The 288,358-nt window shown below is 42.2% G+C and overlaps 4 protein-coding genes, 2 long non-coding RNA genes and 2 pseudogenes across 16 annotated transcripts; 6 read left to right on the top strand and 2 right to left on the bottom strand.

The window, feature by feature from the left end:
* Nucleotides 1–19,118: 19,118 nt before the first annotated feature.
* LOC119866777 lies at nt 19,119–19,238 on the top strand (annotated as a pseudogene).
* A 2,082-nt stretch (nt 19,239–21,320) lies between these two features.
* Nucleotides 21,321–80,345, top strand: VIRMA (vir like m6A methyltransferase associated). 2 transcript variants are annotated; one of them, XM_038579780.1, is made up of 24 exons: nt 21,321–21,477; nt 30,301–30,416; nt 34,938–35,024; nt 36,105–36,153; nt 37,849–38,017; nt 40,171–40,293; nt 41,664–41,936; nt 43,829–44,969; nt 46,555–47,046; nt 48,062–48,216; nt 51,045–51,127; nt 53,717–53,810; nt 53,948–54,492; nt 55,015–55,250; nt 55,895–56,147; nt 59,222–59,439; nt 63,702–63,834; nt 71,943–72,095; nt 72,567–72,727; nt 73,482–73,578; nt 75,452–75,618; nt 76,078–76,409; nt 78,024–78,167; nt 79,998–80,345. In XM_038579780.1, the coding sequence occupies exons 1-24, from the start codon at nt 21,415–21,417 to the stop codon at nt 80,150–80,152; spliced, it is 5,439 nt and encodes a 1,812-aa protein (XP_038435708.1). In that variant the 5' UTR covers nt 21,321–21,414; the 3' UTR covers nt 80,153–80,345. The 2 variants fall into 2 exon arrangements, with proteins under 2 accessions (XP_038435708.1, XP_038435709.1); XM_038579781.1 differs by lacking the exon at nt 71,943–72,095.
* Nucleotides 80,346–94,296: 13,951 nt separating this feature from the next.
* Nucleotides 94,297–193,686, top strand: RAD54B (RAD54 homolog B). Of its 6 annotated transcripts, none has more exons than XM_038579775.1 (15): nt 94,297–94,430; nt 96,834–96,984; nt 108,892–109,060; nt 146,693–146,890; nt 148,671–148,952; nt 152,273–152,435; nt 156,956–157,181; nt 157,459–157,666; nt 159,932–160,071; nt 162,192–162,482; nt 166,526–166,701; nt 176,715–176,976; nt 178,484–178,550; nt 178,750–178,950; nt 193,514–193,686. In XM_038579775.1, the coding sequence occupies exons 2-15, from the start codon at nt 96,850–96,852 to the stop codon at nt 193,534–193,536; spliced, it is 2,541 nt and encodes an 846-aa protein (XP_038435703.1). In that variant the 5' UTR covers nt 94,297–94,430; nt 96,834–96,849; the 3' UTR covers nt 193,537–193,686. The 6 variants fall into 6 exon arrangements, with proteins under 6 accessions (XP_038435703.1, XP_038435701.1, XP_038435702.1 ...); XM_038579773.1 differs by lacking the exon at nt 193,514–193,686 and adding an exon at nt 182,361–182,786; XM_038579774.1 differs by lacking the exons at nt 94,297–94,430; nt 193,514–193,686 and adding exons at nt 96,112–96,168; nt 182,361–182,786.
* On the bottom strand, nt 124,146–124,776 carry LOC100683855 (annotated as a pseudogene).
* Nucleotides 132,399–142,429, top strand: LOC102152707 (fibrinogen silencer binding protein). Its single transcript, XM_038579779.1, has 2 exons — nt 132,399–133,158; nt 137,084–142,429. Exons 1-2 carry the CDS (start codon nt 132,785–132,787, stop codon nt 137,607–137,609), a joined length of 900 nt encoding a protein of 299 aa, XP_038435707.1. The 5' UTR covers nt 132,399–132,784; the 3' UTR covers nt 137,610–142,429.
* Nucleotides 193,687–206,144: 12,458 nt separating the features above from the next.
* Nucleotides 206,145–222,043, top strand: LOC111093215. The gene is made up of 3 exons (XR_005381246.1): nt 206,145–206,199; nt 216,985–217,081; nt 221,946–222,043. It is a non-coding gene; the product is annotated as an uncharacterized LOC111093215 (long non-coding RNA).
* Nucleotides 222,044–251,836: 29,793 nt separating this feature from the next.
* Nucleotides 251,837–252,952, bottom strand: LOC102152572. Its single transcript, XR_005380927.1, has 2 exons — nt 252,296–252,952; nt 251,837–251,945 (listed from the first exon to the last, which is right to left on the bottom strand). It is a non-coding gene; the product is annotated as an uncharacterized LOC102152572 (long non-coding RNA).
* A 786-nt stretch (nt 252,953–253,738) lies between these two features.
* On the top strand, nt 253,739–274,865 carry GEM (GTP binding protein overexpressed in skeletal muscle). 5 transcript variants are annotated; one of them, XR_005381245.1, is made up of 6 exons: nt 253,739–254,166; nt 255,391–255,730; nt 262,500–262,576; nt 263,477–263,681; nt 272,873–274,488; nt 274,675–274,864. XR_005381245.1 is itself a non-coding variant. In XM_038579772.1 (6 exons), the coding sequence occupies exons 2-5, from the start codon at nt 255,400–255,402 to the stop codon at nt 272,974–272,976; spliced, it is 717 nt and encodes a 238-aa protein (XP_038435700.1). In that variant the 5' UTR covers nt 253,739–254,166; nt 255,391–255,399; the 3' UTR covers nt 272,977–272,992; nt 274,350–274,852. The 5 variants fall into 5 exon arrangements, 4 of the variants coding, with proteins under 4 accessions (XP_038435700.1, XP_038435699.1, XP_038435697.1 ...); XM_038579772.1 differs by having other exon boundaries at nt 272,873–272,992; nt 274,350–274,852; XM_038579771.1 differs by having other exon boundaries at nt 272,873–274,865.
* Nucleotides 274,866–288,358: the final 13,493 nt, after the last annotated feature.

Raw genomic sequence — 288,358 nt, 5'->3', positions numbered from 1 at the left:
ATTCTTCAAAATTCTGTGCCTGCCACACTCACAATCTAAATGGGGGTGTGTTGGGTATCACCACAATTTTCAAGTCATAGAAATGCCATTAATCTCATTGATTCTCTGGAGGATTTTTTTTTTTAAAGATTTTATTTCTAAGTAATCTCTACACCCAATGTGGGGCTTGAACTCACAACTCTAAGAGTCACATGCTCCTCTGAGCCAGCCAAGCACCCCTCGGCAATTTTTTTAAATCTAGATTTTATTTTAATTAATAATTACTTAACCAATTAATTAATGAGTGAGAGAGAATGAAAGAGAGGAGTGGGGAGGGACAGAGAGAGAATCTCAAGCAGGCTCCATGCACGGCACAGAGCCCAAACTGGGGCTGGATCTCACAACCCTCAGATCGCAAACCTGAGCCGAAATCAAGAGTTGGATGCTTAACCGACTGAGCCACCCAGGTGCCCTTATTTTATTTTAATTTTTTAAAAGTAGGATCCACAGCTAACATGGAGCCCAACGTGGGGCTTGAATTCACAACCCTAAGATGAAGACCTGAGCTGAGACCACAAGTCAGACGTTCAAGTGACTGGAACACCAGGTGCCCCTACTCTAGAAGCTTTTTAAAAAAATAGATAATATAGGGGCAGTCAGGGGCTCCTCAATGTAATTTTTTAAAATTATCGGTTGAAATTTTCTTGGCCCTGCTTACTCTTTATTCACCTTTCACGTTGCCAGCTGATGTGAACACAGGGAATGTGCACTATTTAATCTGTGTTTCCTCCACCACTTCTTTCCATCTTCCCCTTCTCTCCTTTTCTTTTCTGTTCTATTACCCTCTCTGCTTGCTTCTATGGTTGTTCTCTGTAATGCCTCCCCTTTCATTCTTCTTGGACTCACTTTAAGATATACTTAAAATGTCTTGACTCCAAAGATATTTGAAAGCATGTTAAAATAGGTACAAGTGCATGTGCAGGCACCCATATATATAAACACAGATTGGGTCATCAACTGGGGTGAGAGGAAAGCTGGCACAGAGGCACAGAGTTCGTTTCATGCAGGCCTCTTGCCCATGGAGCCCAGCTCACCAAGTCCACGGCACGTCCAGTCTGGCCACTCCAAGGCCCCAGAGCTCCTTGCTTTACTTGCCATGGACTGAATATCCCCCTTGATTAGAGCCACCTCTGCTATCCTCTCCCATCCCAGGTGGGGCTCACTACAAGGGACAGTGCGTTTGTCTGCTAAGGCTGCCACGACAAAAATACCATAGGCCAGGTGGTTTATTTTATTTTATTTAAAGATTTTACTTATTTATTCATGAGAGACACAGAGAGAGAGAGGCAGAGACACAGGCAGAGGGAGAAGCAGGCTCCCTGAGGGGAGCCCAATGAGGGACTCGATCCCTGGACCCTAGGATCATGACCTGAGCTGAAGGCAGATGCTCAGCCACTGAGCCACCCAGGCACCCATATTAGTTATCTTTTAATAAACCCGGCATTCTCATGGAAGTGAATTTGTAGAATTCAGTGGTGCAACCGACTCCTTTAACACATGAACTCAGCTATATATTCATTTTAAGAGTAAGTTTATAAAGGCTCAGAATCATCTGAGTTCATTTCTGGCTCAGTTCATGTTTCCAACCTTTGTGTTATTACATATTCTTATGTTTAAACAGTAGATTTTAAATAAATAGTGATAATACTTCACAGATAGTAGTAATTGTATAGACAAACAGAATTTGAATTACTTCATTTCTGCATTCGAATCACTTCATTCTCCCTTTTGCAGGTGGTTCAATTTTATTAAAATGTACTCACTAGTTACTGGGCAATTATTTACACAAAATATTGTTAAATTAAGGTATAATCAAGGGACCAAAGTTCAGACTGGTAGGTATTTATAAAATGTTTCAAATTAAAAACTGTTGTGCTTTTTCTTTTTGTATTGTGTTATTTTTTATTTATAGGCACACATACATAAAGTTAAGTAAATTTTTTATTGTCTTTATTACTTTTCTGGTCATTAATGCCATTCAATTTCTTGATTATTGTGGTGTCAAAAATGTCAACCCCAACTCTTATCTCCTCATCTTCTCCCTGCTTTTCCATAATTGTTTGCCCCTAGTTCACTAATTGCTAGTATTTTTTTGTTTATTTATTTTTTTAGTCATCTCTATACCCAATGTGGGTCTCAAACTCATGACCCTGAAATCAAGACTCACATGTTTCTCCACCTAAGCCAGCCAGGTGTCCCAAATTCTTGACATTTCTTGAGCACAGATGTTTAGCTACGTTGGTGAATAAAAGAAAAACACCTGTAAATGTTATGGAGTTAAGAGGAAGGGAGGATGCCTGTGAAGGGGACAGAATTTTCAAGGAGTGCTCCCGGAGGCCAGCACTGGAGATATCCAGGGGAAAATGAGAAGGGGAAGATGGAAAGAAGTGGTGGAGGAAACACAGATTAAATAGTGCACATTCCCTGTGTTCACATCAACTGGCAACGTGAAAGGTGAATAAAGAGTAAGCAGGGCCAAGAAAATTTCAACCGATAATTTTAAAAAATTACATTGAGGAGCCCCTGACCGCCCCTATATTATCTATTTTTTTAAAAAAGCTTCTAGAGTAGGGGCACCTGGTGTTCCAGTCACTTAAACGTCTGACTTGTGGTCTCAGCTCAGGTCTTCATCTTAGGGTTGTGAATTCAAGCCCCACGTTGGGCTCCATGTTAGCTGTGGATCCTACTTTTAAAAAATTAAAATAAAATAAGGGCACCTGGGTGGCTCAGTCGGTTAAGCATCCAACTCTTGATTTCGGCTCAGGTTTGCGATCTGAGGGTTGTGAGATGAACAAGACTAGAGGCTATGAGATCCACCTGCCTGTTTCTCATTGAGAATTTCCATCCTTTGCCAAACCTAGGCTAGAACCTTCCTTGTCTAATCCAGTTATCCCAAGGCCCTTAGAGGGCTGTATGTATATCTTGCACTTTCTTGTGTCCTCAGCAACTTGGCTCCTCGGGGATAGTTTTTGGCTGAAACTGTGGATGTTTCAGGTCAAAAAATGTCAAACAGCTGCAATTTCATGGTTTCAAGTGTTCTTTGTTGTTGGTCATGATAGTAATGATGAAGAACATCTTTTGATTCTCTGGTATCAAGGTATTCTTTCAGAGGTAGGTCCAGCAGGGTCCTGGTCCTGGCCACAGATTCACAGTGGGCCTCAACCTTCCCAGTGGTAGTGATCTCTGGCTACAAGGGAAAAAGAAGTTCATCATGTAGCTTTAAATTCCTGCCCCATTACCAGACCACACAGCCTATGGAATGCCACGAATACTTCTTAAATAATTATATAAAAATTATATAAATTTTCAGATTTATATAATTAATTATATTGCATTCTATGAGGATGCCTGGGGGGCTCAGCGGTTGAGCGTCTGCCTTCGGCCCAGGGCATGGTCCTGGGCTCAAGTCCCGCGTCGGGCTCCCTGCATAGAGCCTGCTTCTCCCTCTGCCTGTGTCTCTGCCTCTCTCTCTCACTCTGTGTCTCTCATGAATAAATAAATAAAATCTTAAAAAAATTATATTGCATTCTAAATTTCATATTTAAAAAGTATTAATGTGTTAAATATAAGCATTGAAAAATATATCACAATTCTTATCATGCTGCTTTGGCATTTCTTTAATTGACCTAGGTCTTTCTTTACCTCTGAGAGTCTCCAGCCAATGTTCATTTTCACTCGTGTGTGCCCTTAAAACTTACTGTTCATTTAACAGACGCTAATTAATACCAACTAACCACCTAATTGTATTAATTCTAGGAAAGGAATACAAAAGCTTCTTTTCTTTCTTAGGTAAGCTCTATGCCCAATGTGGGGCTTGAACTCATGACCCGAGGATAAAGAGTTGTATGTTCTACAGACGGAGCCAGGCAGGAGCCCCCTGCAAATTACTTTTCTTAACAAAATCATAGTCTAGTGAAACGTAAAGACAAATATATGAAGTGGCACTCAATAATTCAGGGATAAATTTATCACTTGTGGGTTTTTTATACTGATAAAGTAACAATTTCAGTCCTAATATCCCTCTTAATGTTTAGATCGTTTGTATAGACACTCAATATGCTGTGATCCTTTCTGGCCAAAATAGCCCATTTATCCTTTTATTTTTAAAGATTTCATTTTATTTTTGAGTAATCTCTACACCCAATATGGGGCTCAAATTCCCAACCACAAGATCAAGAGTCACATACTCCACCAAGTAAGCCAGCCAGGCATCCCATAAAACAGCCTATTTATCCTAATGAAGATATATCCATATACATTTTTTAATATTTATTTATTTATTTATTTATTTATTTATTTATTTATTTATTTGAGAGAGAGGGTGATAGTAGGGGATTGGGTGGTGCAGGAGGAGAGGGAGAGAAAGAATCTCAAGCAGACTGTCCCCTGAGTGCAGAGCCTGACATGGGGCTTGATCCCATGACTCTAAGATCATGATCTGACCTAAAACCAAGAGCCAAGTGCTCAACTGAATAAGCCACCCAGGTGCCCCACAGGCATAGAAATTCTTTATTTATTTATTATTTTTAAAAGATTTTATTATTTATTCATGAAAGACACACACACACACACAGAGGCAGAGACACAGGCAGAGGGAGAAGCAGGCTCCATGCAGGGAGCCCAATGCGGGACTTGATCCCAGGACTCCAGGATCACGCCCTGGGCCAAAGGCACTAAACCGCTGAGCCATGCAGGGATTCCCCAGACATTCTTTAAAAAAGTAAAAATTTAACTAAAAGGAAGTCATGTTCTGGTTTTACTAGCAGTTCAAAGGAAAAAAGACTGAATCATATTATGCTTAACATGTATTTTGAAAGATCTATTTCATATGCATTTCATCCAATTTTGTAATTTGATCAGTCACTAAAAAATTCTTTGAATTTGTAGATTTAATCTTTCTTTGAATTTCCTGGGGTTTTTAAACAAGTGGTGATTTAAAAAAATTCTAGGCACATTATTGTTACGACATAAATTTATGCTTATCATATAAATGATAATGGTTGAAACATATGCTAAAATACTAAATGCCTTAAATAACTAGAATTTTAGTATCTGAAACTGTCATGCATACTGGGGTTCTAGACGATAATTCCACAAATATGCAAAATATAGCAAGGGTATCTATGCTGCTAAATAAAAGAAACTGGAAAATTTGCCTAACGTGATCGTAATTTGTTCCACAAATATTTATCCTTCCTACACTTTGCTCTTCCTGGATCACAGGGTTGAATAAGAATATAGATTTTAAAGTATTGTTTCAATCACCATTGCAATAAAAAAAAAAAAAACCCTAAAGCCAGATGGCCTATCAACTCAGCAATGTTTAGTGCAGGAAATAAGCAAATCAGCAGCTGTTGTTGTCTGTAAAAGACCATCTATCTAGCTGGGCACTTGTTGATGGGCCTGTTGTGATATGTTTTGAAAAGTCTCTGAAGCCAGAGTTTAGTGTGAAATTGGGCATTTTACATGAATGTACAACTGAAGATATGATATATGATATAGCAGTTTAGGTTATTAACCACCATCACACTGTGAAGCTGACACCTTTCAACCTCTTCACTGGAGATTCAGAGGGAATTTCATCTGTGGCCACATTCCTTCTGCTTTTTGTTGGAGAATCATAGTTATCACATTTCATTTTTTTTAAGATTTTATTTATATATTCATGAGAGACACAGAGAGAGAGAAAGAGAGAGAGAGAAGCAGAGACACAGAGGGAGAAGCAGGCCCCATGCAGAGAGCCCGACATGGGACTCAATCCCTGGTCTCTAGGATCACGCCGTGAGTTGAAGGCGGCGCTAAACCGCTGAGCCACCCAGGCTGCCCAGTTTTCACATTTCTTATCTACATTACTTACTTTTGGATTTTTTCTCCAATGTCTTCTAAATCAATGAGATATTTTGGGAAGAAGTTTGCAAATGGTAATGGCATATGTTTAAAAAAAAAAAGACAATGGAGTTACTTGTGCTAAGACCATGTCACCAAACAGACACTTAATACCTAACCAATTTGCAGTTTCAACCTCCCCCAGGAATATAATCTTTTTTTTTTTAAGATTTTATTATTTATTCATGATAGACACAGAGAGAGAGGCAGAGACATAGGCAGAGGGAGAAGCAGTCTCCCCTCAGGGAGCCTGATGTGGGACTTGAACCCTGAACTCCAGGATCAGGCCCTGAGCTGAAAGCAGACCTTAACTGCTGAGCCATCTGGGCGTCCCCCCAGAAATATAGTCTTAACTGGTCAACCTGGAATTTATTGGTCAGGAGTAGTGAGATAATCCACTTGATAGACCCCTTTCATACTCCAAAGGAAGATGAGCGAATCCATTCTTTCCTTGTCCCTGCCCCCTTCTGCCCGTAGAAATCTCCCATTTTGTGTAACAGTTTGGAGCCTCTTTCTCTCTGCTCTATGGGATGCTGCCTGAGTCAGGAATAAAGCCAGTTTAATTCTTAAATTTACTCAGTTGAGTTTTTTTTTTTTTTTAACACATGTTAAGCTTAATTTTAAAAAGATATGGATGAGACCTCTTCATTTTGTGAAATAGGGGTAGATGAAGTAAAGACAATTTTTAATAGGGAACATTTTCTGGGAATATCAGAAAGTCTGAATGATCATTTTCCTGTGATTTTAAAGCTCTTGTGCTTTTTTAGAGTCTAAAATTTACACTGATGGTGCCCTTAACAGTTTGCCATTCCTAAAGATAACTATTTATTTATTTATTTTAAAATTAAAATTCAATTAATTCACAGATAGTATTATTGGTCAGAGGTAGAGGTCAGTGATTCATCAGTCTTATATAATACCCAGTGCTCATTACATCACGTGCCCCCCTTAATGTCCATCCTCTATCCCCCCACTCCCAGAGGTAACTATTATATGTTGATTCATTTCTTTATAGTCCCGGTATCAAAACAAAATACAAAAAGATTTGGCATGGCAATCTTTGGCAGACATAAAGCCAGTGGAATTACGAAACAATCACCTCATGTTGCAAAAAATTTGTAAAATGGCATTTAATTTTTGGTTCCTGAATTCACTTCTCGCCCTATAATTTCTTTTCTGTTTGTTTTTACATTTTTTCCTTAAAATTTGAGTATATTTGACACACAATGATATTACATTATAGGGCTCTGTAATTGTTGACTTGGTAGCTAAGTACAGATCAGTTGTAGCCACCGAAGACAGCCAAGTCTGAAGGCGTCAGATGTTTGCCTTGACACAATCTTTTCCAAAATATGTTCCATGGCTGGGTAAAGGTGTTCCTCGGAAACAAGTTTCTTCAGTCAAAGAAGGTTGTGGAACAGTTGACTAAACAAAATTCAACAGTCTTCCCTCTGAAGCATTTCTTAAAGCCTTTACTATGTTCATGTACAATGGGAACCTCTTAGAGGAGGTGAGAGTAGATATATTTTGTCAAATGTATTTGATCATAGGACCTTTTTTTTTGAGGAGCATCCCACAGGACTAATATTTAAACCACAAAAGTAAGATGGATTTTACAATAAGTAATTTTGAGATAGTTTATGGGGAAATTTTCCTGGAAATGCATGTGGGAGAACTGTGCTGGCTTCTTCCTGTTGGATGTTGGGCTCCCTGCTCAGCGGGGAGGGTGCTTCTCCATCTCCCTCTATGCTCTCTCTCTCTTTCTCGAATAAATCAATAAAGTCTTTTTTTTTTTTTTAAGTGCATGGTCTTATTTGGAAATATCAAATAGAGAAAAGATGAAAATATTCTGTAAATTAGTGAGAACTAGTTTACATACAATACACATAACCTCTCTCCACCCTCAGGAATGCTTAGGTAAGAAAAAGGAATGAATATTTATTGAATACACAGTATTTGTGAGGGACTACATAGGATTTTATGAGACTGATATGCTGCTTAGGACACTAAGGAGGCCAGTTACCACCATATGGGATTTTAGTAATTCACCATGAAGAACGGTGGATTAGAATATAGAAAAATAAAATATTTCTTTCTAGTTTTCTTTATATCCATGGATTGTTATGATTTTGTTTAGTTTTATATAGTTGTAATCACATATTTATGTGCATTTTTATTTTTATTTTTTTTATTTATTTATTTATTTTTTTTTTATGTGCATTTTTAAAAAAAGATTTTATTTATTCATGAGAGACACAGAGAGAGGCAGAGACACAGACAGAGGGAGAAGCAGGCTCCATGCAGGGAGCCCGATGCGGGACTCGATCCCGGGACCCTAGGATCATGCCCTGAGCCGAAGGCAGACTCTCCACTGCTGAGCCACCCAGGCGCCCTTATATGGATTTACCAAAATAAAATGCACCTTCCCATGTGATTCTAAATAATTCATGAATATCATTTTGATGGCTATTAAGCACTTCATTTTATGATTATAGCAGTGTTTACAGTTACTGTTTTATTGGACATTTACATGATCTTCAATTTCTTGTTATTACAAATGATGTGATACATGTTTTGTAAATAAAGCTGTTTCACCATTTTGTGATTACTTCCTTAAGATAAACTTCCAAAATGAAAAATATTGGATCAAAGGGCATGAATATTTTAAGGATATGCATATAGATCCAGTACTCCAATATTAACCTATCAATATTCACTTAGATGTAGGATCACTCTAGTATATTTTAAAACCTATTACTACAACACAGCAAAAATAAAAACTTTATGGTACTGAATCAAAATTTTTAAAAAATAAATAAAAAAAATCAATTTGTAGGGGCACCTGGGTGATGTGCAGTTGATTAAACACCCATCTGACCCTTGGTTTCAGCTCAGGTCACGATCTCAGAGTTGTGAGATCAAGCCCCAGGTAGGGCTCTGTGCTCAGCTCGAGGTCTGCTTGCATTCCTCTCTCCCTGCCCTTCTGTCTCTCCCCTCCTCACTCTGTCTCTCTCTCTCAAATAAATAAATCTTTAAAAAAATCCATTTGTAGAACAAAACAGATGTCTGGTACAAACAAAAGAAAAACACCCTTACTTGAGTTTTCTTTCCTCCATTCTTTTTTTACAATATAGTGGAAGTAGCTAGCAAACTTTCATTGTTTCAATCTTAGAAGTGAGGAAATCTTTTTTTTTTTTTTCTTGAAGTGAGGAAATCTAAGGAAATCCCAAAACTACTCCCGAAGAGTAGAATGAAAAAGGAATAAGGCATCGAGCGTGATCACCCAGTGGCAAATCCACAGGACTCCTTGAGCTGGTGGTGATACAGCAATTGGAGTATATAATAAAGAATAGAAACCCCTGTCACCCTCCAGGTACTTCGCATTTGAATGACTACATAATGTCAACCGAGACTTGTTAGGTTTCCCAATTCCGAGACTCTAGTCACTCTCCCTCTGCCAGCAGGTGGCAGTAGATACTGCAACGAGGCCTTGGAATCCAAAATGTAAAACCTTTTGTCTGAGATTTTAATTTTCAGCCTGACTTTTTATGTTAAACAACAACAGTAATACACGTTAGGAAAACAGATGCATTCATTACGTCATCGTCTTGTCTCATCTTTATTTCCGTCATTGGTACCAACCTGAATTTCAGAGTGTCAACAAATCAGTAAATGTTAAGTTGCATGCATGTAGGCTAATCATTAGAGACCGTTATTTTATTTTTATTTTTTTATTTTTTTTTAAATATTTTATTTATTTATTTAGGATAGTCACAGAGAGAGAGGGAGAGGCAGAGACACAGGCAGAGGGAGAAGCAGGCTCCATGCACCGGGAGCCCGACGTGGGACTCGATCCCGGGTCTCCAGGATCGCGCCCTGGGCCAAAGGCAGGCGCCAAACCGCTGCGCCACCCAGGGATCCCGAGACCGTTATTTTAACAAATTTTCTATAACTGTTTTCTTTTTAATGTCTCTCTTTTCACTCTATTTCCTTTCCATATTCCTGCCAACAATCCGAATCTCGACTTTTAACCCCCCCTCCTATGAATTATTTTAATAACTTTCTGGATGACTTTTTTGCTTCTACTCTCCTTTTATTTCAGTTAATTGTAAACACCACAGGAAGAGTAATCTTCCTAATACATCTTTTCTATAATTTAATTTTCCCTTCAAAGAAGTCAATGTTCTGGGGAACCAGGGGTGCTCAGTAGGTTAAGCGTCTGCCTTCGGCTCAGGCCATGATCTCAGGATCCTGGGATTGAGTCCAGCATTGGACTGACTCAACAGGGAGTCTGCTTCTCCCTCTGCCTCAGCCCCTCCTCCCCACTTGTTCTCTCTCTGTTTCAAATAAATAAAATCTTAAAAACAAACAGGCGAACAAAGAGGTCAATGTTCAACCTCAATTTCTCAGTTCACTCCCTGCTTACAAGACAAATTCTAACATGGAATTCAAGGCTCTTTGTTACAGAACGTCAAAAACCTTCTTCCCTTTAATCTTTTTTTTTAAGATTTTATTTATTTTATTTTATTTATTTTATTTTATTTATTTTATTTATTTATTCATACAGAGAGAGGCAGAGACACAGGCAGAGGGAGAAGCAAGCTCCATGCGGGGAGCCTGACATGGGACTCGATCACAGGTCTCCAGAATCACACCCCAGGCTGCAGGTGGCACTAAACCGCTGCGCCACCGGGGCTGCCCTCCCTTTAATCTTTAGTTCCTACATTCGAACTCGTCTACATATATTTGACCATCATACTGGTCATTCTGACTTGGTCAACAATTTGATTTCAAATTGTTATACAAACTGGGTACTTCCTCCCCTTCTCTGTGGCCATCTCATGTACTTCCTCTCCTTTCTGGCCATCTCATTCTTGTCTATCCTAGAGAATTTAGTTCAAATTCCATTTCCACGAAGACTCTACTGACCACCCCATTCTCATTTATTCACTCATTCAACAAATATACAAAGAGAGCGTTTATTGTGTCCAGGTTCTATTAGGCAAGGAAATACTCTGATAATGGTGTAGCTCCTTCCATCAGGTAGTTTATAGTTTCATTTAAAAAAAAAAAAAGATCTTATTTATTTACTTGAGAGAGAGAGAGAGAGAGAGAGAGTGAGCGAGCATGAGCACAGGAGAGGGGAGAAGCAGATTCTTCACTGAGCAGGCAGCCCAATGCAGAGCTCAGTCCCAGGACCTGAAATCATGACCTGAGCCGAAGGCAGATACTTAACCGACTGAGCACCCAGGCAGCCCTCATTTTTTAAAAGTAGACTCTACGCCCAATGTGGGGCTTGACCTCATGACCTTGAGATCAAGAGTCATAGGCTCTATCCACTGAACCAGCAGGTGCCTCAGGGGATTTACAGTTTCTAAAGGTAAGGTTAATTACAGTGCAGAAATAAGTGAATAATAAAGTGTACAATAAGAGCATAAAGTGGCTCCTTGCTTGTATTCGGTGTGGTGGTCAGGGAAATTTTCCCAAGTTCTGAAAGGTGAATAGAGTTAGCTGGCAACAAGGGACAAGGGCATTTCAAACAGAGGAAAAGAGCATGATTAGAAGCATGGAAGGAGGGACACCTGGGTGGCTCAGTGGTTGAGCATCTGCCTTTGGCTCAGGGTGTGACCCCGGGGTCCTGGGATCAAGTCCTGGGATCAAGTACGCATCAGGTTCCCTGCAGGGAGTCTGCTTCTCCCTCTGCCTGTGTCTCTGCCTCTCTCTGTGTGTCTCTCATGAATAAATAAAGAAAAAAATATTTTTAAAAAAGAAGCATGGAAGCATACAAAAGCACTTATTGATCTGAAGACCAAAACCCAACCCAACCCAAACATTCAAGGATTCTGAACACTTAAGTTTTTCTAAATGCTCACTTTCAAGACCTGTACTTAAGTTATGAAGTAAGTTAGTCAAATCTGTATGTGTCACCCTGGGGGATGGACTGGAGTAGAGCAGGACTGGTCAGAAGGCTGTCGCAGCTCAGTGGACAAAGGCCAAGGAACTCAGGTCAGGCAGGGCATGGGGTGGAGAGGAGGAGCCACCTGCAAATGTCGTTGTGGAGGTACACCCAGCAGGACTGCCTGGATGGGACACTGGTGAGGAGAATAAAGGATGATCGCCAAGTCTCTGGCTCAAGGAAGTGAAGGGAGAATGATAGAATAAGTGAAGGATGGTCTAGGGTCCCCCATTCCTTTGGGGGTGAGGTGAATTGAGGTTTACTGAGACCAAGTCCCTCTCCGAAGATCATACATCTAATGAGTGTCATAGTCCAGAGTACAGTTTACTCTCTGCTTGTTCCTCTAGATCCATTCCCCATCCTTCCCTGCTTGCTCCGTGCCCAGCTGGCTGTATACTCCATTACCTGAGTTTCTCTGTACTTTGCCTTTTTATTGGGTTTAGCCCAGGGTAGAGACAGAGAGATCATTGTGAGAGGAAAGAGACTGAAGGATGCATGTTCCCTAGCTCTTCCCATGCAGAGCTCACGTTTTATCAGAGATTGAACTCCTCTAGACTAGTGTTTTTCAAACTATCCATGGTGATCTTTTAAAATTACCACCCCACCATTGATCGCTACCTTAAAAAAATAACAAAATGAATTAGGGGGAAAGTGAAATTAAAAACCCCAAAGACCTATAAAATATAAATCCGCAGATTTTATATCATTGGATTCAACAAAGGTGACATTAGTCTGTTAAATTGGTATAGAAGTTTCTAAACATTCACTCTCAAATTCTGTTCTTATCTCTTACTAGAGGGCAACAGATGGTTTGTAGGCCCCATGTTCACAGCTAGAGCTCTGTTGATTTCTTAAGTCTCCTCCGTGCTCCTTCAGCCCCAGGGTGCTAATGGCTTCTCAGGATTGCTTGTCCACAGATGCTTTCCTCTTGATGACACTCATATTTCAGTAAATAGTTCCTTCATTAAACATCCTTTTTAAAAATTTTTAAAAAAATATTTATTAATTTGTTTTGAGGGGGCAGAGGGAGAAGGGGAGAGATACTTAAGCAGATTCTGCACTGAGCGTGGAACCCAATGCAGGGCTCCATCTCATGACCCTGAGATTATGACCTGAGCCGAAACTAAGAGTCGGATGCTTAACCGACTGTGCCACCCAGGTGCCCCAAACATCCTGTTCTTTTTCTTCCTTTTTTTTTTTTTAGCTTTATTGAAGCATGCCTGACATTCAATGAACTGCACGTATTTAAAGTGTATACTTGCTGAGTTCTGACAATGAACACTGTGAAGCCATCACCATGATCAATAGTCATTCTCACTACCTCAAAAGTTTCATTAAACATTGTTTCTTTTGAAAAATATGTCCTTAAACATTCATTCTTTTTTTTTTTTAAGTAAGCTCTATGTTCAACATGGTGCTTGAACTCAGGACCCCAAGATCAAGAATAATATGTTCTACTGACTGAGCCAGACAGGAGCCCTATATCATTAAACATTCTTGAATTAAGCATTTGAATGTGCCATCTCTTCCCTGAGTCTGAGTCCCAGGTCTCAAAAATTCATGTTTTCTTACTCTAAGTCCAGTGTTCTCTCTATATTATATTCCGTAATTTTATAAACAGTCTTAGATGATCAGTTATTGTCTGACATTGATGTTTTATTTCTCTAATTCTACCATTAGTTCAATTAAGGTCGTTGCCATACTTCATTCTGTTGCATACATTCCACTGATCTCAGAAGAACACTTGGTAAGTAGTTGTTTTAATGTAGAACTGTTTGCAAGAGGGATTCCTGGGCAGCTCATTTTGTTGAGCATCCAGCTCTTGGTTTTGGCTCAGGTTATGATCTCAGGGTCATGAGATGTATGTAGTCCAGCGTTAGTCTCTGCACTCAGCGGGAAATCTGCTTGACGATTCTCTCCCTCACCCTTGGCCCTTTCTCCTGCTTGCACTCTCTTTCTTTTGTCTCTCAAATAAATAAATCTAAAAAAAAAAAAAAAGGAACAGTTTGCAAGAAATAGAGATCCACTCAAATGGTTTAAATACAAGGGGATTATGGTTAGAAGCATTAATTTGAAACAAGAGCAGTGACATGGCTGGGGCTACCTCAGCACTGGGACCTCAGCACAGGTGATCATCAATGCTTGTTCCAGTTTAATCCTTTGTCATTAATTTGCCTTGGCTCTGCTCCATGCATCTGCATCCTTCTGTCTCACTACCAGCTGGTAATTTCACTCCGATCTCTTATCTTTTCAAGTCAAGCCGCATAAGTCAGAGGTTGTTGCCAATTGAGGACTCCCTACAACCTCCCTTGTGCCAGGTGACCATCCTTGGTCAAATTAGCCGAGGCTGGGAAACCAGATTGTGGTTACTGCACAAATTGAAAGAGATTTAGATAGGGGTAGAATATTTGATTCAGGGGTATAAGTGGATCCAGAGAGAGAGAGAGGAACTTAATTTGCTCATCAACTAACATGAAGTTCTTTTTTTTTTTAAACTTTTTTTTTTTAATTTTTATTTTATTTATGATAGTCGCACAGAGAGAGAGAGAGAAGCAGAGACATAGGCAGAGGGAGAAGCAGGCTCCATGCACTGGGAGCCTGACGTGGGATTCGATCCCGGGTCTCCAGGATCGCGCCCTGTGCCAAAGGCAGGCGCCAAACCGCTGCGCCACCCAGGGATCCCTAACATGAAGTTCTTATATAAAAGTAAGTTTTTAGCCAACTCCATTCATTCTACTAGCCATCTTCAAATCTACCTAACTTTTATTTAAAAGTGCTAAAAGAAAGAATAATCCATAAAGCTGATGTCACTAGCTTTTAATTGTATAGATATCATTGAAGTTGTTAAAAGCAAGTTTAAACTAAGCTGCAAGTGCTAGTTAAGTTCTAGAAAGAGTAGTTTCTTCTCTGTGGACTCATTAGAGCTTATAATGTGCACGATGAAGTTCTAAGAGGGAGACAAGGTATACGGAATTTCCCAAATTATTTTTGATCACAGAAATATTTTTTTGAAGATTTTTATTTATTTATTCAACGAGACACAGAGAGAGGCAGAGACAGAGGCAGAGGAGAAGCAGGCTCCTCATCGGGAGCCCGATGTGGGACTCGATCTCAGGACCCCGGGGTCACGCCCTGAGCTGAAGGCAGACGCTCCACCGCTGAGCCACCCAGGCAGCCCACAGAAATTGTTTTCCATGGGCTTCTTAAGGGAACACGCTTTGAGAGATTGTGGATCTGCTAAATACAGTAGAGCAAGTAAAAAAAAGAAGAAGTGCCTTAAGTAAGGCTTAGCATCTACACAGTGTAGACTCTGTACCCAAGGGTAGAACTGAACCACAACATTTTGGCTGTTTACCTATCTTAAAACACACAGGATCCTGGAGTGTTATGCCTTTATGAAGCTGCATAAAGAGTTGAGAAATAGCTGGAGTCATGAAATCTTTCAGAACAATTGCTACTAACTGGTGTGCTTATTTCGAGATAGTTTGGTAGGTAATAGTGTCCAATCCAGGTTCCTCAAACTTTTAGGTAATCTTCCAGGCCTCATTTTGAAGAATGGTGTGGAAGGTTCATAGCAAGACCTTGGCTTTGGGAGTTATCATGCTCAAATATCAGGGAGAAAGGGTGGCAGCTGTTACTTTTAATCAGTGTGCTCCGAGAGGGGAGAAAACGAAGGCTCTTTGTGTTCCTGCTGGTGGACGGATGTCTTGTACTTGGCAGTGTGCCAGAGCCCCCAATCAGTTGTTCTTGATATACTGGGCCTCTGGAGAGGCTGAAATGCTTGGCAGTTCACTTGGATCCTCCTCTTGCTCTGTTGTGCTTGTGTGCATGTCACCTCGGAAAGGAGCTCCTCTGTTACCAAATAAATGCGACATTGAGCTGTCTGGGGCTGGTTAGCTCTCTCCCACTTCTTTGTCTTTTTGTCCAGTTGCTTCTGGCAAGCATTCAGATTTACCTAAATTGCCTTTCACATTAGAGGCGATTTTTTATTTTCTTCAAGTTGCTCTTTTTATCACTGAAAGTTGGTGGCAATCAAAGAAGGAAAGAGACTATGGCTGGTCAAACAGCAATAGCTAGTAAGGGCTGTTTACAGAGCCCTGCTCTGGGGGAGTTGATCATTTGATGAGGGAGGCAGATAAAAATGAAAGAGGAAGAATAGTCCAGACTAAGCATACAATGTATAACATGACATTCAATGCAAAATATAATTCCATAAGTGATTCGAAATAGCAAACAAAAAATCAATTCACTCAATAACCATTTTTGAATGTTTTTTAAATTTTTTTTTTTTTTTACCATTTTTGAATGTTTAGCGTGTGCCAGATACTAAGGATGTATTGGTGAACAAAACAAGGTAATGAAGATTTACCCATGTTTTCTTCTAAAAGTTTAATGGTTTTAGCTCTTGTACTTAAGTCCTCAACCCATTTTGAGTTCATTTTTTGTGTATGGGATGAAGTAAGGGTCCGACATCATTCTTTTGCATATAGATATCCAATGATCTCAGCATCACTTATTGAAGAGATTATTCTTTCCCCATTGAATGCCCTTGGCACCCTTGACATATATGTTCATTATATATGTGAAGGTTTATTTCTGGCCTCTAATTCTATTCTATTGTTGTATATGTTTATCCTTATGCTGTTGCTATAGTTCTGATTCTCTAATTTTTTTTTTGCTGTTTTTAATTTTTTTAATAAAGGGTATTTCTTATTGGTTCTTTTTGCCTGTAACTAGAGTTTTTGTAGCTCACCCTTTAATAATATGTAATTACTCAATTTAAATATCTTGACTTTTTTACATTTTAAAAAAAATTTTTTACTGGTGTTCAATTTACCAACATACAGAATAACCCCCAGTGCCCGTCACCCAATCACTCCCACCCCCCGCCCTCCTCCCCTTCTACCACCCCTAGTTCGTTTCCCAGAGTTAGCAGTCTTTATGTTCTGTCTCCCTTTCTGATATTTCCCACACATTTCTTCTCCCTTCCCTTATATTCACTTTCACTATTATTTATATTCCCCACATGAATGAGAACATATAATGTTTGTCCTTCTCCGACTGACTTACTTCACTCAGCACTGATTCTCTAATTTTGTAGTAAGTTTTGAAATCAAGATGTGTGTGTCCTCCCCAATGTGTTCTCCTTTTTCAAGATTGTTTTTGTTATATGGGGCCCCTTGAAATTCCATTTGCATTTGAGAATCAGATTTTCCATTTGTAAAAAAAAACAAAAAAAAAAAGGCCAATGTCTTTCCATTTATTTGCCTTTTAATTTTTTTTTAAGCAATATTTTATAGTTTTAAGTGTGCAAAGCTTTCACCACCTTGGTTAAATTTATTCTTTAAGTAGTTTATTCTTTTGGATGCTATTATAACTGTATGTAGTTTCTTTTTTCTTTTTTTTTAAGAGAGAGAGAGTGCACATAAGTAGGGGTGGGGTATGGGGGGTCAGAGAGAGAGCAAGAATCTTTTTTTTTTTTTTTTGAGAGCAAGAATCTTAAGCAGACTCTACCCCCAGTGTAGACCCCAGACACGGGGCTCAATCTCATGACCCTGAGATCATCACCTGAGCTGAAATCAAGAGTCAGATGCAAACTGACTGAGCCACCGAGGTGCCCCATGCTACTGTATATAGGTTTTTGAGAGCCGTAACAAGGGAGTCACATTCAAAGCAGATGAAACCATGTAAGTCCTAGGGGACAATATTGAGAAATACCTCTGTATTAAGGGAGCCGTATCTAGCTGGGAATGTCTGAATCTTCAAATGCTACAGTAGGAACAAGGTGAGAATAGTGAGCAAGAAGTGAATCTGGGGCTCTATACACTATGTGAGGTGATAGACAATCAGGGATTCTAGGCTCTCCTTGAAGTCTGGTTAATACTTTATTTCTTCTACACGTCTGACTGTCCTCTCAATTATAGCTCATGATCTCAGTGAGACAATAGAAAGCCATCAACAAGGAACTTCCTAAACTCCACATATTAAATCATTACTCCCATCTGCATGTGTACCCATGGATCCTTCTTGCCCCTGGTCACCAGGGAGCAGGCATTCTTTTTTAGCAAAGGTCACTTTCTATTTGGCTACCATGTACCTGCCCCCCACCCACTCAATATTTTGCTACCTCAGATACCCCCTCATTCTCTTATATCATCAGTTTCTCTCTCCGTTGCTTGACTTCCACCAGTCTGCATGTTCTATTTCCCATCTTAAAAACACTTTTTCCTGATCCCAGTTCCCCCTACCACAACCACCTCATTTCTCTGTTCTATCTATGCAACAAAAGTTCTTTATTCAAGTTTCTTTACTCTTCATCTTTCAAAATATGTGCACACAGGGATAGATTACCGCTATTTCTATACTTTAGTCATCAAGCTCCCCTCCCTGGAGGCAACAACAGTTTCTTACATAATTCTTTCAGAGATAATCTAAAAATTGAAATATGCATATAGTATATATGTTCAACATAAAACAAAGGGTGGCCCCTAATGTAAACTATGGACTTCAGCTAATAATAATGTATCAATACTGGTTCATCAATTGTCATGAATGTACTACGGTAAAGCAAGATACTAACAATTAGGGAATCTTTCAATAGGAGGGAAAGGGAATATATGAGAAATCCAGTATTAGCTGTTTAATTTCCCGTAAAACTAAAACAACCCTAAGTCTCTAAAACAACCTATAGTCTATTAACGGGGGCACCTGGGTGGCTCAGTCCTCCATCAAGCTTCTGATTCTTGATTTTGTTTCAGGTCATAATCTCAGGGTTGCAGGACTGAGCCCCATGTTGGACTCAGTGCTTGGTATGGAACCTGCTTTAGATTCTCTCTCGCTCTCCTCCTGCCGCTTCCCACTGTCTAAAATAAATAAGTAAATCTTAAAAAAAAAAAAAAAGGAAAAAAGAAAATAGAAGAATGGTGGGAATAATAAATATGAAAGCAAAAACCAGTCCTTTGAAAAAGCAAATTGTGGGCACCTGGGTGGCTCAGTGGTTGAGTTTCTGCCTTTGGCTCAGGTTGTGATCCCGGGGGGGTCCTGGAATTGAGTCCCATATCGCCTCCCTGCAGGGAGCCTGCTTCTCTTTCTGCCTGTGTCTCTATCTGTGTCTCTCATGAATAAATAAATAAAATCATAAAAAAAAGCAAATAGTAAAAGATGAACTGTTAGCTAACGGAGGAAACTGGCTAAGGAAGGGTATGGATGGAGATTTGCTTTAAGAAATAGAAAAATAGTCTACGGCCATACCACCCTGAACGTGCCCGATCTTGTCTGATCTCAGAAGCTAAGCAGGGTTGGGCCTGATTAGTACTTGGGATGGGAGACCGCCTGGGAATACGGGGTGCTGCAGGCTTTAAAAAAAGAAAGAAAGAAATAGAAAAATAATTATTAAATATTTCAGGCATACCAGAAGGCACAAACAATAATGTGAGGCATGCCTGTGAAACCATCACCAACCTAAAGAATGAAACATAAACGAAGAATTTAAGCTCCTATGAGCTTCTTGATTTCATCTTTGTCCAGTTTCCCACTATCTTTAAATTTTAGTGTTTATCATTCCAATGCATTTTATAATTTTGTAATTTATATACATTCCCCCAAGTTATATTATTGTGCATGTTTTGAGCTATATAAATGCTATTTTACACTACGTATTCTTCAACCTGTTTGCTTTTCCGTGTTTATCCATAATTTGAGATTACCCATATTAGTGGATACGGAACTAGCTCATCCTTTTCTTCCTATGTTATTACATTGCATGCATATACCACGATTTCCTTATTACTCCCTAACGCCAATAAACAGATTTTTTGCAATATCCAGTTTTATCATGAACATTCTTGTATGTGTAGGTATTTCTTTGGGCACATATGCGAGAATTAGCGTAGAAGCGGGGTAGGCACATGTCATTTTACGAAATAATTCCTAACTGCTCTCCCAAGCGCTTGTACCAGTTTTTTTTTTTTTTTTTTTAAGACGTTATTTATTTATTCACTAGAGACGCAGAGAGAGAGGCAGAGACACAGGCAGGGGGAGGAGCAGGCTCCCTGTGGGGAGCCCCAGGGACTCGATCCTGGTCGTGGCCTGAGCCCCAGGCGGAGGCTCCACACTGAGCCCGGGGGCATCCCCGTGCCCCTTGCGCTGCAAACGCTTCCAGCTGCTCCACTGCTCAACACGAGGCCAACTCTTCACTCTCTGCTTCTATGTTCGTGGCATTTCACGTTATACGATTCCAATTTTATTTCCACTAGTTCTCACGATAAGCCCGTGGGTGGGTTAGGCATCATTATTCACATTTGCAGATGAGAAAAAGAAAAAAAAAAAAACTCTCCTCTTTGAGATAACAGGTTTTCTCTTTCTTAAAAAAAAACCTTAGTCTTCAGCCTCGCTCAGTGAACCTCCCCGCCCCACCCGCCCGTGTGTCCGGCGTGGGCGGCTTCCCCTCTTCCTCCCTCTTCCCCCCTCCCCCCTCTCCTCTCCATCCTCCCCTCTTCTCCCCATCCCTCCCCTTCTCTCCATCCTCCTCTCTCTTCCTCCCTCCCCCTGTTCTCCCCCTCCCTCCTCTTTCCCCTTATCTTCCCCCCTCCTCCCCTCTCCCTCCCTCCCCTATTCCCCCTCCTCCCTCCCCTCTCTTCCCCTCCTCTCTTCTCTTCTCCATCCTCCCCTCTTCTCCCCATCCCTCCCCTCCTTCCCCCTCCCTCCTCTTCCCCCCTGTCTTCCCTCTCCTCCCCTCTCCCTCCCTTCTTCTCCCCATCCTCCCTCCCCTCTCCCCCCTCCTCCCCCTTCTCCCGTCTCTTCTCCCTTCTCCCCTCTTCCTCCTGTCCACCCTCTCTTCCCCCTCCCCCTCCTCCCCTCTTTCCCCATTTCCCCCCTCCGCTCGTCCCTCATCTTCGCCCCTCCTCCCCTCTCCCTCCTCCATCCTCCTCTCTTCTCCCCATCCCTCCTGTCCTCCCCTCTTCCCCCCTCCTCCTCCACCCCTCTTTCCCCCATATCTTCCCCCTCCCTCCCCTTCTCCCCCTCCTCCCTCCCTTCTCTTCTCCATCCTCCCCTCTTCTCCCCATCCCTCCTGTCCTCCCCTCTCTTCCCCCTCCTCCCCTGCCCCTCACCTTCACCCCTCCTCCCTCCCCCCCTCCTCCCGTCTCTTCTCCGTCCTCCCCTCCCTCCTCCCCCCTCCCCGCAGCCCGCGGGGCACTCGGCCCGCCCCCCAGGCCGTCGCGGGCCGGCAACGCGCTAAAAGGCCAGGCTGTGGAGGCCGTGGGCCGCCGGCGACGCCGTAGCCCGTAGCCCTCCCCCCGCCCCCCGCCCCGCCCCGCCCCTCCCCTCCCCGAGCTCCCGGGCGCCCCCGGCCGCGCGGCAGAAGGCGGGGGCGGGGCTCGCCGCGGCGACGCACTTCCGGGCAGGCCGAGGCTCGCGGCGCCGGCGCGCTGGGCACCGGAAGTGCTGCGGGCTCCGCGTCTCGCGAGCCGCCGTCGCCGCGGCTGGAGCGCTGCCCCGGAAGTCCTCCCCCTGGGCCCCCGCCCGCCGCGAACATGGCGGTGGACTCGGCGATGGAGCTGCTATTTTTAGACACTTTTAAACACCCAAGCGCTGAGGTAAGGCTCCCGGACTTGACTCCGACGCCGCTTCTCGCCGCGGGGACCCTCAGGGGGCCGTGGGGCGCGCCGCGACTCCTCGCCCCGCCGGCTGCCGCTTGGGCTCCCCACAGACGCGGCGCCCTCCCCGCCCCCCGCCCGCCTGGGTGTGGGCACCACGTCTGAGGCCGGGCGGCGGGAGCCCCCCCGTTGCGCGGGGTCGGGGCGCGGTGGCCGCTCAGCCCGCCTGGCCCCTTTGTGGGAGCGCCGTGGGCCGCGGCAGCCCGGCGGGGGCTCGGACGGCTTGGGGCTTGACAGCGCCGGGGGCGGAGCGGGGGGCGCCCCCCTCAGCGGTGCGCTCGGGGCTGCGCCGCCCGCCCGCCCGCCCGCCTCACCTCACCTCAGCACTGGGCTCAAGAAGAGTCCGCTCGCTCGGACGGACGCCCGTGGCGTGGGGAGCGCTCGCCCTGGAGGGGCCGGAGCGGAGCGGAGCGTGGCCGCGGCTGAGGCGCGGCGGCGGCGGTGTCGCGCGGCGGTCGTCCCGGAGGGGCCGACCCCGCGACCTCTGCGCGGCATGGAGCGGCCTGTCAGCGGCCCCCGAGGGCCGGCGGGAGCGCTCACGGAGCCCGCGGCGGGACCACGGGGACCCGGGGCGCACGCGGCTCCTCCGACGTGGGCCCCGAGCGACCCTTCGGCCCTGGTCGGAGACAGTGCGGCTGCGGCCGTAACGCTGTGTGTGGCAAAATAAAAAGTTGACTGACTTTGGTTCTTCCGACCGTTTCCTGTGTAAAAATCGAGACCCCCGCACGTCTTGCAAACGGTGAAATTGTTGGTCGCTTTGTTTTATGATTTTATGTATTTATTCCTGAGGGAGAGAGAGGGAGAGAGAGACACCCAGGCAGAGGGAGAAGCAGGCTCCACGCAGGGAGCCCGACGCAGGACTCGATCCCAGGACCCCGGGGTCACGCCCTGGGCCCGAGGCAGGCGCTCCCTGCGGAGCCCCCTCACCGGGCGCGCCCTGGTCTCTTCATTTTGTCCCCTGGTCTTGGTCCACGGCCGTCCTCTGCGGCCGCACGCCAGCGGGGCTCCCGAAACCCCCTGGAGTTAGCAGTTGGATCAGAACAAACCCGTCATGTGTACAGGCAGAACCATTAAAAGTGAAAGAAGCATATGAGAAGTCAGCGGCTTTCTAGTTTCGGGAAATCAGTGTTGGTTCACTCCTGCGTGTACGGGTCGAGCGTGGCTCCGCTGGTTCTTAGACAAACAGCGAGGACCAGGAGACGGCCGGTTCTGGCAGTGATTGAGGGAGGCTCGGTAGAGCTCACGGTTGAACCGAGTCCTGAGGGAAGGCCGAGGGCTTGTGGGGGGTGTGGAATGTCGAGCTGTTTGTTCCCACGGAGTTATAACTAAGTGTTGGAGGTTGGGGCCACAAAATTAGGGTCCGGGTTAGAATGTGGTCAGTGCATATAGAAGCAGTGGGAAGCCCTTGGAGTTTATCACCTCTCTCTCTCTCTTTTTTTTAAGATTTTATGTATTTATTCACGAGAGTCACAGAGAGAGGCAGCGACACAGGCAGAGGGAGAAGCAGGCTCCACGCAGGGAGCCCAGTGTGGGACTCATCCCAGGTCTCCAGGATCAGGCCCCGGGCCCGGTGGCGCTAAACCACGGAGCCACCCAGGCTGCTGTCTCTTTTTTTTTTTTTATTTTTTATTTATTATTTTTATTTTTTAAAGATTTTGTTATTCACAGAGAGAGGCAGAGACACAGGCAGAGGGAGAAGCAAGCTCCATACAAGAAGCCTGACGTCTTCCATCCTGGGTCTCCAGGATCACACCCGGCTGCAGGTGGTGCTAATACGCTGCGTCACCAGGGCTGCCCTCCTCTCTTTTTTTAAAAAAGTAAGCTCCACACCCACTGTGGGGCTCGAACTCCTGACTCCGAGTTCAAGAGTTGCACGTTCCACCTGCTAAGCCAGCCAGGTGCCTCAGGGTTTATAATCTGTGTGTGTCTGACATTAGGACCCCAGTCAATATTTATTTAGCTCCTTTAGGTGCTACCAACAAAGGCTATGTAATTTCAGTGGAGGGAGAGATGACTCTTCATTTGAGAATATCAGGAAAGACATCATCAAAGTAGTTGTCATGTGAAGTTGGATCTTTGGTGGAAGAGGAAATGTCCCACAATTGTGTATAAGAAAGCAGGGCATTGTCCTGGAGTAGCCAGTCCTCTGTGGAGTATTCCAAAAGTCCTAGAGTGAAGTGGCAGCTGATGGGCAGTTTGAAGCCACATCATGGAGTTCCCTGAATGCTCAGCAAAGGAAATGGACTTTATTTTGTAGGAAATAGTTTCTGAGCAAGCAAATTAAATGACTAGTAAAATACATTAAGTCAATTAATTGATCAGTAATGCCTAAAATGGTTCAGAAAAATTACAGGTGGCAAATCAAGAAGAAAAAGTGAGATGTAATGGAAGTTCCAGGTTAGTGGGTAGGCAGTTATCATTGCCAGCATTTATTGAATGCTTATTTTGTGCAAGGTGTAGTGCAGTATATTGAAATACACTATCTTTAATCCTTTCAAGAATTCTGAAAGATTTTTATCCCCAATTTATAGATGAGACTGAGTGTGAGAGGTTACGTGACTTTCCTAAAGTGACATAGCTGGATGAAGGAAGGCATACAGACATATTTCCTGGCTCTAAAGCAGTGCCATTCTCAGTGGGACTAAGTAGGAAGGGATAGGTACGAGATGAATTTTGGTTATAGATTTAACAGTGTGGTAACTGATTGTGTGAGGAAGAAAGAATAGTCAAAAATGGTGGAGTGCTAGTTTTGGAGACTAGAGAACTGATGGGGCCATTGATAGTAATGGAGAAGTCTAGAGTTGGGTTTGATGGGAACAAGGTATTTTAGTTTTTGGTGTGTTTAGTGGTTCACCAGAGAGATTTGCTCAGTAGGAAGTTGGGAATCTCTTTTACCAATTGTTTTTGTTTTTAATTTTTTTAATTTATTTATGATAGTCACACATAACTAGTCACACATAAGAGAGAGAGAGGTGCAGAGACACAGGCAGAGGGAGAAGCAGGCTCTATGCACCGGGAGCCCGATGTGGGATTCGATCCCGGGTCTCCAGGATCGCTCCCTGGGCCAAAGGCAGGCGCCAAACCGCTGCGCCACCCAGGGATCCCTACCAATTGTTTTTGAAGGTTAGGTAGAGCTTTATGAGGGAGAGTACAAAAAAGAAAACAAACAGAAACTCCCAAAATCCATTGCCCTTGCTTTCAAAGGAGTTTGTAATCTGGTGAAGAAGATATTTATTCAAATTTCCCAGGAGGAACACTGAAAGAGGTTTTAGTAGTGCTAAATGAATTACAAATTGTGTTTGTGGTTTTATGTAACCTTTTTTTTTAAAAAAAAAATAACTTATTTTAGTAAATTTTAATTCCATCATAGAAAAATAAGAAAGTACAGAAAAGCAAAGGCTTTCATAGTCTTATCTTTCTTAATCCGAGCTATAATAGCTTTTTAATTTTTTTCCAAATCCTCTTATAGATATATATGCTTAAATGTATGTACCCATCACTCACATTGAGGTACTATACTGTAATACTGTTTCATGGTTTCTTTTCTCACCTAACAGTTTGTCTTGTATCTTTGTAGATCAAGAATTATGCCTATGTAACATTTTAAAAGTATACTTCATTTTAAAACATTATCTTTTTAGTTTGACTAAACACATGTATGAGGTACATATTCAAAAGGTACAAAAAGATATATAGTAGAAAGTATGCCTTTTTTTTAGTATGTCTTATCTTATACTTGTCTTCTAGCTATCCTGTTTCTTTCCCTAGATATTCTATATAATACCATTTTTAATGACTGCATAATATTTAAGTGGTAGTGCTGTTATTTATATAATCTCATACATTTGGTTTTCTAACTTTTTACAGTGATGTGTCATTTTTGAAGTCTGTAAATTGTAGGTATAAAAGTTATTTTATGCATCTTTCTTTTTTTAGTTTTATTTTTTTAAGTAGGCTCTATGCCCAGCATGGAGCCCAGTGTGGGGCTTGAACTCATGACCCTGAGATCAAGACCTGAGCTGAGATCAAGAGTCAGACACTTAACTGACTGAGCCACCCAGGCACCCCAATGCATCTTTAATTACTTATTACTTGCTAGAGTGGAATTGCTGGGTTAAATGATAGTTTTACAAGAATGATTGATTCTAGAAAATCCTGCTTCATTTTGTTTTATTTATTTTTTTAGAGAGAGAGAGCAGGGTGGGAGGGGGGAGAGAGGGGTAAAGAGAAATTTATTTATTTATTTATTTATTTATTTATTTATTTATTTATTTATTTAGAACATGAAATGAGCATGAAGCATGAAGTGAGCATGAAGGAGAGGGAGAGAGAGAATCCCAAGCAGGTTCCATGCTCAGTGCAGATGCTGACATGGGGCTAGATCTCATGACCCTGAGATCATCACTTGAGCTGATATCAAGAGTCAGGCACTTAACACACTGAGCCACCCAGGTTTCCCAGTCTTACTTTTAGAGTTTCTTTAAGAAACCAATTTAGAACTTCTCTGAATAGAAGTAATAATGGAAGTGGTAGGAATAGATGAGATAGCCTTAGCTAGCTAGCTCCTTAAGGAGAGGGTAAAAAGAGAAGAGAAAATATTTTCAGGGATAGAAGAGTAAGGATGGGGGGACTGTTTTACTGTGACTTCGAAACACATAGGAACTCTTTCTGAAGGTGACTGGTTCAGAGTCCTGGAAGTTGACCATTTTCTTCTTCACCTTCTTGTTAGCTTCACAGTCATAAATTTTCCATGATTTCCCATTACCAACCTGTGTTCCTAGATTTATGTACTCCTCTAGACACTCTGGATATCTTTTTTTTTTTTTTTTTAAGATTTTATTTATTTGAGAGACAGAGCATGAGCAGGGGGAAGGACAGAGGGAGAGGGAGGGGAGAAGCAGACTCCCTGCTGAGCTGGGAGCCTGATGTGGGGCTTCACATTGGGCTTGAACCCAAGACCCTGAAATTATGACCTGAGCCAAAGTCAGATGCTTAACCAACTGAACCACTCAGGCACCCCTGTATTCTTTGAGATATCTTAAGCCCCTACTTCATTGTAATATTTTTACTCTCTGAAAACATAATTCAATCAGCCTTTATTAAGCACTTTAAAAGTCTTTCATTCATTAAATGAATATGCTAGGCACTATGAATATAACAGTAAACTGAGACTTGGTTTTTGTCTTCTTGAAATACCGTTGTAATGGGAGAGAGAAAAGAAGCAGTTACAGTTTAGTTTGATATGAGATTTTTGATTCAGAAGGAGAGGCACCCATTTAGACTTGCTGTGGCACAGCTTTCAAGAGAAAGTAGACATCTAAAAGGAGATGGGAGAGAGGACTGTGGGAGTAGAGATAAAACCATGAGTAAGGGCATGAGGGTGAGAAAGAGCATGGTATGTTGGGTCTATAAACTTATAGTGATAAGAAAAGACTGTACTTGTTTCTTAGACAAGGAAGTTGGCCTGGGGACATTAAGGAACGGGGGAGTGATACACTGACCTTGTAGAAGGATCACACTGCAGTAGGAGGAGGGGGGCAAGAAAGAAGCACAAAACCAGTTAAGATCCTATTGCTGTAATCCAGATAATGTGAATAATGTCTAGAACTAGAGAAGTGACAGCAATAATGGAGAGAAATACACAGATTTTTAAAGATTTTTATTTTTTAAGGATATTTTAATTTAATTTAGTTTTTATTTATTTGAGAGAGAGCAGAGTTGGGGAGTAGGGGCAGAGGGAGATGAAGAAGCAGGCTCCCCAGTGAGCAGGGAGCCCAATGTGGGGCTCGATTTCAGGCCCCTGGGATCATGACCTGAGCCAAAGGCGGATGCTTAATCCACTGAGCCACCCAGGCACCCTGAGAAACACACAGATTTGAGAGCTGTTTAGAGGTTTAATAATAGGACTTGATGTTTTTAAATGAATGGTTTAGGTGAGAAAATGAGAAAGAAGCAAAGGATGGTAATGGTTTCTGTCTTGGCCATTGTGTGGATGATGTTGCTATCACTGATACAGAAGATTTCAGTTTTGGACTTGTTGAGTTTTTGCTACCAGAGGGACATCTAGTGGAGATGTCTGTTTGGCAGTCGGTGATAGTGGTCTGGGGCTTGGGAGGGAGGTCCTAAATGGTGATTTAGATTTGGAATTGACTTATGGCGATGGATGAAAATTGTATTTCTTGTAATTTTATTGATTGTGTTTAGTTTCTGTGCCCCACTTCCCTTTCTCTCCTATTTTGCCCTCTAGTCACGGTGAACTATGCTTACAGTTTCTTGAACCTTCCAAGTTCTTGTTTGTATTCCCTTATGTGCATGCTTCTCCCTTTGCTTGGAAAGTTGTTCTTTCTCCTCCTTTTCCACTGATTCTTGTTTTCCTTAAAGACTTACTTAGCTCAGGTGCTACTTCTTTTGAAAAATGTTTCCTGACTCTCCTCTTCTCCTTGCTACAAGTTTTTGCCCACAATCTGATAAGTACCCCCTTTGACTTTCAACAGTATCCTGTGTGAGTCTGTATCATAGCAATATATGTCAATATATTGTCAAGAGACAATAGATGGTCTCTTCCTTAATGGCTGAGAATTATGTCTTGGTGTCTTTGGGACCTGGCATTCCTTGGAAGATAATAGATACCTCAAAATGTTTAGAAATAAATAGTGAATAAAAGGGGCAGCAACTTCTACAGAAATTCTTCTATTTACAAACAAAATAGATTTTGAAAGGCTGTTCATAAAACCTTTAAGTTCATTTATTTTAGGTCCACAGTGATTATACCCTAACTATTGATACCATTAATTAATCAGTATAGGGCAGGGTAGAGGAGGATGCAATTAATGAACTTTGTTCTAAGTTTCTTTGTACATATTAATGAGAATTTATAACATGTAAACAAAGGAGCTTCTGTATAGTACACTTTATAAGTAGAGAAGTTTCTTATAGGGGCACCTTGGTGGCTTAGTCAGTTAAGCTTTCAGTTCTTGGTTTCAGCTCAGGTCATCATTGCTCTGCACTTAGCACAGAGTCTGCCTGAGATTCCTCCTCTCTTGCTAATGCATACACTCTCTCTCAAATAAATAAATAAAGTCTTAAAAAAAATTCCTTACAGGAAGGAAACAAAGCACCAAAGTTTGAGACAAAAATGCTAATTTATTTTATGTAAATCTGTAGTATTTGTGGAATATCAACGGTGTATTCGTAATAATTAGGATACAAGTTCAAGTGTTGTCACAAAAGTCAAAATAACAGTAGATTTGGTAAAATAGGATTTTCTCTCAATCTGGGTGTTAAATATTCTAAGGCTAATATGACAGTTCCACCAGGTCAGAGACCCATATTCCTTCTATACTGTTCCTCTGCCATCCTTAGGGTATTGCCTGCGTTGTCCAAGATAGCTTACCCATACCATTGGTGTTCTAGAAAGGCAGCAGAATTTTGGAACAAGAAGTAGGAGTTTCTGAAGTCTGGACCTTCCCGCAAGGACATGATCCAGATTTGCCTGCCACATTTCCATTTCCATCCCATCCGTCAGAATTTAGTGATCAGATGTCCACAGTGGCTTCCCAGGAGTCTGGGAAATCCAGTCTTTCATTCACTTGTGCCCAGCTCAGGCTTAATTAGCAGAAGAAGAAAATGGGTTTTGAAAGATAGCTAGCAGTCAGCTTCACTTTGCACTTATCTTGTTTGTTTTATATCTTTGAGAGGTTTTAAATGCATTTGAATAGTAAACATTATAAGATTTCTATGCCTATATATTTAATCATGATCTCTGAGTTTTAAAATGCAAAATTGGGAAGTCATCCTCTCTCACATTTTAGGAAAGACTAACTTAAATAATCTTTTGTCTGTTGATATGCATGATATTTTGTGTAACTTTAAGAGACTCAGGATTCAGTCTTTTTAGATACAAATAACACGAACCATTCTTCTCATGAATTTTGATCACTAAATAATCATGGTTAGCTGAACTGCTAGAAAGAGTTGATTTAAGTCCAAAAACTATGAAAAATTCTTTTTAAATTATTGATCACAAAAGCCACCTTTGTCTGATAGTGTGTCAAATAATGCATAGAAATAAATGTATGCTGAATATAATTTATGCTGTCCATTTCTTTATTGTGGTAAACAGTTTGTAGATTCTTTTTTGAATTTCAGGGATCAACTATTAAGTATTTGGTTTCTTGATATTAGTTAGTATGTAAGTTTAAATTAAGCAAATTAAAGTACAGATTTGCAGTGTCTTATCTATAATTCAGAAATTCAAAATTGTAGAAAAATCTGCCCTGAATTCATTTGGTCCTGCAGTCTGATTGAACTGACATGGTACTCATAATCTTTATTTAGTGTGAATGTTTATACATGTAGTTGCAGAAATACTGTTTTGATTACAAGGTACTGCCCCCAGAAGCAGGAGGTGTTGAGTAATACTCAGTATTTTTATCATATTACCTTTCTGAAAACCTAGTAAGTCAGGATTATAAAAGACATCTTTCACAGTAAGGGATTGTGGGGTCTATACTGGCCTCAGAACATCAGCAAAGAGGCAGATACGTTGCAGAAAATGTTATTATACACATGGAGAGATTTAACTAGGTACATTTAATCATAAGCTATTTTCAAAACATGATTTCTACAGTATTATAAATAATATAATGCAGGTTTAATGATAGGGAGTTTAAGATTAAGAAATTAACTGAAGACAAAATAAATCTTGAATAGACAGAGTGTTTTACTTACAGTGTGTCCTTCTCCTTCCCTTTTTTTTAAAAGCAAAGTTCTCACATAGATGTAGTTCGTTTTCCCTGTGTGGTTTATATCAATGAAGTCCGAGTCATACCCCCAGGAGTAAGAGCTCATAGCAGCCTGCCAGATAATAGAGCATACGGGTAAGTCACTTTCTTTTTAAAAGTGTTTGTGAATAAGATTGTCCTAGACATATTCTTAAATGCAAAAATTTAAGGTAATATTTTGGAAGTAAAAAAAATCCCAAAAAACCCTAAAACTCTATTCATTGATAGTTATATTACATCATACTATAATTGATTATAGATCTTTTTTTATAATCCATGTATCATTATATATTTGAAAAGAACAATTATTTGATCTAAGTGCTAGATGAAATTTTATTTATTTTTTAATTGGCGAAATGTGTTTATATTTTCTAAAATATTCTAGGGTGGCACAATCTCGTAGATAAAGGGTGTTTTTTAGATGAAGTATTTTTAACTCGTTTTTTTCCTTGAAAATAAATAAGAGTTTGAATATTTGGAAATATGTCTTTTATATCATATCAGTTTTCATGACTTAATGATTATCTTTGTAACCTGATACATGTGGCTTTTTATAAATTTTAGTTTCACATTATCCTTTAGTTGTAATTAGCAAGTAGTTGTTTGATGCTTTCTCTTACGCTCTGTGGGAATAAACAAAATGTGAGACATGGTCCCTGATGTGGTATTATTGATAACTTTAACAACTGACCTAAAACAGAGGAATTTGATCTTTGTTGTAACATGAATAATCATTCTCATCTTATTTTAACTGCATGAATTGGAAATATAAGCCAAATTTGGGTTGTGGAAGCATGAATATATATGATACATTTATGTGAGTTTTTAGCTTATAGTCTCAATACCACATTTCATTTACGTTTATGTGAGTTTTTAGCTCATAGTCTCAATACCACATTTCATTATGTGCATGCTGTGATAACTTAATTACTTGTAAGAGTTAAACCAGGTACTTAGTAGTCAGTGTTATGGTACAGATTCAAAGTTAAGGGCTCTTTTCTTCTTAATTATAAAAAGTAGTTGGTTATTTGTAGAAATAGATTTAAAATCTTCAAAGGTTTTCAGGCCATTCAAAAGTAAAACAGATACAAAACAATAAGTATTAACGTTTATAATGAGAAATCATAATTAATTCCTATCTTTTTTCCATGTTTAAGGAAATTAAAACTTATATTTTCCTATAATTTCTTCCTATTTTTTCCTTTAAGAGGGGTGTATGTAGAGTTTGAAAGACGGGAGAGTGATAGTGTATCTAACAGTTTTATGTAATTGTACTTCTTTTGGTCAAGGAAGGTCTTTTAGTTATCTGTTGCTACATAACAAATTAAAGCAAAATTAGTAGCCTAAAACAGTAAACATTTATTGCTTCACAGTATTTCTGAGAGTCAGTAAACCAGAAATGGCTTAGTTGGCTCAAGTTCTCTCATGATGTTATAGTCAAGATATAGGCCAGGGCTGCGGTCTCAGAAGATTTCACTGGGGGCTGGAGAATTTGCTTAGAAGTTCACTCACATGGCTGTTGTTAGGAGACTTCAATTCCTTTCAGAAGGTCCTCTCTATGGAGCTGCTCACACAACATGGAGAATAGCCTTATAACTTAGTATCAGAAATGACATACTGCCATTTTTACCATATTCTATTGATTACATATTCTGCTGGTACAACATGTGAGCGAACTACACAAAGGTGATGAGAATACCAGGAGCAAGGGGTCTTTGACGGCTGTGTTGGAGACTGGCTAGAACAGCTGGTAAAATGGACCTCTGCTATTGGCCTTAATTGGTAGGAGTATTGTTACATATTCCTTCCTCATTCTTTCTTCTGTTTCTTTCTTTCTTTTTTATTATTTTAAGATTTTATTTATTTAGTCATGAGAGACACAGAGAGAGAGAGAGAGAGAGACAGACAGACAGACAGACACAGGCAGAGGGAGAAGCAGGCTCCATGCAGGGAGCCCGATGTGGGACTTGATCCCAGGACCCCAGGATCACACCCTGGGCCGAAGGCAGGTGCTAAACCACTGAGCCACCCAGGGGTCCCCTTTCTTCTGTTTCTTAGCTGGGGGTGAATGGCAGTTTATGTTTTAATAATTCCAAACATAGTATACATAGTACATAGTATGTTATAGAACAGTAAAAGGAAGTATTAATACAGTCATGCAAATATAATGTCAGGAAGTAATGTTAGAGATCAAGTGATATTTGTGCATCATACTTTAGTGTTTTTTTTTTTTATTTTTTTTTTATTTATGAGAGTCACACAGAGAGAGAGAGAGAGGCAGAGACACAGGCAGAGGGAGAAGCAGGCTCCATGCACTGGGAGCCCGACGTGGGATTCGATCCCGGGTCTCCAGGATCGCGCCCTGGGCCAAAGGCAGGCGCTAAACCGCTGTGCCACCCAGGGATCCCACTTTAGTGTTTTTTTTTTCTCATTATAAAACTCAGAAATGTATAGGCAAAATTGAAATCCCTTTAATTCCTCTGTCCTGAGAAAATCCTTACATTTGATACATTGTGTTAATGTATATGTGTTTGTATATTTTGTTATTTTTTGTAAGTGTCCTATCTCACATGAGGTTAGGTTTTAGAGTCAGCAAGTTTTAAGATGAAAGTCTAGTGCAAATTACCATTGATTTTTTTTTTTGAAAGATTTTATTTATTCACTCATGAGAGACACACACAGAGAGAGAGAGAGAGGCAGAGACACAGGCAGAGGGAGAAACAGGCTCCATGCAGGGAGCCCCATGTGGGATTCGATCCCCGGTCTCCAGGATCGTGCCCTGGACTGAAGGTGGTGCTAAACCGTTGAGCCACCTGGGCTGCCCAACCACTGATTCTTTAAATTACTTTTCAGTGACTAGCACCTGAGTTTTTGGGGCCTCAGAAGTAAAGAATTTGCATTTGAGCCCTTTTTTCCTTTACTTGAGGTATTGAAGGCCCGGGTCTAGTTTGAAGAAGAATAGGAGGGAAAGACTAGATGAACATGCACATACATAGTTGAATTTGGGTAAAGTAAAGGTATGCTACTCTGACCCAACTATATACTGTTTTATGTATTTCTTTATCTTACTTAACATTAGGTCAGGACTACTTTCACATCATTAAATATTATTTGAAAATATGATTTCTAATGGTTGCATAATATAATGAATGACTATACAGTAGACCCCCCCCCCCCATCCACTGTTTGACTCTCTGAGTTTCGGTTACCTGCGGTCACCCGCAGTCCAGAAGCAGATGGTCCTCCTTCTGACAGATTGTCAGAAGCTAAGTAGTAGCCTGATGCTCAGTCACAATGCCTTTGTCACTTATCTTACTTCATCTCATCACATAGACATTTTATTATCTCCTTTCACAAGAAGAGTGAGTACCGTACAGTAAGATATTTTGAGAGACCACATTCATACAGGTTTTATTACTGTATGTTATAATTGTTCTGTTTTATTATTAGTTATTGTTAATCTCTTACTGTGCCTAATTATAAATTATAGGTATATATATGTTGATATATATAGATATGTTGATATATATATATATATATATGAGAAAAAACATAGTATATATAGGGTTCATTACTTTCCGTGGTTTCAGGCATCCATTGGGGTCCTGGAATGTGTACCCTGTGGATAAGGGGGTACTACTGTACTGTAATTTATTTGGCTAGTTTCTTGTGTGAGGATCATTAGGTGTTTTTTACTTCTCAAATTACAAGAGTATGATGAGCATCCTCTTGAAAAAAAATCTTGTTTGTATAATAGTGTTTCCATAGAAACACTTCCTAGAAAAACGTATTTCTGGATCAGATGGTGTGAACATTTTCTCATTCTTCTGAATATTATTGCCATCTTGCCTTTCAGAACGATTGTGCCTGTTGGTACTTCTATCATGCATGAGGGAACCTGTTTGGTATACTCTGGGCATTATACTTTTTACCATTTGGAGTTTTTGTAAATAAAATATGTGGTATTTAAAATCAAGGTTTTCAGTTAAGTCCAAGAAATTTTAGCCAAGGGTGAAATATATATCAAGTGGGATTTCATTCTAACACAAATTAAATAGGCCTTACTTTTAACTATATACATCTACAAAAGAATCAGAATATTTATGTAAATTGTTGCTATACAAATAGGAATTTAAGCTTTAAGTCACAATTTAAGGCACTGATGCTAAAATTATAATCTTGTATTAATGTGGATTAAGTTGAAATCAAATTGTAATTATATCACTTGAAGTTAGTTAACTCCTGGTTCTTTTCTGCTAATGGAAGGGAATAATCCTGCTATAAAGAATTATAAAATTAGATATCACAATTAAGTATCATTTGCCTTTATAGTATAACATTAAAAATTTTAAATATTTATGTGTGTTAAAATGGCCCAAGTACCAGGCTAATGATACTTGATTAAAGTTTCATTTTCAATAATACTCAAAGTGAATAGTTGTCTATTTGAGAATTGAATATGAATAAGATTATAGAAAATATTACAATTAACTGTATATTTTTACTTAAATCTTAAGATAATTCCAGAATTGCTTTTAAATTTGTACTTTGTCTTTTGTTTTAATTTAGGAACTGATTATTGCAAAGGCTGACGTTTCAACTTTGTTTCATTCACAGGGAGACCTCTCCGCACACATTTCAGTTAGACTTATTCTTTAACAATGTAAGCAAACCAAGTGCCCCAGTTTTCGATAGGTTGGGAAGGTATGTACCAACTAGGTAATTTCACCAGAAACTCAGGAGTTAGTAAGAAAACCTTTTTATTCTTTGGATAAAAGAAAAGGACATAACTGTTTGTAGACCCAAGAACTCAGGGGTTTATTTGGTCAATTGGCATTATTAAAGCAATGTTACACTCCCAGGAAGATGCTGAGTTTCTTTATAAAATAAGATTTTAAATGTACGAAACATTAGCCATCTTTTATTTGCTTTTTATTGGTCGTATACATTTCTTAAATATATCCGATTATTTGATAATAACCTTCCAATTTGGAAGAAACGGCTATTAAATTTCTTTTAAAAAACTGAGTAAACACATTGAGAGCTAAAAATTTGTGTCTTTTATATCACACTGCATAATTTAAAATTCCATAGTCATATTTTTATAAAATGAGAATTTTGTTAATGGAAACCCCCATTTTGGGTTATCTAATACATGCTTTGGTATCGTTAAACCTAGTTGTTTTTATATCTACAAAATAATTGACCTTTAAATGAGTTTACTTAGAACTCGTAAAGTAAAAAATTTAAAGGTGGCTTAAAAATGGAAAAATTTCTATCCTTGCCATAAATAAATTTTTTAGATTTCACTTGTTATTTAATTGATCCTTCACTCAGTTATTAACTTATATTAATAATGTAACTTTTTTTAAAAAATGAAGGGAACCTAGATGATCTGAAGCAGCTCATTTTTTTTAATATTATAGAATTTTATTTGGTTTTATTATACATATTTGGAAGGTTATAATGCAATGGTTTCTATTTTAGCTGTATATTGGAATAACCTGGGATGCTTTTTAAAAAAATACTGATACAAAAAAAAAAAAAAATACTGATACCTATGCTCATCCCAAACCAATTAAATCAAAATGTCTAAGGAGTTTGTTTTCTACTTTTAATTGATAACTTTTGGGGGGAATAAATTAAAACTACATTTTGTGGTTTATTAAACCAATAATCTAGCATTTGGTTTTATCAAAACTTATAAGTTTAGAAGAAAGACTTCTTCATGGACTGTGATGTTCAGTGTTTGAGCCTATATATTTATTCCTACTCTTTTGGCAGCCTGGAATATGATGAGAATACTTCTATCATCTTTAGACCCAACTCAAAGGTAATCACCTTGTTCATACTGTTTTTTTTTTTTTTTTTTTTTTTTTCACTTTCATTGAAAGTTTTGATCCAACTAAACCAGTGATGCAGAATATCAGCCTATTTGGTTCTTGTGTTGTAGGATAACATCATTTCTTTTCTGATTCCTCTTGTGTCTAGAAGCTATTTTAAAATGGAGCAAGGACAGTGTAATGTTATTGTCTACCCATAAGCTTTTCCTTCCTCTAAATCTAATGTAAGTCAGGAAGAGGCCAGCATTTGTGCTTTTCCTTCTTTTCCTTTAGGTAAGCAAGTGCAGAGGATGACAGGAAGGTTAATTGTTTTTTTTTTTTTTTTTTAATTTTTATTTATTTTTGATAGTCACAGAGAGAGAGAGAGGCAGAGACACAGGCAGAGGGAGAAGCAGGCTCCATGCACCGGGAGCCTGATGTGGGATTCGATCCTGGGTCTCCAGGATCGCGCCCTGGGCCAAAGGCAGGCGCCAAACCGCTGCGCCACCCAGGGATCCCGGAAAGTTAATTGTTATTAGACACCACTGTGCCTTAGATTTCTTAACAAATACGTATTTTGTATTTCTTCCTTTCATATCAAAAGTATGTCCTTTTTTCTTGATCTATAAAATGCCATTCTGGAAGCATCTAGAAGAGCTGATTCCTGGGCAATCTGAAATGCAAAAATAACTGTGATCTAATATGGGACTACTCAGCTTGATTGTATTTTTAGTGGAGAAGTGTATATTTAATTTCTACATTCTGTTTAGACTAAAAATTACCTTCTCTGTTTCTTCATTTGTCTTCCGTTGGGGCTTCTGTTTAGAATCTGTTGATCCATGGGCATAGTCTTTTTGAGCCTTTCTTCTGGCCCCCAGTTTCCTTTTACTGGAGTTTGCTAGAGTTAGCAAGGAAAAAAATTCTTTCCTTCTTCCTTATACTTTCAGAAGGGGCCCAATTACTACTTATTACTTCATCTTTACTCAACATGGTAAAGTGGAAAGAACTCAGAAGTCAGTGGCTTTGGTTTCTAGTTCAGGTTCTACTGACACTCTTATTTTCTTACCTGTGGATGATATTCACTCTGGCTATCTCTCATAGATATTGTAAAAATATGGATGGCAATTACTGTAGATTAGTATTGAAAAACAAAAGAAAATATTGAGGGTTAATGGCATTGATAAAGTCTTTGATCATTTTAAGAGAAAGTTTCTTTGTGAAAACACTTTGTTTAATGCTTCTGGTTACCCTTAGCTTTTAAGTACAATGTGGATATATAAAATACACCTGCATGTATGAGTTGGGCATGTAAAAAGAATGCTGTACAATTTTATGGACTTTATAATTCTTCAGACAGGACCTAATTTGTGCTTTTGTGCCCTCCGTGACCTCCTTACCTATTGGAGTTTAATTTATTAGTTGGCAGTAACTCCCATGTAATTTTGTTCTCATTTCTATTCTCTTGATTGGGAATCTGGTTTTGCTTTTTGAACAGGGTTGACATCAGGTATCAGGGGAGATGTAGTGTTGAGACAGGCTTAGGTATGGCAATTCTGGAGGGCCATATAAAAGCTATCTATGCTTCTGGGTAAATTTCCACCAAGTTGACCTTTTCACTTTAGTTTAACCACAGAGTAAGTTGATATCAGTTTACTTTTGGCATATTAAAACTTTAATTTGAAAGATATTTTCCCCCAACAAATTAGGTGAATACCGATGGTTTGGTGTTAAGAGGCTGGTATAATTGTCTGACACTGGCAATATACGGATCAGTGGATAGAGTGATAAGTCATGACAGAGACTCTCCACCTCCACCACCGCCACCTCCACCTCCTCCCCAACCACAGCCAAGTTTGAAAAGGAATCCAAAACATGGTGAGAATTTTAAATTTGTCTTTGTCAATAACGCTTATGTTCACTATAGTAGGAAAAGGTAATTCAAATAGCTCTTTCACCTTTTGAATCTTTTTAAAACTTGGGAAGATATCATCAGTCTCCCAGTTCTTTCCTATAAGTGTTTCTTTTTATGTTGACGTGGATACATTTTCTTTTTTTTTTTTTTTCCACAGATTTTATTTATTCATGAGAGATGTAGAGAGAGAGAGAGAGAGAGAGAGAGAGAGAGGCAGAGACATAGGCAGAGGGAGAAAGAAGCAGGCTCCCTGCAAGGAGCTTGACGAGGGACTCAATCCCATACCCTGGGATCACACCCTGAGCCAAAGGCAGATGCTCAACCGCTGAGCCACCCAGGCGTCCCTACATTTTATTTTCTTCCTCTAGTTTCCCTAGAATGCTTTTTGAATTGACATGAGGTTTTTAAATTTAAAATATGTAAATGTAATATAATCTAGTGGTTATTCATAGTTTAATATCAAAATTATTTCCAAAGGAATTGAGGAGTGGGCCCCTTTCATTTCTTTTCTTAAATCTTACTTGTTCAAAAAAAAAAAAAAATCTTACTTGTTCAGTAAAGTTAATCTTTCAGTTCTCTTTTTCTTTTTTAAAGATTTATCTATTTATTTTATTTTATATTTTTAAAGATTTTATTTAGTCATGAGAGACACAGAGAGGAGAGAGGCAGAGACATAGGGAGAGGGAGAAGCAGGCTCCCTGCAGGACTCGATCCCAGGACCCCCAGGATCATGACTTGAGCCAAAGGCAGATGCTTAACCACTAAGCCACACAGGTGCCCCTATCCATTTATTTTAGAAAGAGTGAGAGTATGGGATGAGGGCAGGGGTGGGGGAGGTTTGGGGAGAGAGGCAGAGGGAGAGGCAGAGAGAGGGAATCCTGAGCGGACTCCTGCTGAGCACAGAGTTTAAAAACAGGAGGCTTGATATCACGACCCATGAGACCATTACCTGAGTGGAGACTAAGAGTTGGACACCAACCCACTGAACTACTCAGGCCCCCATCACTTTTCTTTTTCTTTTAATCTTTTGTTTTCTGTGATCATTTGTTTTTTTGTTTTTGTTTTTGTTTTTACCAGACTTTGAGCTCTTTGTGGACTGAGAGTCTGGTTTTTTTTTTTTTTACATTTGTGTTTTTAGTCTTATCAGATCTAGTCTTGTCACAGTGCCTAACATATATAGTGGCTACTCAGAATTTTTGTTAAATTTACTGTCTTGTATTAAAATTGACACATACGCTCATGTATTTTATGTCTGTGAATATATATGTATGTTTTTAGGTGTTTTTTTTTTTTTTTAATAATTGTAGATCCATTGGAAGTTGCAAAGAAATGCATGAGGAAGTCTTGTGTACTCTTTCCCCAGGCTCCCCCACTATTAACATCTTTTACAACTGTAGAACAATATCAAAACAAAATTCTTTATAGAGCTTGTTCAGATTTCACCAGTCATAAACGTGTGTGTGCATGTGTGTGTTTATAGCTGTATATAGCTTTATATTATGTATAGCCTTTCATAACCACCACTACAATCAAGATACAAGATTACCTGGTGTTATTTTTCAATAGCTATACCCATCCCACACATCCCTAACTCTTGGCAGCCACTAATCTGTTCTCCATCTCTATGATTATATTATTTCATGAATGTTACATAAATGGAATCATGCAGTAGGTATTTTGAGTTTGGCTTTTTCCAGTCAGCATAATTTTCTTTGAAGTTCATCCACTTTGTTGTGTATGTTAATAGTTTATAGATTAATATGATTATATCATAGCTTACTTAACTGTTCAACCACTGAAAGACACTTTGGTAGTTTCTAGTTTTTGACTTTTACAAATAAGACTGTTAGGAATAGCTTTAAGTGTACATCTCCCTGAGGGAAATACGTCTTCATTTTTTTGTGATAATGCCCAAGGGTGTATTTTGGTGTGAGAGAAGTCAGAAATTCTAACTTTTGTAATATAAATTAATTAATAACATTTGTTAAATGTTAGGAAGGAAAAGTTTATCAGCATATTTTGAAGATGAAAAACTCAAATGATAACAGCATTTTTGTCATGCATTCATTTCACTTTAGTAATTTGAAAGTTCTTTTTCTGTCTCTACTAAAACTAGCTGATGGGGAGAAAGAAGATCAGTTTAATGGAAGCCCTCCAAGACCACAGCCAAGGGGACCAAGAACTCCTCCAGGACCACCTCCACCTGATGATGATGAAGATGATCCCATACCATTGCCAGGTATGAATAAAATCAGTCCATCCCCCCTCCCCCAATTAATGTTATAGTGCTTTTTGATTAAAGGAAAAAAATTAGATACAGGTAATGAGATTTTAATGAATGCCCCCCCCTTCCTGTGCAGTATGTCCTTGTGTTTTTCTGTTGGTAGGTGAACTTGTTTAAAAAAAATCAGTTCATTCATTTGAAGTGATAGCAAAATTGCTTTGAAAATAAAGTGCTGGGATCCCTGGGTGGCGTAGCGGTTTAGCACCTGCCTTTGGCCCAGGGCGCGATCCTGGAGACCCGGGATCGAATCCCACGTCAGGCTCCCGGTGCATGGAGCCTGCTTCTCCCTCTGCCTCTCTCTCTCTCTCTCTCTCTCTGTGACTATCATAAATAAATAAAAATTAAAAAAAAAAAAAAAAAGAAAATAAAGTGCTGTAGTGGTGTATACAGAAGAGTACCAGTTGAAAAATTAGCAGTATATATTGGAAGAGATGATAACTTGTGTACTTAATAGGTTAAAAGAAAAGGATTAGTTTGTGGTGTTAAACATAAAATACTGTACTTTGGGCAGCTTGGGTGGCTCAGCAGCGCCTTCAGCCCAGGGTGTGGTCCTGGAGACCCGGGATTGATTCCCACGTCAGGCTCCCTGCATGGAATGGAGCCTGCTTCTTCCTGTGTCTGTGCCTCTCTCTCTCTCTCTCTCTCTCTCTTTGTGTTTCTCAGGAATAAAGAAATAAAATCTTTTTTTTTTTTAAGATTTTATTTCTTTATTCCTGAGAGACACAGAGAGAGACAGAGACATAGGCAGAGGGAGAAGCAGGCTCCCTGCATGGAGCCTGATGTGGGACCTGATCCCAAGACCCGGGATCATGACCTGAGCCAAAGGCAGATGCTTTACCACTGAGCCACCCAGGTGCCCCTAAATAAAAATCTTTAAAAAAAAATAGTGTACTTAAAAAAAAAAAAAAATAGTGTACTTTATTAATTCTCACTGTATAAACTTAGGCAATATATACTCTTAATATTTTTTTTTTTTTTAAGATTTTTCATTTATCTCTTAGTGAACAAGAGCAAGCACAAGCAGCAGGAGGAACAGAGGTTGAGGGAGAAGCTGACACTCCACTGGGAAGGGAGTTTGGTGTGGGGCTTGATCCCAGGACCCTGGGATCATGATGTGAGCTAAAGGCAGATGCCCAACCAGCTGAGCCACCCCGGCACCCCTAGATTCTTAATATTTTTAAAAACAAGTAATTCTACCGTTTTTTAAAAAGGGTATTTATGAGCTCAGTCATCCAAAATGTCATTAAGTAGTTGCAGTATCCGGTCCTGCTAACTCCTGTTGCTTAAACCATTAAAATAATCTGTGTTTTAACTCAATTTTTCAGTGTCTGGTGATAAAGAAGAGGATGCTTCTCACAGAGAAGATTACTTTGAACCCATTTCTCCTGATCGGAATTCTGTTCCCCAGGAAGGGCAGTATTCTGATGAAGGAGAAGTAGAAGAGGAACAGCAAGAAGAAGGAGAAGATGATGAAGATGATGTGGACGTAGAGGAAGAGGAGGATGAGGATGAGGATGATCGCCATACAGTAGATAGTATCCCTGAGGAGGAAGAAGATGATGAAGAGGAAGAAGGTGAAGAGGATGAAGAAGGTGAAGGTGAGTTATATTTATTAGGACTTTTTTTTTTAAGATTTTATTTATTTATGTCTCTGTCTCATGAGAGACACAGAGAGGCAGAGACACAGGCGGAAGGGGAAGCAGGCTCCCTGTGGGAGCCTGATGCAGCGCTCAATCCCAGGACCCTGGGATCACGACCTGACTGAAGGCAGACGCTTAACTGACTGATCCACCTGGGTGCCTCTGGGATTCCGTTTTTTGTTTGCTTTATGTTTTACTTTATTTTCTCTCTATCAGCTAACTGTTGTTTCTCTGTTCACCCCACAGGTTTAATCTCTTTTTTACCAACTAGCCTAAACTATCTGGCTCTTATTTGCATTTTCATGGGAGAGAGATTGGTTGCTACAATATCAGTTGCCCCTTGGTACTGTCAGCTTTGGCCAGGGAAACAAGATCTTGTAGCAAATACCAGATGATTAAAGATTTGGTGGGCTGTTTTCAGAGTAAGGAGTGGTGTCGTAAGCTAGATGGAATTCCTGAAGATATCTGCCAGTTAGATATTTTAACAAAATGCTACATTTTTAGAAATTCAGGGGAAAAAATCTCAATTATACAGGGTTGTATGACAACATGATGGAGACTTTTGATTAGGCTTTATTTTTCCTTTGAAAGCAACAAGAGATCTCAAGACTCTTATTAATTTGTTTTTAAAAATATTTCTTAATTTGCAATTAAGAAATAGCATGTAATGTTAAAGCATTTATGTAAAATGACAGATAAACTGCCTTATTTTTTCTAAAATAGCGAGAGTGAGGATGATTCTACATGAGAGTAAGGGTCATTTTGGTATCATAGGGCCCCTTTTACAGAATACAAATAATTAGGTTATTGAGTGATACTTTTTAGCTTCCCCTATTCCCAGATTAGCAAATAATACTTTTTATATTTATTGTATTTGGCAAGTAGTAGTTAGATTTCAGGCAGGCTGTTTTCTTAATCTTTTTTGTAGAGAAGGAGAGAGAGAGAGGCTGGTCAATTTGATTTTTAATAGAAGATATCTGGCTTATCCCAGAGTCAGGTCTTTGGAGGCCCTTACCTTTTCAGATATGAGTATATGGCTAAGGCCAACTTGTTTTGAGCGAAAGAATGTTAAAAGATGGCTGATGCTGGAGGAATACTCTAGAAACATTTCCCTTTCTTATGTAGACTGTTATTACTCATACCAATTTTCCCACAGCCAGGTAATAGCAGTGTTAAAAAGTAAAACCAGGTTTTGTCTCTAATCTTGTTTTTTTTTTTTTTTGAAATAGAGGAGAAAGTTGCTCATGTATCATGATAAGAAAGCTTTGCTTTGGCCCAGCTAAGCATTTTAGGTGAGCAACTTTTCCATAAAAATAAAATACAGACCTAGGAAACTATACAATAGATAAGTGAAGAGAAATAAAAATTCAGGAATATGAAATTAATGTTATAAAAGAACTTAAAATGTTTTCACTGAAAATATTTGGTTTAGTTTTTTGATTATGGCATTATTCAATTTAATCTTTGTTCATCAATTTTTTTTGTATCTTAAAAATACTTAAAAATGCTCTTTCGTGAGGGTAAGGTTGACTTCCTTTTTGAGAGAGGTATTTTTGTTACTTTAAGATATTTTAAATTTTATTTCTGGAGGAAAAGATATTGGTAGCAGAGTTAGTTGTAAAGTTGAACAGATAGAAGACCTTGCTTATGAAGTTTCTCATTAATCTATTAGAACTTATAAAATGTTGGTAATTGTTGATAAGATGTTCGGGTGGGAGTTAATTTTGTTGAGAAGTCATCAGCTTTTATTTTTTTGCCATACTAAATAAAATATTTTTTTGATTAGCTGGATTTTTTTGCATTAAACAACAGTGATGTAATAATTAATTATTATTCAAACTGATTTTCAGGGGATGATGGTTATGAACAAATTTCCAGTGATGAAGATGGAATTGCTGACTTGGAACGTGAAACCTTTAAGTATCCGAACTTTGATGTTGAATACACTCCTGAAGACTTAGCTTCAGTTCCTCCTATGACATATGATCCATACGACAGGGAGCTTGTACCACTCTTATACTTCAGCTGTCCTTACAAGACTACTTTTGAAATTGAAATCAGTAGAATGAAGGATCAAGGTCCAGATAAAGAAAATTCAGGGGCAGTAGAAGCCTCAGTGAAGTTAACTGAGCTGTTAGATTTGTATCGGGAAGATAGAGGTGCAAAATGGGTAACAGCTTTAGAAGAAATTCCAAGTTTAATAATAAAAGGATTAAGTTATTTGCAGTTGAAAAACACAAAACAAGACTCTCTTGGCCAGTTGGTAGACTGGACCATGCAAGCTTTAAATTTACAAGTAGCTCTTCGCCAACCCATTGCCTTAAATGTCCGACAACTCAAAGCTGGGACCAAATTAGTGTCCTCCCTAGCAGAATGTGGGGCTCAAGGAGTCATGGGATTGCTACAAGCAGGAGTAATCAATGGGTTATTTGAGCTCCTGTTTGCAGATCATGTCTCATCTTCCCTTAAGTTAAATGCTTTTAAAGCTTTGGACAGTGTCATTAGTATGACAGAAGGAATGGAAGCTTTTTTAAGAGGTAGGCAGAATGAAAAAAGTGGCTATCAGAAACTTCTGGAGCTGATACTTTTAGATCAGACTGTGAGAGTTGTCACTGCTGGTTCAGCTATTCTTCAGAAGTGCCATTTCTATGAAATCTTGTCAGAGATTAAAAGACTTGGTGACCATTTAGCAGAGAAGACTTCATCTGTTCCTAACCATAGTGAACCTGATCATGACACAGATACTGGACTTGAGAGAACAAACCCAGAATATGAAAATGAGGTAGACACTTCAATGGATATGGATCTTTTGGAATCTTCAAATATAAGTGAAGGGGAAATAGAAAAGCTTATTAATCTCCTAGAAGAAGTTTTCCATTTAATGGAAACCGCGCCTCACACAATGATCCAGCCACCTGTTAAGTCTTTCCCAACGATGGCACGTATTACTGGACCTCCAGAAAGGGATGATCCATACCCTGTTCTCTTTAGGTAAGACATTTTTGGTTTGGGAAAATAATATTTCACAGATCACCACAGGCAGTTTTATGTGGTTGATTTTGTTTCTTTAAATTTGTCTGTAAGTAATGCATATCTGTGTAAGGATACTCTGTATTTCAGAATAGATAGTGAAACTGAGAAATATACTAGTGTGGGAAAACTATATTTTAAGTGATGGTAAGGTTCTGATGTCACCTATGTAGGCATCCAAGATCACTCTTAGGATTTGCCAGCGGGATTTACAGGACTCAGTACTGAACTCACAACTATGATTTATTACAGCAAAAGGATACTAGGCACGATCAGCAAAGGAAAAGGGTACATGGGGAGAAACCTGAGGAAGCCAGTTAGAGGCTTCCAGAGTCCTTTTCCAATGGAGTCCTATAGGACCTGCCTAATTCCCCCAGTTTTGGGAGAAATTGCGACAAATTGTGACAATGTGTGTGAAATGTTGCATACTGAGGAAGCTCATTAGAATCTCAACATCCAAGCTTCTTATTGGAGGATAGCCAATAGGCCCCCAATATCTACTGTGTAACAAAATCCCAGCCTCCCAGAAGGAAAGCAGGTATTCAGTGTTTTGTTTTCATAGACACTTTTGAGGCACAGTGAGCATTCTTATCAGTTGGGTGATGGGAACCCCTCCCGAATCCCAAGTTCCCAGAGGCTAACCAAAGGCCCACCATGTAAGAAGGTGTTCTTAAGAGTAAGTAGTCTGAGGCATGCAGTGTTAACTATTTTCTGAATATTCCACAAAGTGGTTAAAGAAGCTCTTATACCTAGTACTTCTGGGGTTTTGGCTTCTTGAGGGTTCTGTTTGCCTTCACAGTCAAGAAGTTACTGGAGGTGTTTATTATCCTAAAATAGAAACCTGAGTTTAAGGAGTAATATGACAGGCAGTTATATACTATATAATTCCAGATATAGGACATTCTGAAAAAGGCAAAAGTATGGAGATAGTAAAAAGATCAGTGATTGTCAGGGGTTAGGGTAAGGGAGAAGAATGAATACGTGGAGCACAATATTTTTAGGACAGTGAAAATACTCTTATCAGTAGCATTTGTGTCTGTTTTGGGATCTTGAGTAAGTTCATACTTTTTTCTTCTAAAACTATGTATGCTAAAAAAAGTGGTTCTTGGGTTTGATAAAAGTGCTATGTATGGTAATACTAACTCTGAAATACTAAAAATTGATAATTTGAATTTGTTTTCTCTAGAAAAACTAATTCAGATATACTACCTGTAGTGAATATAAATAAGCTACATATTTTTATAGTATATGTACTATATTTTTCGTACATACACTAAATCAGTTATAGTGGTATACCAGGTGTGGAGTAGGACCATGGTGAAAAAGGATCATTTGATAAGTGGTCTGGAAAGAAAGCCCAGAATTTAAAGTCAAGGTTGATTCTGGAAAGAGAAGACTTGTCAACAGTTATATGTCCAGCATCCGTTGAATGTTAGCTAGAAAAAAGCCTTACATAACTTTCACTTTTATGTGACCCAGTGGAGAGAAGAGCATAAATGAAGAATGTTTTGCACTGACTTCATGTATGTAATTAAATTTTCTACAGGTATCTTCATAGTCATCACTTCTTGGAGTTGGTTACCTTGCTTCTATCAATTCCAGTAACAAGTGCCCACCCTGGTGTGCTGCAAGCCACAAAAGATGTTTTAAAGTTTCTTGCACAGTCACAAAAAGGTCTTCTTTTTTTTATGTCGGAATATGAAGCAACAAATTTGTTGATCCGAGCTCTGTGTCACCTTTATGATCAAGATGAAGAGGAAGGTCTTCAATCTGATGGTGTTATTGATGATGCATTTGCCTTGTGGCTACAGGACTCAACACAGACGTTGCAGTGTATTACAGAACTGTTCAGCCATTTTCAGCGTTGCACAGCCAGTGAAGAAACTGACCATTCAGATCTTTTGGGAACCCTTCACAATCTTTATTTGATTACTTTTAATCCTGTGGGAAGATCAGCTGTTGGCCATGTTTTCAGTCTTGAGAAAAATCTCCAAAGTCTTATTACTCTAATGGAGTACTATTCCAAAGAAGCCTTAGGGTAATTTTCTTTTTATATTGAATTTTCTATTGTACTGGAAAACTACATGAGTAAAGGGCTAGTTTCTTAAAAGAAGGCATTGCTCTGAACGTAAAAACTATAATTATTTTTTGACGTAATACATAATTTGTTAATTAAGGATTAGAATGATAGAAATTCTAAAATGTAGGGTGTGTCTGTAAAGCAACAAAATGGGTCTTTTAGCAGCTTCTTCCAGTTTCCCCTTGGTGTTGACAAGATTGCGACTATAGTACTCTTGCTAACATATGTGTAGGGGAGTTGTAAGGCACCAGAATATATACTTGCAGAGAAATGAGGATTGTTTTGCTGTCTTGAATTTTCCCTTTAAACTATGCCTTCCCTTTAAATTATGCCTTCCCTTGCCTTTAAACTATGGTGCTCTGGTTTCAGAAGTACTTTGAATGGGGCCAGGGAGGGTAGAGGATTGAGTTTAGTGTCTGAGGAGAGAAACATACCCCTCCTGGCTCATGTCATACAAAGCAGTGACATCCAGGTAATTGGCCTCACAACAGGGTCTTGATATAACTCCTTGAGTGACAGGTCTTTTTGGGGGGACTAGGAAAGGCAAACAACAGTGGCTTCCATATGTAGCTCTACCTCAGCAGTTTTACAGTAAAAGACTGAGAGACGATGGCAGTAGATTGATTCATCATGCTTATTCCAGAGTGAATAAACATTTTTTTAAAGGAGACCATTGAAGTATACTTTTGAATCTTTCATGCTGACTTCATGATACTTCATTGTTCTTCTGATCTTATTTAATAGATTTTCACTTCCCATTGTGATGCATATGCTTTGTTTATATACTTTTAAGTAGTACTTTCAGTGAATTGGAGGTGAACTTTAAAATCTGCTTTCTTGTCTTCAGGAAGTTAGTCATGTTTTGTTGTAAAATTCCTTGGTCTCTTTAAAACCAAATAGAAAAAAATGTTTAAAATTGTTCCTGGAAAAATTGTTTTCATACCAAAAACTTTAAAACCTTATTTTGTTTCAGTGATTCCAAGTCTAAGAAGTCAGTAGCTTATAATTATGCATGCATACTTATTTTGGTGGTGGTTCAGTCTTCCAGTGATGTCCAAATGCTAGAACAGCATGCAGCATCTCTCTTGAAGCTTTGTAAAGCAGATGAAAATAATGCTAAATTGCAAGGTATGGTACTTGAAGTTATTTAAGCATTTATGATATGTGAAGGAAAAAGCCTTTGAATATCTGTAATTGGTACTTTATCATGTTTTAATAATATACACAGCAATACTCTGTTACTTCTTGAAAGTACCCTTTATGAAAGTATTTTATATGATATTCTTAAAAAGATTTTTAGGAAATTATCACAAGTACCTTTTCTAGGAAGATCATGGTAATTGGTAGTTGAAGTTCCTAATCAAAATGGAAGTAGCTTAAAGGTGAACTCAAATGTTCAGGTTTTTTTTTAAGATTTAAAAATTATTTTTAAATTATCTCTATACCCATGTGGGGCTCAAACTTACAGCCCTGAGATGAGGAGTCACATGCTCCACCAAATGAGGCAGCCAGGCACCCTGAACTCTTTTTCTTTTTTTAAAATAGCATCCATGCCCAGCATGGAGCCCAGTGTACGGCTTGAACTCACGACCCTGAGACAAAACCTGAGCTGAGAACAAGAGTCAGATGTTTAACTGACTGAGCCACCCAGGCACCCCTTGAAAAGTTCAATTTTGTGTATAGTTTGTGTATGTGTGTGTTTTCTGTATATATTTCTAAGTATAATACTGTTCTAAGTACAACTTAGAAATCCATTTGTCATTGATAAACACACATGTGCTATCCTCAACAGTGAAGGATAGTGAATATGAACATTATTTTCTAAAGTATATAAATCTGTGTTGAATGAGGCTTATGGAAACTGTGGACAGTTCTAAAAAATTGAAAGTATCTAAACACAATTTTTATTTTTATTTATTTTATTATTATTATTTTTTAGACACAATTTTTAAAATTTTGTTTTGGTTTCTGGCTTTCTGATCTTACCAAGTAGAAAATTTGATAATGTTGAGTAAATATTATAAATAGCATGTGACTTTTTTTTTTTTCCTTTTATGTTTTTGAGAGAGAGAAAGAGAGAGAAAACACATAAGCAGAGGGGGGTGGGACAGAGGAAGAGGGAGAGAATCTTAAGCAGACTCTGCACTGAGCACAGAGCCCAACAAGGGACTTGATCTCACAACCCTGAGACCATGACCTTAGCTGAAATCAAGAGTCAGATGCCTAACTGACTGAGCCACCCAGGTGCCCCTGACATTTTCCTTTTTAATCTTCAATTTTATGTGTGATACCACCAGTAAAAGTATGAGTTAGGAAACTCAACTTCCCATAGAGGAAATAAGTTTTTTTCCTGTAGTGTGCTATTGTGTTTTTTCTCTGTAGTGTAGTGAAGTATTATTAATACTTTACTACTTATTCTGGGTGATGGGTACACATATTTGTTTTATTCTTTATACCTTTAACTTAGCAATATATTCTGTATATATGAAAGAGTTAATTTAAAAATGCATAGGAGGGGATCCCTGGGTGGCTCAGCGGTTTAGCCCCTGCCTTCGGCGCAGGGCGTGATCCTGGAGTCCCAGGATCGAGTCCCGCATGGGCTCCCTGCATGGAGCCTGCTTCTCCCTCTGCCTGTGTCTCTGCCTCTCTCTCTCTGTCTCTGTCTCTCTGTGTCTCTCTCTCTGTCTCTTATATTCATGTCTATCATGAATAAATAAATAAATCTTAAAAAATATAAATAAATAAAAATGCATAGGAAAAATACTCAGATGTACATAGGTGTAATCTTCATGGAGAAGTCTAGCACCAAGGAGAGACATGACTATTATTTTCAATTTCCTTTAATTATTCTTGTAAAGTGTCTAGAGCTGGCATATCACTTTTTACATTAGAATGTTTTTCTAAAATAGTTCTAAGATAGTTTTAGTGGTAAATTATGGGTGTTTTAGCATAGCTTCTAGGAGATTTTTTTCCTTGTTATTCTACCCAGTTTTTTTTTTTTTTTAAGTATAGTTGACATACAGTGTACATTAGTTTCAGTTGTACAACAACATAGTGATTCCTCAACTTTATACGTACAACATAATGATTCCACAATTCTGTACAGCTATGCTATACTCACCACAAGCACAGCTACTGAGTCACCGTACAATGTTATTATACCATTGATTATATATTTATGCTGTACTTTTCATCCCTGTGACCTGTTCATTCTATAATTGGAAGCCTTTACCTTCACCTCCCCTTCACCCATTTTGCTCATCCTTCCATACCTCTCCCCTCTGGAAACCATCAATTCTCTATATATTTATGGATTTGTGTCTGCTTTTTTGTTTGTTCATTTTTTCTAGCAGAGTTTGAATTCAGTGTGGTAAACGGTAAATTTCATTTGTAATTGTTTTATAAGGAAAATTTTGGCATGATAGTGATCACTTTTAATTTTGTAAAGGCAAATTAGGAAATAGGCAAAATTTAACAATAATGTTAAGAGAAATGTCACTCAGCAAATGTCCCTCTCATGGGATTGATCCTATTAAAAATGAATACATTTTGTGCATGCTTTTTGAGGGGTGTGGGAGGGGGCAGTAGCATTAGGTAAATAAATACTATTTTATCATGTTAGTTTATAAGCAGTCAATTTATAAATTTTTTTTTTTAATGTTGTGAGTTGATGGTCCTGGTTAAGTATGTAAACACTTTAAGTTTTCAGAAACCAAGTAAGTAAAAATAATGGTCACTTCTTATTTCTAAACCTGTATAGTAGTAGCCTATTTACATTTCATGTTAAAGCTTGTTTAGAGAATTAGACTTAAGTTTATCCCTGTATGAAGTTTAGATTATTGAAATCAATGTGAATCTAATAATATTCTTCTTTAGAAAAGAACACCTTTACCTCCTTTGTTATAAAAACTTTTATTTTAAAATATTATATTATGAATGACCTTTTTGTTTTTAAGAACTTGGCAAGTGGCTTGAACCTTTGAAAAACCTTAGATTTGAAATTAACTGCATCCCAAACCTAATTGAATATGTTAAACAGGTAAGTAAAACCTAAAAGTACCTTGATTTTTTTTTTTTTTAAGATGATTTATTTGTTTTATTGTAGAGAGAAAGCACACATGAGCAGGGGGAGGGAAGAGGAGAGAAGCGGACTCCCCACTGAGCAGGGAGCCTGACAGGGACTTCCATCTCACAAACCTGAGGTCATGACCTGAGCTGAAACCAAGAGTTAGTTGCTTTTTTTTTTTTTTTTAAGATTTTATTTATTTATTCATGAGAGACCAAGAGAGGCAGAGACACACAGAGGCAGAGGGAGGGGCAGGCTCCCTATGGGGAGCCTGACTCTGGACTTGATCCCAGAATCCAGGATCACAACCTGAGCCAAAGGCTGACACCATCCAGGTACCCCAAGAGTCAGTTGCTTAACCAAGTGAGCCACCCAGGTGCCTGCCCCTAAAAGTGCCTTCATTTTATGGAACTATATCGTAGTATATAGCAATATTGCATTAAATCATTTATATAGATAATGCAGTAATGTTAAGTGTACTTGATTGATTTGCTAGACTTTATGGTACAGATTGGTATGTGTATGTAGATGGGTGTGTGCTGGCATGTGTGTGTGTATATGCGTGTGTATGTGAATGCACTTGAACGCATCCTGTATACTGTACTACTTTCCACTCAGATTCCGTTCTTTTTTTTCCCCTCAAATTGGAGTAGTAACTCCTACCATTTTGACGATACTTACAACAGCATTTTAAAGTTAAATGCCCTGATAATTTAACATAATTGTTTGAGTTAAGCTTTGGTGAAAAAGAACTTCCTTCAAAATTTTTAGGTGAAAATCTGAGTCAATTCCAGATAATTACAATGGGACCTAGTTCTAAATTTGTTAATTTGGGATGGTCACATCTGCAAATAAAATATTCATAAAGGGCAGCCTGGGTGGCTCAGAGGTTTAGCGCCACCTTCAGCCCAGGGCATGATCCTGGAGACCTGGGACGAGTTCCACATCTGGCTCCCTGCCTGGAGCCTGCTTCTCCCTTTGCCTGTGTCTCTGCCTCTCTCTCTGTGTCTCCAATGAATGAGTGAATAAAATCTTTAAAAAAATATTCATAAAAATTGAAAATCATATATCATAAGAGTACATTTGAAAAATTCATGTACAATTTAAGTGATTAGTAATTTAAAAATTCATTAAAAAATTGCATTGTTAATTAGTTTTAAAAGTTAGTATAGCATAGGAAGAAGGACTAAAGGTGGTCATAGGTGCATAAAAAATTTTTAGTTTGAGGGACAGAATTGGACCTTAAATTACTTCCTCTTTCATTTAACAGATGAACTCTGTGTGTGTGTGCGTGTGTGTGTGTGTGTAAAACATCTTGGCTTTACAGTTGAAATGTATTTTATTAAAATAATATACATGTATTTCTAATCTTGTTGCTTTTTTGATAGAGCAGCCAAGTACTCTTTGGGTTTATCTGCTTTAGATTTTTCTTTACTGACTTGTCTGCCCTTATCTTCTCTTTTTACTCCATCTTTCCTAAGAGTACTTTTACCTCATGTGGTGCCATCATATTCTTCTGTGTTCCTTACTTTGTGCCTCAGATGTCATCTGGAGCTTTTCATTATATTCAGTCTTTTATTTGGCAGAAGTACAATAGGTCCTGTAAATTTAGTTGTGTGTTCAGGGTACTTGTTCATGGTCAGGAGAATGTATAAGGTGTCCAATAAACATTAGGTGCTTGGGTAAAAGCTTTTAATCAATAAAAAATTTAGCTCTAGAAATTTAAATTATATGCCATAATAAAAATAATTTTGATTTTTATGTAGATCCTTATCCATTAATTATAGTTAATAATAAGTGACTTTCATTCCAAGGTATACCAAAAACAGTTTATCTGAGACTGAAACTTCTTTTTGTGGCTGCATGCTGCCTTATGTAGGCAATGGAATTATTGTGGAAAGGCAGCAAGGAAGAAATGAGAAGAACTGTATAAGGGAAAGGAATTTCCTTATTTTTAAGTTTCTCCTCTGATGTTTAGAAGATAAAATAGTAACATTTTAAAATGTTACTTCTTCAGAGTTTTTTCAAAACCATCTGTACTCTGTGGAAACTATAAAAACAAAGAAATGTTAACTATTTGCTGTTAGGAAACAGCATGGGGAGGTGCTAAGGACATAGGCAACCATATTTCTTTTTCGTTTAGCCATGCCCTACTGGATTCCTGTGGTATCTGCATTGAAGTATATGTTATGTAGTGTTGCTTCCTCAGTTTTGAAAGAGGTTTGGTACCCACAGGGCTTTGTAAAATCAGCCATTGCTTCGTTTTTAGGAAGGAGCGTATATAGAAAGAGTATGTTAAAAAGGAAGTCTTATTCATTCATTTTTGTATATTACTTTCATTTTTAATCAGTGCTTTTTAATATACTTGAATTTTGTGATTATTTCATAAAATAACCTTTATAAACTTCATTAGCTTTATTCATGTTTTAACTTAAGAAACTTAAAATGGTGTAGGTACTTAATATGAAACACATTTTTAATTAAGGCCTTCTTGGGAAGTTTTTCTTGATTCATATCAAAGCACCAAGAAATTAAACTTCCTGTTCATTTTTATTTGTAAAGAATATCGATAATTTGATGACCCCGGAAGGAGTTGGCCTTACCACTGCCTTGCGTGTTCTCTGTAATGTGGCATGTCCACCACCTCCTGTTGAAGGTAATATGGCTATTATACTTTAAAGACATACTTAAAGCCTAGTATAAATGCTATTTATTAAATAAAATATTCAAAAATCTTAACTGATTGTAAACATATAGTAATTAGTTTTTTTTTTCCCCTTGTCCTATATAAAGGTCAACAGAAAGACCTGAAATGGAATCTTGCCGTTATTCAGCTTTTTTCTGCTGAAGGAATGGACACCTTTATTCGGGTTCTGCAAAAATTGAACAGTATTCTGACTCAGCCTTGGAGGCTCCATGTCAACATGGGGACTACCCTTCACAGAGTTACTACTATTTCAATGGCTCGCTGCACACTCACTCTTCTTAAAACTATGTTAACGGAACTCCTGAGAGGTGGATCCTTTGAGTTTAAGGACATGCGTGTTCCTTCAGCACTTGTGACTTTACACATGCTCCTGTGCTCTATCCCTCTCTCAGGTCGTTTGGATAGTGATGAACAGAAAATTCAAAATGATATCATTGATATCTTACTGACTTTTACACAAGGAGTTAATGAAAAACTCACAATCTCAGAAGAGACTCTGGCCAATAATACTTGGTCGTTAATGTTAAAAGAAGTTCTTTCTTCAATCTTGAAGGTTCCTGAAGGATTTTTTTCTGGACTCATACTACTTTCAGAGCTGCTGCCTCTACCATTGCCCATGCAAACAACTCAGGTATCACTTCCATATAACATGCATCTTATAAATGACTGCAGTAACACTTTTTAAAAAGCCAGTGATTTTGCTATTAAAAACCTACAACCCTCATCCCCTTCCCCTAAAAAAGACATAAAATAACTGGATGAGGGTGAGATAAAACTGAAGCAAGTTGGTCATTAAAGAAATATGGGGCAACATTTTAAATAAATTTTTGTTAATGTGAATTTTATTATGCTGTTCTGTATACTTGTACTTTTGTTATTTTTAAATCCTTTTTTTCCCTTTATCATGTGTTAGAATTTGCCATTAACTAGGTTGGTTCACCAATGGACTCTGCTCTACTGACTGCTAACCTGAGAACAATAAGATTTTCTAGATGCATTGAATTTAAGCAAATGTTTAATTGTATAATAGAAAAATGTTTTAAGCATGTAGTAAAGATGTTCTTTTCATAACAGTTCTTCCTGAACAGTTTTTCTGACTATAAATAAATATTAAAAAAAATCTACGTACACACACAATATACTTTTTTAACAGGTTATTGAGCCACATGATATATCAGTGGCACTCAACACCCGAAAATTGTGGAGCATGCACCTTCATGTTCAAGCAAAGTTGCTCCAAGAAATAGTTCGCTCTTTCTCTGGCACAACCTGCCAGCCCATTCAACACATGTTACGGCGTATTTGTGTTCAATTGTGTGACCTTGCCTCACCAACTGCACTTCTGATTATGAGAACTGTGTTGGATTTGATTGTAGAAGACTTGCAAAGGTATTTTCATTTTGCATTAAAAATTTTTTCCTGAAGTTTTTCTTGACACAGATACATTTTTTTCACTTAGAATTTGGAAACCGGAGTTTAGAATGCTCAGATAATATATATATACACATATACAAATATACATATACGTGTGTATGACTATATGTAGATTATTTTTATTTTATTTTTAACATTTTTATTTATTTATGAGAGGCACAGAGAGAGAGAGGGAGGCAGAGACACAGGCAGAGGGAGAAGCAGGCTCCATGTGGGGAGCCTGATGTGGGACTCAATCCCGGGACTCCAGGATCAGGCCCTGGGCTGAAGGTGGCACTAAACCGCTGAGCCACCTGGGCTGCCCCCATAGATTATTTTTAATTAGAAAACTATTTCATGTGCAAGATACCTTGAAAGTCTTGATTTTGGGTATTTGAAAGGTGAACTATAAAGTACTCTGAATTTAAAAAAGATATTGAAATCTGAGTTCATAAAATTTTATAGTAGTTGTGAAATTCCAGAGAAGTTGTCATATCCAAGGAATGAAATGTTTTATACAAGATTTGTATATGATGATATGTGTTGAAAAAATAAATATTAATTAAATAATGCCTTAAACTTAAGAATTTTGTTTACTAAATGTATTGATTTTATTTCAGCACTTCAGAAGATAAAGAAAAACAGTATACTAGCCAAACCACCAGGTTGCTTGCTCTTCTTGATGCTCTGGCTTCACACAAAGCTTGTAAATTAGCTATTTTGCATCTAATTAATGGAACTATTAAAGGTGACGAAAGATATGCAGAGATATTCCAGGATCTGTTAGCTTTGGTGCGGTCTCCTGGAGACAGTGTTGTTCGCCAGCAGTGTGTTGAATATATCACATCCATTTTGCAGTCTCTCTGTGATCAGGTATTTATAGTTATTTTATAAATACTGTGTGTTTGTGAATTAAAAGCTTCTGTTGATATGAATCTTGGCTGTGAATACAGAGATCTCACCTGTTTTATTAATCCTGTTGTGTAGGGAGATCAGCTTGACTAGTAAACCAACAATAAAATGGTTTTGTGCTTCCTAGCTTTCTTTGTGTTTGCACTTGGCAGGTTTCTCTGAAGTCTCTTTTTTGTTATCAGATTGCATCCTTGGATAGTCACTTTATGTGCCACTGAATTCTTTGGGGTTGATTATGCCTAGTATGTATGTTCATTTTCCTTCCACTTATACACAGATTCATTCTTGAATTTTATAGTTTTGTGATTAGTTGAATTAATAATATGTTCTCTTGTTAGGGCAACTTTTGAAGGTATCAGAGGCTACTGCAGTTTTAGTGTGTTTCAGACTACTCTGCTTACTAAAAGTAATAGTATCTCTGCCTGTCTGTATTATTGGCTTCCAGTTTATAATTCCATGAATTAATGAGAATTGTTTTAACTTTTAAAGCCCATTGTGATTGAATTCTTTGAAGACTTTTTTACTTTTTTTTTTTTTAAGATTTAGTTTATTTTAGAGAATGCACACACAAGTGGGGAGAGAGGCAATGAACAGGGGGAGGGAAGGGGGAAAGGGAGAGAATCTCAAGCAAACTCTGGGCCAAGCATGGAGCTAGACATGGGGCTTGACCCCATGATTCCAAGATTGTGATCTGAGCCAAAAACAAGAGTCAGTTGCCCAACCTACTGAGCCCTCACGCACCCCAATATCTTTGAAGATTTCTGTACATGTTAGTACTTTTGCTTATTGTAAGGCTCCTGCTATCTAATGATCAGATGCAATTTGTTTTTCAAGCAGAACACTTTTAATAGGATCCCATGTTGGAAGATTATGTTTTTTTCAATTGACAAAGATCCACCTTGGTTACATTAAACCCTTAAGTCAAGAAGGGGCATTTTTGGTGTGACTTGTTTTCACAAAAAGAGGATCTGGTTGAAAATAGTTTGGGACCTAGTAGGATATTAAGTCCTTATACCTTAAAATGTCCATTTGGTGTTTGTTGTATAATTCATATCAGGTTGTATGGCTACTCTGACTACAGGACCCTAGCTTCCCTGTTCACATAAACCTCATTCTTGACCTCATCTTCTATATTTTCCTTCTTCTTTTTTTTTTTTTTAAATCTTTTTATTTTATTTTATTTTATTTATGATAGTCACAGAGAGAGAGAGAGGCAGAGACACAGGCAGAGGGAGAAGCAGGCTCCATGCACCGAGAGCCCGATGTGGGATTCGATCCCGGGTCTCCAGGATCGCGCCCTGGGCCAAAGGCAGGCGCTAACCTGCTGCGCCACCCAGGGATCCCTATATTTTCCTTCTGATTTAAGCTTTGTTTTATAGTTTTTTTTTTTTTTTTTTTTTTTTTAAGGTTCTATCCATTTGTTAGAGCACAAGCAAGGGGAGTGACAGGCAGAGCGAGAGGGAGAAGCAGGCTCGCTGCTGAGCAGGGAGCCTGATGCAGGGCTCAATACCAGGACCCCAGAATCATGACCTGAGCTAAAGGCAGTTGCTTAGCTGAGTCACCCAGGCGTCCCATTTTGTTTCATAGTTTTAACCTGTGTTGAATCCTAGTTTGCAATATGTTGAAGTGATTAAAGGCGATGAGATGTACCCAAAAATGTTTCTGTAAAATCTACTTTATTTACTTGAATAAAAAGAGTGCTGGGAATTTTTATTGTTGGTTAAACTTGCCTAAGCATTGAAAAACTGGAACTTTATTTTGTTTTATTTTATTTATTTTTATTTTTTATTAAGATTTTATTTATTTATTCATGAGAGACACAGAGAGAGAGGCAGAGACACAGGCAGAGGGAGAAGCAGGCTCCATGCAGGGAGCCCAATGTGGGACTCAATCCCGGGACTTCAGGATTGCGCCCTGGCCCAAAGGCAGGTGCTAAACTGCTGAGTCACCCAGGGATCCCCTATTTTATTTATTTTTAAATATTTATTTATTCATGAGAGACACACAGAGAGAGAGAGAGAGGCAGAGACATAGGCAGAGGGAGAAGCAGGCACCTCACTGGGAGCCTGATGTGGGACTCGATCCCGGATCCCAGGATCATGACCTGAACCGAAGGCAGGTGCCCAACTGCTGAGCGACTCAGGCTTCCTGAAAAACTTGAATTTTAAAAGTATATAAAAACTAGAGGAAAATACTTAGTTGGAAGACTGTGCTTAAGTGTTTGTTTGCTCCATGTTTCTTTTTGTGATGTTTTAAATTCCGATATGGGTATGTTTTTTAAAATTTATGTCACTAAGAGCCGCCTGGATAGTTCAGTGGATTTAACATCCAGCTCTCGGTTTTGGCTCAGGTCATGATCTCAGGGTCATGAGATCGAGCCCTGCCCTCATCCAGCTCTGGGATCAGTAGGGAGTCTACTTGGGATTCTTTCCCTCTTCCTCTCCCTCTGCCCTTTCTCCTAACTGCTTGCACGTGAGCTTGCTCTCTCTCTCTTTCAAGTAAATAAATAAAATCTTTTAGAAAAATTTTATTTCACTGAATGATTTATTTTTTTTGAATGATTGCTTTATAAATTAAAAAATATTCAAATGAATCAATAATACGATGACTTAAAATATTTTAGTACCAAAAGTAGTTCACTTAACCATTTGAAGATAGAAACCATACTTAGTGTGATGCAGAGAAAAATTTTTAGGGGCATCTGGCTGGCTCAGTCAGTAGAACATGCAACTCTTGATCTTGGTGTTATGAGTTCAAGCCCACTTTGAGCATATAGCCAAATAAATAATGAATGAGATGTTCTTTTAAAGTAAAAGTATTATAAAGTAAAATATTTGACTTTAAGTGTATATCTTTATAGAAAATATTTTATAGAAGAGCAAAAGGTTCTTAATGTGTTTGAATTTATATTTAGGATAGGAAGGTGATATTTTGATGAAATAATTACTTATTAAATGCTGTGTATTTCTAATATAATATTTAATTGATGGTGATAATAATTAAAAATTTCTCCCTACTTCTCTTGTCCCTCACAGGACATTGCTCTTATTTTACCGAATGCTTCTGAAGGTTCTATTTCTGAACTGGAGCAGCTCTCCAATTCTCTACCAAACAAGGAACTGATGGCCTCAATCTGTGACTGTTTACTGGCTATGCTAGCTAACTCTGAGAGCAGTTACAACTGTTTACTAACTTGTGTCAGAACAATGATGTTTCTTGCAGAGCATGATTATGGATTATTTCATTTAAAAAGGTAATGCTGTATTTAATTTTATATATTCCTGGACTTAATTTTATACTCTAATACCCCTTCCCAAATGGATTAATTCATGGCTAATTATAGAAGGTTGAAGATACAATTTCTTTCATGTGGAGAAATTTATATTTATGGAAAAGATTTGTTAGCAATGAAGTGAAGTGTGCTAGTAATAAAATCTTTAGGATTAAAATTATAAACTAAATAGGCAAATTAATGTGAGCATTTTATAGTATTTAGAAGGGAATCTTACTGTTCCAGGGATGTTAATTCACATTATGTTTGCTTTGTTGATATATTTACCTATAGTCCTTCAAAGTGATGGTGGTGTGATATTATGGACTTTCAAGCTAAAAGTACTGATTCTCTGTTATTTATTCTGTAGAGAAATGGCTTAGATGATGTACACCTCAAGTATAATTTCTGCTCCAATCTGTCCATGCTCTCAAATTTTTCTTCCCTAGGAAGGTAGTTGGGTATTATGTAGATTTCCTTGGGAATTTGTAGAAGTATGTAGGATTATGAGATATAAAGGAAGAGGAAACATATATTTGTGACTCTCATTAATTCTTAAAACATTGGTTGAAAACTTATGTTCCAAATACTGATTTGGTGCTGATGCCTAGCTTCCCTCCCTCCCTTTCTTCCTTCCTTCCTTCCTTCCTTCCTTCCTTCCTTCCTTCCTTCCTTCCTTCCTTCCTTGTTTTATTATTTTATTTTATTATTTTATTTTATATTTTATTTATTTTATTTTATATTTTATTTTATTTTATTTTATATTTTATTTTATATTTTATTTTATTTTATTTTATTTATTTTATTTTATTATTTTATTTTATTTTATTTTATTTTACTTTATTTTATTTTATTTATTACTCCCATCTTCCGATAAACCTGTCTTATTTATATTCTCTTTTAATAGGTAGCACCTGCTGAAAATCCCAAGTTTTCTTTCTCCTCATGCCCCATCCCCAGTTTCTCACTGTAGTCTTTACATTTTACTTCTGAAATGTCCTTTTTCCTATTGCCTAGAAATTTACTCTATGTCCTTTATTTTTTACTTTTTAAAAAAAATATTTATTTGAGAGAGAGAGAGAACACAAGCAGAGAGGGGCAGAGGGAGAGGGAGAAGTAGACTCCCCACTCAGCAGGAAGCCCAACATGGGACTTGATCCCAGGACTCCAGGACCATGACCTGAGCTGAGCCAAAGGTAGCCACTTAACCGACTGAGCCACCCAGGCGCCCTGCTCTATATCCTTTAAAACTCATCTTGGGGATGCCTGAGTGGCTCAGTCAGTTAGGCGTCTGCCTTTGGCTCAGGTCATGATCCCAGGGTCCTGGGATGGTGCCCTACGTTGGGCTCCCTGCTCCGCAGGGAACCCGGTTCTCCCTCTCCCCCGGCTCATGCTCTTTCTCTCTGTCAAATAAATAATTAAATCTTTAAAAAATAAAAAATAAAACTCATATTCTTCACCTCCAAGAAAGTCAAAAAACTTTCCTTGATTGCTCCATTCCTAGCTCTTACAATACCCTTTGCATACATTTGCCATCACATCATATGTAATGTTTTTGGCTTTGCTGGATTCATTTTTCTGGTCTTTTTCCTGTCAGTAATTTTTTCCTAAATTGTCTTAATCTATTCCCCTTTTCCCTGTTAGCTCTAATTTTTGTGCTAAGCTCTAAATAACCTATTGATCTATTTGACATCTCTGCTTGGCTGTCTAGTGGACAATTCAAACTGAATAGATCTAAGGCAGAGCCATTGATATTCTTGCATCAAGCATGTTTCTGTCTCGTTCATCCCAGTAAATGTTATCGCCAACCACTCTGTAGTTTTTTGGTGATATTCAACATGATCACTTGCTGGGTGCTGTCTGTCAGGGTTCTGCACTGGTAACTTAATAATTTTTAAAATTAAAATTTATAATTAGTAAATATTTTGGAGAATATACTTTGAGACTATGTAAATATCTTATTTCTGCTCAAAACTTTTGTCCACTAATTTTAGTATTCATCAGTGAATGTTGGCATGTAATAGTTTTTACTGTGGTGCCCTATGTCCTAATGCAAATTTCCTCCTTCTCATTTCTTTTTAATTTATTAATTATCCCTCTGTAAGGAAGAATTATCACTTTTCTCTCATTTATTTACTTACTTGCAGATTTATATCACTATGCATTTATGGACATTAATTTTTTCTTTGTATGATAATCTAATACTATTGTTATTTTATTGTTCAGCTTGTGTCACTGAATTTGGTTCTTCTCATTGGATAGAGCTAGGAAATATATGCATGTGTCCAACTCGTGCATACATACATCTACATTTGTTTTTGAAAGTGTTTATTTGTATGTATGTATTTTTTAAAATGAGTCCATACTGACATTTTGACTCCAGTCCAGTATCAGATGTTGATTCTAGTTTTCTCCCTTCCTTTGTAATCTCATTCATGTTTCATGTTGTAGAGTTCTGTGGATTTTGACAAGTGCATACAGTCATGTGTTTATCACCACAGCTGCATACAGAGCAGTTCCATCACCCTAAAATTCCAATGGGCTTTTTATATAGACAATTTCTTTACAAGTTGAGCAACAAAAATACCAGATTTTGGTATTATTAGTTTAAAAATTTTTAAACATTCTAATGGGTATGTAGCGGGCTCCAGTTTTTGATGGGAATAAGGGAATTTGCTTAAGGTTATATGTAGGAAGGAATAAGGCTTATTTGCTTAAGGTTATATGTAGACGCTAGTAATTGGTGTCAGTTTAAATTTAATTTTAAATCCATGCTTTTTTCATTAATCGTATTGTCTTGTATTTAAGATTTATTTATTATGAGAGAGAGAGAGAGAGAGAGAGAGAGAGGCAGAGACACGGGAGGAGGGAGAAGCAGGCTCCATGCCAGGAGCCTGACGTGGGACTTGATCCCGGGACTCCAAGATCGTGCCCTGGGCCAAAGGCAGGCCCTAAACCGCTGAGCCACCCAGGGATCCCCTTGTCTTTGTATTTAATCTCATTCCTGTTTGTTGTGCCTTACCCATTTCATTACTTAATATAGTTCTCAAGAGTCTTTATCTTTCTCTCTTCTGTATTGCTCTACCAAGGTCTTCTATGATGGCATATCAACCACATTTTTCAAATAAAAATGCTGCATGTTTAGTGTTAATATAATCTTACTTTCATTCTGACTAGTTATGAATTATTATAACTTAAAGGACGCTATGGAATATTAGAATACTTTGCCCTTGAAATTTTCTTTTGATCAACAAAGAGCTGTGTAGGGACTCCTGGGTGGCTCAGTGGTTGAGCATCTGCCTTCGGCTCAGGGCATGATCCTGGGGTCCCGGGATTGAGTCCCACATTGGGCTCCCAGCATGGAGCCTGCTTCTCCCGCTGCCGGTGTCTCTGCCTTTCTCTCTCTGTGTGTCTCTCATGAATAAATAAATAAATAAAATCTTAAAAAAACAAAAACAACCCAAAGAGCTGTAAATGTATATAATAATTTTATCTAGACTGTAAATTATCATGATTGATTGTTATGCTTGAAGATTTAAGCATATCATTTGCCAACCCTTGTAACAGATTGGCAAACCATGACCAAATTTAGCCAAATTTAGCGCACCACCAGTATTTGTAAATACAGTTTTATTGGAACATAGTCAGCATTTATGTATTGTTTATGGCTGCTTTCCACTACACAAGCATTTGAGTAGCTATGATTGAGACTGCTGCTGTTGTGTATAGAAGACAGACCGCATTATTGTATAGCCTGCAAAGCGTAAAATATGTACTATCAGATCCTTTACAGAAAAAGTTTGTAGATCCCCAGTCTATACCCTGCATTTCTTTCTATCAGATTATAGTGCCATAAAGTCAGTCATTTTTTGTAGTTATTATGTAAATCTTTCTGGTCAAGCTTCTGAGACCACCCTAACCTCCTTATATTAGAGAAATCCTCGGGCTATAAAAAGTATAAAAATAGGGAGCCTCAAAGTTTCTTTTGCTAAGTTTTATATCTTTATTATATGGAGGAAGTATTTTCCTTTTGTGGGGGTATTATTTTCTTTAAGAGCTTGAAGTTTATTTTTAAAAGGAGGTACCTGTAGATACTGCCTTGTTAAGTGGTGTATGTATATAGTCACACCAAAACATTTTTTAAATGGTGGACTGAATTTTGTTCTGTCTGAACTGGAGATGGTTTATTTCTTATACTTTTATACGTTTAAATTTTAAGACATGTCCTCTCTATTTATTTACAGTTCTTTAAGGAAAAATAGTAATGCTCTGCATAGTTTACTGAAACGAGTGGTCAGCACATTTAGTAAGGACACAGGTGAACTTGCATCTTCATTTTTGGAATTTATGAGACAAATTCTTAACTCTGACACAATGGTAAGTTAACATATGTATATGTATGTGTTTGGTATTTTTTAAATTTACGAACTTCTGTCATAAGTTTAAAAAAGCAATTGCATTCAAAAATATCTTAGAATATTTTTTGGAAATTTGAACTTAATGTTTTTTTTCTGTGCCATATCTCACTATAAATGCAAGTTTTGATTTATAAAAAAGATGTTTAAGAGCAGAAGTTATTGAACTCTTTTTAAATTTATTAAGCATCATTAATTTGTGAATACTCCATGACTTGGCAGCTTAAATAGAGAAAACACTACCCATGGTGTCTTCATTTTTTTTTTTTTTTTTTAAGATTTATTTTGAGAGAGCGAGAGCGCACACATTAGTTGGGGAAGGGGCAAGAGGAGAGGGAGAGAGGGATTCAGTTCTCAAGCCGACTTCCCTCTGAGCATGGAACCAGACACTGGCTCGATCCTAGGACCCTGAGATCATGACCTGAGCTGAAATCAGGAGTTGGCTGCTTAATCCACTGAGCCATCCAGGCACTTCTAGTGCCTTCATTTATCAGTCTTTCTTTTCTTTTTTTTAATTTATCAGTCTCTTAATCAAGTATTTGCCTACTTTCATTTAATTGAGCATTTACTGACTGTGTTTTGGATGTTGATTTTGGGGTGGTTGTAAAGTTTATTTTAAGGTATTTTGGGTCTATCATAGATACAAATTAAAGATTATTTCCCCAGTTCTAAAATTGTATTAAATTCTATTTAAGAATTTCTCTCATTAGTATTTTCCAAAATCATGATATATGTTGTGGACATAATTCCCAAAACCTTTAATATTTATTAGACTTGCCTTCAAAGAGTGTTTGTGGTCAGATAACTTTGGAAAAGTCTCTCCTGATAGAACTGAACTGTGCACATTAGTATAGTATAAGCTCCAAAAGTTCCTAAGTAAATAGAAAGTTGCTTTACTGCAATTGAATCTAGCTTTTTCCAAATGTATTGCCTGCAAAATACTTGCGTGTGTGTGTATAATGTGTGTATACTTGTGTGTGCACAAGTACGTATAGCTATTAACATCCTGTAGGTCTCTATTCTGTCAACACTGGTTTAAGAAATTCAGTTTACATTTAAGATTCCTGTTTGGGAAGAGTTGTTTTTTTTTTTTTTTTTTTTTTTTGGGAAGAGTTGTTTAGTACACTTTTGCTAAAGCAAATATAATATGGGATGATTTCATAAGAAAAAAATTAAATTTACTGTTTAGTATATTTCTTTTATGCATATAACTTATATTAAGAATATTTATTTCAGGGATCCCTGGGTGGCGCAGTGGTTTGGCGCCTGCCTTTGGCCCAGGGCGCGATCCTGGAGACCCAGGATCGAATCCCACATCGGGCTCCCAGTGCATGGATCCTGCTTCTCCCTCTGCCTATGTCTCTGCCTCTCTCTTTCTCTCTCTGTGACTATCATAAATAAAAAAAATTAAAAAAAAAAAGAATATTTATTTCAGTAAGGGGTGCTCGGCCAGCTCAGTTGGTAGAACATGCAACTCTTGATCTTGAGGTCATGAGATTTTGAGCCTCACCGTTAAGCACATGTTGGCTACCTGTTGTATTTGTAGTTATTTTTTTGTGCCGATTTTATCAGCAAATTTGTGTTTGTTTTGTGTCAGATATAAATTAAAGTCATTAAGTTCACCAGATGCTTTGATTCTGAAAGATAAAGAGCATATTTAATGGTAGGATTGTAACTACCATAAAGAAATTGTAGAGTTTTTACTTAATGGAAGACAACTTACTAGTTTTACAAATCCTAAGTGGTATGTTGTTAATAAATCCATTTGACAGATTTTCTTACACACATCATCAACTAAACAGTTCCTAATCCAAAAATCACTAACCACTGTTCATTCTTGTTATCCAGGAGCTGCTGGGCCCTCAGGATTGCTAATTAATGCTTTTATATCCCTTACCATTGCATTTCCTTTTCTTACCTCTTTCACTGAGAAGATCAAGGCCATCTTGTTTGGTTTTAAATCCTTTCACTCTCCCTTTGATTCTATCCCTGTTCTTTAACCTGTCGTTTCCTTCCTTAATAAGGAGAGAGTGCCCCCCTGCATCACTTCATTTCTAGGTCTTGTACCTTCTAATGTCAGACCTGGCTCCTTTTTAAACCTCTCCTGTCTTTTCCTCTCCTCTCTTTCTCTCTCGTCTCCATGCCCTTGGCTACTTGAGAGAATCTCTGAATATCCAAACCCAAATTCATGATCTTCCCTCATATATCTGAGTTATCTTTTATTTGCCCTACTTTTATATCATCTTACTTGACCTTCAAGATAGAAGTCATCAAATAATAGTCAAATTTCCCCCTTTTCTTCATCCTCTTTACCAGCTGTCATTCCTGTCAATTTTATTTATAAAACCTTTCTTTTATTTCATTCTTTTTTATTTTACCACTATTATCATAGATTTTCTTCTTGCTGCTGCTTTTTTTTATAACATTTTATTTAAAATTGATCCTACATCTCATAAAATTCACCCCTTTAAACGGACAATTCAGTGGTTTTTAGTATATTCATAGAATCGTGCAGCCATCACCACTATCTAATTTATTTTATTTTTCTTTCTATCTATCTATCTATCTATTTATTTATTTATTTATTTATTTATTTTAACAGTGGTGTGTGCGTGTGTTCCCAAATACCTTTCACACTGTCTTTATTTTATTTTATTTTTTTTAAGATTTTTTTTTAATTTATTCATAGACAAACAGAGAGAGAGGCAGAGACACAGGGAGAGGGAGAAGCAGGCTCCATGCAGGGAGCCTGATGTGGGACTTGATGGTGGGTCTCCAGGATCACACCCCAGGCTGCAGGCAGCGCCAAACCGCTGCGCCACCAGGGCTGCCCTACTATCTAATTTTAGAATGCTTTCAGAATCCCAAAAAGAAGCTCTGTGCCCATAAGGGAATCTCCCCACTGCCTCTTGTTTCTAGCCCATGGCAACCACTAATCTACTTTTCTGTCTCTATATCAGTTTCTACAAAAAGATTGCTGAGATTTTGATAGGGATTGTGTTGAATCTATAGATCAATTTTGGAAGTATTACTGTCTTAATACTATTAAGTCTTCATATCCATGGACGTGGCATGGCTTTCCATTTATTTAGGTTGTCTTCAATTCCTTTCCTTCGTGTTTTGTAGTTTTCAGTATACAAATCTCTTACGCCTTTTGTTTATGCTGAATTGGGAATTTTGTTAATGCCATTATAAATGGAATTGTTTCTTAATTTCCATTTTTGAATTGTTCTTTGCTAGTATTTAGAAAAATATAGTTGATTTTTGTATATTGATACTGTATTCTATAACTTTGCTGAACTTGTTTGTTAGTTCTAATAGTTTTTTTTTGTGATTTCTGCATGTAAGATTATGTCATCTACAAATAAGATAGTTTAGCTTTACTTTCAATTTGGATACATTTCTTCCCTCCTACCCTCCCTCCCTTCCTTCCTTCCACCCCTGCAAGAACCTTCAGTACATGTTGAATAAAAAGTAGTGAGAATTGACATTTTTGTCTTGTTCCTGATCATAGGGAGAAAACTTTCAATCTTGTAAAATGACATACAGTGTTAGCTATGGTTACTCATAGATATCCTGTATCTATGGAAGAAATACTTCTCTTCCTAGTTTGTTATGTGTTTTTATCATGAAGGGGTGTTAGGTTTTGTTAAATGCTATTTCTTTGTCTTTTGAGATGATTATGTTATTTTTCTCCATACTCTATTGATGTAGTATATTGTATTGATTGACTTTTATGTGTAGAACTGACCTTGTATTCCTGGGATAAATCTCACTTGGTCATGATATATGATCCTTTTCTCTTTTTTTTGATGTACAATCCTTTTTATATATTGCTAGATTCAGTTTGTTTTATTGAGGAGTTTTAGGTCTCTATTTATAGGGATATTGGTCTGTAGCTTGCTTTCTTGTGGTATCTTTGGTCTCATAGAGTGAACCGATAAGTGTTCTTTCTGGTTTTATTTTTTGGAAGCATTTATGAAGGATTGTATTCATTTTTTTTTTAATTTTTTATTTATTTATGATAGTCACACAGAGAGAGAGAGAGAGAGAGGCAGAGACATAGGCAGAGGGAGAAGCAGGCTCCATGCCGGGAGCCTGACGTGGGATTCGATCCCGGGTCTCCAGGATCGCGCCCTGGTCCAAAGGCAGGCGCTAAACCGCTGCACCACCCAGGGATCCCTGTATTCATTTTTTAAACATTTGATAGAAAATCACCAGTGAAACCATCTCCACCTGGGTTTTTCTTTGTGTAAAGTGTTTTTGATACTAAATTGCTTTACTTAATATAAATCTATTCAGAGAAAGCGAGAGAGAGCATGAGTGGGGAAGAGAGGGAGAAGCAGACTCACCATGAGCAAGGAGCCCAACATGGGGCTTGATCCTAGGACTCTGAGATCATGACCTGAGCCGAAGGCAGACGCTAAACCAACTTAAGACACCCTTAAGACACTTAAGACACCCTTAACACGCTTAAGACACGCAGGCATCCCTTAAAAATTCTTTATTACTATTTCTTTTTTATTTTTAAAATTTTATTTATTTATTCATTAGAGATACACACAGAAAGAGAGAGGGGCAGAGAGAGAAGTAGGCTCCCCTCAGCGAGCCTGGTGTGGGACTCAATCCCTGAACTCCAGGATCGCGCCCTAAGACGAAAGCAGAGCTCAACCGCTGAGCCATCCAGGCATCCCTTTATTACTATTTCTAAAAGTAATGTGTATACAGATGGTGCTAAATTTGACCCTAGATTTTTATAAGATGACTTTTAGTATAAAGTAAGTGGATTAAAAAATAAATAAATAGAGTAAGTGGATTAAAATGTGCTAAATGGTGCTAAATTTGACCCTAGATTTTTATAAGATGACTTTTAGTATAAAGTAAGTGGATTAAAAAATAAATAGAGTAAGTGGATTAAAATGTAAAATGCATTTTATTTTGTTCAAAACTATTTCTGCTCATAATAATGAAAAAGATTTATGGGGAGACGAAAAATTTGCATTGTTCTGAATATTTTAATTCATAGTTTTTAAAATCTTTCTTTGTTTTAGATTATTTGTTTATTTATTTTTTAAAAGATTTTAATTATTCATGAGACACAGAGAGAGAGAGGCAGGGACATAGGCAAAGGGAGAAGCAGGCTCTCTGTGGGGAGCCTGATGTGGGACTTGAATCCCAGGACCCTGGGATCATGACCTGAGCCAAAGGCAGATGCTCAACCACTGAGCTACCGAGGGATCCCTGTTTTAGGTTTTTTAGACCAGTTTTAGGTTCACAGCAAAATTGAGTGGAAGGTACAGAAAGTTTCCATGTACTTCTTGTTTCTCCCATCTCCCCGATGCACATGCTCCCTACAGTTGCACAGTTTCCCCTACTATCTCCTACTATTCCCAAATATCCATTATTATCAACCTACCAATCTACTGCATTACAGTAATATATTTGTTACAATTGATGGACTTACGTGGACATTATTCTCATATTCCATATCAAAATCCATAGTTTATATTAGGGTTCACTGGTATTAACATTCTGTGGGTTTTGACAAATGCATAATGATGTGTATCTACGATTGTAGTGTCACGCAGAATAATTTTACTGCCTTAAATTTTATGTGCTCCACTTATTCATCGTTTCCTTCTTAACCTCCAGCAACCACTGATCTTTTTACCCCTCCATTGTTTTACCTTTTCCAGAATGTTAGGTAATTGGAATCAGACAATATGTAGCAAGTCTTCTATATTTTTTCATGGTTTGATAACTCTTTTCTTTTCAGCACTAAATAATATTCCATTGTGTGTCTATACACGTTTATCCATTCACCTAGTGAAGGGCATCCTAGTAGTTTCCAAGTTTGGGTGATTATGAATAAAGCTACTATAAAACATCTATGCAGGTTTTTGGATAGACATAAATTCTCTCCTTTTCTCTCTTTTTTTTTTTTTTTTTAAGATTGTTCTAAATTTATTTATTCATGAGAGACACAGAGAGAGGGAGAGAGAGAGGCAGAGACACAGGCAGAGGGAGAAGAGGCTCCATGCAGGGAGCCCGATGTGGGACTCGATCCCGGGATTCTAGGATCATGCCCTGGGCCGAAGGCAGGCACTAAACCGCTGAGCCACCCAGGGATCCTCTCTCCCCTTTTCTTTTAACTGATTATCTTACTCTGTTTTCTCTGACTTTTAAAAATGATAATTATAATATTTTCTGATTCGGTTACACTAAACTTTCTAACTCTTGGTGAAAGTGATATGAATAACAGAGTAAGGAAAGAAGCAAATGCCCTGATAATTTGTAATCTGGTTAATATACTTCAATAAAATGTATTTAGTCCATTAATGTATCCAGTTTACTAATATTTAGGGGACAGTTCCTTTAAAGAGAACCTTGTATAGTCTGTTTCTGTCAGTGTACTCTGATTATTTTTACATCATTTACCTTAATTTTTAAAAACTTAAACATAAGCTAGATCATTGTCAATCTCCCCCTTACCTCCAAGCAAAGCAAGTAAAACTCTTACAGATAATGTTTTATTGATTCTCACTAAAACTATATACCCTCTTCCTTAATACAACAATAAGTGACTTCCTCAGTCTTGTGTTTTATGAAAGGTACCAGTGTGCTTCAGGGGACACCTGGGTGGCTCAGTGGTTGAGCAAGTGCCTTCGGCTCAGGGAAGGTGTGACCCTGGGGTCCTGGGATCGAGTCCTGCATCAGGTTCTCCACAGGGAGCCTGCTTCTCCCTCTGCCTGTGTCTCTGCCTCTCTCTCTCTCTCTCTGTGTCTCTCATGAATAAATAAATAAAATCTTTAAACAAAAAAACAAGTGTGCTTCAGGCACAAGTGTTCGTGTGAGTGGGAATTTATTTAGAATAATTTTCATTTAATTTTCATTGAAATGTGTCCAGTTATAGGACAAAGGATCCCCAAAGAAAATTTTTATTGTTAATGCCTATTTAAAAATACTAAATCCTGGGGATGCCTGGGTGACTCAGTGGTTAAGCATCTGCCTTGGCTTAGGGCGTGATCCTGGGGTCCCAGGATTGAATCCCACATCAGGCTCCTCACAGGGAGCCTGCTTCTTCCTCTGCCTGTGTCTCTGCCTCTCTCTTGGTGTCTCTCATGAATAAATAAATAAAATCTTTTTTAAAAAAGTACTAAATCCTGCATCTAGATTGGGTTTATAGGCTCCTCTATGAGACCATATTCACTTTGAGCCATTTAAGGTGGGGCGCCTGACTGGCTCAGTTGGAAGAGCATGCAGTGCTTAATCTTGGGATCCTGAGTTGAAGTTCCACGTGTAGAGATTACTAAAAAAATAAATGAACTTTAAGAAAATAAAATGAGTAATACATGAGGAATGTAGTCAATAATATTGTATTAACTTTGTATGGTGACAGATGGTAACTAGACTTACTGTGGTGATTAGTTCTCAATGCTGTATGTTAATTATACCTAAATAAAAATAATAAAATAGGATTGTGTTCTAAAGATTTGGAACTACTCAAGTGTTCTATCACATGTGACAATGTGGACAGATTGTTTTCATGAACCAAGATTTGGTTTGCTGGTTGAATTTTCTAGTATTAAATTATTATCATGCCCCAAATCATTTTATTATATGATTTACTTTTTAAAGCAGGAAATATTCACTTTTTTCATGACAGAACAGAGCCTTAAATATGGTAGTTTTCTTTAGTTGTTTGCCTTATCTCCAGAAAGATAAATTCAGGTTCTATCAGTTCTTTATTATAGTAGGCATTTTATTGAGTATCAAACAGTATGTTACATGTCCTACAAGTGCTTATTGTATTTGTTTTGGATATTTTTTTTGAGAAATCTTGCTGCTAGTAAATTGAATATGTGTGTTTACATACTTATATGAGTCTTACTCAAAGAAACCTATTTCAGCTTTGTGCTAAGTCTTTCTTAAAACTAGCCATTTGTACTAATGTATAACCAAAACATTGAGGGGGAGATTGCAGCAAATGGCTTAAATATCTAAATAAGTTTGGAAGCATCTTTACAAATTTCTCTGCTCTCAAATTTAACTTGTGTGTGACATTTACAGGGATGTTGTGGAGATGATAGTGGTCTCATGGAAGTAGAGGGAGCTCATCCATCACGGACAATGAGTATTAATGCTGCAGAGTTAAAACAGCTTCTACAAAGCAAAGAAGAAAGTCCAGAAAATTTGTTCCTTGAACTAGAGAAGCTTGTTTTGGTAAAAAAAAAAAACAAAACAAAAACAAAACCAGAAACAAGATAAAACAGCTCATTCGCAAGATAAAGTTTCTTCTTTTTTTGCCTAGTACAAGTTTTTCATAGTGACCTTTTTAAATAGTGAACCCTCAATTGGGTACTTACAAAGTTTGGAATAGTCTTTGAATTAATAATTTGGAGTGAAGTCCTCCATACTATTATGAATATTAAAGAAGAAGGCAATAGTTTTTGAATTATCTGTTTGAATGCAGGGTGCTTCCTGCTACCATTCTTTAGAAATAAAATGACAGATGTTTTTGATGTTGATTTTATTTAAGTATGTTTAATATTAAGTTGATACATTTTTGATGGTGCTCCAAATTTCTTAGTAATCAAAAAAATATAACTTACCTTTCTATTAAGGAGTCAGATCATGGACATAAATGTTCAAGTTTTGCCTGCATCATTTAATTCTGTTTCTGTCTGTATCTAGGAACATTCAAAAGATGATGACAATCTGGATTCTTTGTTGGACAATGTAGTTGGACTTAAGCAGATGCTGGAATCATCTGGTGATCCTTTACCTCTCGGTGACCAGGATGTAGAACCAGTACTTTCAGCTCCAGAATCTCTCCAGAATCTGTTTAACAATAGGTAAAACAGGGATCCCTGGGTGGCGCAGCGGTTTGGCGCCTGCCTTTGGCCCAGGGCGCGATCCTGGAGACCCGGGATCGAATCCCACGTCGGGCTCCCAGTGCATGGAGCCTGCTTTTCCCTCTGCCTGTGTCTCTGCCTCTCTCTCTCTGTGACTATCATAAATAAATAAAAATTAAAAAAAAAATTAAAAAAAAAACAATAGGTAAAACAAGCAATGTTTTGTGGTTAAGTAGGTATTGTGTATTTAATGACTGGGGTCTACAGAGGGCCAGCAAACTGTTTTTCTGTAAAGGGCCAGATAAGAAAAATTCTAGGCTTTGCAAGCTGCGTTCACTCTCTGTTGCATGTTTTTCGGTAGCTTTTTGTTTGTTTCTTATAGCTTTTTAAAAAAACTTTAAAAAATAAACCACTTCTAGCTTATAGGCTATACACGGGCTTGCAGAATGGGGGTCATAGATTACTGATCCCTGATCTAGAAGTTATATGCCTCTTGATCTTTGGAGCACTGTATTTTTGGAGCATAATGACTATTCAGTTTATGGAATTATTCTCTAAATTTAGAAAAATTAAATACAGGCAGTTTCTGTACTTACTAGTACAACATAATAAATGTTGCTTTTAAGTACTAATTTTACTAATAGTTTTCAGTGTACTATTTTTAATTGTATCTTCTGTAGATTTTGCTTAGAAAATAAGGTAAAATATTTGATGTGGGAATTCTACATTTTACCAAATACCTTTCTTGTTCTAGGACTGCATATGTGCTAGCTGATGTCATGGATGATCAGTTGAAATCCATGTGGTTCACTCCATTTCAGGCTGAAGAGATTGATACAGATCTGGATTTGGTATAAGTAATTTTATTACTAAATATTAGAAAAAAGTTATTGTTGATTTTGTGTGTGTGTGTGTGTGTGTGTGTGTATGTATGTGTATTGTTAGCACCAAAATAAGTTAGATGTTGTATGGCAGTTAAAAGCCCATTTGGGGACTAGTACCTACATTATTTTTATATCAGTTGCCCACTTAATGGTATCCAGGAAACTCAGTTTTTTTATGTTAACTTGTTTTGCTTCTTTCTAGTTAGTGATCTGTATATTTGAGAATGAGATTTTTTTTAGGGAAAAAATATGTTTTTGCCTAAATACCCTGAGGCACTTATATTTGTAGGGTATAGAATAGAGAAAAGTATCCCACAAAATTGCAGTTCATTCCTGTTTTGGGGTTTAAGGAAGGGAATGGTATTTGGGCAATCTGCTCTTAATTTGAGGGAAATGTGAAGAACGTATTTGTTAAAATAATATAGATATAAATGAGAATTCACATTCTTAAACATAATGCTGGACAGGTGTGGGAGTATAGTTAAACATTTAAAATTTAGAGCACTCTGATTTATGCTTCTCAGAGCTATATTAGGGAGGCTGATTTCAGTTACATATTATTGTACCATATATTCTTTTTTCCTTGATCAAAAAAATAAATATATTTGGATATTCTCTGGTCCAAAAAGTGTTAATATTTATCACATGCAATGAGACTAAAATAATTGTTTACTTCACATTTAAGATGTATTTAGTATATTAATAAGGGCTCCTTTCCCTTTTTAAAAAATAATTACATAAAATTTTATTTAAGTTGCATTAAAGAGTTAATTTCTCTTAGAGTAGCTGGCTGGTTTAGTCAGTAGAGCATGTGACTCTTGAGGTCGGTCGTGAGTTAGAATCCCACATTGGATATAGAGCTTTTTTAGAAACAAAAATTAATTTCTCCTTCCGTGTAAACTGTTCAATGATTTTTTAGGACTGCTCTCTGTCCAATAGAACCTTATGCAGTAACAGAAATGTTCATAATCTGCCCTGTCCAGTACAGTAACCATCAATCTTATGTGACTGTTGAGTAATGAAATGTTGCTAGTGGAACTAAAGAATTTTATTTTTGATTTAATTAATTTAAATAGGGACATGTGGTTAGTGGCTACCATATTTAGTATCACAGATCTAAAATTTCTGTTAGAAGGTTTTTTTAAAAATAATTTTAGTGTTGAAATATAACTATCTTGCAATGAAGATTGTAACCTTACATGGTTTAGAGAATTTGGAATCTTTTTTTAGGTTTGCTAAATTTAAATAAAACTTAACATAAACATAGTTTTTATTTCTCTGGAACTAATGCATAGAACTTTGAGAACTGTGGCACAGAATCCTTTTATAATAAATACCATGACTATACAAGGCTTACAAAGTATATTATTTCCAGTTGTTTTGGAAGAATTCTGGAAATGCTACTTTGTTAATTTATATAGATAAATTCTGAGTTCCTTGTCAGACAGCAGTGGCCCCCCCCTAATTAATAGCCCTTCTTTGAGGAGGAATGCCACCCCATCCTATCCCAAAATGCAGCTAAATTCCTAAGATTTTTTTCTTTAAATACCAATGATGTTGCTTTTTGAAAAGATGAGTGAAAGGGGTGCCTTACTGGCTCAGTCGATAGAGCATATAACTCTTGATCTTGCGGTTATGAGTTTGAACCCTATGTTGGATGTGAAGATTACTTAAAATCTATAAAAAAAAAGAAAAAGAAAAAATGAGAGGAGGCCGACCTATAATTTGTTTATTCTGAGAGTTAAAAATAATCTATAGGAAATAAGAATTTCTGTAATTGTTATATTAATAATTTCATTTAAGGTGTATTTTTCATTTTGTTTCATTTTTATGACTGCAGGTGAAAGTTGACTTAATTGAGCTCTCTGAAAAATGCTGTAGTGACTTTGACTTGCATTCAGAACTAGAACGCTCCTTTTTGTCAGAACCATCATCTCCAGGGAGAACTAAGACTACTAAAGGATTCAAACTTGGGAAGCACAAGCATGAGACCTTTATAACTTCAAGGTAAAATCTATTCTACCAAAGATCTTGATTGTGGTCATAGAAGTTTACTTATTGTAATGTACTTTAAGATAGACACTAACTATACAGAAAAAAAGGAAGATGACATAATACTTTAATCATGAATATTGTTTGAAATTTTTTTTTAAAGATAATACTTTGGCCAGGATATACCCAGTACATTTGTTACATTTTTCTACTTTATGAGAGTTTAGAAGGTTTGAACAAGAGGTGAACTGGATTATTTAAAATAATTGTTAGTCATATCAATAAGTTATGAGTACCATTCTTAGCTAGTTTTGTAGTATATCCCTGGAGAATAATAGAGATATTGGTAACATTAATGCAGCTGAATGAAGAAATAATTGAAATACAATTTTCAGTATTGCTAAGACTGACATATATTCACTGGAAATATGAAGAAAAAGAATACGTTTTCATGGAGTGTTTTTGTTTTGATAGTGGGAAATCTGAATACATTGAACCTGCCAAACGAGCTCATGTTGTGCCACCACCAAGAGGAAGGGGCAGGGGAGGATTTGGACAGGGTATACGACCCCATGATATTTTTCGTCAGAGAAAACAGAACACAAGCAGACCACCATCTATGCATGTGGATGACTTTGTTGCAGCTGAGAGTAAAGAAGTGGTCCCTCAAGATGGAATACCCCCACCGAAACGGCCACTCAAAGTATCACAGAAGATTTCTTCTCGTGGTGGATTTTCAGGCAATCGAGGAGGACGGGGTGCTTTTCACAGTCAGAATAGGTTTTTCACACCACCTGCTTCAAAAGGTGACTTACGTATATTTTCTAGTGGGTTAGAGTACTGGAATGCTAGAATATTGTATAGAAGTGATTTAGATGTGATTCAGATAAAGTATTTTTCAGTTACTACAATTAAGCTACCTCTTAGATACTGGTAACTATTTGCAGAATACTTTATTGAATAGAAAAAAAAATTTAAGTTAATGTTTAATTGCATGTTTAGTGATAAGTTTAAAAGAAGTCAATTGGCTAATTATTTTCCTTTTCACATTGGGAATCATGTTTATCCTTTCTGAGTAATATCTGTACATTCTCACAGTTCTGCTTACCAACAGTTTCCTTAGGATTCTTTTGTGTAGTTCACTGTTGAGTCTCTTATCTACTTCTTGGTGTTTCATTTAATGTTTTTTTTTTTTTTTTAAGATTTTATTTTTAAGTTTTTCTACACTCAGTGTGGAACTAGACCTCATTACCCCAAGATCATGAGTTGCATGCTTTACCAACTGAGCCAGCCAGACACTTCAGTTTAATGTTTCAGATTGTTTCAAGATTTTATCTGTTAATAAGTTCCATTTCAAACATTGTACACCTGTGTCATACCTATTTCAAAAATGCCACCCTCCATATGGGAGTTAGGGAGACCACTGCACAGTAGAGCTTTAAACACAAATCTTATTTCTTTTTTTTTTTTTTTTTTTAAAAAGATTTTTTTTTTAATTTTTATTTATTTATGATAGTCACAGAGAGAGAAAGAGAGAGAGGCAGAGACACAGGCAGAGGGAGAAGCAGGCTCCATGCACCAGGAGCCCGACGTGGGATTCGATCCCGGGTCTCCAGGATCGCGCCCTGGGCCAAAGGCAGGCGCCAAACCGCTGCGCCACCCAGGGATCCCTCTTATTTCTTTTTAAAGCTACTGTTGTAGAATTTAACAAAAATACATGAAACTTGTTTTATTGATCATTAACGGTGGCTGCTTTTACTTCATGATTTTTTTGTTTCTGTGATTTATTGAACATTCTTTGTTTAAACTTCTTAGAAACAGTGCATTTGTAGAAATTATTCTTCACTAGTGGATTGATGACATGTTTTCGTACTGCTGACTTGGCAGTGAGAGAATAGCAGTTTACATTAATAACAAACACATAGCTGTGTTAGGACTATTATATATATAATACTCTCAAATCAGCCCTTTGAAGTAAGTTCTGTTAGTACCCCCACTTTACAGCAGAGAAAACTACCAGTCAGCTCACCAGGATATATAAGTGGCAGAACCAGTATTTGAACCCTGGCAGTCTGGCTCCAGAGCTTCTGCTTCTAACCACATACAGTACTGCCACAATGTAGTATATGGCAAATATGTCATTTACAGAATTTCATAGTTTCTCTTGTTACTTTGAAGATTAAGAAAAACACGTTGAACCTTAAAAAAAAAAAGGTTATTTATTTATTTATTTGAGAGCGAGTAAGTGAGCATGAGTGAGGGGAAGGTCTGAGGAAGAGGGAGAGGGAGCCTGACGTGGGGCTGGACCCCAAGGTCATGACCTGAGCCAAAGGTAAATGCTTAACTGACTGGCACCCCAGTATCAAATCTTTTTTAATCCAACTAAAGTAGTAGACCTTAATTGTGTTATCTGTGTTCAGGGAACTACAGTCGTCGGGAGGGAACGAGAGGTTCCAGTTGGAGTGCACAGAATACTCCTCGAGGAACTTACAATGAAAGTCGCGGAGGCCAGAGCAACTTTAACAGGGGCCCTCTTCCACCATTACGACCACTTAGTTCTACAGGTATATATCCTTCCTTTTTATTTTATTTATTTATTTATTTATTTCTACAGGTATATATCCTTCCATTTTATTTTATTTTATTTTATTTTATTTTATTTTATTTTATTTTATTTTATTTTATTTTATTTTATTTTATTTTATTTATTTATTTATTTATTTATTTATTTATTTATTTATTTATTTTGGGGGGGGTATATATCCTTCAGAGTTAATACTGCTGAGAGAGGGATGTCATAAACTCTCATTCTGGGAGAGAACATTTTGGAATGTAGGCTTATAATTCTATAGGCAATTTAATTTTATATCTGCAAATGAATGCCCAATGTATATTTCCTGTAGAAATAATCAAAATTCTGGATTCTGAACTATGTGTATAATCTTGGCAGTTTCACAGGGACATGCTCTGTTTTTTTTTGTTTTGTTTTGTTTTTGTTTTTTTAAAAACAGGCTCTTTAAGATTTTATTTATTTATTCATGAGCGAGAGAGAGAGAGAGAGAGAGAGAGAGAGAGAGAGAGAGGCAGAGGGAGGAGCAGAAGCAGGTTCCATGCAGGGAGCCCAACGTGGGACTCCAGGATCCTGGGTCTCCAGGATCAGGCCCTGGGCTGAGGGTGGTGCTAAACTGCTGAGCCACCCGGGCTGCTCTGTTTTTGTTTTTAAAAATTTTATTTATTTACTCATGAGAAACAGAGAGAGAGAGAGAGAGAGGCAGAGACACAGGCAGAGGGAGAAGCAGGCTCCATGCAAGGAGCCGGATGTGGGACTTGATCCTAGATCTCCAGGATCACACCCTGGGCTGAAGGCGGTGCTAAACCGCTGAGCCACCTGGGCTGCCCCCTGCTCTGTTTTTTGTGTTTTTAAAAGACTATTTATTTGAGAGAGAGAGAGTGGGAGTTGGAGGTGAAACCAAGAGTTGGACACTTAACTGACTGAGCCACCCAGGCATCCTTTGCTCTTTTTTTATATTTCTTCTTCTTTTTCTTTCTTTCTTTTTTTTTTTTTTTTTTTAAAGATTTTATTTATTTACTTGAGAGAGAGAGTGTGTATGTACTCCCAAAAGGAGGGGAGGGACAGAGGGAGAGGGAGAAGCTCCTTGCTTAGCAGGGAGCCTGATGCAAGGCTCAATCCCAGGACCATGGGATAATCATCACCTGAGCCGAAGACAGATGCTTTACTGAGCCACCCAGGCACCTCTCCTTTTATATTTCAATGATGAAAGCCAATCCTTAAGGTTTTTTTTGCTCAAAGTATTTTAATAACAGAGATATCTTCATGCAGTATATTCTGTTTCTGTTTACAATATTGTCTTGTGTGTTTAGGCACGCAACCTGTTTTTCTTAAAACACTATTATGTCAAGTCTGGAATTCTGATCACAAGTAGCTTTTGGTTTCAAATACACTTTCATTTTTATTTTTTTATTTTTTATTTTTTTTAATTTTTATTTATTTATGATAGTCACACACAGAGAGAGAGAGAGGCAGAGACGTAGGCAGAGGGAGAAGCAGGCTCCATGCACCGGGAGCCCGAAGTGGGATTCGATCCCGGGTCTCCAGGATCGCGCCCTGGGCCAAAGGCAGGCGCTAAACTGCTGCACCACCCAGGGATCCCCACTTTCATTTTTATAACAGCTTTATTTGAGATATAATTCTCGCATATCATATAACTTAACCTATTTAAAGTGGACAATTCAGTAGTCTTTACCCCATTCACAGATTTTTAAAGGAGCAAAGAGTAATTCCTGTCTTAGTTTGAAATCAGCTTTATAGATTACTGTTTCTATAGTGGGAAAGGAAAGGATATTATGACTAAAAACTATTTTTTCTTTTATAGGCTACCGACCAAGTCCTCGTGACCGCGCTTCCAGAGGTCGTGGGGGTCTTGGACCTTCCTGGGCAAGTGCAAATAGTGGCAGTGGAGGCTCAAGAGGAAAGTTTGTTAGTGGAGGCAGTGGTAGAGGTCGTCATGTACGATCCTTCACACGATAAAAATTCTTTTGGGAACATCCTGAGTGTATATGAACATTTCCTGAGGACGATAAAAATAAAATGAGACATTAAAGGACCAACTTAGACTTAGCAGTTATCTGGAGACATCTGAGAGAATATTTTTATCTGAAGAAAGCAGATTTTGTTTGATACCTAACACAAGATTTCAATAAAAATCCAAACTTTGTATGTATGCTTGTATATGTTTTTTCGCTTTCGTATATAACTATTTACAGAATTTCTTAGGTAGAAAATGAACAATGAAGTGACTTTGGTTTTAGTGTATTTTTGCTGATGCCAGAGATGCCCCCTATACTTTCGCAGCTCATGGTGCCCCTTAGTGTTGCACTAACTTTTTCACAGCACACCTAAGCCAAAAGAAGTACCCAATAACTTCCATTTATTAACAGTTAGGTCTAAACAACTTATTAAAAATTTCTGTTATAACCATGAGTGACTGAACACTGCCAACTTCTCAAACTTTGGAATCAACTTGGATACCATCAGTATCATTTTCTGTTCCACTATGCTTTTTGCACAGTATTTTTTATCACCACTGCTAAAAACTTGGTTTTGCAAAGATACTTTGTCATAGAAAAATTTAGTGTTACATAATATTGAAAATGTACCTTGAGCTAGAAGTTTGTGTTATTTCTAACAGATGTTTCTCTTAAAAATTTAAAATACCATGTGGCATCTGTGTTAATTTACTAGGGAACTCTGGTGCAGTTTGGGGAATTTTTTGATTGCCCCAAAAAGAAACATGACACTCTTCCTTACATTAGAAAGAAATATGCATGGGGGGAAAAAAGGAAAGAAATATGTAGGTACCTTGTGTTTCAGCTTTATACTTACGCTATTTTATTATGCAATTTTTTAAAGCTTCAATGAGACATAGCCTAATAATGGTCTTTTGAGAATCAGAAGCATCTAATAAAAACTGGATTTTATATACAGAAATGAAGATTATAACTTTGAGAAAATAGCCATATTTTCTCCAAAAGGTATCTCAACACACTCAGCTTATATATAACTGGCAAAAAAATAAAGAGTTCTTAACAAAGGAGCATATGAATTTCATGCCATCCCTTTATTACTGTTTTGCCAAATTATTTGTAAGAGTAGAAAGTATGTTTGTTTGGAAAATACTTTACTTTTTTTTTTTTAAAGATTTTATTTATTCATGAGAGAGAGAGAGAGGGAGAGAGGCAGAGACACAGGCAGAGGGAGAAGCAGGCTCCACGCAGGGAGCCGGATGCGGGACTCGATCCTGGGACTCCAGGGTCATGTGCTGGGCCGAAGGCAGGTGCTAAACTGTTGAGCCACCCAGGGATCCCCTGGAAAATACTTTAAAGAGAAGCCCAGCTCTAAAGATTCTGATTTAAGCAAAAGGTAATGGAAATCTTTTCATAACTAATGGTCTCAGAAAACGCAAGATCATCTAAAACTCTTTCAATCCTGAAACCTAATGAGTTCATTCTCTCTGAAGATGTATTTCTCATTAGATAGAATTCAAAGTATGTCCCTAATGTCTGACATAAGTACATGGAAAAATAGTTGTTTTTTAAAGTAACTGCATTTCTTTAAAAAATAAAGTGACTATTTCTTTTTTTTTTTTAAGTGACTATTTCTTAAATAAGAACATATGGCTGTATATAGAGAGGTAATTACTTGATTGGTTTTTTAGCTTTAAGTTGAATATAATCTCAGATTTGTATTCTGTTTGCCTTAGGTTAATGCCTAATAATTCAGGCCAGCCAAGGTAATAAGTTATTAACAAATGCACATTAATACCAGGCAAGTTAAAAATGTTCTGAGTAATTAAGAGTCTTAATCAACATGTTGACTGTCCTTTTCATGCATATATCACTCAGTCTTTTTTTTTTTTTTTCACTCAGTCTTTATAACAATCTAGCAAAGAAGGTATTATAATTTTTAGATGGAGAAAGCTGAGGAGCTTGACTGAAAAGTGATAAAAACGAGATTTAAAATCAGGTTGGCTAGCTCCTAATTCTTTACCTCTTTTTTATATCTTGGAGAGGTATGAAGCTACTTTTTTAGGTTGAATGAGATTAAAGATCAGAATTAATTTATCATATGTAAGTGAAATTCCAAAGGCTTAGCACTCTATTTTTGTCATTTCAGAAGTGAGCCAGATAGATAACTGGGGGATGGTTGCTTCATATATGTTTAGATCTGTATGGAAGACCACATATCTTCAAAAAGAAATATTTTAAAAATCAATTTTTTATGTACTTTAGTGGAATGGGTATGTGTGTTACTTGCAAAACTACTTTGTCCTACATAAGACATTTCAGGAAAAGTTTTAGGTGGTATTTAGAAATTAATGAAAATGGAGAATGCCTTTGGGAATAAAACTTACTCTATTTAGTATATAATACAAGGAATTATTGAGTTAATGAGTTAAATCATTGATAGAATGGTTCATATTTCTTTCGTAAGAATAAGAAAAAAGAGGGGCACCTGGCTGGCTTAGTCAGAAGAGCATGTGATTCTTGATCTTGGGGTCATGATCTCAAGCCCCACACTGAGTGTAGAGATTACTTAAAAAAAATACGCTATGCTTCTTAAAAACAATTTTTTGGTAGTAATCTCTGTGTGAAACATTAGCAAGGCCCATTAGTTTAGTTTTATTGCTTTGTATAAAAATTAAAAAACCTGCAGATTGAAGGCAGCCCAGGTGGCTCAGCGGTTTAGCGCCGCCTTCAGCCCACAGCCTGATCCTGGAGACTCGGAATCGAGTCCCGCGTCGGGCTCCCTGCATGGAGCCTGCTTCTCCCTCTGCCTCTCTCCTGCCTCTCTCTCTCTCTCTCTGTGTCTCTCATGAATAAATAAAAAAATTAAAAAACCCTGCAGATTGAGAATGTAGGAATGAAGGTATGTCTCTTGAGCTTCTACCATGTTCCATACACCTTAGGACAGACAGCCTGGGGAATATAAGGATGACTAAGATCTATTTTCTGCCCTCCAAAGGATCACAGTCTAATGGAAGAAACACTCATTCACATAAACAATTTTTTAAGTAAAGTTAATAGGTAAGTGTGTAAACATGAAACAAAAGTTTTTGAATAATCCAATCAGTACGCTTCAAACTGAAACTTTTAATATAACTATTTTTAAAATAGCTAAATAAAAAAAGAAAGACTTGACATTAGAATTGTATGTTAGACCATAAATAACATCTTCTTTGGAATTGTTTTTGTTTAAAGACTAGGTAAGGTGAAAAAAATTATGTGATTTTTATTTTTAAATTCATAGGACAGATTAGGAATTAGATTTATAAGGGTCTCGTAAATTCATATGCTAGAGAAAAGGATGCAAACTCAATTACTAGCAGTGGCCTGGAAGGTAACAAATGCGAGAACTAGCTGAATAAGAGACAGTGAAAACTGGAGAAGTGTCAGTTGGCATTTTGGCCTCAGTACCAATTGGGAGAATTGAAGCAGGTGGCTCTGGAGAGTGCCTGCAGTTAAAGGAAACTAGTCCTTCGCTTCAGCTGATTGATACCTTGGGAGACTGATAGGTCCAATGCTGATGCCTCTTCTGACTTCTTGAAAAGAAATGTTTTAAATTTTCTCTTTAGGGATCCCTGGGTGGTGCAGTGGTATGGCACCTGCCTTTGGCCCAGGGTGCGATCCTGGAGACCCGGGATCGAATCCCACGTCGGGCTCCCGGTGCATGGAGCCTGCTTCTCCCTCTGCCTATGTCTCTGCCTCTCTCTCTCTCTCTGTGTGACTATCATAAATAAATAAAAAATTAAAAAAAATAAATTTTCTCTTTAAATTATTTGTTTTTTTAAATATTTTATTTATTTATTAATGAGAGACACACAGAGAGGCAGAGACACAGGCAGAAGGAGAAGCAGGCTCCATGCAGGGAGCCCGATGTGGGACTCGATCCTGGGTAACAAGGGTCAGGCCCTGGGCTGAAGGCGATGCTAAACCGCTGCGTCACCCGGGCTGCCCTCTTTAAATTATTTGTGGTCAAAACACAATTTACCATCTTAACTTGTTCTTAGTGTACAGTTCAATCATGTTAAGTACATTTATGTTGTTCTATAGCCAATATCCAGGACTTCTGCAGCTTGCAAATCTGAAATTATAATACCATTAAACAACTCCTCAGTCTACTCTTCCTCCAGCCCCTGGCACCTACCATTCTACCTTCTGTCTCTATGAAATTTGACTTGATAATTATGTAAGTGGTATTTATCTTTTGTTACTGGCTAACTTCATTTAGTATAATACCTTTAAGTTTCATCCATCTTGTAGGATGTGAAAATTTTCTTCTTTTTAGAGGCTGAATAATAATCATTAGATGTGTATGCCACATTTTTTTGTTCATTTATGTATCAGTGGATGCTTGAGTTTGTTTCCACTTTTTGATTAATGAATAATGCTACTAAGAACATGAGTGTACAAATATTCATTTGAGTCTATGCACATAAGTAGGGTTGCTGGGTCATATGGTAAGTAATTCCCTTTTAAATTTTCTTAGGAAAAAAAATTTTTTTCTTAGGAACCGCCATACTGTTTTCCATAGTATCTGCACAGTTTTCCATTTCTATCAACAAGGATTCTAATTTCTCCATATCTTCACAAACTGTTCTTTTCTGTTTGTTTTTTTAAAAAATTTTTAATAGCCATGCTAGCAGATGTGCTTCTGATTCTTTTAAACAGGAGCCAAAAATCTAGATTATTATATAAACAATTTTCAAATGTGGCAATTAGTAACATTGTCAGAGCCAAACAAAACACAAGTGCAGGGCAAAATGCAGCCAAAGGGTTCTAGGCTGAAGAGTTTGATAACCTCTATTTTAGAAATTGGAACTGGATTTCTATAAAATCTTACTTTCATTTGAGACAGTAAAATCTACCAAGTAAATCTGTGATAGGACATGATGCTAAATGCTCGAGGTCTTTAGCGCCAAAAAGCCTAGATTTGAGAACCAGCTTTATCATCTATTAGCTGTGCAACTTTAATAAACTTTAATCTCTGGTCCTAAATCTGCCTGCTTTTATCTACATCACTAGCTTTTGGAGATTAAATAAAGTATGTACTTGATTTTTTTCTTTTTTGATGTGTAGAGCAATCTTATTTCAAATAAGAACCTCTGCTGCCTGGAAAAAGTACATAATGTGGAAGTTGGAAGAGATACCAATTTGTAGCTCTACTAAAGCATTTTGATGTGGATTTTAGGGAGATTTTTCGTCTGGGGACACTTTTATAATAGTCTCGTAACATAGATTCTAGGTGAAGATAGCCCAATTTCTAATAATTCCCAGGGTGGTTAGGGGCATGTGGTGGTAAATTTTAAATAGAAGGAGATGGTAGTTGATATGAATATGCAGGGAACAGTGAGTAGTCTGCTTTGGCCGGTGTAGGATGCAGGGATGGGGGGTAGGCGAAGGGGAGGGAAGGTGTACTTGGAGATTGGGGCTAAATTATGAAAGGTCTTATTTTCTATGCTCAGCCATAAGAATAAAATATTTTTGTTGTTAATATGAATGGCATTTTCAAATTTGGCCCGCCCTTACATGCATCTGTTAACCAATGACTGTGAAAGGTGTTTTCTATAATTTAATCATAATCAGATTTATGCTTTAGAAAGACAGCTCCTGGGGATCCCTGGGTGGCTCAGTGGTTTAGCGCCTGCCTTTGGCCCACGGCGCGTTCCTGGAGTCCCGGGATCGAGTCCCACGTCGGGCTCCCTGCATGGAGCCTGCTTCTCCCTCCGCCTGTGTCTCTGCCTCTCTCTCTCTCTCTCTCTCTCTCTCTCTGTCTATCATGAAAAAATAAATAAATCTTAAAAAAAAAAAAAAAGAATGAAAGACAGCTCCTCTGGTGCAGTGAGGATTGATTAGAGAGGGAGGAACCTGAGCAGAAAGCAATTAAAAACAAAGATCTAAATCAGTGGTTTTCAGAGTGGTCCTCAGACCAGCAGCTCAGCATCACCTGGGAATTTGTTAGAAACAGGTATACTCTCAGGCACCACCCCAGACCTGAGACATGGAGCTCGGGCCAAGCAACATCATGTGCGCTTTAGCAAACCCTGCACTTGATTCCGCTGAGGTCCGATGCACCCTACAGTTTGAGAACCACTGATGTGCAGCTTCCCAGGACCTACTGACCTTCTTTTATTTTTATTTTTATTTTATTTTTATTTATTTGAGACAGCATGTGCATGAAAAGGGGGGAGGGGCAGAAGGAGAGGGAGAAGCAGACCCCCAGCTGAGCAGGGAGCTGGACAAGGGGCTCAATCCCAGGACCCTGGGATCATGACCTGAGCTGAAGGCTGACGTTTAACCAACTGAGCCACTGAGGTGTGTGGCTGTTTTTAAAAAATAAACTCTTTAAAAAAATAATAAGTTTTTCAGAAGGTTCTGATAATCAGCTAGATTTGGATTCAGTGACCCAAATGAAGAGTAAAGTCCTCAGTTAATACACTGGTAATGGAGGGGATCCCTGGGTGGCTCAGCGGATTAGTGCCACCTTCAGCCCAGGGCGTGATCCTGGAGACCTGGGATCAAGTCCCACGTCAGGTCCCTGCATGGAGCCTGCTTCTCCCTCTGCCTGTGTTTCTGCCTCTCTCTCTCTCTGTGTCTCTCATGAGTAAATAAATAAAATCTTAAAAAAAAAAAAAAAAAAGACATTGGTAATGGAAATGGAGGGATCAAATATAAAAGACATTTCTCAGATACTGTAATAACTCTAGGATTATATTAGGCCATTAGATGGCCTAATGTAGGCTGTGGGTTGGTACAAAGCAGTTACTGCTCTGAAAAAACTTTCTAGTGAGAGAAGGAAGGGTCAGCTGTTTGGGAGCAGAATGAGAAAAAAGTTAGCATTTCAGAGAAGATTGAAGTACCCAAGGAGACCTGAGGTTTGGGGGGTAGTAAGTAGTGCCAAATGCTCCAAAAGGATCTCAAACGGTGAAGATCAAAAGATGACTAGATTTGGCAGTTTGAAAGAGTTTATAACTTCTGTGATGGCAGGGTTTTTTTTTTTGGGAGTGTGAATTTAGAGGAAGGTAAACAAAATCCATAATGCTGTTGAATGATTTGAGAAGTGAGAAATAGGCAAGGAGTATTTTTTAGTTTGGTGGGGAACAGAAGAGAGATTGCTTAGAAGCCGTGCATACCAAAGACGCCCCCTTCCCAGCACGTGACATACAAAGCTTGTCTTGATGTTTGTGGTGCTAGACTATGTCTGCAGGATCTAGTTAGGTTTTTTGTGCTTCCACACTTGACGACAGACTGCCTTGGAAATTGTATTTCTGAATGTTGTATTCTAAGTTCTTTGTCTACTTCTTTAACATCTAAGATGTTCTTGGGCACCTGGATGACTCAGTCGGTTAAGTGTCCGACTCTTGGTTTCAGCTCAGGTCATGACCTCATAACCTGGGTTGTGGAATCAGGCCCCAGCCTGGGCTCTGCACTCAGCAGGAGGGGTCCGCCTGGGGATTCTCGCCCTCTGCCCCTCTCCCCATCTAAGCTCACACCCTCTCTTTCAAATAAGTTAGTTAAAAAAAAACTTCTTATCAATGCTGCGTTGTTTCATGCTGCCTAAGTATCCTTGAAGCGTGATTTTTTTAATGACCCGATTCATGGTTAGTATATTTATATTATATATTCATGGGTTTGTTTTATTTATTTATTTATTTATTTATTTATTTATTTATTTATTTATTTATTTATTTTAAATGTGGAAGTTCCTTCCGGTTTCAGTTTAATTTTATTTATTTATTTATGATAGTCACACACACAGAGAGAGAGAGAGGCAGAGACACAGGCAGAGGGAGAAGCAGGCTCCATGCACTGGGAGCCCAACGTGGGATTCGATCCCGGGTCTCCAGGATCGCGCCCTGGGCCAAAGGCAGGCGCTAAACCGCTGCGCCACCCAGGGATCCCTATTCATGGGTTTTAAATGGAATAAAGTTTTGAGGTATTAATTTGGGAAAAATAATGCTGAGTTGCTTGGCTTTCATTTTTTAATTTTAATTTTTAAAAATTTTTTATTATTTTTTAAAGATTTTATTTATTCATGAGAGAGAGAGAGAGAGGCAGAGACACAGGCAGAGGGAGAAGCAGGCTTCATGCAGGGAGCCTGATGTGGGACTTGATCCTGGGGCCTCCAGGATCACGCCCTGGGCTGAAGGCAGGCGCTAAACCGCTGAGCCACCCAGGGATCCCCATCATTTAAAAAAATAAAATTATTTGAGAGAGTGAACAAGAGCGAGAGAGAGCATGAGCCAGGGAAAGGGCAGAAGCAGACCCCAGTGAGCTGGCAGCCTGACCTGAGCCACCCAGGCGCCCCTTGGCTTTCATTTTAAAGCAAAGGACAAAAAAAAAAAAAAAAAAAAAAAAGAAAAAATAAATAAAGCAAAGGGACAAAACTAAAATAGCCAAATGAAAAGTTGTATTTAAATTTTTTCAAGTTAATGCTTTTTATTTATTTATTTTTTATTTTTATTTTTTTTTAAGGAAAGTCTACCCCTCAATGTGAAGCTTGAACTAATGACCCTGAGATCAAAAGTTGCATGCTTTCTGGACTGAGCCAGCCAGGTGCCCCCTTTCTTTTTTATTTTATATTTTTTTCAAGTTAATGACTCTGAAATGATTTGAGTCGACAAGCTGTGTATTATTTCCAAATGAAGGTCTCTTTGTTTGCTAAGAGAGGCTTTGGGAATATTTTGTTAAAGCCTTGAACTAAAAGCAGCCCTAATGGACCCCCTTAAACCTTAACCTGCTTTAGGTTACCTACTCTAGGAGTGATGCTTTTCAATGTTCTGGGAACCCAGGAACAGTACAATTGCTACTTCTGACTAAACATTTCACCTGGCCCTGCTAGAACAACAGTAGGGTCCTCTGAAGTCCGTTTCCTTTATTATTTTATTTTATTTTATTTTATTTTATTTTATTTTTTATTTTATTTTATTTTATTTTATTTTATTTATTTTATTTTATTTTATTTATTTTATTTTATTTTATTATTTATTTTATTTTATTTTATTTTATTTATTTATTTATTCATTCTGTTTCCTTTAAATGAGGAATCAGAAAGAGTTCATCGGTAAGCCAAAGTCACGTAGAACAAACATGATCCAAAACTACTCCATAAGCATGTGGAACTTTAAAAATTGTTCAACAACTTTATCTCCAAAACTCATTTTGATGAAAAGGCAGAAAAAACAGAAATTATAAAAGCTAGGCACTAATACGGCTCTCCCTTGCATTTTTTTTTCCTGTTTTTACTTTTATTTGCATTTACTTTATGCCGAATTTGCTCCCGAGCCGTAAGTTTTTGTTTCTTCAGTTTCTTTTGGGGGTAGCTTTCTGTGCAACCTCCTCTTCTGGTTTAGGAACAATCTGCTCTTTTTCAGAAAGGATCATCTCTATGTGGCGGAGAGAGCTCACGTATGGGTTAATCTGACCATAAGCCTGGTAAGTTCTATGCTGCGTCTTGGGGGCTCTGTTAACCTGGATGTGCTCAATGACCAATCTACTACATCTAAACCCGTAAGTTCAACATTACTCTCTGAATTTTTAAGCATGCACAGTAAAAATTGAGCACTCTTTTTTAGGCCACCAACCCTGTGCCCAGGCCCACTGTTCGGCCTGGGCACGTCTACCACCTGCTCCATTGTAGCAACAGAAATGGCACACACTTGATGGGGTCAGCACTGGGTGTTATAATATATGTTGGCAAATTGAATTCAAATAAAAAATGGCACACACTGCTTCTGCAAAGTGACATCTTCGACATACTTGGTGGCTTTTCCAATATGCATACCCTTGATCGCCTGATTTAGTTTCGCATGTGTTCTTAAAGTGAACACGAAGATTTGAACTTGATTTGCACGATTTTGTAGGGTTTTCTGGGTCAAGTGGGTAGTGAACCATTTTCAGAAATCACCACAGGCCACTGAGGGGAAGAGCCTGGCTTTCCCATTTACTAACTTGCTATGTGATACAAACAAATTAAATCATTGGTGGGCTCCTGTTCTCTCATCTATCCTGAAATACAGGAATGTGTGTGATGTGGAAGGGAGTATGAATCAGAAGAGAAATGCTATTACAGATATTTATTGTAGAGTTAAAGTAAAAAGTACCAGTCCAAAACTGATGAAGTGTAGTGGCTACGCAAATGAAATAAAGACAAATGTAATAAACACAACTTAAAAAAGAAGGGTAATCACATTAAAAGAATGTTTCCAAATCCCCCTCTCCTCTCTACTCTTCTACTAGGAGAAATGTTCAGCTCTTATGTTGGTGTTGGCTAATCAATTAACCAATACTACCATTAACCAAGTAATATTAATCCAAAATTAATTAAAAATTAAGAGTTACAGAAACTTAAAACAATTTTTTTATTGAAGCATAACTAACATACAGTGTTATATTAGTTTTGGGGGTACAATATAATGATTCAACATTCTATACATTACTCAGTACTCAAGAGTTATGGAAACTTTTACCTCTGATTGGTCTAATGTTAACTGAACCTGGGGACACAGGATAATGTCCTTACAAAAAGTATTTAGTGGTGATAACATTTCAGTACTTACTCAGTGATTAAAGAAGGGAAAGAAATGAAATAAAATTTATCAAAATATTTGTTTCCATAGATATCTGTCTCCCGAATGAAGTTTTTTTTTTATTGCACTCTCTTCAGTGTCACGACTTTAAATAGCATCTCTACATGTTGATTCTTTTTTTTTTAAAAAAAGATTTCATTTATTCATGAAAGACAGAGAGAGAGAGAGAGAGAGAGAGAGAGAGAGAAGCAATGACACAGGCAGAGGGAGAAGCAGGCTCCCTGCAAGGAGCCTGATATGGAACTTGAACCCAGGACCCTGGGGTCATGCCCTGGGCCAAAGACAGACGCTCAACCGATGAACCACCCAGGCATCCCTACATATTGATTCCTTTATTTTTATTTTTTTTTAATATTTATTCCTTTAAATTCCCAATCCAGAGCTGTCCTGTGACACCCAGATTTGCATCTTGACATCTCCACCAGATGTCTAGTAATCACCTCAAATTTGACAAACTCAAACTGGGCTCTTGATATTACCTGCACCCCCACGCCACTGTGGTCATTATCCTTTGTTATCTTTTTTTTTTTAAATTTTCAATTAACAGGGCAGCCCACGTGGCTCAGCAGTTTAGCACCGCCTTCGGCCCAGGGCGTGATCCTGGGGCTTCAGGATCGAGTCCTACATCAGGCTCCCTGCATGGAGCCTGCTTCTTCCTCTGCCTGTGTCTCTGCCTCTCTCTGTGTGTCTCTCATGAATAAATAAATAAAGTTAAAAAAAATAAAATTTTCAATAAACAGCAACTCCATACTTCTGATTTCTCAGACCAAAAAGCCTTAGTCATTCTTCCCTACTGTATTTCTTTCATACACTACTTCTGATCTGACTTCTCTCATCAAAACATAGCTAGACTAACTGTTCCACCTCTGATGCCAAGCCACCATTGTCTGTCTCTTGTCTTAAATATGGTGATTGCTTCCCAACTCAGCTCAAAGCCCTTCCATGGCCATAGAATAAAAGCTGGAGTTCTTATGATAATCCAGAGTTTTCACCCCTCCTTGTTATTTCTTTGACCTCATCTACTCCTCTCTGAGCTCACTTTGCTCCCGCTACCATCTTCTGACTGTTCCTACTGGCCCTGAGGACATCATTGCTTCAGGACTTCTGTTTAAAGAGAACTTCCCTGGCTACCCTATCTAGATTTTCAAAACCTTTCATCTCTGCTTTACTCTTCTCCTTACCACTTTTCATTATCTAACACTACGTAGTTTTTTAAAAAAATTTATTCATGAGAGACACAGAGAGACATAGAGACACAGGTAGAGGGAGAAGCAGGCTCCCTGTGGGGAGCCCGATGTGGGACTCGATCCCAGGACTCCAGGATCATGCCCTGGGCTGAAGGAAGGTGCTAAACTGTCTGAGCCACCCAGGGATCCCCTAACACTACAGAGTTTACTCATTTATCTTCTTTATCATTGGATGCAAGTGGTGGACTTTGTGATTGAAATGCAGAAAATTACAAATCATTCATTTATGTAATAAGACATGTTAGTATTGAGAAATAGTTATATTCTTGTCATTAAAGTGACAGATATCTTTCATAGCCTTTTTTTCCCAGCCCACCTTTATCTAATATCATAAAATAAGTAAAATAAATATTTCATAATTTTTATTAGAAAGAATAAAAAGTGAGATTGATTTCTTCTCCCATAAACAGTTCCTATAAATTGTAAATAAACCTTTTGAAATTTACTATTTCAAAGAAAAGTATTTTATTTGTCATGCTCTGAATAGGACTAAACTTCTTTTGGATTATATTTGTCAGTTATAATTTTGCTGTTTGTCCTTATCTTTTTTTTTTTTTAAGATTTTATTTATTTATTCATGAGAGACCAAGAGAGAGAGAGGCAGAGACACAGGCAGAGGGGGAAGCAGGCTCCATGCAGGAGCCCAATGTGGGACTCAATCCTGAGACCCCAGGACCACGCCCTTAGCTGAAGGCAGAAGCTCAACCGCTGAGCCACCCAGGCATTCCTGTTTGTCGTTATCTTTATTGTACAAAAATAACCCTAATGTTTGCTGTTATACAACTCAACATCTTTATTTAAAACACTAATTTTGCTAAAATAAAAAACCAAAAAATTTTAACAATTTAGTATGTAAAAAAATGATACAGGGGCACACGGCTAGCAGTTGGTAGAGCATGTGATTCTTGATCCCAAGGTCTGAGTTCAAGTCCCACACTGTGCATATTTCCTTAAAAATAAAATAATATAAAAAAATCTTAAAAATGATACCTTCTCTAGTACAGTTTGGTAAAACTTAGTCTTCTGTAATTTTCACATCTGTTTTAGAGTAAATGGCTTTTTTTGTTTTTGAGAGAGAGTATAATCGGGAAGAAGTAGAGAGAGGAGAGAGTCTTAAAAATAGCCTGGTGCTTAGCCTTCAACATGGGGTTTGATCTCTCAACCCTGAGACCATGGCCTGAGCTGTAATCATGAATGAGATGCTTAACCATCTGAGCCACCCAGGCACCCCTAGAACTAACGGCTTTTGAAAATCATGCTGAATGATGAAAATTGTATTCACTTATTTTAAGTAGGCTGCACACCCAACATGCCCAATGTGGGGTTTGACCTCATAACCCTGAGATCAAGACCTAAGCTGACATCAAGAGTCCAGTGTGCAACCGACTGAGCCACCCAGATGCCCCTGTTCACGCATTTCTAAGTGTTTTGTTTAAACTGGAGTATTCTGATAGATCATACAGTGACACGGTTTGGAGATACTTTTTTTTTTTTTTTATTTATTCATGATAGTTACAGAGAGAGAGAGAGGCAGAGACACAGGCAGAGGGAGAAGCAGACTCCATGCACCGGGAGCCCGACGTGGGATTTGATCCCGGGTCTCCAGGATCACGCCCTGGGCCAAAGGCAGGCGCCAAACCGCTGCGCCACCCAGGGATCCCGGTTTGGAGATACTTTTAAAAAAATATAGATTTTATTTCTTTGAGAGGCAGAGCAAGCATGAGTGGGTGAGCCTGGAACTCAGAGGCCTCAATGCCAGGAGCTGAAACCAAGAGGAGGCTTAACCAACTGAGCCACCCAGGTGCCCCTGGAGATACTTTTGCATTAAAGGCCTAGGACCTGTCTATTTCCTTGCCTTGTCACTATATTAAAGGGTATCAGGCCATTGTTAGTTTGCCGATTTGTGCCAGGCAATTTAAGGGCCTGTATTATTTTAGCAACACTGCTAAAGTCACTTCATTCCTAACGTGCTGCACGATTTAGGAGCTGCGCGGGCAAGGACGTCTGCATACCGTTTCTCCAAGCACAGACCATCCACCTGCAGCGAACACACCTGTGTCGACGTTCCAGATTTAAGCTGTGTGATCTGCTCTAAGATGAGGTCTGTATCCTCAGCTCCTACAGCGGGTGACAGGAGGCCATCAACAAGGAAAGAAATATTTTTTCCAAGTAGATATTTCGGAGCAGGACCACACCTCGGACCCGGACCGCAGGCGCTTACGGGGCCGCGCAGAGACCCGCGCATGCGCAGTCGAGGTCGTGCGAGCGGAGCCGGTGGAGGGCAGTGCGCGTGCGCGGCCGGCTCGCCCGCTATAGGCTGCTCCGAGGCGGGAGCCTTAACCTCCGGGAGGTGACGGGACCTCGGGCGCCGGCTGTCTTGCTGGGACGCGCGGCTTCTGTGGGATCTTCGCCCGTACGTCCTCGGAGGGGGCGGCTTGGGGGGCTGCGGCGGCCTGTGCGGGACGGCGTGGGGAGGGGCGCCGAAGGGGGCCTGCGGGGGCGGAGGGAAGGAAGGCGGCGGAGCGGCGGGGGGAGGGGAGGGGAGGGGTGCGGAGCGACGGGGGACGGAGCCGAAAGGGAAGGGGCGGGGCCGAGTGGGGGCGGAGCTAGAGTGTGAGGGGGAGGGGGCGGAGCTAGAGTGAGGGGCCGAGTGGGGGCGGAGCTAGAGTGTGAGGGGGAGAGGGGGCGGAGCTAGAGTGTGAGGGGAGGGTGAGGGCGGAGCTAGAGTGAGGGGGAGAGAGGGCGGAGCTAGAATGTGAGGGGGAGAGGGGGCGGAGCTAGAGTGTGAGGGGGAGAGTGGGGGCGGGGCTAGAGTGAGGGGCCGAGTGGGGGCGGAGCTAGAGTGTGAGGGGGAGAGGGGGCGGGGCTAGAGTGTGAGGGGAGGGTGAGGGCGGAGCTAGAGTGAGGGGGAGAGAGGGCGGAGCTAAGTGTGAAGGGCCGAGTGGGGGCGGAGCTAGAGTGAGGGCGGGTGGGGGCGGAGCTAGAGTGAGGGGCCGAGTGGGGGCGGAGCTAGAGTGTGAGGGGAGAGTGGGGGCGGAGCTAGAGTGAGGGCGGGTGGGGGCGGAGCTAGAGTGAGGGGCCGAGTGGGGGCGGAGCTAGAGTGTGAGGGGAGAGTGGGGGCGGAGCTAGAGTGAGGGCGGGTGGGGGCGGAGCTAGAGTGAGGGGCCGAGTGGGGGCGGAGCTAGAGTGTGAGGGGAGAGTGGGGGCGGAGCTAGAGTGAGGGGGGCGGAGCTAGAGTGTGAGGGGGAGAGGGGGCGGAACTAGAGTGAGGGGCCGAGTGGGGGCGGAGCTAAAGTGAGGGGCGGGTGGGGGCGGAGCTAGAGTGTGAGGGGGAGAGGGGCGGAGCTAAAGTGAGGGGCCGAGTGGGGGCGGAGCTAGAGTGTGAGGGGGAGAGGGGGCGGAGCTAGAGTGAGGGGGGAGAGGGGGGCGGAGCTAGAATGTGAGGGGGAGAGGGGGCGGAGCTAGAGTGTGAGGGGGAGAGTGGGGGCGGGGCTAGAGTGAGGGGCCGAGTGGGGGCGGGGCTAGAGTGTGAGGGGGAGAGGGGGGCGGAGCTAGAATGTGAGGGGGAGAGGGGGGCGGGGCTAGAGTATGAGGGGAGGGTGGGGGCGGGCTAGAGTGAGGGGCTGAGTGGGGGCGGAGCTAAAGGGGGCGGGGGCGGGAGGGATGGGGCAGGGGCGGGGGGACGGAGCTGAATAGGGCGGGGGCCGAGTGGGGGAGGAGCTAAATGCGGATGCGGGTTGGGGCGGATATAAGATGCGGGGGCGGGGTCGGGATGGAGCTAAGGGGGAGGGTGGGGCGGAGCTGAAGTCTGCGGAGGTGGGGGGGGGTCGGGGTCGGGGTCGGGGGTGGAGCTAAAGTGTGGGGCGGGCGGGTCGGTCGGGGCGGAGCTCATGTGTGCGGGCGGTGGGAGTCGGAGTGGGGGTCGGAGCGGAATGCGAGGCGGGCAGGGTTGGGTTCGGGAGGGATGGGGGTCGGGGTCCGGATCAGAGCTAAAGTGCACGGGGCGGGGGGGGGGGGGGGGGGGGGGGGGGGGGTTGCGGCGTCGGAGGATGGGGACGGGGTCGGGGTCTGGAGGCGGGGCGCGGCCGGTGGGGGTCAAGGCAGTGTCGGGGCCGGAGTTGGAGTGTGCGGTCCGGTGCCAGGAGCATCGGGTGGGGGGGGGGGTCGGGGGCGAGCTGGGGCCGGGGCTGAAGAGTGAGGGTGTCGGGGTCGGGGGGGTCGGGTGGCAGCAGGGTCTTGGCGGTGCGCAGGCCCCAGGGAGGGGCGACCGCGGGCCGGGGGTCTCCCTGCGGGGCCTCCCTGTGGGGCCCGCCCGGTGCTGGGCTGTTTGCCGGGGCCTCCCGAGTTGGCCCGCGGGGCTGGCAGGGTCGGGGCCCCCCCCCCCCCCCCCCCGTGCGTGGGCACCGTGGGCGGCGCGGTCAGGAGCCACGGGGGTCCCGGGGTCCCGGCGGGGCCCGCTGCTGGGGGGGTGGAAGGCGGAGGGCGGGGTCAGCGGGGCGGCGGCTGGCCGTCGGCTCCTCCTGCGCAGAGGGGTACTGCTGGCGCCCTGGAGGCCTCGGGGACCCGGGCCCCCCTCGCATTCTCCAACACGCGGGCTCACGTTTACGGCATCCTGCTTAAGTCCTCGATTCCTTACAGGAGCCCTTTGTGATGAAAATAAAATCTTACTGGCTGTTAAACTTATATTTTAAGGCTTTTTGGCATATTTAGTCTCTTACTGTATTTTTAAAGATACGGTTGTAGCGATGAACTGTTTTCCTATTTGGAGTTAATTCTATCAGATGCATGGATGATCTGTGTTTTGGGTATTTTTTAGGTCGGTACTGCTGAATATGAGACGGTCTGCAGCGCCAAGTCAGTTGCAGGGGAATCCCCTCAAAAAACTAAAATTCGTACCACCAGCGAGAAGTAATCCAAGTCCAGATGAAGGGATTACAAAGATGAGTCCTGATGTAAAATTAATTGAGGTAAAAAAAAAAAAAAAAAGGAAGCATAATATAGAGAAGCACGCACTTTTTAAAAAAGACATGTCACTTAAGTTAACAGTACGTCGGGCAGCCCGGGTGGCTCAGTGGTTTAGTGCTGCCTTCAGTCCAGGGCATGACCCCCGGGGTCCTGGGATCGAGTCCCACATTGAGCTCCCTGCAGGGAGCCTGCTTCTCCCTCTGCCTGTGTCTCTGCCTCTCTCTCTGTGTCTCTCGTGAATAAATAAATAAAATCTTAAAAAAAAACAAAACACAAACCACACTTGGGCACCTGGGTGGCTCAACGTTTGAGCATCTGCCTTTGGCTCAGGTTGATAGTAAAAATATAAATAGTAAAAAATACCTCTGTGAGGGACAAGGTAGATATTTTCATAAAAATAAATTATTGTAATCAGTGTTCTTTTTAAAGTTACCACATATGGGATCCCTGGGTGGCTCAGCAATTTAGTGCCTGCTTTCAGCTCAGGGCGTGATCCTGGAGTCCCGGAATCGAGCCTGAAGTTGGGCTCCCTGTAGGGAGCCTGATTCCCCCTCTGCCTGTGTCTCTGCCTCTCTCTCTGGGCATCTCATGAATAAATAAAATCTTTAAAAAGAGAAGGGGAGTCAGAAGGCTTGGTTGGAAAAGCATGCTACTTTGATCTGGGTTTATGAGTTCAAGCCTCATGTTGGGTATAGAGATTACTTAAAAATAAAATTTTGTGGATGGAACTAGAGGGAATTACGCTAAGCAAAATCAGGAAAAGACAACTACCATATGATTTCACTCGTGGAATTTAAGAAAAAAACTGATGAACATAGGGGGAGGGAAGGAAAAGGAAAATAAGATAAAAACGGGGAGGCAAACCATAAGAGACTCAACTCTAGGAAACTGAGGGTTGCTGGAGGGGTGTTGATGGGGGTGGGGGTGGGAATGGGGTCACTGGGTGATGGGCATTAAGGAGGGCATTTGATGGAATCAGCCCTGGGTGTTATATGCACCTGATGAATCACTAAATTGTACCCCCGTAACTAATAATACAGTATATGTTAACTAAATTGAATTTAAATAAAACATTTAAAAAATCTTAAAAAAAATTTTTTAGTAAGGATATTTAAGGATTCAACATATGTAAGTAATGATGTGTATCAATCTGGATGTTTCATTTGTCCTTGCCCCCCACCAGTGTGGAGCTTGAACTCATAATGGCAAGATCAAGAGTCACATGCTCCATTGACTGAGCCAGCCAGGTGCCCCTGTTTCCTTGCATTTTGTCTATAAGAAGTAAATGCTTAAAGCAGTCTGCTCAGCCCCCCCCCCCTTTTTTTTAAAATAAGCTCTATGCCCAATAGGAGGCTTGGACTCATGAACTCAAGATCAAGAGTCAGGTACCCTACCAACAGCCAGGTGCCCGTAAAGCAGTCTTATTATATGTTGTTTACTACTAAGAGAAAGGATTGTTTTTGGTCAAAGGTCCTATCCATGAAGATGGTATATAAAGGTATATAGAAGGTATATAAAATGGGCAGTTCACATTTCCTGCTGCTACTGTTTTCTGATCCATTTGTGGTATGGGGATTAAAGTCTACAAATCTTTTTTCCCTCTCCTTTATGTTTGTTGTAGTTGACATAGAATATTAATTTCTGGTGTACAACATAGTGATCTGACAATTACAGTGTATCATGCTTATGATATTAACTTCAGTCACCACCATCCTAAAAACCATTTTTAAGTTTGCAAATAAGTGGCATTAATTATACTCACAGTGTTGCATAACCATCACCACTGATTTCAGTAGGAAACGTTTTCATTACCCAAACTATAACCATTCAACAGGAATTCTCTATTCTCTCCTTTACCCGCCTCCTTGTATCACTATTGTACTATTTCTCTTCATGAATTTGACTTCTAGTTACTTCATGTAAGTGGAATCATAAAATATTTGCCCTTTTGTTTCTGGCCTATTTCACTTAGCATAATGTTTTCAAGTTTCATCTGTGTTACAATGTGTGTCAGAACTTCATAGTTTTGTGTGGTTGAATAACATTCATTTGTGTCTATATACGGCATTTTGTTTATCCATTTTTTAAAAAGATTTTATTTATTTATTCATGAGAGACAGAGAGAGAGAGAGCGAGAGAGAGGGGCAGAGACACAGGCAGAGGGAGAAGCAGGCTCCTGTGGGGGAGCCCGATGTGGGACTCGATCCTGGGTCTTCAGGATCATGCCCTGGGCTGAAGGCGGCGCTAAACTGCTGAGCCACCGGGCTGCCCTATCCATTCATTTTTTGATGGATAGTTGGGTTGTTTTCACTTTTTTGGCTGTTGTGAATAATGCTGCTGTGAGCATAGGCATACAAGTTTCTATTTGAGTCCCTGTGTTCATTTTTCTAGGAGTGGAATTGCTAGGTCGTATGGAATTCTACGTTTAACTTTTTGAAGAACTACCAAACTGTTTTCCGCAACTGCTGCCACTCTGTTTTACATTCCCACCAGCGATGTGTCAGGGTTCTGGTTTCTCCACACTCAGCAACTTGTTATTTTTTCTGTTTTGTTTTGTTTCGGTTGTAGACATCCTAGTAGGTGTGAGTGGTAGTTCATGGTAGTTTTGATTTGCATTTCTCTTATGAATAGTGATGCTGAACATCCTTTCATGTGCTTATTGGCTATTTGTATATCTTCTTTGGAGAAATATCTATTCAAGTTCTTTGCCTGATTTTTAATGGATTGTTTTAATTGCCTTTTTGTTAAAAAGGTCTACCAATTTTTGGGTCAATGTTTTGGGTCTGCGTGTGTTTTATCATACGTTTCTTTAGAATTTTGGTGACAATGTAATAAGAAAATACAGGTTTCTGTTTTTTAATAACTTTTTTTTAAAAAGATTTTATTTATTTATTCATGAGAGACACGGAGAGGCAGAGATACAGGCAGAGGGAGAAGCAGGCTCCTCGGAGGGAGGCTGACGCGGGACTTGTTCCCAGACTCTGGGACCACGACCTGAACCAAAGGCAGATACTCAACCATTGAACCACCCAGGTGGCCCAAGGTTACTTTTTTTAATTAGGTTCTTTAAGAACCAAGGTTACTTTTTTTTTAAAGCAGCTTTAATTAGATACAATTCATATACCATACAATTCATTGGTATTTATTGTATTCATAGAGTTGTACAGTGATCACCAAGATCCATTTCAGAACATTTTCGTCACTCCAGAAAGAAACCTCATACCTATTAGCAGTCATTCGCCTTTTCTCCAAATCTCTCAGCACTTTGCAACCACTAATCTTTTTCTGTCTCTGTAGATTTGCCTTTTTTTTTTTTTGTTGTAGATTTGCCTTTTAGAGACATTTCATATAAATAGAATTATACCTTCATCATACTTGTAGCTTTTTGTGACTGGTTTTTTTTCCAGTTAGCATAATGATTTCAAGGCACCCATGTTTCAGCATGTATCAATAATCTATTTCTTTTTATTGCCGAATTTATTTGTTTTCTATTGTTGCTATAACAAGTTACCACAAGGTTAGTGGCTTAAAAGAACACAAATCTATTATAATTCTGTAGGTCAGAAGTCCAAAACAGATGTTACTGGGCTAAGATCAAGGTGTTGGCCTAGGAAACCTGAAAGACTGCACAAAAAAATTGCTATAACTGATGAATGAATTCAGCAAAGTTGTAGGGTATAAAATCAGTGTTCAGAAATCTGTTGCATTTATGTACACTAATAATGAAGTAGCAGAAAGAGAAATCAAGGAACCGATCCCATTTACAATTGTACCAAGAACCATAAGATACCTAGGAATAAATCTAACCAAGGAGGCAAAGGATCTCTACTCTGAAAACTATAGAACACTTTAAAACAAAACAAAACAAACTATAGAACACTTTTAAAAGAAATTGAAGAAGACACAAACAAAAACATTCCATGCTCATGGATGGGAAGAACAGATACTGTTAAAATGTCCATTCTACGTACCCATTCAATGCAGTCCTTATCAAAATAACACCAGCATTTTTCACAGAGCTAGAACAAACAGTTGTAGAATTTGTATGGAATCAGAAAAGACCCTGAATAGCCAAAGTGATGTTCAAAAAGAAAACCAGGGGCACCTGGGTGGCTCAGTTGGTTAAGTGGCTGCCTTTTGCTCAAGTCATGATCCCAGGGTTCTGGGGTCAGGCCCTGTGGTGGGCTTGCTGCTTAGTAGGGAGGGGGTCTGCTTGTCCCTCTGCCTCTGCTCTTTTTCTCTCTCAGGTAAATAAAATCTTAAAAAAAGAAGAAAAAAAAAAAAACCCAAAGCTGTAGGCATCACAATTCGGGACTTCAAGCTGTACTACAAAGCTGTGATCCTCAAGACAGTGTGGTACTGGCACAACAGCAGACAAATCAGTGGAACAGAATAGAGAACCCAGAAATGGACCCTCAAGTCTATGGTCAACTAATATTCGACGAAGCAGGAAACAATATCCAATGGAAAAAAGACAGTCTCTTCAACAAATGGTGTTGGGACAGCAACATGCAAAGGAGTGAAACTGGACCACTTTCTTACACCACACCCAAAAATAAATTGAAAATGGATGAAAGACCTAAATGTGAGACAGGAATCCCTCAAAGTCCTAGAGGAGAACAGAGGCAGCAACCTCTGTGACCTTGGCCAAACAACTTCTTACTAGATGTCTCTGGAGGCAGGGGAGATAAAAGCAAAAATGAACTATTGGAACTTCGTCAAGATGAAAAGCTTCTGCACAGCAAAGGAAATAATCAATGAAACTAAAAGGCAGCCTACGGAATGGGAGAAGATCTTTGCAAAAGTGTTGGCAGAGCTGTACTCACATCTGGAGGCGTCAGGGGGAGATTGTTTCCTTTGCCTTTTCTAGGTTTGATAGGCCATCTGTATTTTTTTTTTTCCCTTTTATTTTCAAAGGCAGCAATGACACTGTCAGTTCCCATGTTACCATGTGTGTGGTTCTCTCAAACTGGGTATCATTTGATTAGATTGGGCCAACCTGGGTCAGCCAGGACAGTCTGTCCATTTCAGGAGAGATTACTGTAAGCACATCTAAATCACATCTGCAAAATTCTTTTGCCTTGTAACATATTCACAGAATCTGGGGATTAGCATAGACATCTTTGGGCAGCATTACTCTGCCTACCTTACTGTATGATACTGTATTAATGGACCATCTCAGGTGACAGGCATTTGGACTGTTTCCACTTTTCAAATCATGAGTTATTACTAGTAATGCTTGTGAACATTTGTGTATAAGTTTTCATGTAGACGTGTTTTCATTTTTCTTGGGTACGTTCCTAGATGTAGAATTGCCAAATCATGTGATAACTCTGTGTTTAACCTTTCATTAATGAACTGCCAGACTCTTTTCCAAGGTGGTATTTTTGTTCCTGCCATCAATGTATGAGGGTTTCAATTTCTCCACATTATTGTCAACACATTATCTTTTTGATTGTAGCCATTCTAGTGGGTGAAGGAAAGTCTTAATAGTGGTTTTGATTTGTGTGTCTCTGATGGCTAATGTTATTGAGCATCTTTACATGTGCTTATTGGCCATTTGTTTATATTTAAACTATTCAGATCCTTTGACCTCTGTGTGTGTGTATTTTTTAAAGATTTATTTATTGATTTTAGAGAGGGAGGGAGAGAAGGGCAGAGAGAGAGAGAGAGAAACAGACTTTCAAGCAGACTCTGTGCTTAACATGGAGCTTGACCCCAATGCAGGGCTCAATCTCAGGACCCTGAGATTGTGACCTGAGTCTTAACCAAGAGTTAGATGCTTAATCAGCTGAGCCACCCAGGTGCCCTCAGATCCTTTGACCTTTTGTAAAATTGTATTATTTGCTTTTCTTTTTTTTAAGAGAATTCAGTTTTTTTTTTAAAAGATTTTATTGAGAGAGAGTGCATAAGAAGGGGGCAGGGGCAGAGGGAGAGGGAAAAGCAGACTTCTGGCCAGTGAGCAGGGAGCCCAGCATGGGAGCATGACCTGAGTTGGAGGCAGACACTTAACTGACTGAGCCACCCAGGTGCCCCCTAACTGTTATTTAAAAAAAAAAAATCTAGATACAGGTCCCTTATCAAGATATATTATTTGCAAATATTTTCTCCCATTCTGTTGGTTATTCACTTTTTTGATAGCATCATTTGCAACACAGAAGTTTTAAATTTTGATTAAGTCTGATTTATCTAATTTTTTTTGGTATTGATACTTATGACTTTGGTATTATATCTAAGAAGGTCATGAAGAGTTACTCCTTTATTTTATTTATTTGTTTTTTAGAGAGAGAGGTGTGAGGGGCAGAAGGAGAGGGGGAGAGAGAATCTTAAGCAGCTCCTCTCCCAGACATGGGACTTGATCTCACAACCCTCAGATCATGACCAGAGCTGAAACCAAGAGTCAGATGTTTAACTAACTGAGCCATCTAGGTACCCCTGTATTTTTTTTTTTTTTTTAATTAATTTGTTCTGGGTGCCTTGCTGGTTCAGTTAGTAGAGGATGTGATTCTTGATTTCAGGGTCATGAGTTTGAGTCCCATGTTAGGTGTGGAGATTACCTAAAAAGAAAATCTTAAAAAACAAAAAACAAAAAAACCAGGGCAGCCCAGGTGGCTCAGTGGTTTAGCACCACCTTCGGCCCAGGGCATGATCCTGGAGACCCGGGATTGAGTCCTGTGTCGGGCTCCCTGCATGGAGCCTGCTTCTCCCTCTTCCTGTGTCTCTGCCTTTCTCTCTGTGTCTCTCATGAATAAATGAATAAAATTCTTTAAAAAAAAAAAACAAACTAATTTGTTTTTTATTGAAGTGTGATTGACAGTTATATTCAGTTATACAACATAATTATTTGATATTTGTATGTATTGTCAAATAATCGCATTATAAGTCTAGTTATCTGTCCCTGTACATACAGATTTTTTTTTCTTGTCTCTTATATTTTTTTCAAAGAGTTTTGTAGTTTTCTTACATTTCAGTCTGTGTCCCATTTTTTGAGTTCATTTTTGTGTGTGAGGTGTGAGGTAGGGGTCCAATTTCATTCTTTTGTATGTGGATACCACGTTGCTCCAGGATGTTAAGAAAACTTATTTACCCATGAATCGTTTTGACACCCTTGTCTTAGGGTTTATTTTTTGATGTAGTTTCCAAGGACTAATTTGAGACCAAAACCCTTGATTTACTCCTTTCTTCTTTTAATTCTATCAGGAAACTAAATAGTTATTTTTAAGCAGTGGGCATTTTTGAGGTAGGCATTTTTGAAGCTGTACAGCTATTTTAAGCAAGGTAACAGGAGAAGCCTTTAACAGTTAACTCTATCTTCTCCTTAGTCTAATTTCTAATTTTTTTAAAAAGATTTTATTTATTTATTCATGAGAGACACAGAGAGAGGCAGAGACACAGGCAGAGGGAGAAGCAGGCTCCCTGCGGGGAGCCCGACATGGAACTCGATCCCTGGACCTGGATCACACCCTAAGCCAAAGACAGACACTCAACCACTGAGCCACCCAGGTGTCCTGTAAATTTTTGTTCTTAAATAATTTCTCAGGCAGCCCCAGTGGCCCAGTGGTTTGGTGCTGGATGATATCCTGGAGACCCGGGATCAAATCCCACGTCAGGCTCCCTGCATGGAGTCTGCTTCTCCCTCTGCCTGTGTCTCTGCCTTTCTCTCTCTCTCTCTGTGTCTGTCATGAATAAATAAATAAAATCTAAAAAAAACCGGTTCTCCAGAATTTATTAAAAAAAATGATTTCTCATCTTAGGTTGAGTTAATCCATACTAAAATAGTATTGTTTTAGTTCCTTCAGGGGTTTTTACTTGTTTGGTCTGATAAATAAAAAATCTGGAACAAACTGTCAAATATGCTAATTGGTGGTAATTCATTGAATAATATAGGAGTCTGAATCTATTCATTTGCATGCTCTCTCTCTAAAATCTTAAATTTAAACGTATACTCTAGTAGGCAGAAAAATGGATCTCTAGAAACATCCACGTTTTAGTCCTTGGAAACTGGATAAGTTACCTTATATGGGAAAAGGAAATTGGACTACGTGATTACTGTTAAAGACCCTGAGATGGGGAGGTTATCCTGAATTATCTGGATGTGTCCAACATAATGACAAAGGTTCTTAAAAGTGGAAAAGGGAGACAGAATAGAGTGTTAGATGTGGTTATGGAACCAGAGTCAGAGAGAGGCAGAGTAGCTGGCTTTGAGGATGGAGGATGTGGATGACTTAGAAGTTTGCAAAGACAAGGAAATAATCTCCCCTAGAGCTTCCAGAAAGGGGTGCATCCCTACTGATTCCCTTGATTTTAGCCCACTAAGATCCAAGTCAGAGTTCTAACATGCAGAATTGCAAAATGATAGCTTTGCATTGTTGTGAGCAACTAAGTTTATGGTAATTGGTTACAGCAGCAATAGAAAACTAATACATATACAAAAATAGAAAAAATGGCATATATATATTTAAAAAAAACCCTGTGTACCATTATTTAACTTCAAAGTTGTCAATTCATGACCAGTCTTGTTTCTTCATCTCCCTCCCCAGTTCCTCACTACTCATTTTTTTGAAAGTTTTTAGTTTTAAATATTTTATTTTTAAGTAATCTCTCCATTCAACATGGGGCTCAAATTTACAACCCTGAGATTAAGAGTCGCATGCTTCACTGAATAAGCCAGCCAGTTGCCCTTGAAGTTTTTATTTTAATAAGGCAGTGCTCATCATGACGTATACACTCCTTAATCCCCATCACCTATTTCACCCATCCCCTTCTACCTCCCTCTGGTAACAGTTTGTCCTCTATAGTCAAGAGTCTGTTTCTTGCTTTTCTGTTACTCTTTTTATTCTCCTTTGCTCATTTGTTTCTTAAATTCCACATATAAGTGAAATCGTGTGGTATTTGTGCTTCTCTGACTTATTCACTTAGCTTTATACTTTCCATCCATGTTGTAGCAAATGGCAAGATTTCATTCTTTTTCATGGCTGAATAATATTCCATTATACATATAAAACATCTAATATTAAATATTAATATATTAAATATATATATTTACCACGTCTTTCTTATCCATTCATCAGTTGATGGACACTTGGGATGCTTCCATCTCTCTTGGCTGTTGTAAATAATGCAACTATAAACACAGGGGGCATGTATCCCTTTGAATTAGTGTTTCTGTATTCTTCAGGTAAATACCTAGTAGTACAATTGCTGGATCATAGGGTAGTTCTATTTTAAATTTTTTAAATTTTATTTATTTATTTATTTATTTATTTATTTATTTATTTATTTATTTATGATAGTCACAGAGAGAGAGAGAGAGAGAGGCAGAGACACAGGCAGAGGGAGAAGTAGGCCTGCGGGGAGCCCGATGTGGGACTCCATCCTGGGTCTCCAGGATCACGCCCTGGGCTGAAGGCAGGCGCCAAACCACTGAGACACCCAGGAATCCCCAAAATATTTTATTTATTTATTTGAGAGAGCAAGCGAGAGAGAGAGCATGAGCACATGAGTCGGTGGGAGAGGCAGAGGGAGAAGCAGACTCCCTGTTGAGTGCAGAGCCTGATGTTGAGGTTGATTCCAGGATCCTGAGATCAAGACCTGAGCCGAAGGGAGATGCTTAACTGACTGAGCCACCCAGGCACCCCTATTTTTAACTTTTTGAGGAACCTTCATATTGTTTTTCACAATGGCTGCACCAGCTTGCATTCCCACCAGGAGGGTTCCTTTTTTCTCCACATCCTGGCCAACATCTGTTGTTTCTTTTGTGGTTGATTTAGCCATTCTGACAGGTGTGATGTGATATCTCATTGTAGTTTTGATTTGCATTTCCCTGATGATGAGTGATGATGACCATCTTTTCACGTGTCTATTGGCCATCTTGATGTCTCCCTTGGAGAAATGTCTGTTCATGCCTTCTGCCCATTTCTTAATTGGAATATTTGTTTTTGGGGTATTGTTTTAGTTTTTTATATATTTTGGGTGCTAACCCTTTATTGGATGTCATTTGCAAATACTGTGACTCTCTCTTTAGGTTGCCTTTTAGTTTTGTTGGTTGTATCATTTGCTGTACAGAAGCTTTTTTTTTTTTTTTTTGTACAGAAGCTTTTTATTTTGATTTAGTCCTGATTTATTTTTGCTTCTGTTTCCCTTGCCTCAGGGACCTGTCTAGAAATAATTCCTATGGCTGATGTCAGAGAAATTACTGCCTCTGCTATCTTTCAGGATTTTTATGGTTTCAGGTTTCACATTTAGGTCTTTAATCTATTTTTTTAAAGGGAGAGGGGCAGAGAGAGAGAGAGAGAGAGACTTAAGCTGGGTGTGGAGCCTGATGGGGGCTCAATATCAGAAACCTGAGGTCATGACTTAAACTGAAATCAAGTCCGACACTTAACCTACTGAGCCATCCAGGTGCCCCTCCATTTTGAATTTATTTTTGTGTATGGTGTAAGAAAGTGGTCCAATTTCATTCTTCTGCATGTTGTCCAATTTTCTCAATACCATTTGTTGAAGACAGTCTTTTTTTCCCCACTAGATATTCTTTTCTGCTTTGTTGAAGATTAATTGACCATATAGTTGTGGATTTATGGTCTGGATTTTCTATTCTGTTCCATTGATCTATGTGTCTGTTTTTGCGCCAGGACAGTACTATTTTTTTAATTTTTTAAATTAAAAATTTTTTTTTAAGATTTCTTTTTTTAAATTTTTAAAAAAGATTTTATTTATTTATTCCTGAGAGACCCAAAGAGAGAGAGGCAGAGACACAGGCAGAGGGAGAAGCAGGCTCCATGCAGGGAGCCTGACGTGGCACTCAATCCCGGGACCCCAGGATCACACCCTGGGCAGAAGGCAGGCGCTTAAACCGCTGAGCCACCCAGGCTGCCCAGTACAATACTATTTTGATTACTATAGCTTTGTAATATAACTTGAAGTCTGAAATTGTGATGCCTCTAGCTCCGCTTTTCTTTTTCAAGATTGCTTTGGCTATTTGGTGTCTTTTGTAGTTCATACAAATTTTGGGGTTGTTTGTTTTAGTTCTGTGAAAAATACTTTTGATATTTTTTTAATTTTTTAAAAATTTTTATTTATTTATGATAGTCACACAGAGAGAGAGAGAGAGAGAGGCAGAGACATAGGCAGAGGGAGAAGCAGGCTCCATGCACCGGGAGCCCAACGTGGGATTCGATCCCAGGTCTCCAGGATCGCGCCCTGGGCCAAAGGCAGGCGCCAAACCGCTGCACCACCCAGGGATCCCAATACTTTTGATATTTTGTTGGGGATTGCATTAAATGTATATAGATTGCTGTGGGTAGCACAGACATTTTAGCAGTATTTGTTCTTCTGTCCAAGAGCATGGAATGTTTTTCCATGTCTTTGTGTTGTCTTCGATATCTTTCATTGTTCCTTAGTTCTCAGAGTACAGGTCTTTCGTCTCTTTGGTTAGATTTATTTCTAGGTATCTCGTTATTCTGGTGCAACTTACTCATTATTTTGATGCCGATCCCAGGAATATCTTTTCATTTGTAAACAGTTTAGTATTTGTCTATATAAATGATGTAGTGACAGTACCACTATATCACATAAAGAATGCAAATAAGTATTGATTTTAATATTGAGAAATTTGGCAAGATAAAAGCAATTGACTCTGAGAATGGTATGTTATGACATGTTTAAAAACTCTTCTGATACGTTGTTTAGCATACACTATAATTTTCATTCTAGTGTGTCTTTAAGCTTTTATAACATAATTAAAACTAGTTTAATAATAAAAGTTGGATTTTAAATTTATTTTAAAATATCTATTCCCTAATTAAGATAGAGAGAAACTGGTAGTTTGTATTTTAAATTAGGAATTTTTTATGTAAAATACAGGCAATTAGATTTAATTTCTGCATTAAATAGATATTTCCTTCTTTTAGGTTGTTGGAAGTCAGAATACCTTTCTCCAGGTAAAAAGTAATCCCAGAATATGCAGTTTAAATCTGCCTACTGAGGGAAGTGCTAGAGAAATTAATCATGAGTGTAATTACAGTGAAAAACACTGTTCTGAAGCATCTGTAACAGCAACATTAGATCTACCTCATACAGGTAAGACTGCTTTTTATTGATTAGATTTACACTTGACTAGTTGTAGTACAGTATTATTTAAATTGACTATTTTTTTATTTTAAAGATTTCATTTATTATTTATTCATGAGAGACAGGGGGGTGCGGGTGGTGGTGCAGAGACACAGGCAGAGGGAAAAGCAGGCTTGATCCAGGGAGCCTGACGTGGGACTCGATCCCGGGTCTCGAGGGTCATTCCCTGGGCTGAAGGCAGCACTAAACCATGGAGCCACCCGGGCTGCCCATTTATTAAATTGACTTTTTTTTTTTAAATTGACTATTTTGAATGAATGTTATATTTGTAATGCCCCTAGATTGTTGGCAATTCAGATTCTTTTGGTCATAATTTCTTTAGTGATTGGATTAATAGCCACATAATTCAAATCTTATACTTTATAGTAGATATCTAAGACTGTTTATTGTGAGCTTGTTGGTCAAATATGGTCTGTTCCTCTAGTACCAGAATTCTGTTTAAAGATTTGATTAAAAAAAAAAAAACTATAAAAACCATGTTGTTGGCGCCTTCCTGGCTCAGTCATTAGAGCATATGACTCTTAATCTCAGGGTCATGAGTTCAAGCCCTACATTGGGCATAGAGCCTATTTAAAAAAGAAACAGAAAAACATGTTAAAAGTACTAAGTTGGAGAGATGAACTTGAAATGAGTAAAATTGTTAATAATGGTCCATGGAGTACCTTCAGCTCAGTTAGATTTTGTATTGTGAAGGTACATTATTGAAGGAGAACCAAGGATTTAACAGATGCTCTCTCCCTGTACTGTAGAATAGAGTTAAAATAATAATTTTGCTTCTTTTTTTATCTGTCAGAGATTAATATTTTAGAAGTAATTAAAACAGTAAATAGGGTTGTTTACTGGTGTTTGTTTGACCTTGTGAAAGATAACATTAAGACTACATTTTTCCAAATGACATTTTTTTGTTGAATAAACAGATTCAGGGAGAGAGCCCCAGCTGGTCTATAGAAGAGTAATTGCCATCCTTAAGATACCAGTGCGAATCAGTAAGATTCCTTAAGCACTTAACCTTTTGAAGGAAGTTCTTGAAGTTTGTGAGGATTAATACATTTTACCAATGAATCGGTTCATTTCTTGTTGGGGGAGAAAGGAATTCTGTATTTTCCCAACTGACTAGCATTCTTAATTTCATTTATGTGTTCCTTGTAACTTTTCAAAACCTGTGACTGGTGTCAGGACAAAGTTGAGAAGGACTTTTGGAGCTGGATGTAGAGATCTGAGATCTCTGAAGACAGCTCTGGGTATGGCAGTTTAGCTGCTGTGCTGTCTCATTGATTTGCTCTCTCCTTATTTCTTTTCTCCTTGTCTCCCTTCCTATTTTTCTTCCATCTTTGTTAAGTGAGTATCCTGTTTTCCCAGGTATTCTTCTCTACGGCCAAGCCTGTGGCAGATAATGATCCCATGTATGCCTCTTTCTTTTCTCTTATGGTAGCTAATCTCTTCACTAGAGAATGATATTTAGACTCTAATACATTTCGTGTTACTGATTTGCTGCTTTATTTTTGTTCTACTATAGTTTCTCACTCTCTAACCTGCTAAATATGAGAAGGGAGTTAAGAGTTAAGATAAATTGAAGAGGGAGTTAATTTACTCAACCCTTAATCCCTTAATCCCTTCTCTGATTTAGTACATTCAGTGGACTGGGGAACCTTTGCCAACCTCCTGACACCCTCCTGCCTCTCATTCAGAGAGAGGTTAATTGGGGAAAAGAGCATTGTGAGAAACATCTTGCTTTCTGTGGTGGATTACTGGAGAGGGATGTTTTATGTAGAAAAATATGGAGATGAGAGACCCACATAGTATACATTCACCTCTTCCCATCTTTTTATTTTTTTTTTTATTTTTTTTTTTTTTTCTTCTTCCCATCTTTTTAATCCTAGATCTAATCTACCTTGAAGTGAGGTCCAAGCCTGTTTGTCCCAGTTAAAATGCCCTCGTTTTCCCCTGTCATCTCTTTATTTTGAAGAATTTCCTAGATGTAGAGAAGTAGAAAGAATAATCTAATTATCATCCTAAATACTGCAGTTAACACTTTGCTTCCTGACCCCCCTATGCCCCTATTTTTTTTCTAGATCATTTGCAAACATCATCTGTAAATACTTCAGCATGTATTTCTTAAAATTATCCCTAATAATTAATATTTAATGTCCACTTCATCAGTAATATCATTTTTGCATAAGCTGATTTAAAATTTTTTTTTTTAAATTTTTATTTATTTATGATAGTCACACAGAGAGAAAGAGAGAGAGGCAGAGACACAGGCAGATGGAGAAGCAGGCTCCACGCACCAGGAGCCCGATGTGGGATTCGATCCTGGGTCTCCAGGATCGCGCCCTGGGCCAAAGGCAGGCGCCAAACCGCTGCGCCACCCAGGGATCCCGCATAAGCTGATTTAAATTTGGTTTCTTTCTCTACTGAAAGTGCCCTGATGAGTATATTTTCACTCCACTGAACTTCACTGGCCACTTCAGGTCTCTTTATAACCCTGCACCTTTGCAGATAATAGTCTCTGTGTGAGAATGAAAGTGTAAGTCTGATGTGGAGAACAAAGGCAGAAGAAAAAAAAAAATTAAACTTCCTTACAGCTTACAGCCCATTGATAAGTACTTGAGACAGGCAGAGTGACCTTCCTCCAGGAACTCAACTGCCTCAGTGTTAATACTTTGCTAAGGGCAAAAGGCAACCCTAGCTGGACATCAGCCTGACCTCCAGGATCCTGTAGGTCTTTAACATATAAAAATCCCTTTGGAAACTTCCTTTATCTCTACCCCTGCCCCTCCAAGATACATGTGAGCAATCATCTTCTAGGCATATGGCCCAGTGATGTACATCTGAAGGGACTCATGAATAAGACTTTACTAGACAGTAAATGACCTTTTCCTAACAATAGCTAGCCCCCTCCAGGTCCTGGAAACCTTGCTTCCAGATTCCTTGGGGATTACACTATCCCTAACCCCCTCCCAACTTGAAAGTATGTAATCAGCTACTCCTCCCAACCCCAGTGCTGTTCCTTCTGCCCACGAGTCCTGTCCCTGTGCTCTAATAAAACCACTTTGTTTGCATCAGAAACATCTCAAGAATTCTTTCTTGACTGTTTGCTCCTGGATTCCCAACATTTCACATCAGGGCTACCATTAATGATTTCATCCATGGCTTTTTTGGAGGTTGTGCTATAAGATTAGAAGAGCAACTTCTGTCTTTAAAAAAAATTTTTTTTTGGTCTTGTCTTTGGCCTCTACTCTTTGCCTTGGCTTGAGAAAATTAAAGGGAACATATAATGGGTTGAATTGTATCCTAAAAAAGATGTCTTTTAAGTCCTAACCTCTGGGAAATGTGACCTTATTTGGGAAATAGGGTCTTTGCAGTTGTAATCAAATTTTTTTTTAAAAGATTTTATTTATTTATTCATGAGAGACACAGAGGCAGAGACACAGGCAGAAGGTGAAGCAGGTTCCCTGCGGGGAGCCCGATGGGGGACTTGATCCCAGGACTCCGGGGTCACGCCCTGAGCTGAAGGCAGACGCTTAACCGCTGAGCCTCTCAGGCACCCCTCAATTTAAGATGAGATCATAAGGTGTTAGGGTGGGGCCTAAATCTAATGGTTGATGTCCTTATGAGGAGAAAAGTCCACATGATGATGGAGGCAGAGATTGGAGTAATACAGCTGTAAGCCAAATGCCACCAAGGATTATTGGCAACCACCGGAAGCTAGAAAGCGGCAAGGAAGGATTCTTCCCTAGAATTTTCAGAGAAAGGCCTTGCTGACAACACTGATTTTGAACTGGTCTCCAGATTTTGAGAAAATAAATTCTGTTGTTTTAAGCCACCTAGTTTTTGGTACTTTGTCATGGCAGTCCTCAGAAATTAATGCAGGAAGCCTTAGACCTCCTGGTGCTCAGAACAATACTTACTTTCTTTAGAAACAGAAAGAAATTGTTTCATTCTTTCTGATTCCTTCTCATTCTCTCAAACTGTTCAACCACACTGTATTGTGTTATATTTTATTTATTTACCTGACTAAAGTGTGAGTACAAAGCCAAGAACTTTCTCTTGTTCAGGTTTTAAGTCAAATAATAGGAGTTCAAAAACATTTTATGACTGAATGAAAGGATCTTGGAAAACTTGTCAAGTCCCTTGGATAAGTTCTTTGGCTTTGAAATTCTTCAGAGAAGTCAGTGGTCAAGAAGAGTTACTGGAATATTATAGTTTTCAGGGTTTGGTAATATTTGAAAGAGCAGCTTCAAAAAATGGAACAAAAGTCATATTGTAGTAGATAACTAATGAGTGGAAACAGGCAAATGGAGACACTGAATCTAAGTAAATGAAGTATGTTAAAATAAATTTGGTTGTGAAGAGAAGGAATAGTATCCTGAGGGAGAGCAGGGGACCAGAGAGGTTTTTTTTTTGTTGTTGTTTCTTAAGATTTTATTTTTTTTAAGTAATCTCTGTACCCAACATGGGGCTGGAATCCACAGTCCTGAGATTAAGAGATGTATCCTCTACTGACAATCACCGGGCACCCCGTCATTGTTTTTTAAAAGTATTATGTTATAGGCTGTAGGGAATGAGGTCGTAAAGAGGGGGAAGATTAGGATATGAAAAGGGAATGATAGGGATGCGTGGGTGGCTCAGTGGCTGAGCGTCTGCCTTGGGCTCAGGGCTTGATTCCGGGGTTCTGGGATCGAATCCCGCGTCGGGCTCCCCGCAGGGAGCCTGCTTCTCCCTCTGCCTGTGTCTCTGCCTCTCTCCCTTTGTCTCTTATGAATAAATAAATTTTAAAAAGGGAATAATAAAATCTCTTTCCTGTGTAGATACTAGATAAGGGGTTTTCAGTTGGGTCTGAAGTCCTTGGTGATGGTTGAGTGTCTTCTCAGGGGTTTATAAATTCTTGGAGAAGCTTAGAATTTTGTGTTTTAACTGATAGGAATAAATGCATGTAAGCATATGCTGCATCTTTGCATGGCCACATTATAATTATTATCAGTTTTCGTGTCTCCAAATGAGAACAGAGGTGAACAGGATATGTTAGTGGTATACTCCTAGTAAACGCAGGTTTTATATATTCACTTAGGATGGTCAAACAATCGATCCATTGTATGTCCTGTTGAAAAAGGCTGTGCCAGATTAGTGGGTGTCATATTAATGTGGTGAATAATAGTTTAGTATCAGTAAGGTATCACTATTCTATTAAATTTATATGATTTTGAATTTTATTGGTTTCATTTATATTTAGTTTATAAATGTTTATTTTTTTATTGTGATAAAACATGAATAACATAAAATTCACCTTTCTTTTTTTTTTAATTTTTTTTTATTGGTGTTTAATTTACCAACATACAGAATAACCCCCAGTGCCCGTCACCCATTCACTCCCACCCCCCACCCTCCTCCCCTTCTACCACCCCAAGTTCGTTTCCCAGAGTTAGCAGTCTTTACGTTCTTTAACTATTTTAAAGTGTACAGTTCAGTGGCATTTAGCATATTTACATTGTTGTGCAACAGTCACCACTCTCTATGTCTAGTTTCATCTTGCTAAAAGGAAACCCTGGACGAATTAAGCACTCAGCTCTCCCTTCTCCCCTGGCTGCATAGTCCCTGGCACCCACCAGTATGGTTTCTGTCTCTAGGGATTTGCCTGTTTTGGAAATTTCATATGAATAGAATTATAATATGTAGTCCCTTATGACTTTATTTTTTTATTTTATTTTATTTTTTAAAAAGATTTTTATTATTCATGAGAGACACACAGAGAGAGAGGCAGAGACACAGGCAGAGGGAGAAGCAGGCCCCATGCAGGGAGCCCTACGTGGGACTCGATCCTGGGTCTCCAGGATCACACCCCGGGGCTGAAGGCAGTGCTAAACCACTGGGCCACTGGAGCTGCCCTTTTGACTTAAAAAAAAAAGTAATGCATCACATGGTAAGGAATTTAGAAGACATGAAGAATATACTAAAAAGATTCCCTTTCCTGATCCCTAGCCATCTAATTCTCCAGAGGCAAACCAGTTATCAATTTTTGAGGTATCTTTTTTGAGATATTCTATACATTTGGAAACATATTTGTATGTATGTATTCTCCCCATACAAATGATTGTTCACCAGCTGCACTGTTCTGTACATTGCATTTTTTACTATAACAGTATATTTTAGAAATCTTTTTGTCAGTACATTCAGAACTACCTTATGTTTTCTTTTTTTTAAAGATTTATTTATTTTGGAGAGAGAGTGCGTACTAGTGGGGTGGGGGAGGAGCAGAGGGAGAGAATCCTGGAGCAGACTCCCTGCTGAGCACAGAGCCAGATATGGGACCAGAAGCCAGGTCCCTGAGATCGTGACCTGAGCTGATATCAAGGGTCTGCTGCTCAACTGACTGAGCCACTCAGGTGCCCCCTAGAACTATCTTACGTTTTTTTAAAAGCTACTAATATTTCATCATTATGGGTATGCCAGATGTATTTAACTGATGCTTTATTAAAGGATGTTTATGTTATTTGGGATCTTTTGTTGTTATAAGCAAAGCTACAATTAATGACTATATATTATATACATATGTGAGAATATATCCATAGGATAAATACTCTGGAGTGGAGTGCTGGTTTCAAGGTATGTGCATTTATCATTTTGTTGGATAATGATTAATTGCCCTCTGCAGAAGCCAGAAGTTTATCTTTCCACCAGCAATCTGTGAGCAATGCATGTGCAATTTATTGTGATGCTCAACTATGCGGCTATATTTTTTAATATTTGATAATCTAATTGTCAAAAATATTATTTTGTTGTGCTTTTCTTAATTATTTATTTTGGAGAGAGTGTGCACATGCATGAGCAGGGGGAGGAATAGAGACAAAGGGGGAGAGAATCTCAAGGAGACTCCTTTTTTTTAATTAAATTAAATTAATTAATTAATTAATTTATTTACTTATTTATGATAGTCACACAGAGAGAGAGAGAGAGAGGCAGAGACACAGGCAGAGGGAGAAGCGGGCTCCATGCACCGGGAGCCCGACGTGGGATTCGATCCTGGTCTCCAGGATCGCGCCCTGGGCCAAAGGCAGGCGCCAAACCGCTGCGCTACCCAGGGATCCCAAGGAGACTCCTTCTGAGCACACACCCTGAGATCATGACCTGAGCCCAAATCAAGAAATGGATGCTTAACCAACTGAGCCTGTTGTGCTTTTTAAGTTAAAGTTTTTAATATTACATTTTAAAAATGTTTCAAACTTAGAGAAAAATTCAAGAATAGTACAAAGGGACTGCCACAAATTTTACCACATTCATGTGTGTAATTTTTCTGAACCAATTGAGAATAAGTTGCTGACACGATGCTCCATCATTCTATAAATTCTTCAATCTGTATTTCCAAACTCTATATAATAAAGCACAACAATGCCACCATCAGAATCAGGAAGTTCTCTTTGATACAATTCTACCCTTAACCTACAGATCCAGTTCAACTTTCTTGTCTTGTCTCAATGATGTCCTTCGTATCAAAAATGAATTTAAGAAATGAATAAATAAATATTTTTTCCTATTAGTCTAGGATTACGTGTTGTATTTAGTTGCATGTCCCTTTAGTCTCTTTTAATCTGCAACAATTTTTTAGTCTTTGCTTCTCTATTGTGCAGAATTTTAATACTTTTGAAGAGTACAGGCCAATCATTTTATTTTATTTTATTTGAGAGAGAGCACGAGCATGAGAGAGAGCACACGATCAGGAGGAAAGGGCAGAGGGAGGGGGGAAGCAGCAGGAAACCTGACGCCAGGTCCAATCCCAGGACCCCAAGATCACCAACTGAGCCACCCAGGCGGCCTCATGCCAATCATTTATAGAATATTCCTCAATCTGGGTTTGTTGATGTTTCCTTATGAATAGATTCAGGTATACATTTTTGGCAGGAATATCACAAAAATATTCTTGGTGTAACATTAGGAGACATGTGTCAATTTATTAAGTTTGGTTATTTACATAAATTAGTATCTGGTAGGTTTCTTCACTATAAAGTTATTATTTCTGCCTTTGTACGTACTTAATAAGTATCTGTGGGAAGAGCATTTGAAACTGTTAATATTTTTGTATTTAATCAAGTGTTCATTTAGTAATTTTAGCTTTCATTGATTCTTGCTTGAGATTTTCTAATTATACTTGTATTTTTTAGTTAGCATTCTGCTGTATGCAAGAGCTTTTCCTTCTCCCCGTTTATTCACTAATTTTTGCAGATTCGTGAGTTTCTATTTTATTTGCTTGGCTATCTGTTATTGTTATTTATTGTGATGCTTAGATTGATTTGAATATTTGTGTCCTTTTAACAATCCCCATTAATTTTTTATTACTTTTGTACTTTCTTGTACAATAATATCATCCTTGACCCAGTTCTTGAAATTAGCCAAAGACCGGGATACCTTTTTGCTAGAGAATGGTTTTTAAAAACCAAGATCTAAAAATTAGAGCAGAAGACAAACCATTAGAGACTCCAACTCTGGGAAACAAAGAGTTTCAGGAGGGGAGGTGAGTGAGGGAGATGGGGTGACTAGGTGACAGGCACTGAGAAGGGCACTTGATGGGATGAACATTGGGTGTTATACTATATGTTGGCAAATTGAACTTAAATTGAAAAAAAACAAAACAACCCCCCCCCCCCACCACCCCACCACCACCAAGATCTGGGTACGAGGTGTGCACATTGATACTGAAGTGTTATTGCTTTCAACCCTTCCAGTGATCACCGCCAGGAAATACATATATACGGTTACATCTATATTTATCTGTATATTTTAAAAAAATGTGAGTTCATACTAATACTCCAATTGCAGTTTAGTGCCACAGGATTCATTCTAATCTTCACTACTTCCATATCTGTGGTGTCTTATTTTTTTTTTAATTTTATTTATTTATTCATGAGAGACACAGAGGCAGAGACACAGGCAGAGGGAGAGCCCGATGCAGGACTCACTGCCAGGACCCCTGGGTCATGCCCTGAGCCGAAGGCAGATGCTCAACCACTGAGCCACTCAGGCGTCCCTACAGCCTCTTTGATAGTGAAAAAATTGGTTACCATTATCCTCAATATATTTACTTATTTTTCATTTTACTAGTATGTAAATAGTCTACCAAAAAATTAATGTAAATATTGTAAAAAAAAAAAGTTTAAGATTTTACATCCTTATGAAAAATGGTTATTTGAACGAAATTTAGAAATTTAGATTTTTCTTACAAAAATTATGTTGACACGATAAGGCTTCTTTTGTGTACGTATGATTTTATTGACTTTCTTTGTTCCATCATAAAAGGGTATTTTTACAAAATATTTATGGATTTCTTAACTTCTCCCAAGTGCCTATAATCCTTTGATACTCAAATCAGTCTTTCTAATCACCTATCCCATCAGCTTTTTGCAAAATTTGCTGTTGATTTTTATCATATTGTCATGTGGTCTTCAAAAAAACTTTGATATTATAGTTCTTAAAGGATATTTGAATGTGAATGTGAACTTTAAAAAATTTGTAATCTGTTAATGGATGAATATTTTTTCTTTTAGAGTGACTCTTAATTATATAACTGTTAGGAATCAGATACCGAATACTCAGATTCTCTATATTCGTATTTCTGTTAGGAAGGTATATTGAGAATTCAGGAGGCCACCCTTTGTGCTTTAAGGCTCTTTTATGAAGATTTGGGTCAGGGAATAAGTAGTTGTCTGGATTTGGGGTATGTGTAGAGTTGTTTTTCAGTCAAGATTAATTGACAATCTCAGGAGCCCAGTCTGCTAAAGATGGAAAACATGATAGGTATATTCCTATCTTTAAAAAAAAATACCAGTGAAGATAATTCTCCCTTAACTAATCTGCCATTAGTTCTTAAAATAAAGAAGGGCTTTTGAGCAACCAAACACTGGGACTATTCATTTGAAATCCTCCCTTGGACAAAAGTGAATAAATTTTCTCAACTTTATCCTGGCATCAAGCCGGTAAAAAAAGATCCTAGTCATTTGAATATTGACTCCTTATATGCATCCCTCCAAATCGTCTTAAAGCACATTTGAAACTACTAGGTATTATCCAGGACCATCTGTAGGAGATTGAGTTACTAAATTCTCTCCTGAGTATCAAGCGTTGCCTACTCTTCTGTAAGACACAGCATGCATGAGAAAAGGCAATAATCAGATATACATATTGAGCGGTGGTTCTTAATTATTACGCATTCTAGAAGGGCGTGTGTGTGTGCGCGCGTGCGCATGGGTCTATCTGTAGAGGAGGAGGTGTTGTAATGCCAAAACTATTATGTGCTCCTTCAGATCTGGTAAAATCAGGAGGGTCTTGAATGGCCTAACTATAAGTTAGTTTTCTTCCCTACTCTCCTCCTGAGGAATGAGATCCTCTAGCTAAACAACCCTCCTTATTAAATAGATCTGGTGCAGTTTCTGCATATCTGTGAATAACAGCTTTCATTTCCCTGCCAGCTGCAGAATTATTTAAACAAGCCAATCACATCCTCTTCTAGGATCCAGAGGACACCTCACCCTTTTGGTACTGCAAAGCCTGCTTTGCACAGCTCCTAGTGGTTCATTTTGTTCTGGAGGGCAATCTCTGTGCGCCGGCCCTGCATGAGTGTATGTGGCCACAGCTAATTTTACCTGTCCAGTATCAGGTGTTGTGTATTTGACCATCCTTGTAACTCTCGAACAGGAATCCTTTTTTCACCAATGAGGTAAATAGGGAGGCAGTTAAAACAGAGGGAGACATGCATTTTTCCAGGGAGCTTCACCAAGTTTCTCAAATAGTCTTGTAACTCTTGCCGTCCCTCCTCCCGAGGCTAAAAACTACTGGTGTATAAACTTTGTAGGATGTATTTACTAAGCTCTTTTGGAAAGTTTCTTTATTGCCTAGCATTTAAGCATGTGAAGTTTGTTTTAAACTTCCTCAGTTACTTGGATTAGGTATAAAATGGGAGTATTCCTGTTTGAGCCGAGCTTTAATCTGGGAGCCTGCTTTATGCTTTTGGGAGGGCTGATGTTGAATAATTGAAATAATAACAATGTTCAGCTTCTACTTTCGGGGAAATGAGTTGTGTTCATATGTTGCCTCTTTGAATCCTTACGTAAAAACAAATGTGGGGGCGCCTGGGTGACTCCGTTGGTTAAGTGTCTGACTCTTGATTTTGGCTCAGGTCATGATCTTGGTCAGGATTGAGCCCTGCATCCGGCTCTGTGCTCTGTGCAGTCTGCTCCTCCCTCTCCCTCTGCTCCTCCTCCCACTCATGCTCTCCCCCCTCCCCCCAACCAAGTAAGTAAGTAAGTAAATAAATAAAATCTTAAACAAAAACAAAATGTGAAGTGGTGATTTAAGCAAGACAAAATAGGCAAAGAGGATAAGCACAGCGGAGAGAAAGATAACACAATTTTAAAATATCAGTTAATATGCTTTTAGTTTAAGTATTAATAAGAGTACTGGCTTATATAATTGAGTTTTATTGGCATTTGTAGCTGGAAATTCCAGGCTTCAGGGTTGACTGGTCTAGCTGTTTAAAGGATATGATCATGAGCCTAGTTTCTTTTTCTCATTTGTCCAGGATTGGCTTCGTTGTTATACTGGCTTCCCTCATCGTGAGTGATAGATTTCAGCAACCACTGGGGCCATATACTTCCTTTTCCTCATCCATCTAATGGCAGGCAGATGCTCCCTACTCATGATCATTCAATACGATCTCTTAACTTCATTTTGATATTGTGCCACTTTCTGTGACCACGGGATTCCTAACCTTAGACCTATATTACCACTGTAAAGAAGACTTACTGGCTTGTACGCTGAGAATCATTAGTGTATAAATCAGATACACATTCTTCAGCTTTGTCCCTGGAAGTGAGTGCTATCTCATCCTAATTTCCCAGCTGCTGCACGATGGAGTAGAATGGGTGTTAGTGGGACCCCTGGACATTCATGATGTTAACTCTACTGAGAAATGATTAATTGAAAAAATGTCTGAAATAAATATGAGTAGCTTAGCAACATTTTTAGTGTACAAAATTTAACTAAAGGCTAGGCTCCTGCAAACTGGCTTCTGGGGCAGAGGCTCCTTTAGTTCAAAATAATTTTTAAAAAATATTTGATTTTTAAGTAATCTTTGTGGGGCTCACACTCACAACCCCGAGATCAAGAGTTCCACGCTCTACCTACTGAGCCAGCCAGGTGCTCCTCGTTCAAAATATTTTTACCCCGAGAACAAGACTTAACCAAATAGGGAGCCCAAATAGGGAGTATTCATAGAATACTATGAAGATGTATGTAAATTTAGATTGTGTAGAGTAACTCTGTGATTCAAGTAGCATAGTTGCAATAAATTTTATAATTTGACTCTGAGATAATATAAAATGTATTTATTGGTCTCTGACTGTGGTTGCTGACATAGAGCTCCAACAACCCTTTTAATTTCTTCAGCGATAACAGTACTAGGAACATTTTTTGTTCTAGTATTTGATCTATGACCCTGCTTCCCGACATATAGAGTTCCTAAATCCTTCTGAATTTCCTGGGCTATAGTAGTTTCTTTTGTTCTAATGAGGGGATTCTTGGTGGGCTCCTGGATGGGGGCTGGTTGCCAGGAAGACCAAACCATTACAAGCTTGGAATTCTCAGCCTGACTCCATCCTTCAGAGAGGGCAGGGAAGTTGGAAGTGGAGTTAAATGATAGGTCATGCCTGGCAGAGGAAGCCTCTGTAAATGGTACGCGGTCCGGAGAGCTGGGTTGGTGAACATGTGGAGATGTTGGGAGACTGGCTGCCTGGAGAGGGCGTGGAAGCCGTGTGGCCCTTCCCATGTAACTTCCATCTGGATCTTCATCTGTATCCTTTTATAAAAAATTGGTAAATAACCAGTAAACTCTTGTCCTGAATTCTGTGAGTTGCTCTAGGGAGTTATGTCTAGCTGCTTGGTGACGTGAAGCACAGGTGATGACTTGAAATGGGCATCTGAAGGCGGCAGGGTGGTGGGGGCACTCTTACGGGACTGGGCCTGTAACCTGCGGGATCTGCTGCTACCTCCAGGTGGATAGTGCCAGGATTGAGCTAAGTTGTAGGACACCCAGCTGGTATCACAGAACTGTTTGCGTGGGGAGACCCCCCACATCCTATGTGGGAAGTACTGTAGGTGTGGTGGTTGTGTGAAAGAAAGGAGTAACACAAGAAGAGGGCGGAGTTGGTGTTTTTTTTTTTTTTTTTTTAACTCAGACTTCTTCAGTTCTATAAGGATTACTAAGACCCCTGACATCTAGTTTTTGATTGTCTCAAGTGCCTGGTATCACAGACTGTCATCACCAAAGCACAGCAGTGACGTATGAGATAGAAATGCCACAGCAGCGTGACTCTTAGGCGTTGGATTCACCCTCGTTCTCACCCTATTTTATGTGGCAGATTATTTTGTTGTTTCACCTTCGTCACATGTTGCAGTGTGAAATATTCAACATAATCTCGCCTGCCTGCTCAGATCCCCTCGATGCCCCTGCCCCTAGGCTGCTCTGCCTCTGTAGCCTCCTCTGTTGCTTAGCAGAGCAGCGGGGCCCTGCTCCTTGGTGGTGCCCAGCCAGCCAGGCTGACGTGGGATGCTCTGGGGGGTCTCCTCCTGCTGTTCTTTCCGATCTTGGGTGAAAGGCCAGGACACAGGACTCAGGGGTCGCCCCCTGCACGTTTGTGGAGGCTGGAGGACACGATCTGGAAGTGCAGTGAGGTTTACTGTTAGTGGGATAAACACTGCCTAGAGGAAAGTAGGGGAGAGGAGAGAATCTTCCAGATTTTATTCCTCTTTTTTCTCTGTGGACTACGCTGAGGTTTTGTTTTGTTTTGTTTTGTTTTTGTAGACTATCAGGAGATGGTGCAAGGAGAGTACCAAGTAGATGCATTTGCCAAAGCGACCTATCGTATCTTTTCAGAGCTTGTTGTAAAGTGGTAGCTAGCACTTTGCTTTATGTGGTTCCTTGCCTTTGTTTCCCTTTTTTAAAAGCCTGATGCCCTCTGTGAGCAACTCCCAGATAAAGCCACTAGCATTCTAATCATTGCTTCAGGTTCTATTTACCAGAGAATTTGGGCTAAGATAAATTGATAAGGCATGAATTTGTGCCTTTTTTTTTTTTTTTTGGACTGTCCTAAGATCTAGAAATAATTTCAGTAGTCACAGTACTCTTTTTGCCTAAAAAAAATTTATGGAAAAAAAATCACCCCTACTCCATAGTTATTTCTTATTGTTAAATTTAGTAGATGTAATTATTTAAATTCTATTTTAGAAATTTGTACTTAGTATATTTTTAATGGCTAAAGAGTTAAAATGTATTAACTACTATTTTTATTTTTTATTTTTTTATTTTTTATTTTTTTCCAAGAGTTAAAGCAGAAATTTTAAAAATCCATTTTATATACTGTTTTAGGGACAAAAAAATGTAGTCCTCAACATTTAGGAAATCAATTTTATCCTCAGAAGTGCTTTGGGAGAAGACAGATTCTTGTGCCCTTTCCTCCAAAAGATACTTCTGTTGATATTCCTGAAAATGATGTGCTGCGGGATGCCTGGGTGGCTCAGTGGTTGAGCATCTGCCTTTGGCTCAGGACGTGATCCCACGGTTCGGGGATCGAGTCCCGCATCGGGCTCCCTGCATGGAGCCTGCTTCTCCCTCTGCCTGGGTCTCTACCTCTCCCTCTCTCTCCCTCTCTCTGTGTCTCTCATGAATAAATAAATAAAATCTTAAAAAAAAAAAAAAAAGAAAATGATGCGCTGCGAGAAGACAGATTCCTTTGCCCTCTCCCCTCAAAAGATTCTTCTATTTATACCCCTGAAAATGATGCATTTATAACCCCACCTCTCAAGGACAATCCTGTTGAGATCCCTCAACCTCTGCAAAGAGTGAAGAGATACTAGCAGAGAACCTTCTCAGGATGCAGTGCCTCGCTGAGGTGTAGTGCAAAGGATCCATAAAATGGTGGTTGCTCCAGGGGAGTGTGTTTGCTCCTGGTAGGCCGCTGTGAGAGAGCCCGCCGGCCCAGCAGGGCGGCCCCTAGGTGCGAAGTGTGGCCAGATGGGACTGCATGGCCTCCAGAGCCGCTTCCTCCTCCTCATCTTCTGATGCAGCCATCGCTCCTGAGGTTCGGGCCCTGCAGGGGCGTCGGTCACTTTACTAGGTGCTTTGCCTGAGGCCCCTGCTGTGACTTCAAACGATTTTGTCATTTCATCCTGATCATCCATGCTCTCAAAAGTGTCCTCTAACATTTCTTCTATGATGCCAGCCTCCATCATCTGTTTGGATAGCTCTTTCATGGTGGCCTGGATTTCTGGGATCTTCACGAGACTGCATGGCCTCCATCACTTCTGCTCTTCCGCAGGGAACCAGCCACTCGCAAAACCGCCAGCTGGTTCTTCATCCCCATGAGCACAGAGTTCACGTGAGCCTTGAAAGCTTAGAGCTTGCTCACAGCCTTCCTTGACCTGATCATCTCCTGGGCTAGGACCACACAGACGGCCTCCTGACCCTTCTTGGCAGCATCCTTCACTGACCATTTTACTTTTTCTTTTTCTCTTTGGATATCTCTTATTTGACTGTCAACTCTCATTCCCTTTCTTATCTTCAGTGACCATTCATTGACCAGCTCTTTGGGTGGCTTCTTCTGGGTTTTCCCAAACAGCCCCATGGTGAACTGAACTCGTCTTGCCCCTGCCGGCTTTCCGTTCCCTGCTCCCAGGCAGGTCACCGGCAGCCGCCTGGGCGGGGCAGGTGAGAGGAGACATATTTTTATTTTTAAGGATAATTTTGAACATTTTATAATTTTAAAACATTAAGAGAAATTGAAAGAATCATACATTGAACACCCATATGCCCATTACCAAGATTCTACAATTAGAATTTTATGGCATTTGCTTTATTACTTATCTATCTATTCATTTGTCAATCTTCTTTTAAAATTATTTAATTTATTATTATTATTACCTTTTTTTTTTTTTTTTAAGTAGGCTCTATGTCCAATGTGGGGCTTGAACTCACAGCCCCTAGATTGAGTCACATGCTCTACTGATTGAGCCAGTTGGGTACCCTAATCTATCTTACTTTTTAAAAATGAAATAAAGAAATTTTTATTATTAGAGTATAGTTGACATACAATCTTAAATTAGTTTCAGGTGCATAGCTCCAGAGTGACTTGACAGTTTATACTTACTCAGTACTCCCCATGATAAAATGTAGTCACCATACAACATTATTACAATATCATTGACTATATTCCCAATGCTGTACTTTTTATCTCTGTGACTTATTTATTTTTTAACAGGAAGTTTGTAGCTCTTAATCCCCTTCATCTGTTTTGCCCACTCCCCACCCCCTTCCCTCTGGCAACCATCAGTTCTCTGTACTTATGAGTCTGTTTCTATTTTCTTGTTTGTTTATTCATTTTGTTTTTTAGATTCCACATATGAGTGAAATCACATGGTATTTGTCTTTCTCTGTCTGGCTTACTTCGCTTAAGATAATACCCTCTGTGTCCATCTGTGTTATTGTAAATGACAAGATCTTATTCTTTTTTATGGGTGGGTAATAGTCTGTTATGCACGTGCGTGTGTGTGTGTGTATGTGTGTGTGTGTACCACATGTATATCCATTCGTCTATCGATGGATACTTAGGTTGTTTCCATATCTTGGCTCTTGTAAATAATGCTGCAGTAAACATAGGGGTGCATATATCTTTTTTTTTTTTTTAAAGATTTTATTTATTTATTCATGAGAGACACAGAGAGAGAAAGAGAGAGACAAGGTAGAGGGAGAAGCAGGCTCCCTGCAGGGAGCCCGATGTCGGACTTGATCCCGGGACTCTAGGATCATGACCTGAGCTGAAGGCAGATGCTTTAACCGCTGAGCCACCCAGGTGTCCCACTTTGGGTAAATTTTTAATGGAATTACTATATCGTATTACTATTTTTTTTAATTTTTATTTATTTATGATAGTTACAGAGAGAGAGAGAGAGAGGCAGAGACACAGGCAGAGGGAGAAGCAGGCTCCATGCACCGGGAGCCCGACGTGGGATTCGATCCCGGGTCTCCAGGATCGCGCCCTGGGCCAAAGGCAGGCGCCAAACCGCTGCGCCACCCAGGGATCCCCTGTATTACTATTTTTAATTTTTTGAGGAACCTTCATACTGTTTTTCCAGTGTTTATGCCAATTTTTATTCCCACCAGCAGTATGTGAGTGTTTTCTCCTCTATATTCTTATCAACACTTGTTATTTCTTATCTTTTTGATACCGACCATTCTGACTGGTATGAGATGATACATCATTGTGGTTTTAATTTACATTTCCCTGATGATTAGGGATGTTGAATGTGTTTTCATGTGTCTGTTGGCCATCTGTATGTCTTTGGAAAAATGTCTATTCAGGTCCTCTGCCCAATTTTAAATTGGGTTATTTATTTTTTTAGTGTTAAGTTATACAAGTTCTTTTATGTATTTTGGATATTAACCTCTTATCAGATGTATCATTTGCAAATATCTGCTCCCATTCAGTAGGTTGCCTTTTTGTTTTGTTCTGTGCTGAGGATTCTTTGCAGTTTTCACTACTGTGCTTTGGAGATTTTTATTTTTAGAATGTGTAGATGTACCTCATTCTTTTAATTGCTGCAGAGTATACAATGGTATGAATATATCATTTTTAGGATTTTTGTTAAAAACAATCCTGCAGTGTATATCATTATACATGTGGCCTTATGAACATAGGCAAATAAATTGTCAGATCATACATAACATGTTTGCATTACATTTTAATATGGTGTGCCAAACTACCTTCCAAAATCATTAGTGTGTGAGGGAATTTATTTCCCTCCCTCCCTCCCTCCCTCCCTCCCTCCCTCCCTCCCTCCCTCCCTCCCTCCCTCCCTTCCTTCCTTCCTTCCTTCCTTCCTTCCTTCCTTCCTTCCTTCCTTCCTTTTATTTATTCATGAGAGACCCAGAGAGAGAGAGGCAGAGACACAGGCAGAGGGAGAAGCAGGCTCCATGCAGGGAGCCCGATGTGGGACTCTATCCCGGGATTCCAGGATCACGCCCTGAGCTGAAGGCAGATGCTCAACCACTGAGCTACCCAGGCATCCCCCCCATCTTTAACACATGCCGTTAAACCTTTTTAACCCTTTTTCTTAAACTTTTTAAACTTTTGCCAATTGAATCAGTAAAAACTACTTTGATCTTTTAATTTCTGTCGCCCTTTACTTGTTAGGTTGAGCTCTTTATATATTGGATTTCTTTTATTCTTTAAATATTCTTTGGTATTCTACATCCATTATTCTATAGCATTGTTTTTCTTAGCTTGCAAGAGTTATTTATAATTTGATTTTGATTATATAGGTAATACATCAATGTATTTTTATACCTTTTCTAATAATACAGATAAATTCATTAGTTTTTTTTACCATTCTCCTCCATGTCATTCTCCTTCCAGTAATAGTTACTCTAATTTGGTGCCTATCATTCTAGATCACTGCTGTCCAGTAGAAATATAATATAATCATGTGTATAGATTGTAAAATTCAGTAGAAATATAATCATGTGTATAGATTATAAAATTTTCTAGTAGCCACATTAAGAAAAAGTAAAAAAAAAACAAAGTAATAAGCAAATGGAACTAATTTTTATAATGCATTTTATTTACCTCAATATGCATATCATCTCAATATGTAATTAGAAAGGGGGTGTATATTTTACATTTACATCTCAATTTGGATGCTGAATTTTTTTACTGTGAATTCTTGATCAGTATTTATATTTGATAATAGAGTTGAAAAAATAGATTTGTATTCCCATGTTCTAAACATAGATAAATGTTGTTCACTATCTGGAGTTTTAAAAATTTTGTTTATATTCATATCTACATCTATAAAACTAGTTCATTTGTTTAAGAAGAATCAGTTTGACTTGAAGCAAATCATGTTTTAAAAGTATGTGTATCCAAGTTAAGTAAATATACTATGTCAAATCTGTATTATTAACATTGAATTCAAATGATCATTGTTAACTTAAAAAGGATATCTGAATTTAAATATCAACAAAGTAGTTTTCAAAATTTTCTTACAACTTTTGCATGCAATTTGAGTATGACTCTTAATTATAATTAAAATTTTCTATTGATTCATATTAGAAAAATGTATGTAGTCGCTTACTGATTTGTATCATGAAGATTTTCACTTTAAACATATATTCTCTTACCTATCTGACCAGGTCACAAATATACTCTTCTTTTCCTCAAAGCTTCAAATTCAGCTCATTCATTTAACAGTGTGATATTGAGTAGAAAATGTAAATGATATTACCGTTTTTTTTTGTCTTTGATTATTGAATGTTTGACAAGCATTCTTTTTCTTTCAAAAAAATGTTGACTTGTAGTTAACAGTACAATAATTCTTTATAAAATTTCCATGACTCAACCAGTGAGCACTGGTGAAGAACAAAAAACATCATTAAAAAACTAAATTGTATGAATCCACTTTACAAAATGAATTAAAAAATGTGGATTCATACAATTTAGGTTTTTTTTTTTTTCTAAAGAAGCTGTTTCACTTGTTACATTATGAAAATACTGTACTCAACTTTTGTACGTAGACTCTATGAAAACTATCTTGAATATCGTTGTTAAAGCCATTTGGAATATGTATGCAAATGCTGTGATCACTGCCAGTTTATTGAACTGGTAAAAGAAATAGAACACAATTCATTTAATGACGTTTTTTGTTCTTCACCAGTGCAACTTTTGATCCTTGGGGTGGTGAGTTCAAGCCCCATATTGGGCGTAGATATTACTTTAGAAAGGGAGAGAAAGGAAGGAGGAAGGAAGGAAGAAAGAAAGGAGATTGATTACACTGGTCGTGTGATTACGTGTAATGTCAAAGAAAAATTGCATTGGACAAGTAAAATAGGCAAAAAGACCTTACTCCAAACTATTGCAATAGAGGGTAGAGATTGAATTTAACTCCCAGTACAACAGGGATTTATAGCCAGTGGGCAGGATAAGGGAGTGAGTGGGTGAAAAATTACTGAGAGGAACTAGGTTATGATCAGGACGGAGATACGAAGCATTTGGTAAGGCATCAAGAGTGGAGGGATTCTTGCCAAGTCTGGGCCTGGCAGGCTGCCTAGGCCAAAGCCAAGGTCTACTTGAGAAGAGGGCTCAGATGAGCCCAACTAAAGTTTGGTCAAAGGGGATGGTCTTGTCAGTAATATTAGAAAGAGCAATATCTTATGTGATCAAAAGGCTATGTACAATGTAATACGACCAAAACTTAACGGAAGAATATGCTGCTTCGGTTTAAAAATTTTAAGTTTAAATTAATTAAAATTCAATAAAATGAAAAATTTAGCTCCTCCGTTCCATTAACCACATATAAAATGCTCAAGAGCCACACGTGGCTCATAGTTACTACTAAATAACAAAATTTGGCCAAGTAAATTTGAAGATCTAATTGGATTTCTTAAAGAATTCATGCATTGGGTACCACCTCCCCTAGCAGGTCAGAGAGACACTCCAAAGAGTTGTATAAAAGGGAAGGTTTTTATAGAAGGAGGGTGGGGCAAGAAAGTTATTAGCAAAAGAAAATGATTGACATGGCTGTTTTCTAGGGGTAGGGGTCTCATCATGAAGAGTACCTCATATTTCTTTGGGGGAGAGAGGACCAGATGACTGACTCACTGGTGCTGCTGGAAAGAAAAATTTCCTGACTGACCAGTTAAGGCCACATTTTGGGGGAGATTGAGACTGCAGTTAGTTTGGGTGTTAAGCCCCAACTTGGGAACTTGGTCTGAGTGACTCCATTTAGGGCCTGTGCTTTTCTTAACACTACTGTATTAGGACAATAGAGTTCTAGACCTTTTGGGAGTGCATTTTCATACAAAGTATGTATCTGCCTACAATTTGTACCTATGTATATTTTTTCTGTACCTACAGAAATACTTAGCTTTGGGTATTCCTGGTAAACATAATGGAATTATGTTTGTATTTTGTAATTTGTACAAACAAGTTATTATTTTGTATTTATTTTCCTTTTACTAGCTCATTTCATTTACCCTATGTTTTGGAGCTTATTCTATGTCAATATGTAGAATCTGCCTCTTATTATTTTAGTGCTGCCTAGAGTAGACCATAGTATGCATGTATGCTAGTGATTTTAATTGTCCCCACCTAATGTGTTCCTAGATTGCTATCAGTATTATGTAACTACACAGAATGCTTTGTTCTTCCTTGTATTTGAATATTTTTCTAACGTAGATTCTGAGAAGTAAAATTACTGCAATTTTAGAAGGTTTTACACATGTACAATGTTAATACTCTCAGACTACCATCCAAAATGCTGTTTTACACTCCCATAAATAGTACCAAAGAGAACTCTTTTCCCTGTACCCTCATCCACTTGACATTCTTTAAGAATTCTTTAAGAATTTTCCCAATCTTGTGGATGAAAAGAGTTTTTAGTATACGTTTTTGATAATTAGTGAGATTTAGTGATTTTTCATATTTTTATTAGTATTTCATTTTTTAACAACACCAGTTCTTTATTCCAAAAATAACAAAGTATTATGTAAAGGCAGTATACATATCTTGTGTTCGTGCTTTCCTTTGAGTAACTTTGGTCAGGTTGTTGGGGTGAGTCAATTTTCAGTTTGTATCTCTGTGGACAAATATCATTAGTGTTTTTATTTTCTACAATTTACTGAGCAGTAAAACTGCTTAAAGGCTATGTTAGGAGGAGGAAATATCCTCTGCCCTTCAAGGTCTTTTTAGCAGGACTAAGAATTAAATTGGCATGAAACAGATTAACAGGAGAAAATCAAATTTATTTTTGTACATATGGGGAGTCCACACAGACATGAGATTCCAAAGACCAGGAACTTGAGGCGTATATGGCTTCCTGACCTAAGAGGTTCAGGGGTATTGGGATACAAAGGGGAGGAAGACCTTTGGCAGGAAGGTGAGAGTATATGTATGGAAAATGTACATATATGTTACAGAGATACAGTAGATATGTTTCTTCAGTAAGGAGCAATCTCTGTTAGTAGCTTTCTTCCAGGTATAGGCTCCCCTTTCCAGTGTAAATTTAGGCAGTTGAGGGGGAGGTTAAGAGCTTTTCTTGAATCTGCTGGCTTTTAATTCAGAGTAATCTTCATGCCAGAATGGCTCATTTTTGGGGCAGCCTGCCCTACACTTGTATATGAGATAAAAAAAGCCTCTTTTTTTTTTTTTTTGTACCTTGTTTATGTTACATTGTTACATATTGTTATGCATACATTTATTATGTTTTCAGACAGGAATTAGAAAATACATTCTAAGTTCACAAACTGGTAGCCTTGCAAATGGCTAGACTAGCTGTTCACTTTTTTTAAAAAAACAAAATTCAGCTGAGTACATTTTGAAGATCTTACTGGGTTTATTCAGTGATTTATGAATTAGGCAGCATCCCATTTAACAGAGAGAAAGGAGCTGTTGACTTGAATGACTTTTCTAGTCGGGAGTGAGAGAGAACAAGGAAATTATCCTGCCGAAAAATGGATTGGTTGTATTCACTTACCTTTAGGAGATGGCAGGAGTCCGTCCTCACTAGTGCTGATCACATAGTTCTTGATTGACCGGTTTAAGATTTCATTTTTGGGAAGAGCCAAAACTGTAATTAAGTCTCAGGTGATGTGGGGCTTAGCATAAGTGACTCCATTTTGAGCCTGGTGTCTTGTTTTTAAATAGTCCAAATTTATGAATATGGCTAAATAAAAATCTTACTCTATAATAATAGCAAATGCCATTTTGTTGTGTGCAGTCTTAAGGCATGATTATTCTGTTCTCACTGTGAATGGTGTTTTTTTTACACATGATAAAGCAGGCTAGCATATTCACATACGTTACACCAAAAATAATCCATTCCTTTAAAAACATAATTTTTGTCTGCTTTTTAGAACAAAAATGTTTTCTCAAGTAACTGAAAAAAAAATGTAGTGGCTACTGTAGGCTGTAAAATGAAGGAGAAGCTTAGCTTTACTGTGAAGTCTGAGTCTGGGTGTAACCTAACTAGCTAGAGGATATGCAATTCCTGATTGACAGCAGGACCAGCATTATGCAGATTTGGTAAGAGAGAACAGCAGCTCAGAAAACAGTGATTAGGGGCTCTGTTAGGAATCATTACATTCATCACTCATATCTTTAGTTTTTCATTTTCCTGTCTACTGGATTTGTAAACAAATAGCACAAAACAGTTCCTCTTTTGTTTTTATTAAAGTGATACTGCAATGCAGTTTCAGTCTATCAGCTAGGCATACATGTGTGGAAATTCGATATTCTCACTAAATTAGCTAATTTTTAGCTATGTTCCATGTTTATCTCTAGACCTTTGTGTATTAAATCCTATCTCGGGCTGTTCTCTTTATACACAAGTGTGTTTTGCTTGTGCCTTCCTGTCTTCTTCAGTGAGGAGCTTTATGTAGGTCAGGCTTGGCTTAAGCAGATTTCCTGAACCTGCGTCAGCTTAAGCTGGAGGAATTTTAATAAACCCTCCCCTGTAGGCGTGGGCCTAAATGAGGCTAGCCTAGTTAAGCCTGATCTTTTTCTGTTTGTGAAAAGAGCTGAGCAGAGCTAAAGGCTGCTGCATGGTGGTTTCAGAAACTGCCTACTTAATTTGAAAAGAACAATGGTAGGAAAGGCTAGATCTTCCAATTTTACCTTATCTGAAAAGCTTGATTTGCTAAAGCTTGTGAAGCCATATGTTAAAATTCTCGAAGAACACACTAATAAACATTCAGTAATAGTGGAAAAGAATAGATGTTGGGATATCATAGCAGTAAACTATAATGCAATTGGAGTAGATCGCCCTCCTCGAACAGCCCAGGGCCTACGCACCCTTTACAAAAGGCTCAAAGAATATGCCAAACAGGAGCTCTTGCAGCAAAAAGAGACCCAATCAGATTTTAAAGGCAATATTTCTGAGCCAACCAAGAAAGTTATGGAGATGATTCCCCAGATTTCCAGTTTTTGCCTGGTAAGAGACAGGAACCACATACAAAGGTAAGCTTTATTTTATTTTCTTGTGGAAAATTATGGCGCCTCCTATCTATTGGGCTCTGGCTTAGTTGTGATAGAGATATGCATAGTAAGCATCCCCACTTCGGGAGCAATGAATAGTGTCTTTGTTTTGCTTTCTTAAAAAAGAAATGTGAGGCTATAAGGAATTTTTCTGCTGCATTTGATTTAAGCCACTTTTTATTGTCTTCCCCTCCCCCTTCCCTCTCTCTGTAGTTTTTAAAAGTAAAGGTTAGGGAGGGATAAATGGGATGAAATTTGTAACATAACCTCATAAACTTTTTAAGCTTTAAATTTATATTGCTAATTAGCTTCTGAGAGATATCTTTTTCTTATTTCACTTTAGGTTGTATTCCATTGGCATTTTCAAATTTATGTAAAATTAGCAATTTCAGGAGAAATGGAACGCCTGTTTTTTAATGAATTGTTACTGTCTGCACATAGTGAATATTAATTGAGCTAAAAACCTAAAATCAGTGATTTAGTAAATTAATGGCATGATTGTATATATTAAGACAGTTTAAATTATTTTCCAACATATCCAAAATAAAAAAGATAAATACAAGAAAAGGAATTTAATGCCTAATTAGGGATTCAGATTACTTAGTAAAAAGTTTTGTTGTTTTTATTCATTAATGTCTAGTTTCACTTTGATCTTGAGTCATTACAGGAAAGGGGTAAGCACTCCCATAAAATTTTGCAAAGATATGAAACTATGAATTTTAATATATGAATAAGCAACCAAGTTCTTATAGGGTTAGAAACAATTTTTTTTGGCTAAATTTATGCTCTATATAACTACTTGCCTAGGAATCTTCAAAACTTCTTAGTACTAATTCAAATTTTAACCCCTGGCAAAAGATAAAAAGCATTCTTCTTCTGAACTATTTAGGGTTATTTAAACAAATTGTAAACTTGTTAGTTGAGGGTCATTTCAAACAAAGTTTTACAATACTTTCTTCTTGGTGGAAGAGTCATTATATAAGCAAAATTATTGATCACCTGTGAAATCCTTTTGAAGTTAGAGAAACGGGGGAGAAAAACTTTTTAGGTAGACTTGTTATTTTTATAATTTACTAGGGTAATTTTTTTAAAGACCAGCTTCTTATCACATGTTGCTTATTTCTAGAAGACAGTAAAAAAAAAAAAAATCACCAGTGGGAATCTAGAACTCAGAATATATGAATTCATCAGTGCTTAAAATGTTCTCTGTGATGAGAAATGATTAAATCAGAATTTGCTGGGTGTCCAAAAAACTCCACAGTAAGACTTTTTGTACAATACTATTCATTAAAAATTTGTCCCCCCTCAAACCATAACCTGGCTTTTGCATTACAGGTATAAAACTACCTTTTGGGTATTAAGTATAGGTTTTTATAGTTCGAAAACTAGACATAGAAACTGTAGTTTTAATTAGTTGCATATTTTAAAAATACAGTGAGTATAGAAGAGAAATAATATACAAGTATCTGTTTACATTTTTGACTAACCATATTCCAGGTCAGTCTTTTGGGATAACAACAGTTGCTCTGATAAAATGAGTTAATTTATACATTACAAAACCTACTGTTTAAGCAAGAACAACTTTTCATACTTTAAAGGGAAGAATATTAGAAATAAGCCATTTAAATGCCAATTGTGTTAGTGCCCAGGTTGCTATTTTCTCTATATTAGCATATTTCATTTATATATTTAATGTTCTTATACTTAATTGATTGACATCATTGAATCTTAATTCTCAGAAGTTATAATCTATAATCTTAATTATGCTTTTATATAAATATGCCTGTTAATCTCACCAAACTCTCCATTCTTAAGGAAAATATTACTGCCTATATTTAACATATTTAAAGATATATACCTATTTTGTAAGGCTACCCCTAAAACGCATTGACATATGTCTTCATTTTTACTTCTCTCTAGTATCAGATTATATTTTGTGTTTTTGCAGTCTATTTGATCCTCAGCAGTTCATAAATTTTAGAGGTCCTTCTGTTTATCCCTTTTTTGTGACCTTCTCCAAAACATTCTTTTTAAAATTTTATTTTACTTTGTTATGCTAACTTGTAATGTTTCAACAAAAATGGAGTATTTCAGACAAAAGGCATTTTAAAATTTATATGGGAATATAATGTCTACATCTAATATAGTGTACTCCATTATATATACTAATTTGGATAGCAGTTAGGTGGATTTTTAAAGTTTCATTTTCATCTGTAGTTTTAGCCTTCTTCCTTTCTAGGTTTTAGGGATGTTAATATAAAGGGGGAAGCCTTATCACTTTTAATTACATTGGTATTGTTTTGCTTTTGAAAAGCATCAGATGACAAAAAGAATGAAAATTAAGGAATTTATGTAAACTACAACTAGATTTTTCATAACATATCTTATTTTGTTTGTATATCTTAAATATCTGATATTTCAGGCAGTTTAATGCCATTAGTAAGTGACATACAGGGAATTTTAATTTTTTTTTCCGTATGTTCTACTTGAACTTGGTCCAGCATTTTAATCATTCATGTAGAATGAATGTATTCTTAACTATGTTACTTATTTATCATTTGCAAAATTTTTTTTTGTAAAATTTTTTTTAAGTAATGTTAAGCGTAGTGTTTTTTCATTAATGTTCCAATAATTCCTTTCGCCTCTATAACTAATTTTTAAGTTAAGCAGAAGCATGCATTAAAAAAAACCAAGATTATATATTTTTTATCAATAGCTTCATGTTATTCATGAAATTGTTTTTTATTTTTTTTATTTTTTTTATTTACGATAGTCACACACAGATTGAGAGAGAGAGAGAGAGAGAGAGAGGCAGAGACACAGGCAGAGAGAGAAGCAGGCTCCATGCACCGGGAGCCCAATGTGGGATTCGATCCCGGGTCTCCAGGATCACGCCCTGAGCCAAAGGCAGGCACCAAACCACTGCGCCACCCAGGGATCCCCTGTTTTTTTTTAAAGTAGATTTTTAAGATACATTGTGTTTATGTCATAACCAATGAAGTTATGTCAAAGTTTAAATTATGCTGAAACTACTTTTTTTCTAATAGAAGTGCCTATTTTATGGAAACTACATGTAAATTGAACAGACTTTCAATAGATAGTATATAAGCCATTTAAAATAATTAAAAAAACATTTTTTTTCAATTATACAGTATGTGATGAGCACCTTCTAGGTTGCAAGTAGTTTTATGCTAGGTGCTGGGGATGCAGTGGTGGATATGAGCCCTTTCCCTGTGAACTTTACCTGACTGATAGTTGAAGTACTGAAAGGGCAATGGAATCTTGTGCTTTTTGGACAGGTAAAGGATAAACACTATGGTATATAAAATTGTATAGTAGGATAACACTCTGATAGTTGAGCATACCCAAAGCCATACAAAAACTTGATTTTTTTTCCTTTTTTTGGACAGATCTAGAAATCAGTACTTCCCATAGATGGCTTTCCACCATCCTAGAAGTCATAGACCTAGATGATTTTTAGATTTTTAATCGTCCAGGAGAGCAGAAGCCGAGGATCTAGGGCTAAGATATGGGGATAGCAAGGCCCAAAGTGCAATAAATGGCCATTACTTACCATTTAAGAACGTCAGGCTTGTGGGAACATGTCTCTTTCAAAGCATTAACAAAGGCTTTTTTTTATATTTACCTCATTGGCCTTGGGTAGTGTTTGTAATTTTTGTCCTTTTGAGAACTCAAAGTTAAAGATGGATGAGAGCTATACGTATATATTTTTGAAATTTTAAATGTAGTCACTTTGTTATTCCAAGGATTACATTTTTTTTGTTTCATGGTTTTCTTTATAGCTGTAAAGCTTGACACTGATGTATACTAAATATGAAATTATGCTGTAAATATACTGTTGTCTTCATTTGATTTACATTTTATAATGCTTTTTTGTGTGCTGTAGTGCAAACTTGGATGAGGAAGCACAGGCTGGTACGAGTTCACTACAGGTAATGTTGGATCACCATCCAGTTGCTATTACAGTGGAGGTGAAGCAAGAAGAAGACATTAAGCCCCCTCCTCCACTCGTTTTAAATTCTCAACAGAATGATATTTTAGAACAAAGAGAAGACCATGAATTAGTACATGTTATGGAGAGATCTTTGTCGCCGTCACTTTCCTCTGTTGATATGAGAATGACATCGTCTCCATCTTCTATCCCAAGGAGAGATGATTTTTTTCGGCATGAGCGTGGAGAACACTTTAGGTCACAATTAGGGTATGATCCTCAGATTCTGCAAATGCTGAAAGAGGAGCATCAGATAATTTTAGAAAATCAAAAAAATTTTGGATTGTATGTTCAGGAGAAGAGGGATGGATTGAAAAGAAGGCAGCAGCTAGAGGAAGAGCTGCTAAGAGCAAAAATTGAAGTGGAGAAGCTGAAAGCAGTTCGCTTACGGCATGATCTGCCTGACTATAATAGTCTCTAATATTTTTTTCAGTCTTGCAACTTGATAATTTTAATTTTGGCCAAATTACTTTCATTTGGGAATATCCTGAAGCAGAATACATACTCTTAAAAAGTGTTGTTGTTAATCTCAGTTGTGAAAAAACATTTTTTGACATGATTTTCTAATTACTTAATTTTCTTTTGAGATATATTAAAACTGATTGGTTGGCATGGTTATATGTTTTGTCTTCAGTTTTTTTACTAAGAAGTTTAATTTTTGGCCTTACAAAAGATTTATTTTGATTATTAAATTAGAACACAAATAAATAGATATAAAGACAGATATATTCTTTCAAAGTTCTGAGTCTTCACTTTGAAACCTGTAGTTCAGGGTTCAGCCTAATTTAGAAGCAATACTAGCCTAGTTAATAGAATCTTGCCTATATGACATTGATTTTTATGCTTTCCTGTTTTTTGAAGAAGTCATAGGGTTCTAGGGATGGGAAGGTATTTGAAAATCACTTTCCACCTCTTCAATTTAGAGGTAATGAAACTGAGATCCAGGGAGAACTTCCTGATTTGATGTAACAAAGTTATTTATGACAGAATAAGGACCAGCCCTCAGTTTTTGTTTCTTTGTAGTTTCCCCCCTGCTATTCCACAGAGGTAAAAGTCCACTAAAATGACCTCCTTATGAAAAAAATTATGGAAGGGTTTATTACATTACTATTGCTTTTAAAGATTCATAGGTTATGAAATCAGGGGACTTGTATTAGTTATTTTCAATCTTCTTCCCTTTTTTGTCCTGCAAAATAAGATGTTCTTTTGGAGCTGTTATATATTTTAGCTATAAGATTTAATGTCTTAATTCATTTTTAATGTCTTATTCTGAAAAATATTTCACAGTACAAATCACAGTAAAAAAGTTTTAATGAACACAATTAAAATTTTGCATAGAAATAGCAAAAAATAGTTATGATTTGATCTATGATATTTTTGTAAATACTGCTTTTTTAGTATTTGCAGAAATAAGTAAAATCTCGATTCTTAAAGCACACATTAAATTTAAGTTAAATTTTTAATACGTATATTCTGTTCTTGCTGGTGCTTTGTTCACGAAGGATGTTTGAGCCAAGCTTTAGAATGGTGTAGGTAGAATTTCAGTGTAGTAGAAAAGGATGTTTAAGTCAGAGTGTGCAACTTGGAAAAAGGCATAGAAAGTGGGGAACAGTGAAATCAGGGTGTACCAGCACAAATACAGGGTAGGCCAGGTGATTTTAAGTGGGTCTAGAGAGAGCCAGTTAGGGCTTGATTACCTGGATTTAGGATTAAATGAGTAGCTACTGTTCAGCTCCGGCAGAATTTTTACATGTAGGAATACAGCAGAAATCTGCATTTTTTATGTGGATCATTTTCACATTTTCAAACTTAAAAATGTTTGCAAATAATTTGAAATGTTTTAAAAACACTACACACAATGGGGGTGGGCCTCATTCAGCCAGTGGGCTTCCAGTTTGTGGCCTTTGGAGTAGAGTAATGGTTCACCAGGAGCAGAGCTGACCAGTATGAGAACGTTGTGGCACGTGTAAATCCAGTCCTTTTGAATCAGAAACTCTGGGGGTGGAATCCAACAGTCTTTTAAAAATCTTAGAGATTCTGATGCAAGCTAAAGTTTGAGAACCACTAGAACAGAGTACTTGGAAAGTAGCTTGGTGCCTAAATCATACAAGATTCTCAGAAAAAATTAGTGAAAAGAGAAATGGGTGAAGGTGAATTGAGGGACATCAGTTTGGAAGTTGATTGATGCCACATTATAGATTACACTGAATGTTGTTTATAAATAATCACAGTTGAATGTACAATGGGAAATCATTGAAGGCTTTTGACTAGAGGATTATAAACTAGAGCTCTGAGTTAGTGTCATAATAGCCTTTATGGGGTAGGTGTTTAGTGAGAGGAAATTAAATCCAGAATTTAGGGTATGGCTATTGAAATAAAATGGATTTGCCTGGTACTATTTTATATTTTAGCTTGTTGATTGCTTAATTTCATTGGCATTTTATATCTGCTGTTAGAGTTAGATATTTTATTATAAAAATGCCTTGAATATGTAATATGAGATCAACATTTGACTTTTCTTTGAGTCTAAACACTGGACTCAAGAGATTATTAGAATCTTATAATTCTAACTTAATGTTTTTGCAATATAATTCTAGTAAATGTATCCTTGAAGTAGTCAGTTTTAACTTTTTGGAATTCTTGAAAGCCAATTACCATATGTAATGGAATTCATATTATAATCTCAGCATGCTACTACTCAGAATTGATGTGAATGTTCAATTTGAATGTTGACTTTGTGCAGCTACATCAGTTTTTCAAACTCTGTTCTGTAGAACATTAATTTCGTGAGATGTTTCTAGGAAACTTCTATGTTCAAAAAAGTGCTACACACATTTTTTTTATGTGTATGGTTAGGTTCTAAAATCAGTGTGGAAGGTAAAAATGTACATACAAAATTGCCCTTGAAAGTTTTTTTGCTGCCCATAAAACAGTGTAAACAGTAGTCTTCTAGGATCATATTTTTCCTTGAGTGTTCTTCAAGATTGTTTCTTTGGTTGTGTCAGGTGACCGATCCTTTGCATTTAGGGATTGAGTAGAATAAAATACTTTATTTTTGCATATGTTTAAACACCAGAATTGTACTCATTTCAGTGAGTTTACTGCCGCAGTTTTTCTAGTCAATCTTGTTTAATTTTAATTTGCAAAAATTTAAATACCATGAGCTTTACCTATGAAATGTAATGCCAGAAAACATAAGGAAGAGTGATTTTATTTTTAAAATGTAGACTTGATTCTGTAAAAGCATATTAAATTAGAAAAATAAGCTAAATCAAAATATTTCATCTAGTATATTAGTAATTTCAATAGTGGATAGGATATTTTAGCCACTTCCTAACTTCTTATCCATGTGGACTTAAATGACACATTGTTATTTTTACAACTTGATTTTCTAAACTAGGTATGATTTATAATGACATCCTGAAAAAGTTAATGAAACTTTCATTTCTAAAAATGCCGTTAAATTTCTCTTAAAATATTCAAATTAAGTACTTTGCTTTTTTATATGAGTCATCAACTTGGTGTAAGTTCGTTTTTTAAAGATTTCACTCTACCTTATTGTATCTTATGTGAAAATGTTTAGACTATGAACTATTTTCCATGTGCCTTCCTTTAGAGTAATGTCAAATTTTAAAGACCTGTTTAAATAATTTACAGTGTGATAAATTGTATTTAGTATATACTGTAGATGACAATGGTTAAATGCTTTGTTAATACATATTCTTTGAAATACAAGGTAATACATTGTACTGATATGTGTACTCTTTATGTGCCAGAAGACAAGGAATTCACTACCCCTGAGGTAAAATTTTTTGATGAGGCACAATTGAAATAAATTTATTTAAATAGTTGTGTTCATAGTAAACAATGTACCATGTCTAAATATAATATATTTATTTTTTCAAGTGCTAAGATTCACAAATTCTTAAAATCAGTTAAGTATCTGATGGTGAATTGGTAGTAAATATTTAAAAATAATTAGATGAAATGTGGTTAACAAACACAAAAAAGTAAATTCTTAAGATACACAACTTAATTAAATATTAGCAGTCATGCTAAATCTTTGCATATGATTTTGAGAGATTGAGTCAGTATATTTTTATATATCTTAATTGATTAAAACTAGTAGCTAGAATTTGAATTTATATTATTTTTAGCTTTCAGTTGCTTTGTAAGTAGTGGAATGCCAAACAAATAAGTAAAATAAAAATCCCATCCTAGTTAGCTCCCAAATAAATAGACATATCATAGATTTACGCTGTTAGTCGATCTTTCATGTTTTAAAATTATGTGTAAATTCACCTTACAAAAATTAAGAAACTCTTCAAATAGAAAAAGTTAAAAGCATTTTACAGTAAGCATTCATATGCCTACCACCTAAATTCTGCAGTTATGGTTTTGCTATATTTGCTTAATCATGTATCCATCCATCCATTTATCCATCAATTCATTTTTAAAAATAAAATGGTTATTTAAAACAAGTTGGAGATTATTTAGAGTACTTTACCCCTAAACATTTCAACATAAGTATTATGAACTGGAATTTAAGTATGTATGTATGTATTTGTGTGTGTGTGTGTGTGTATCTTTTGAGTAAGATTTGTTTGTTTTTTTTTTTTTTGAGTAAGATTTGTAAATGTGAAATGTACAAATCTTAAAAAATGAGTTTTGACAAATGACTCTTGCCTGCGTAGCTTAAAATCTCTATCAAGATTTAGAATGTTATTATTACCTTAGAAAGTTCTCTCCTGCCCCTTCCTAATCAGTCTCTTGGCACCTCAGATAATCGTTCTAATTTTTAAAAAATCATAGATAAGTTTCACCTGTTCTAGAACTTTATGTAATTGGAATTATACAGTATGTACCCTTTGATTCTGTTTACTTTTACCTATTTTAGCATTTTTAATACCATGTTGGTTCATCCTCTTATAGTAGTTCATTGCTTTCTGTTGTTGAGTGGTATTCTCTTGTATAAATATACCTCAGTTTATGTATACATTATTTTTGATGGACTTCTGGGCTATTTCCAGATTATGGCTATTATGTATAAAGATTCCAAGTGTTCTTGTATACATTTGTTGTGGACATAATGCTGGATTAGGGAAGATCTATATGTTTAAGTTTTTAAGAAACTGCCAGGCCTTTTCCCAAAGTGATTGTACTGTTTTACACTTTCATCAACAGTGTATGGTTTTTTGTTTTTTGTTTTTTTATTCAAATAAATTTTTGCATGCTCAATGATTGGAATGTCAGAATTGAAATGAATAACTTTTCTGAATTTTAGATGAATTTAAAATACTGAGCAGAAAATAAAAAAATAAAATGGCTGAGCAGATAGTTTTGATATCTGGGAATATTGTAGTTTTATTGATATATATATATTTTTTCTGTTTTAGTCTTTACTGTGTATATGCTTTGACAGGAGGTACTGAGAAGTGTGATGAAGTGTATAGTGCCTGCCATGCTCATAAAATATCATTCTGAAAATATTTATGCAAAGAAAGATCTTCTAGGTGTATTTTATTCATAATGACACTAAAATGACATTAAATCTCTCTTATCAGTTAAGAAAACTATGGGGGTGCCTGGATGGCTTAGTTGGTTAAGTGTCCGTCTTGGTTTCGACTCAGGTCATGGTCCCAGGATACTGAGGTTGAGCCGAGGTTGGGGTCTGTGCTCAGTGTGGCATCTGCTCAAGATTCTCTCTCCTTCTCCCTGCTCATGTGTATGTGCGTGTGCACCACGCGCTCTCTCTCTCTCAAATAAATAGAATACTAAAAAAAAAAAAAAAAAAAAAAAGAAAAAAAAAAGTTAAAACTGGATGATTACTAGTTCTGAGGAATTTGTATATTAATGATTGTCAATTTTTTAGTGTAATAAAAACTGTGTTTCAAACCTTAAATTTATATTGCATTTATACGTTAATATTTGTTAAAAATTCTGGTAGGCTTTGGTAATTTCAAAATACAGTTTGGGAGAGTATTTACCTTCTTTGTTGAATTTGATTTTGAGACATTTTAAAATTCAATCGTTCTATTGAAAGCATTGTGTATTTGGAGTTTTTGAAAGAAAGTAATATTAAAGACTTGGGTATGTGGGATGTATAATTAAGCTGTCCAACAGTAGGGTAACTTCTTAGGAATCATTAAGATGATAATATCCACTATCAATATTAAAATGGCAAAATTTCACTCTTCCTCTTTTATCAAAGCATAATTATAAACATCCTTATTTAGTGAATCTTGCTTTTAGGCATTCAAGTCTCTTGTTTATGCAGACTGTCTTTTTGGTATTGATTTGCAAAGTATTTTATAGGGTCAAGGGAGAAGTAGATCAGAACCAAGTTTAGAAATAAAAATTACACTTTGTAGTGGAATTGTTAGGGATGATTAGTCTAGAACATCATGAATTAGTCAATATTTCGTGTATTACAAGTAGTCGATGTAGGAGGTTTTGTTCCTTATATGTTTAATTTCTAATGTAAGGATTTTTTTTTTAAAGATTTTATTAATTTATTCATGAGAGACAGAGAGAGAGGCAGAGACACAGAGGGAGAAGCAGGCTCCGTGCAGGGAGCCCAACGTGGGACTCGATCCCGGGTTTCCAGATCAGGCCCTGGGCTGAAGGCGGTGCTAAACCGCTGGGCCACTGGGGCTGCCCTGTTTAATTTCTAATATCTTTATTCTGCTTTGGGGGATTTTCTCTCTTCTCTGCCTAATAGCTTCCATTTAAAATGGGACTAAATGGGAAAGGAACCAAGACAAGGTGATGATGATGATGGTAGTTAACATTTAGGGAGTCCTTATTACGTGTCAAGTACTGTTCTAAGGGTTCTATGTATACTAGCTAATCCAGTGCCCACAATAAATCTGTGAGGTAGGTATTAGTATTACATTCGTTTGCAGATTCATAAACTGGCATAGAGTGGTAAGTAACTTGTCCAAGGTCACTTAGCTTGTAAGTGGGAAAACTCAAGATTCATACCCAGGCAGATTAGTTCATGCTCTTCTCCTCCTCCTACTATTCTGTAAAAGAAAGGCTATCTGGGAATCTGAGGTATTTCAAAGTTAATTATAAGTAATTTCTGAATTCTCCGTTTAATTATTGTCTTTTGTTCTATTTATTTTTTTCTGGACACAGGAAGGGTCTTGGACATAACAAGTAACACTAGGCTCTGGGGATAACAGGGTATTTGACTGGATGTTTTTCTAGCCGTTTTGGTGAAGACATACTTTTTACCCTTGTTTTACAGCAATCTTGAGCAATCACATATTTTTTTTGGATAACATAATAAAAGGAACACATTTTAAAAGTACAAAACGGTATTATCGGTCATTCAATGCACATCGACTACTACTGGTAGAATAACGCACAAGACAAAACTAAAATTGGCTAAAATTTCATACCACAAAATTTCTTAGAGTTCAAAAACTGATCAAGCATCCTGTCTTTTTTTGTTAATCCTAAAAACCTCAAAACTTTATCTGAGAAATTCAAGGTTGGTAAAGCAAAAATAATAAATAACTATCAATTATTTAAGAAACTGATAAAATTTCTTAACTAAAACCTGATGGAGTAATACAATTTTGTTAATATTTAGGTATTTAACATTTGACTTAGCAAAACTGCATTTGGTAAATTATGATTGTAAAAACTCATGTTGGCAAAAGTTATAATTAATAAAATATGATTCATAAAAAACTGACCAAGGAACCAAATCTTTGTTATAAAGTTTACTTGGAAAATAATCCTGAAGGTAACAATACATAAAAATGAAAATAAAAATGGGCAAAAATGGAGAGGAGTTCAAAGTTAATCTCTAAAGTTATTTTCTCATGAAAATTAATTTTAAGATAATTCTAATATTTTTATAAACATAAAGTCAAATGTACTTTGAGTCCAAATGGCAGTTTTGAAAAGTACCTATTGTTCTGAGCATATGGTGATGAGCCAGATCAAAACACCTTCCTTTCAGGACTTCACAGTTTAATGGGAAGGCTAATGTTAAGTAGTTTGGCACATAATTAATTGCTGAGATAATGCTGAATTAATAAGATCTAGCCTGGCAGAAAGGGAAAATTAAACTATGGCAGAGTGAATAGAAGTTAATTTAGAAGAGCATGTTGTAGGATGATGTGGAAGGCCCTTTGGCTAGAAGTAGCATGTTTTCTTAAAGACCATTACGACTAATGGATTTTAAGAAAGATACATAATCAGATTTACATTTAAAAATAGACAAATATAGTAAATATAGGAAATGGTTTTAGGGAGTAGAGGTGGCACGGGAAGATCTCAGTAAGCCTGTTGGGAAGATCCTACAGAGTACAGTGGTTCAGAGATGGTGATTTGAAGAAGGGAAGTAATGGAGAAGGCAAACAGTGCAGAGCCGTGAGAGCCTTGTGGGGGTTAGCGTCACCTGGATTTGTGTTTGACTGGCTGTGGAACAGAGTTACGGATGTCGAGGATGATTTCCAACTTTCTGACTTGAATGAGGGTAGTGGTACTCTTAATGAGAAATCTGAAGGAGGAACCATTTTTCGAAAGAAGACAAGTGGTATAATGAATCAAGATGTTTATGAAACATTTATGTAGACAGGTCTGAGGGGCAATTATGTACAGATACCTAGGTCTAGAGTCATGACTTGGGCTAGAGAAAAATATCTTCAGGTTTATACAGGGGTGATATTGAATCCTTGGGAGTTAAGGGGAAGGGCACAGTGAGAAGAGGGTCTAGAATTCAGGTCTGATGAGCTGGCAAGATGTTTTAAGAAGCAACCAAAGAAGTAGGAAAAATTGAGATGTGTTAGAGAAGCTGTAAAAATAAGGTTCAGTATTTCAAGGAGGAAGTGGTCAACATCATTGTCCAATGCTTTTGAGAATTCTGATCAAGACTACAAAAATACCTTGTGCATTTATTGGCAAGGAGTTCCTTAGTGGACTTTAACAAGAGTAGTTTTGGGGGATGACTGGAAGCCAGATTGGAGTACAGATCTTCCTTGACTTATGGGGTTACCCAATTAACCCATCCTAAAATGAAAATATCCTAAGTCAAAAATGAATTTATCCACCTTACCTACTGAACATTATAGCTTAGCTCTGACGGCCTTCAACACATTCAGGACATTTACATTCGCCTACAATTGGGCAAAATCATCTAACACCCTATTTTATAATAAAGTGTTGACTGTGTCATGTAATTTATTGAATAGTGAGAGTGAAAAACAGAATGGTTGTATGGGTACAGAGTGGTTGTGAGTGTATCAATTGCTTACCCTCATGATTTCATGGTAGACAGGGTAGACAGGCATTAATGCTAGCTAGACCTGACATTTGAATTTCTCAGTTCATAAAATACTAACAGGAGTATGATCAAATACTCTTTAATACTTACTAGTACCACTTGATTTTCTTGTGCATTTACTTTTGTTCAAATGACACTACTCCTTAAAGTCATCTCTAATAATGTGGTTTTTATTTTTATTTTATTTTATTTTTTTATTGTAGTTCACCCAGCCCCTAAAGAAATAACAGTGTCTAAGGGACAAGAAGAGGAAGAACCTGATAGCCTAGTTAAATATTTCAGTGTTGTTTGGTGTAAAGCTTCGAAGAAAAAACACAAAAAGTGGGAAGGTGATGCTGTTCTCATTGTAAAAGGAAAGTCATTTACATTAAAGGATTTGGAAGGCAAAGACATTGGAAGAGGTATTGTGATATTATGTAATGTTTATGATTTGGACTACTATTAGTATATATCTGAGGTTATGTAATTAAAATGTGGGATTTTATAAGGGTTAGATTAGGATGCTCTTTAATTGACTTGCATGTCAATTAAAATTATCTCATGATAATCTGACAGTCTATGTACACTAGCTCAGTTAAGGAAATCCCATCTCATGGATTCATTTTCTCCAAAATGAAATAGTTATCTGCAGTCATTTATATATATTTTTGAGATTAAGCAGTTTGTCTTACTGTACTTCTACTCCCCCCTCCCCCTTGCTAAATGATTAAAGTCAGAAAAATGTTGATATCAGGTGTGGAATATTATCTAATTTCAATGATACCCAACAAAATTTTGAAAAAAAAAAAAAGGGAAATGGCTAGGCATGATCCAGATTAATACATCTAAATTTGAGGTTATCGTTATTTCTATTTTAACATGTTACCAGGATGATTGTACTAATACAAGTTAGCTCACAAATTCAGAATGCTTAACACCAACCATGTTTTTTGGCATTGTCTCTTATTGTTCAATTTGAATATGGCCCATTACTATAAAATCTGTTCTATACATTCATTCATTTAATAATATCATACTTTATAGTTTTTAGTAACTGTTAAGTGCCAAGCATTACGCTAGGAGTAAACATTCAAAAAATGTATATAAATTATGGTTTAGTGGGGGATAGGGCAATGTAATTGATAATTAGGAAGCAATAAAATAATTGTTTCATTGAGAATTTTACTCCATGCAGTAGGAGATAGAAGGACCATTTAGATCTGCCTAGGAGGCTGGGGAAAGCTTCATAGGAATTATTGTTTAAGGTAGTGTTTGAAAAATAAATAGTTCTATAGGGTATGAGAAAGGGACATACATAGGAGGGAATAGTATATACAAAGGCACAAAAGTGGGAAAGAGTTAAAATTACTAGTTCAGTGTTTCAGGAGTGTAGTATGTGAAGGTCAGTGCCAGAGTGATGAGTTGAGGCTGAACTGAATGATCTGCAACTGAATTTTCTTTTAAAGATTTTATTTATTTATTCATGAGAGACAGAGAGAGGCAGAGACACAGGCAGAGGGAGAAGTGGGCTCCCTGCGGGGATCCCGATGGGGGACTTGACTAGATCCTGGGACCCTGGGGTTATGACCTGAGCTGAAGGCACACGCTCAACCACTGAGCCACCCAGATGCCCCTTAATTTTGTTATAAAAATATTGAGGGGCGCCTGGGTGGCTCAGTTGGTTAAGCCTCCAGCTTTTGGTTTTGGCTCAGGTCACAACCTTAGTGTGGGATTGAGCCCCGCATCAGGCGCACTGGGCAAGCCTGCTTTAAGATTCTCTGTCTCCCTCTGCCCCTTCCCACCTTCCTCCCTCTCTCTCTCTCTCTCTCTCTCTCTCTCTCTCTCTCTCTCTCCCTCTCTCTCTCTCTCGCTTTCTCTCAAAAAAAAAAAAAAAAGTTGCATGCTCTACCAACTGATCAAGCTAGCACTCCTAGCTATATTTTCAATAATTAAAAAAGGTCTTGCTTTCTCTAAAGCTTGGCTAATTTTCATAGCTTTATTATTTATTACTTCTGATTTTTCTGTGTTTTTTAAACAAAATGATAAATTATGTTTTCATCCTGGGTAATGGGTTATACAAGGCTATTTGCCTTCAAAGCACAGTTTTCATTCTGTGGGGTTATAGGAAGGTGACTGTCGTATCACTAAGTTATCTTAGAGTGTCAGTAAATTAAATTCACATTCTCTCTTCTCATTTTAAAGGCATGGCATATAAATTGAAAGAGCTTGAAAAGATTGAAGAGGGCCACAGAGTGATGATTGGTGGAAAAGAAGTAGAAATCATGGGTATAATTTCTCCGGATGATTTCAGCAGTGGCCGATGTTTTCAGCTTGGAATAGGAAGTCCTGCTATCTCAAGTTCTTCTCAAGCTGCCAAGAAGTGTTTCTCTAACCCCTTCAAAAGTGTTTGTAAACCAAGTTCAAAGGAAAATAGATTGGGTGGTTTCCAAGATTGTAAACCACGCCATGACCCACATGCACCAAGTAAGATGTAAAACATAATTTGAATATTCTGTTTTTACTGTCAAAACATATTTGGCCTGTGAATTTAAAGTTTAAGATTTGTTTAAAGTTTTCAGATGAAAGTATGTATTATTCTTCAGGCATACAACTGACATAAGGAATAATGTTGAAGTTGTATAATATAGTTGGGGAATCATTTCATAAATAAATGTATAATTCTAAGAATATAGTAATAATGTCACATTTGTATTAAAGGAAAAATATACCAATTAGAGATTGTATACACACAAACATACATGTATAAGATTTTGAATAATATCTGACATCTTAGCAAGCAGAAATATTAATTCATGAGTCAAGATTATGTTTATATTTCTCTTTTGACAACTGTATGTCTTGATCACATGCATTAGTGTATTAAAATGTTGAATGGTGATACTTTTTTTTTTTTAAAGATTTATTTATTTTCAGGTAAAGAATTTAAATTATACCCATGAGAATCCAATTTAATGAGTTAATTTTTTTTAAAGATTTATTTATTTTCAAGGTAAAGAATTTAAATTAAACCCATGAGAATTCAATTTAATGAGTTAATTTTCACATTAATGAATCTAATTTAAAAAATCACATTAAAAAATAACACCTCTCCTGTTTTTTTTTTTTTTTTTTTCGATTTGATTTGTTTGCCTGACAGGGATTTCTTCAATGCCTTTTTTTGCATTGAGGGCAGAGGTAAACTGTCATCAGAGATCTTATTTGGTGAGGAGGCAGACAAGTAAATTTGAATTATAAGGCAGTAGATATCAAAGTGGGTGGGGTATAGTGTAGGCTGCTTTCAGATTAGTAAAATAAAAAGTACATAGAGCAACATTAAGTATTTTTTGCAAGTATTATGGGAATAGAATTTTTGAAATAAAGGGGCCTTTGAGATCATTTAGTTTAGTCTTTTCCCTTTGCCTTTGAAGAAACTGAGCCCCCCAAAAATGAAGACATTGCTGAAATTCAAGGAATTATTGAAAAATTTGGGATAAAAACCTCAAATTAAGAATTCCTAGCTCTATGTGAGCTTATCTGAAACTTAGTTGAAAGATAGGCAGTGGAGGCTTCTGCTTCTGATTTTTCTTTTTATCCAAATATATTATCTGTCCCACCATCTCTTTTATTAACAGGCTTCCTTTTCCTTTATTCTCCTTTCTCTTTGCCTTCCTATTACATAATAGAGGGATGTGGGAAACCAAAAGAATAATGTGCTTATTCAGAGGTCTGAGGTAGAGTCCCAATTTTGCAACTGAACTAATGGGTTCTTTGACTTCTTGGAGTAGTCACTTACCTCACTAATGGCTTTGTCTCCTCAAGTCTAAATGTGGGTTCTAATCACTACCATAGAGACGTAGAGTGTTGCTACATGCTCCGTATAATAAATAACCTATTGACTAAATGAAAATGTTATTGTGATAATTTATATATTTATGCATACATGTGTGTGCGTGTGTGTGCATGCACGTAGAATATAACTCTTTGTGTGATGGTAAGTAGTTGATGATCCTCATTTATCTTGCCAAGGTTAGAACTAGGTTGTAGACTTAAAGTGGAAACATGAAGGATTTTGTAAGCACTACGTGATGTTTCATTATTGTGAAGGTAGAGAGAGGGGCATCTTAAAAATTGAAATGGTGTCCCATTATTGTGGTGGTTTAAGTTTTATCTTTCTTGAAGATGTATGCTCTGTTAGTTGACTTAGATTCTGTGGTCCTTCTTGCTTGAATACTGTATTATCCTCATCCCTGTCTTCTCTTTTTTTCCCCTTTGTGTGTTTCAAAAGAGAAAAATGGGGCCATTTTTTGATTAGGAACCCATAAGAAAGATACTTTTTTTTTTTTTTAAAAGATTTATTTATTTATTTTTGAGAGACACAGAGAGGCAGAGACACAGGCAGAGGGAGAAGCAGGCTTCCCACAGGGAGCCTAGTGTGGGACTCGATCCCAGATCCTGGGATCAGGCCCTGAGCTGAAGGCAGATGCTCAACCCCTGAGCCAGCCAGGCGTCCCAAAAAAGATACTCTTGCTTTGCTACTGGAATATAGAGGAAAGCCAAGGGCTGAATTTTCCATTTTCACTCCCTAATCCTCTATTTGCCAGGAATTGACCTCAAAAATGGGAGTTCCTTTTAGTTGCTCAGAAACCTAGGAAGATCATTTTCCTCTGGGTAATCGCTAATGGTAAACACGATCAAACTCTCTCAGTGACTATGTATTTCTGCATTGGTGGGCATTTATTTAATCTCCTGGAACTTGTTTTCATTATCTTCTCTTCTAATTTCTGATTTTTTTTCTTTTTGTTTTATTCTAAAACATCTATTTTTTTTAAAGATTTTATTTATTTATTAATGAAAGACAGAGAGGCAGAGCCATAGGCAGAGGGAGAAGCAGACTCCTTACAGGGAGCCCAATGTGGGACTTGATCCCCAGACTAGGATCACGCCCTGAGCTGAAGGCAGACGCTCAACCACTGAGCCACCCAGGGATCCCTTTATTCCATTTTTTAAACCATGATGTAGATATATAAATATATCCCTAAAATAATTCTGATGAGTTATTATTTGACTTGACTTTAGAATTATTAATTGAGACCTGTTCTCTAGTTATATTTAATTTTGTATTTTCTGGTGATCTTTTAATAAATCTCTTAAATTGTATTAGCATATTTCTACAGAATTACATAATTATTCTATGGTTACTTTTTTTTTGCTGCTTTGCAAAGATTCATGAATTTGACATTCATGAACATAGTAATTAACTATAAGCAAATAATGATGAAGTCAATGGAAAATTTGTCATCTTTTCTCAGTTCTTCTGATTAATAGAAGAGTCATTGTTAGTGTATACAGAAGTCAAAATAATGGGAGCTTTTATGTTAAATTTGGGGTGCCTTTCCAAAACAAGAAGCTATGAGCATTAGCAAGTGCAACTTGGCAAAATTCCAACCTGTGATTTCAGTTGGAAATAGATCTCTTTGTTCTGAACACTGAACTATTAAATGTTGTAGCTTACTGAATTCTTTACTAGACAATAGTGAATTTTTAGTGGTTTTGAAGTACTTTGGAGCATATGAAGTTTGGAAAGCTCTTTGAAATTCTCTGCCTGAAATCTTATATCAATAAGGCATGAGATCTTATTTTTAAATTTTCTACTCTTGTTTAGTATTAGTGTGACTGAACTTCAACTTTTTTTTGCCACAAATGATGGCAAATAGTTATAGGCTGTGAATAATTAAAGCAAGATGATGTAGTTGCTGACAAAGTGAAATTGCAATACATTAATAAACTTTCATCTTTTTCTTAAGATTCTCTTGTAATGTCACGACCTGACAATAATCACCAGTGGACGTTCAATAAGAAGGGTTTTCCTGTTGTGGATGTGGTGATAGATCCTCACCTTGTATATCATCTTCGACCACATCAGAAAGAAGGAATCATGTTCCTTTATGAATGTGTAATGGGAATGAGGTAGGAAAATAAATAATTTGTTTAGTCCTAAACAATTAAATAATTGTTTAGGAAAATAAATAATTTAATAATAATTAAATAAATAATAAAGATTTTATTTCTTAAGTAATCTCTGCATCTAACATGGGTCTCAAAATCACAACCTGAGATCAAGAGTTGCACGCTCCACTGACTGAGCCGGCCATGTGCCCATAGTCTCCATTTTGATTTAACCTGTAACGTAATTGTTTTCTAGAAAAAGCCTGATGTAATGACTTTCAGTACATCATTAACAGTACTTCATGTGTGCATTTATTCTAAAAGGGATTCTTGATGAATGCCATGTGCCAGGAGCTGGGCATACAGGAGTGAGGACCACGGTCCCTCCCCTTAAGTGGTCTTTAAATTATTTGAGGAAACAGGTAAATATAGTCAACCTTAATGTGATACAATAAGAGCTTATTAGTATGAGAAAAGGTTATGGGGGCAAAATGGAAGTAGCCTTTAACTCTGCTTATGGAAAAAAGATTTTCTTCTTATTTCACTTCTACTTTAAAATAAAAGGAGTCTCCCTCACTTCCTTTTAAATACAGTTTTCTGATAAAGAATTATAGAATCCTCTCTTAAAGATACTGTAGAAGACACACAGAGACACAACAAAAGCCAAAGGAAGTAAAAAAGAATCAAACGAATCTGCTAACATCTTGTTATATTTCCTTCTTTTGTTTTGTTTTTAATGCATATTTTTAAATTGATCATTTCAGAGGGAATTGGGAATGTAAATTCCCCCAAACTCTATGAGCCCTTTGAAAAATGACTGGTTAAGGGATACGACATCCCAGAAACTGTCTAGACTCATGTTCCTCAGAATATGCTCTTCTTTCTAGAGATCTTATCTCATTTGGCCTGTGGAAAACATCTTTAATGACTTCTCTTTCACTTTCTCAGTGTAATCAAACCAGAACTTTTAATTGTTTTGAATTCCTAAATATGCTTTGATTCTGGATCTTTTCTGGCACCTCACTGCAGCAGTGCCAGTGTCATACAATTATATTTCATCTGGATTTCTGCAGTGGCACCTAGCTTGTGTATCTACTTTTGATGCTCCTCAAATTCATTCTACTTATTGCCACCAGCTTGATTTTTCTGAGAAACAGTTCTGAACATGGCATTCTCTTGCTTAAAATGTTCAGACTCTCAAACTTAGAGCAGTGTTTCTTCAGCTGTAATATGCACTCCACTGGTGGTATGTAAGGTCATTTTAGGTGGATATGGACAAGACTTCTTTTTTATTTTATCTTATTTAAAAATATTTTTAAGGATTTTACTATTTTTTTAGAAGGTTTTAAAAAAATTTATTTATTCATGAGAAACAAAGAGAGAGAGGCAGAGACACAGGCAGAGAGAGAAGCAGGCTCTATGCAGGGAGCCTGACATGGGACTCGATCCCTGGTCTCCAGGATCATGTCCTGGGCCAAAGGCAGGTGCTAAACTGCTGAGCCACCCAGGCTGCCCAAGGATTTTATTTTTAAGAAATCTCTTTTTTTAAAAAAAGATTTATTTATTTATTTTAGAGAGAGAGTATGAGTGTGAAGTAGTAGGAAAGAGAGAATCTAAAGCAGACTCTTTGCTGAGTGTGGAGCCTGATATGGGTCTCCATCTCATGACCCTGATGACTTGACCTGAAACCAAGAGTTGGATGCTTAACCCAACTGAGTCACCCACGGGCCTCTAAGTAATCTCTAGGACCCAAACTCACAACCCTAAGAACAAGGGTCTCACATTCCACCAACTAAGCAGCCAGGAGCCCCACACCTTGTTTTTAAATTCTGATAGCAGCATATTTAGTTAATGAATTATTAGAAAAAAATAGCATATTGGGCACGTGGGTGGCTCAGTTGGTTAAGCATTTGCCTTCGGCTGAGGTCATGATCCAAGAGTCCTGGAATCGAGCCCCACATCAGGCTCCCTGCTCAGCGGGAGTCTGCTGCTCCCCCTACCCCTCACTCCACTCATGCTCTCTTTCACTCTCTCAAATAAATAAAATCTTTAAAAAATTTAAAAAAGATAGCATATTAAATTTTTGGTTTCATGGATAAATCATGCTTGAAATTTTCAAATAAATCTAAGTAAAAAAGGGAGTTGAGTTAAAGAAAAATAAATAACAACATATTAGCAAAAAAAATCACATATATAACAAAATTGTGATGGTAGTCATGAAAGACTGATGTTTGGGAGACACTGACGTGCAAGATACAGTGCGAACTTTCAGGGATAAGTTATCTGTAGTCTCCACCTCTCTTGCCAGGTTCATAGCTTTTGTCTTACTTACTTAGAATTCAGTGCAAGCTCCAACTATGTTGAACTCTCAATTCATGTAGTAAATTCCTATTCTCCTTTGAAAAGGTCCATCTTTTCAATGAAACTTTCCTGCTCTCTTCCTTCCCCTGTGGAAGGATGAATCACTGTTTTTCTTTCTGCCACTCATATCTTAGCTGGCATTTGGTCTTGAATTGTCAAGTTGTTGATCTAAAATGATAATAATGGGGGTGCCTGACTGGCTGGCTCAGTTGGTAGAGCATACATCTCTTGATTTCACGGGTTGTGGGTTTGTTGGGTGTAGAGGTTACTTTATTTTATTTTATTTTTTTAAAGGTATTCTTTTTTTTTTTAAGATTTTATTTATTTATCCATGAGAGACATACAGAGAGAGAGAGGCAGAGACACAGGCAGAGGGAGAAGCAGGCTCCATGCAAGGAGCCCAACATGGGACTTGATCCCGGGACCCCAGGATCACACCCTGGGCCAAAGGTGGCGTTAAACCGCTGACCCACCCAGGGATCCCCATAGAGGTTACTTTAAAAAAAAGAATCTTAAAAAAATTATAATTATGGCTGTAATTCATGTTTGTGATTTTTTTCCTCTGTACTTTGAAATGGAAGACCTATTTTGGATTGGAATGGAAAGGTGATTTTTGGTTATTTTTACTAATAAAACTAAACTATAATAAAACTACTTATTTTTTTAAAATTTAAATTCCAATTAACATACAGTATAATATTAAGTTTCAAGTGTATAATATAGTGATTCAGCACTTATATACAATACCCTATGCTCATCACAAGTGCCCTCCTTAATCCCCATCACCTATCTCATCTATCCTCCCACCCACCTCCCCTCTGGTAACCATCAGTTTGTTCTATAGTTAAAAGTCTGTTTCTTGGTTTGCCTTTCTCTCTTTTTTCTCCCCTATGCTCATTTGTTTTGTTTCTTAAATTCCACACATGCGTGAAATCAACATCACTTATCATCAGGGAAATACAAATTAAAAAACTACAATGAGCTATCCACTTCACACCCGTCAGAATGACTAAAATCAGCAGCATAAGAAACAACAGATGTTGGTGAGAATATGAAGAAATAGGAACCCTCTTCCACTGTTGGTGGGAATGCAAACTGGTGCAGCCACTCTGGAAAATAGTAGGGAGGTTCCTCAAAAAGTTAAAAAAAGAACTAACTATGATGCAGCAAATATTTACCCAAAGAATACAAAAATACTAATTCAAAAGGATGTATACACTCTGGTGTTCATAGCAGCATTATCTACCAGAGCCAAATTATGGAAATAGCTCAAGTGTCTACCGACTGATGAATGGATAAAAAGGATGTGGTATATATGCACAATGGGAAATATTACTCAGCCATAAAAAATGAAATCTTGCCATTTGCAATGACATGGATGGAATTAGAGTTTTATGCTAAGTGAAATGAATCAGAGAAGGAAAACTACTTATTTTTGGTACTATCCTTAGTTCCTTTGGACTTTATAACTTTTAAAATAGATATAAATAAATTAATATATTAAAGAGCTTTAAAAGCTATGAAGTGATATACACATGCCACTTACTAATATATTCCTTAGAATATTTAATTTTAAATAGCATTAACTGAGTAGGTCTGTAGGATAAGACTATTACTAAGCTACATGTATTAGGTCAACATTTAGTGTTTTGTTTTTTTTTTTTCTTGCAGTACAAGGAGCTCTGTGATTGAAGACTTCATTTACTGCCAGAGAATCATAAATACAGCTCAGTAGATCTTTCTGGTTAAGATTACAATGTAGTTTAAGCCATTTTGATATTTCATGCTGAAACTTAAAAAAATTACTCAACTATTAGTAATGAGAAGCACAGTTACAGTTAAATTATTCAAATGTAGATATAAAATTTGGATTCGTTTCTAGTCTCTAAATATATGCGTATGATAGTAACAGATGATTTAGATTGAGCTGTTGAATTTCAGATTTGTTTTAGTAATTTAGTTGACAGTAAATATATAATGAATATAATTATCAGAGATCCAAAAGAGAGAGCTGTTATAAATCAGCTGCATGAAAATCTAGAAAAAGGATTTGGGGGCAGGGTAGAGTTTGTCCTAATTATAAAATAATCAGCTTCTGGTTCTTGACTAATAAATGATGATATTGGGGGCATAAAATATTTTCCTATTGTGACTAAAAGAAGTGTAATTATTTCTAACAGAGTGAATGGCAGATGTGGAGCTATTCTTGCTGATGAAATGGGTTTAGGGAAAACATTGCAATGTATTTCGCTCATCTGGACTCTACAGTGTCAGGGGCCCTATGGAGGCAAGCCAGTAGTAAAGAAGACGCTTATCGTCACACCTGGAAGCCTGGTGAATAATTGGAGGAAAGAATTTCAAAAATGGCTAGGAAGTGAAAGAATCAAAATATTTCCTGTTGATCAGGTAAGAGACTTGTAACAGTTCAGCCTTGGTCATTTTTTAGATCTCTGTGCTTTTCAAATCAACACTGCAGTTTTCACTGTCTATGGGGTAGTTTTTCCAGTGCATGTAACTGCTCCAACTTCTTTGCAGGAAAATGGCATCTTGGCTTACAGTTTGGTTTTGAGTTAACATATTCTAATTAATGTCTGTCAGGAATATGTTGCTTGAATTTGATTTTATAGTTTCAGCCCATAATTTGTTAAATGCCACCTTTTTTTTTGTTGTTGTTTGTTTTTAGGACCACAAAGTAGAAGAATTCACCAGATCTCCATTTTATTCTGTTCTTATCATCAGTTATGAAATGTTACTTCGTTCTTTGGATCAAATTAAGAATGTAAAGTTTGGTCTTCTAATCTGTGATGAGGGGCATCGTTTGAAGAACAGTGCTATTAAGACAACTGCAGCCCTCATTAGCCTCTCTTGTGAGAAAAGAGTAATTCTAACTGGTCAGTATTTTTGGGAAGATATGATAGAATTTTTTTCTACTTACCATATAAGATTTGTAATATGCTTAGCATCCAAAGAATTGGTGGTGCTGGATGGAATTCATACCAATAAATCAATGGTAATCGAGTCTTGGTAGGATTCTGAATTTTCAAATTGCTATGTAATTTTCTGCAACCTACATTTTGGAGTTTTTGAAGAATAAGTACAATGGTATCATGGTAAAGAATGTAGGAGATGGGTCTGGACTGCCTTTGCTTGGTTCCTAAGTATGGTATTTATAGCTGTACAACTTGGGGCAAGTTAGTTAACTTCTCTTGCTTCAATTTCCTTATCTGTGAAATAAGGATAATAATACCATTTACTTCATAGAGCTTTTGTGAAGGTCAAAGGAATTAATTCACATAAAGTTCTTGGAAGACTACCTGACACATGGCAAATGCTTATTAATATAAGTATCCCTTGTTTTTATATGCATGTGCTGCATGCACCTAATTTATTACTGGCCAGACTAGCATGCTGGCCCAGACTATCTGAAAAGGTGGGATGGCCCATTTGTAAATACAAGAATCTTTTTCTATGCACTCCTTTTTAGCCTAGACTAGAATCAGGCCTGAGTAGCTCAATGTAGCTTTTCTTCTACACCTCACTTTGGTCTTATGTGGTCCTTCCTATTTCTGGAGAGTTATCCTTGTTTGAATGAGAGTTTCAACTCTCCGCTGCAGCTTGGTCAGTGGTTGACTCATACAGAGGTGAGTGGAAAATGCCAGAGCCCTTGCCTTTGGATAATTTCAGGACCAACCTTATGGTACAATTTATGTTCTGAGCCTCACTATAGTTTATCTCAGACTCAAGGAGGCCATTTTTGCTTAGTTTGTTGCCCTGCTAGTCTCTAATTCCATTTATTCTCTTTCCCCTGAGAGCTCTCCCTTCATAAATGTTGTAGAGCCAAATCCCTGTCTCAGGCTCTACTCCTGGGGAACCCAGTCTAAGACACAAATCTTTTCTTGTATCAGTTATTGGCAGATGGGATCAGGCTATGAGTGGCTTGGGTTAATTTGCTGGGGTTGGATGAATGTCTGGAAGCCAGCCATAAGAATCCTTATACCTTTGTTTCCCCTCTTTCTTGCCTTTCTCATTCTGCCTATTTTTATTAGTCGTCATCATGGGTATTTATTTAAAGGCTAATTAACAAAAAGCATACCAACATAAATATATTTTCTCTAATTTTTTCAATTATGGGTCCAAAAATTTAGAACTGAGTGGATGTGTTAAAAAATTAACATGTATTAGTCCTGGGGTTGACCCATTTAATTTGAAGGGAAGTGATCATTAAATTCCCTGGCATTATAAAATGTATGTTGTCTTTGTTAATGAGTAAGTACATTTTTATTCACTTCTTATATATACCACTTATATTACCTCTGATATTATTTATGTTTTTGGACAAGTTTTTCTAGTCTGTTATTTGAATATCATCTGAAATTATACTGTTGGGCTATGCGGACTTATATGTCCTTTTGATGTAATTACTGAACATGCTAATGTTTCTTTGAAAATTAGCAAAAGTTATTGAGTGCATAATATATGCAGGGTATATTAATCTGCTTGTGTCAACCTTTAGGATTAGTGAAGATCTCAATATGTTCTGAAAACTTTGACAGATAATAGGTGCCTTCACTGAGTCTTTACTAAGTGTTAGTCACTTTGCTATAGTGTACACACAGTATCTCTGCTTTTCACTGTAATACCACCAGGGAAATTGTTATCTTTCCACTTTTATAAGTGAAAAAATTCTGAATTTAACTTAAAGAGCTTAAGAAACTTGTCCAGAGTCACACAGCTGTAATAATGTTAAGAATTACTAACAGTTACGGAACATTTATTGTGCTTTAGGCACTGTTCTAAGTATGGCATATGCATTAACTGATTTGATCCTCAAAGCCCTAGGAGCTCATTTTATAGAATAAACCGAGGTCTGTAGCTTGCTCAGGGTTACTCAGAGGGTAAATGATGCCGATGGGATTTGATCTCAGACTAGTCAAATTTCAGAACCTGTGTGCAACCACTATGCTGAATTTAGTACACAGTTAAAACCAGAGTTAAATGTTTATATGTTCTTAATATTTTTGTTCAACTGGATTTGGCTGCTTTTTCTCAGCCTTAAAGCCTATATTTTAGTTTTCTTAGGGGAGAGGGTACAATTGTCTACAAATACCTGTGACTGTAAAACGCAATCTTGACCTTTTCATCACTTTTTTCTTTAGGTACTCCAGTTCAGAATGATCTTCAAGAATTTTTTGCATTAATTGATTTTGTAAATCCAGGAATATTAGGCTCTTTGTCATTTTATAGAAAAGTATATGAAGAACCCATCATTATATCAAGACAGCCTTCTGCTTCTGAGGTATAATTTACTTTTGTAAATAGGTTTAAAAAAAAAAAAAACAGTATGTCCAGGAAAGTCATCCACAACTTGGGCATTCTTTAATTCTGGAAAAATTAAATTCGTGAATTCTTTATTTTTCCCACAGTCCTTCAACTCTTCTTGCATTTTATTTATTATTATTTATTCTTGCTTCAACTCTTCTCTAAGGACTTAGAAGGTCCTTAAAGGCCAACACAACAGACTGCTTTATTTTAGAAAGTATCACATTAAAAAAGTCATAAATAGGTACATCACAAAGAGTTATAAATGACAGTAAACCTGTAAAAATATTCATTTTTACTGCTGTTGATGAAATAACCATAAAATAACTTTTATACTCTTATGTTGATGTTTTAGTAGGTTCAATTTACATAGGAATAGCAAGTATAGATGAGAGTAATGTCCTCTACTGGTTGGAATGTAAATTGGTCCAACTGGAGACAGTTTGGCAGTATGTATCAAAAGCCTTAAAATTGTATATATTTTGTGGTATGGCAATACCACTTTTAGGAATTTATTATAAAGAAATACTCATAGATATTCTTAAAGATTTAGCTGTAAGGGTAAAAAAGTATAAAACTAAAGGAAATAAATTGTAAACAGACATTTCTAAAGGTAGGAAATTGGTTAAAGCAGAGTCTGTATATTGTAAACACAATGTATTTCATTAAATCTAAAATAATACCAATTCTAATATGCATCATTATTTTATGAACCACTAAGGAAAACATGCTATCAATTATAAGAAGTCATTGATTATAAAAGGCATCTCCTGAACTGGAGATGTTAATGTATAAAAAAAAAGTCTCTGAATTAATAAAATACGATAATCAGCGAGTATTTATTGAGCATTTCCCATAAACCAGAAAGTATACAAAATCATAGCTTATGAATATATTTAATACCATGGGAAATGTCCAAAATACATTATTTAAAAATAAAATCACATTCATTTATTTACCTAGTACTTACATGTGAAACACCTATAGTGGGGCAAATACAGTGTTAGATACTAGGGAATGTGGTGAAAAGCCAAACTGACCAGTGCCTTGTTCCCATGAAGCTTAAACTATAGAGATCCTATTTTTGTTACAAACAGGAAAATAAAAGTAAAAATAAAATGTTAAATACATTTACATATTAATATAAAGACAAGACTTGGAAGATGTACATAAAAGTCTTGACAGCAGTGGTTGTTTCTGGTGGATTAAAGTTGGTTTTAATTTTCTTATTTTTGCATAACTGTTTTGCTTAACTATTCTGACTTTTCTTCAGTAAACCTATTTCTTTTGTAATAAAAGTTGAAGGTGGTTTTAATATAGGAGAATTTTTCATGATTTATATAGAAATGAATATATACATATGGGATTTTATTTTAAGCTTCATTGTGAAATTATGTATGCTCAAAAGAATTTTTTTTTTTTTTTTTTTTTTTTTTTTTTATTGGTGTTCAATTTACTAACATACAGAATAATACCCAGTGCCCGTCACCCATTCACTCCCACCCCCCGCCCTCTGCTCAAAAGAATTTAAACGTGTATTTCACTCATACTGTGAGTTTTGACTGTGGTAAAAACTTAGAAATGAACTAAAGGAAACAAACAAATTGGAAACTAACATTTCTAATGAACTATGTATACTGATTTTGAAAAATTTAGCTGTGCCTTGTGCCAGTAATTTCTTCTGGGCTTAATTTTAGGATCAATAACTTGTCAAAATATTTGCTTCCAAGAATTTACTGAATTAGTTCTTTGTTGATGATTTTAGGATGATGTACCGTGACAGTCTTCACATGAGAAAGCTTACTTTTAGAATAATTTAGTTTGTAGATTGTTGATTTCTGATGGTTCTTAATGGTGCCAATAAGCTTGCAAACAAGGATTAGGAGACTGGCTTCATTTAATTAAATGATTATGTTGAACATTTAAAGAGGTGGTAATTGTTTTTTCTATCCCAAACTCATACTGCATTTATTCTGTAAAGAAAATCTGAAGAGACATAATCAGTAAATGGTTTATTATTATAAAATGTTTAACATTCCTTTTAATTGCAAGTATTTTTTGTTTATAAACACTTTTAAGTCTGTGATTTTTCCACAGGAAGAAAAGAAGTTAGGAGAGAAAAGAGCAGTTGAACTTACTTGCCTCACTGGACTCTTTATTCTTAGAAGAACTCAAGAAGTCATAAATAAATATCTTCCACCTAAAATAGAGAATGTAGTCTTTTGCCGACCAGGAGCTCTGCAGATTGAGCTTTATCGAAAGCTGTTGAACTCTCAGGCTGTCAGGTTCTGCCTTCAAGGGTTGTTGGGAAATAGTCCTCATCTAATATGTATAGGAGCTCTTAAAAAACTGTGCAATCACCCCTGCCTGTTGTTCAACTCTATAAAGGTAAGTAGTGTATGAGATGTGTCGAGGATATGAGCTAAGCGTTCTGTGTATCTGAGAGGGCAGATAGGACCAATCCCAGGGGTTGCATTTGTGGGTTTTCCAGAAGCTTTACGGCCTCTCCTAGATGTTTCATCTGTACAGTTTATCCAGTCTTTTATCCGTTGAGAGCATGTCCATATTCATATGGATGTGGACAAATGGATGTGAGGCACTGCCTTCTAGACTGTGCCCCATGTCTTTTGGTATCTTGTCTAATACTTTGCTGTGGTTTCTCTCCCTATTTTAGGTATATAGCCAATCAGTTTTGTTTAGCGCAAATATAAAATTTACCATGGAAAATAATGTATTTTTTTTCACATATAAAAGTAATATATGATACATGTTGCATGAAGTTTATAAAATTCAGAAAATCAGAAGAAAATTGAAGTCATCTGCTGGTTAGAATTTAAATTGGCACCACTGAGAGATAGCTGGCAGTGTGTATCAAGCCTTAAAGTCATATATGTTTTGTGGCCTGGCAATACTTTTAGGAATTTATTATGAAGAAATAAAACTTTCTAGCCAGAAACCCCCCCCCCCCATATTTTGGTAATAATTATCTTAGCCAATACCTAATAAGCACTTATCATATACCAAACATGAAATACTTTTCTAGCATTATTTTATTTATTCTTTACAAGGCTCTGTGGAATAAGTATTGTTATTACCATCCCCACTTTTTGGTGAGGAACAGGGGCTCAAAGATAGGCATATATAATCTTATTTTAGAGAAACTTTTTTTTTTTTTTAAGACTTTTTTATTTGAGAGACAGAGTATGAATGGGGTTAAGCAGAGGGAGAGGGAGACACAAACTCCCCATTCAGCAGGGAGCCCAATGTGGGGCTTGATTCCAGGATCCTGGGATCACGACCTGAGCCTAAGGCAGACGCTTAACTGATTGAGCCACCCAGGCTTCTCTTGTTCTAGAGAAACTTAATTTTAATGATGTTATGCTTACTATTTTAAAATCTACTTTTTTCACTAAATAAATTGTAAACACTTCCCCAATTTAGATATCTTCTCCAAATATGATTTTTAATGGTTATATAGTTGAGCCAACCATTTGGATACTTAACAAACATAAGGCAGTTTGGAATATAGTGAGAGTTTTCTGTTTTAGAGTTATCCAAATCCAGAATGCCTGGCCAAAGAAGTTACATAACAACTATTGATACTCTGTTATCCACAGCTCATTCCTAACATTTTATTAGAACAATTTTGTTGTTATTTTTTTCTTTAAACAGTAAAATAATAATTTGCAAGCAAGACAAAAGAAAACCTGTGGATGCTGTATTATGCTTGAGGTCATTAGTTATATATTTAGAAAATGCAGTGTTCTAACCAGAATTCTTCAGGTTTATCCTAAATGAGTTATATTTACATAGTTTATCATAGGAGAAGTCTGTAACTCTTTACTGGCAGGATTATAACAATTTATTAGTCAACTTTTTAAGAAACATTTTATACGCAGTAATAAAAACTAAACCCTTTGGGCGTGATGCCCAGCAAAAATAGAAGCCAAAAATTCTTCCTTAAAAGGTAGACTTTATCTTAGCCCAGAATGCACCAGTTAACTAGTAGTAGGCATAGAATACTACAAGCTTCCAAAAGGGTACATAATTTACAACTTGAGCCTCACTTGGTTAAGTCTTTCCTTTAACATCTTAGCAAATAAGGATCAATAGAAAGTGGCTGAAATGAGCCTTCCACATGTATAAGTAACCTTTAAACAGTGTTTTTATATATATGTTCCTGTTGAAACTAGGTTATTTTCCTAAATTCAGTCAAAGTAATGGGTTTCTTTTCAGGAAATGTGAGTGAAATGTAACCAAAACTAATAGTAATTTGTGCATTATAATCTGGAAAGCTTTAAAACTACACTTGTCCAGACCTCAACACATATGGACTGATTCCAAATCTCTGAGAGTAGGACCCAAATATGAGGATTTGGAAAACGTGATTCCTCAAGTGATTTGCTTACATGTTCCTGGCTGAGAACTTGTGCCGTAGGATCACCATCTCCCTTGAATTTTGATTTACTATTCACATGACAACTTTCTGCTAATGATTTGGCCTTCCTTGTGGTTTTCTAGAATGCGTTAGACCAGTTGGTTTATATAGGCAGGTCTCCTTTGAAAGTCAGTAAATTTATGTTCTGACTTAATCTCTCAATTTGATTAGTATGGCTCATTTGCCTAGAGCTTAAGCACATTCAGTTTCTGAACATGGAAAGTTGTAGACTGGATCCTGGGTCTGTGGTCCTTTGATGGCCTCTCCAATGTGTAAGCATTTTAGCAGACCTAATCTGAAGAAGCCAGCAACTGTCTCTTTCTCCTTGTAAAAGTGTGATTTTACAATCCCAGCTGTGATTTTAATATCTTAGAGTTCCAGGTATTTTTAATCAAGTGACTTTACCCAACTATTGCTGTATTTTGAGACTAACTCAAGTTAAAATTAATACTTAGTGCCCAGCATCTTATACAGCAGTGCCCCCATGATGTTCCTGGAATTATTATTTTAAAAAATATTTATTTATTTGAAGGAGAGTGAGCCCAAGAGAGCATGCACAAGAGTAGGGAGGTAGGGGCAGAGGGAGAGAGAGAGAGAGAGAGAGAGAGAGAGAAGAGAGAGAGAGAGAAAGAGAATCCAAGAAGATTCCCTGCTGAGTGTGGAGCCTGATGCAGGACCCAGGACCCTGAGATCATGACCCAAGCTGAAATCAGTGTCAGACGCTTAACCAACTGAGCCACCCACGCGCCCCTGTTCCTGGAATTATTAAAAAGGGAATACAACACACATGAAAACATAAGTATAATAAAGTATTTAGGTAACTTCTCAATTAAATAAGGTCAAAGCTGAAATGTACTTTGTAACCATAAAGTTTAAGAGTCAATGTCTGCTACCCCCCATCCCAAAAAGGGCTGTAAGTAATCAGGTGGAATTTGCATTGAGTCCTTAGGATTGGGATAATTGGACAGAAAAATGAGGACGCATTCCAGGCAGGTGGAGTACGTTGAACAAAGTTTCAAAACCAGTGACAAATCCAGCAAATGTGTGAGAGAGGAGACCAGCCAGCCTCAGAAATTTAATCTAAAAAGTGATGTCGTGGGAACCCTGGGTGGCGCAGTGGTTTGGCGCCTGCCTTTGGCCCAGGGCGCGATCCTGGAGACCTGAGGTGGATCGAATCCCACGTCGGGCTCCCGGTGCATGGAGCCTGCTTCTTCCTCTGCCTATGCCTCTGCCTCTCTCTCTTTCTCTATCATAAAAAAAAAAAAAAAAAAGTGATGTCGTTATTAATGAATGTATTTCTAGTTTTCTAGAATTTCTAGTATTCACATGTCAGCTAGGTGCTTTTGGAGGAGGAACTTCAGAGGTGCCGATAATCACGTTGGAATAAAATTATTCTAAAAACTATTAGTAATATAAACAAAAATATTTTAAGTAAGAATAAATTTCTCTGTTAACTTAGGGCAGCATTGTTCCTTCTTGCAGAAGAAGTTGATAAGCTTGAGTAAACTCTTATGCTTGATTCTGAGTATAACCTGGGAGGTGCTGTGAGAAGCCCTCAAATCAGGAAAGAAAAGTAATAGAGGGAAGGGAGAGAAGAGGGGAGAAGGGACCTCAGTAATGAGAAATCTCAGGGTTTGGGAGAGAACAGACGTGTATCACTGCATGCTGGTTTCCTCTCTCAGTTTCTCTGCTGTTCCCCACTTCCCCCTTCCCAAGGAACGAATAGGTGGGCAGTGATGCTGCCCCCTAGGGCGAAGATCGGCGCTAGAGGACTGCTTCAGAACCACTGTGTTGAACTCAGCAGAGTGCTCGTTACCTTTTTCAAAAATGACTGAATCAGTAACCTATAAAGATTTACATAGTAGTTAGCTTGATTTTTTTCAGGTAGATATTAATCTTCACTACCTCCCCAACCCCCCGTAATTTTAGCATTTTTTCCTCCTAATTAACAGAACAAACATGAACCAGTGTTAACAGTCATCCTTTTGAATAGGAAAAAGAATGTAGCTCAACTTGGGATGGAAAGGAAGAAAAGAGTCTGTATGAAGCCTTGTTGGATGTGTTCCCTGCTGATTACAACCCTCTCATGTTTTCGGAGGAAGAATCAGGAAAACTACAGGTGCTGTTGAAGCTCTTAGCAGTTATCCATGAACTTCGTCCTACTGAAAAGTAAGTGGCCGATTTAATGAACTTGCTTATAAGCGCTCATGGAATTTTGGCTTAGATTATCCTTCCTCTCTTCCTCCTCCTTTGGGATCATGATCTTTATTTAAGAAAACTAAATCTAAAGTAAATACATATATTCACAATAACCCAGAGATGTCTTTTGATTTTTAACACCTGATTTGTTCCTTAATCTCTTTCAGAAACCCTTCTTCTTTTCTGTCTCTCGGATGTTGACCTTTCTTGGGTTTCTCTCTGGCTGCCGCCTTGCTCCAAATAACCTTCCTTGGTTATCTCTACTCCCCTCATTTCAACTCTCATTCATACAGTATTGATTCCAAGTCTATAACTCTGGTCCACCCTATCTTCTCCTTCCCATGTCCTTTTTTCTTATAGCAGGCATCTGAATCTCCTGATGGCATGTCAGGCGTTAAGCTGCAGGTATCCCCAGCAGCTTCATCATTTGCCATTGCAGACCTGATCCATTTTCATCATTCATTGGCTTGATGAATGACACCATAATCCAGCAAAAATTCTAGTTCTTCTAGATTCATTTTTCTCCTTCACTCACCCAACACTGTCGGTCACTAAATTCTGTTGCTCTTTTTTTCTTTTTAAAAAGATTTTATTTATTTATTCATGAGAGACACAGAAGCAGAGACACAGGCAGAGGGAGAAAGAAGCAGGCTCCCTGCAGGGAGCCCGATGGGGGACTTGATCCCAGGACTCCAGGATCAAGACCTGAGCTGAAGGCAGGTGCTCATCCGCTGAGCCACCCAGGCGTCCCTGATCATTATTTCCTAATCTTAGAACCCACCTCCTTTCCGGTACCAAGATTTTTGTTTTGACTCTTGTAACTAATGATTTGGGTTATGATGGTCTCTAATTAGCTACTTTCCTCTTACTTTCAACCTTATTACACTATCAGCATTGCCCTAAATTAGATTTCTGAAATACAAATGTGAACATATCACTCTCCTTCCTTAAAAATCCTTTGAAGACTCCTAATTGTCTTCCAGGAGTTTCTGAAATCTTTAAGCACATTTGGCAAGACTTTTCATGTTCTGGCTTATGCTGTATTTTCTGGCTTTGTCTCCCACCTCTCCTTCATGCTTACCATGCGATCTAGTCATACCAAACCACCTGCAGGACCTGTCATTTCCTCCGCTTCTTACTCTCTGCTCGTACGTGGCGCAGGTTCTTATGCCTCCACGGCCTTCACTTCTCATTCACCTGGCCAGCTGCTTCTCTTCATTAAGACTCAGGTCAGAGTCTTCCTTTCAGAAGCTCCTGGCCTCAGATTGAGTTAGATGCCCCTCTTCTGCTCTCCCTTTGTATCTTCTCACATTATATTATAATGTTAGTTCTCACATATTAGTACTTATAGTACAGGGACTGTGTCTTTTTTTTTCTTTTCATTTTTTTAAATAAATTTATTTTTTATTGGTGTTCAATTTGCCAACATACAGAATAACACCCAGTGCTCATCCCCTCAAGTGCCCCCCTCAGTGCCCGTCACCATTCACCCCCACCCCCCGCCCTCCTCCCCTTCCACCACCCCTAGTTCGTTTCCCAGAGTTAGGAGTCTCTATGTTCTGTCTCCCTTTCTGATATTTCGTACCCTTTTCTTCTCCCTTCCCTTATATTCCCTTTCACTATTATTTATATTCCCCAAATGAATGAGAACATACAATGTTTGTCCTTCTCTGATTGACTTACTTCACTCAGCATCATACCCTCCAGTTCCATCCACGTTGAAGCAAATGGTGGGTATTTGTCGTTTCTAATGGCTGAGTAATATTCCATTGTATACATAGACCACAGCTTCTTTATCCGTTCATCTTTCGATGGACACCGAGGCTCCTTCCACAGTTTGGCTATTGTGGACATTGCTGCTATAAACATCGGGGTGCAGGTGTCCCGGCGTTTCATTGCATCTGAATCTTTGGGGTAAATCCCCAACAGTGCAATTGCTGGGTCGTAGGGCAGGTCTATTTTTAACTCTTTGAGGAACCTCCACACAGTTTTCCAGAGTGTCTTAATTATCTTTGTCACAAACTGTGTGAATTAAGGCAAAATTACAGAGAAAATATTGTAAAATACTAATTACATTTAATTGTCAAGTGATCTTGCATAACCTCTTTGGAGCATTTATAATATCATTTGACTTGTACATATTTTTAGGTTTATTTTTCATAACAATGAAGGAATTAAAATAAGGAACACTTCTATGAGGTGTTTAATATAGTTTGATTAAAATGTTTCATTAGGTAATATTTCATATGTACAAAAGAACATGTGTAATATATATGTGCAGATGTGGGGGCACCTGGGTAACTCAGTTGGTTAAGCGGCAGGCTCTTAATTTCAGCTCTGATTATGATCTCAGGGTCTTGAGATCTCAAGAGCGTCACGTAGGGTTCCACGCTCAGCAAGGAGTCTGCTTGAGGATGCTTTCTCCTTCTGCTCTCTCTCTCTCACTTGTTCTCAAATAAATAAATTTTGTGATCTAGTTTGAATTTATGAGTGTATACTTTTACTCAGACTTAACTATTTGCATTTTTTTTTTAAACTGGATCCTTTTTTCCTTCTTAGGAGGAGGGGATAGATGATGGTTACTGGACAAGGAGTAATGAGTGAACAGTTTTAGGGAAAATGAGAAGAGATAAGGTATTAATATACATGTGAAAATTTATCCCTGAGATATAAACAGAGTTTCCCTCTTGTGGGAAGAAAGGAATGACGAGGAAAAGCATAATTTGGAGGCAGAGTTGGGATAGGATAATTTTGACTGTGGGTCTGTAAAACTGTGTCCTATCTTGTCCTATGAGAGAAGAAGCAACACGTCCATCAGTAGCATAGGATGGGTGTTTGTTCTGCTTTACATTATCTGAAGAGATCCTCTTGCCCCCTGCCCTTTTAAAAATTGTGGTAAGATACATATTACATGAATCTACTCTCTTAACTATTTCTAAGTGCACTGTTCAGTGTTGCTAGGCTCATTCACATTGTTGTACAACCAATCTTCCTCTTTTCATCTTGCAAAACAGAAGCTGTACCCGGTGTATAACAACTCCCCATTCCTGCCTCCTCCTCAGTTCCTGGCAACTACCCTTCTGCTTTCTGTTGCTGTGAATTTGAGTACTCAAGGTCCTCATAAAACTGGCATCATACAGTGTATTGTCTTTTTGTGACTGGTTATTTCACTGACGTTAATGCACTTGAGCTTCATATTGTAGCATGTATCAGATTTCTTTCCTTTTTAAGGCTGAATATTATTCCATCGTGTATATTTTCCACATTTCGTTTATCCAGTCATCTGTTGATGGGCCCTTGGGTTGCGCCACCTTTTGGCTATTGCAAATAATGCTGCTATGAACATGGATATGCAAATATGTCTTCAAGACCCTGCTTTCAAAAAAAAAAAAAAAGACCCTGGTTTCAGGAGCACTTGGGTGGCTCACTTGGTTAAGCATCCGACTCCTGATCTCAGCTCAGGTCTTGATCTCAGGATTGTGAGTTCCAGTCCTATGTTGGGCTCCATGCTGGGCGTTGAGCCTACTTTAAAAAAAAAAAAAAAAGGCCCTGCTTTTGGTTCTTTTGGTTGTATACCCAAAAGTGGAACTGTTGGCTTACTTGGAAATTCCTTTAAAAATTTTTGAGGAACCACCATACTACTTTTCATAGCAACTACACCATTTTACGTTCCCACCAGCAGTGCACAAGATTTCTAATTTCTCCACGTTCTTCTCACCAAGACTGTGATTTTGTTTTTTGATAACAGCCATCGTAATGGGTGTGAGATAGTATCTCCTTTGTGCTTTTGATTTACCTTTCCCTGATGATGAGTGTTGTTGGGCGTCTTTTCACCTACTTGCTGGCGATTTGTGTATTTTCACTGGAAGAATGTATATTTAAGTTCTCTGCCATTTTCTAATTGGGTTGTTTTTTAGGTGTTGAGGTCTGGCCCTTTTTTCCTATGGCCAACTGGATGTAGAGGCCAGGCTTTCCAGGGCTGGGCTGCCTATGCACAAGCATTCTAAGCCTTTAAAGATACGTGGCTAGAAGTGACACCGTTTGGTTTCAGGGATAATATTACTGTCTTCACTGTAACTTCTGTACTACCACTAACTTGAACCAGACAGTTATATTTGAGATCTTCAGGAAGAACTCTTTTAGTACATACAGTGTTTTTGTGCAGGTTAAGGTTAAGGTGTATTAGAACTGGGTGGAGGCATAGCTGAGAACTCTTGACTTGTCCACCAGGTGTCCCTTTTATGGAATTTTTAAAAAGGAAACTTCAAAATTTAAAAACATTTATTTTCCCTCCTGGTTGTTACGTTCATTCACGAGGCTTCACAGCTTGGCAAGCAGGGTTTATGTTGCATCCCTTGTGCATCACTTGGATGGAGACTTTGCTGGGTGCACCTTGCACCCAGATGTCAGTTGCTTTATGGGATAGTCTAATGAAGAGAAAATGAACAGTCTTGTTTCAAAAGTGATATGTACTTGTGTGTGTGTGTGGGGGGGTGGTGGTGGTGGTGGTGGTGCTCTAGACCTCTAAAGGAGGATTGTCGGAGATTCCTTAGTCAGTCACCTGTCACATCAGTCTGTATCTAGCCTTGTAAGAACCTATTGGGGGAAAATATTAAGCTGGATTTTTTTTTTTTTTTTTTTTTTGTCTAGTGAAGCTGTATCAGAAAGAGTGTTTAGGTGATGTTATTCATCCCTATAGTGTTGCTGGGTGAACTGGGGAGACTCCAGGCCCTGAGGCCTCCATCTTGCCCGCCAGGGGACATGACTGGAGGCTCTTGGTCTTGTTCGTCATAACATAGTGGTTGAGCGAGCGGTTTAAGTGAAGAGATTTTTAAAGTGAGAGTACACTCTGGAAATGGGAGAGTGGGTGGGCTCAAGGGAGAAGCTTGGGTCTCTATCTTTTATTGACAGTTGTTACCTGAGGGGTGGGGTACTTATTTGGGGAGAGGATTTCTTTGGGAGCAGGGTTTTACACCTTTTGTCCCTTACCTGGTCAGAGTCTTGGGCCTTCTTTGTCTGGGGCCTGTCTGGTTTGATCTGGCTTCTTGTGGCTTTGCTTGTGGAATGCTGCCAGGATGGGTCACTAGCTTTCTTCGGGTCACTAGCTTTCTTCACAACAGGTCTTGACCCCCTCCCCCTTTTGCTGACCTCCAAGTATTCTGTTAAAGCCTAACTAACTGCTGACTGTAACAGTAATAGAGAAAGGAAAAATGACTGAAATAATATGGAAATGATTTGAATTATGGTAGATTGCAAAAATGGTCTAAGTTCTCCTCCATGTATCCATGTTCCTTTGCTAGATAATTTTGAGTGACTTCCCACTGTGCCTCTGAGCTCAGCCACATGACTTGAATTGGACCATGCAGTGTTGGCAAATGTGGCACAAAAAGGGACTTACAAAGATCTTGTGCATTGAGGCTTGTCCTCCCTTGGGTACCTGTGAATAAGCCTTGGCTGCCTGGTGACCAGGCAGTTGACTACGGATACGTACGTGAGTCACTCTAGCCACAGCCACAAAGGAACCTCCTAGCTGAGCCCAACCTAAATTGCCAACCTACTGTTTGTTTGTTTATTTATGATTCTGTTTATTTATTTGAGAGTGATTTGAGAGAAATTTATTTGAGAGAGATTGGACACAAGCAGGAGTATGTGAGGGATCGAGAGAGATGGAGAAGCAGACTTCCTGCTGAGCAGGAAGCCTGTGAAGCTTGATCCCAGGACCCTGGGATCATGACCTAAGCCAAAGGTAGACACTTAACTGACTAAGCCACCCAGGCATCCCCACCAGCCTACTGTTAAAAAATAAAATTCAAACATGTACATTTTAAGATCTAATTGGCTTTATTAAATGATTCATGAATCAGGCAGCACCATCTAGCAAGAAGTAGAGGGGAGCTCTTCTGAGCTTAACTAACAAAGGTTTTATTTTTTAAAGATTTTATTTATTCATGAGAGACACAGAGAGAGACAGAGACAAAGAGACACAGGCAGAGGGAGAAGCAGACTCCCTGCGGGGAGCCCGACGTGGCACTCGATCCCAGGACCCTGGGGTCAATGCTCTGAGCCGAAGGCTGACGCTCAACCACTGAGCCACCCAGGTGGCCCCAGTAAAGTTTTAACGGCAGAGAGGCAGGGAGGGAAGAAAGAAATTTATCAGCAAGGAATGGATTATCTAAGCTGACTTGCTGTCCTAAGGGGAGTGGAGGGGTCTATCAGTAAACTTCCTAGTATTGACTAGGAAGTTCCATGTAGACTGGTTTATAGGTTACATTCCTGGGGGACTGAAACTGCAGTTACGTTAGTGATTAAGTCTTGGTTCCTGACTTGGGGTCTTGACCTAAGTGATGCCATTTTGGGTCTGGGTTTTCTTTTTAATTCTGCAGTTTGTGAGCTAAATATAAAGTAAATGGTTGTTGTTTTAAGCCACTGGACTTTGGGATGGTTATTATGTAGCAAAAAGTAACTGGTACAGAAATACAAATCTAAATTATTGTTGGATTATCTTTTCCTTCTTAGTGTAGATAATTTAAAAAATTATAACTTTAAAATTGGCTTTATTTCTTGCTTTATAATTAAAACTTTAAAATTTGCTTTTATTTTCTAGTGCTAATAATATATAGGAGATAGTCTTGACTTTATTTTTAATTTTCGCTTAATTATTGAACGTCGGCTATTATAATAAATACTGGTTTTACTTTTTTACATTATTTTATGGTTTAAAATTTTCTTTTTCAAGATGTTAAAAGGCTCATTATAAAATATCAGGCCCTAGTTCTTCTCTCCCTCTGCATCCTGTTTCTTAGTGCAATCACCAGTATTGCCAGCTCATGTGCTGTCACTGCTCTCTTGTCACATCACATTTTCAGCTTCAGAATTTCCTTTGGTTCTTTTTCAGTAATTTCTCTTTGTTGATGTTCTTGTTTTGTCATACATAGTTTTCCCAGTTTCCTTTAGTCCTTTGTCCAGTTTTTTCCTTTAGCTCTTTGAGCATGTTTAGGAGAGTTATTTTAGTCTTTTTTCCACAAGCATATGTTTCTTCCAGGACAATGTCTGGAGACTTATTTTGTTCCTTTAAATGGGTCATGTTTTCCTCTTTTTTCCTTTTAAATGTCTTAATTTCTGTATGAGCCTCACCCCTGTTTCTTCTAAAACCTTAGTTTTCATGTTCTATTCCGCAGGCAGTGATTTCTTGCACCCCCCACCCCTTCCCGTGGCTTCCCCTAGCTGAGATCCTAGCTGCTTCTGGTCATCTGAACTCTGAGTTAGGTAACACTGGTAGATACCAACCCCTCAAGTAGCCTGCAGACAGGTTAGGACTTTGCAGATTCAGTTCACTAAAGGGAACAAGGGGATTGGCTGCCATCTTCCAAACCAAACTGTACTGGGGAGGGAGTAGGGCAAGGGTGGGTAAAAACACCATGAAATTTCCTACCGTATTTTAAATATGGCTTTTTCTTGATTAGGCATTTATTTGTTGTTGTAGATTTTTGATTTCCAGAGCCCCTATAAAATTATTTCAGTCTGTTTCTGGTTGTTCATTTAATGTTTCTATGACGTAAAAAGGACCCGGAACTTCCTAGTCCATCTTGCTGATGTTACTTGTCTCATCCATTTTTTATTTTATCTAATGACTTCCTCTTGTGATTCATGAGAATCTAATGCTCTTATGTCCCCTCCACTCCCTTTCATCCTTTCAAGACAGTTACATCACAGCTTCTGGTTAAATTAGCATTTAATACTTCTGTTATAATAAAGTTGTTATTCACTGCTAAGCCAAATAGCTTACCATGATTGCATTTTCTATCTTGAACAAGTTTTTAGTAGCCCTCTTAGAGTTACTGGTTGCCTTTTTTTTCTTTTTACTTCTTCTCCCCATTTGCTTTATTGTTTGTAAGTATTATAAAGTCTTCCTATATATAACCTTCATTACCTTTCAGTGCCTTTTTCCTATTAGTCTGTAACTTCTTTTGTATTTTCTTTGTCTTCTCTCTTGTCCTCTGCCCTCATGCTACAATTTGAACCAGTCATTCTGAAATTGTGCTGCAGAGCTGTCATCCTGGGACTTTGCTTAACCATCATCTAGAATTTTTTTTTTTTCTTTTCTGTGTTGTACCTTATGTTTCCTGGGTTTCACATTTTACTGGAGCACATCTTGCAGTAGCTTCCTGAGACAGAGGAGATGGAAGGGAAATCATTTTTACTTTGTGCTTGTCTGAAACTTAGTCCTTGACCAACGACTTGGCATGGTTCTAAAATTCTAAAGTGAAACAGTGTTCTTCTAGAGCTTTGAAGGAAGTACTTTACATGTCTTCTAGCTTTTCCAGTTGAGGTGTGATGCCTTCCTGATTTTTATCCTTTGCTTGTAACTTGTATTTTCTCCGTGAAAGCTATAGCTGCTTTTTTAAATTTCTCATGCTTTGAGTTATAATCTTGATGTGCCTTAATTTGGATCATTTTTTCATTTATTGGGTTGGGAACTTCAGTAGGTCCTTCCAGTCTGAAGACCCCATGTCTGGGAAATATTCTCTCTTTCAAAACAATTTCTTTTGTTTTCTTTGGAATTTTTGTTAGTTAGATACTGAACCTCATTGACTGATACTCTAATTCTTTTATCTTTTCTCTCTTATTGGTCATCACTTTTTTAAAAAAAGATTTTATTATTTGACAGAGCAAGCACAAGCCAGGGGAGCAGCAGGCAGAGGTAGAGGGAGAAGCAGACTCCCCACTGAGCAGGGAGCCCAACATGGGACTCTATCCCAGGACCCTGCAATCATGACCTGAGCCACCCAGGCGCTCCATCGCCTTTTTTTTTTTCCCCACCTATTTCCTGGCATACTCTCTTGTTATTATGTTCCAACTCTCCTGTTAAATTTTTATTCTGATTGTCATTTAAAATTTCTAAGATATTTTCTTATTTTTGATTATTCTTTTTTATTGCCTTCTCTTCTTGTGAATGCATCTCTTACTTGAGGATATTAATTATTTTCTTAAAGATGTCTCCTGTTTCCTCCATTGCTCTGTTTTATGGTTATCTTCTTTTCTGTTTATTTGCTTTGGTTTCTATTTTTCATGTTAGAGCCTCACCACAAATAGTTGGTGATCCTTGGTGTCCATTCATATTTAAGAGTGATGCAGTAAAACATTTACTAAACACTCTGTCCGAGCAGGGCTGGTTGACTGGTGGCCTTCACTGGGTAATTAAGTAGTAAACTGGCTGGACCTTTTCTCTGGGGTCATTTAAGTCATCCCAGAGATGAATCTTTCAGTACTATCTTTTTGGGAATGGGATATGAGAGGGATACCTGGTTACTGGTGTTTTGGGAATTGGCAGTAAAAGGGAACTGGGATCTATCCAGTATGCAGACTTTCATTTTGATTTGTCACTATATCCTTGCCTTCTAGAGTTCCCTGGTCTCAGTTTTCTTTGGTTTACTTTCTCCAGAGTATAAACACACTAGCTGAGAAAGAATAGTCAGCTGGTTACATGGGAGTAGAGTATGGGCTCTGTTTACCAGTGCTCATATAATGGCGGCAGTCTAAACTCCTTCCTTCTGAGGTGTCTTAGGATTCTCTGATGTGAATAAATTTGCTCTTGTTTCTTATTAGAATCTCTCCCTTCAGGCACTTAGGTTTTATGTTCTCTATACTCCCTAAGCAAGTCGCCATTCCTTTATTCTCTATTTTCACATGTAGGTATCTCCTTGTTTTATCAAAGGTAGAGTTATTTCTATTTCTCATTGTACTGTTTTTAGAGTGGCTTCAGAGAGATGAAAAAAGATCTTTATTCCAGTTAAAACTAGAAGTCTCTTAGATATTGATTTAAAAATTGAATTTGAAGGAGAACCTATATTTTAATCGTACAGGGTCATTGCTGCATGTTCTATAAATATCACTGGTAGTACCACTGTAGTATTTTCCTTCAGTGAAAAAAATCTAACACTGCTTTAAAATTGTATATAAAGGCTCTTCTTTTTGATTGGCAGGGTGGTGTTGGTATCCAACTACACACAAACCTTGGATATTCTACAAGAAGTATGCAAGCGTCATGGATATACTTATACAAGACTTGATGGACAAACACCAGTCTCCCAAAGACAGCAAATTGTTGATAGTTTTAATAGTAAATACTCTTCTGATTTTATTTTTTTGTTAAGTTCAAAAGCTGGTGGTGTGGGACTTAACCTTATTGGAGGATCTCACTTAATTCTCTATGACATTGATTGGAATCCAGCCACTGATATCCAGGTATGACTATTTATGCATTAAATACACATTATAGAATGTGTACTCGGGAGACTATGCCTGCTGGGGATATGAGGATGAGGAGGATGTATAATAACTGCTGTGTACTGAGCTCTTACTTTCTATCAGGCATTCTATAAGTGCTTTACATATATGTGATCTTCATCATAGTTCTGCAAGTGTGGGTATTATTAGCCCTGTTTTACAGATGAGGAGATGGAAGCTTGTTCTGGGCCACATAACCTGTCAGAGGCAGAGCCAGGATTCAGACCCAAGCCTGTGTATCTCTAGTCTATACTACACAGTTGGGCCTTTGGGATGCTCATGACTACCAGGGAAAGACAACAAAGTGTTGTAGACACTTTTATCAGGGTTTGTAGATGGTATAATAAAGATATTAAATTAGCTTATGTGGGGAAATATTTCAGAAGCTGCTTTTGGTTTTCTTCAGAATACAGTCTATCTTCACGTACTTTGAGATCTACCTATGGATTTGCACCTCATCTGGTGTCTGTGGTGGGGGACCCAAAGACAACCCTCAGGTTCAGTGATTACTATAGAAGGATTCCGAGAACCAGGAAAAACAGCTATACTCATAGTTACGGTTTATTACATCCCAATATCCCCAGCAGGCTTAGTCTCCCCAGTTTGGTACAGACTAAAATCAGTAAAGGCAAACGGCACATGTGGATTTCAGGAGAGACAAGGCACAAGCTTCCAGTTGTCCTTATCCACTGAGGTCGTACAGACAATACTTAATTCTGCCAGCATTGATGAGTGACAACACAGATTGAAGTATTGCCGTCCAGAGAGGTTCGCTCAAGTCTTGATGTGTTGAGATTTTGTTGGAGGTCAGCCATATAAGCGTGGAGTAGCAGTGTGAATGACCTAAGCTGCTCAGTCTCCAGCCCCTCCACAGGTCCCAAGGCCCCCACCTAAATCACCTTGTCAGCAAAAACTATCTTCTGTGGCCCAAGGCCTTAGGTAAACTAAGATACTCTTACCAGGCAGGGTATTACTAGGGCTTAGAGTTTCTCTCCCAGGAGCTGGTTGATGGTTAGGACTTTAGAGGGTGTGGGGTTTGAACACCAACTCTCTACACTATCACTGATAAGTTATAAAACCATAGGAACTACCTATAGCCTGAACTGATTAGGTATCCTAGGGATTCCTTAGGATTAAGTCATTAGCTCCTTGGACTGGAAGAAACCCTCCATGCCCATGCTATACTTGGTTCTTTGTGTCCTTACTGTCCTATTTGGTGCAGATAGATCCTCTCAGTGTTGTGTGATACCCCTGCAGCTATTTTACAGTGAATGTTTATCCACCCCTTTCTTTATCCCAGGAAAAAAATAGGAGGTAGAAAATGCTTGGGTATGCCTGGGCTTTGTTTGCCGAAGCTACAAGTAAAATTTAGAATTCCTAATCTTAAATGTATTAACACATATTGCTTATGTGGACAGGGTTATTGGTTCCCACTGTACTCTGAATTCTCCTTTATTTCCTATAGGCAATGTCTAGAGTATGGAGAGATGGTCAGAAAAATCCTGTACATATTTACAGACTTCTAACCACAGGTAATAACCCTTCAGTGTGAAAAAAAAAAAAAAAGTTGTCTCTTTGAATAATCAAAAGATTTTTTTTTTTTGTTAATTTGGGCTTTGATATCAGGAATATTGTTATTTTGTTAACTTGTATGCTAATAAACATGTTTTACCCTGCAAAAATAATGAACTTAAAGATGTGAAGGAAATCGATTCAATGTTTTTTCTTTAGGTACAATAGAAGAAAAGATTTATCAAAGACAGATCAGTAAGCAAGATCTTTCTGGGGCAGTTGTTGACCTCACCAGGACATCTGAACATATCCAGTTTTCAGTAGAAGAGCTAAAAAATTTGTTCACATTACATGAAAGTTCACATTGTGTTACTCATGACCTGCTTGACTGTGAATGTACAGGAGACCAAGATGGTACAGGTTAGTTAAATCTTAATTGTGTTAAAATGGTAAAGTTAATTTGTCTCTCTGTCCCTCTTTAGCTACTGAAAACATTGAATACAGAGTAACTAAAATATTTACCATTCACATTTGTTAGTTTTCTTTTTCCCTCACATCATAGGGCACCTGCCAGATGGATGTTTGAGAAGATATTAGTTAGAACCTTACTAGTTTTCTCAGTTTAGCTTCTTCTGAATTAGTTGTGAACAATTTAACTTGTTTAGGAAAATCTTTCAAAACCGGTATAATGGCTTTGGAATTACAGAAGTGTTTTTAATCCTTATTTCTATTTCATAAAAAACATACACTTGACAGAATAATGCTGCTGTGTGTTTATTTTTTGTACAACCCATTCACAGTGGGGTCATACTTTGCGAGGCGTTAGCATGGACCACCGTACTCCTCAGTACTTGACAAACTCCTAGTGCTGCTCCAGTGAGGCTGAGAACGCCAGTCCTCCAGAGCTGACACTGTTCAGATAGGAACAGGATCGGGGGTAGGACCTGAGGAAGCAGTGACCAGTACTTGGAAGTCACTTGGTCAAGCGTGTTGAAAGGTTTAAGAAGGTAGACCGGACAAGACTGACATGGAGGACTTCACCTATAATATAAGTCAACATTTGATTCTCTCTTGTATGCGTTTTCTATTTTAATAACTACTGCTCTTATTTTATCTTCATTTTTCCTTGTATTTACCCTAAACTTCTTTTTTTTAATTTTTCAACCCGAATGCTTAACTTGATGATTTTTCAGCCTTCTTTTCTGCAATGGGTATTAAAGGCTGTACATTTTCCTCTAAGTTGAATCTCATAACTTTGTATGTGGTTCCTTTTTCTTAAGATTTTATTTATTTATTTAAGATAGAGAGGGGGAAGAGAGAGCACGAGCAGGGGAGGGGCGAGGAGGGGCAGAGAGAGAGAGAGAGAAGCAGGCTCCTTGCTGAGCAGGGAGCCCAATGCTGGGATCATGACATGAGCCTAAGGCAGACGCTTCATTGAGCCACCCAGGCGCCCCAAATGTTTGAATTTTTCTATCTGATAGTAAAAAAATATATTAGTCTAGTTTTAATTTGTTTTCCTCTTATTATGAATGAAGTTGAGCATTTTTTTCTTGTATTTAAGAGCCTTCCTTTATATGAATCATCTGTTCATATCATTTGCCCATTTTTCTATTAATAATGTGATTTGTTAGCTATATCTGTTATTGAAAGAAATATGTTAAAATCTTAAAATATGACAGTGACAGTGGATTTATCAAAGTTACTTGTTAATCAACATTTGCTTTGTATATTTTGTATCTTTGTGAATTTTTTTATTATGGCTTATTTTATTAATAGGTATGATTTCTTTATCCTAATATCTTTTGCTTTCATTTATCTTAAGTTTATATATTATGCTGGCTTTCTTTATGGTATTTGGTGTATCTTCCTTGTTTTAAGTCTGTCTGTGTCCTTATGTTTTAGTTAATTCTGTTGTTAACAGCATAAAGATGGATTTCCTTTTTTCCAGTCTTATGTTTTAACTAGAACAGTTAGTTTTTTATAGTTAATATAATTAATGACGTCTTTTGATTCACTTCTATTGTCTTTTCATGTCTGTTTTTTCCAACAAAGGCCTACTAGTGGTTCACTCTTGATCTTTGATTTTTCAGAGTATTTGCTTTTTCTCTCTCTCTCAAATGCTGTCTTTGGTAGGTGTACAATTCTAGTCAATAGGTCTTTTGTTTTGTAAGTACTTTGGAGATATTATTCTACTGTCTCCAAATTCTTAAAGTAATGTTGTCATCTCTTAAGACCTCAATGGTTTTGCACATTGACAAGATTTAGGTATTAAGGAAAGACAGTTATTTAAAGTGTGATAAAGTTTAAAAAGAAATCTTTATCTTTTAGAAATGCAAAGTGAGATATTTACAGTTGAAATGATATATGCCACATATTTATTTCATTATAATAAGGAAGTAGAGTAAGCGGAGTCTAAGTAAAACAAGATTGGCTATTAGTTGACAGGTATTGAAGGTGGGGTACATGGTAAACTGTAGGTTCTCCATTTCTATCTTGCCACCTTTTATATATATTTGAAATTTTCTATAAGGAAAATGTTTAAAAAAATCTCTTTGAAGAACTTCCATTGCTCTTAAGGATAGAGACTAAAATCTTTACAGTGTTTAGTTAGGGTTGGGTTAAGTGCTGTAACAGGAAACTCAAAAAGCATAGAGGCCTACCTACAATAGAAGTATATTTCTCATGTAGCAGGGCACATAATCGTAACAGAGTGGACAGCCTTGTATGACGTGGTTTGATGGTCTAGGCTTCTCCCACTTTGGGTTATACCATCCCCTTGGGCCTTAGAGTTCCCTGCTGGGATCCCGGCAGCTGCCAGCCAGCAGGTGAGAATGGAGAAAAGGTAGAAAACAATGTGGTGTGGGGGATTTTTCTAGGCCTGACCTAGAAGTGACATAGAGCATATATCTATTCACATTCCATATAGGTCACACTCAGTGGTTGCATCTAACTGTAAGGAAGACTGGGGAATGTGACTAAGTGCCCTGGAGAAAAGAGATACGGATTTAGTGAATAACTACCAGCCTCTGCCATTCATGATTTAATCAGTATTTTGCAATATCCAGGCCTTGAATGCATGCTTCACCCTGCATTACTGAACTTCTTGCATCATTCTTCATCTTCGCTCTCTAGGCTCTAGTTGCATTGGGCTCCTGTCAGTTCCTTGACTGTGCCAGACTTCCTTCACTTTCATAGCCTTTGTGTAGGTCCTTCTTCTGGAATGCTTTAACTCTTTTCCCCACCTGGTTCTTGCCTTCTCATCCTTCAGATCTTAACAAAAACAAGTCAGCTTTCTTGTTATATGTGCTCAGAGTTCTCTGTATCGTAATTCCGTACCCTTACTACTGTTTGTAATACAACTCCACAGTCCCTCATCTTCAATTTTGAAATCTAGAAAGCTTGAAAGACCAAAATTTATTTATTTTTTCTTCATGAATTTGCAACAAACTGATTTAGTGGCAAAAACCTTACCTAAATTGATGTGAATTTATCAGGAGTCATTAATCCATTTCATAAGACTATTCATATGACTTACTGCAGAATATTAATGAATTTGATTATGGAGTGCTGTCCCAGATTGTTCCAATTATATTCTGAATTTAGAAGCGTATCTGACCCCAAAGGTTTTAGACAAGGGGTTGTGGGATTGTAATACATCTGTTTAGATGGTTATTTGCTTAATTTATCTCTCACTAGACCAACAAGGTCCTTGAGTCAGAGACCAAAATGCAATAAATTATATAAACTCATTATGTAATAAAATAAAAAGTACTGTTTATGGTAGGGTATTGGTTAGCCTAAGGATTTTCTCATTGTTTTACTTATTTCAGGTGATTCATTGGAAAAATTCCCTGTCTCTAGAAATTGTCAACTTGGTGCACATCAACAGAAGTCTAACTCTCTGAAACCTCTCTCCATGTCACAGCTGAAGCAATGGAAACATTTTTCTGGAGATCATTTAAATCTTACAGATCCTTTTCTCGAAAGAATAAGAGAAAATGTCTCATTCTTTTTTCAGAATATAACCAACCAAAGTACTGCTATTATATAAGGAAAGATTACATCATGACATTCCCTCGCCCCCCTTTTATAAAAGGTAACATAGTAATTAAATGTAATTTTTGAAAACTAATAGAATTATGTAAATTATATTTTCTTCCAAAATGAATCCTAATTTTGATACACAGTCAAAACTTGTTTACTTTTTTGTATGTATTCTTCAGTATTGAAACATTAAAGACATACTTCTATCATCATACAGTTGTTTACTAGTATTCCATAATGAATGCACTTTTATTAAATACCCATTAAGGAATTTTCATAAGGAATATAAAAAGGTAAATACCTAGTCCCTGTGTTTGGGAGATCTAATCTGAGTAGGAATATTAGACATAGATGTGTGAGATCAGTTTCAACTGCAGCTCAAGGGAGAAAGACTAGGACTGCAGAGGCTAAAGATGCTGCGTCTGATAGTTGCTGCAGGGCGGTTTGAGGGAGAATGGTCAGCGGGTTGGGGCAGGAGATGAAGGACGATGGGACACTTCAGAACACTGGTTCCTAACCTGAGACCTCAGACTCCTGGGGTACTGACAAGCGGTCTATAAAGCTCTGTCGACCAAACATTGTTTGCCCTTCGAATAAGGAAAGTTTCGGTTACCATCATGTCAAGGGTTGTCTGTAGTAATTTTTGACATTAAAAAGAATCTTTTAATTTACAAAACAAACTTTAGAAGGCTGAAGTCTACAAAGTGAAGGGAGTTAGTCTCCAACTGGAGCTTCTGTAATCAGCTTCTGCTTCCATTTGGGAAAATTTCTTTTAGACTGACTATTGCCTTGAGGTCTTAAATAAAGACTGACTTATAAATCAGCAAATCTGAGGTTTTCAGATTTCTAGTGCCGTACCTGCGCAGTTGTACATCTAGGATCCATGACCAGGTAGTCTGGGACCAAATTTGTCATTGAGGAAGTACTCAACTACTAGTAAGCAAAAATGGTGTTTCTTGGCCCTTTGTATAGGCCTCACCTATGAGGCAATATCTATGATATTATGGAATTTTTTTTTAAGATTTTATTTATTCATGAGAGACAGACAGAGACAGAGAGAGAGAGAGAGAGGGGCAGAGACACAGAGGAGAAGCAGGCTCCCTGCAGGGAGCCCGATGTGGGATTTGATCCCGGGTCTCCAGGATCATGCCCTGGGCCAAAGGCAAGCACCAAACCACTGAGCCACCCAGGGAATCTCCTGATACTATGAAATTATTCTCAGGTGTAAAGATCCTTTAAAGAAATACAATGATAGGGACTAATAACTTTATTGTTTTTCTTAAATTGTGTTGGATGCTAGAGCATGCTGTCCGGATTTCCACATTATTCATTTCCCTAGCCATCTGCTACCACTCCTAGCCAAATCCCTGCCTAAGTATAGCCCTTAGCTGAAAAGAGCTCCCTCACCCAGGGTTACGCTCGCTCCCCAGAGCAGCTATCATCCAGTGCTTTGTTGATGCAGGATGGAAAGGCCCAGCTTCACAGCTCTTCAGCTGAGGCCTTTGTTGCAGCTTCATTGCAGTTCAGCTGCTCTCTCTGTTCACTTGTGCTTCCCTCACTCCCTTATAGACGTTGCTCTGAAGAGCACTTCCCACAGCTTCCCTGCAAGAAGATGTGCCTCTGCATGTTTTCCAGGGAAGCTGACTTAAGACACTATCCATGGAGTATCACTGAAAAAAAAAGCATTCTAATAATTGTAATTGATGGCATTCAATTGTAAATACTTGCGGGCAGAGTAATCATTTACCTAGATGAGCTGATAACATGAAAGTTTAAGAAAGTAGTATAAGTTTTGCTTTATACTGCATTTAGAAAATAAGACGTGGCAGAAAGAATTAGCACTTGTACATTTATGGTGTTGTGCAGTCATCCCCGCTATCCATTGCCAGAAGGGAGTTCTCGTCTTAATGTTTTCCTTTCCTCTTCCTTCCAATCACTGTCAACCCAAAGCCATTGGCCCCCCTCCCCCAGCACTCAGGGCCTCCATCCCAATGACTTCTTAATTGATAAAATGTAATGAATATTTTCGTCTTTATATTGTTTTTTTTTTTCACATTAGATACTGGCAAACACTTCTTGAAACGCTTGCCTTCCTTAATTTTGATTTAATGGATTGTATTCATTTGTCATTCCACAGATATTTTATATTTTTAAAAGATTTTATTTATTTATTTGCTAGGGAGAGAGCAGGAGAGCACAAACCAGAAGAGCGGCAGAGAGAGAGGGAGAAGCAGGCTCTCCACTAAGCAGGGAGCCTGACACGGGGCTTGATCCCAGGACCCTGGAATCATGACCTGAACAGACGGCAGACACTTAACTGATTGAGCCACCCTGGCACCCAGCCCCGCCCCACCGCGTCCCCCCCCCCCATATTTATTGAGTAGCTAGCACATCTCAGGCTTTGTCCTAGGGGTTGTACATATAATAATAAGTAAAACAGGCAGTCTCTGCGCTAGTGCTTTCATCCTAGCACACAGAGAACAATACACATGTAATATAGCACACGATGAAAAGTGCTGTGAAGAAAAATAAGTAGAATAAGGGAGAGATATTAAACAAAGTGGGTCTGTGGATTGCTATTTAAATGGGGTCAATTTATGCAGATACCTGAAAAAAGTGAGGGATCGAGAACCATGACATTCACTTGGAAAAATGTTCCAGACAGAAGGAACCTCAACTGCAAAGGCCTTGAGATGAAAGAAGCATATGGCAGTTTGAGAAGCAGTGAGAGGCTCTTGTGGAGAGATTTAGAAGCCTAGGAAGAAACGAGATCAAAGGTGATGCTGGTGGGGCAATTCCAATGTCAGAGGGCACCGAAGATGGCCTTGAGAGCTTTAGCTTTTATTCTAAGGGAGATGGAAAACCACTGGGATTTAAGCTGATGAAAGACATGGTCTGAATTGCTTGTGGTAGAACATGGGGTGGGAGCAAGGAGATGACTTAGAAGATCATTGTGGATAATCAAGAGGTGATGGTGATTTAGACCAGGTGGTAGCAGTGAAGTGTGAAGGGACAGTTGGGTTTTTGGTATTTTTGAAGGCAGAGCCTTCAGGATTTCTGAATGGATGGAATCTAAGGTATAAGAAAAAAGAAAAATTAAGAACGACTCCCAAGATTCTTGGCCTGAGCCAAAGGAGGAACTGAGATGGGAAGACTGAGAAAAGAGGTTTTAGGGGGAAGATCTGAGGTTCTGTTTTGATTATGTCAAGTTTGATAGGCCAGCGGAGATGTCACGTAAGCAGTTTCATGAATGAATTGAGTTCAGAAGCATTGGTCAGAGCTAGGGACAAATGTATGGTTTTGTCAGTAGATAGATGGTATTTAGTAAAGTTGTGAGACCGGATTATGTTACTTAGGTAGTAAATGTAGGCAGAGAAGAAATAAAGCAACTAAATATTGTAGGAATAAATATAATTTTGGCTGGAAAAATTGATTTAAATGCTTTATTAGGTGCTTATTGCTGTGTTCCAAATGCGAAGAGCTTTGCATCCATTACAACCTATGACATAGGATTAGTATGATCTCGGATGAACTGAGTTTTCTCGTCTGTTCAGTGCTTTGTCCAAGGGTAGTTGTGAGACTTCAGTGAAATAATGTACGGTGAGTGAGGTAGAGAAATGTTATCTTTTTTTTTAAAGATTTTATTAATGTGTGACAGAGAGGGGGAGACAGCATGAGTGTGAGAGCATGAGTGGGGGAAGGACAGAGGGAGAAGCAGGGAGCCATATGTGGGGCTCGATCCCAGGACCCTGGGGTCATGACCTGAGCCGAAGGCAGCCGCTTAATCGACGGACCCACCCATGCACCGCAAGAAATACCTTGGCTGCTTATTTCGAAATTCCTTCTAGTTTTTATTTGGAAAAACACCTTATTAAAAGTTGGGTGGGGGATCCCTGGGTGGCGCAACGGTTTGGCGCCTGCCTTTGGCCCAGGGCGCGATCCTGGAGACCCGGGATCGAATCCCACGTCAGGCTCCCGGTGCATGGAGCCTGCTTCTCCCTCTGCTTGTGTCTCTGCCTCTCTCTCTCTCTCTCTCTATCTCTCTCTCTGTGTGACTATCATAAATAAATTAAAAAAAAAATAAAATAAAATAAAAAATAAAAGTTGGGTGGGAGAGAGTGAGCCTTGGGTATTGGTTGCTGTCAAAGTGCAAGGCAGGGATTTTGACAGGCCAGAGGTTGTGGGGGGCTCAAACTCATTTAATTTAGGTGTTCAAGGGTACCCCGATAACATCTGGGTTGCGGATGTAAAGCACCTTTTCTGTGGCAGATGCTTAATTCAGAAGAATCGCCTTCTTTCCCCCTTCTCTGTGCCCCCGCCCGTAGCCCTGGGATCGAGTCCTAACCTATGGTCTGTAACTGTTTACCTGGCTCCTTTTCCACCAGGGCTGAATTCTTTGAAGACAGGGATTTTTTTTTTCCCTCATTGTAGGATCACATTACCTTGTATGGTCTCTGGCACAAAACAGCTACTTTTAAATAGGAGAATGAATGAATGAATGAATGAATGAATGAATGAATGAATGAATGAGCTATTTCACTTCCTTTTCTTCCTTAGCTGCCGTGATCAGGTTCCTTGCTCTCAGATCTCTGTTTCAAGGTATTTATTAAAGCTGAGCATGGAGCTGTGCTGGACTCTGAAGAAAGCAGAGCCAGCAGGTTTTTCTTGCCTTCTGGCAGCTACAGACTTCTGCTTAGGCTCCCATGATTTAAAAAAAAATTTTTTTTTTCAAAATTTTATTCATTTATTTATTGGCCTCCACGATTTCTAACTGCTGTATGGGCTGACAGGCTGCCAGTGCCAGGGGTATGGTGTGAGTCACATTTTAAAATAATTTCTGATCGCACAATACACCTTTGACACATCTTCCCGCGAGCATGTTCTTGCTCCAAATGACAATAGGCACACGTTTTAATCACACCCTCATGAGGACCGAATCACCAACCATGGATGAAAACACGCCCAGCTCTGATCAGGATTCAGCCTCCCGACGGCCTGTTTGTACCTTTAAACAGGGTGCGCGGTAACCCGGCGAGTCAGAAAGCCGCTGTCGCTGTCGCTGTCCGAGTGGTGCAGACCTGCCAACGACACACGACACAGGCCTGGGCAGCGCTGGCGGGATCACGTTCTGCGACTTGTAGCAACTCGTGCGTGCAGTCAGCAGATGGCACTGTTTCTCTGAGTTGGTCCCGAATTAAGCTATCGGGTCTAGAGGGCTTGTAGACGCGGCTATTTTTGTTGTTGAAGGAAGGACTCAACAAAGGGATGTGATTTTCTGCTTACCTTGTACGACACAGGTTTTTTATTTTTTATTTTATTTTATTTTTTTGGTGTAGACTTGTTTCCTGTAGCATTCCTCTGTCGCTGGCTTGTTGCTCCAAACCATGACAAACTTCCATCCTTGAGGTCCTTTGTTGTCCACAAATCAATACCAATTCAGAATATAGGTTTCGTGGTAAAACAAAACAAAACCAAAAAACCGTGAAAGAAGAATCCTTATTGACGTAGACAGAGTGGTTTGCTGGAGTTGGTCACACTTCAGCCCACTTTCCCGTCCATCTCATTGGCTGGAGCTAGTCGCATGCCAGGGTGGAGCTACTCCTGACACAGGTACCCGTCAAATCAATCCCTCCTTCTCCCGGGGGCTGTGGTGAATGAGGGCACAAGGGGAGGCCGGGGGTTACGTCAGTTGGGCTCTCTTCACTGGAGCACGTGCCCCGAGTCCTGGGCAGTCTGCACGGTCTTAGCGAACATCGAGAGATGAAGAGCCATCCACTAGGTAACCGGGGCGGGTGGGAAACGTGGTATCTCACAAACTGGAAAAGTGGCTTAGAAGGACTGTGTAGAAAAAAAAGAAAAATCTGACGTACCTATAAGCGAAGATTTTTTTTAAGGCATCGTTGAATTTGTTTTCAAGTTTTGGACAGAGCGTGATTATTTATGTGATTGCGACGTAATCTGTCCTAACGAGAGCTGCAGTGATAGCACTGGGAGCCCGTGGCTCTACAGCACTTGGAGATGTTAACACGGTAATGAATGTTTTCTGCTGTTAGCAGGAACCACACGATGGGGTGTCGCATTAACCTCTACCTTCTGAATCCTGTTCATATTTTAAAATTCAATCACTGGCCGAGCAGACGCTGCCGGCTTTATTATATGAAGCCAGTTGCTGTCATCTCTCTCGCTTCGCTCATTGAGACCCTCTACCATATGGGGAAACCCTTAAGGAGAAGCTCGTGTTTTCTTCATAAAGCCTCATTAAACGTGGTCAGGAGGGAGGTGTGGGCTTCCTTCCCTCCAGGCCTGGCTTTGGAGATCAGTCTAACTCGGGCTAGCGAACAAGGTAGCACTAAGGCTGCTGTGGTGCCACGTTTTTCTTTCTGGCCCTCATGCTCTCTTCCACTCGGAGGCAAAGGTGGCAGGTGGCAGGTGGAGCCAGCTCTCGGGGACACCAGGGCCTGCAGGCGGTGAGGAGGGCCCGGGCCCCGGCGTCCCAGCTGCACTGAGGGACTTGGCTCGTGCCACGGAGCAGCCCCCGAGTGCTCAGTCTCGTAATTGATGAGCAGCCCATGGAGATGAGCTAAGGGAAAGGAAGGCGGAGCAGCCAGATGGAGGAAAGCGAGGGGAGGTGGTGGGTGGGGCGGGTGTGATGCCAAAGCTCCTGTTCAGATTCCAGCCTTTGGGCTGGTTTATGCGGGCAGGTTGCGGGCCCCCTGAGCCTCTGACTCGATCCTGTGGTGTCTGTGGAAGTCCCTGTGACGACACCCAGGGTGATGGCGGCCTGGTAGGTAGTCCCGGGGCATCCGTTTTTAATCATTTGGTAATTTAGCTCTTATCACCACGGGAAAGCAAGTACTAGCATCTCCCTCTAAACCTTTCCTAACAGTGGCCCATAGTCGGCCGGGCCCTGGCCCCGCTACCTCGATGACCTCATCTCCCCTCAGCAGCTGCGCTCCGTTCCGTGGCCCGCCTCGCTGCTCCTTGAATGCTAAGCGGGCTTCTGTCCCGGTGCCCGCCGTCTGGCCTGTAGCTTGGCAGCACCTGGCGGGGAACTTGAAGGAAGGGGTGGCCCAGGGCGCCTGACGTTTTCTACGGAGACAAGGAGAAATGTGAGACAGGAAAAAGCCCTGTGATGAATTCCCAGACTCTGCAGTGAAGGCGGGACACTGGAAAAACGGCTCTTGTGGTCAGTTACACAGATTGTCCTATTATTACTGGAGACAAGACTCACAGGTGTAGTTATAGTCTTAAAGGGCAATTAAGAGAGCACCGTACGGGGCAGCCCGGGGGGCGCAGCGGTTTAGCGCCGCCTGCAGCCCAGGGCATGATCCTGGAGACCCGGGATCGAGTCCCACGTCGGGCTCCTTGCATGGAGCCTGCTTCTCCCTCTGCCTGTGTCTCTGGTCTCTGCCTCTCTCTCTCTCTCTCTCTCTGTCTCTCATGAATAAATAAAATCTTAAAAAAAAAAAAAGCACTATATGATTGAGAAGGTTGACTAGATGCCAAAGAGCATCACTATCCATCCTCCCCCGTACACGAGGACCCCCTACTAACTGTGGAGAAGAGAGCCTTAAAAAGCATACTGAGCAGTCAGGATGCTGAGATGGGATTGAGATCAACAGCCAGAATTTTCTACCACTTGCTGAGGATCCATAGCCCTTTATAAAACTCTCTGGTGTAGTGAAGTTAGTTTGAGAAGCAAACCCTGTAGATCCCCTCCTTAGTCCTAGACCTCACCTCCGGCATGTAGTTTCCATGCACTAAGCTAATCTCTAAAGTGTGAAAAAGCCTGTGGAGATCCATGGTTAGAAAGTATTTGCCTTGGTGGCTCATTCAGTTAAGCATTGGACTCTTGGTTTTGGCTCAGGTCATAATGTCCTGGGTCGTGAGATCGAGGCCTGCGATGGGCTCTGGGCTCAGCAGGGAGTCTGCTTGAGAGTCTCACCCTCTCCCTCTGCCCCTCCCCTCACTTGCTTACTTTCTCTCTCTCTTTCTAAAATAACTGTAAAATATTTTTTCAAAAAGATTCCTATACTTGCAAATATGGGAATAATTTAACATTTGATGAGACATTGAATCCAGAATGATTGCTGTTCAGATACCAAGGGGGGGGGATATAATGAGAATCCATTTATAGGAGAAGGTTTTAAAGGTACCTATGTGAGACTCCTCACTGAGGCGCAGACCCTGCACTGGGTCTCTCCGTAGCAGGGTCAACCTTCTTTGGCGTTTCTGGTCTTCCCCAGCTCCTGACTCCACAAATCTTTAGCAGCAAGGCTAGATGGGAATTCATACCGCCCCATCTTATGCTGCACAGAAGCTCCTCCGTGAGACACCCGAGGATCAGTCCCAGTGTTAAGCAAGGAGACTCTGTGGCCCTGGTTACTGTCGTGGCCTAGACTAGAGACCAGTTCCATTCATTGCACTAGGGAACAACCCTCCTGGTTACACGCCACCGTGGATATGTTTGATGGTGTCATCTGAGAGAGACGAATAGTGGACAGCTGCTTTATCTCTTGGAAACGCCACAAAGGAAGGAAATTTCAGAGCTTGGAGAGAAAGCACATGTAATTGCTTCTTACGAGAACTATTACCATGGAAACAGCACTTCTGTCGTCCGTCTGGAAGAAAGCTGTTGTCAGGTGTTAGAGGGACGTCCGGCGGACCTAATGGCTGCCCTAATTCTGGGCTTAGGAAGGATTTCACTTTTTAAAAATGATGCTCGCTGTACATTTGTTCCTATCCCAAGGGGACCAGAGCCTTGATAGTAATTGGGCAAATATAAAGTCAGTATTACTGTAGTGTGACTGTCAGAGCTCTGGCTTGGGAATCGGCAATCTGGAGATTCCCAATGATTTGGCTTCTGATGGTATGAAGTCACTTAGTTTTTGTGCCTTCTGGTAATGATAATAACAAATTATTGATTGATTGCTTACTATGAGCCAGACATTTTGCTAAATGCTCTATATGCAGTATTTCATTGATTCATCTTAACAATGCTAAGATAAATATATTCTCCCCCATTTTATGGGGGGTGAGGGCATAGGCCTACAAAAGTTAGATACTTCCCAAAAGTGCAGTGCTGATTAGTGGTAGAAGCCGGATTTCATCCCAAGTGACTGTGGCCTTAGAACTCACTTGTATGTTCCAGCCCTCGATGTGTGAGCTAAAGGAGAATTTAAGGAGTATCTTGTAGTAGTGATCAATGTGAGGGACTGTGGGCCCCTCTACCTTTCATGCCAGGATCACTTATTCTCAGACTAAAGATATATTTACCAGAAAAATTGATCTCAAAAAGCAAGAATTTGTGTTTTTTTTTTTTGTAGAAATATGCACGTAGAAATTGAAGACAAGGGAAAAGACAAGGCCTATTTCTTTTTCTTTTTTTTTTTTTTTTTCATCTCAAAATTAGGTTTACTCAAACCCTTGTCTAGTAGACAAAAAGGTGTGCTGACTTTTAGGTCTATACCTATTTATTAGATTATTTTCAGTATCTACTATACTATATAAGATGCACAGCTTCATAAGAATACCACAAGGAAGATGGAACAGCAAGCAAAAAATACACTTTTAAGAATCAAAGTAATATTAGAACCAGACTGAGATATGAAATAGATGTTAGTACTATCAGATGCAAAAGTATACAGATAGTTTTCACTGATTAATTTTATTCATATTTATGTACAAAATAATATCAATATTACTCAAATTATTTCTTAAAATAGAGGAAGAAACATTTCCCCACCTCCATTATGTGAAGCTAGTATTACAATAATATCGCACCAAATAAAGTAATCATAAAAAATAAACGATGGAAATATATCCTTCATGAAATGGACAGTCTTTAACAAAATATTAGAAAACTGAATACAGCAAATACATATGCACAAATATAACAAAGAAATGTAATTCATTATGTCAAGTTTGGATTTATCTAAGCAATGACAAGGCCTATTTCTAAAAGAAAAAATAAAGGTTATGTATCACAGAGTTTTAAAAAGCATTCCTGCTGAGGATATCCATGAAGAGGTGTGTTATTCTCTCCATATTTGTCCTTATTAAAGCATTTGGTGGTCATGCATATCTATAGATGAGTTCGAAAGGAGACAAAACAAAGGGGAAAAAACTTCATTCTGTGAGCTTGACCTGCTGGTGGCAGCAATGGATCACAGCAACTGTCCCTTATTGCATTAGGAATTCCAGGCACATCTTAAAGCACAGAGCTTCCTGTTTTTATAAGATTTCAAATCACAGGCTGCTGTTATGATAGCCATAAAAATTGGCGAATCATTCTAGCTATCAATATGACTGACAGGATTATATTCCAGAACATTTTATATTACCCGAGTTTTACCTTCATTTTTTTCCCCATGGGTTAGCAGGGGGTGGGTAGAAGAGGTAAAAGGGGGTGGATATTAAATTATTAATTAAATGAGAAGTGAGCAAGCCTTTTAAAAACTGATGGAATGGGACGCCTGAGTGGCTCAGCAGTTGAGCCTTGGCCTTCGGCCCAGGTCATGACCCTGGGGTCCCGGGATCGAGTCCCACGTCAGGCTCCCTGCATGGAGCCTGCTTCTCCCTCTGCCTGTGTCTCTGCCTCTCTCTCTGTGTCTCTCATGAAAAAATAAACATTTAAAAATATTTTAAAAACCCTGATGAACCAGACCACTGAAGTCAGTAACACCACCTTAGTTATTAAGGGTTTTGTTGTAAAATGAAGATAGGGTCTAATAAACTGACTTTTGTACAGGATGAAAGATTTGCTGTTTTATTGAGAATGTTTTGAGACCTCCAATAATGATTTTTCAGTGTTTCTCCATAAACATTATTTAGGGATTCTTTGACTCTCGGATGGCTTTAAAAACACGGAAACATTCATGTTTGTTCCCTAAGAACGAGAAGATAAACGGATGCTTTGGTTTTTCTATGTCTGCTGCAGAGATGCTCACAAAGAGAAACTGAACATGTTTGCAGTTTCTGAGCCTCCGCGGAGGCCAGCCTCAGGTCCTCGGCCGGAGCTGCCTCCCCTCCTCGTCCTCAGGCCCAGGTGTGCGAGGTTCCCCTGCACGGAGAAGCTTGCCCGGGACCCGGGACGGTGCTTCCTCTTCGGGTGGCTTTGCCCTGGAGGCGTCCCTACCGCTGAGCTGGTTTCTGGTCCGAGCGCGCCCTGCGAGGAGGAAGAGCTGGAAGAGCCACCTTCTTACCCGACCTGAGTGCGCAGGCGGCGCGGGCTCCTCTGCTGCAAGGAACAGGCGCCGAGGCCGGAGGGCGTGAGCACCTCGTGGGCAGAGCATCTGCACCAACCGGGTCTCGCTGAAGCCATTTGACAGGAAAAATGCATCCACCTGGCATTTCAGGCTGAGCTCTCGGTCATTCCTATACCTGGCGATGTTGGTGGCACCAAGCAAGCGCTCAATACGTGGGAGGGAGATGAAGAAATGAACGAAAAGGCAAATAATCTAATACAAGAAACTCCCTTCACTTCTTCAGTAAAGTGCTCTCTGTCTCATTTGTTTATTCGTTCCCTTTCCATCCATTGTTTGAAAACATGATATTCTAGGTTTTTGGTTGAGCACCTGGATTCAGAGATGCTGATTTTCATTTCTGCGGGTTCTGTCGTACGTAATTTTGGTGTGAGCAGAGTGTGGCATCTAAGTTTTAGGACATAGTAGGCCAGCTGTAAAGACCCAATCCGTTCTTTCTCCACTGATGTGCCATATCACCCATATCCTGTAGGTTTATTTCTGGGCTTCTTACGTTTTATTTTTAATTACTATGTATTTACAACATTTATTGGTATTTAGTAGAGCAAATTTCCCTATAGTACTCTTCTTTCTCAATATTTCATAGGTTAGTCTATATCAATTATTTTTCTGGATGAGCTAAAATCGTTTTGCCAGTTGGTTTGGGGGGAAAATGACATATTTACAGTATTTGTTCAGGAATACAGGCTGTCTTGCTAGATAGTTGTCTTTTATGTTCCTAGGAAATGTGTTGTTTTCTTTGTGTGGAAGAAGACACTAAACATCGCTGGCTCCCCTAACAGTGCCTCTGTCTGCTCAGTCCTCACTCCTTGCAGCGGCCTTCCTAACCCTGCTATTTAAGTAGCACGTCCCCCTGCCTCCCCACAGCTCTTTATTTTGCTTTGTTTTTCTTTAAAGTACTTACTCTCTGACATAAATATTGGTTTTACATTGTATATGATCTTTCTCCCCTGGTAGAAAGTAAGCTTTGTGCGGGAGGAGACTGGATGTCCCAATCCCTGCTGTATCTTCAGCTCCCAACACTGCCTGGCACATTCTAGTACGAATGTTTGTTTGGCTAAATTGTACCTACCACCCATCCCTTTCCAATTTTAGCATTTTGCCATATTTGTTACAGATTTGCTTTTATTTATTTTTTAAAATATTTATTTGAAAGAGAGAGAGAGAGAGCATGAGTGGGGCAGGGGCAGAGGGAGAGGAAGACTTCCCGCTGAGCAAGGAGCCTGATGCGGGACTTGAACCCAGGACCTTGAGATCATGACCTGAGCCCAAGGCAGATGCTTAACCCACTGAGCCACCCAGACGCCCGTTACAGATTTGCTTTTAAAGAAATAAAACCATGTAGAGTTGAAGTCTGCTTTGTATTTATGCCCAATCCTATTCTTCTTCTTCTCTCTTTGAGTTGAAATTCAAAGTTTTTTTTAAAAAACTTAATCTTCATGTACGTTTGCTTCACATTTATGTAAACACTATAGAATGATTTGCTCTTATTTTCTATTAAAGTATAGTTGACTCACAATGTTACATTAGTTTCAGCTGTGTTTGCTCTTATCTGTTTTCATTTCATGGAGAATGTGTACATAAGCGCAAGTAAATGCATATATGCGTATGACTACGTATGCATACATATGCTTACAAATTGTTTTTTTTTTTCCCTCAGCATCACATTTTAGGGATATACCCTTGCTGATGTATTCATCTCTAGTTTTTTTTTTTCATTTTAATATTGGGTTAGTGAAATACAATTTGTTTATCTATTCTCCTATTGGTGAACTTTTGGGTTGTTGCCAGTTTTTCTGCAATTACGTACATCGCTGCGCTGAGAATACTAGTACGTGTCGGAAGTGGATTGGCTGTGCATCTTTATCCTTATTAGACGTTGCCAAATGGCTCTTTATTTTTTTTTATTTTTTTTATTTTTTTATTTTTTGCCAAATGGCTCTTTAGAGTGGCGGTACCCCAACAAGGTATGAGAACTTTTCTCGCTCCACGTCCTTGCCAACACTTAGTGCAGAGGGATGGTCCTGGTGTGCGTAGGCTGCCACAGCAAGCTGCCTTGGAGTGCGCGGCTGCTAAACAACACATTTGTTTCTCACTGTTCTGGAGGCTGCAAGTCTGAGATCAGAGTGCAAGCATGATCAGTTTCCAGCAAAGGTCCCCTCTGGGGTTGTGGACTACTGACTCCTTGTAGTATCCTCCCATGGTGGACAGCAGAGAACTCTCTGGGGTCTCTTTGATAAGGGCACTAATCCCATTCGTGAGGGCTCCACCCTCATGACCCGATCACCTCTCAAAGGCTCCACCCCTCACTGGGGGCTGGGATTTCCATGTGTGAATTTTAGGGGATGGAAACGTTCAGCTAATAGATAGACTTTGAAGTTTCCAATGTTACGAGTTTTATTTATTTTATTTTTAAAAATATTTTATTTATTTATTCATTAGAGAGAGAGAGAGAGAGAAAGAGAGAGGCAGAGACACAGGCAAAGGGAGAAGCAGGCTCCATGCAGGAGCCTGATGTGGGACTTGATCCTGGGACTCCAGGATCACACCCTGGGCCAAAGGCAGGCACTAAACCGCTGAGCCACCCAGGAATCCCCATGTTACAAGTTTTAACTAAAATCTTTTATTTTTTATTTTTCCTGATTCCCAATCAGGATAGGTATATTTTCATGTGTGAAGTAAGATGCTTGGATTTCCTCTTCTGTAAATTGCCTGCTCATTTATGTTGTCCATGCCCTTGTTTTTCTTTATTTTACTGATAGATAAGACTTTAAATATTTAGGTTGATTTAATTATTAGTATTTATTTAATAATATTTAATATTTTAGGTGGTTACTAGTCGTTTGTCAATTGTATGAGTTACAAATGTATCTTATTCCAGCAATTTGTATTTATTTATATATATATAGAATTCTAAAAATTTTTTTAAAAGATTTTATTTATTCATGATAGAGAGAGAGAGAGAGAGGCAGAGACAGGCAGAGGGAGAAGCAGGCTTCATGCCGGGAACCCAACACGGGACTCGATCCCAGGACTCCAGAATCACGCCCTGGGCCAAAGGCAGGCGCCGAACTGCTGAGCCACCCAGGGATCCCTGAATTCTTAAATTTTAATGTAGCCAAACATATGTATATTTTCTTTTTGGGTATGTGATTTTTTTGTTTGTTTGTTTGCTTATGTGCTCATTTATTGAAGAAATTATTTCTTGCCCTGAAGTCATAAGGGGTTTTACATTTTCTTCTAAAAGTTTTATGTTTTACTATTTAAGTCTAATTCATCTGGAATTTATTTTTGCAAGTAATATGTGATGGGAACCCATATGTATTTTTTCTGCTCGCATAATTAATTGGTCCCAATAATTATGAACAAATTCATCCCTTCCAACTGGAGTGTAATGTCACACATACCACAGTTGCATGCATAAGTTCCACATTTTGTGTCGTTTTATATTAGCCTAACCCTGAAGAAGCATCACATTCTCTTAATCAGTGTGAATTGGTAATTAAGTCTTGACATATGAAGGGAAAGCCTCACCTGTTAGGCTTAAAGTTTGCACCGGCTTGTTCTTGATGTTTTGCTCTTTTCCACGATTTTAGTTTTAGCTTGTAAAGTTTCAGAGGCGTATTGACATTGTTCTTTGATTACTCTTTCTCTTTTGAGTCTATTTTAATAGTAATACACATGTATTATGAAACAACAGAAAATAATATCACCCCGGAAAACTACTATACACCTGTATATTTTCTTGGATTCTGTTTTCTACACTAAATCTTAATTTTCTAATAACAGGCCCGGTTATCTCTTCTTGGCTGGGACAGTTTCTTCTCCGTACTCCCCTTTCCACTCTTGTCCCTTGACCCCCTTTCTTTTCTTCTTCCTGCTTCAACCTTTGAACATCTTCTAATAGCTCAGGCCCACCACGCGTTGTGAATTATAATCCCAGTTTACAGCTATTTACATAGAGATTTTTCTAAAAGTAGCCCACATTGATCTCCATCCCCAAATCTTAGTAGTTGAAACCATGATGTGATGTTTGTTCTTTTGAGCTGACATATGATGTAATCTTTCTGCCTAGTCTTATTTAGCCTGTCTTTTTTCAAATCTGAAGTGAAACAATGTCAGTGGTTCTGAGATACCCGACATCGAGGGTGGGTGTTTATTCATTTTCTCTGTTCAAGAAGGGAAGTTTCTCCATACCCTGAGATGCTATAATCCTGTTTTTCTCTTTGTTAGTAAACCTGCTAGCTGGACACGCCCATAAAATGCCAGAGAAAAGCTTAAAACTTCTACTTTGCTTAAAGCGTCGATGGGGTCATTTCGTGTTCTAGGAGGTTCTGTCCAAGTCAGTGTTAGTATCTTCTCCCTCCAGTAAATTAAAAAAAAAAAAAAAAAAAAGCAAAAAAAAAGCAATTTTAACTGATGTTTGTAGTGTACTTTATAATGTGGATAAAATCCATGGAAACCTGGAAACATAAACAAGTTTCAGCAAGATGTTTCTAGAGAAACACCAAATTTGAATTTTTTTTGGGAGGGGGGTGCTCTGCTGGAGATGAACTCTTCTGCTGGCACTGCTGAGAACTCTCTGTGCTCTGATCATCAGATTGGCTCAGCTTCGTTCCCTCTCAGAGAGGATTTTGGTGTCTCCCTTGGAATGGATTCCACTGTAGCCAGAAGAGAATCCAGTTTTCTCCTTCTTGTCGCATTGCCACATTGTGTTCCTTCACCACTGACTCAGGTCGGAAATTTTAGAGTTCTGTGCCATCCACCCCATTTTGAGAAGCCCTGCCATGCCCCGAGGCCATGGGCAAAACTCCCGGTCAACAGAGACCTTTTATTGGAGTTCCAAGCTAGCAGAGCTGATGGACGATACCCGTGTGAAGACCTTTGTTGGTTCTTAGGACTGGAGGGACCCCTCCCAGGAATAAAAACACTGGATTTGAATGTAACAGTATTTCTTTCACCAGACTAGGACTCAGCTTCTGTGTATACAACATTTTCTTTTTAAAATTGGGAAATACTTTAAAATATACAAAGAAAGTATACGGTACAACATTGTAATAACTACGTCTGCACATCTCCTACAACTTTATGCGGTCATCACATCTTGCTGTGTTTGCTTAAATCTTTCTTCATTAAGAAATAAAACCTAACAAATGTAGTAAACCCTCTTCTGACCTCTTCCCAGAAAGAATTAATATCCTGGATTTTGTACTTACCATCCCCCCTACATATTTTTATACTTTGACCATACATGTATTTGTCCATAAAGTTTTTTATACCATTGCTTTACAGGCTATAAAACTTTATATAACTTTATATCCATGTAATCTTTCTACTCTGTATATTAAAAAAAGTTATGCATGCCAACACAAGTAGCACTAGTTTTTCATTTTAATTGCTTTAATTGCTGAGGATTATTCAATTGTGCGAATATACCACAATTCATTATTTCTCCTATTGATGGATATTTAGATTGTTTCCTCCTTTTTTTTTCTCTAGTATAAGCAAGCTCCCAAATTTATTTTTGTGCACTTAATGCAGTGAAAGCACTAAAGCTTTAGTGTTTTCCTTTTTACATTTAAGTACTTAATCTACCTGAAATGTATTTTCATACGTGCTGCTTAAGAGGGATCTGATTTTTCTTTTTTCCTTTATGGATCACCATTTATTCCAGCACCATTTACTGACTGGTTGATTCTCTTCCCATGGTTTTTCAGTGTTATCTTTGACAAATACCAAGTTTTTGTATTTGTTTCTGTTCAGAGGCTCTCTGTTACCTCTCACTGATATAGTTGGCTACCCCTGCAGCACACTCATGCTATATTAATTACTATAGCTTAATGTCCAAATGTGTTCTTCTTCAAAAATGCATTGGCCATTTTTTTTTAGCTTTTTTGCATTTACATATAAATTTGAGAATTAGCTTGTGAAGTGGCAACAAAGAACATTGTTGGTATTTTGCCTTTGCACCATTTTGAGAGATTCATTTTGAGAGACTTGCTCTCTTGGTTATATTGGGACTCCCCATCTATGGGCATCACATACTTCTCCATTTATTTATTCCTTCAATAATGTCTTGTGACTTTTCTTCCATAAAAATATTGCACATAAATTGTAGATTTAGCTCTTGGCACCAGATGGTATTTATTGTTTGTGAAAGACATGATGTTAGAAATTACTTTTTGTTACTTGTTTTTTTGCTGTTGCCTAGAAAAGTAGTTGATCTGTGCCTGTTGATCTTGTATGCCAATAACTTGTTGAATTCTAATAGTTTACAGTTCTCTGGGGTTATTTATGTTGATATATTATCCATGAGTAATGACAGTTTTGTTACTCATTTGTAGATTTTATATAGTTTTTTGTTTTGTTTTACTGTGTTAGCAAGGTCTTCCAGTATAGCATTGGATAGAATCAGTGATAGTGGGCATCCTTGACTTCTACTTTAAAGAGAATGGATCTAAAAAAAAAAAAATGGATCTAACATTTGCCATTGAGTGAGATATGTGCTGTAGGTATTTGGTTGATTCCCATTCTCAGATTAAGGATATTCTTTTCTTATTAATACAATCTTTGAAAAAAAACTATGAATGTATTTTCAGCTATAGCAAATGCTTTTTCTACAACTACTGAAAGCATCACATAATTTTCTTTGCTTTGTTAATGAGGTAAATTATATTAATACATTTTATAATATTATACCATGTTTGTATCCCTAAAATAAGCATAGTTTAGTCAAGAGAAATATATTTAAGTATTCAGATTTTAAAGATTTTATTTTTTATTTATTTTTGCGGAGGAGGGGCAGAGAGTGAGGGAGAGAATCTTAAACAGACTCCACGCTGAGTGTGGAGCCCCATGCAGGGTTTCACCTCACTGCCCTGAGATCATGACCTGGGCCGAAATCTAGAGTTGTTGCTTAACTGACTGAGCCACCTAGGTGCCCCTATATGTGTTCAGATTTTAAGAACATTTTTTAAGACTTTTGCATTTATGTTCATAGATGAGATTTGTCATATTCTCACATAGTTTTGGTATAATGGTTACATTAGCTTCATTAAATGAGCTGTAGAATTTGTCTTATTTTTTTCTATGCTCTGGAACATAAGATTGAGATTGCATGTTCTTTGAGTATTTATTTGCTAGAACTTGCCTGTAAAACTCTTTAGGTTTGGTGTTTATGGCACACACGTGTGTGCATGTGTGTGTGTGTTCAAGAAAAGTAGATTTTTTTAAACATTGAAACACTTTCTTTAATGGTTTTTGGTTTATTTAGGTTTAGAAAATTTTTCCATCAGTCAATTTTGATATTTTTCTACAAATATTTTTTCAAATATATATCATTTTCAAATAATTGGCATAAAGTTTTATATTTCTTATGCTTTTTAGTATCTATTTCCTCTGTAGTTCTGTCCCCTTTTTCATTCCTAGTATGTTTGCTTTTTTCTTTTTTTCCTAATAAACCTTGCCACAGTCTATTTTTTTAAAGATTTATTTATTTTAAAGAGAGAGTGTGTGAGCAAGGGGAGGGGCAGAGGGAGAGGAAGAGAGAGAATCCTCAGACTCCTCACTGAGTGTGGAGCCTTAAGTGAGGCTCGATCCTAGGACCTTGAGATCTTGACCTAAGCCAAAACCAAGAGTTGGATGCCCAACTGACTGAGCCACCTGGGTGCCCCTTGTTTATTTTATTAGTCTTAAAAAAAAAAACCCCAGAAACTCAACATTTGATTTTATTGTTTATACTATTAACTTCTTGTTTTCTGATTCATTAATTTCTGTTCTTATTTTACTTCTTATTCCTTATTTTTCTTTGGGCTTGCTCTGTTTTTTTTTTTTTTTTTTTTTTTTTAACCTTTTAAGTTGAATATTTGTCCATTTGTTTTCAGTATTTCTTCTTTTTAAGGCAAACATGTGTAAGACTTCTCAAAGGAGAAATGACCCCAAATACCAGGCTCACCTTCTGGAGCTCTTTCTCCTGGATCTTGGGTGTGTCAGTCTTCACAGCTTCTTTAAACCATCTCCACCTGGTTCAAGAGACTTACTTTGTTGAGGTATATTTTTGAAGTTGTTGTAAATATTGCTGAGGTAATTATTGAGGTATAATCCACATACAGTAAACTGCATATATGTAAAATGTATATTTTTAAAAAATATTTTATTCATTTATTCATGAGAGACACACAGAGAGAGGCAGAGACACAGGCAGAGGGAGAAGCAGGCTCCATGCACAGAGCCCGATATGGGACTCGATCCCAGGACCCCAGGATCTTGCCCTGGGCCGAAGGAGGCAATAAACCACTGAGCCACCCGGGCCACCCTGTAAAATGTACATTTTGATATATGTATATAACCATGAAACCGTTACCAAAATCAAAATAATAAACATATTTATCACTCTGAAAAGTTTCCTTGTGTCCCTTGGTAATCCCTCCTTCCCTACCCTCTGGCCCATCCCAACTCCCCATCTTTAGGCAACCACTAATCTACCTCTGTCACTCTAAACTAGTTTGCATTTTCAAGAACTTTATATAAATGAGAACATGGACAAATTTACTTTTTTTTTTTTGATTCTTTCAGCATAATTAAGATTTATCTGTGTTGTTACATGTATCAATAGTTCATTCCTTTTTAAAACTGAGCAGTATTCCATTTTATATATATTTATCCATTCATCTGTTGATAGGCATCAGATTGTTTCCAGTTTGGGGCTCTTGCAAATAAACTGCTATGAATATTTATGTAAAGTCTTTTGTGTGGACATATACTGTTATTGCTCTTGGGCAAATACTTAGGCAAGGAGTAGCTGGGTGTTGTGGTAGGGGTGTGTTTAAAAATATTTTGCGTTGTTGTTCTCGGCAGGATAGTTAGCTGCATTACCTAAGTTATATTACAAGAAGTAGAAGTTCCCTGTTTTTTTTTTTCTTGTTTGTTTGTGGCTTCTTTTTTTTTTTTTTATCTCCTCCTCCTCCTCCTTCTTTCTTCTTCTTCTTTCTTCTTATTCCACTAGAATTTCTTTTGGTGTAAGGAGTGAGATATCTAACTTATTTTTCCCTAGATGGCTAGTCAATTGTCCCAACACCATTCATCCCATACATTTGGCAGTAATGTAAATAAATTGATACTGAAAGTATACTTTCATCAGAATACTGGAAGAAGATTTGGAAATCTTGTTAACCAAAATAAGCAGAAACAGAGGTTTGTGGGGTGTTTGGAAAGGAAACAGGGAAGTGAACCATTCCCAAATGAAACATTAATTATAGTTATTTTGAGGATATTTTTTTACCATACTTAATCGAAGAGCAGAAAACAAAAGACATTTTAACCTCAAATATTTATCTCAGACAATAACTTTATGTAGTCTGTACTTTTTCCTCAATAACAATTATGAAATTTAAGAAAACAAAGTTGTTATCTTGTATTTTAATCATGTTAGTTAGATGTGAAATGAGGATACAAAATGAAATAGTCTTTCAAGTAGACCAGTGTGAAAATGTATAAAACACAGACTTGCTGCAATTCTTTTATGTGATTCATAGTTTAGAAACAAACATTTCTCTTTTTTTGATTTCCTGATAATTTCCCAAGTTAAGATAAATCATCCATGAAGTGGCAAAACTTGCATTTCTCCACTGGAAAAAGAAGCTGCTACTGTTAATTCTTTTAGATTTGATTCTCAATATATGTGAACTTTTTGATTATCATATTAATAAAGATAATTCTTGAATATTGTTATTTTTGTTTGCAACCTTCTTATAATTACTAAAGAAGAATAACTCTTGCTCAAGAACTGTGGATTGTACCTGGGATTTAAATATTTAACATTTTCATAAGAACATGAGCTTAATACAATGCATGATTTGTGCAAAATATGAATTTGTTTTTAAGGCGATTACATGAATTCATTTCAAATATTGCGAACTCTGTTATAAATTTTTTTTCTGTATGACTTCTCTAAGCTTTAAGCTATCTTAATCCAAAAGAATTTTAATTTATTCATTTAGCTAGCATTTGTTTACTCATTTATCCAATAGATGTTCACTGATACTGTAAATGAGGCCTAGGCACTATGGTAGATATTGAGGATACGGTGTGGTACAAACACAGACAAGGTCTCTCATCCTATGGCCTGTGTGTTCTAGTGGGATAAACAGACAATAAACAAAATTCACAAGTAAGATAGTTGCAGTTAATGATAGATACTGTGAAGAAAATTAATTGTGTAAGATGAGGAAAAATGACTGAGGTGGGCAGCATATAAGAGCATGGCTCCCTAATACGTACTGAGGACCAGTGCCGGGCCCTTTGGACTATGTGAATCCAAAAAGGGTGCCTAGGATGGGCTTTGGAGAAGGCTAGACCCAGGTTAAATCCCAGGTCTGCCTGGAGGCAGGTTTGTCATGAGTTAATTCAGCCTCAGAGCCCCTCCCTTGCTTAGGCTTTGTGAGTGAAGGGAGTTGCAGAGTGTTCTAGATGGTGAGGGAAAGCCAGCAGCAACCAGGACATGTTTTCTTTATAAGCCTTCCAGGGGAATTGTCTAAATCTATTTCAGAAGAAAGGGACTTGCATATCTAAGAGTTAAATAATTAGGAGTGGTTGCTGCTTTATTCTGAATATTCACTTTCATTCTTCTTTTGTATTTCTACACTTGAATTCTATTTTTTTAAGAGCCTCCCTCCTCCAACTTGGATAAGATTTCAGCCTTATAAAACTTGGGTTTGCTCCTATCTTGGCCATTGTCTATCTGTGTGACTCTCTGTAGGCTATTGAAATTCACTGTGCTTCAGTTTCCTTGTTTGTAAAATGGGAATAGTGCCTAAATCATCAGGTTGTGTGAGGATGAAATGAAATTAAATAATATTTTAAATGTTATGCACAACATCTGGCACATGGTAGTTACATTATAAGTGGTTATTAAGCTATGAAGTCATAATAATCTATTATTATTATAAATTATATTATAATTATAAGCCCTCAAAGGATTTCTAATTCTGGTGGAGAAACAAAATCAACAGACATAGGTCCATAAGACACTTGTATACAGAACAGTATGGAGGTTAAAGATGTGGGCTCTATAGTCAAGTAAACCTATGTAAATCCTAGTTCTGTGACTTATTTGCTGTGTGACTTTAAGCTAGTCACTTAAATTCTCTAAGCCTCAGGTTCCTCATTAGTAAAATGGGGATAATATTGGTGCATGGAAAATCTTTAATAATATTGAGGTATTTAAATTAGAGAAATTCTCTCATATAAACACAGGAGACTTTCATGAGGATGTCTGTTGCTTCTCTGTTTGCAATGGAGGAAAATTGGGAACAACCCAATATTTTAAACAAGTTGTATTACTCATAAAATGGAATAGACAGGAATTAAAATGAAAAAATTAGATCTATGGTTTTAATAGTAATAAACCTAAAAGCATAATACTAAGAAAAAACAAAGAATATTATGAACAGTGATGGCATTCATGTTAAATTTTAAAAACTCTCATAAAATATTACCATACATTGTTTATGAATACATGCTTCGATTATCTATTGCTTTGTAACAGACCCCCCTAGAATTTATGGCTTAAGTCAACAAAAAATTGTTTTTGGCCTAAAATTTTGCAATTTGGGCTCAACTCAGCTGGATAGTTTTGCTGGTTTTACTAGCCACTTGGTGTCTGGCAGGTCATCTGGAGCTGGGGGTCAGTGGCACCCAGGGCAGCTGGATTTTTCTCTTTTTCCTGCAGTTTTAGGACTTCTCATTCCTCTGTAGCCTTTACGTGTGGACTCTACATATGGTCTCTCACATAAGCTGCATTTCTTACATGGCAGGTCAGGGATCCCAAAAGTACCAAAGTAGAAGCAGCCATGAATTTTTAAAGTCTAGGCATGGAACTGGCCCAGGTCAGTCCCACCACTCACAGACCAGCTCAAGCTCTAGGGAGGGTGTCTATTGAATGGGGTGAAATTCAGGAGGTGTGGCTCATTAGAGGCAGCTAATGTAATAGAGCACCACTGTGTGTGTGTGTTTGAGTGTGAGTGTATGTATAATGAACATAAACTATGTAGTCAGGATACATACAAATTTATGATATTAGTTGGTAATGGCTAGGAAGGTAGAGTAATGGGACTGGGAAAAAAAGAACTTCCAGTATGCCTATAACACTGTATTTCTCTAAAACTTAATCTGAAATAAACATGGCAGGTATTATAACCTTTTGTACTCTTTTTTTTTTTTATTTTTTTTATTTATTTATGATAGTCACACAGAGAGAGAGAGAGAGGCAGAGACACAGGCAGAGGGAGAAGCAGGCTCCATGCACTGGGAGCCCGACGTGGGATTCGATCCCGGGTCTCCAGGATCGCGCCCTGGGCCAAAGGTAGGCGCGAAACCGCTGCGCCACCCAGGGATCCCTGTACTCTTTTTTAAAAATGAAAAAGTTCAATGAACTGTGTTATTAATATATAGGGAGGTTTAGTGAATTCAGTAAAGTTGCCATAAAGTTGCATAAAATCAATGTACAGATATCTGTTGCATTTCTATTCACCAATAATGAAGCAGCAAAAGAGAAATTAAGAAAACAAATCCCATTTACAATTGTACCTAAAATAAATAGATACCTAGGAGTAAATCTAACCAAAGAGGTGAAAGCTATACTCTGAAAATTTTAAGATACTGATGAAAGAAATTGAAGACAACACAAAGAAATGGAAAGACAGTCCATGCTCATGGATTGAAAGGACAAATATTGTTAAAATGTCTGTGCTACCCAAAGCAATCTGCACATTGAATGGAAACCCTATCAAAATACTGATAGCATTTTTCACAGAACTAGAGCAAACAATCCTAAAATTTGTGTGGAACTACAAAGGACCCTGAATAGCCAAAGCAATCTTGAAAAAGAAAAGCAGAACTAGAGGCATCACAATTTCAGACTTCAAGTTATATTACAAAGCTGCAGAAATCAAAACACTATGGTACTGGCACAAAAACAGACACATAGATCAATGGAACAGAATAGAAAATTCAGACCATAAATCCACAACTATATGGTCAATTAATCTTTGACAAAGCAGGAAGGGATATCTAATGGGAAAAAAAGACAATCTCTTCAACAAATGATGTTGAGAAAACTGGACAGCTATATGCAAAAGAATGAAACTAGGCCACTTTCTTACACCATACATAAAAATGAATTCAAAATGGATTAAAGACCACCACCACCACCACCACCACCAACAACAACAACAAAAAAACAAGAAAAAAACCCAAATGGATTAAAGACCTAAATGTGGGACCTAAAACCATAAAAATCCTAGAAGAGAGCATAGGCAATAATTTCCCTGACATTGGCCATAGCAACTTTTTTCTGGATAGGTCCCTGAGGCAAGGGAAACAAAAACTTTTGGGATTACATCAAAATAAAAAGCTTTTGCACAGCAAAGAGAGCAAACTAAAAAGCAACCTACAGAATGGGATATTTGCAAATGACATGTCCAAGCGCTAGTATCCAAAATATATAAAGAACGGATTCAACTCAACACTCAAAAAACAAATAACCCAATGCAAAAATGGGCAGAAGACATGAACAGACATTTCTCCAAAGGAGACATACAGATGGCCAACAGACACACGAAAAGATGCTCTTCATCACTTATTATCAGAGAAATGCAAATAAAAACAACCATGAGATATCACCTCACACATGTCAGAATGGCTAGAAACATAATACAAGAAATAACAGACATTTGTGGGGATGTGGAGAAAAAGGAAGCCTTGTTTACTGTTGGTGGGGATGCAAACTGGAGCAGCCACTGTGGAAAACAATATGGAGGTTCCTCAAAAGGTTTCTCAAAATAGAGCTACCTTATAGTCCAGCAATCACACTGTGGGATATTTACCCAACGAATACAAGAACACTAATTCAAAGGAATACGCTCACCTCTCTATTTATAGCAGCATTATTTACAATAGCCGAGATATGGAAGCAGCCCAAGAGTCCATCCACTGATGAGTGGATAAAGAAGATGTGAGATATATATATACATATAATATTACTCAGCTACAAAAAGAATGAGATTTTGCCATTTGCAATGACATGGATAGAGCTAGAGATAATGCTAAATGAAATAAGTCAGAGAAAGACAAATATATGTTTTACTCATGTGGAATTTAAGAAATAAAAGAAAAACAAGCAAAGGGAAAAAGATAAGAGAGGGATTGAGAAAGCAAGCAAGAAACAGACTCTTAATTCTAGAAGAGCAAACTGATTATTACTAGAGGGAAGGTGGGTGGGGGGATGGGTTAAATAGGTGGTGGGGACTAAGGAGGGTGGTGATGAGCACCGGGTGATGCGTGGAAGTGTTGAGTCACTGTATTGGACATCTGAAAGTAATGCAACACTGTATGTTAACTAACTGGAATTAAAAACTTAAAAAGTACTATATATATACATATACATATATATATATATATATATTATGGAGGTTTAGGTTAAGAGCTCAATAATCCGGCATGCTTTGTTTCTAGGAACAATGTTTTTCCTTCTTACCAAGGCCTTTGCGTAGTAGCCCATGTCCTCTGATTAGCACAGAAATAGGCAACCTCAAGGTCAAAGATTTAAATATGCTGATTGGATGTAGCTTCGTAAACGGTATGATACTGAATGTTGAGTTTTATAGTGTGATGAAAGCAAATGTGCTTATAATTATTCAGCTCACCCAAGACTTCCCCATATCATTGGAGAACAGCACAGAGTGGACTAAATGACAGACCGTGCACGAGGCTGTTACAAATATGAAGGTCAACACGGGCTACAAACAGCAAAAAAGCTTCGGGAGGATGTGTGACGTGAATTAGACCTTGGCCATTGGGTAGGTTTGGACAAGTGGATCAGATGGCTCAGGCTTCAAGGCGTCAGAGGAGAGGGGAAATGTTCTAGAAGAGTGAGAACCCAAATATAAGAGGTTGGGTAGGGGAAGATATGGAAGTCCTTAAGAAGAGCCTCAGTGAAGTGTCGAAGGGTCGTAAGCATTTTAACAATAACATAAAATTTGAAATTTCATTTAAATGAAAAACCGTATTTGTATTGAAAGATGTCGTTATATTTTGTCTCTGTTACTAGTTAATTTTATATTCCAGCTGGCTAAGCCTTTGGCCCCGAAGTGACAAAATAGAGAAAGCAATTATCTGCTGTTGGCACTGAACCCTTGGGTCACAAGTCTGGGAAGTGACTTAGTCAGTCATGACTTGCCCAAACAATTAAGGCTGGGGCTGACTCATTAATGACCTGTTTTATGAATAAAGGATTATTCAACTAACAGAAGGGGAATACTTCCTAGATGATAGAAACCAGCTTAATAGGCCTTGGGTAGCCCTGGGTGTGGGGGCAAGAGCTGCCCACGGAAGTGGGGTGTACACTGCACTCCGGGCAGCTGTAGACAGTAGATACTGCACTGAAACTTGTGCCCGTATGGCTGGACAGGGGAATGAGAAACCTCAATAATGAAACGGAGGAAGTTTTAAAAATATTTAATACTGAACAAAAAAACCCATTCCTCTAAGAAGAGAGTTTCACGTAACTGCTCTGTTTAGGCGATTTGAGTCAATGGCCTCCTGCCAACATGAGCCTGGGGCAGTCTTGGGGCAGCCATGATCTAGCACCCCCTTAAAGAACGGACGAGCAGGGAATAGGGCAACAGGGCGGGTCGTTACGAACAACTTCAGGAGCCAAGTGCCAGGACCAGGGGCAGGTTAGAGGCCGGGAGAGGCCAGCAGGCAGAGGGGGGCACATCAGGTACCTGGCCAGGTCCAACATCAGGTATCTGGCGCATCAGGTATTGCCACAGATTGTGTTACCGGGGGGAGAAGGCTGGTCCCTGGTGACTCCGTTCAGTTTGTGTGTTGATCCACCTTGGCTGACAAAGCCTGGGTTCTGTTTGTTTCTGTTCCACAACGGCTAGCGCGTGGGTGTTCGCTGTAGAAATGCTAGCAGGATGCACGAAGTTCTTCTCTTGAGATGAAAAGATTTTCAATCCCCTGGTCCCTTCCTTTCTGCTCCCTTCCCTTCCCTTCTCTCTCCTCACCATAAGTGTAATAAAGACGGTGGACCTTCTTCGAAAGCCGTATACGGAGTTTGCATGTGGTGGACCCTAATTACACATCCACAGGAACGAAATTAAAACGTCATGATAAGTTTTGGATATAAGATCAATGGAAAACTGTGGCATTAAATACACAACTTAAGTCAACGATCTCTAAACATTTTTGGCTGTATATAGTTTTTGAATATGCACCCTTACTATGTGGAGTTGATTTATTTGTGCGCTGTATACCGCTTATTTTATTTGCACTATTTACTACTTTATTTATTTGTCCTATTTACTCCTGTACTAATTGAATTGAAGTTTTTATATATACAGTTTTTCCATGCCTTAATGGATCAACTTCTATATTTTAGGGCTACGTGAATCCCCTCCCCCACCAATCCCACCAGCTTCACATAATTGTTTAAATAGTTAACCGGTTTGAAGAAAGAGGCTTAGAAATATTTTCTTAATCCTACTCATGGGAGAAGAAATGATCTGTGATTTTCAGAATTCAGTATTCATTATCAATATTGAGCTTTCTAAGCCTACCTCCAGTCACATAAAACTGATAAATAAAATCTCAAGGAGCAGTGAGGGGGAGTGGGGTGAGGTGGAATGGGGGTTCCTTCTGTCGGGAGGTGGTGTAAGGCAAGAAGTCAGGGACAGAGGAGAAACTCTTTTTAAATTTAATTTTAACTTTGTTGTGTATCTACCTTGTGTCAGGCATCAGGGACACCAAGCTATAGAGGAAATGGTCTTTCTCTTGAAGTCGCTCATAAAAGTCTTAGTAACGTAGCGAAATTTGTCTTTCTGGAGGAAAGAGCCAGATAAGCCCAGCGACGTGAGCATTAGCTAAGTCCACATGGAAGGGAGCAGTGGGAAGGAACAGAAGAGGTGTTGCCGCAGATTAAGGAATGTCAGTTGACTGTCCTGTGCCAGCTCCTTTCCGTACGCCGCGTCTCGGATACGCTCAGGAGGTCGGTTAGACCATCGCCGACCCTCTTGCACAGAGAAGACGCTCCCAGGGGGGTGGCCCGGCTCGGGCTCCAGGCCCACGTGAGCACTCCCCGCGTGCTGAGCGTGCCGGGCAGCCAGGAGTGCCTTATTGACGTCACCTTACTAAGGTGCAGGAACAGCCCTATGAATTACTGTTATGTCGCCCCGTTTGCAGCTGAGGAGTGTGGGAGTTGGAGAGCCGTTCGTGGTGCCAGCCACCGAGTGGCACGACGGTCATTGGACCCCCTTCTCTGACTTCGCGTCCTTGATGACGACACGAGGTGTGAGGGCAAGGGCGAGCCGGGCCAAGGGGGTGCTCGGAATGCGAATCGCCTGCTTAGAAGCTCGCTTATAGCCAAAGCAGCATAGGATATGTGTGAACAGTCGGAATATTTATGCTTTAGCTAAATAAATTCAGCAAATTCAGTTTTAATCCTACCCAGAGGTCACGAGTATTACATCTTCCCAGGAGACCTCTAGGTGTGAAGGCCCAATTTAAGAACAATGGCAGGCGATTGTGCGTGACATAAATTTTACTGACTCTACTGGCCATCTCCGCCCTGCCGTCCTGATCTCTGGTGCCCTGGCGGACAGAAACCCCTCACTGGATTTATCCGGCCTCTTGAGAAGGAGCATGTTAATCAAATTTACTCCTAGCCTGTTCTTCAAACTTGTCATCCACATTCATTCTCATTACCCTCCCCGACTCTTCTGAGTCATCTCACCTGAAGGTCCCAGAGCTCCATCTGAGGCGCTGTGGCCAACCACGTAGACAGATCATGTTTGTTCTTTCCTGATCTCATGAAAGTAGGATTGTGACTCAGTGACATTCTCCAGAGAGCTAAGCTTTTATTCCTGTGTCCAGGCAAGGAGTCCGTCACACAAACAGTGAGGGGTTGCTAAGCAATGTAATACACACCGCATTAGTAGTAGCCGTGGTGGCGTGTGCTCCCAGGGCCAGGATATATGGGGGATTCCAAGCTAACGTCCTGGGGACGCAGGTACCGTGAAGGCCGGAAGGCTCAGGCATGATAATTTGGTTTGAACCCCATATTCTCCCTTCTCCTTCCCAAATCCCTTGGTAATCAGGGGTGAAATAGAAGTCAGGATGGGAGAGGATGCTGATGAGCTGGTCAGTGCTTAGTGTGTCCATTGGCTGAGATAGCAACATATCCGGGCTGCGGGGTGGGGTGGGGGGACTTAGTTCTATGAACACACATGACCAACATCTACTCATTCTTTAGGTTTCAGCTTCAATATCACTTTTCCCCAAAGCCTCCCAAGAGCAAATTAGGTATCTCCTGCTATGAACCTTTATTGTTGTTTCTGGTTGTTAACATCCAGAACCCCTACTGAATTGGGGAAAGAGTTCCCTCATGTGTAGTATTTGTGGGATCCCTTCCTCTTCTCATGGGGGAAGCTCAATGGGGGCAGATTCCTCTCTCACCCCTTGGCAGTCCAAGTCTCATCCAATCAGATTCTATTTTCTGGAATTTTGGATTGTGAGTGACTGACACAGAGAAAGAAGAGATGGCCAGAAATCATTTCCTATTTCCAGTGGCAGGAGCAGTTGCCTGTTGGAAGAATTGTCCTCCCACTTGGTGTTTGAAGCCTTCTGGAGTGCTTCCGCCTTAGTGAGCCGCTTCCTTCAGCTTTTCTAGATCTTTTCCTTTGCCTAAATTAGCCAGAATTGGTTCCCAGACTTGACCCAGGAACCCTGGAGGAGCTACTCTACTATGAGCTCCCAAGGAATCTGTATTAGTTCCTTATGGCTCTCCGGATAAATAGTCATGAATTTTGTGGATCAAAAACAGAAATTTATTCGGTCACGGTTCTAGAGGCCCAAAGTCCAAAGTCAGTAATACTGAGCCAAAATCTGAGTATTGGCAGGGCCCTGCTGACTCAGAAAGGGAGAGTCCCTTCCTTGCCTCTTCCAGCTTCCAGCTTCTGACAGCCGCCACCATCCCCTGGCTGATGGCTCGTGGCTGCATCACTCCAGCCTCTGCCCCCATGGCCACATTGTCTTCTCCTCTCCTGTGTGTGGTAAACCTCCCTCTGCTTTGCCTTTTATAAGGATCCGTGTGATTGCATGTAGGGCCCACGCAGATCATCTGTACTAATTTCCCCATCTCAAGATCCTTAACTTAATTATATCTGCAAAGACCTTTTTTTTTGGTCACGTAAATGAACATTCCCAGGTTCCAGGGATTTGTCCAGGGTCGTGGCTATCTGTTGGTGGCCATTTTCGGCCCATGGTGCAGTAGCCTCAGTTTACGTCTCTGTGGTCCAGGAGATTGGTTTAGTTGTGTGTCTCCCTTACTAGACTGTGAACTCCTGGAGCTCGGCAACATTCATCCTGCCTATAGTTGATTCCTAGTGCCAAGCTTCTGGTAGGCACACAGAGAGACTTATTGGACAAATCAATAAACAAGGTAAATCCAAGATAATAGTCACTGTCGCGTCCTTTATTCAACACAAAGTTTGAAATGTAAGATTTTAGGGGCAAATTTCCCCTTGTAATAGGCATGTTGATATCAACACCGTCCCACTGAGTTAGTTTTGCTTTCAAAGCTCTTGCGGCCCTCCTTCTTATAGGGCCAAGCCAGCAGACGCGAGGCTTGCGCATCCTGTCCGACTCCCAGGGCGGACGCTGCTACCTCGTCATGGCCCTTCTCTCAAAAGCCCAAGCGCTGCCTGAGAGCCTTGACATAGCGTCCCGGGCAGGTGCTCCCTATCAAATGAAGTTGGCCTGCAAGATACAATTTTTCACATCATCATAAGCAGAAGATCAAAAGCCAACCTCCTCCGTCTGGTCCCATCCGCATAGCCAGTTTCTCATTATCCCCAACATTAACTCTCTCCGTCAGCGGGGATCACTCATTCTCCACTCTAAGCTCCTAAAGCTCCTCTCTCTTTCCTACCCAGGTGATAGCCCCCCTTCAGGCTCCAGCACAAGTCCCCACATCAAAGAGATCTTTCTTTAACCTTGACACATCTTGTCATTTCTCTTCGTGCTGCCAAGTGCAATTCGTTTTCTCCCCACGTCTCCAGTTGCAATCAGTACCTACTTACCCCAGTAAGGTTCCTTTACTTACTCCATCATACTGACATTTAATTTATTATCTCTCCCCAAATTCCAATATGTTAAACACTTTGTTTCTATTCTGAGTCGCTCAGAGGAGACTCTCAGGACCTGCCAAAGGCTCCGTCAGTTGCCAAGTGCTGTTGAGGTGGCCCCCAGCTATATTACGTCTGATTAGAGCCAGGTTTCTGATGTGTCTGGTTCTGACCAGTTGGAACTCTGTTTCGGGCCAAGTTGGAAGGATCAGACTTCCCATACAAACAGTGTAGTCACTAATCCATACACCCTTTCCCTGCCTTCATCGAGGAGAATACAACAGATGTTCCCCCACAATAATTTTCAGCTGCGTTATGTGCCACGAAACCCACTTAACCTTGGAGAAAGGACAATGTGCAAAACAAAATCACCAAGCTGTCGTCTGGCTTCAGAGTTAGGGGTTTCGGCTGCCAGGTACGTAATATTAACAGGTACAGATTGTATTGTACCATCTTTCTTATAGGAAGGTAAATGTAATGTGGGACCTATCACCTGAACCTGGTTTTTGATGACATGTGGTTTTGATAGTATGTAGTTAAACTTTAAAAAAAATTTTTTTTATACAAGGCTGCCATGGTTTGGATATGTTTTTTTTTTTTAAATTTTTGGTCATTATGATCTCTGGGATTGATTCTGATAGGTTGAATATTGCTGTTCATAATGATATGTAGGTGGTGGTAGAGTCAGACTCTGTTGGAAATGGCTTTTAGTTGGATAAACCTCCTAAGACAAGGGAAATAAAAGCAAAAATTAATTATTGGGACTACATCAAAATAAAAAGCTTCTGCACAGCAAAGGAAACTTCCAATAAAACGGAAAGACAACCTACTGAATGGGAGAAGGTATTTGCAAATGACATATTTGATATAGGGTTAACGTCCAAAATATAGAAAGAATTTACACAACTCAACACCAAAACCAAATAATCCATTTTAAAAAGATAGGGTGGAAGACATGAGCAGACACTTCTCCAAAGAAGACAGACCTATAGAAAGCCAACAGACGCATGAAACAAATACTCATCATCACTCATCATCAGGGAAATGGAAATCAAAACCACCAGGAGATATCACCTCACACCTGTCAGAGTGGTTAAAATAAAAAATACAAGAAACAACAAGTATTGGTGAGGTTGTGGGGGAAAAGGAACGCTTGCATACTATTGGTGGGAATGCAAAGTGGTGCAGCCACTATGGAAAACAGTATGGAGGTTCCTCAAAAAATAAGAAATAGAACTACCATCTGATCCATAATTCCACCACTGGATATTTACCCAAAGAATATGAAAATATAATTCAAAATGATATAGGCAAAAAAAAAGAAAAACAAACAAACAAACAAACAAAAAAAACAAAATGATATAGGCACCTCTATATTGACTGTGGCGTTATTTAAGGTAGCCAAACTATGGAAGCAGCCCAAGTGTCCATCCATAGGGATAGGTAGATAGATGTGGAGTATTACTCAGCCACAAAAAGGGAATGAAATCTTGCCATTTGCAACAACATGGATGGATCCAGAGGGCATAATTCTGAGTGAAACAAGTCAGAGAAAGACAAATATCCTATGATTTCACTCATATGTGGAATTTCAGAAACAAAACAAAGAAAAAAAGAGACCAACCAAAACCCAGACTCTTTAGAGGACCAACTGGTGGTTACCAGAGGGGAGGTGGGTAGGGAGATGGGTGAAATAGGTGATGAGCTTGAGAGCACCCTTACCGCGATGAGCCCGGAGTAATGTATGGAATTGTTGAGTCACTATCTTGTACACCTGAAACTGATGTAACACCGTGTGTTACCTACATTGACATTGAAGAAAAGACTAATAAAAATGCTAAAAGAGTAAAAAAGAAGTGGCGCTTTAGGGCTGGGAGCGTGGGCTGCAAGACCTGGCCCACATCCAGTGGCATAGTACAGGTGGGTATCTCTTCAAGTCTTGGGACGTGCAGCTGGAGCCGTGAGGGGACCCACGTCCTTTCCATGGTGTGCAGGGAACACCACCAGGGCCTTAACTCCTCAAGCAGCTCCCCGGCTGCTGTCTTGGGAGCAGCCCCACGGGTGTCCACGGATGGTCAGCCATGGTTAGCCTGCCCCAGCTCCGGATGGTCTCCCTCCTCTCTTCACCTTCCCAGCGGTGTCTCCACAGCCCTGGCCTGAGGGCCGCAGAGACCATGCCACGTGCATTCTTCTCTCGCCTCCACATCCACCATAAGGGAGGCACTACATGCGGAAAAAGATCTTTGCGCTTTGGCAGAGTTTAGGAAATCCTTTACGCTTCTCACGGGTGGAAAGAGGGTGCATGTGCTTTTTTTTTTTTTTTTTTTTTTGTGCATGTGCTTTTGTATCAATTTCTAAAGTATTTGATTTTTCAAAATATTTGGCTCAAAATTCTTCCATCCTCCTTGATTGAATTGTCTCGTGATTTTGATTCTTGGACTCAAGGAGCACCACCGGGAAAATGGAAACATTGTCCACTATTGTCCCCAGGCCTCCCAAACAACAGAGGCCTAGCTAACCTGGCTTTAGTGACCTTTACCTTCTCCCACTCCTGTTTTGGAGGTGGTGTTGATGTGGGGGAAAAGAAAAAAAGATCAAAATGAAGATATCCGTGGGACCAAAGAAAGGCAGCTGGGAACTTTGGGCTGGGTTGTCACCCCGAGGACCGGAGCAGCACAGGCTGCAGAAACGCCTTGCCTAATGTGACGGGGTCATACAGAAAGGACGTGATGCTTTCCAACCAGTTTTGTGGTTTAGCAATTGTCAAAAACCTCTGACATGACTGAGATAACATCTCTCATGTTTTAAAATAAAAACTGCAAGGAAAAGTCCCTATTATATAGATATTAGAGGTGAGCCTTCTATGCCAGTATCTTTTGGGGGATGGGGCAGCCTTGAGCTCCGGCGACTACCAGAAGCTGCCCAGAGCAGCTCTCCAAACCCAATTTCTGCTTGTCCTTCAGGCCAGAAGCAGAGCAGTGAGAAGCCAGGCCCCAGCTGTACCATTCGCTTTGCAGCATCAGAAGATGGAAACGTTGCTCGCGCCCCGGTGATTCCGCGGTACGCAATGCCAACCATCTGATATTTGTGCTAAGTGGGATTGCTGAGCGAAACATCCGGGGGGCAGCTTACCAACATGACAGGTGGCGGGAAGGGCTCTGGGCTCCAGCAAGTGGGCATCTGGACTCCCTAATATCCATCCAGGAAGGGAGATGCGAGCCCACATTCCTCCGAAGCCCGGGATTGCAGCCTTGGTTGCCGCCTCGCTCAACATCTGGTCAAGGCTGTGGGGCGGGCAGGCCACGTTGGTTGGTGGTGGTGACAGCTGTCGTTGACAGCCAATAACGAATCACCTTATTTGGAGAAGAGTATTTGCCTGCCCCCCCATCCCCCCACCCACATTACCTGGGTCTGAAAGGCTAGAATGTTCTCAGAGAAGGAACTTTTCTTGGCAAATGTTGGCTTCATAAAGGATGAAGTCATGACGAAAGAGAAGACCTTGCAAGGGCACGAGTCTCATTGTTTGCAGGGACAGCGCTGCTTCTCGAACCTTAAAATGCTCATTGGTTTCAAGCCGCAATCGTGCTTCTGCAGTGGGGCCTCTGATTCAGAATTTCCATCCCGCGTTCATAGGGTGGTGCTGGCCCCATGGACCCCTGTCCGAGGACTAAAGGCTTGTGTCCATGAGTCTTATGGGGACGCATAGATAAGAACCACCCGGAGGGAATTCTTCCCCTCTCTCCCCCACGAGGACTGCCATAGGGGGTGATGAGGGGCAGTGCATATTTTTAAAAAGGATTTTTGAGACCTAAGTCATATGCCATAAAATCCACCCATTTTGAGCGTACGTACAGTTCAATGGTTGTTAGTATTCGTTGTGCAGCCTTCACCACAATCTGAGATTAAATCATGTCCCTCACCCTCTCCTCGTTCCTCTTCCATCATTCCCCACGCTCATCCCCCAGCTCTCGGCAACCACGAATCTATTCCCTATTTGTATAGATTTGCCTTTTCCAGGCCTTTCATGTGGGCAGAATCACCAATATGTGGTCTTTTGTGTCTGGCTTCTTTCACTTAGTGTAATATTTTTGAGATTCATTCATGTTGTAGCCTATGTGCCAGGACTTTGTTCCTTTTTATGGGCACATGTGCTTGTGAAAAGCTCAGTGTGATTTCGTGGCTTCCTGGTGGAGGACCACCCCATAGAAACTATCAGCTTGGAAAGCATCATCTTTTTTTTAATTTTCAAAATGGGGAAGCAGAGAGGCCGAATAATTCCTTTGTGCAATTAGTAATTGGACCCAGTGTCTTTTGACTTCAAACCCCAGGTCCTTTCCTTGATGCAATGTCCATGAACCCAGCAGATAACACATCTGAGGTCACCTCAGGCTGTAGTGTTCTCCCAGAGCTTGCTCGCCGGAAGGCAACCGGGATGCCTTTGCAACAGTCTTGGCAAAGGACAACATTCAGGGGAACATTTCCAGCTTCAAGAAGGTCTTGTAGAGCCTTTTGAGTTTTTATTGAAATCATTGGAGGAGACACATTACACGTCATGATACATAGCAAAATCATCCTTTTTGAGTGTCACATCCCCACATTGCACAGTACAGCAGCTGTCCCCTCCTGGGGTATCCCTCTTTCTTTGTGTTCTCTCTCTCTGTCTCTCTTTCGGGCTATTGGCTGGGTTTTTTTCTGCTTCCTCCACCAGGAAGGAGTTATTTTCTTTGTTGCTTAGTCCTTGCACTTTAAAGCAGATCAACTTAGTCATTCTGGGCTGTTCTCTCCTTCTCTGTTTATACCTTTATCCGTTTCTCAGAATGGTGCTCTAAGGACTGGTGAGGTTGGAGAAGGCTATGGCAAGTTTGGAAATATATTTTTTTAAGATTTATTTCCTTTTTTAAGAGAGAGAGAGGGAGCAGGTGTGTGTGAGCACACACAAACTGGGGGAGAGGCAGAACGAGTGACTCCTGTAGACTCCGCTGAGTGTAGAGCCCCACACAGGGCTTGATCCCACAACCCACGAGACCATGACCTGAGCTGACACCAAGACACCAAGAGTCAGATGCTTAACTGAGCCCCCCCACCCCCAGGTGCCCCAGTTTGGAGTATTTTCTGTGCTGTGCTACAGGTGTTGGAGGTGGGTCATGTTCTGGGCTACCACGGCCTATCTTTGGAGGAGGCGTCCAAGGGCCCAGGCATCAGCCGCCTGGCTGATGTCCAGTCCAAAGAGGGATGAGAAGCCATCCTTCTTCTTAACCTCAGCTTCAGGCCAGAGTCTTCTTGGTAAAGGCCTCATGAAAAACAGCTTCCTCAAGAACTTTGACCCTTTTATCAGTCACTGGTCTTCCTCCCCCCCAGCCTCCTGGTTCCCCTCTAGCTCTGGACAAGCTGAATTGTGTTCAGAGCCTCTTGTAATTGAGGCCGTTACATGCTGGGCTCAGAGCAGAGCAACTTGGCAACTCAACAGCTTTAGCGTCCCTGCTCTCGACGTCGCCCGTGCCCCGGTGCCTCTCCCTGCCTTGAGCTGCCTTTGCTCATTGAAAAAGGAAGACCTGCCTGCTTGGGACCTCAGCATCTAGGACAGGCCTGCAAGGGCCCTCCGAGTTTATCTTCTCCAACACGCCCAATTGTCAGGTGGGGAAACTGAGAGCGTCAGGAGCCAAGTGTCTTGCAATCGTCAGGATGTTAGCTCCGAGTGTGTGTGTGGCCGTGTGAGAGTCAGAACAGAAGCAGCAGAAGAGAGCAGATTCTATAGAAAGCAGAGAGCAGAAAAATATATCGCAAACTGGGAAAACAAGAGCATTTGAGTTGGAGGTAAATTCCCGAACCGTCTCTGTTGCCTCATCGTCTGGGGCAGAGGAGTGATGGGAATATTAATGTGCCATGCCGGCCTTTAGTTGCAGAGTGCGTGAGTTCTAAGGGGGAAAAAGATCCTGGAGAGCTTCTGGAAACCACGTGTCCAACACAGTTCTGGCACACAGCAGGCGCTCAATAAATATTTGTTGATTGATTCAAAGTAGAACAAGTAGGCATGTTCCACATGTAGCGGCAACCCTGCCAAGTATGTGCTGCTTTTTAAAATATATATATAATTTAATTTATTTTTTCTTCTCTCCCTACCCCCCGCCCCCGGTAAGTATGTGCTTTGTTTAACAGGCTGCAATTTCTGCATTTGGCTTGCAGGTGTCTGTGGGTACCAGCCCCGGGCATGAATGTCACCCTTTCTTCCCGTGTCCCTTGTACGGGTCTTTGAAGCTGCCCAGTAGTGAAGGGACCGTGTCCCTTCACCTGCAGCACATCCAGTTGAATTCGACTTCACAATCAAGACATTCTGAGTGCTCCCTCCTCATTCATCTTTCCTGCAGAGTGGGACTCAAAGGGGATAGAAGGGAGGGGCAGGGAACATTATGTCTTGTAGGTCCGATGTCTGACTTTTGTTTAATCACAGCGCCTAGAGGTAACAGTGCATAAAGCTTGCAGGACAGTATCTCATCCATTTTCTCACTTGGTTCCTTCGATAGCCCGGTCAGGGGCTCCTGGGAACGAAGGTCAGGCTGCCCACCCCAGGTCAGTGCCCGGCTTCCTGTCTGCTCTGAGGTCTTTCAGGCCCCGCCACCCAGTGCGGTTTCCCCGGCACCCTGATCGGTTCACCCCAGCACCTCTGACGGGGCCTTCCCAGGGTGCTTTTGGAGCAGGGCTCCCTTGGGCAGAGCTCCCCTTAGGGCTCGGGGCCCTGCAGCCATGGCTTCCCTCGGGAGATGTTCTGTGCTCAGAGACCGTGACTCACAAGCTACAGGAAGTTCTTGGCAAGCTCCCTGCACGCTGCAATAAAATTAATGGCTCAGAAGGTGTGTTTGGTGAAGAAGAAGGACACAAGCAATGACTGTACAGTTCCTGGCTGGAAAGCACCTGCTGGGACCTGGGGAGGTCGGGCCCTGGTTTGGCAGGACGGCTGCAGCCTCCATGGCATCAGGGGCCAAGCGGTCTGTGTGAGGGTCCCCGGGACGCCTCCATTCCCTTGAGCTTGCCCCACTCGATCTGGGTCAGGTTCTCTGGACCTTGACACATCTGTTGGGATTCTTGCTTCACCCCGCCCTCCTCAAAAGGCCACCCTCCTCATCAACCCATCCTCGTTCCTCTGGCGCCTCGTCTCAGCTAGCACCGAGGAGGAAGGTAGCCGCCGATGCCAAGCCGCGCGTAGCCTGACGAAGGCCGTTCTATGAGAAGGCGATTGCCCCTTGTGCATGCAGGGGTCCAGTCATTTTTTTCCAAACAGTGAATATTTATTAAGGTCCCACCATGTGCTAGATTCCTGGGATACGATGGCAAGCAGATAACACCTACTCTTCACACGGATAGGGCTCCTCAGAGGGCCTGGTTCTAGGGCAGGACAGTTACATCGGCAGCAACAAGAAGGCATGAAAGGGGAAGGACGGGGGCCTCAGAGCATGTGGCAGGACCCTCCGGTGGCTTACGGGTGCGGAGTCAGGGCTTCTTAATTCAGAAGGGAACTCTGATGGTGGAATGCCAGGCAGTGCGACAGACTCCCATGGGAGAGGCCAGTGCCACGGGCTCTGGGTCCCAGGCCCCGCCTCGGGCCTAACCAACCACGTGGCTTCCGCAAGTCAGCTCACTTCTCGGCCTTGTTCTCCTTCTCAGCACAATCAGGACCCTGGTCTTGAGGGTACCTAAGGTCCCCTTGAATGCTGAAACATCCGGTGAGCCCCAGCTGCATCCGGTGTTTGTTTGGCACATCGATTCTTTTAAAATTTAATGTTCTACTGTATGTTAGTAAATTGAACACCAATAAAAAATAAATTAAAAAAATTTAATGTTCTAATTGAGTAATCGACAAATATAACCATATATTTAAAGTGTGTAACGTGGTGATTTTTACCCAGAGACGCTGTGGTTTGATTACTAGGTCAAGATGATTGACGACACATGCATCACCTTGCAAGTTAACCGCCCCCCTTTCCTGTGGCGAGAATGCTCACGGTCTACTCTCAGCGACTACAAGGTACACAATCCCGTGGTATGAACTATAGTCCCCAAGCATCCGTCAGGTCCTCAGAACTTAGCCTTCTTAGGACTGGAAGTCTGTACCCCTTGGCCTCTGTCACACCATTTCCCTCTCTCTCCAGCTCCTGGCAACTGCCATTCTATTCTCTGTTTTAACGAAATTGGATTGTTTGTCTGTTTAAGGTTCCACATGTAGGTCACATCACGCATTATTGATTTCTCTGTCTGGCTTAGTTCACCGAGCCTCATGTCCTCCAAGGTCATCCGTGTTGTAGCAAATGACAGGAGTTCCTTCTTTTGTATGGCTGAATAATATTCCTCTGTGTGTGTGTGTGTGTGTGTGTGTGTGTGTGTGTGTATCACATTTTCTTTTTCTAGTCATCCATCGAAGGACATTTGGGTTGTTTCTATATCTTGGTGATTGTGAATAATGCTGCAGTGAATACAGGCATGAGGAGGCTGATTCTTAATCTTTTTGGATGACCAGATCCCCCAGAAAACTGTCGAGTTTCTCCCAATGCCACCCAACATTTTGCATATAAATTCAGGGGACTCCCATGGCGTTTGGCAACCCCTGGTGAATTTCCGATGGCTTGACGCCAGGGCAGTGGAAGGCAACGCATTTGACCGTGTTTGCGGAACACCGACACCTCCCTTAAAGCAGAGAGAGGGCTTTTCACTTTCAGAAAGTGACCCCCTGGAAAGTGTCTAATAGACTCCCTTCTGCTTCTGTGTTTGGGGAGCTGCTTTGCCTTCCAAGGCTCTTCTAATTCTCTGAGGAGTGGCGTAGAGGAGCTGTGCGAGCGTGGGCTTTGGTGTTACGCCATGGGGTGCAAAGCCTGCCTCTGCCACAAACTGGCTGAATCATTTGGGCAAATTACTCAACTTCTCTGTGCTTCAGTATCCCCATTTGTAAGCTATTGAGGGTAATAGCACCACTTACTGATCTCACGGGGTTGTTGGGAGAATTAAGTAAGATGAAATCTGTGGCCTGGCCAATAATCAAAGCTCAATATACAAGAGCTCCATAACAAGAGTGGACATCAACATTAAAGCAACCGTGTGCGTTGCTTTTCTGTCTCCCAGACTGGGGGAAAGACTCCGGAGCTTGGAGACCTGGAGAATGAATTTAAAACTGCTGCCTCATACCGACTATCAGCTGCAAGTATCGAAAGACCTAATAAAAAGCTGCCTCTGTGGTAAGGACATCTGGTATCTCACACAGGACGTCTGGAGTTGGTGACTTCAGGGCTGGTTCATGGAGCGCTTGAGGGGTTATCCATGAGCTGGTCCCTTCCATCTTCTCAAGGGTCCTTGGCCATTGGCTCATTCATGAAGTTGTCTCTTTTGAGTCAGAATATGGCTGCTGCTGCCTTAGGCATCACGTGTGGAGGGTCTCCTGCATGAAGAAGGGGCATTTCTTCCCATGGATCTCTTTTTTGGGAGAGGAAGCACCCTCCCCTGAAGCCCCCGACCCCTGCTTCCCCCAGCAGTCTTCTCCTCAGGACCCCTGGCCAGGACTGGGCCACGCGTCCGTGCTTTCTCTCCAAGGAAGGCCGTGTTGGTAGCTCCGGCGTGGCATGGCTGTGGGGTGGCCCATCTGTGCCACCTGCCTTACCAACGTTGGGGTGGCCTTGGCCCAGACTTCTCACATCAGCATACCAACCTCAGCCCTCCGTGTCTCTTCCATGACAAGCCCATGCTTCTTCTTGGACTAAAATATATTCCATCAATACCGCCCATTGAAATCGATGCTTTGGGAAGGTATCCAGCGTAGACTATGGCTTCCATGACAGTAGGTCCGTGTGGACCCCGGTGTGAAAAATCCAGGGAGAATAGGTTTTTGCGGCATTCACTGAAAGCTTTTTGAAAAATGGAGGGATTCCGACAGAAAACTGGGGACCCCCAGATTCTAGGTTCCGAGCTCCTTGGCTGGAGTGGTTGGTGGAAGGTGTGGAGCGGCGGCAGGGGCAGGACTTTACTGGGATGGAGAGAGCGATGGGCATGGCCAGTCCTTGGCTGGAACGTGATTTCCGGTGAACCCCCAGCCCTGGGCCTGCTCCTTGCCCCAGGTGAGGAGCGGAGGGAATTCCTTGCACAGCGTCTCTGGGAAAGGGCACTGTGTGCCCAGAGGCCTACCTGGCAGCCGTCCGGCAACGGAGTCGGCTGAGGGAGATTCCCAGGTCCCTGCCTGCTGTTGAGCCCTTATCTCGTCCCAGGCTGCGTCCGAGCACTGAGCGCTGGTCGCGCACTTGGGCTTCACAGCAGCCGGTGACATTCTGGTGACGCTCCTTCCCCGCTGCAGGTGGGGAGCGTCTGAAGCAGCCCGGCCCGGGTCACTCAGCTGGTAAGGGGTGGCGCTAGGGCCGGGGACCCTGCGGCTGACTTGGGGGCCCTCTGACCCGCGGCGAGGGGTGTCCGTGTGAAGTGGGCCCCACGCCCTTCTCTCGCGGCCTCCTACCCTTTCCTCAGCTTCCCGCAGTGGCTCTGCGGCCTCCCCGGGGATGGTCAGCACGTGGCCCCTCCCGGTTCGCTCGTAGTTTGCTCGTGTGCACCCTTGTCCACACACACGCACACGCACACACGCGTGGGACTCTGGCTTCCCAGGGGAGCAGAGAGGCCCCGTCTGAGGCGTGGGGGCAGCGGGAGAGGCGTCGCGCCCGTCCCCGGCCCCGCGGCTTGGGTTGCGGCCCTGGGGCTGCAGGGGGGGGAGGAGGGCGCACAGGCCGGGCCCCTGCCCTTCCTTGTCGCCGCACCCGTTGCCGTTGGCTCTCAGTACTTGGCCTTGTAGGAGGACGGGGGTCGTCCGGGTGGGTGACAGGTGGACGGCTGTGGGACTCTGGCCGCGAGGTGCGCCCGGGACCTGCTGCGGCCCGAGGGCGGCCCGGGTGGCCACGGCTGGGAAGGCCCGTTTGTTCTCTGCTGACGGGGGCCGCGGCGCTGTGGACTCAGCCAGCTGTCGGGGGTTACTGAATCCCGCGGGGCAGAGGACCCCCAAGTCAGACGCAGGGTCCCCCGAGGAGGACTCCGGCTCGCCAGCTCGTAGCCGGGCCACAGGTACGTGTGTCCCCCCCCAGGGCCTGGCGTTCAGTCAGACGGGTTTGTTTTTCATTCCAGAGATTGGCTGGAAGTTGGCTTTTCAGGGGATAACATTTTTTTTTTTTTTGACTTTCAATCAACTGATTTTTTTTTTTTTTAAATCAACTGATTCTTTTCAGACAATTCCTTCCTGTAGCCAGGACTTCAGGACGGGCCTCTCCTGAAAGTGCTGGACAGGAGTCGCGGAGAGGGCCAGGCCCGGGCGGGAGCCGGAGGGGGCGTGGGGTGCTGGGCCCGGCTGGCGGGTCTCCGGTGACAGGCCAGGCACCCCGGCTCTGTCTTGGGTTTTTCCCCCCAGATGCACTTGGTTCGTGTGGTGGAGAGGGGCCACAGTGCCCCAGAATGTGCTATTTCTCCGTTTCCTTGGGCTGGAAAACCTTCCTGGCAGTGTTTCTGGGAGTGTGTAGAGGCATAATGTGGGGGGATGCTGAGGGGTCGCCCTCTGTCACCGAATAATCCTGTTGGGAAGACAAGACGGACACTTCCACAGCGACATGACGTGACTTAAGCAACAGAGTGAGGGTCACTTCCGGGGGGCGCCTGGGTGGTTGGGCGGCTGGGCCGGCCTTGGGCTCAGGGCGTGACCCCGGGGTCCTGGGATCCAGCCTGCTTCCCCCTCTGCCTGGGTCTCTGCCTCTCTCTGTGTCTCATGAACAAATGAATAAATTTTTTTTTTTTTAAAGGTCCTCTCGCTTGGTACCCAGGGACCGGAGGAGAAGCTGGTGACTGAGGGGCAGAGCAAGGGAGGGACGCGGCCAAGGAGACCGGGAGGGCGCACGCCCAAAGGGCCCCCAGCAGGCTGGGCTTTAAAGACCCGTGGAATTGGGCCCCGGGGACATCGGTGACGGTGGCAGTGTGGGCCCCGGTGAGCTCTGCGGGGCACCGCGCTGCAGCCTAACAGGCAGGTGCTAACTTGACCTATGACCGCTCCATGGTGAATGCAGCTCTCTGTGTTTTATAGACGAGAAAACTGGTTTGGAGAAATCCAGAAACAGGGGCAACGTCGCCCCACCAGTAAGAGGGGTCCAGGGGCTTGAACCCCGTTGCGCCGGGCTGCGGAGCCTCTCCCCGTGGGCTACCGGGGTCTTGGCAGACACCTGTCGGCGGCTCCGAGCTTCTGGGGCCCGCGTTCCAGCCACGTGCGCACAGCCGTGATGCTCCCCCTGGAACAAGGGGGGAGGGAAGGTCCGGGTCCCTAAGCGTTGGGTCCCCGTCCCGTCGGGGAGCCTCCCCGGGGCGTGTCCGCAGTGGCCGGCCTGCGGGAGCTGGGGTGCAGGGACCGCCCCCGCCCCGCCCCCCACCTCCCCCCCCCCCAGCTGCTGGCTGCGCGCTGAGCAGCTGCTCTTGTTTCAGCCCCCCCCCCCCCCCCCCCGCCAGCTCCCCTGGGGGCCTCACGCCCTTCCTCCCTGGCCCTCCCGGGGGCGGCATCGGGGCGTCGGGAGGGTCAGTGCACAGGGGGGGCTCGCGCGTCCCGGGGGTGCTGGCTCCCCGCCGGCTTTGCAGGTGGCCCGAACCGCAGCTGGGGATGCGCGGCCGCGACCCGCCCCCCGACTCGGCGGGGGTTCACAGGCCCAGGCAGGTGTTCTAGGGCCCCGCGGGGACGGGACGGGGACGAGGGGGCGCGGCTCACCCGGGAGTGGGGTGACCACCTCCTCCGCCCTCCTTCCTGGTCGCTGGGCGCCTTCCCTGGCGTCCCTAACCCTGCGGGGCGCGTGCCTCCTGGCCCGGGGCTGCAGGTGCGCTGGGAACGGGGGGCGTGGCCAGGGGCGTGGCCGGGGCGTGGTCTGCGCTGGCCCCGCCCCCTGGCGCTCCGGGCGGACTGCGAGGCCTGAGCATCACTTCAGGAAATGCATGGAGAAAGGAAAGAACCAGTAACTAATTAATTAACTAACTAACTAATTAATTAATTTCAAGCTAAGGGGCTTCATTTATTTATTTACTACCCTTTTTTTCTCTTTCTCTTTTTTCCCCCATACATATAACTCTATTGGAGCTCGATTTGCCGACATAGAGCATAACACCCAGCGTTCATCCCATCCAGTGAGCCAGTAATTAGGTAAAAAAAAATATATATATATTAATCCTAATTAGGTTTTCAATTTTTTTAAATTTATTTTTAATTTTTTAATTTTTTAAAATTTTTTTAGGTTTTAAGCTGCTTTTTGTCTTTAGAGGCTTTTGAAAAGAAAACTGATTTAGGTCCACTTCAATATCCACCTGTAAGAAAGGAAAATTTTGTTGTTGTTTAACTTGTCTTTTCTGTTATCCAAATGAAGACTATTTTTTTTTAATGTGTAGTTCTGTTTGTGTTATTTCAAATATCAAAAGAAAGATTCTTCCACTAAATTGGCTTTGTAATATGAAAATGTATTAGTACGAACGAATAAGATATGTACTATATATATAAAAAAACAAGAAATGAATGAAAAAAAAATGAACTGAGTATCAGTGCGTTTCGGTACCACCCGAGGGGTCTACACCAGGTGTATGATTAGAGTCCCGGGAAGGGGGTGGAGGGGCAGGAAAACAGGTGAAGAAACGGCTGCCTTGGATTTCATCGTCCTAATGGCCCATAACTCGTGGGATCGAGCCTTCGGGTTGGACATTGGGGTGATTTCCAGTTTTACACCCCCGGGAATAACAGTGTAAGGATGCTCCTGCGTGCAAGTCCTTGCACGTCCTTCTCTTGTTTTTAAATCTTTTTTTTTTTTTTTTTAATTCATGAGAGACCCAGAGAGAGAGAGAGTGTGAGTGAGCCAGAGACACAGGCAGAGGGGGAAGCAGGCTCCATGCAGGGAGCCCGACGCGGGACTCTATCCTGGGACCCCCGGGTCATGGCCTGGGCCCAAGGCAGGCGCTAAATCGCTGAGCCACCCAGGGATCCCCATCCTTCTCTTGCTTTGGGGTAAACGCCCGCAAGCATGTATGTGGGGCCAACGGTCATGAGCACTCGAGGCTCCAAGACTTACCCTGGCCCTCCCCTTGGGCAGCCTGCAGTGTGCCCGGCGCCTCGTGCCCACATGCCTTGGCTGGTGTGGGCCCGTCCGACAGACTCTCCGTTGTTTTCATTATTGCAGAATTTCATTTCTTTGGTGAAAACTGACATCGGATATTACGTCTCGTTCTCATGTTCAGAGCTGTCTGTCCATGTCCGCACTCACTTCAGTGCTGTGTTGTTACCCACTTCTTTTTTTCCCCTCCCTGGTTATATGATCTTTCTTCCTATGTTGACATCCATCTGGCCTCTATTAGCAGGCATTTCTTCCACTTTCTCATACTTGTATTTGGCATTTTATACATCAGTGTCCATCGTGGTTTGTTGCTAATCACCTTCTGGACTGGTGGCACCAAAACATATGATGACCTTTTGCAGCCCACAGTTGGGGTGTCCGTCGCTACGTGCCATTCCTGGTGTTAAGAGTAACAAGGACTACGAATAATAAGCCCTCTGTTCGATAATGAGTTGGCCGTGCAGGATGTGTGCACGGCCGCTGTGCAGAGTCGTGCAAGTCGTGTCGTGCAAGTCGTGCAAGTCGTCCTAGGGTGCCAGGAGGCCCTCTTCCTCTTCTGGTGGGGGCCAGTCACACCTTTGGATACCTACTTTTAATTCTCAGGAAGACACTATGTTCTTCAGGGTTCTTCAAAGAAACAGATCCAGTAGAAGATAGATAGAGATGGTGCCCAGGTTACGATGGGTTACTTACAACTTTCAGACTTTAAAGGGGTGTGAAAGAGATATGCGTCCAGTAGAAGCCATACGTCACGCTTTAAATCTTGACCTTTTCCCCTGGCTGGTGATATGCCATGCGATACTCTCATGATGCTGGGTTGCAGCAGCGAGCCTCGTCTCCCAGTGAGACACAGGCAATCCTGCAGGTAAACAGCCAACACACTGATAGTCATTCTGGACCCATCTGCCCACTGTGTTTTTCACCCTCCGTAGGGTGAGATGACGTTTTCAATGACGTCTAGGAGATATTCAACACTTTATTATAAAACAGGCTTTGCGTGAGATGACTTTGCCCAACTGCAGGCTAATGTGAGTGTTCTGAGTGTGTTCAAGGTCCGCCAGGCTAAACTCTGATGTTCTGTAAGTTAAGTGTTTTATTTTTTTTTTAAATATTCTATTTATTTATTTATTCAGGTGGGGAGGCAGAGGGAGAGGGAGCAGCAGACTCCCTCCGTAGTGAAGAGTCTGATGGGGGCCTCGATCCCAGGACCCCGAGATCATGACCTGAGCTGAAGGCAGGTGCCTAACAAACTGAGCCACCCAGGCCCCCCAAGTTAAGTGTTTTTTTTTCAAGTTAAGTATTTTAAATGCATTTTTGACTTACAACAATATTTTCAACTTGCAATGAGTTTATTGGAACATAACCCCCACTGTAAGTTGAGGAAGACATATATAAGATTTTTTTTTAAAAAAAGATAAATTGGCTCATGCAACTACAGAGGCTAACAAGTCCAGCCTGCAAGGTGGGCCAACAGGCTGAATGTTGGACCCAAGGAATGTCCAACATTCTAGCTTGGAGATTGTCAGGCAGGAACAGCCAATGTTGCAGATGAAGTTAGATGAAGTCAGAAGGCAGTCAGCTGGAACATTATTACTCAGGGGAGGGTCGGGCTTTTGTTCTATTCAGGCCTTAGCCTGATTAGATGAGGCCCGTTCATATTATAGAGGGCAATCTGCTTTACTCTGCTGATTCACATGGGAATCTAATCAACTGTTAACGAGAATAAAATATGAATGTTAATCTCATCCAACAACACCTCTGAAGAAACACTCAGAATAATGTTTGACTAAATGTCTGGGTTCCCCATGGCCCAGTCACATTGATATATATAATGAACCATCACAGACATCCAGGGACCAGCAGTCCCTGATGATGCAAGAGGGTAAATTTGAGCCTTGACCTCTGAGTAAAGAACTTAATCCTGAAAATACTGATCTTTAAGAGCCTGGAAATGAAGTAATTTGGAGAAAGTTGTGCTAGAATGTGACACAGATTTGTTTGAGATGAAGTCTCAGCTGTTACAATGAAATAGCCTAAGCGAGGGGAGGAATATGATACAAATATTAAAACAAAGTAGAGTAGGGAAGCATTTTGCTCTCATCTTTACTTCAAAGTGATATGGCTGTTAACATACAGGTTTGTATCCACACTTTCCTCAGTAACTTGGATTGAGTGACTTTGAGTTTCTTCTCAAAGCTTGTTAAGGTTTCTTCTTACATTTCATCCTTACAATGGTCCTGTAGGGAAGACAGACAGACACTAGGATTCTTTACACCTGTTTGTCTCTCAAACTCCAGTTACCTGCTTTCCACCTTCAAGACTGCCTCGGTGTAGTGGAGACTATACCTGTGCCATTACTTACTTTATTGTGATTATTGCCACTTTTTATTTAAATCCTTTTGATATATTTTAAAGCAGAACTTTGTATTACTTATTTGTTTTATTTTAAAAATATTTTATTTATTTATTTGACAGAGAAAGAGAGAGCGCTGGGCAGGGTGGACGGAGAAGCGGACTCCCCCTAGGAGCAGGGAGCCCCATGCGGGACTTGATCCCAGGACCTGAGATCGTGACCTGAGCCCAACTGAGCCACCCAGGTGCCCCTGTATTACTTATTTGTAAATGGAAAGCCAGTATGACCTGTCTTAGACAATAGGTACCCATGACAGTAAAGATAGTGAAGAATAGAACATTGAAAAGGTTTAGCTATTGTTATCTGCAGAAATCTCTGAGCTGGAGGCCTGCTCTTTATTAGTATTTGTTAAAAAAGGGAAATTAGCAAATAGTAGAGGCTTGTTTAAGGCTACGGCCAAAGGGGAACTTTCTCCTTGATAGAATCCGAAGGCTTGAAAGGGATCTGGAAAGAGATTTCCTCCTTCTCCCTCCGATTGAGTGTCATTTAATCATCGGAGTTCGAAGTGTAAGAGATGTTTTGTACCATTTGCCTTCCACATATTGGAGAATGCCGCCATCTGCGTAGCTCTGCTATCTGTATCTGTATAATCTAGAAAGAACTGTTTTTACTCATTTCTGTATTTCTGGGACTCAGTATGGTCAGCGAGCAACAGGTAATGAGGGAAGGTAGGAAGGGAAGGAGGGAGGGAGAGAGGGAAGGAGGGAGGGAGAGAGGGAAGGAGGGAGGGAGAGAGGGAAGGAGGGAGATTCCCTGAGGATGCTCCGGGTGCCTGAATTAGGATCAGAATGTACATCAAGCCCCCGTGCGCTCTCCTGGATCCGTCAAACACTCGAGTTTACAGAGGCAGTCGTGAGGGTTGGTCCTGCTGGGCGTCTCTCCAGCTGTAGGTCTGGTTCTTTCCTCAACTGGCTCCTGGCACCAGCCAGGTTGTGCATCCACTGGCCGAGGACCGCCGACAGAGCCAGGGAGGATGAGCCCTCAAACAATCGCTTCTTTAAAAACCTCAGAATAATTAACAATGGAGAGGCTACTGCTGGGTTTCCTTGGGGGGGAAGGACAACAATCCTCCAAGGCTGTGCTTCTACTTGCCCGTCCTTGAAGGCCCACGTCCTTGTGCCAGAAGAATATTGCCGAGACTTGGGACCCAAATCAAGGTAATTAAAATAAAATCTCGGAATCTTCCTAGGGAACAAATGAAACTTTTCATAAGGGACTGATTGTGAGGCCATCTGTAGATACTTTGCAGAGCTGAGTAGCTGGTTCATATTAGCCGGGGCTATTTTCCCTTATTGCTTCCCTTGCAACAGACTGACTGTTTTCACTTAGGTGCCGCTCTGCCTGCTGCATTTTTCTTCTCTCCAGAAGCTACTGCTGATTCAGTTCATTAAGATCTTACGGGGAATGACTGCTAGGCCCTCTGCAGGGACATGATATGTAACGTGACAGCCTTGCCCTCCGTGCCATGAGGGTAATAGCAGGTAGCCTGTGGGGTTCCAGGCCACGTGCTGAGCATCCGACACGCGTTATTTCAATTTCCTTCTCACAATGACCCCGGGAAGCAGTCGTCTTACTGGGGCCCCGTCACCCACGCGGAACCTGAGAACGGAGCTTGCCGTCGCTGGCCTGGGTCACACAGCCAGGACTCACACCTACATTTTTCTGGCCTCAGAGCTTGAGGTTTCAGCCACTGCCCTGTCCAGTGGACCCTTGAACAACACAGGTTTGAGTTCTGCGGGTCCACCTACACGCAGATTTTTTTGGATACAGTACAATATTGTAAAAGTATTTTCTGATGACTTTCCTTCTTCTTCTTCTAATTTTTTTTTTAAAGATTTATTTATTTATTCAGAGAAAGAGAGAGAGGCAGAGACACAGGAAGAGGGAGAAGCACGCTCCATGCAGGGAGCCCAATGCAGGACTCGATCCCGGGTCTCCAGGATCACACCCCGGGCTGTAGGCGGCGCTAAACCACTGTACCACCTGGGCTGCCCTCCTTTTTAAAAAAAAAAAAAAAAAAAAGATTTATTTATTCATTTGTGGGGGTGGAGGGGGAGAGGGAGAGGGAGAGAAAATCTCAAGTAGACTCCCTGCTGAGCGTGGAGCCCAGTGCAGGGCTCTATCTCACAACCTTGAGATCATGACCTGGGCTGAAATTGAGAGTTGGACGCTTAACCAACTGAGCCACCCAGGCGCCGCCACCTCCCCCGCCCTCACCTTATGACTTTCTTTATAACATTTTCTTTTCTCTAGCTCACTTTATTGTAAGATTACAGTATACAATACATATAACATAGAAAATCTGTGTTGACAACTTACGTTATCGGTAAGGCTTCGTGTCAATAGTAGGCTAGTAGTCGTTACCTCTTTGAGAAATTCAAAGTTATACTTGGATTTTCTGGGAAACCTGGGTGGTTCAGTCGATTCAGTGTCCAACTCTTGGTTTTGGCTCAGGTCATGGTCTTGGGGTTGTGGGACTGGGCCCCAAGATGCTTGGGTTGTCTTCAGCACAGAGTCTGCTTATCCCTCTCTCTCTCTGCTCCTCTCTCTCTCTCTTATAAATAAATACAATCTTAAAAAAAGTTATACTTGGATTTTTGACTATGCAGGGCCAGCTCCCCTCCCCGCCCCCAACTCCTGCATTGTTTAAGATCAACTGTATACTGTTTAGGGAGCTTAGGGATGCACATTTGGTGATAAAATGATCAGCAGCCAAGGAAATGATCATGTATCATCACAGGGAGGGTCGAGGTGGAGATGGTGAAAATGGGGGAGTTTCTGGGGTGGATGGCGAAGTCCTGTTTGTTGGGCCGAGTGATAATCAAATGAATGTGCTCATGGTAATTCATTAAGCTATACCGTGGTTTTGTGGGTTTTCTGTATCTTTCTTTTATAGTAAGCATGGGCCACTAGTAAGAGGTGTTTATGATATCATGATTCATGTAAATATAATTTCCTGTAGGACACTGACGTGCAACTGGAAAGAAACGTAGTCCTACGTCACAAAAACCGAGTTTCACAAAGTAGACTGTTCCGAACACCAACATCATGTGGATGGTCTTTTCACTTTCAAGGTGACGCAAGATCGTGCTGCATTTCAGTTAGCTTCGTGTGTGGGTTGTGACTTTCTTACTTTTGTGCTCCCCCCCACCCCCACCCTAGAATTTCCATTTGTCTTTTTTCTCCTGTAGACAAAAGAAGCATATGCCTCCACATCGTCACCAAGACCCTCCGGCTGCCTCATCAGAATACTAACTTGCATTCGTGCCTTCTTGGAGGCTTATTCTCAGAGTTCTCTGATTTCTTATTTTAATTGGAACTGATTATTGCTGCACAACTGACAACTGTTATCCTGGGCCTTTTTTTTTCTTTCGTTTTTTTTTTTTTTCTCTTTTTATTTTTTTTAATGGGTGCCTTATTTACTGGATCCCATGTTTTCCTTTTCTCTTGGATTCTTTTTTGTTGTTGTTGTTGTTGTTGATTTGCTGGTTACTTTGAAGAGAATTTATTTTCCAAAAAGATGGCATAAGAGGTCTTTTTTTTTTTTTTTTTTGAGTTCTTGAATGGGAAACAATGTCATTGTTTTTAACCTCATGTTTCACTGAGAGTTCGGCTACATATGGACTAGTAGGTTGAAAATAATATTTTCCTTAGAAATATTTGAGAACGACTTTCCAGCATCTATTGTTGCTGATGCACATGACACCAGTCTGGTTCTCATTCTTTTATAGTTAGCCTTCATTTGTTTTTTTTGTTTTTTTTGTTTTTTTTTTTTTTGTCTCAGGACAAAAGGATTGTCTCTTTGTCCTCAGGGTTCACAGTGATGTGCCCTTGTGTGGCCTTTTTTTTTTTTTTTTTTTTTGTCTTCTGTACTTGCTGAGCCATTGTAGTCTGACACCATATATCTTTCTTCAGCCCTGAGAAATTTTCTTCTGTTATTTATTTCCTCTTTTGCTCTCCTGTATTTGCACTATTTTCTCTTTCTGAGACTCATGTTGGGGATAATTCCTGCAGAGGTCCTCTATGTGATGCTTACCATTCTGCTTGTATTTTCCATTTCTTTGACTTAGGCTCTACATTCCAGGAGAGCTCTGTGACTTTTTCTTTGTAGCCTTTCTAGTAACTTAAAAATATTTAGTTATTTTTTATTGTTCCTTTTTTACAGAAGTCTGCTCGAAGGGTTTGTTTTTTTTTTTTTTTAGATTTATTTATTTGAGAGACAGAGAAAGAGAGAGTGCATACGTGCAAGTGGCGAGGGGGAGAGGGAGAGAGAGAATCTCAAGCAGACTCTATGCTGAGTGTGGAGCCATCACAGGGCTCAATCTCACGACCCTGAGATCACAACCTGCTCCAAAACCAAGACGCTTAAGCAAACCAGATGCCCCTGCTCTAGGTTTTCTAGGCATAGTTGTCTTCAGTCGCTCTGTGTATACTGGTGAAAATTCGTTTTAGGTTGTCTTTTTGTCACTTCATTAGCTGTTTCTTTTGGGGTCAGGTATTGGATCATCTAGGGAGGTCCTCCTATTTTGTCTGTTGGCTTTTCTCTATTGTGTATGCCTGCCACTCCTTTGAATGGAAGGTGTCATTGGCAGCCTGGAACGAGTGTGTGTGGCCTGGAAACCTTGCTTACAGGGTAGGTGGGCAAGGAGACAAATGCTAACTGAGAAGGGCTTGACTCTGGGCTTATATTAGTCATGGTTCTTTGGATGCGAGGGAAACTTACAGGACAGATATGGAGTTATGAAGCCTAGGGTAACTGGAAAGAACTAGGATCAGGGGCAGGACAGGAGCCGGCACCCACAGGAACCAGAACGTTTCCAGAGATTTACCTCTAAGCAAAAACCAAGGTTTAGGACAGCTTTTTCTTCAGGGTAACAGAAAGAACTTGAACCATATGTAGTCTTTGAGTCACTCTATTAGAGAGATGACCTGATTGGCCTCATTTGGATCAGGTGTCCACCCTTGACCAAGAGAAGAAGGCACTTTGGTCCACGGTTTCCTGACTGACCGGACTACAGGCAATGCAAGATGCATGGTTCCCCAAAGCAACACCTGGGTTCTACAAGAAAGAGGAATAAACGCAGGACAGGCAACGGTTGGTGCCCATTGCAGGTTCTAGCATGTGCACCGGTAAGCTTGTTCCTCCCTAGAGAAACATTCACTCTCTTTATTAAGTGTGTCTTTTTTTTTTTCCCAAGAAATAATTTCTCCGCTGACCGTTGTTGTCCAGATGTCAAGGTGGGAATGCGCCTTAGTCTGCAGGTGTTCCAGGGACAGACCTTCAGTGCAGCAGCCTGATCTACTTCCCACTCCTCCTTGAGCAGGTCTCGAACTCAGAGCCCCCGCCCCACCCTGCATGGCTCTGATCTTAGCTACGGCGTTCTCTGCTTTATATTCCTCTCTGCTTTCTCTGCCGGTACAACTTCATGGATTTTTCTCAGAAATCTATCAGATTTCTGACCTTCTACAGGCTTCCTTTAGGTGATCTATTCCCTTTTCTTCTTCTTTGTCACATCAGTGTGGTTGTAGGAAGAGGCGGCAAAGGCCTGTTCCGCCTGCCATCTTGTATCAGGAGTTTTGGTGGCTAGATTAATCCTTTGAATATTTCCGTGGAGGGTTGATTTTAAGGGCTCCCTTATTCTTGGCAAATAACCCACATCTGTTGGCCATCAGATGAGAAGCCCCTAGCTTTTTCTTTGCTCAAGAGGGAAAGAAGATTTACTATTTATGTAATGCTACGTTCAGATTTTATCAGCCGGCGCTCTGTTGATCCAGGTCCGGGGGCCCTGGCGTCCAGCTGTCCTCTACCGGCCGTGCTGACTTCATTGCCGACAAACGTCTTCCACGTTCATCCTCTCCCGTGACTTTTATGTTTGCTCGGATGCTGAATTTTAAGGAGAACTTCCTTCTCTCATCTCCCAAAAGACACAAAGGAGCATCTGTTAAACTCTCAAAGGCTGAGGTTCCCTCTCTTCTGAGTGGCATTTTCGTTTTAGGAAAGGGAGGGAACTCAGAATACATGTATTCTCAACATAGGAATGAGGCGACCTGAAATTGTAGCCCCGGCCTTGTCCCTTCCCCGTGTGTGACCTCCGGGAGTCTTCGAGCCTGAACGGCAACATCTGAAAAACGGGGCTAGGAGCACTGACAGTATTTGAAAAGCACTTCGTGAACTATCACATAAATGAAAGCTATTATTCGGGAGGCTCAGCACTGTGGAAGCAACACTTAAAATTGCCTTAAGCCCATGGCCTCTAGAAAAGCTGATTCTGGAACCCAAGGCAGATTTTAATGATTAGATCCACTCCGTGCTACAGGGAGTGTTGGCTCTAAGGTGCATTTATTTGTTCAATGAATATTCACTAAGCACCTTCGCTGGGTCCTTATAGGCATTCCAAGAGGAAGATCAGCTAAGTAACCTGTTTACATCTTTTTTTTGGAGCGAGCAACTGAGCGTGGAGGTGGTGGGGGGTGGGCAGAGGGAGAGGGAGGGAGAGAATCTGAAGCAGACCCCAGGCCCAGCGCAGAGCCCGACCTCACGACCCTGAGGTCAAGACCTGACCTGAAGTCAAGAGTCGGACGCTTAACCTACTGAACCACCCACGGGCCCCGACACGCTTGTATCTCATAGGTAGGTTTGTAGATCCTGCCTTCATCAGACAAAATGTGTAAAAATCTGGCTCCCCAAGGCGTTAGGTGATGCTTACTTACTTCACAAAATGTTTCCCTTTGTAACTGATTCCCCACAGTGAGTTCTCCTAGTGTTTTTATTTTATTTTATTTTATTTTATTTTATTTTATTTTATTTATTTTATTTTATTTTATTTTATTTTATTTATTTTATTTTATTTTTATTTTTATTTATTTATTTTCTCCTAGTGTATTTAAAACACGATTCTGTTTATGACAATCGTAAACACGATTCCAGGGGCCTCTTACGGGAAGAAGCGAGGTGCGTTTAGATCACGTAGGGCATTACGATTTCTTCTTCTCAGGGGACTGTTGCCTTGTTCTGCCTCCCAGACAACACTTGGAAAGGGCAGGAGATAACTACCGAAAACCGAAAACCGTGCCCCCTGGGCAGAAAGATTGTCAGGATACTGGTTCGGTTGCTGTCGCAGAGGCCAGAGCACCAGTGGCTTGGGGGAGACTGAAGTTTCTCTCGTAGACAGAGTAGTGGCCTCCCCCAGATATCTAGGTCCTAACCTCTGGCACATGTGAACGTTACCTTGCACGGAAAAAGGAATCTTGCAGCTGCGATTAAGGTTACAGACCTTGAGAGACCTGGGAGGTCATCCTAGAAGATCCAGGTGGGCTCTCCCAGGCAGACAAGCGCGATCAGAGGGAGGAAAAGAGCGGTGGTGAAAGAGGGTCAGAGAGGCGGCCCCAGAGAGTCTCAGCCGGCGCCGTTGCTGGCCTCGAAAATCGAGGAGGGGGCCACAGGCCAGGGCCAAGGGCCGGGGCGGCCTCGGCAGCTGCGAACGTCCAGGGGGAGCCAGGCCGGGCCGCACCGCGGCTTTAGCCCCGTGAGGCCCCTGCCCCGCTTCTGGGCCGTAGAACCTGGAAGTAATGGCCCGTACGTGCTGCCTGAAGCCACGTGCTCCGCGTCGACCGTTACAGCAGCAGGAGGGGACGAACTCGTGAGGATTGCGGCGCCTTGGAAACGGGGAGGTTGCTTCGGAGTTGAGCAGGGGCAGAGGCGGGAGCATCCGCAGGGCTTGACTGCCCTCGACGGACCGAGGGTAGGACTTGGGGTGTCCAAGTGTCCGCTGCCGGGGGCTCAGCAGAATCATCCAGAGAACTCCTGCGGCTTGTGAACAGGCTGCTAACAGGAATCGGATGCTCAGCATCCGAGGGCCCAGGAGACGCAGGCCGCGCTCTCGGAGCCCCACGAGCGTGGGCCCTGGGCCTGGGGCAGAGGCTGGGCCGCCGAGGCCCGCGATCCCGTGGGCAGCCGAGCTCGTGGAGGAGGAGCGTGGCTCTCCCCCCGAGGAGGTCGTCGTGCCGCGCCTGGAGCTGGGCCCACGTTCCTCCTGCAGAGTTTAGCCAAGTGCAAGGGGACGGGAGCTCCGTTGTTTGGAGAGAGCTCCCGGGGACAAGCTGAGGGTGTGGCTCCAGGACCTCTGGCTGCCACCTCGGACAGGCGCGAGGCTCAGGGTGTCCCCCGTCGCACAGAAGGCCGCTGAAGGGGACGGGCCTTGGCACCCGGGCGGGAGGCCGCAGACCCGGGACTGGGCAGCCCAGCCTGCGGCCCAGCGTCATGCCCAGGAGGAGTCCCTGCGGCCTGCACCGGAGACTCCCAGCGTTCTTGATCATTCAGTGCCCATCGGCGCACAGTGGGCTCGGGCCGGAAGGGACAGAATGGAATGACACAAAGCTGTTGGGCCCCCGAATTCCAGAGCTGGGGAGCAGGCCCTAGAGCTCCCCGGGGGCCAGGGCGCCCGTCAGGCCTGCGAGAGCAGGTCAGGATGTGGGGCTCGTGAGGTGGGGCCCGGCGCGGGGCTCCGAGCTGGGCGTGGGGGCTGCCCGGGGTTCCCCCTCTTTGTCCCTCGGCCCTTCCCTCGCCCTCTCTCCCTCTCTACAACGAAACAAAACTACGCAGCGGCCAACACGGGCCGAGGCGGGCGTGTCGACGGGGAAGGGAGGGCACGGTCCGCGAGCCCCTTTCCTCCGCAGAGCTCGGGCGTGATGCGGGGCGGGCTGCAGGCACATCTGCTTCTTCAGGTAACGTGTCGCGGTCCCTCGTGCTTCCAGATGGCGTGCAACGGGGCGTCGGTTGTATTTACAGGCTGCTCAGGCAATCGTATGGACAACGGTCCGCGTTGTTTTGAAGGAACCAGAAGCTGGTATGGAGAACCAGCAAGTTTTTTTCAAGGAGATGTCAAAGTGAGCCTCATCCAAGCTTAGTTATTTGAAGGACACACTTTTTTAAAAAATATTTTATTTATTTATTCATGAGAGACAGAGAGAGAGAGAGAGAGAGGCAGAGACACAGGCAGAGGGGAAGCAGGCTCCATGCAAGGAGCCTGATGTGGGACTCGATCCTGGGTCCCCAGGATCACGCCCTGGGCTGAAGGCGGCGCTAAGCTGCTGGGCCACCGGGGCTGCCCAGGACACACGTTTTTATGCCAATGGAAGTAGAAAGAAGGGAAATATATAACGGCATAAGAACAGAGTTAGTTTGTTTTTTTAAAATTCTATTTATTTATCCATGAGAGACACAGAGAGAGGCAGAGACACAGGCAGAGGGAGAAGCAGGCTCCATGCAGGGAGCCCGACGCGGGACTCGATCCCGGGACCCCGGGGTCACGCCCTGAGCCGAAAGCAGATGCTCTACCACTGAGCCCTCCGGGTGCCCCTAGCTTTTTCATTCTACAAGAGTTACCTGGGAACTCTTTATTTAGGTCTGTGGTAGCTCCACTCGTTGAGTTTCTTACATTCACATATTTATAATATGTCTTTTTGTCCTGCGGTCCAGATGGTCCGGATAGCATGTGCTACTCTTGGATTTTGTTAACAAGAACTGATTCCATTTTGGATCCTAAGGGAAATCACATTGGGAATGTGTTGGGCTCCTCGGCAGAAGATGTTTTATACCAAACGGGGAGGGAGGGAACTGTGGCAAGGAAGGACTATCCAAACTGGATTTGGGTTCATTGCTAGGAACAGGCCTGTAGCTCTCGGATAAGTCCCCTCTCCTGACTTCTGAGCTGGAGCATTCTAGAATCCTTCCTCGGGGCTGGAGCGCGAGAGTAATTCTGGCCTCCTGATGGAAAGAGCGTAGGAAGCTGGATCTTGCTCTTGGGCTCCATGACCATTTTTTAAAAAATATTTATGTATTTATCCATGAGAGACACAGAGAGAGGCAGAGACACAGGCAGAGGGAGAAGCAGGCTCCGTGCAGGGAGCCCGACGCGGGACTCGATCCCGGGACCCCAGGATCACGCCCCACGCGGGCTGCCCTCCACGACCATTTAAAATAGCATTTTACATTTCCGGGATGCAGCCGAGCCCCCGAAGGGAATCTGAATCTTGTGTGACACGAAGGAGCGATTGCTCTGCTGTGCTTGTCAAGGGGATGAACTCACCATCCCCTCGGCGAGTTCCCCGGGCAGGAGGCCTCATCGGGCGGCCTGCGAGTTTGTCTCCAGTCGTGGGCGAGGGGCCGTCCCTTGGGAATCCTTTCTTCGCTATAGGGACCGCTCACCCGTGACTGGGTGCCTTAGGCCATAAAGGAGCCGGAGGCTGCGCTTGTATCTAGGAGATCAAAATATTTAGCATCTTTTGTGTAACATCATGTGTCCTTCCCTTAAATTCCCACCGGTTCCCAATGATATATTCTTTCCTCTTACTTCACGTCTGCGTGTTATATTTCTCCCCAGTTTATGGCAGGGATCGAGCCGTTGTAACATTTAATATTAATTAGCTCATATTTCTCGGCACAGGGCAGGAGAGAGAAAACACTGTGGGTCTGTACTTGTTTAGAGAAGCCGTTTACAGAGGATTTTACGAGAAGAATCGCGATCCTACCACCAAGATCATGAGGACTTAGTCACTGAGAAGTTATGTAGCAGTCTTAAATGATTTTGTGATGTGAGCGGAGTTTTTTTTTTTTTTTTTCTTCTTTGATCTATCAGCTACTCACCCCGTGTCACTTTGAGATTCTCAGAAGAAGGTATCTGAGGAGAATAAGGCTCATTAAGATACCGGTCGAGGGTACGCTAGCGCCCTGCCTGGAAGAGTAGTGATTTCATTAAATATGTTTGAAATGTCAAACTAGTTAGTGTCTGAAAATTTAAAATGCTCACAGAGATTCCCAAGGAGCTCATTTTACGTCCAGAGAGTGTTCGGAGACAGTGTTATGACTTCAGTGCTGGAAGTTTGTGACATTTTTTGAGGGAAACTGCTGGGCCCGGAGCTCTTTTCTGGGAACAACAGAAGCAGTTTTGGTTTCTTTTTTCTTTTTTTTTTCTTTTTTAAGATTTTACTTATTTATTCATGAGACACAGAGAGAGAGAGACAGAGACCCAGGCAGAGGGAGAAGCAGGCTCCAGCAGGGAGCCCGACACGGGACTCGATCCTGGGACCCCAGGATCACGCCCTGGGCTGAAGGTGGCCCAAACCACTGAGCCCCCTGGGCTGCCCGCAGTTTTGGTTTCTAATCTGTGGCTTGTAGCCCCACACCCTGGCCGCTCCGGTGGGCCCGGGGACTGATGGGCTGGTGAGGGGTTGGCGAGTGACCCAAGGGAGCCTCGCGTCAGCTGGGGTCCAATCCACTATCCTTTCCGGGAGAGCGAATCCCGTTCGCTCAGACAGATGGTGGCACTAACGTGGCACAGAAGCCAAGAGACGTGGACACAGGCAGTGAGTGGAGCCCCGAGAGGGGAGAAACGTCGGTCCCCGGGTCACTCTACGGAAGTGCCCGGGACGGGGGACAAGGGAAGCCTGTAGGGAGAGGTGACAGGACGGCCCGAGACTAGTAGACGCTCAGGGCCCCTTTCACGTGGGAGTGTCCTCCTCTCAGCCACCCGCCTGTGCTCCTCAGCACCCCCTTCCAGGCCTCGGGGGCACCAGGGCCGGCTCCCATCCAAGCCCGACCAACCCAATGGCCTGTCCTGGGCCTTGAGAATTGGGGCTCGGAGGTGTCTGTCTCCGCCTGTGGCTGGAACAAAGGGGCACAGAGCTACGGGGTGAGAAGACAAAGCTGGGACGTGCAAGGAAAGAGAGCCCCGGCGTAGGGAGGAGCCCATCGGGCCAGGCCCTGGGGAGGGAGCGAGGGGGGGGACGGCGTGGGGGTCTTGGCTCCTGCGGGCTTTCCACGTCCTGGATCGGGGCCTGCAGAGGGGGCCATGGGGCCCCGAGATCCTTGTCTTTTTTACCACGTGCCACCATTTTCCCCATCAAGGTAGTTGCAGTGTCTCAGTCTCCATGAGAACGGACAGCTGGTGTGGTGACCTGTGTGTTACCCGGCAGGGCAGCGGTCAGGTTGGTGTCTCGTGTCTCTTCCATGAGCTCCCGGCGAAGCATGTCCCATCCTCTGGCGACCTCGCTGGGCCCGTTAGCATCCCCGGGGGCCTGACACCATCACGGGGTGTGGGACTCACGGCGTTAGATCTTCAAACACCAAATACCAGTTTCTGTTTGGGGATATTTTCGCTAGTTACCCTTACTCCACAGGTGCTTGGTTTTTTTGGGGGGGGCAGGGACTGAGTGCAGTAGGAACGGGGGAGATCTCGGGTTCAGAGATTGCCCCGCAGAGGGGGCTCCCTATGATCCTGTTCTGACAGGGCCTGGGATTCTTGTTGAACAGAGACCTCAGTACCGAATGTGGGGTCGTCATTGTGACTCTACCGAGGACAAGGATCCTATTGCTTCCATTTGTGTGCCCTGGGGCCTCCCACTTGCCCCAATACCGGGTAGGCCCTTCGTCAAAACGTATTGAGTGAAGGCCTAGATAAATTATTTTTATCAATGGCAAGTTATGAAAAAACAGAACATAAAATCTGCAACCGAGCCACTTATTAAATTATGTAACCTGAGCACACAGATGAACAGATGCCTAATAAAATTCTGCAGGGTATTAATTAGGATGATGGTATCTTCCCCACGAGGTTTCTTAGCCCTCCAGCTGTGAATTCCCTCGAGTGCAAACAGAGATCAGAATTTGGGGTCCACGTGTCACTTGCAAGGAGCTTGCTTCTCTCTACCCCAGACTGTGCTTTCGTTTTGAAAGAAAAAAACCGCAAGCCCCGTTGCCACCAAGTCATGCATCATCACCCCTGCTGGATTCCCCAGGGGAGAAGGTTTCAGTGTCTTGGAGGCTTCTACTTATCTCACTCGCCAGAGGAACATTTATAGTTTTCATATACATTTTAATGGGTGGAAACATCCGTGGCCCATCCAGCCGTGATGGTCGCATTGGGCATAGAAGAGCGTCTGGCTGAGCGTGTACTGTATTTGCTGTTTATTGGACGCTCAGAAAAATAACATAACCAAGGACAAAGGTGCGTGGGGGGAGAGGAGAGGAGAGGGGAGCGAAGGAGGAGGGAGGGGGAGGAGGTGGGTGTGTGGGCAGGAAGCCCTTCCCTGTTCCAGTGGGTGGAGCTGTGTGTTGACCTGTCCCTCCTGGGTGCTGTGGGTGGTCCCCGTGGATCCCAGGCCTCCCTCCTTCCTCTGGGAGCACCGTCAATGGGCCCCACGAGCCTCTTAGCTCCATTTTATGGAGCTGCTCCCTCAACATTGTGGGCGCCTCTTGCCCCTCGTATGGGAAAGGGGGGATGTGCACCCACGTGCCGTGTGTGTCTTTCGTACCCATTGGCCTGCGAAGCTGACGGCGCTGGCGGCTTCCTGCTTGCTCCTGCACCTCGCGAGGCTTCTCTCTGCCTCGCATCACTTGAGCTCCTAGGGTGCACGAAACAGCGCGGGGCTTGTCCCTCCATAGCTCAGAATTTGCAGAGGACCCCCCCCCCTCCTTCCGGGCCCTATTGCTCATCCCTCCTGCACTTTCCATGTTCTCCAGCCACCCCAAATGACCTGTGGTCCCCCAAATGCCCGTCCTTCTGAGCCTTCGCTTCTGCTATTTAGTTGTGAACCTAGAATGCCTTCCGTTTCCATCCCCTGCTCACTGAGTGTTGTCTACAGGCACAGAGCACGCCCGTGAGCACAGACGCCCACCCGCCTGCCCATTTCCCTGCATACCTGAAAACTCAAGACTCGAAGTTTTCTCTGCGAGGTGGTCTCTGGCCCACTGGCCAGCATCCTGCCCCCGTGCTCTGTGACAGCGTCGGTCCTGTCCGTTTGCAAAGCCAGTAGTGGACAGGAGAGCTCTGGCTCTGAGGTCAGGTTGCTTGGCTGCCTATCATAGCTCCGTCGCTGGGCTGTGCGATCCTGGGCAAGCTACCCAATCTCTCTAGGCCTCAGTTTCCTGATTTGTAAAATGGGGATATGATTAATAATACCACATACGGATGTGAAGAGAATTAAGTGAGATGTTATATATAAATCATTTAGCAAAATCTTTGGCTTCATGAAGGGCAGCTATTAATACTATTAACTCATCAGGTTTGTTTGTTTTTTCTCCCCCAGCCACGTGCAGGGACTGTCTCTTACGCACCCTGCGTTCCTAGAGACTGGCATGTACTAGATCTTTCCAATCTGTTTGTGGAGTTCAATTGTCCCAATGGTTCCCAATAACTATTGGAGTATGTCCATGTTCCCTGGAGTCAGGAGCTGGGGTTCAAATCTTAATTTTACCAGTTTCTAGCTATGGGTCCTTGTGCAAATTAATTGAACTTTCTGTGTTTCCATTTCTTTGTCCGCAGAATGGTAACTAGGATTGTACCCCTCTCGTAGGGTAATTGGGAGGATGAAAAGAGATAATGCCACACGCACAGGGCCTGGAATACGGAAAGATCTCAATACATGTCGGTTGATATTATTCTCCTTAGTGTTACGAGCACTACTTCATTTAAAGGCTCCTCTTGGGTATCACTAACTTCAGGCTGATGAAGTCTTTCCCAGCCCCTCTAGCTGGAAGTGATCTCATTCCTTATTCAGACACCCAATGTAATCATTAAATGTCAACCACAAGCCAGGCACCAGGCTAGACACCAGCTGTGTCGAGGTAAATATATCAGAAAGATCTCCACCTCCGTGTAAGTTCAGGTTTGTGGGAGGGATAAACCTCAACTTGTTCTCGAAGTTCTGAACCCACTGAGCTACTGATTCGGGAGACAGACGGATGGAGACCAAGCTATCAGCTTTACGGCTCATTTTGCTGGATGGGAGAACATGATGTGGTCGGTCACATTTAGTTTTTCTACCACTTTCTTTGCGGAATGAAACGCATTTGTCTATCAAGTTAGTTTGGGCTGCAATGAACAGAAGATGTAACCAACGGTGGCTTATTACCTGATACAAAAGTCTGGAGGAGGGTGACTCCAGGTTTCCTTCCCCTGCAGCTCGGTGGCATCAATAAAGATCCAGGCTCTTGCTTGTCATCATCCATGTGTTGCCTCGCTCCCGGCATCCACGTTACCGTCCGAAGACGGGAAGTCCAGCTCCATGTGTATTCCCAGCGGGAAGGGAGTCCGAGGTGGCCATGAGGACTTCCTGTTCATCAGTGAGGACATCCTTTCTCAGGAGCTTTCAGACAGACCTCCATCTACGTTGTATTGGCCAGGACAGGATCCCATGCCCAGTCCTCCGCACAGGGGGTGAGCTTTCCCTGCCCAGCTTAGGCCTCTTCGTTCTCTGATGCAGGGGACGCCCGCCTAGAGGGAGGAGGGGAGGAAGGACTGCTGGCCGGCCATCCCAGTGACTGCCACGCTGTGCACGCAGAGAGCAGCTGCTACGTCCCCTGCCGCGGCCTGTGTGCTGCTCACAGGACAGCAGGAGCAACAGGGGGGTGGGCAGCAGGCGGCCTGGCCCCAGGGAGCATGGAGTGGAGCCTGCCTCCAAGCTCAGTTTTCCCCTGATCGTACCGGTGAGGAAGGCCATCCCGTCTCCGCTGCAAGGAGTCCAGGGCAGACGCGCTTCCCAGGGCTGTTTTTCCCAAGGAGGAGGAGACTAAATCAGGCTGGTGTGCGGGAGCCCGGGCAGGCGAGCTGGGAGCGGGAGGGAAGCCTCTCCTGCAACAGAGCCCATGTGGTCTCCGCCTCTGTCCTTGGTGCTCGTCCCTCTGGGCCCCTCACCTCTGCATCAGATCACGCTCCTGCCTGCCTCTCCCGGGGTGTCCTGAGCTCCTTGACTGTGTGGCTGTGTGTGCTCGACTGTGTGGCCTGCACAGCATCTCACATGCTCTTGCACATGGTCAGGGCCTGGCACACGGTTGTTGGGTCGCTCAGCCCCATTGCTGTGCATGGTGGCTCATTGCACTCCAGCCTGTTGACGGAGGCCTGGTCGGCCAGCGGGTCGCATGAGATGTCATAATTAGGGAATCTGAACTAACAGACCAGATGAGACGGTGGTGCCTGGTGGTCATCCATATGCCGTCATTCACCAGACACGTAGTGGGTCCTTACCAGGCCAGGTTTGCTCTCGGGAGCTGGGATACAGAGGTGGACCCCATACTCTCCTGCCTTTGGACAGCTCCCACCTGCATGAAGGTGATGCTTCTGTACCTGCTAATGTGGCATCGTGGCTTCGTTCACCTTCTTCAGGCTACCCTGGGGGAGGGAGCGGTGCCAGGGTCCGTCCTTAGGAGCTGTGGAGACTGTCCTCACGTAGGCCAGAGTGGTGGCCGAGACTCCGAAGGATTGAATCTGCCGGTCCCAAGCTGTGCACCCCTTTCCCTCATCCCAGTTGCCATATATGTTTAATGGGGGTAATAGCGGAATGCACTTTATAGAGCTGCCGTGAGGATTAAGTTAGAGGCTGCACGCCAGTGCCTGGCCCCTGTCGCATTGTGCCACCATTAGCATCACACCTCCAGCTAAGGAGCACGCTGGGTTAAAAATAATCCATGCTTATTTAGAGAACAAAGCATGTGTTTGTTAGTCAAAGATTTTTGTCAGATTTTAAAAATTGGTTGTGAAGGAATCTTTTAAAAAATAACAGTAACTTAGATGTACACGTTTTCATCAAATAGGGGCTTGCTTCATTAAAAAAAAAAAAAATCTGGACGATATTCACTGCAGGGGTGAGTCAAATGCATTCTACCCAAGCCAAAACATCTTGCTGGCTTTTAACTGCTGGAGAAACAATCCAATCGTTAAAGATACAGGGAATCAGGGAAATATGCAATTAGGGGGAAGAAAAAAGCAGGAAAATGGGAATGCTTAGTATACCCACGTGTGAAAGGTGTTGACTACGCATGTCCTCAGCCCGACTATTCATTCTTTTGGCCTTTTTAAGGATATCATTAAAGAATTCTTGTGTCTCCATAATTGGTTAAATCAAGGCCTTTGCCTTAGGCTGGTTTCGACTCCTCGGATTAAATAGTCTCATTGATTTTTCTGTTGCTGGAGAAGGGAACTCCGGGCGAAACATGCTGTTGGCTGGGAAACCAGATTACTTTGGACCACTCTTGGATGATCCCTTCACGGGTTTGGTAGTTGCTAGGGAAGGGAACACCCGACCTTATGCTCTTTGAGGATAGGAACTTGGTCTTATATAACTCTGTGTCCCTGGAGCTTGGCATATTGCTTGTAATAATAACTGCTCAATAAATATTTGTTTAACTCACACTGTTGAACAACAGTTCAGGTCAACGAAAAAATCCAGGTTGACAGTTTTTGTTTTGTTTTGTTTTGTTTTGCTAAGCACTTTGATCTTGTAAGTAACTGTTTACTGGCTTGTTGTTGCTTTGAGAAGTCTACTGTCCATCCAACTGCAATTCCCCTCTTTCTCAGAGGTAATATTTATTCTGAGGTTCGTGTGTTATTTTTCTCATCCATGCTCTTATACTTCTTTTTTTAAGGTTTTATTTATTTATTCATGAGATACACACAGAGAGAGGCAGAGACACAGGCAGAGGGAGAAGCAGGCTCCTTGCGGGGAGCCCAACTCGGGACTCGATCCGGGGACCCCGGGGTCGCACCCTGAGCCGAAGGCACTTGCTCAACCACTGAGCTCCCCAGGTGTCCATGCTCTTATACTTCTACTAAATGTATTTAGCTATCATATATTAGTGTGGAGTTTTAAAAAATTATATAAATTAATACCCTGTAGATAAACTGCAGTTTGCTCTTTCAAATTACTGTCATGATCTTGATATTTATCCATGTTGATGCAAGTAGATCTGTGTCATTCTTTGCACTGCTGCGTAATATTTCACCGGTTGCTTTCACAAACAAGGGTTTGATGAGCGTCCCTGCGTCTGTCTCCTTGTATAGTATAGAAGATGCACAATTATGAGCGGAGTTGCTGGCTTACACAGAGGGTACTACGCATCCAACGTCCTGGATGTTGACGGTTGACCTCTGAAGGTGGCCATACCTACCTAAGCTCCCACCAGTAAGGCAAAAGAACCTCCCTTTACATTTTCGTCAGCGTTGGCATCGTCAGACTTCTGAATGGGAATGTGCTGGGCCCCTACTTTACACATCTTCTCCGGGATTATCATTCCCTTTTACAGATGAGAAGACTGAGGCTAAAGTAGGGAGTGCTCCGAGTATGAATGAATGAGGGAATGAATATGGCGATATTTTGTTTATTTTATTATTTCTCCCACCAGAACTTCAGCTCCATGAGTTATAAGTACCTCTTCCTAGCCCTTAGAACAGGCTCTGGCATCAGGGAGATGCTCAGCACTTACATATTGTTGAATGAATGAATGAATGAATGAAGGAAGGAAGCTGGGCCGAGAACAGAGACCAGGAGCCTCCCCTTGGCTTGCGGAGATACACTCTGCACTTCCTCACTCACACTGCAGGGTCTTAGCAGGAGCCATATGGCCTGCGGCTGAGCTAACAGTGGAGGAAGGGGGAAAGCTAAGAATTTTTCAATGGAAAATTGAATCTGCTCAGCAGGAGTCTGATGAGGCGCTGGGGCCAGCGAGGGAGGATGCAGCTGGAAGGAGTGTCCATCTGGATCCCACAGGCCTCTGGGTGTTGAGAGGTTATTCTTAGCCATCTTTTCTTCGGTCTTTATTTTCTCTTAATCAGGGCTCTCTTGATTTTGCAATTGGAGCCTTTTTTTTCCTCCTTCTGTAAAACTACGATTTTCCATATAGTAATTCTTTCCTTCTTTAGACTTCCCGGAGGGGGTGGGTGGTTCTTTTTGTGCTCAGACACTTTGCACATTGCCTCCCACCCAGCTCCTCCCGAGCGCTTTTGTGGCTGGTGGAGACCTATGATGTGAGCTGAGTATTTGACCCCGGCTCCCTGTTGGTTTCCAGAGAGCTGAACCATAGCATTCTCCTCCCTAATTATTTTTTCCCAGTAACATCAGTGTGAGTACATCCCCCGCCCTCCCTCCCGGTGCCTCGTGGGTCCTGCATTCTGCTGGATTAATTTAACTTGAGCCTTAAGAGGCAGCAAAGCCGAGGGCAGGTGGCCCAGCTCCAGTCTTTGGTTCCTGCGTCATAATCATAATCACTGGCATTGACATGGTGCTCTGGGGTTGACACAGCACTTCCACACTCAGTAGCTCTTCCGAATGACAGAGGTCAAGGCCTCTGGGGTCTGCTGACATGCCCAGCATCCCGTGCCTTAGAAGAAAAAAGGCCTGGGTTTGAACTTGCTTTTCTTTTCTTTCTTTTTTCTTTATTGGCGTTCAACTTGCCAACATATAGCATATCACCTAGTGCTCACCCCGCCCGGTGCCCCCCTCAGTGCCCGTCACCCACTCACCTCAACCCCCCGCCCACCTCCCTTTCCACCACCCCTTGTTCGTTTCCCAGAATTAGATGTCTCTCATGTTTTGTCACCCTCACTGATATTTTCACTCATTTTCTAGCTTTTCTTTATTTTTTTTATTTTTTTTATTTTTTTTTATTTTCTAGCTTTTCTGATGCTGAATCCCCTCCTTACCTTTTCTTATAGCTCCTACAGGGGTTACGAAGTCAGATCCCCTTGGGCCAGGTACGTAATCAAATGAGAGAAGCTGGTTGGGGTAGAAAACGGTAGGGGCTAGTGAGGACTGTGGGAAATTGGAGAACATGCCTGGCCTAAAGGCGTTGAAACGCAATACAATTAAAAAGCAATTTAAAAATCCATATATTTTATCACCTCCTCGGTGCCCAGTCTGTGATTCACCTTCTGTTAGTGGGAAAGGGAGAGCATATGGACGGTGTCACCTTTGCCACTGAGTAGCAAGACTTGGTGGCCTGGGTATGCACCCCTTGGTTGCAGTAGGTGTCCAGTGTCGATGAGGCAGTTTGTTATGTTAAAGGCCGAGTGGTTCTCTTGCTATTAGGGTCGTGTTACCTACTGAGGATGCGCGGATCTTGGGTCTACCCGTCATCTCACCTCCCCTAGAGTTTTCAAGGGATGAGAGTCTGAGAAATATTAATGGTTGCACTGGTCCCTAGTCTCCAACCCACAGTCCTTGTCAAAGTTCTATCTCCTCCTTCTTTCCCACCTCTTTCCACCTGCTCTCATCCCTTCTTGAAATCATGGGACTCGGGGGCTCAGGTCTCTATTCTAAGAGGAAGAGTGACAGAGACAGAGAGGTTGCTGGGGCCTTAAATGAACCCCAAGTCCCCATTCTCATCCAGGGCATGGAACCCAGAGAAAGGAGAGGAAGAGGATGGCTCATGCCTTTAAGTAGAGAAAGCCTGCCCCTTGGTAAAATGTGGCCCAGTGAAGGTCAGGGGCTTTGGCCAATTAGATAAAAACTCCTCTTTCCGAGGGGAGTTAGGAGGAAGGTATGGCCTGAGGTGGCAGCATGGGAACGGCTGACGTGTCTCCCCTACTCTGAGTAGGACGGGTTAAGATCATGGCCCTGGAGGGTGGGCCCTGTGACCTTGGACAGATTGTTTCACCTCTTTCCTCATCCCCTTCACCCGTAAACCATGGGGACGTACAGTGGTGATGACGATGAAGATCTCCTTAGTTTGCTTTATGAAAAATTATTTTTGTTGATTCATTCATGTCCCCAAATAGTTTGTCTAGGACAGTCACCGTTAATAATCTGGGAGACGTGGAAGGCATGCGTATTCAGTAAATGTTAGTGAATTTTGAGCTCTGCCTTCCAGCGACACGGGTCTTCCTGTTAGCTGGGGCCCAAGGGAGCCCTCAAATGCTGCCAGAAGGACTATGGAGAGAATCATTCGTAGACTAAGAAGCTACAATATTCTGCCAATATTTTCCTCTTCGGAACTTGCCACTTGTCCAAATGCCCTGATTCTGCCTTTTTTTTTTTTTCTTTTTCTTTCCCCGGTTCCACACCCTCAGATGGTCCCAGTGAGCTGGAATCCTGGACAAGGTAGCTGGGATTCTGTGGCTAAGCTCTGGCTCTCGAATGTGCTTTTTGTGAGGTATAAGTGTGATTTTTGTCCACATACTCCAACTTAACTGTCGTTCAGTTGAAACTTTTGCTGAGTAGTTGTTTTCCCAGCTAGGTTTTGTGGGAAGAGAATTTAAGAAGGCAGATTCATTCATTCATTCATTCATTAAAAGATTTTATTTATTCATGAGAGACACAGAGAGAGGCAGAGACACAGGGAGAGGGAGAAGCAGGCTCCCTGCGGGGAGCTCGATGTGGGACTCCAACTCCGGACCCCAGGGTCACACCCTGAGCCGAAGGCAGACGCTCCACCACTGGGTCCCCCAGGTGCCCCAAGAATTAGGTTCTTATCAAAGGCAGAAATAGCATTGAGAGGCTATATAAGATGCTTAATAGTTTCTCATTTATTCTTAGGTTTTAGCCACATAATGTTTCAGTGGAGACCAGTTGACAGAGTAGGAGGCTCAGCACGGAAAAAGCCTGGTAAATTCTGAAATGCAGATAATCCACAAATGACAGGTGTTGCAGCATGCAGTCAGCTATGTCTTAGATGATCTCTTTCCCTCCCCCAGGCAACCCCCGCCCTGCGCCCCCATACTAATCTCCTTTCTCTGCATCTGTGGCCATCCCCTCCTGCCTAAGCCCAGAAAAAGATTCAATGGTAATGAAGGGCACCATCCGGGAAATTATGATACCCGGTTCTAGTTCCAGCTCCAGTTACTACCAGCTGAGTGGTGGTCATCCCCCCGGGTCTCGAGTTCTTATGTATAAAGTAGGAGACTGAGGCCAAGCACCTGGGGTGGAATGAGCTCTAAATTTTCATGACTCTGTGGATCCCACCTTTGCCAGCTCGGGGCCTGACAGGTCTCAGTAGCTGGTCACTTGGATAGTCCCCAGTGCGGATAACTGCATGCGGGATGACTGAGAATGGGCTGTAATCACAGCAGAGCCCAGCCACTCGGATGGATGCGGGCCTTTGGCTGCTTCCCGGAGCCGCCAGCCAACCCAGAGATGGAGCTGGCTGGAAAAGCGGATGGATGTGTTGGAAAAGGCCGGTGTCATCTCCAAACCCAGCGTCTGGGAAAGGCCCATGTCCCCAGAAAGAGGTCACCGAAACCCTTCAGCTGGTGGTGCAGTGCAAAGAGTCCGGCAAACCAGGCTTTGGATCCTGACTTTGCCACTTCCAGGAGCTGCGTGACCTTGGGCAAGCTCCCCGGCCCGGGCACTCTTCTCCACGGAATGGGGGAGGCTATAGTGGCTGCCCTGCAGGCCTGTGGTAGGATGGACCCCACCTCCCTGCCGAGTGGGCCTGGGTATCCGAGGCCCGAGGTCCTCGGTGCTGGTAGTGGTTAATGTTTGCCCGGAGGGTGGAGGGTCGGGTGGGGGACAAGGCCCGGCCTGGCTCAGGGCTCAGGGCTCAGGGCTCAGGCTCCTCCCCACGGCGGGACCGGGAGCTGCTGAGGGAGCACGGCATGGGGCATGGGGCCGGCCAGCAGCTTGCACCTCTGAGCCAGTGGGTTTTCGCAGCTGCTCTCCCACGTCCCGACCCCTCATCACCTCTGCGGCCCCTTCTCTGTGGGTCGTGCGGGAGACGGGAAACAGCGGTGTGGGGCTGTCCTGCCGCGTCCCCCAGGGACAGGGCGCGGGGGGGGGGGGGGGGGGGTGAGTGGAGGGGGATGGGGAGGGGGAGGAGGGAGGAGGGGGCCTGGGGGGTCGGGGAGGGGGCCAGGGGAGGAGGGGGCTGGGGCTGGGTGCCGGGGTCGGGGAGGGGGCCGGGGGAGGAGGGGGCTGGGGCGGGGGGGGGGTGCTGGGGGCGGGGAGGGGCGCGCGGTGTTTCTCCATCCTCGCGCACCCACCTGGTAACAATGGGAGGAAACGAAATAAAGGAGCCCGGGATGAACCGTCGTTATTTTTCAAAAGGGAGAGGTTGGGGGGTCACATGACTGCGAGTAACCGTCTGGGCGGCGAGGCCGCGACTCGGGGTTCGCTGCAGAGACGCCCCTCCCGCGGGGGCGCTGACGTCACGGAAAAGCCCCGGCGCGGACCGGCCGCCGCGCTATAAACTGCGGCCCGCGGCGGCTGCGGCGGCGGCACGGACGGCGGGCACCCCGCGAGCGCCCCGCGAGCACCCCGGGACCACCCCGAGAGCACCCCGGGACCACCCCGAGGGCACCCCGGGAGCACCCCTAGAGCACCCCGGGAGCACCCCGCGAGCACCCCGGGACCACCCCAGGACCACCCCGCGAGCACCCCGCGAGCACCCCGGGAGCACTCCGCGAGCACCCCGGGAGCACTCCGCGAGCACCCCGGGAGCACTCCGCGAGCACCCCGGGACCACCCCGGGACCACCCCGGGACCACCCCGGGAGCACCCCGCGCGCACTCCAAGAGCACCCTGACAGCACCCCAGGAGTACCGCGCGCGCACCCCGAGAGCACGCACCCCAGGAGCAACCCGAGAGTACCCCGAGAGTACCCCGCGCGCACCCCAGGAGCACCCCAGGAGCACCCCGCGCGCATCCCCGCGCACCCCGAGAGCACCCGGCGCGCACCCCAGGATCACCCCGAGAGCATCCCAGGGGCACCCCAGGAGCACCCCGCGCGCATCCCCGCGCACCCCAGGAGCACCCCGCGAGCACCCCGCGCTCGGCGACCCGGGACCGCAGCGCACCCACGCACTCGCGGACTCGGGGCGCCCCCCAGGCCCAGCCAAGTAAGCGGGCGCGTCGGGGCGGGGGTCCTGGGCCGCGGCGGGAGCGCGGGGAGCGGGGAGCGGGGAGCGGGGAGCGGGCGGGCACGCGCGGGCGTTCCCAGCGCAGAACTTTCTGAGTTGAGCCGGGAGCCCCGGGAACTTGGGTGCGCGCTGTGGCTCTGGGGGCGCGGAGCGGGGCAGCGGGTGGGGGGGCAGAGCCCAAGGTGCAGACGAGGCCCTTGGTCCCCAGGTTCGTGGGTTCAGGCCCGGACAGGGTCACCTCCGCCCGCAGGGGCCGCCCCAGGAGCGCCGGCGGGCCAACTGAGGCACGGCCCGAGCCCGAGCCGCTGGTCATCCCGGGTGGTGCGTCCCGGAGGGGAGGCGGGTGTGCGTTTCCCACGCTCCCCACGAGTGGCCTGCGGGGACCTCCGCAGAGGAGAACTTGTCCCCAAGTTGCTGGGGGCGTTGGCAGGTCCTTGCGCCTCCGATTCCCCTCGGGGGGGTGGAAATCTGAGCTGGATGTGAAAGTCCGCGAGTGGCCGTGGCTTAGTGAGAGTGGGGCCTCCTGTCTGCAGAGGTGGTGGGTCCCGGCGCAGCCGTCACCTCCCTGCCGCCCGCGGGCTGGGGGCTGGGGTTTAAGAGGCCGTGTCTGTGGGCAAGAGGGCAGAGCTGAGGCAGGAGCCTCAAACCGAAATCCTTTTATACTTTTTATTTTTTTTGCCCCCGGCACTAGCTCACTCAGCAGCTGCAGGGCGCCAGGGCAACTTTACTAAACATGGAAGTTCCAATGAGTGCTGGTCCCGGGCAGCCCGGGGTGATGTCATTGCCACGTGTCTCCCGCCCGGGCACAAAAGCCCTCTGGACGCGGGTGCAGCTAGGAGCCCTGTTTGGACCAGAGCCGCTAACGTGGCCGCCGTCCCCAGCTCCGTCCCCAGCTCCGTCCCCAGCTGCTCCGGCTTGTTGCTCGGCTGCCTGCCTGCGGGGTGCGCTTCCTGAGGACGCGGGTGATGCTAGTGGCTCTTGCTTCCTCTTGCAAATGAGCTGGTTACTAATCCTGTGTGTGTGTGTGTATGTCCAGTGGAAAGCCTCTTGGATTTGGAGTTTCCTTGGGGTTCCTTGTATCAGGCTTCCTTGGGGCTCAGCCCACCTGCTCGGCTATCGGCTATCGCTGCTGGCTGACGGTATCCCCCCCCCCCCCCCCAGCTGTGCTTACTAACGGGTACCTCTGGGCTCTTTGCTCTCCAGGACCCAGCGATGACTCTGAATAATGTCACCATGCGCCAGGGCCCCGTGGGCATGCAGCCGCAGCAGCAGCGCTGGAGCATCCCAGCGGACGGCAGGCACCTGATGGTCCAGAAAGAGCCCCCGCAGTACGGCCAGCACCACTGCCAGTCGGCCGCCCCGGAGGACCCCTGTCGCCGGAGCTGGTCCTCAGACTCCACGGACTCAGTCATCTCCTCCGAGTCGGGGAACACCTACTACCGGGTGGTGCTCATAGGGGAGCAGGGGGTGGGCAAGTCCACTCTGGCCAACATCTTTGCAGGCGTACATGACAGCATGGACAGCGACTGCGAGGTGCTGGGAGGTAGGTGGCCCAGCCCCAGTGGGCTTCTGTCCGCGGCGGTGGTCCGGCCTGGAAGAGCGAGGGGGCGGCCGTGTATCTGCAGAGCTGGGAGTGGCCGGGGTGCGTTCTTGGCGCTGGCTGGGGAAGCCGAGTCCCCAGAAAAGCCCTGGCATGGGTTCTCGGGATGAGAAGATGAAAATGCTCGTAGGTGGAACCCGGGCCAGAAAGGGAATTTCTTAGATTCCAGCGCCACAGGGACTAAGGGGTAGACGGAGTCAAGAGGGCAGAGCCAGCGCCTCAGGATGCCACGTCTGCCTTTTGCCAACTCTGACCTGGATTTTTCAGGAGCTCAGTGTAGACACAGTTTTTTTTCCAGGGTTATACATAAAACCAAACCGATTAGAAAGGCTGTTAGGATGGATTTATCAGTTTCCACCCTTATTAGAGTTAGATAGTTTGACATCTGAAAGAGTACAAGATTTTTAAAAAAACTTTTTAAAGTATAACATCGGTGATGCATATGTTTGTATAGAGTCTTGCAGGTTTTCAAGACACTTTTCCATGTCCAATCTCGCTTAAAATAGTGATTATTTAAGACTCACCTATTTCCCAGGCTGATTTGAGGTGACACAGTGACAAAATGCACATGATCCTCAAATACCCCTAAAGCGCAGCACTGTATTCTGCGAAGTAATAGGATCATGATCATCGATGCTACTCATGCGATGACCTTCAGCCACGGCTCCCACCGGAGCGTACATGACGAGGGCAGCTGCAGCTCCTTGTCTGCAGCTACAGAAATGAAGGGAGAACCTTCCAGCCCCGTGCGAGGGGTGGGGTCTATCTGTACTTCTTGTTGCGACTCACCGCTGAGCAGGGACTCCCAAGGTAGGCAGATGCCTTGGTGATGCGTGGGTGCAGGAGCCCGCTCCTCCCTCCCTCCTTCCCTCCCTCCCTCCCATCGGCCCTTGTCACCAACAAATTTTTCCTGGTTCCCTCCGGCGTCAGGGAGTTCACTGCTTCATGTGACAGCTCTTGTAAGTGATGACTCATGGATAGGACATTGATTTGTCCCCTCACTTCTGGAATCTCAGGGCCTACAGCTAAACGAGCATCCAGGAGAAATAGGGTCAGAGGCGCGTTACCTGGTTCTCCATAAAGGCTGGTGGGTGACCGTCGATCCTGGAGCGAGGGAGGCAGGAATGGATTTCTGGGATGAGCGTCTGCCACAGGAGACGTGCTTTGTTGGGTACCTTACGTCTGCCAGTGTCTATCTGAGTGCTTGGAAGATTCCTGTACTCCGGTGGCCAACCGAGTCTCCCGGATGCCGGGGATCAGTAGCTAGGATTAGAACTCAAGGCTTTATGATCTTAGTTAGGTGTCGTTCTCACACTGCCGTCGGCAGGGAACCTGCTCGGTGCCAGGCACTGTGCTGAGTACTTCTCATAAGTCATTTTCTGATAATAGAAAAGTCGAACCGAATTCGTGTTACTGTCCCCATTGTACAGGCGAAGACAGGGAGGCTTGCGGCATCAGGTCCCTGTCCCAGGGTGGTAAAGCTGGTCCATGGTGTCACAGACCTAGGGAATCACACCTGGGCGTGTGCATCCAGTGTACCCTGCAGGCCCCGAGGCTGGATCCGGCTGCCGCTAGCATCGGGTGCGTGCCCGGCTGTGTAGGCCCCGGGGCACCCCGTGACGCACGCGTGCGACGCCGAGGCCCCTTAGCAAGGAGTGAAGTGCCGGTGACTCATTCAGAGCGGGGTCAAATTAGTAAATCGCTTAAGAAGTAGCAGTCAAGTGTTTCGGGAGGCGGGCAGGAGGGAGAGGTCCCCCAGAGGCTTTCGTTTGTTTTTGTGGAGGGAGGTCTTGGAAAAGTTAGTGGGGGGCAGCCTTTCAAACATGTGTGCCCCCCCCCCTCGCTGGGAGGCGAGTGGCTCTCGCTGGGAGGCGGTATCCCCGCAGGCACGGAGCGGAGCGTGGGAAGCCCGACTCACCCCTGGACCTGGAAGGCAGAGGCTTCTCTCTTTGGGAGAGCGCTTTGTGTCACGCGGGGAGGGCGAGGGGGACTCCTTTCCTTCTCCCCTCCAGCAGCGGATCTCTGGCGAGAAGCTTCTCAGGTGACCCGTCCTACGGAACGTGTCCCATTTGAGTGACTTCATTCGTCCTGTCTAGGATTGCATCTCTCTCTCTCTCTCTTTTTTTTTTTTAAGATTTTATTTATTTATTCATGAGAATACACAGAAACGAGAGAGAGAGAGAGAGAGAGAGAGAGAGAGAGAGGCAGAGACACAGGCAGAGGGAGAAGCAGGCTCCAGGCAGGGAGCCCGATGCGGGACTCCATCCTGAGTCTCCAGGATCACGCCCTGGGCTGAAGGCCACGCTAAACTGCTGAGCCACCCGGGCTGCCCTAGGATTACACCTCTTATCCGTAGCCAGCTGTTGGAATCACTAGGGGCTTCATGTTTCCAAAGAAGAAGGTTTTCCAAGGCATGTCCCCCACATTGTTCCTTTTTCAGCATTAATCATTAAAAAAAAAAAAAAACCCAAACCAAAACCCCCTACACGGTACTCTCATCAGATTTTCTTCTAATAAAGATGGTGTGGTTACAGCTATCTTGCTAATATGAGACTCTCTTGGACATTGAGCCACATTCACCTGCCTTCCGGCGGCCGGCCGGCCGGCGGCCGGGGCGGCAGCCAGCCAGCCAGCCGACCGGCCAGCCAGCAAGCCGGCAGCCGGTCCGGCCGGCAGCCGGCCGGCCGGCCGCGGCCGGCCAGCAGCCAGCCAGCCGGCCGGCAGGCCAGCAGACGGCCAGCCAGCAGCCAGCCCCCAGCCGCGGCGCCAGCCAGCCGGCCAGCCAGCCAGCAGCCAGCGGCCAGCCAGCCAGCCGGCCGGCCCAGCCAGCCAGCCAGCCGGCCAGCCAGCCAGCAGCCAGCCGGCCGGCAGCCAGCCAGCAGGCCAGCCGAAGCCAGCCAGCCGGCCGGCCGGCCGCCATCCATCCATCCATCCATCCATCTCCATCCTTCCATCCATCCATCCATCCATCCATCCTTCCTTCCATCCTTCCTTCCTTCCATCCATCCATCCTTCCTTCCATCCTTCCTTCCTTCCTTCCTTCCACCCACCCACCCACCCTTCCTTCCTTCCTTCCTTCCTTCCTTCCTTCCTTCCTTCCTTCCTTCCTTCCTTCATTCCTTCCATCCATCCATCCATCCATCCATCCATCCTCAATAGTTACTGAACGTACACCCTGGAGCTTGGTGAGTCACTGCAGAGACATGCAAGTCTGAGGGCTTCCCCTACAGATGCTCACACACCTACAGGGTGTGTAATGGAGATGGCTTTACAGCAATTCTACGCCAGGATAAGGTGTGACGAGCGTCTTGAAGGAGGTACGAGGACAGTGCTGGGGGAAACTGGAGGAGAAAGGATGACTTTTGGCTGTGGAGGTCAGCACAGGGGTCGCGGAAGGGGTGATCTGCGATGTGGACCCTGAGGCCAGCTGGGGTTCGGGAGTGCTGGAGAAGGCCCTGGACTGCAGCCCGTTGGGTGGATCTGAGGCCCAGCTTTGACACAGATGGGCCGAGTGCCGTTGCACAAGGCCCGGACCCTCCCCAGACGTGCTCATCAGTGAAACGGGGACAGTGCCTTTCCCAGGACGCTAGCGGCCGACAGGACGGGGCATACGTGATGCGTGTAGCGTCGTGCCTGGACGTCCGTTCCAGCCGATTCCGAATCTACCCCTTCCTGTCCCTGGACGCAGGGTCCCAAACCGCCACTTCTGTTCCTTGTGGCCTCGTCCACCTGTGTCCTGCCCTTGCCGGGGGCCCCGTGACACGTGCGGAAGACACAGATGCCGCCAGCGGGGAGGACAGGGCTCATGGAGTGGCCGCCCCTTCGGAGTTCCTGGGGCTGCAAGGGCAGAGAGCGGAGGAGAGTTCCAGGGGGACGGGGGTACTGGGGCCTCACAGCTTTGGAGGGGGCACGGGAGCCTGTGGCAGCGAGAGAGGGCACCGTGCGAGTCCCACGGCCTTGGACGGGGGGGGCCCTCCTCCCACGGTGGGGGTCGACTGAATGGTTAAAGTGTGCCAGCCCAGGGAAGGCCGCTGGTGTCACCCCATCACGGAGGCTCCACCCCACCCCTCGGGATGATCTCTCGTGATGCACAGCGTGTGCCTGTGCCCCCCGCTGCCCCCCAAAAGCCCTGGAGAAATGAGGACTGGCCCAGACCCAGATACCAAAAACCCCCACAAGCCAATAGGCCTCAACCCTTTCTCCACACGCCTTAAACCCAGGACTCTTCTAGCATCCCATATTCTTTAATTTCCCTTCTCCTTACCCGATTAGCCCTTGAGAAGGCGACAAGGTGAGCGACAAGGGGAGAAAGAGAAAGGAGCCTGTTGGGTGCGGCAGGTGCTCCCAAGCTTGGCGCAGGGCCCGGAGCCCGGGCATGGGTGCGGGCAGGGAGACAGGGCCCAGATACGCTGTTTCAGGCTCTTGGATTTGCAGTGCGATGATTTTCAGGTGGAGCTGAGTCCAGGAATCTTCCAGAACAGTGGAGCACTCAGGTGTCTACTATTTAAGGTGTTGACCCTTAATCCACATTTTCTCTAGGATGTTCCCATATCTCCTGGACCAGGGAACAGTCTGAGCTTGCTCCCCCACCCCCCACCCCCACCCTGTGATTACCGTGTAGCGTGTTTCGCTTTGAACTGCAGGGGACGCACGGGAACCCTGGGGCCTGCTTGTGGGTGCCGTGTGGTGGGCTGAGGGCACACAAGGTGCTGCTCTGGCGTTTGTGAGCACGGGGAAGGCTTTTTTAGAGAAGAGGAAAGAAGTCCAAGGCAGCCACCAGGCCGCCAGCTCCCCCCCGCCCCCAGTGCGGCTCAGGCTGTATAAATAGGCCCATTGAGGCACGGGGCCTGCTCTGTGCTAAGCCGGCACGTCCCACCGCGGTCCCGCTCGGCTGCACGTGGTGGATGGGCTGCGCGTGACGGATCCGCTCACCTTCATCCAGTGTCCTAGATGAGCAAGTATTTAAACCAGGAGCGTTGCTTGCCGTAAACCCCTCACTATTCTAGAACAAGGAGCGCCCCAGTTTCCCCGAGGTGCTTTAAAGCGAGGGCGCGCGTAGAATAGGAATAATGGCACATGTGGCATCGGACCCTCTTTCTCCTTGACTCTCGCTTCGCCCAGCCTCCTCCGCCCGGACGAGCGATGACAACGGCTGACATTTGTGGCCTTTCCGCTTTGAGCCCAGGCTTAACACGTGTCCTTGTCACGCGGCCTTGAGGCACGAATGCTGTCGTCAGTCCCATTTCACAGATGCGGAAAACTGAGGGTCAGGGCACGTAAATGGTCCAGAACTGCGTAGTGCAGAAGGGATGGCATCCAGATCCTAGTTCAGGTTTGCTTGTGCTTGTATCCCCAGGGCTGCGGTCGGCGTTCGTTCATTCTCTCGATAAGTTATTTGCTGCTCACCTGCAGCTTGCTGGGCACTGCCCAGGGGTCGGGGGTAGAGTAGCAAGCAGCACTCATGCAGACCTCTGCCTTAACATTCCAGGGGTAAGAGGGACAGAAAGTAAGAAAATAAGTTAAATGGGACACCTGCGTGGCTCAGTGGTGGAGCGTCTGCCCTCAGCTCAGGGCGTGACTCCGGGGTCCCAGGATCGAGTCCTGCAGGGAGCCTGCTTCTCCCTCTGCCTGTGTCTCTGCCTTTCTCCCTCTGTGTCTCAGGAATAAATAAATAAAATCTCTATAAAAAATAAGTTAAATGGATTGCATGTTAGGTGCCTCGAAGTATGATGAACAAAAACAAAAAACTGGGAGGGAGCAAGAAATACTGGTGGGAGAGGCGTGGTGCGGTTCTAAGTAGATGGCGAGGGAGCTTCCCCTGGACGGGGGTAAGGGCACAAGCCTTCGGATGATCCAGGGGACAGATTTCAGGCAAAAAGAGCAGCAAGAAAAATGGTAAAAAAACAAACAAAAAAACCCATCATTATGAAAATCATAATTTTCAAATGATGAAATTCCAAACAGGGAGCCTCACTGTGAAAATAGAGTAGGGGACGGGCTGACTCATGCCGAGTTGATGGGACTCCCTCCTGCAGAAACCCCGTTCCCTCGCCCCCCACCTGGTCCCTCCGGGCGGGGGCTGCTCCGTCCTCGTTCGTTCGCTGCCCCTTCCCCTCCACCTACACTGGGTCTGGGCTGCAGGGCGGGGAGGAAGGTCTCGGGGGTCGTACTGAAGATGGGGAGAGAAGCCTGCTTAGTCCCAGGGAACCGTAATTTATTTTAAGGACGTGCCCGTGAGCCAAAAGAGCGATAGTCCCGGGATTTTTCCCTCGCTCGTCTCCCAACAGGAGCGATGCCTCGGGATCGCCTAGGGCTCCCGAAATTGCCAGTGAGTGTCCAGCAATCAGCCTCCCCCACCCGAGAGGTACAGGGGGTGTTTCCAGGGAAGGCTTAGGAGTGGGGCTTACAGACCCACCGGGTGGCGAGCGTGTTCCCTCCCGCAGCATCGTCCGCGGAGTCGGAGTCAGAAGCTCAGAGACCGTGTCCCCGTGGATGGTTTTCCCGGAGCAAAGGTCTAGGAAGGACGAGGACTTGGGGAGGCTCGGAAGACGTCGGTGTTCTGCTCGGGAAACGCTGGAGGAAGGGACGGACGTGGAGTGTGGCGGGAGGGGTTAGAGATAGCAGCCGGCCCCCCGCGGCTGTGTGCCTGGTTGCCGCGTGGAAAGCGTTGCCGACTTCCCTGACTCCCGCACCACTGTCCTTTCTTTTCTAGAAGACACCTATGAGCGCACGCTGATTGTTGATGGGGAAAGCGCGACAATTATACTCCTGGACATGTGGGAAAACAAGGTACGCGGAGCCCGTCGCTGGCAGTGGGTGCCTCGCGGGCCTGCCTTCCAGTGGGCCGTCTGGGGCAGGGGCAGGGGTGGGCCTGGGGCCTGTCCTTTTCCGTGTTCTAGCTGCGGTGGGCCCATTTGCTTCATTAGATGCTTCTTTCCCCCCCCTGAAGTAGGAGCCTGTTCTAAGGAAGAGGCCACTCGCGGACGGGCTCTGAATAATAAGCAAGTTGCCGCGATTTGCCTTTAGTTCTATTTAAAATGAGACAAAAGCATTATGTCCACTTTAGGGAAAGTGCCAAGTATGGAGGATAATTTAAAACTACATAAAACCAGGTTATATGAAGTTGACATTCTTTTTTTTAAAAGATTTTATTTATTTATTTGAAAGAGACACAGAGAGAGAGAGAGAGAGAACAGAGGGAGGAGAGGGAATCCCAAGCAGACTCTGTGCTGAGCGTGGAGCCGACGCAGGGCTCGATCTCACGACCCTGATGTCATGACTTGAGCTGGAACCAAGAGCCAGATGCCACCCAGGCGCCCCCGGCATTGACATCCTTAACACCAGTCTCCAACATTTGCCTTTTTAAAAGATTCTGGGCTTCCGAGCACGTAGGCTCGACCTTGTGTTTACGGAGAGTCCTCCTATTCTCACCGAAGGATCCTAAATTTCATCAGCTGGGAAAGGGACAGGGAGTTTCTGGAAGTCAGAAAAAAAGCTCATTTTTGGTCGGTTAGATAGAAATTGGAGATGTGGTTTGGCCAAGTCGTCGTATTAATAATTCACCAACCCAAGCTGTATGTGGGAGGAGTGGACGGTAACAACTTTAGGAGGCGCGTATTGTTTCTCTGCGAAGGACACCTCACTCGCCAGGCCAACCCGAGCTCAGGGAGGGTCTTCTCGTTGTACCAGGGGGAGAACGAATGGCTCCAGGACCACTGCATGCAAGTCGGGGACGCCTACCTGATTGTCTACTCCATCACGGACCGAGCCAGCTTCGAGAAGGCATCTGAGCTGCGGATCCAGCTCCGCAGGGCCCGGCAGGCAGAGGACATCCCTATAATTTTGGTGGGCAACAAAAGTGACCTGGTTCGGTGCCGGGAAGTGTCTGTGTCAGGTAAGCGGAGCGGCGCCAGGACCGGGGCACAGTCTCGGGGTCGCCTGGCTTTCCTCCAGATGGGTGCCCTTTTCTCTTCTTTCATGAAGCCGGAGCCAGGGAAATGCCCCGTGGAGCGTCGTGGGGGAGGCTCCAGCGTTCCCCGCAGATCCTCTCTGTGCCGATGGCTGCGCCCTCGTCCTTCTGGCCCATGTGCCGCATTCCCCTGTCCCCGCCCTGGAATTCCGTTAGGGAAAAGAGCATGCTCGGCTCAGGGGAAGGGGGGGATTTACTAGCACTCCCCAACCTTTTCTCCTTGTCCTTTTCTCTAGGGAACTCTTTGGAGTTCAGGGAAAGAAACGTAAGATGGGAACTCTGATTGGGGGCAACTGTGAGAGTTTCAGTGAGAATAAGAATTCTACTCTGGTTGCCTCTGGTTCCTGGGGCCCCGGGAACACCCTCCTTCCTGTCCCCTACCTTTTCCTTCCTAGATTTCCATGAAGGCACCAACCTGATGGGGTCACACAGACATTTCCATCCATAGTTCAGGGATATCGCCTCTTTCCTTGGGTCCCTTGAGATGTTATTGGCCTAATACAGATCTGGTTCCTGGTACGATGGTAAAAAAATTAAATACTGCATTGTCGGGCCCCACTCAGGAGAAACGAAATCTGATAAGGACGTACCATATACAGCTAGCTTGGGGATGTCTCACTCTTAGGGGACGACTGTCTACAGCAGTCATTTTTTTTCTAACCAAAACGTGGATACAAGGTCAGGGAACACGACCGAGTGTTCAAAATTGAGGCTCTTCCGGAAAAGCCGGTCCATGCGGTTTGCTGGTGACCGTGTCGTACATTGGTGAAATCATCGAAAGTTTTTCGAAGTACCTCATTGAAGCTTTAAAATTGTTTTTTGAGAGAGAAAAGGCAAAAAGTAGGATTCTTGTTCAATTCAGGAAACTGAGTCAGGTGAAAGAGTTCCGAATCTGAGCTTGAGGACGAAGCAGGTCTGGATTCAGACTTAACAGGCTGTGGGAACTCCCTCGCATTTTGATTGATTGATTTTTGGAGATTGTATTTATTTAGTCATGAAAGGCAGAGACACAGGCAGAGGGAGAAGCAGGCGGGGAGCCTGATGCGGGACTCGATCCCAGGACCTGGGGATCACACCCTGAGCCAAAGGCAGGCAGACGCTCAACCGCTGAGCCACCTGGGCATCCGTCCCTCATGTTTTATTTTTTATTTTTTAATATTTTATTTATTTATTCATGAGCGGCACAGATAGAGGCAGAGACACAGGCAGAGGGAGAGCAGGCTCCCTGCAGGGAGCCCGAGATGGGACTTGATCCCAGGACCCCGGGGTCACCTCCCGAGCCAAAGGCAGGTGCTCCACCGCTGGGCCACCCAGGCGCCCATCCCTCATGTTTTTAAGAGATCCCCCTCACCCCAGTTTCTTCATCTGTCTGAAAGGGAGAATGGAGTTTTCGGGGTTGTTTTGAACCTGGGCATACGGTTCGTGCAGTGTTCAGCCCGGCGGCTCGGGCAGCGCCGTAACTGCAGGCTGTGGTTTTCCCGTTGGAGTTAAGGTCACGTCTCTGCTGGAGGGGCCCTCCTCCCGGGAGCCTGAGGCGGGCCAGGTGCCCATCCCGGCTCCCCTGCTTCCAGGAAGCTCCCCGCCACCCCGCCCGTGCACCCCTGGGGGACCCGCGTCGCCGTGGCCTGCGGCCCGGTGGCGCCGAGCGGCTCTGACTGTCCCGCCCTCCTTCCCCCGCAGAGGGCAGAGCGTGCGCCGTGGTGTTCGACTGCAAGTTCATCGAGACGTCGGCGGCCGTCCAGCACAACGTGAAGGAGCTGTTCGAGGGCATCGTGCGGCAGGTGCGCCTGCGGCGGGACAGCAAGGAGAAGAACGAGCGGCGGCTGGCCTACCAGAAGAGGCGGGAGAGCATCCCCAGGAAGGCCAGGCGCTTCTGGGGCAAGATCGTGGCCAAAAACAACAAGAATATGGCCTTCAAGCTCAAGTCCAAGTCCTGCCATGACCTCTCTGTGCTCTAGGCCCCCGGGGTCACCCAGATGTCCCCTGACGGACATCGTTGAGCGCCATCGGGACCGATAATCTATATTAGATTGCATCCTTCGGTACTATTACGTGCGGCTTCCCCCACTGTAGCTGGGAATTCACGTGTTAGCCTCACGGGCAGCCAAGGGCATGGCAGACCACAGGTCTTTGTAAAAATCAGTATTTATTTGCAGGAAAAGCCTGACCTTGCTACTGGAACACCCGAGACTCCTGAGAGGGTGTGTTCGGTGTTCACACGTGTTTCCTCTCTCCTCCGGATAGTAGAGGATGGAAGGAAGCCTGCACCAGAACGCTCAGAACGAGGACTTTTCATTATTAAAATTTGTCCCGGTGTTCCAGGAGAGGAAGCTGAGGCCAGGGGGCCATAAACAAATATAGGAAAGCCGTCAAAGGATTAATCCGCGGGCGGGAAAATGAATCTCTCTGTACCGTATACTCATGGAGCTAGGCTTGTAGAACCGGGCTCCTCATAATCGTGACTATTATTGCTCCATCAAGCTGTGAAAAGAAATGATGGACCTTGCTGGAAACTAAAGCTTAGCAAAGGATTTTTGTGCAATGCCCACAGTTGGGGATCCAGAAATTTATAGCATTGGAACTGATACCGATACCGCTTACGGGATCAAAAATCCTATCTTCGCTTCTGTGTCTTACAGTGTTTTGTTTGGGGCAAAATTATTTAAATCACATTCTACGTAGTCGAACCGCCTCTCATGTTTCATGGTTTTTAAAGTCTTGGGGCCATCATGAATATATTTTTCAAATCTGAATTGTTGATAACCCGGAGTGCGAAATGCCAAATTTTGAAATATGATCAAAAGTCTGAGTTTTTATAAAACACGAAAGGCGAATACTTCCAGTGCTTCGGGTTGACCCTTGTATGCCACAGCTCTGCTCTATTTATTGTTATTTTGCAAAATAATAATCATTTTAACATTTGATAAAGCATATTTATGAACATATTTCTTAATAGGAAAAATGTCCATTTTATTACCATTTTCTATCTTTTTCAGAATATGCGAGTTTTTACCTATATGTCTTATAATAAAAAGAAATAAAATCTTTGGGAAAAAAGGCATTCTTAAAATGTTTTTCCTCCCCAAATAAGCCGATTATGATGCTTTCCGTATAGCTTCTAGGGAAGCCGTCTGTCCTCCCTGATCCAACCATCCTATGCCGGACATACGCAAGCGCACCCTATGGAAACATACCTGTTATTTTATATTTTATATTTATTTCTTCTTTTCATCGGTGGTGGCCCCGTTGTTGTTTGTTTCAAAGACTACCCCTGACACCTCTCCTCTGGAGCCATGGGTCACAGTAACACAAGGTTATTTTTGGCTAATACAGTTGGGAAGTATTTGGGGTCCTCTAAATGCTAAGTTACGGTAAAAGCCAGATTGATCTTTTGGTTTGGCAAATTCCTGACTGAGCAGATGGGCCTTTGCTCCCCGAAGGCTCATGGTCTTAAGCTTGACTAAAGCATTAGAGGAAATTATAAAGGATTAGGGGGGAAAAAAAGGAACCTGGTGATTTTCAGCCTGAGATCTAGCCAGGCAAGGAGAACGTGGTTAGCGCTTTGCCCTCCCTGCGTTTCTGAGTCTGTAATGAGACACGCAGCCGTGGCACCTGCGACACCGCCTAACGCAACAGCTTTAGGTAACTCAGTTCTGCAGGCCCGTTCTCCTCCTTTTTTCCGAATTGAGCGCGGAGGTACCCATCTCTGTGCACCCCGCCTCCTTGGATCGCTCCAGGGAACGGTACAGGGAGGTGATATTATCAAGAGTGAACCTTCAGGTTTCACAGGTGACATCAGGGCCATTTAACGTCAGCGGGTCTTTAGAGCAAAGGCGAAACCTCTGTGACCATCGGTGTTCTCATCTGCAAAGTGGGCTTGCCGACAATGCCTCTCTGGTAGGATGGTGAGATGAGCATCTTCTGATCAGCCGCACGTGAAGGGCTCAAGACGTGTCCGTTTTCATTGCCTTACGCCTTCCACGGTGTGAATCGTTTCCTGTGTCTGCCTTCCCCCAAGTGGAACTGAAGAACTCCTTAAAGGCAGGGCCTGCTGCATTTCCCTTTTTTCCCTCTGCTCTTCAGCGCCGTCCCTTGTGAGTGTTGGGCTTTTATAGTGTTTCTTCTTGAATAGACCTCCCGACGGCCCCATGGAGTGCGCAGGCCATTTTATAGCAAACAAGGTCAGGGGGATAAGCGGCTTGGCCCAGTTCAGATCTGAAGTGTCTGAGCTACAAGTGGTGTCCAGATGGGACTTGGAGTCCTTGCATCTTCCCGTATCCCAAACTGTTTCCCGGAGACACAGCTCTTTCCATCCCCAGGTACCACCACACACACCACACGTGATCCCCCCTCCACGTCACCCCCCACCTACACACATACCCCACCGTATACACATACCGCACATCCCGTACCCCACTGCACACCTCGCACCCCACTCATTCCACACATACCACACACGCTCTCGTCACACACCCCTCCACACAGCGCACACGTACGTGTGAGCATACAGCAAACACAGCATGTATATCCCACACCACGTGCACTGCATCCTACACACACACTAGCACACACACACCCTGTACATATGCGTTCTTTACACTATTGTCTGTCCTCCCCGATCCGACCATCCTACTCGCGTATGTTGGACCTTCCCAGCCAAGGGACCAAGAGCTGCCAAGACTCTCTAGCTTAAGGGCCCCCGTTTGGGATCGTCACACTGGGGCTCCCTCAGTTTGAGACGGGGCAGGACAGTGTGGGGTGTGTTCTGCTCCAAGAGGCTTTCTGGTTAGGAGCTACCACTCTGGAGTCAGACAGACTTGGGTTTCACTCTGGTTTCATCACTTAGATATGTGGCTGGGAGGAACCTCCTGGCCTCAGTTTTCCATGTGTGGCATGAGAATGCCGGGCTCACAGGGTTGTGGTGAGGATGGTGGAGACCTGCAGAGGTTATCCTCCCACGAGAACTCCGAGACCTTCTACTCTAATGCAACGTCTACCCCTTCATTCCCTCATGCGCCCTTCAGTGTTATTGGGCACCCAGGACCTGCTGGGTGCTGGGAATGTAATGACTGAGACCCTATCCTGGTTCCCAAGAGCCCTGAAAATAGTGCAGTTGCATGTCCCAAGAAGCCGAAGATGGTGGCATTGACAGTAGGAAGGAACCAAAATAACCACGGGAGGAATATACCTGGAAGGGACTGGACGTGCTGCCATTAGATGAGATCAAATGAAGGAAAAAATTATTAAAATGATTGGATTTGATGTGGAAAAGTAAATTGGGCTATTTTTTAAAAATTCCATTTTGAGGAAGTGGGAACATTGGGGAAACGTTGGTCTTTAAACATCCTACAGTTTTGCTCCTTAATACGTGAGCTCTTCAATAAAGGGAGAGGCAGATGGTTATGAGTTCACTTGGCTAAATTTATGGACTCTTGCTGTGCAAGGGGCTGCAGAGAATACACGTTACGAGAAGGAGGTTGTGCCTCTAAGAAGCTTGTGATAGGTTAGTGGGAAGTGGGCACCGTGGTGAACGAGGACAAATGCACAAAAACCTAGAATAGACTGTAAAGATCAGAAGGCCCAGCAGAGATGTGTAAGGGAAGGCAGTTGGAGCTGGGGTGGGAGAAAGAATTGCTTGCTTGACCGGTGCAAGCATGAATGTCTGCTTGGAGGAAGTGGCATTGAGCTTGATCTCGAAGGCTCTTCAAGATTTCCACAGGTAAGATTGGTTGAAGAAGAGAGAAAGGGAGAGGTTGGTCTATGTCAAGAAAATAGCACGTACGTAGCATGAGCAAGGGCAGAGAGGCAGGAAAGTGAAAAATCTGTTTAGAAAAATGAGAGAGCAGCTCTATTTTTAACTCTTTGAGGAACCTCCCACAGTTTTCCAGAGGGGCTGCACCAGGTCACATTCCCACCAACAGTGCAGAGGGTTCCCCTTTCTCCACATCCTCTCCAACAGTTGTGGTTTCCTGCCTTGTTAATTTTCCCCATTCTCACTGGTGTGAGGTGGTATCTCATTGTGGTTTTGATTTGTATTTCCCTGATGGCCAGTGATGCAGAGCATGTTCTCATGTGCGTGTTGGCCATGTCTATGTCTTCCTCTGTGAGATTTCTGTTCATGCCTTTTGCCCATTTCATGATTGGATTGTTTGTTTGCTGTTGAGTTTAATAAGTTCTTTATAGATCTTGGAAACTAGCCCTTTATCTGATATGTCATTTGCAAGTATCTTCTCCCATCTGTAGGTTGTCTTTGAGTTTTGTTGACTGTATCCTTTGCTGTGCAGAAGCTTCTTATCTTGATGAAGTCCCAATAGTTCATTTTTGCTTTTGTTTCTTTTGCCTTCGTGGATGTATCTTGCAAGAAGTTACTGTGGCCGAGTTCAAAAAGGGTGTTGCCTGTGTTCTCCTCTAGGATTTTGATGGAATCTTGTCTCACATTTAGATCTTTCATCCATTTTGAGTTGATCTTTGTGTCTGGTGCAAGAGAGTGGTCTAGTTTCATTCTTCTGCATGTGGATATCCAATGTTCCCAGCACCATTTATTGAAGAGACTGTCTTCCTTCCAGTGGATAGTCTTTCCCCCTTTATCGAATATTAGTTGACCATAAAGTTGAGGGTCCACTTCTGGGTTCTCTATTCCGTTCCATTGATCTATGTGTCTGTTTTTGTGCCATGTGGATGGAACTGGAGGGTATTATGCTGAGTGAAATAAGTCAATTGGAGAAGGACAAACATTATATGTTCTCATTCATTTGGGGAATATAAATAAATAGTGAAAGGGAATATAAGGGAAGGGAGAAGAAATAGGTAGGAAATATCAGAAAGGGAGACAGAACATGAGAGACTCCTAACTGGAAAATGAACTAGGGGTGGTGGAAGGGGAGGAGGGCGGGGGGCGGGGGTGACTGGGTGACGGGCACTGAGGGGGGCACTTGACGGGATGAGCACTGGGTGTTATTCTGTATGTTGGCAAATTGAACACCAATAAAAAATAAATTTATTATTAAAAAAAAAAGAAAAATGAGAGAAATTCACTATGGCCAGGAGTGTTCTAGAAGGTGGATAAGTGATGTCATTAGTTAAGGATCTCAAGATGAAATCATTCTGGAGTCCAGGTGGGCCCTAAATCCAATGAGTACACAAAGGAGAGAGAGACAGAGATCGAGACCAAGACCCGGACGCAGAAGAGACAGACAGGGAAGAAGCCCCCGTGAAGATGGGACCGACACAGGAGGGATGCAGCCACAAGGCGACAAATACCGGGGAATGCCCGGGACCTCCAGGAGCCGGAAAGGGAAGGAGGGACTCTCCCCTAACGTCTTCCCAGTGACTACGGCCCTGCCAACACCGGCGTTTTAGGTTTCTAGCCCCCAGAGCTGCAAGAGGATACGTTTCCGTGGTTTTGAAGCCACCAAGTTTGTGATAAGCTCAGGGGCCCTAGGAAACCCGGGCCTTCGGGTTATTTAGGGCAACTTACTTGGCATCTCTAAGCCTCAATTTCTTCATCTGAAAAACAAGGATAATACCCATCTCTAAGGATTAGTGTGAGGATTAAGTATAAAGCGCTTCATTTATCGCCTGGGGGAGGTGGGAGGTGAGCAATCTGCCGGGGAACTCGGCCACGCTGGCCCAGTCGGTCGGTTTCCAGGCCGAGAGGTTCCGCTTGGTTTGGAGGCGAGGCTGGCGCTTGAATGTTTCCATCAAGGATGGGACAAGGCCACGTGGCCGTGCGGGGACAGCCCGGGAGCCGGAGGCCTGAGATGCCGTGCGGAGGCCAGCGAGGAGGCCCTGGGACGCCTGGCCTGGGCCCCGGGGTGCGTGCAGGCACAGGGAGGGCGTCATGCATGGGGAGGGGCAGCCCCCCAGTCCGTGGGGCACAGTCATGCATGGGGAGGGGCGGCCCCCTAGTCCGTGGGGCACAGTCGTGCATGGGGAGGGGCGCCCCCCAGTCTGTGGGGCACAGTCGTGCATGGGGAGGGGCGGCCCCCCAGTCCGTGGGGCACAGTCGTGCATGGGGAAGGACGGCCCCCCAGTCCACGGGGCACAGTCATGCATGGGGAGGGGCGGCCCCCCAGTCCATGGGGCACAGCCCCCCAAGGCAGCAGGGGCGACGCGGCGCACAGCAGAAGCAGGTGCACACCAAGAGGTGAGGCGGGCAAGGTCCCACTGCACCTAAGGGCTCGGCCTCGGCCCTGGCGACTGCCTGGGGACAGCCCGGAGCAGGAGGCTGTGACCATGGGTCCGCGTCCAGGTCAACTTCTGGGGACGTGAGGACGCCCCGCGGCACACCTGCCTTCGTCGCGCGGCGGCTGGGGAGAAGGGTGTGCAAGGACGGGCTGGGCATGCAGGTGACCGGGCTGGGCTGTGCACCCGAGGATCGCGCGTGGGGGCGCCGGCGGGGCACAGAGGGATGTCGCACGTCCCCTAGACTGTGGCCCTGGTGCGCGTGTCAGGGTGGGCGCCACGTGGAGCGCCGGCGTGGCCCGGCTTCAGTGTGGAGGGAAGGCAGCGTGCGAGCGGCCGTGCTTCCAGCCGCGGGGATCCGCTCAAACAGGGCGAAGCAAAAGCTGGTGTGCGGCGTCCTTCACCCCTGACGTAGAGCAGCTAAGCCCCGGCGCTCAGCTTTGAGAACAACAGCAACGGAGGGGGGCCCAGGAGGCGCCCCGCATCCTCCTACCACCCCGAGGCCCTCGGGCAGCTGTTTGCCCCAGGAACCAGGCTGCCTCGCGGGGACACCGAAAGTTTTGGAAGGAACTCTCTCTAAGGTGTTTGCGGTCCTAGGTGCACGCGCGCGCGCACACACACACACACACGCTGACAAACACGCAGACGGGTGTTCACACACACGCATCCACATTTGCAGCCCCGCGTACAGGCGGGGAGAAGATCCGCCCCGGCAGCTGCGGGCACTGCCGGCCTCCCGGGAGGGCTGGCAGGGTCCTTGCCAGGCGCACCAAGCACGCAGGTAGGGCACGTGTGCAAGAATCGGGGCGCGGGCAGGCCACGGGCTGCTGGGGATTCAGCGCAAGCCACCGGCCGGCTTTTAGTTGGCTAAGAACACGCCACCATCCGATGTACCTGAAAGCAGTAATTTCTCTCTTTTTTGTAAACATCAGGCTGCGCAGGCCAAGGGGCCGCAGTGGAAATCCTACTAAAAAGACCCGGAGGAAGTCGCCCTGCGGTTCATCTATTTGATGAGAAGCCGGAGCTGGTGGCTTAGGACGCAGCGGTGCGAGGTGCTGGGGGATCGGCGGGGTGACTGCGCACAGAGGCACCGAGCGGGGGCAGGAGAGGGTGGGGAAGGGCCCCCCGCACCCCCCCCGGGTCTTCTGGATGAGCCCGGCCCCCCCCACCAGGCACGGAGAGCGGCGAAGGAGCGGCCCGGGACCTGCCTTCTGCTCCGGGGAGGTGGGGGGCGCCCCGATATAGGTAGTGACCCCGGGGCACCTGCCCTCAGCCCAAGGGGGGGCCTGATAGTAGGTAGTGACCCTGGGGTACCTGCCCTCAGCCCCGGGGGGCCTGATATAGGTAGTGACCCCCGGGCACCTTCCCCAGCCCTGGGGGCCCCTGATATAGGTAGTGACCCCTGGGCACCTGCCCTCAGCCCCGGGAGGATGGGGGTCCCGATACTAGGTTGTGGGCCTGGGAACCTTCCCTCAGTCCCAATACTAGGTAGTGACCCCTGGACACCTTCCCTCATCCCTGGGGGGCCCGATATAGGTCATGGGCCCGGGACCTTCCCTTGCCCTGGGGGGCCCCGATACTGTCGCCATCAGTGATGGGTCGCCTGAGTCCTGGCCGGGAGGATGGTTGATGGGGAGGGCAGTGTCCCACAGTCCGACTGTCGAGGCTGACATTTGTCGCGGGGAGCAGGGTGCCAGGTGCAGAATCAGGCCTCCAGAGCAGTGGAAATAGGGTTTGGCCCATGTCCTGGGCCTGGGGGGCCACGGGGGCCGCCGGGGCAGCCGGCAGGTGCAGGCGGCAGGGGAGCAGGCCCGGGCCGGGCAGGGGGGATGCAGGGCTCAGGCCGCGCTGCCCTCCCGTGCACTCGGGCTCAGGCTGCTTTGGGAGGGGTCGGAGGGAGGCGGCGGGTGGGAGCGACCCCCGCGCCCTGGAGGTACAGGCTTACGGCTCGCCCGCGGTGCCGAGGCAGAGGGGCCTTCAAAATCCCCGCGCGTGAAATGAGAAACGCGGTTCCAGCCGCACAGGACAAAGTGCTAAGCAGCAGAAGGGAGGCTTCATCCTGAGGAACATCCAAGTCCCTACAGGGTTTAAAGGGTCGGGCACGCAGGCGGCGGTGCCGGGCCTGTCTGCCCATCAGGCCCGACCGCCACGTCGGAGGGGGTTACGGGGTGGCCGGCGCGGGCAAGGGCCCTGAGTAGCGGGTCTCAGCGCCCCCCGTGCCCCCGCCACCTCTGGGAGTCCAGCAAGCAGACCCTCGCCCACCCGGCTGCCCGACCGCCACCTCCCGGAGGGTGTAAAGCCGTTGAAAGACCCCAGCCGTTGGGGAAGTGCCAACGCGCTCTCCTGGCAGCGAGGGAGGGAACCGTTAATTCGATTTCCTTGATCGTGTCTTTGAGACTCTCTGTGCAGACAACCGACAACGAGACACGCTATTTTGGGTGTCGAAGATGAGGACGCTTGACTCTTAAAAAATCGGGTTGATCGTGACCTTGGGCCCTGCCCTGCCTCCATCCCGCAGATGAATGCGACCTGAGGGGTTCACACGCAGGTGCCTCGGGCGGTGCGGGGCGCGTGGGAGGAAGTGCCCAAATCCCTGGTGCCGGGCGGGGAGGTGGGGACGGTGGGTGCAGCCGGGTGCACGGGCGGCTGGAGACGTGGGACCGTGGGGCCGAGGAAGGGGTCGGCTCTGGAGCCCAGTGGCTGAGGTCTAAATCCGGGCTCCCCTAATTCCCAGCTGGGTAACCTGGACAAGTGATCCCGTCTTCTGTAAGCTCAGGTTTCTCATCTGAATGAAGAAATCGAATAAATGAATTAAAACATGGGATCCCTGGGTGGCGCAGTGGTTTGGCGCCTGCCTTTGGCCCAGGGCGCGATCCTGGAGACCCGGGATCGAATCCCACGTCGGGCTCCCGGTGCATGGAGCCTGCTTCTCCCTCTGCCTGTGTCTCTGCCTCTCTCTCTCTCTGTGACTATCATAAATAAATAAAAAAAATTAAAAAAAAATAAAACATTATCTCCCTATTATTATTTTTTTTATAGGAAATGGGAAAATGCACACAAAGCCCCGTCACCGGCTCGTGATGAAAGCCCCAAAGCGTTCAGCTAAGGTTCATTTTCTGTACTCGAACCAAAGGCCAGGAGCTTTCAGAGCTTAGCTTTGAGGGGGCCGGAGCCAGGGAGGGTCCTCCTCACCCGCGGTCTTTCCCGGGGGCAGGCCCGACTCAGCCCGCCTGCGCTGGCCCACGGGCGGCCCACACTCGCCGCCGGGGTTGCACGCAGGGGCTGAGAACAGGCTAAACAGTTCAAAAACCTTTTTCAAGTTTTTTTTTTTTTTTTTAAGTTTTGAGGTTGCTAAGCAACCTGCGTTCCGTCCCTAAACAGTCTGTGAAGTGGGGTGGCCGTGTGAGCAGGGTGGGGGTGCACCTCTTGCGGCCTCTCCGGTTTCTGACCTTCCATGACCTTCCACGTGGGGAGAGGGCTCTGGGAGCAGCGGAGTGTGCCCCCCCTCCGCCCCTGGGTGGCTGGCCCACTGTCCCCCCTGCACCGGGGGAGAGCCTGACCCCCATGCCCCATGGGGCCTCATCCTCGAAGGCCCAGCCACGGCCCCAAGGGCCCCAAGTGTGTTCTGTGGGACCCTTGCCTTGTGGGTTTTCACGGGCCGGTGGAAGGGGAGGTCAGCCCAGGGCCAGATGCGTCCAGGGCAGGGCTCCTTCACTGTGATAAAACATCCGTACGCCGAACTGGCCATTGGGACCGTTTGTGGGTGCAGTTCAGCGGCCTTGCAGACGTGGCTGAGGTTGTGCAACCATCAGGCCACCACCTCCAGAGCCTTCCATCCACGTTGTGCAATACCCTGCCGGGACCCCTCCCGCCCTGTGGGTCACCTTTTCACGTGGCTTCCGGGGTTGTCTGCTGCACGAACATTTTTAGTTCTTTTTTTTTTTTTTTTCATTTTTAGTTCTGATGAAGTCTCTCTCTCTCTCTCTCTCTCTTTTTTTTTCTTCTTCTTTGCTTGTACTTTTGGGTTTGTGGCTAAGAAGGAAACCATGGCTGGATCCCAATGCTCTGGAAATGTTTTCTTCTAGAATGTTGCACTTTTCACTTTTACGTTCAGGCCTCGGGTCTATTTCATTTTTGTCCCTGGTGTAAGGTGAGGGTCCAGCTTCACGTTCCTGCGTAGGGAAGACAGGTGTCTCGCCTCATCTAGAGTTCCTCGGCGGCAAGCCACGGAAAGTGAGCTGGGCTACTAAGTGGGACACGTCCAGCTAGTTGGTAGGAGTCGGGGGGAAATCTGAACCGGAGAATCTCTGCAAGTACAGGGTATGACTCAGCTCAGTAACCGTGTGTGTGTGTGTGTGTGTGTGTGTGTGCACGTGTGGCAATGAGGCAGCAGAGTCACGGGAAGATCTCGATAAGCAAGACCACATGCAGTGCAGGGTCGGGGTGGGGTGAGTGGGAGGGACGGAGAGTCTCCCCAAAGGGAAACCAGAAGGGTGTCATGAAGGTGGAGCAGGACCACCGGGCAGGCCCAACGGTAAACGCCCGGCGCCTTCTTCCGGGGGACTCCCTCCGAGCGGTGGCGGGGCTCCGCGGGGCTCAGGTCGGGGCACCGCGGTGTGTGGCGTTTCTCACCCCCGTCTGCCCAGGTCCACTCCTGGTGCGTCTTACAGGATTATGGATCTGCAGACCATGTCCCGGGAGATGCTCTCCTATGCGAATAGAGAAATGTGGGCTCGTGCAAGAGCAGGTCCAGTCCCGGTCGGCTCCGTCCTTCAGCGTGTAAATTGTGCAAGAGGCCAGGACCTGCGTTGTACCTGCATCCGTGCAGGCGCCGGGCCACGCGGGGTTTGGAGCTCCAAGCTCACGCTGGGGAGCGAGGGGTCAGGTTTGGGTGATCCTGCCGTGGGCTCACGGCCTGAGCGACGGCCTCACAGGAGCCAGGCAGGGATCGGGCTGACGGGTGGCCACCCTATCTGTGCGATGGGCACAAATTTCTCTGTGATATGGAGGTAGAAGGAATGACACGTTTCTTCATTTTCTAAAGGACAATTATGTCTTAGCCCAGCCCCTCCTCAGCAGGGCCGGTGTTCTGGGGGGAGACCTGCACACCTTTGGACTATTCGTGACGCCATGGGGTTTATTTCAGGCCAAGGAGGGTCACCTTTACCGCTGTGCTTCCTTGGGCTACTCAGCACCCCGCTGGGCGCTGACACCTGGTGGGTTCCTGAGCTCCCCTCCCCTGCATCCTCCTCCCCGGCCTCGGGCTGGGCACAGGGCTCCTCGGGGGGCTCCCTGGATCTCTAGCGCCCGTGACCCCAGGCCCCACCCGAAGTCCGCCGGCGTGGGGTGGCGCCGTGGGGGCCTGCAGTCGCCCTGCGGTCGCCCCGGCTCCTCCACAGATTCCATCTACATCCAGGGATTTCTGCTTCGTACCGCCAGGCTCTGTCAGCGGCCCCACGGCCCCCGCGGAAGGTGGCGATCCAGCCCCGACACTCGGGGGCCCGGGGGCTGCGGACTGGTGATCGAACTTCAGTTTGGGGGGGCGTTTAGAGACCCCAGGGCCCCGTGTCCGGAGGCTCTGCTGCCCCACGGGAACGGGCTCCCCAGCAGAGGCTGGCCCAGCAGGTCCCGACCTGGACACCAAGGCCCGAGCAGCCTCCTGGGGGTGCCGAGAGCTCAGGTCTGCAGCGTGGGCCCCCGGCGGCCAAAGCGGACAGCTGCGTTCTCCGGCCGTGGCGACGGTCCGACGGCTCAGGCTTCCTGCTCTGCCCCGACGTGCCCGCACTCGGGCCCTGGGGCTCTGGGGACACAGACGACACTCTGGCCGTCGCGGCCTGGCTGCTGTTGGCGGGACCTTCGCCAGGCTCGAGCTTGCGGGGTTGGTGGCCCGTGTTCCCAGGGCGGAGCTGGGAGTCCCGCCACCGGCCTGACACTCTGGTGACTTTCGGAACCCGCGCCCTTTCCTCTCGGCGTCGTCTCGATTCCACGCGGGTGTCGGTGCTTCAGCGGGTGCTGGAGGGCGGTGGCCGCTCCCGGGACGCAGGGACCTCCCGGCCTCAGAGAAGGGGGCGATGGCTGGTTTTCATTCCAGACCTTTGGGCCGGTTGGCAGGGCGATTTGGGGGCGTCCGGAGACGGCCTCCGGGGAGTGACCGGGCTCGGGACGGGCTGAGGCCAATAAGCTGAGGGTGAGCATGAGCACGGGCGGTGGGAATGCTCCTGCGCTGAGATCGGGGTTTTCTAGAATGTGAACGGGCGATGGGGGCGGGAAACCGGAGACACGGGACCTGCTCGGTTCTTCCACAAATGTCTGGTCACCTCTGTGCTTCAGGATCTTTCCTTTGGTGGAGCGAGGAGGTTGGGCTACATCCAGTCATTCAAAAAGAGACGTTTCCTGAGCTTCCGCCAGGCGCCGGGCTCGGCGCTGCAGGGATGGCCGTGAAGTAGGGCGGGCGCCGCGCCTCGTGAAGGCGGTTCCATGAATAATCTCGTCTGATCCATAAAATAATGCCTCGCCCACGGCGGCCCCCACGCGCTGCTTCCACACGTGCGGGCGCGGCTGCCCAGGGACCGGTGTTGCCCTCCGCCCTCCCGTGGGGCTCAAGTGACCTGAGGTCACACCGCTGTTAAGCAGCCGAAGTGGATCTGAATCCAGATCTGACTCTCAGTCCCGTGCTCTCGGCTCTGCAGCCTGCTGTCTATGACTTTCCCCACTGTCTGCGTCGCTCCCACCTCCCAGATTTTTCCACCCAGTGGAAACACAGCTCTCACCTGCCAAGTGCTTCCTTTAGGTCCTGCTACGCGCCTTCCCGCGGACATCTCACAGCAACCTCACTAGGTTCTATTATTATTATTGTCATCTTACAGAGGACGACGCGGGGCTCAGACAGGCTGAGGGCCTTGCGCAGTCATGCAGCTTGTCAGCGGCGTTTGAGCCCAGGTCTGTTCTGGGGCTGCTATGCTACCCCGCCTTCTGGAATCATTGAGAGAGATGACGGGAAGCCCAGGGGGCCGACGGGTGATGGGGTCCTTCCTGGGCTCCCCCCCGAGGATGGGGAGAGAGCCAGAAGACTCCAGCGAGCTGGCTGTGATGAAGCCTTGGCCAGGGCCTGCTCTTGGGGGCTTCTTGGGGGAGACCTCAAAGGCCTCAGACACATCCCGGGCCCCACAGACCCAGATGTCCTAATAGGACTCAGGACAGGCAGGAGCACCCTGGCCTTTTGCAGGAGAGATGCTGTGCCCTGGCTGGGGAAGCCGCTCATCGGGGCGGAGACCGTCCCTCGCCCGGGCTCCCTGCTCCCCCAGTCAGGCCAAGCACAAGGCCTTCCCTCCTCCTGAAGCCTGCCTGTGCACCCCCTGACCCAGTGCTTGGAAGTCTGAAAACAAGTTGACCTGTGGCTAGGCAGTGCCATCCCCTCGGGGCCTCTGCTCAGTCTCTCGCCTCTGTGGGAAGGCCCAAACCGAGCAGGGGGCACCCCTCATGTGCACGGGGGAGCGTAGGTTTAAAGGGGAGAGAGCCCAGCCCCCTGACCCACCGCTGACGGAGGGAGCTGGGCCCGAGGCCTTGACCTTGCCGCTCCCCAGGGCAGCGCGGAGCTGGCCCAGCCACGGGAACGGGCTCCCCAGCAGAGGCTGGCCCAGCAGGTCCCGACCTGGGCACCAAGGCCCGAGAAGCACTGCTCGCACCCGCGGTTTGCTTTTCGCCCCTTTCTGTCTTCCCCACGGCAGCTCCGTGAGGCAGTAGTCGTGTCTCCACTGTACAAAGAAGGAGCCTCAAGCTTGGCGCGACTGAATAACTTGCCCAAGGCCCGTGGGTCAGAGGGCCACAGGGCAGGACTCGAACTCAAGCCCTCTTGCTCCCCCACCTGCATCTCGCTCCGCCTTCTCCCCCTCCTGCTACCTGTGCTCCTCTCGGCTTGTAGGGTTCAGAGTTCGGGTGAGTTCACTGGATGTGAGTGAGGCGCAGACAGACGGTCCTTTATGGTGGGTGGCTGGTCACCGGGGTCGCGTTGCCCACTGATCGCTGACCCTCCAGCCCTGGGTCTGAATTCTCTTGCAGGCTGCTCCGATCCTCTTACACTCAGTTGTTAGCAACAGGAGGTGCGGGGACGTGCAGAGGCCCCCGGGGACCTTTCGTAAGGTGGCCGGCAGCTTGGGAACAGCGTCGGGCAGCGGAAGCACAGGTGAATCCACAGGCTGCAGGGCCCCGGGGGGGCTCTGAAGGCTGATGAGGTCACCCCCAGGTGACAGATGCTGATGGACCAAAGTCATGGGCTCTTAGGAGTGTGCGCATGCGAGTGACCGCAGGGGAGGCCCAGGCACATCCTGAACCCCGGGGACCCCGAGCGGGCCTGCTCCACCGCGGCCCTCCCGTGACACACTCGGGTGATGATGGTGAAAGCTTCTTACCATCCATGGGGTGTGCAAACCGGGCAGATGGGGGTCCCGCAGGCTTAACGGCCCCCGTTCCCACCCCCCGGGCACCGGGGAGGTAAGAGCAAACCCATCCTTTCGGATTCTGAAAGAGAAATCGGGGGCACGGGTTTTTTTTCTTTTTCTCAAAAAGGCATAATTCTTAAAGGGGGGCAGCTTCAAGTGTACGCCATGGGGTTGACCCTGCACTGGGGGGGCTCGAGCCATGGGGGGGCTCTGTCTGGGAGCCGGGCCCGTGAGCGGGCCAGGCCACCTGCCTCGGTTTCTCCTCCTAGTAGCGCAGGCCCTGGGGCAGCAGGCCACACCTCGGGATGGATCACTGGGGGGAGCGGAGGCTCCCAGCCCCGCCGGGTCGGGGAGGGCAGGGTGGTCACAGGGACCCTGAGCACTGGCGCTTGCTTTATTATTATTATTTTTTAAAAGATTTTATTTATTTATTCATGAGAGACACAGAGAGAGAGAGAGAGACAGAGACAGAGACAGAGACAGAGGCAGAGGGAGAAGCAGGCTCCATGCAGGGAGCCTGACGTGGGACTCGATCCCAGGACCCCGGGGTCATGACCTGAGCCGAAGGCAGATGCTCCACCACTGAGCCACCCGGGTGTCCCTGGACCTTGCTTTACACGGGGTGGGGGTGGGGGGAAGCCAATGGGGAACAATTCACTGGAGTAAAAAGTCCCAGGTGAGTGGCCGGGGTAGCGTCTGGGTGGGTTGGGAGGATTTGAATCTGGAGTTCGGAGTCGCTTTACCCCATCGTCAAATAAGGCCAGTGGGCCACGTCCCCGGTGGGCTGAGGCTTGGAGTTTCTGGAATGAGCGTTCAGGGTTCTCACCGCCTGATTACCCGGAGAGCTCTCCAGGCAGGCAGACCCGGTTCCCCTCCCCTGAGTCATCGTGGGGAGGTTATGTAACCTTGTAATCCTTGCCCTTACGATAGGAAGCTCAGAACTGTCCCCGGTTAGGGCTGATGGGACGGAATGGCACCTGCCGCAGGTGTGTGCCGGAGCCCACCAGCCCAACAGACTCACCTTTCCTCCGCTATCCCCGAAGGCTCACCTGAGCCCGTTCCACACTGTCCCATCTTCCTCCTGCATGGCTCCGAGCTCTTAGTGGTGGCGGCCGGGGGGGTGTGTTTCTTCTAGGGTCCGCCACTCAGATTTCCCGCTTCTGCAGGATTCTCAAGCCCCTCCACCCCTCTCCTGCTGTCACTGTCCTCCTGTTACTCACCACCTGCCCCCCGGCCCTTTAACCGAGGAGGTCGTGTCTCCTTCAGATTTGGGCCTTGCTGGGGGTGGTGCAAGAGGGTTTACAGCACAGACCAGACAACAACGTGAAACTGGGGATGAGGCATCAACCGTCTAGTGGCCCTCTGCCCCTCCATGGGCCATCCCCTAGTCCCCTGTGTTAGTTAGCTATTGCCACGTAACAAATCATCCCAAAGCATAGTGGTCACTACGCTGTCCACTAGCAGGCGAGGACCGACAATGTGGTTCTCCTGGTTCCAGCTGGATTCTCCTGTGGAGCTTGAGTTAGCTGTGGGTCACATGGCCGATCTCAGCTGAGCTCTCACGTGTCTGGGGGCTGGGCTGGGGACACGCAGGCCCCCTTTCATGTGGGCTCGTGCACATGGCGGCGAGCGGAAGGATGCAAGGTCTCTGAGATCTAGGCTCTCAACCGGCGTCACTCCTGCTGGAGGTCAATGCAAACCACTGGACTAGCTCAGAATCAGGAGCACGGGAAAAGGACTCTACTTTGGGATGAAGGATGTTGCCAAGTCATATTGCAAAGGGGGAAGAGTGCATCCAGGGGAGAGTGAAGTGTTGCATCTGTGTTTTGTAACCCAGCCTGCCACCTTCCCCTGGGGTCTTGCCTGTTGTCTTGTCGGTGGATCTTTAGTCTTTCCTGTGGCCTGTCTAGGTCTCTTTCTAAATATTCTCTTCTCCTTGTTCAAGGTTCCCAACTCTTCCCCCCACCTGAAGAAGACTCCAAAGTCTCCTAAGAATGTGTTTCTTCTCTGTTGACATCTTTTTCCTTCCCAGTCATGTTCACACCAAAAATGGCCCTAAGTGTGTTGATGAAAGTAAACCAGTGGATGAAATCAGAGAGGGAGACAAACCATAAGAGACTCTTCATCGTGGGGCACAAACCGAGGGTTGCCGGAGGGGAGGGGGCTGGGGGCGGGGGTATAACTGAGTGATGGACTTGAAGGAGGGCACGTGATGGGATGAGCACTGGGTGTTATGTGAGACCGATGAATCACTGACCTCTACCTCTGAAGCCAACAAGATATCATGTTAAAAATTAAAACTTAAATTAAGATATCAACTTAAAAACATAAAAATAAAAATAAAAATAAATCAGTGGTTCTCAACCTGCCTGGGCATCAGACTCACTGGCAAAGCTCTTAAAAATTACTGATGCCTGGATGTGAGGGTGATCTGGCTATGACATCTGTCGCCCCATTGCCCGCCATTGTGGCTTTGGCTGATCTGGCTGGCGAGGTGGGTGTCCCCTTCCTCCCTCACCACTCCTCGTACATCCCTCATGAAGCTGCACGCTTGGTCCAAAAGGATGACCTTTCCCAATAGAGGAGGGTCATTATTTGGTCAGTGGTATACCAGTAGCTCCACTCCCTTCCCACAAACTGGAAACAAGATCTCAGGGTCCATTTGTAGGAGAATGTAGGGTCATCAAGCTTCCAAGACTCCAGAAATAAGGTGTTTCATGTGGCAGTCTACCTCTCTTAAAAAAAAAAAAAAAAAGAGTAATGCCTGGGTCCCATCTCCAGGACTGGGGATAGGTTTTGGATATTGTGAGGTTTCTTCCTTTTTAAATTTTAAGTAGGCTCCATGCCCATCGTGGTACTTGAACTCACAACCCTGAGGTCGATTGTCACGTGCTTTACCGACTGAGCCAGCCAGGTACCCCTGGATATTGGTATTTAAAAAAAAAACTTCCAGGTGGTTCTTTTTTTTTTTTTTTTTTTAATTTTTTTTAAATTTTTTATTTATTTATGATAGTCACAGAGAGAGAAAGAGAGAGAGGCAGAGACATAGGCAGAGGGAGAAGCAGGCTCCATGCACCGGGAGCCCGATGTGGGATTCGATCCCGGGTCTCCAGGATCGCGCCCTGGGCCAAAGGCAGGCGCCAAACCGCTGCGCCACCCAGGGATCCCTTCCAGGTGGTTCTAACACATAACTAGGGTAGAAAAACCACTGGAATAAACAATACCATGTATCTCTGAGATGAATTTTGCTCCTTCCTTAAAATGTGGACATTTTAGAAGCTGTTTTTTTTTTTTTAAATAAGCGAATTCACTCTTTGTGTTATATTTGTAAAGTGTCCAGTGCATTGCACATGTTCCATCCTGGGCAACGCAGTGTGGTGGTGAGGAATGTGGGCTCTAAGTCAGAGCCCTTTACCTCTCTGCCTCAGTTTTCCTGTCTGTGAAATGAAGATAATTAAAATTCCTCTTCATAAATACCACCTACCTCGCAGTATGGTCGTGGGTATTATTTAATATGTCTTAATGATCGTACTTAGACACAAAGTAAGTGTTCAGTAAGTGGCGGATAGTATGTAGTCATCGTTGGATTCATTCAGCGCCCCCGGAGTTTGCTAAGCTCACCCTCAATCTGCTTTCTCTTTGGCCCAGTTTCCAAATCAAACGTGATGACAATGGATCGTGAGGACCGGTGACTGGGGGGAGCTCAGACCTGGGGGATCCATGGGGATTTTAACTGTCACTGTGTCCCCCTTGTGCGAGGCTGTGTTGGGTCTTTATCTTTCCTACTTAGTTGTATCTCATAACTCCAAGAAGGAGGGCTTTGGGCTCCTTTCTGCAGTTGAGAGAACAGTCTTCAAGGAGTTATGACGTCACAGCAACTAAGAAGTTAGGTCACAGCACGACCTGTGACATCGCAAGAATGGTTTAAGGCATTGGAATGACATCATCAAAAAAAAAAAGAAAAAAAACTCCTATAAAAGTCTTATTCACTTTGAAACAGATAACTCACCTGTCACCAGACACCAAATGAGATTATCCCCATGGTATGGTTTTAGGACGACCCTAAGTAACATAAATTAAAAAAATATAAAATCTTTCCAGAAAATGAAAATCAGAAAACCCAAATCTCACTTCGGTTTCCTTTCATCGTACTCATGGATATGTGGAAAAGAAATTAGGGCTCAATGTAAGGTTTTAATTTCATAAAATGGAATCATTCTTGAAAGAACCTAAAATTTAATGTGACCTGAATGAAACAAGGTAGTATGGTGGCATGATCACATATTTTAAATAACCGTTTTGGCCTAAAACTTGGCCCACCCCCGTATATGGAAAATGCTGGAGGAATGACACGGACAAGATCTTATTTGGTGGGGGAGGTAAAAAAGTCCAATTTGTGAAATGCTTAGAAAATGCACAATTTCATAATGGTCTCTATTATAAACCAATGTACTTGATATTATTAGGCAAAAATGTGAGAATTAAAAAATGATAAATCTCAACAATCCTGATAACTGTCTCATAAGCACAAAACAATTACAAAGGTAGCCTGTGGTGTAATCGAACGGTCGGTTATGATTTTCAACTCGGGAGAGGCAAGCTTCCTGGTTCGAAGCCTGGTGGGACCACTTCACTAGTTGTGTTACTTTGTGTGAGTTTACTCAGCGGCTCTGGGCCCATTTCCTTACCTAGAAAAATAGTCGGAACGACTGTAGATGTACCTCCTAGTGTCATTGAGATCTGAATGTGTTAATGAATTGTTTTCTTCTCTTTATAGGAATCCTCTCCACGTATTACCTTATTGCCAGTAATATGTTTTTTGAATTAAGGCAAACACTTTCCTGGTTTCTGGTCGTTGTCTTTGCACAGGGCAGTCTCGCCTACTCTTATTTACTATTTGCACGTGGCTGCCCTGGCTTAGACTGACTGCTCTTGCATTGCTTTTTTCAAACTAGCCATGATTTTCAGAGCTTTGGCTAACATGCACTCAGTGGCTCACCGTTTGCTGCAGGAGGCCCCGTGGAAGGAAAGGCAGGTTCTCCTGGTCACTGTCTCCAGAAGTCGGCCGTGGCAGATGTGGCTTGTCCCGGACATGCCCGTTGGGTGATACCCTATGGACGGGTGTGTTGTTTTTCATCTCTGCACCTGGTGGGCATGTCTGTGGCTCTGCCAAGCACTCAGCCTCTTGCCCACTCCCCAGGCTCCTGGTCCTACTTGAGATCAGACAGTTAACTAAACAAGAGTAGGGTTATCGGGGTGGGGGGCATGGGGGGAAGAAATAGATTTTTTCCCCCTAACCCAAGTACTAACACAAACTTTAAAAGCAAATGGCACAGGGATCCTATTACAGTCTTCTTAGGTTCTTGTGTTTCTCTGGCCCAGCGTTTCCACTCCTGAGACACCCAGCCATAAACAGGGTGGATCTGAGCATGAGCCAAAGACCTGGTTCCCTAAGGGGAGCCCTGGAGTAGGTCACTCAGGGTGCTAGAAGGGACCCACTAGAGATCAAAGTGGAGCCTCGGTACTGGCTGCCTGCATCTCAGTGGCTCTCTCCCACAAACTGTGAGTTGCCACTAGTCTAAGTTTGGGGTTAGAAGAGATACCAAGTGATGACCATCAAGAGGGTGTGATGGATCAGGAAATATGGGTTTGTCTTGCTACCAAAAGCATCCCCACGCCTCTTTAGAAGAGGAGGTATGGTTTGCAGCATATCGGCTTGGATGTACATCTGCACGGGTAGTCCTCTCCGCAATTCCCCTGATAACAGATGACACCACAGAAGAGCACGCAGTATTACAGACTTACTGTCAGAGGTTTCTTCTGTCATAGGCATGTTGTCCGGACTTTGTGTGTTCCCTCTTTCCGGCACAGCATAAAGAGAAGTTACAAGTAATATGGAATTTGAAGACCTGTGTCTCATATTAGCTGATAGAGGTTAAGGCAAATCACTTAATTGAAAAGAAGGCCTCCATCTGTAGGTGGGAATATAACAGTAGTTTCAATATAACAATATTTAGCTCACAGATTTGACAAATAGCCTCTTAGATAAATAATGCCTATTTTCTCAATCAATGGATTATTTTTCTCATTAGAGAAGAAGGGATAAAAATCATACCTTGGAATCAATGCAGCGATGCTCTCACGGGGCATGTGGCCTCTTTGAAGGGTTCTACAATAACCCTGGTGCTTGGCATCACAACCTAGATGCGTCCTTCCTCACCTCATGATGGATCTTACTCAAGATGTAAGAGAAATGTGTGTGTGTGTGTGTGTGTGTGTGTGTGTGTGTGTGTGAGAGAGAGAGAGAGAGAGATTGTGAGGGTTAATTTTATGTGTCAACTTGGCTGAGCATGATGCCAAGATATGTGGTCAAACAATCTTCTGGATATTTCTGTAAGGGTGTTTTTGGGTGAAATGAACATTTAGATAGGTAGATTTGAATAAAGCAGATTGCTCTCCCTAATGTGGGTGGGCCTCACTCAATCAGTTGAAGGCCTGGATAGAACAATAGACTGATTCCCCCCACCCCCACCCCCCCAACAAGCAAGAGTAAATTGTGTCAACAGATGGTCTTTGGACTTGAACTGCAATATTGGCTCTTTCTGGCTCTCAGCCCTTTGGCTCACCCTGCAGATCTTGGACATGCTAACCTCTATGACTGCATGAGCCAATTGTTTAAAAACAAATCTCTTTCTGTATAGATGCACATCCTGTTGGTTCTGCTTCTCTGGAGAACCCTGACTAATAGAGGGGTACAGAGACAGCAAAAACATCAGTGTTCTCTGCAACTTTCCGTCAGCCGAGGGACTTCACTTGACAACCCTGCTCACAGCATATTTCCAGGAAGAGTTTGCATTTTAGGGATAGTCTTTTTGTCTCGTGCTGGCGTTTTATGTATTTGCTTACCTGGGATACATTAAAAGCACTAAACAAGGAATAGCACAATGGTTACTAGATTGCGCTGTGTTCAAGTGAATCCAAGCTGAATCTGAGACCAAAGGCACACCCCCAACTCCTCTTCGGGGGACACAACCCAGTTTGCATCAAGGTAGTTCTATTTTAAGGACCAACAAGGTGTGGGGTATGGGGTATGATGTTCATCATTATAACACGACAATAATGACAACAGGGGCCACCTAGGTGCCCTTACTGATTCCTGGCATACGTTGGACTTGGCGTTTATTAATGAGTTCCTTGCACATGATAGCAGCATGTCTCCCCCAATATACGGGGCAATCTTTTTCTACCATATTCTTTCCAATTCAGTTTTAAGTCTATTTGCTCCAGAGTCTTCATGTGATGGAGTAAATATTTTGGCAGAGGTCCCATCCATCCGGATCCGGTGGCAGGAAAGCCAGCGTGCTCGGAGAGCGTGTTATCCCGGGGTAAGCAAGTGTTCTGGTGACAGCGATCTCGCGTGGCTCTCGGCCGCTGAACATTTATCAGGTACATTTAATTCAATAAGAGATATTTGAAGCTCTGCCTCTCTGGAATATAATTGCATTTTGATGAGTCACAAACCTCTTCAGGATATTTCCCTGCCTCTGGGTCCTTCTTTCGGGCCATCAATACTCATTGGGTTGCATCGATACTTTCTAATCAATAGGATGCTAAATAAATGAGCTCTGATTGCGTTAGTTGTCACAGGGGAAAAGGGACTGCGTTTGTCCATAAAAATATCATTTGTGATCTATTTAAAAGTGATACGAGGTGATGGAATCCAGGAGCTTGAAATCCGCTTCCTCTGTACTCATTGGCCACCAGCACTGGCACTGGATGACGTGCTGCCCAGAGAAATGAGGGAGGCCTGAGGCTTCTTGGGACCTCCCTCGCCTCTCTAACGAGGCCTTCACCCCGTCCCAGAGCCGGCCGTTACCTTCAGCTCAAGGATTAGGATTTTTCCCCGGGAGATGCTCTGTGAAGGGCCCCAGACCCGGACAGCAGGGCAAGGCTTTTGCAGGCCGACTCCCCGGGTTGGAG

The sequence above is a fragment of the Canis lupus genome, chromosome 29 (assembly GCF_011100685.1).
Source record: "Canis lupus familiaris isolate Mischka breed German Shepherd chromosome 29, alternate assembly UU_Cfam_GSD_1.0, whole genome shotgun sequence".
NCBI lineage: Eukaryota > Metazoa > Chordata > Mammalia > Carnivora > Canidae > Canis > Canis lupus.
Note: the sequence above shows the minus strand (reverse complement) of the source record. Positions and strands in the feature narration are given on the sequence as shown.

Bases quoted from the DNA above. Each gene is read 5' to 3' on its own strand.
- LOC102152707 (XM_038579779.1), top strand. From the start codon at position 132,785: ATGGTAGGAAAGGCTAGATCTTCCAATTTTACCTTATCTGAAAAGCTT. The intron at 133,159-137,083 runs GTAAGCTTTATT...TGTGTGCTGTAG, and splicing joins GACAGGAACCACATACAAAG to TGCAAACTTGGATGAGGAAG.
- GEM (XM_038579769.1), top strand. From the start codon at position 255,400: ATGACTCTGAATAATGTCACCATGCGCCAGGGCCCCGTGGGCATGCAG. The intron at 262,577-263,476 runs GTACGCGGAGCC...TCGTTGTACCAG, and splicing joins TGGACATGTGGGAAAACAAG to GGGGAGAACGAATGGCTCCA. The intron at 263,682-265,436 runs GTAAGCGGAGCG...CTTCCCCCGCAG, and splicing joins CCGGGAAGTGTCTGTGTCAG to AGGGCAGAGCGTGCGCCGTG.
- VIRMA (XM_038579780.1), top strand. From the start codon at position 21,415: ATGGCGGTGGACTCGGCGATGGAGCTGCTATTTTTAGACACTTTTAAA. The intron at 54,493-55,014 runs GTATCACTTCCA...CTTTTTTAACAG, and splicing joins TGCCCATGCAAACAACTCAG to GTTATTGAGCCACATGATAT. The intron at 78,168-79,997 runs GTATATATCCTT...TTTCTTTTATAG, and splicing joins ACGACCACTTAGTTCTACAG to GCTACCGACCAAGTCCTCGT.
- RAD54B (XM_038579773.1), top strand. From the start codon at position 96,850: ATGAGACGGTCTGCAGCGCCAAGTCAGTTGCAGGGGAATCCCCTCAAA. The intron at 157,667-159,931 runs GTCAGTATTTTT...TTTTTTCTTTAG, and splicing joins GAAAAGAGTAATTCTAACTG to GTACTCCAGTTCAGAATGAT. The intron at 162,483-166,525 runs GTAAGTAGTGTA...CCTTTTGAATAG, and splicing joins TGTTGTTCAACTCTATAAAG to GAAAAAGAATGTAGCTCAAC.